General features: G+C 40.8%; 3 protein-coding genes across 6 annotated transcripts; 1 reads left to right on the top strand and 2 right to left on the bottom strand.

Moving 5' to 3' along the window:
- Positions 1 to 52,985: 52,985 nt before the first annotated feature.
- Positions 52,986 to 248,034, top strand: FNDC3B (fibronectin type III domain containing 3B). Of its 3 annotated transcripts, XM_082057206.1 has the most exons (26): positions 52,986 to 53,171; positions 91,487 to 91,625; positions 98,585 to 98,660; positions 148,283 to 148,359; positions 156,310 to 156,553; positions 158,533 to 158,820; positions 177,329 to 177,387; positions 183,744 to 183,901; positions 186,120 to 186,179; positions 188,947 to 189,085; positions 189,424 to 189,477; positions 196,993 to 197,117; positions 199,232 to 199,406; positions 200,068 to 200,154; positions 202,648 to 202,786; positions 203,337 to 203,408; positions 203,896 to 204,014; positions 204,857 to 204,962; positions 206,692 to 206,864; positions 208,969 to 209,082; positions 211,193 to 211,342; positions 215,115 to 215,395; positions 222,667 to 222,879; positions 235,061 to 235,227; positions 238,544 to 238,671; positions 244,561 to 248,034. In XM_082057206.1, exons 2-26 carry the CDS (start codon positions 91,515 to 91,517, stop codon positions 244,870 to 244,872), a joined length of 3,627 nt encoding a protein of 1,208 aa, XP_081913332.1. In that variant the 5' UTR covers positions 52,986 to 53,171; positions 91,487 to 91,514; the 3' UTR covers positions 244,873 to 248,034. The 3 variants fall into 3 exon arrangements, with proteins under 3 accessions (XP_081913332.1, XP_081913333.1, XP_081913334.1); XM_082057207.1 differs by lacking the exon at positions 98,585 to 98,660; XM_082057208.1 differs by lacking the exons at positions 52,986 to 53,171; positions 91,487 to 91,625; positions 98,585 to 98,660 and adding an exon at positions 111,845 to 112,515.
- Positions 248,035 to 258,115: 10,081 nt separating this feature from the next.
- On the bottom strand, positions 258,116 to 262,361 carry GHSR (growth hormone secretagogue receptor; the record flags this gene model as incomplete). Its single annotated transcript, XM_082054915.1, has 2 exons — positions 258,116 to 258,631; positions 261,608 to 262,361. 2 exons carry the CDS (start codon positions 262,359 to 262,361, stop codon positions 258,327 to 258,329), a joined length of 1,059 nt encoding a protein of 352 aa, XP_081911041.1. The 3' UTR covers positions 258,116 to 258,326.
- Positions 262,362 to 268,229: 5,868 nt separating this feature from the next.
- TNFSF10 (TNF superfamily member 10) lies at positions 268,230 to 278,701 on the bottom strand. 2 transcript variants are annotated; one of them, XM_082055659.1, is made up of 5 exons: positions 278,436 to 278,701; positions 274,545 to 274,697; positions 272,958 to 273,000; positions 272,151 to 272,267; positions 268,230 to 271,469 (listed from the first exon to the last, which is right to left on the bottom strand). In XM_082055659.1, the coding sequence occupies exons 1-5, from the start codon at positions 278,559 to 278,561 to the stop codon at positions 271,021 to 271,023; spliced, it is 888 nt and encodes a 295-aa protein (XP_081911785.1). In that variant the 5' UTR covers positions 278,562 to 278,701; the 3' UTR covers positions 268,230 to 271,020. The 2 variants fall into 2 exon arrangements, with proteins under 2 accessions (XP_081911785.1, XP_081911786.1); XM_082055660.1 differs by having other exon boundaries at positions 268,230 to 271,466.
- Positions 278,702 to 288,358: the final 9,657 nt, after the last annotated feature.

Genomic DNA, 288,358 nt, shown 5'->3' with positions numbered 1-288,358 from the left:
GCCGGGCGATGCACTCAGTTTCAAATCGTGGGCCAGAGCCTATTCCCCTTGAATTTCCCTGCTACAAACATAGAATGATTTTGGTTGGAAGAGACCCTCAAGATCATCAAGTCCAACCATTGACCTAACACTGGCACAAAACCATGTCCCTAAGAACCTCATCTATGTGTCTTTTAAACACCTCCAGGAATGGTGACTCTACCACTGCCCTGGGCAGTTCCAATGCCTGACAACCTTTTCCACAAATAAATTTTTCCAATCTAAACCTCCTGTGGTGCAACTTGAGGCCCTTCCTCTTATCCTATCCCTTGCACTTGCCACATGTTCCACCAGCAATAACTCTCCATGGGAATGCGGTCCTGCTCCAGAGGACACATCCACATCCTGCAGACGCTGCCGGCACCGAGGGTGCTGGTTTCATTCCAGCTGCAATGGGCAGGTCAGTGCTGGAAACAACCACCCCAGCTGCTGTCAGCGAGTTTCTGGCTCTATCTGCACCAAGAGCAGTCTGTCCTATTGGGAAGGCAGATGAAGGAGTAATTCAGAAATCACAGGATGGGCTTTCTGCACTGAAAGTAAAGGGCAACACATATGGAAAATAAAATAACATATTCCTGAAGGTGAATGGGCCTTATTTACTACACTGTAGGAATATCTGAATATAAACAGAATAGTGGTTCATCATGCCAGGTAAACAGCTCCCACGTGCCATGGCTATGGTCTCTAAGGAGCTTCTGTTTATTATGAACCACTTCTGCATTGGCTTTAGCTACAAACGCTCACTGTGAATGCAGCAGGGAGAGGCTCACAGTGAAAGTGAAGAGCTTGTATGAAGTTATCAGAGATATTTATTACCTTTGTGATTATAAACTTTTTCTGGAATTTTTGCCCTTTTTTTTCTCATAAGCCCTGGTTAACTGGATTGAGTGTTTGCCTCACCAGTCCCATTTGGAATGGAGTTTTGGTAGGCAGAACAAAAGTGTTATCAAAGGAAATACGTTAGCGATGCTACAGAGGCTTTTTAAAAACAAAACAACCAACTATGTCTGAATTATTTATTTCCTAGCTCCTGTGAACTCTCTTTAAACAGAGAAATGTTTGGAATTACATAAAAACTAAAGCAAGAGGCTCCCTGGAGGATCTTTATAAGTTTTTAATTTGGACTAAATATTGGTGTTTTGACTAAAAAATCAGCAGGTCATGATAATAATTTGCTTTTCCAGAGAAAACCCAAACTTTCTTTCTGAACCAAATTTGGATTGTTAGAAGTTTATAAATGTAAATTCATGAAACATCCCTACAGTTATGCTGGTGTAATCAAGATCATTGTTTAGCTCTTTTATTTAGTTAATTTCTGAAGCTTTTGCATTGCCAAAGGGACTTTGTAGGTGATGCCGTGAGACAAGTTCAACAAGCTTTACAGAGTAAAAGCTCAGGTAGGCACACAGCCCCAAATCCTCAACCTCCCCACAGAGAGTGCGATGCACATCTGGTGCCTCCTCATGCAAACTGGCTGGTTGCACAAATTAAAAGCCAATAAGTTTTTTGGGGGATGAGGCCCTGTAGCTGTGAGAGTAAAGAGGCGCTGGTGGCCCTGGGGCAGCTGGTGAAGCACTGAGGAAAATGAGTCAAAACAGGGGTTGGAGGAAGGGTGAGTCTTCTCTCCCTCACCCCAATGGTTGGAGGGCAAGACTCCTACCCTCAGTTTCCTAGCAGACTTTATAGTATTTCTTGTGATTTGGATGGTAACAGTTTCACCACATAGGTGTGATTTATATCCATATATTCTCACTGCATGCTGGTAAACAGTTTGCAGTTAAGCAGTTTGTTCTTTTCTGTTTCATCCAAAAGGAGATAAAAAGTTCATTCATGGCACTATCATTCCTGATGTCTTCATACCAATGATTTGACCACGGTCAGTACTTTATGGCTTTTCTACCCTTCCATCAAGCTTGGGATGTTTATTTTTCTTCAAACATAGCTGTTTGCAGCATGCTAACAAGAACTGAAGATCTTTTAACACTGCTATTTGTTTACTGAAGACATCAAAGCCTTCTATTTTCCCCAAGCCATCTTTGAGTCAGTACAATCTGCAAACAGCCACGCAAAACCAAGGTGTGCTTTGTGTAGAGCAAAATAAAACCACAGAGCACCAAAGATACAGATATTTTCTTATCTGAGATTCTAAATTTAGCTCTGCATCTCTCATTCCTCAGCTTCTCAAACTATTTGTTCCCGAGAGCCTTGCAATTTCAGCAGATCTTCCCATTGCCTCCAAGCTGGGTGGAAGAATACAACTGCAAACGTGGGCAGTGGCAGATTAGCAGCTAATTTAAAACATATTTTGTGACATCTCTGAGCAGATGCATGTCCTCATTTCACTTTGATGGTCAAGATACTATGCTAACAGAAAGCAGCACTGAATTTTTTGCATCAGGTCCTGTCAGCTTTTGGTTCAGACCCATGCTGTGGGTGCTAGGCAATATGCAGAAGAGGAAATGCCAGATATTGGCGGCAAATTAAATAACAAGATCTGTTGAAAGTAATGTCCTAAGAAATACTTGGGCATCCTTTTTATGGATTTCCTAGATGCACTATTTTAAGGTCAATCAAACTCACACACCTTACAGTGTAAACAGGATTATTCCTTGTATGGAACATAAGGCAGCATAAAGGTCGCTGTTTGAGTATCACCAGTATTTCCAGTCATATTTCAAGTATTGCCTCACCCCAGACATGTATCCCACCACTCAGAGCCCAGTGACAGCCTTCAGAGAGCATTAAGCATTGACAGTACCTCACAGGAAGCATCTCCATGGAGGACAAATTTAAGTATCTCTGAGGAGGAGGACCTGCTGGAGTAGTACCAGTAGATCAGCTCCCTCTGTAGCTATTCAACCGGTCAGCTGTAATATGGACAACAGGGAAGAAGAGGTCAACAAATAAGGAGGACAGGATAAGGACTGACAGGTGTTTTTATTCCACAAGGAAGCAACTCACCCCAGGCTGTGTTGGCTGAAGGTTACAGAGTGGACAAATGCCGAGGCTTTCCGGGAATTGGGGTGGGTGACGTGCAAGATCAGCAAGGGTCAGTGAGGCAGATCTGCATGGACAAAGTGCAGGTAATAAGAAATGCTGACTACATCAGTTGAGGAGGGATGGTGTGCTAAGGGCATTTTCAGCAAAACAGAACTTTTTAATCACCTGGCTGTGGGTGTAGCTCGCCCCATCACAGCAGGGGAGGACATACTGTGTGACCTGATGCTGGTGGCAGCCTTGGAGACCTGACACAAGGAGGAGACCCAAGCAGGAGAGGCTGGGTGGCAGAGGATGTGCTGTTCAGAAGCTCTTAACCCTGAAAACACCAAGAGGTGACGCAAGGAACAAGCAATAGAAGCCTTTCCTCCTTCACTAGCTTTAAATCAGGCAAACAGTGCTGGTACAACAGGGTGCAGCCAAAGGGGCTGCAGGTGTGTGGGACATGGCAGTTTTGGCCACTTCCCTTGATTTCAGGTGCTGCTGAGCTTGGCTCTAGCATCTGGCTCAGCAAGGCAGGGCTCAGCCTCCTAGAGGTGAGGGACAAAAGGAGCAACTGTCCCCCAGTCCCAGGGTCCCTGTGGGTTGGGAGCAGAGACATGTCTCTCTCTGTGACACAGCCAGGCTGCCCCTCTAGTCCCAGCACTCAGGTGTCTCCTGCAGAGAACTTTCGGAGTCTTGTCTCAAGAAACAAACAAAAAAAATAGTAGAGCCTTAAAAAACAACCAAAAAAATAGCTTTAAGCACATCCAACTTGGGGATAGAGCATAAAATTTCTTGCCAGAGAATTTAAAACAAACTGGAAACTGATCATCTACTCATTTAAACGATGTGCCTGGACCTAACCAGCAAGGCTGAATAATCTCTGCACTGCTTTCATCCTTCTTCAACTTTTTCTTTGTTCCACCAGCCACGTGTGCATTAAGTGTAAATTGAAGGGCTCTTAGCTGGAAAAGCAGATTGTGAAAAGGGCTTGGCCCTCATCTTATAATTCAGCTTCAGTATTACAATTATTCTTAATAGTACTCTTAGTTTCCTGTATTATTTATTCTGGCTAGAATTCTCTAGGATCCCTTCAAGGCTTATTTTTTGGTGGATTTAGCCAACATCCACTCATGAATCCAGATGTTTCTGCTTTTATTCAAGGGAATTTCATGGTATGGATAGGCCAAGATTATAACTTCAGGCTCAGCCTCAAGACAAGTATTTTTTAAATTCCCTACATCAAAAATGGAAAGTGCCATGAAAAACCTGGGCCTTATTGCATTTAGCCTGCCAGAATGGAAATCAAACAACGGGACAATATTGCTCAAGGTTCTGGATCTGTGTTGATACAGTCTCCTGTGTTGCACCAGAAATTACAGCCCAGATTGTGCTATTTTCTGCATTCTCAGGCACAAAATCTTGCGTTAGCACATCTTCAGCTCCTCTTTCCATTCACCAGCCTGAATTTAGGAGCAAAGACACATGTGGATCCAAGACTGGGAAAAAAAAAAAAAGTTACTCACTGCAAAACAGAGTCCCTGCTGATATATTCAAATGCCAGCTCCCCATCATTAACACAGATACTCTCCCCAGTCAAAACTGGTTCTGAAATAAGGGCAGTGATGAAATGTACCCTGCCCCAATGGGGACCTGCTGAATAACACAAGTGTCTGCTGGGCCTTTGACAGCACTTCGGGAGAGTAACCAAACCCAAACTCATTTCTTGTCCAGAGTGATGAAAGCAGCATGAAGCAGACATTAAAACTACCTTAAAAAACTTCCTTTTCCACTGGCTAGGATTCCCTTTAGGCACTCCCATTTGTGGGTTTCTTCCCTGCTCCTGGTTTGTCAGAGTTCTGACTGAAGTCTGTGCAGTGGTGGTCATTGCCAGTGCGGTGGCTTGGATGGTGTCCTCTTGTTTGAGGTGGCTTCCAAGATGTCACTCAGAAGCAAACACAAGAGATGTACAAAACATTTTTCCTTGGCCTTTTGGCAACAAACTAGAAGCATCTGTCTGTGACCATGCTGTGCGGAAAAAGGATTCACCCACAAAAGGTGAATTTTAGCTCTTTGCCCAGGACACAACTGTTTGAATGCACAGGGCCCAGCTTCTGCCTCTGCTATGCCAAATTCAGCCCCTTTTAAATCCGCTTCCTGTTCAGTGGACCAGGGAGAAACACAGAGCTGTTATTACAACCTGGTAGTGGAGAAGAGCCCATTCTGCTCCCCAAGATGCTCATGTGCAGCAGCTAGTTGTTGCTTGCTCTAATAGCATTAGTTCTTTACCTGCAGAGTTCCTGCATCAAAGGAAATGGAAATTATTCCTAAAAGCTCTTCTAAGGCTTCCCCCAGCATGGAAGAGCCTCTCAGCTGGCACAAAGGTTGGAGCTGACTCCTCAGCAAACCGCTCCGGGGCAGGGATGTGATGGGACCAGGATGTGATGGGACCAGGATGTGATGGGACCAAGAGGAGAGAGGAGATCTGGGGAGCAGAGGGCTGAGCACCCAGGAGCCTGCTCCAGCTTGAGCAGCAAACCTTTCTCACCCACCCACCCCAAAGCTGAGCTCAACCACCTCAAAATCCTCCTGCTTGGAGCTGCTGAAGGCAGGAGTCAGCGGTAACTCAGTCCAACATGCCATCAGTCAGGGTGACAGTGCAGGAGTCCATATGGTGTCACATGCAGGAAGCAGCAAGGGAGCAGCAGAGTTAATCAGGACAATGCATTTGAAGGGGAAAGCGCTTTTCTGGCTATCATTGTGCTGTGCAGTGCTCACAGAGGGTGCACATTAAATATCCAACCAGCACGGTATTTTTGCCAGTTCCTATCACATTTCCTATTTTATAATGAGGAACTTTGTTAGTATTCAAGTATGCAGTTCAGATTTTAAAGGCCACCCACTGCACTTATATGCTATATGACAAACTGCATAAGTATACCTGTTCCAATTTATTCTTTTAGCATTGTTACTAAAAGATGGTTTCAATGCCTTTGTCTTCCCTGTAAAAAAAAAAAAATTACACATTTTTCTTTTATAAGTCTATGACATTCAAACTCCTCATTTTCCTTACCATCACACCCCTTTTTGGACACAGAATAAAGGAGATTGAATATAAAAAAAAAAAGTTGTTTTTTTTCCAAGTTGGAAATGAAGAAATACAAAAATACTGAGCTCTTTAGTTTTAAACTTAAAAAAAAAAATCTCTCAGCAGGTCAGAAAAGTGATAAAATGCTTTTGTCTCCATTTCAGTAGGAGGCTAGTTTTGCCTTTGGCACACTGAGCATCACACAGCGCCTCAGTGGCATTCGCTGCTGCCATTGCATCTCTGCTCCTTGGCCCATACTGCTCCTGCTCACTTGCTGAGGTCACTGGGACCAGTTGTTAATATCTGGGTTACACAGTCCTGTTGCCCTTCCCCTACACTGACTTCCCAAACCTCTGGAAAGACCCATCATGTTATGATGGGTAGCCCTCAACCTGCAAATATGGGTTTAATGGTGCTCAGGTTTGGCCATATTCTGTGGATTTTGATTTTGTGATGACTTTTGTGAGACTGGTCCAGTTTGGACATTTAAACATGAGCATTGGGCACAGCAGGAAAGGTGGATTGTCACTTGTAATGTCATTAACAGCAGCCAGGAGGGCAACACCTCTGCGCAAGGACAGGCAGATCCTGAACACACTTGCCTCAGGATGAGTAGTGCCCTTGAAGCCATGTGCATCATTCCATTAAATCACTTTATGAACCAGTAATTTGGCCCTTCATACCCATTACATCCAGTGACACTTCAACTTAAGGGACACACCTTTAGTGTACATAGCCTGGGCCTCTGAATTTAAAGGCTGTGCAAAGTTTCATGGAAATTATACAGTTAGCTTTTGACATTACAGAAAGCAGAACCTGCAGATTTGCCTTTGTGCTCTTCCTTATGACTGTGAACGCTGCACTGCCATTAGTGCACACAGCCATTAAAACCTGCACAGACACAGATCTGTTACCTGAACAGCAAAATAGGTGTGAAAAATAACCACCATCTAGCATGTATCATTTCTTCTCCAAGTAGACCCTTAGGCAGCAGCACCTCAAGAGTGCGGGAGGATGAGAGGTGGGGGCAGGAGGAGGAACAGGTATTCGTGTGACCCAGAGGGGAAGTACTGTGCTCCCAAACATCTCCTGTGTGAGGCACAGCATCAATTTCCAGTCCCAGTGGACCTTCAGCCCACACACCTTGGAGGACTCACTGCTAGTTCTGACACTCGCAAATTTTGTTGTGCTGAGAAAAATCTCACCTTCTTGTGCATCCAGTACCCTGGGGTTTTTTTCCTCCCCTTAACCTTTGTTTTGAGCCAGCTTTGAGCCCCCCAAAATAACTGTGTTTCCATGACAACAGCCCAGCATCGCGCTCCTCCAGGGCATCTGAAGAATTAAAACATGGCCAGTGCTTCTTCCTGTTCCAACATCACACCCCATGGTACCACAGCCCCATCCTATCATCTCTCCTTCTTATGCTGAAGTAGACTGCAAGCTACTTTCTGCAGAGCTTTGCCTGCTTGGGCATTACTTGCATTTACAAAATAAGTCACACTGCACAAGTGATGTATGCGCTGGTATCAGACCACAGTACCAGCTTATGGCCAAGAGGATCTGCAGTCTACAGGACTGGACAGCTCTTGGATTTTGTAATCCCCTAAAATTTATTAATAAAAATTCACAATTTTCATGTCCTCCTTGATATTTTACAGAGGGTGTGAAATGGACCTTCGTTATTCACAGTCACTGTTTTGCTTCTAATACACAGCATTTCTCTCTCCCTCCTTCAGCACAGCCCTGCAACTGCTGAATCCTCTGGTCCCAACCCAAAGCATGCAAAGGGCCCCACCGAGACCAAAAGTATCTACAGAGGTGTCCTCTCCTCAAGTGGGTCAGGATATCATCCCTCTCCAGAATCATGCCCCGCTTGCCCAAGCTGCTTCTCCCACAGGCAGCACAGCCGGTACCTTGCCCAGAGACTGGCTCCAGCCAAGCGCCCAATTGATCCACCACTCTTGAGGCTGTTCCAAAACCCCATCCCTTCCCTGCAGCGCTTCTGTCTGCCCTCAGACCAAGATTTATGAGGGTTATCCATGGATGCGGTTATAAGAAAAAATACAGTCCAAAAGCTTTTGTTGCAATGCCACAAGCAGCACTAAAACAGCAAAATGCTGTTTGCATACCTGATGCTCACTGAAGGGACACAAGCAAGACACCCAAACACACACAGCAAGCTCTGAAGTAGGACCTGAGGAAGCAAGATGGATACGTGCCAACCTGACAATGGTGTTTCATTTAACAAGAACAGATTTAAGTGTGGAAATCAAATATGAAACAGTCGTAGCCAGCATTGTCTGCATTCTTGGAGTGGCACTAAACTAGGAGAAAGAAAAGAGCTGAGGCACTGGCCCAGACATGCTCCAGCTGTCTGCTACTACCTCTTCCCTCCTCCACTGAATGCAACTATTCAGCTTGTTTTCATTTCATTATTGGATGTTATTTTTGCAACCTGGGAAAATAATAGAAAAGTGGGGGGGAAGTCCTTAAAATGCTGTTTGGTTTATTTTTAAGAACCAAACAATTTCTTCTCTTTTTTTATCAGAGAAAAAATACAGACTTTAAAGAGTGCATAAGGCCTATAGTATTATTATTAATAATTAAGCATTTGTTTCTCAAATAAGGTCCCCTATCTTACAGGCAGTAGCATTTTTGTTGCTGTGGTTATTCATGTAAGTCGTACTCATTTAGTACTGAGCAACATGCAATTAAATAGCCATATAAAACACCCACAGGGTGAGCAACAGCTGCCTACAGGTAACCTTAAGTTTCATGTACTCACTTGCCAAATGTTTCAGCTCTAGCTGTATAAATCCTCATTTCCATGTGGGAGCAGGGCAGGCCCTTTCCTCCATCAGCAGGGGTAGGTGAAGAGAAGTCCCTCCTTCATTACACACGGCACCAATCAAGCTTTTAATGAGTTGGTTAAAAGCCTGATGCTGCAGATGGTTATTAACAGGAGAACACTGCAGGGTCAGCCATTCCTCAGCCTCCCTTCCCTCCTTTACCTTCCTCTCAAGGGCACAGCTTATTCATTTTTGATGCTAAAAAGAATTCACAACCAGGATTGGATAACTTATTTTCCCTCTCTTCACATCAGTTTTGCTTGACAGGGAAAAGCCAGCATGTACCATTTGTCTCCACCCTATGGAAGAGCCAAACACTTGCCAAATAAAGGGCCAGGACCATATAATTTCCCACTAGTGGAAATTCTCAGTTTGTGCTGGACTTCTCTGGAAAAATCCTCCCTCTGTTTTGATGCTGAAATACTTCAGCACATTCAGCTCAACAGCAAATTTTCAATGGTGCTTCAAGGCTAAAGCAGGATTCAGAGAATTTGTTACCATTTTATTTATTTTCCTCTCAGGGACAAAGGCATATATGCCAAACCAGAAGCGCTCTTCATATCAGCTTTCGCACACTCCTGCAGTAATCCTGACAGGAGAAGGTCAGATATGCTTTAATGTGAGTTGTTGTCTCTCCAAACAGTGTTTTGTAACATCCAAAGCAGCCCTCTGATTCTATATTTGGATAATTTCAGCTCCAACCAAGACTTTGAAGTGCACATAAAAAAAACCCGCTCACTACATGCGGATTTTTGCTTCCCTATGAATGGCATTGCATGGAAAAAAAGTTTTAATCTTATTTTACCTTATTCTAGCCAGTTCAGTGAGAGGAGAGTTCTTCCTACCTCCTCCACCAGCATGGTCCTCCCCCGTTCTGGTCAGACCTGACCATGGCATTCACAGCGACACTAGAGACAACACACAGAGCAATCTACTCCCCAAGGCACTAGGACAACCATGCCGGGCAGTCTGGGGGTCTGAACATGCTTTAAAGCAGGCTGAAAGATAAATAAATTTTGCAATGTTTCTTGAAATTTGGTTCTTTCAATTTTTGGCATTCAAATTAGATCATTTCCTTTTTCATCTCGACTTTTTTACATTTTAGTAGTTTTAATTTTTTTTTGTTGTTTAATGAAAATTCTCATACTAGAATCTAATTTCCATTCATTAAAGACAAAAGATGATAACTTCAAGCCATGAGTTTCTCCAAATCCAGCAACCATAAACATAGGATCAACACCAAGCTTATGAGCAACTCCATTTACCTTAACATGTGTTCTTATCTCTAGGCATGTGCTTAAGTGGTTTGTTGGCAAAAGCTAGAGCGCTTATGCCTTTTCAGATGACCCTATTTAATATTTACCAGTATTAATCTGCTCAATAACTATAAACACCAGGCAAAAAAATGAATTAGCTCTACACAGAGCTTTTCCAAATGTGATTTTTACATTACCCAAGAGGGTCAAACTGTTCCATATTTAAGGGGTGACCCCAAAGCCACAGGAATCAGTGGAAGGATGTTGACCAATTAGACCAGTTTGGTGATGGGATCCCCTGTGAGCAGAAACACCTTTCTGGTTTTGGCACTGTTGACTAACAGGGATAACAAAGGCTCTACCCCGACATTAAGAAAAATGGTTTTATGTATTGACATCCTGTTAACCTCCAGCACATTTAAAGGAAGCTGTTAATTCAACCATTGCGTCAGAAATATGGCAGAATGTGTATTGCTGAGCAATGAAGGAAATGTCCAAACCTAATGTAACAATTAACACCTGCACAGGACAGCACTGACTGCAGGCAGCTCTGTGCAAAGCATACATTTAAAGAACCTGCCCTTGACATGGAGAAAATTTTCAAAACAAAGTGGTAGTAGCTGATATAGACTCTGGATACAGGCTTTGGTATCTGCCTCCACTATGTCCTCCAGCAAACCCCTCTAGATCCTTTGTGACTTTCCAGTTGGATCTGATGCAAAATGGATGGATTAATCCTCTCCCACCGCTTGGAGCTAAGAGGCTGCACACAGGGACTTGTCTCATGTTGTAAAGGGTTCTCAGCAGCCCTCAAGAACCAGAAAAGTTTATTTTGCTATGAAGCCTGAGCAGTGTTATGATTTCACTGCAATTAAATTTGACTATAGGTGGTATCCATTTTACAGAGTATCAAACTTATATCATGTGTATGTGCAAAGGTAAAAGTGGAAGGTAATGATAAAACACTTACCTAAAATGAAACACTTGACCTAAAAATATAGAAAGATATAAAGGCCCTGACTCAACAAAACACTTCAGCACATACCTAGCAGCAGACACACAGATGATGCCACTGAACTCAGCCTGACACAAGTGCTGCAACCAGCATTATGATAATCAAGATTCATTACAAACTGGACAGGATCTGAAATACAAGTGTGCTGTAAAACAGTGTTTTTAATCTGTGAATGCCAGTATATTACTTGAGGCAACGAAGCTATAAGACTTCCATTACCTGCTCAGACACTGGCTCATATTTACACTCCAGAAGACAACGTAATTTACAAAAGCAAAGTAGAAAGATTATTTGGGTTGTTGTATTACTTTTAAGAAGAAAACCTTTATCTTTGTGTGTCCAGCTTGCACTCACACAAGTTGAGTCCCAGCTCACTGATCTGCATTTGATGCCTCTACAGATCTGAGCACTGACCTTCCAGGCATGAGATCATGTACTAGTGTCCTTTACTCCTGCAGCTCGCAGCATTGCTCCAAACATCATTCATGATTGTGGGTCATTCTTGACTTCAACTCATTTTCTCCCAAACAGCCCACCACCTCTATTCATGCAGTCTCCAAACCTGTCTCCTGCACAACCATTACTGTCCTTTCCCTGACTCAACTCCCCACTCTTCAACCTGTTGCTCAGGATCAGCAACATCCTTCAGTCCTTTATCCTGCTGCTTACACTTTTCATCCACTGGCTCCTCACAAGAAATTGAAAGGAAAGTTCCTTGCAGCTTCAACCAATCTAACCTCCTGAAGTCTTTCTGCCCAGAGAGACAATAACTACAGTTCAAGCCAAGATACTATCTCTTCCAGACGAGGGAAGTCTGGCAACCCTGATAGCTAATGATCTACGTAAGCCCGTGTTACCATTTCACTTTCCATAATTCAACTACAGCTTCTAAACTGTGTGGAAATGCTATATGGTATTTATGGAAACATTAATGTTACTTAGATTTTGGAAATAGAAAAGTTATTTTCAGTGGTCTTGATCAACCATGATCTTGAATTATCACATTCACTCAAACTTTAGACATGCTTACAGGTATTTCTACCAAAATAGAAAGGAAGAATTCATGAGGCATTTCAAAAACAAAATCACTCCTGAAGGTGGGTTCCTCCTCTCTTCGGGCTGCAACAGGTGCAGGTGTCCATCTGCACACTGAGCAGACAGCAAAATTAAAGCCTAAGCCTATAATCATTACTCAGGCAAAATTACAGTGGGTGGTGCTCTGCTCAGCTGAACTGAGTGCTTTATGGTAAGTCATCAGCACACTCCTGCCTGATAACCTTTTTAATCTCTTGGGTTTCTAGTCAGCAGTTCTGCTCATGTGGGCAGCAAGCATACAAAAGCTATTTTCGCTGCAAGTGTTATAATTTCTATTTCAGTTCAGCACTCTTCCTTATTGAACTGTCATTGCCCACAGATGAGTTTTCTGAGTAATTAATATTGCAGGGGCTATAATGATGATGCCATGTAAGATTCTGCTGTGGCTGCTCCAAGTGACATTACCAGACCGCCACCCTTTTATGGCTCTTCAAAAATATGAAGCCTCTTGGGCAGGACAAATCAGGATCTAAATAGTGCTACAGCACTGAGATACAGGTTATTTTTCTTGCTTAAAAACATAACTTTAACACTAGATATGTCATTCTAGACAAAATACTTCATTAATCAGGTCAGAAGAAAGTCTTAACAGCAGCACCCCAGCTTTTCACAGGCTGCCCTCGTGTCTCTGGGTCATGTTCACTTTCACGGTGTGTTTTCCATGGACAGCTTGACCACAACTGTCACCCATGCATCTCCACTGCTGGGAGCAAACAGGTAAGCAAAAATGAACTGCTGTCAATTCGTGCTCTGACCAGAGCAAAGGAGATTGAGCAGCCTTAAATATCCCAGTTACTGCATGGCTGTACATGGTAGAGCAGGAATGGTGATAACAGTGTGAAGGTTTGTGAAGGGAAGGACTGCATCCAACTGCTGTGACATGTATTCAATGCAGAACACTGACCTGAGACCACTCGCTCCTCACACAGATGGAGGGGTTTAATTCTGATAATACATCATGTAAATAAGCAGAGCCAAACAATCCTTCTACAGGAACACCACTGCGGAAGCTGTGGTTACCAAATATGCAGTGCTTATGGATTTTACTGAAGGCTTGGAAATGTGGGCTCAACAAACCAGCAGTTAAGGGATGTATTTTTCAAGCATTTGGAGTGCAATTGTGCTTCATTGTGCACAGGGAGGTTACAGAAGTTCACATTCCCCAACCTAATAGCACATCTGGTTCTGCTGGTGTTCACCACCACCATGTCTGCCCAGCTGCAGTGCTCGCTTCTGAGCAAATCCTGACATTTCCATCCCAGTTCAAGCATTTGTTTGCCTCAGAAAACATTGGACACTAATCCTAGCATGCGGGTACTAATAACAGAGAAGAAAACATCATTGTAGCCTTCATCAACCTTTTCCTGCTCAGGACACCTGATTTATTATTGACAAAGTGTTTCCTGCTTTAACAACCAACTTGAATGCAAGTGCCCATCAGAAGTAAGGAGCAGTTAATCTCACCTTGTACCTTCAGGGCAGTTTAGGTTAAAGTCAAACCACATGAAAGGAGACAGTTTTTGCCTGATTTTACAGCTCTACAAAAGTTGCCTTTCTATCATACTGGATGGAAATTTTCGTAACTGGCTCTGATAATTAATGGAAAACTAATCCAGCAACAAAAAAGTGAGTAGGTTCCAAACTGGGTATGGAAGAATGACTACAGAAGAAATTGAAGACAAATTTTGCTGTTAAAGATCAAAGAAAAGTAAAGGCATTAGTTAATAGCCATATTGTCTTAAAACTAGAAGGCCTTCCTTTGAAAGCAACAGCTGATGAATAATAGTGAGTCATTTGATGCTTTTAAAGTTCCTTCAAAAAAAGGTACTTGTAGACCCTCAGAAGGAAAATAATTTCAAAACCCTGGCAATATTATGTATGTCTTCTGAAATATTTTAGTTACAGATACTTCTCTATTGTGTGAATAGCCTTCAAAGAGAAAAAACATGCACCTAGTCCACAGATTAAATAAACAATTCAATTGCAAAGCTGGTAGTATATTTCCTTTTTCCTGCAAGGTTACTAGCTATGAGACTTATCTCAATCCCACTGAAATCTACTTTGACTTCAGCTGAGCTAATGATTGGCCCATTTATAGCAACTCCGACCCAGCAGAAAATTGAGATGCCCACGAAGCTGATACCAGAGTGCCAGCATCTGCCTCCCAGGGTGAATTCCCATCCGCACCAGTGATGTGAAGTTACTGAAGTCTCCACACATGGCAGAAGTCATGTCTTTCATAGAAGGCCCCAAACCCCAGATGTTGAGCTAGGTGACAGAAGCAAGAACACAGGAAAAAGCAGGTAGAATATGGAAAAGTTTGAAGTCCTGGGTCTTCCCAGAACTTTAAGGCCTGGACTGAGGTTTTAGGGTGGCACTGGCTGAAAACAGAGCTCACCCTGGGTGGGTGCTCACAGCTGCTCTTGGGGAGGGTTAAGCAGATCTTGTTCTTCTAACTCCTAATTGCCAGAGGAAGGACTGATGATCCCAAGGTTTGCCACAGTCTAAAGGTGAAGGCAAAGAAACTGAGAAACACAAGTATTGTATCTTTGATTCCTTGAAAGTGGAGGGTGTCAGCAGGAGCTGAATTCTGTTTACAGAGTAGGGAGGAAGGGCTATTTTGGGGCATCAGTACCTCTGTCCTTATTAAAAACTTCCCCTCAGGCTCAGTAGTGACTATCTTCAGCAAAAGAAAGGTGCAAGGTGAGAGGATTCCACCTTGAACTGTAGCACAGCTCTTATCACAAGATGCCCAGTGGCAAGCAGGAGCAAGAACTGTAAGTAAAATTAGCTCTTATATCAGAGGACCACCTCAAGGCCCATTTCAGAGGGCTTAAATAGATCCTTAGAGGATTGCTTCAAAAGGCAAGGAGACACACAGAAGCTTTTCCACAATACCAACATTTTCTCCTTGCTGTTGGTCTCCTCTGTCTGGGTTGGGGTTTTGCCCTGTGGAACTAACCCGATATATCTGTTTTCCTACACACAGCCCAGTGACTAGCTAGGCTGAATAAACCCTCAGTAATGACATTTCTACCTCTAATTTCTATGTACTGACCCCTAAGGGATCCACCTCCCAGCTGACCCAGGGCACAGGAGAATTGATCTCAGGCAGCTCTAGGAAAATTCCTCAGGCTGGAATGTCTGCCTGGTTGAACTCAGAGTTAACATCAGCAGATGTGTACTAGCTACCTTTTACAACTTGAATATGATTACACAGAATGGTTTCTTCACTGCAAAAACAGTTTAATATATTCTGCCACAGTCCATAGCCATCTGGGCTGGTGGCACTCATACAGAAATGCTTCAGTCAAAAAATCCTCAGGAAAAAGAGCCTCAAAACAAGGATGGAAGGTAGCACAGTTTAACTTTGATTACCTCACTGACTGGTAAAATTCCCAAAATAGTTGCATGATGGAATGGGAGAATATCAAATATATCTGAAGCATGCGTAGAGATGGGCAGTTCTTAAGTGACTGGATAAATGGGTACATGCAATAACTTCCCAACAAGTCTGCTGGTTTTAAGACTAAATACTGTCTCTTGGTCTGAATCAGAAGCTGTCCCTCTACTGTCTTAGCCTTTCCCCTCTGTTCCTCACCCCAGCAGTGGCATCTAAGGATGAGGTGTCACAAGGCACCCAAGTCACATTAACAGCTCAGCCACGATGGAAAATGTAGTACCAGCCCCAGCCAAATATTCCTACCAATTTCCTTGCACCCTGCCTGTCTGACCCCTTGGCAGGATGATTCAGCTTGCTAAACCATCCCAACTATTTCATCCTGTGCTTTGGGAGGGCTCCAGCCCACCCTGCCCACACTCCAAGCTGCAGGGCAAAGGTATGTGACACGCGTACAGCAGGTGGACCGGCTCCAAAACAAACACAGCTTGGCTAGCACAAGAAATAAAAAAAGCTAGACAAATAACACATACCTCAATCACATTTTCCTACCTTTGTGGGATTAAAATCCCTCCCTGCATGTCTAGTCCTCTGCTCTGAAGATTGTTCTTCTCTGTGTAGGCAGGAGATCCCTCTTTAAATGGAATACTCATTATGAGAGCATTACTGTCTCTGCCTCCCTCACCTACCTGCTTCTCTTGAAGAGATTACATCCCCTCCACATTTCCCCCCCTTACCAAAAATACTTGGAAGAAAAAACACTTTTTGTTTTAAAAATGGCCCTCCCAACCCTTTTGGCAGTGAGGTTCAATGAGGGGCATCAGGTGGTGCCTGGCACCTCTCTGTAAACCTCAGGCAGCCTCCAACATTTTCTCTCTGGGTACCCCACCTGGGCAAATCACAACACTTTACTGATGCTTTTTGTTACCCCTGCACTAGGTGCAGAAGTTTCTCTTATCTTTACATTTCTAAGGAGGTCAAAGACAGGAAAAACAAAGTCAGATCGCAAATGGAGTTTGAGCTTAACACTGCTGCAGATACCCCTGTTACTGAGCTCTGCCAAGTGAGGCTTCCCAAGTTATCACAGTTCATTGCACAACAAGAAGCTCATACCAGAAAACCTGCCCCAAATTTGGTTTTATTCTATGGACTGTGACATCATCATCCTTTTTCCCAAGTGGAGGTCTATTTTTGCTGGGAATCTTCTAAGTCTCACATATATGGCTGTTATTGTGTGGCTCTCCCTTCCTCTCACAGCTACTAAGCTCAAGCAGCCTTACATTCAGGTAATAAATATTATGGACTGATTGCAGTCAGATATAGCAGAGGGTATTAGATAAATCTTCAGCATCAGACATCTGTACACACTGAGGGCCATTGAGAAAGCCAGGCTTGGAAAAAAAGTGAACAGAAAAGAGGAGCATTTTGGATGTTATTAGACTACACATACCAAGAAGGCACCAAAATACTGATTTCATGAGGCTACCTAAAAAGAGACATTCAGAAATAGCTCCATGTTGAAGGATTCCTACAGATAATTAGATGAATACCTTATAAAAATACCAGCAATAACATACAAATGAAACAACTGTGCTGATACAGTGAGCTCACATCATTAAGTAAGAGTGTTATGAGGGTAATGGTCAAGTGATTCTCTTGTTTAACTTGCTAAACTGCAAGCAGACTTTACAATTTTAAGAAGCCTGAAGGACTTCTAGGGAGATCCAGATGCCAACAGCTCACTGCAAATGTCACCACTAATTCTTTGCTGTGCTCTAGGCCCTAATTGACAGCATTGATCAAAGATCAAAGACAACATTTATCTAAGTCACTGTCATTGTCCAGTCATGGTTTTAGAGGGCAACATTCAGATTTCAGATGATGTCTGCTAAATTCAGAGGGTTTTAGAACTGGATTTGGGGGTGATATAATAGAGCTGGGCACAACTGAAACCTGATTTTTAACTTCAAAGTCTATTCCTACGTTTCCTTTCCATGTCAGTACTATTGAGACTACAGCTAGACCATGAATTTAGAGGAAATTCAGAAAAGATGTTGCTTCATTTCCCAACTCTAGGACATCAAAGATCAGAGCTGACTTTATGCTTTACAGTGTCCAGCCACCAAGCCTTCCCCAGGTGACTGAGCACAATGACACACAGGTGACAGGGCAGCTGGGACAGCACTGGGTACTCTGAGACCACTGGGTCAGCTCCCTGAATCCAAGAGGAGAAGGTCTGAGCCCCTGTGCCCTCCGCATGGGTGCATGAAACCATGCCAGGTTATGCCCCACATCTCAAACCAAGGTGACTGCTCTGTGCTGCATTCTCCCAGCTCAGCTCCTGGACACTCAGTCCAGTACTTCTCCAGAGTATGCTGAAATTTAAGAAATTGGTGAAACTATTAGTGCTGAAAGAAATTCAGGATCTTGGCTGACTAATCTGAGATACATGAATTGCTGTGACAATTAAAAACAGAATCTCAGCACAGAGCAAGCACCAGGAGCTTCTAGCAACGTGTCCAGTTTCTCTCTCTTCATTCCCAGATTGCACAGATAAGGGAGCTGAACAACTGAGGGACACTGCATCCTCCACAGTCTTGGAAATTGTACTGGTGTTCACAAGACCAGAGTTGCATCCCACCTCATAGCAAGCAATAGAACTGCTTAATGTATGCAAAGCTGCAGATATAAACAACTACTTAGAATTTCCATCCTCTGTAGGACTATTGTATCTCACTTTGGTGGGTGTGTGAAAGCCCTCAGCAGCCATGCCACTCTTTTCTGTAGAGCTTCTGAGGTGAAAATTCATAATTGGCTATTATATGAATGTTGCCTGCAAACATATTGAAACCCATTGTGTTGCCACAAGGCCTTCACTACACACACCTCTGATTAAATGGGATCCCTGTTCCCAGCCAGAGCAGAACAGCTCTGGCTCTCACACAGGGTCTGGCTGCCTGGATGGTGAGACACGCAGAGCTCATCTGCACAGCATCACCAGGTCCCACAGAGGCACTTGCTTGCACAGGAGTCTCCGGACACAGTTAAAATGTGAGCTCTGTTTTACTGGGGATTACCATGTTATTACTGGTTCCCTTGATAGCATCAGCTCCAAAGTGTAGATATGGCCAAAGGGAATGCTTAAAGAATCCAGATGCACTCCTCAGCTTTAATGTGTTTTCCTTTCCCCAAAATATTACTATACATTTTTGATGGTGACAGCCATGACTCAGATACCTTAGTAGAGAAAAGGAAGTTCTATTTATTTGATGTGTGCTTGCATTTTTCAGCTCAGAACTTAAAAATATTAATAGAGAACTTGGCCCTCAATATACTTTTTAACGGAAATTATGTGAATATACTACATATTACAGTAGCCTCTTGACATCAGGAAAGAGACTTGTCTTAACGGTTATGCTGCTGAAGAACATTAAATGGAACAATATACATCTTGTCCTGTTAAAGGGCTTTACAGAAGACCATAATAAAGTTTTCGGTGAGATGTGACTCTGGACTGGTTCAGACAATCTCTTCCCCAGTCCATCTCTCCTTTAAGTACCAGAAATAAGCTTCCACATGGACAAGGGGTGGTTTAGGAAAAGTAAACAGACTAGGAGGCATTTATATGAAAAGCACTTAAATAATCTAATCTCTGTAGCTAATTTAAGGACTGCTAGGGAAAGAGAAGGTAGAGATAAAGAAACTTAATGAGGTCAGGCCAAAAAATCAACACATGATCAGCAATCAAATGCTTGCTAACTGCTGCCTGTTCATTATATGTGATGAGTTTGACAGTTTCTCAAGAAGAGAGACCATTACAAAAATAGTAAGAACATTCCACTAAAAAAAAACCCCACTGAGCCAGTATTAAAGCCATAGTAAACAGTGAAAGCCTAGTAAAGCATTGTTAGTCATTGCTAAAGTATTGCTAAGCAACCCTTTAGCCTCCTTAGGACTGGATTAGCTTAATCACAGCAATAACTAACAGCCCCTCATCCCTGCTTGCACGGTTTAGTTTGAAGTGCTGTGTAATTTTCTCTGAAACTCAAGTGAGAGTTGCCACTCCAATTCCCAGCCCCTACAGGACTGCAGATCCCAGAGGTTGCAGAAGCCAGGCTGCAGGACACAGCAACCAATTCATCTTAAAAGACACACAATATTAATTCAACCTCACACTTCAATTCTTTGCTGGTTGATAATCAGCAGCTGATACCCGTTTTAGTACTGATTTAAAGGAGCTTGGCCTTGTTCTTGCCCAAAGCTAGACTAGCTGCAGTCAAGATTTCTGCTAAAACTGTATTTAACTCCAGTAAAAGACTGAAACCAGGGAACTCCTGGGCATAGACCTCATTGGACTGTTGCTTTGAGGTAACAGCTTACTGCTAGGCATTGCTACAGTTTTCCGTCTTTATTTTGTATGCCATTTACATTTGTACCATCTCAGCAGGACCTCCAAAGTGGTCCTTCCCTGTATATTAGTAATAAATCACCCACCAGAGTGAATTCAACCAGGGTGCTAGCCCACTTGGTCTAGTCTCTAAAGCAAGCTCCAAAGAAAGACAAAAGGAATAAGTGACTTGACCATTACCAACCTGATGTGAAACTCAATGTGATGAGAGGTCAATTAGAGAAGAGCACTAATAAACTGATACTTCAAAAAAAGCCAAGGAGCCTAAGAAAAACAAGTTAAGCAAGTCTTGCAGGTCTTCCCTAGTGCTGCCAACCCTGTGGTCCCAGGCGCTGGGGAAGCAGCATACATCAACCCATCCACTTTCCCAGACTACAGCCAACAACATGGGGAGTTCCCAGACACCTTCCCAGCCTTTCTTTGCCTCCATCTGAATTTCATTCTCAGATTAGCATAGCTATACTAACAGCCAAGCTCCTCAACCTACACAATGCTTTGACAAAGGTACAGCCACTTTCATCTCCAGTCTGACAGATGTGGTTTGTCACCAGCTAGACCCACAGTGTGGTTTTAATGAGCTGTGAGGATTTACTCATGTAGTTATCTGCTTCACTTGGCAAGGTGATAATTTCCCGTGAACTAGAATTACTTGTTCACTCCAAAAGTTTAAGTCCATGCCTACAAGAGACATATTTGCTAACAGTAATTTTTATAACAGGAAAAAAAAGAGATGGGGGGAAGTATTGCTTTTTAGTGCAATCAGGGTGACAGCTACAGAAATACATACTCAGATATTGCGCCTTTGTCAGAATTACCATTTCAGAGCAGGAAAGAGGTGCCATAGAAGTCAGAAACCATTATATATTATCTTTGATTTAGGAAGATCCCCAAAAATTCATGCCCTTTCATAGAGCTTGATGTCTGAGGCAGATGGGGCCAGCTCATATACTCTTACTCACATGGATGAAGAAATGCTCCTCCACCAACGTGACAGTCTGGGGGAACTCCTCACTAATTTAAACAATTCATCTCCCAGCTCATGAAGAAAGAGCTTTTTTCTTTACTTCCTGAAAAGACAATGCACATAAGCAACATACAAGATGGTTTAGCTTCATTACAGCAAATGCTCCAGATGCTCCCTGAGGGAAAGGAACCAAGAGCAACCCCAGTGAGGTTTCTGCCCAGCTCCCACAAAGCCCAGATACAGCAAACAGAACCACCAAGGGATGAACAGGTCCAGGGGCCACCCAAGGAACTCAGTCAGGAGCAAATGCAGACAGGACCAGACAAGCCACAACACATACGCAAGGGGCCATCCAGGAGACACCTGCCTACAGCATCAGTCCAAGGAGCATGGGCAACAACAAGGCTGCAGACCAGCACTCCTGCAGCAGAGCTCGAAGAACAGGTAAGAGCCCTGGGCTGAGCTTAAATAGGATCCAGGACCTGTGGTCAGGGTGTGGGTGAGGTCCCAGGTGAAGCTGTTCAGAGCCATTAAGTCCACTTGACACATATACCTGCTGGTATATGGTGCATTAAGCCATACTGATTTATTCCTGTGTAAGACCAAAAGCAGACACCAGTCACATATCAGAACATCTCCCAAAACAATCCCGTGATAAAATCCTTTGGCTTCACTGAACCATGGGTCTCTGGTTGTGAGCAGCCCATTCTCAGGTTAGACCTCACCTTGCCTGATGAAAATGCTGGGCTGACAACAGGCAGTGGCAGTGTAGATAAATTTTATTTTTTTTTCTGAGTTCCCAAATTTCTCAGGTTAATGCCACCCCAGAAAAGGCACATCACGCAGTTTAAAAACTAAGCCGCCTTCAGTTGAATTTACTTTCCCGCACACCAGCTCCCCTGGGGCAGAGCTCTGAGGAACAGAAATGCCTGGCTTTAGACAGTCAGATTTGAATAAGGCCGTGATAAATTTATTTTTCCTAAAATCCAGCATGTATAGAGAGTGTAGCCCACCCTTCCTTTCACGTCTTCCCTATCTGAGGCTGAGCCATCTTCCTTATCTTCAGCAAGCAGTTCTGACATTTTCCAGATATGCACATGAGGTCATGCAGAGACTTTCTGGCTAAGTAGCCCGCTTATCCACAACCCTTGCACATAAAGGAGGTTGGGGACATCTTCCCATGTTTGAACCAAAGGGAGAGTTTTATCTCCACAGGAGCCCCAAAGACACAATACAAATGTTTGCCTTACGCTGTTTCGCTCCTCAACAAGGCACTTACAGCTTTCAAGGGAATAGATTGCAGGGCTGTGCCAAAACTGGCAGCTTCCTGGAGAATTTGCAGGAGATAACTTTAAACAGGTTGAAGGTAAAGAGGACACCCAGTAAACTGCGAGTCACAGTGAAATGGAATAATAAAACAGAAGACTGGGAAAACTGTCTGCTAAAGAAATGGTTTATTTGGCAAAGCCAGATTGGGGCTTTTTGCAAATAACGCTGATTGCTAATTAAACTGCTCCTACTCTTTATGTTTTCTTTTTACAAACTTGCTTCTCTCTGGTATAGAGACATTGAAAAACTCACCATTTCAAGCAAAGCTGATGTGCCAAATTGTGATCTCACTGAAACGGGTGGAAATGCACATAAAACATTCCCTTAGGGGAATGGGAATTGCGGGGTTCGGAAAAGAGACCCAGTCACACAAATGGAGTTTCATTATTTGTTGGTATGTGAGTTCATTATAAGTGAGTTTAATTATATTTCATCAGTGAAGAGAAAATAGCCCTTTCATCCAATGTATCTAGTTGAGTTGAATGCTAAGCACATCTGATGCAGCTTTTGGAAAAAAAAAGCAAAACAAGAACAGTAGCCATGTGAAAAAAACAAACAAAATGACTAAGGCATCTCGGTGCCTCAGCGAGCTCTCTTTTCTCACGGAGCCATTGGATAAAGAAGTGAATGAAGTACAGTAGCTTAACATGCACTGCATGAGTGTGTGCGGTGCCACATTTGCTGATTTACTAACTCGTTTTGTTTGAGGGGCACTTGAAAGGCTTTGACATTTACAGCTCTGTAGGCAAATGTGAAAGGAAAGAATAGCTGCTGTATCTCCAAGCTCCCAGCTGCTGGTAAACGTCTACACCAAGCGCCAGCAACCCACATGAAACCAGAAGGCACCCGAAGCCACAGAGCTTTCCAGGTTTGTCTGTGAACACTATTAGAGCAAATACGTCAACAGTCAGGAGGGTTAAAAATGTAAATCGACCTCTCAGTGAGACGTGAAGTCTCTCAATGGAAAGCTGTAATGCCTTTACCGAGTTTTCTATTCAAACACTGTGCAAGCTGGATTCAGAAAACAGCTCAGAGCCTGCGGTTAGCACCCGTGTATCAGTTACTGAGCATACACTGGGTATCCTAAGATACTTAAGCCAAAGTGGGGTTAGGATGCTTTCCCGGAGTTTAATTGCAAGGACAGTTTTGTTTCTATGTGAGTCACACACTATACAAATGTTTATTCTACTGTATGTCTCCTGCTTCACAAGGGCCTCACAGTTTTCAAGACCATAACCCACACAGATGTACCAGGAGCAGGACAAGTCTCATGAAGTTTCAAATTCTGCACTCAGCCGTGTTATTTCTCATAGATGTAGGTGTTACATTTTGATTTGTCAAACCCAAAAGCTTTTTGCCTTCCTAAATTAATCAGTGGAATCCATTTTTGATAGCATGGACATTTCTAAGTGCTTTAGTTCAGCCTTAGCAGTCTTGGTGTTGGGTTCTTCTGATCACCATCATCATCATCATTTTTCTGCGATGCAACCTCTGTCTGTCATATGCTGACAGGCAGAACTATCAGAGTCTGCAGGTGTCTGTACATCCCGTTATTCTCTGTCTGTCCTTCCCACCTGTTTGGCAGGACTCTGTCTATTCAGTTAGGATTTTTCACCCATGTCAGGAGTAGCACAGGAAAGACTGAGGGGAGCAAGAGAGGAAGGAGGGTGGAGTAGGAGGTGAAATGAGATGGAGAAGAGGAAAAAGCAAAGAAAGCAATGCAGTAGGAAAACAATGAAAAGATAAAAGGAGAATACAATGATAAAGACCAGCAGGGAATGACAGAGAAATGGTAACAACTGTTTTCACAAGAGGGATGGGTCAGTGCTGATTCTGTTAACGTGTAGACTGTGTGTGAAATATTTTTTACAGACAAAAAATGGAAGGTAGTCCTACTGTCTGCCAAGCTAATTTGGAGAATTAATCTGCAAGAAATTTTAAAGATTACTTCAGAGGTCACTAATAACATCCATTCTTCCAGTTGCACTTTGTCCTTTCCATCATCGCAGAGACAAACTCCTAATCAAATGTGCATGTGAATTTCTACTCCTTTTCCTCCAGAAGAGCTCAGCTAAAACCACTCAGCTACAAAACTCCCTCAGCCTTCCCTGGACTAGATGCTATTAAGATCCGTTACTTTCTCCCACATTCACATTCACAATGCCCACAAAATAAGTGTTGGCGGGATGCCACAGGGCATACAGGCATGTATCCACTGTCCTTCCCCTCATCTTGTGAAGAAGTGTCACCACAGGCGATCCCTGATTGCAGGTGATCCCTGGTTTTTCTTTCTCAGCCTCACAATCTGGTCGTCAGTCCCTGCCCTTCCTGTGTGCCATGGGTCTTCAGAAATAAATTCCACTTTGCGAACTTTTGAGAAGGAGGCATTAAGAGGAAATTCATTCCCTTCCTCAAGATTGCCAAAACAAAACCTCCTGTTTCCCATCCTACTGCAAGAGAAGGCAGCAAGGGAAAGTACATGGTGTTTATAGTGCCAGATGCAGCACTGCTGAGTTGTTACAGTGAAAAGTGTTACAGAAAAGTGGGATATTTCATTTATATTTCTATCTAGATAATATTGTTTAAAAAATGAGGACAAATTCCACGGAACTGTTTGCTGAAACACAAAATATGCATTGTTTGGATTATCCTTAGAATATTCACTTTATTTCTCTTCTTAGAGTTTCATATTTCTCACATCTCACTCTCAAAATATCTTTAACTGAGAAACAATGCTGTCAACATACTCTTTTGCAAACTAAAACAATGCAGTGAAAGAAGGGCTGCTTTCCTCATTTACTGTTGCATGTAAATGACTAATGCCATTCTGTGCGAATGCCTTTTGAAGTGCGCAGTTGACCACTGCCACCCACCATGCACAGATCACTTCTGATTCCCTCCATGCGCAAATCAGTTCCTTGGGCTTTATGTTTCTTGAAAATCTATATGACATCTTTAGACTGCAGATAAGGTCAACACCATATTCCTTGCCTCTGATGATGAGTTTCTAGGCTTGATTCATGTTGACTTCTATAAAAAGAGAATATAAAATAGAATTGTAACTGCCCTGCAAGAAAAAATGAATTAAGTCAAACAAATCATTCTTTTCTTCTGTTCTGATGCTGGCAATAAACATCACTGGAGCTGTGAAATGCAAATGAGTAAAAGCTTTCACTCACTGACAGCAGACATCACATCACCAGAGAGATGGCCTTGAGATCCCTGCCAGTCGCAGTCACAAGCCATCCCTATGGCAACTAAAGCAGGGGCTTGCATGCGAGAGTAATGCTGGGAAAAGGCTCATTTAATATGCTCTAGCAGCTGAAAATCAGGGAAAAGTCAGCACTGCAGGAGCAGCCTGGTTTCTGCAGATCACATCAAGGGCTTTGTCCCCCACGAGCAGTAAGGACGGCTAGCAGGTGACAATTCAGCTGAGCTGTGAGAACATACCACTGAACGTCCCAGGGTCTTGGTCCTTGATTACCCTGTCCCAGAATCTGATTATACCACACTGTGACTTTAATCTGACCCCCACATACAAATTTCCTTCTGATAAAATGAAAATACAGAGAAAAGCCTGTAATTTGGGCACTGAGCAGAGGCTGAGGAACTGTCCAAATGGTATGAAAGCCATGTTCGTCCTTTCAGACATAGCCAGGGGACTAAAACTGCTTCCAATGTGCCCTTTTACAGTCTGTTTTCCACCCAGTAGATACAGGCCTTAGCAGAACAATGCAAAACCACTGAAATGCTCCAGAATCTCAGAATTTCTTCCTGAGATGGAAAAAAGAAGAGCACTTAAAATATGTTCTGGGCTTCATGGTAATGCTAAAGGTCAAGAGAATGAGAAGAGTGTTCCCACCATGTGATAACACCACTCTTCAGGGAACAAAGATTTGGTTTTATTCCTCATGCCTTCAACCTCTTACAGCCAGTAATTGTTCTAGAGATTGCTTTTTTCATACCTTCACTTGAATGTTGAACAAGAACCTATAAGGACCCACTGTGTTTTCACTATCTACCTCTGTTTTTTCATCAGCAATGATTACGGGAAAGATAAGCGTCATTAAAATAGGAGTAAGACTGCAAAATTTACCTGTTAAAAGCAAAAACAATGGACAAGAATTAATTAAACTCCAATAGGAAAATCATTATTTGCTTTGATTATTCTAAATGGAAGATTAAATAAAGCAGGAGCTTAAATTTATAATCATGTTTCAATGTCTCATTTAGTAAATATAGAATCAGTTATACAGGAGTAAGACAAGTTTAGTGAGGAGAAAAAGCTCCTAAAGAAGGGGAAAAAAAAAGGGGGGGGTGGAGAAAAAATAAGAAAACATTCCAGCAAGCTGAAGTATTTGTAGCAATTTAAAATAAACCAGCGAGGTGAGAAGTGTGCCGGTCACCAGAGCTGCTCTGGAGCTCAGGAGCTGGCTGGAGGCTTTGCTGGGCTCCTGGGTCAGCCGGGCTTTCTGCAAACAGTGAGAATCCCAGAGAAACTGTGGCTGGCCAAGGAGGAGAGCAGCTGAGAAGAAAGTAGGGGATTAGGTAAGAAGCCCAGACACATTACAAAAGGAAGCGGAGAACTAGTGTAAGTAATCTTCAGTGAATCACCAACCGGAGCAACCACGGAAAAAGAGTTTGTTATCTGATAGTTACAAGTGTTGGGGAGGGACTGGATCACCAGAGGACATCTGCACAGTGTTTTCATCAGCCTAATTGTGCCAACATTAACATTAGCCAACAGGAACTGAGCTCAGTGTATTAAATAAACTTGCCAGTATTAACCTGTTAAAACTCTCTGAGTACTTGACAGAGCCAAGTCCTCCTTCAGCCCACCTGGAGCAGCACATGGCACCACCAACCAGATTAATCCTCTTAATCTGTATATTGGAGTAACTTTGTAATGAGATACAGAGTTTTCCACTGTTCCTAATTCAGCCCTCATCAGTAATGGTTTTCAGTCCCTGCTGCCTCATGGAAAACTTTTCTGAGGTTATTCCAGTTACTGTTGTGACTTCATTTCCTTGTAGACTTGTGATTACCGTTGGGATTGGCAAACTGGTGGTAACGTCAGCAGAGCGTCTGAGGCTGAGCGGGCCCAGAAGTGAAGCAGGGTCTCCAGCGTGAAGGCTCCAGGTCAGGACACCAACAGCAGGACACCACCTTCAGAGACTTTTTTCCAGGGATGGGTCCCTGTAGGCTTCCATTTCTTGTTGGAGAGTCATGTGTCTCTGTGTCTTTTGTCACATGTGTCTAAAGATGCACCCCTTGGCTTGGTCTACCAGCTCTCCTCTTCACATTTCAGTGAGCAGTGAAGGTGTGCTCACAGAGAACAGAGAATGGAGTTAAGTTTTCCTGGACCTGTGATTTTTTTTCATTCTCTAATTGTTGGTCTATAATAAAGATAAAGGAGGTCTTTCTTCTAATGAGAGAACACAGAGTTCTGCTGTAAAGTGAGGTCAAAAAAGAAAATGGGGCTTCTCTGGAGCAGATAAATTATTCTCCCTTGCCACATATAGCTGTTAAAATTCCGTTCAGTGGCTTTGCACAGAGGTGCAGACTGTGTGTAGCCAGACACTGTTCACAGGGGAAGCTTTGGGCCTGAGCACCAGCTTGGACAAACTGAGTTGTCTGAGACATTAAGTAGAGAAGGAAGTCGACGAGGAGGAGAAGCAAATATTGAATCCGACTTCACCGTCCTTCCCAGAGAAACAGCTTTCTCCTCTGTGGCCACGACTGGCACAGTCAACTTCCTCCCCGAGTCTTGGCTTTCTTGGCAAAAGCTGTTTATTTTATTGTGTAATTTTTCTCCCGACGGGTCCAATCCCTGACTTGTTTCAAAAGTATTTGGCAAACTCTTTCTCGTCACCCTTTTGGTCGCCTCTGTGTTCTGAGGCTGTTCGTGGGGAGATGCATTGCTGCTGAGTGACATTTGCAGACATGTTGCTGACAGGAACAGAGACCCACAATGATTTCTTGAGGTGAAACTTCTGTTTGTGTCTGTGTTTATGACTGTGTTGTTTCTTATTTTTCTTTGGCTTTCATGTGGTGTCCCAGCTGTACAAATTACATCACCATCATTCTGATATAAATTCCAGTTATTCACACCCTGGACAGCCCTGCTGCTCACATCTCAGACCTGGGGCTGAGCAGTTTCAAACAGTCTCATCCCAGATTCAGGTACTTGATTCAGGCCCATCATCACTTGAAATCAAGGGTTATCTATACAGATAATTTTGTAGAACAGTAAGAATACATGAAGCAGAAGCAGTTGAGCTGTATTTGCAGGTGACAAGTTTCAGAGTTAATTTAAACTCTTTAAGCGAGCCTTTTAAATAAAATTTTCACTTTCCTTGAGAAATGTTCCTGTAAAGGATATATTTAATTCTTGACTTGACCAAGGCTCTGGTGAAACAAGAGTGGTGCTATGGGAGGCTAAGATCATGTAACGAGGGGTGAAAGCAGACGTTACATTGTGAAGTGTTCAGCAAAATGGGGTGAACAAAAAGAGTACAAATGTTGGATGTTCTATGTGAGCAGTGCCACTGAGCTGACAAGATCTCCTTTAGACCAGCTTCCATAGCAGCTAACCTATAAAAAGACTTTAAATTAGAAGGAGGACTCAGTTCTCAGCAGGAAAATAAGAGGTCTCTTTCTGAACTTGATTCACTGGTTGGGCCTATATTTAAGTGATAAATCAAGATGATAGTTACATGTGTCATATATTATATGTCTTTAATTTATACAAAATCAAATGCAGGGGAAAAAATATAAAAACAAGGAAGTTTTATTTTTTTAATATTTGAAAGACAATTTCACATTTAATGTGATAAAAGACAGTTTCTAATCTTCTGCCACTTTGCCCCAGATCTCTCCCTGTCCAAACCCATTAATCGCCACTAAACCCCTCATCTCAGCCACAAACCTGGGAAGCCCCTGAGACACATTCCAAGACAGAGAGATTAAAACCCCATAGAAATCAGATGATGAATTTTCTAGCTGAGAGATTTGTGCAAATAAGACATGGTGTGTTAGGAAAGCCAGAAAAGGGTCAGTTTGGGCAAGTCAGAACAGAGCTGATCTAGGTTTATGTTGTTTGAGCATGGCACAGCAGGAGTATTTTGAATGTCTATGACACTGTTGAGTCTTAAAGAAAACATTAAGCTGGTGGCTGGAAGTGGTGGAGGAAAAATGGAAAATAAATCGGAGCAGTATATTACCAAAGTGTATAAAACTATCACCAGAAAGAGTATTGACTGAGCAAGTACTAAAGAGTATTGAATACTGATTGACAGGAGTAGGCTTGGACACAATGCAAGATACTGTATGATGTGTGTGGGTAGTCGTCTTAGTTTTGCTGTCACTAACTGCACAGACAACACACTGCAGCACCCGCATCCACTAACCCGCTGTACCTATCTTCAGTTATGCTGCTCCATGCAAAGCTGTCTGGATGTAGCGTGTGTCAACACAAAAATGACCATAATAATAAAAAAATGATTAATATACAATAATATATTAAAATTATTCACTTAGGGTTTTGTGTGGGTTTGTTTGCCTGTGGTTTGGGTTTTTTTAATTCCCCCCCCCATATGCAGACAGCTGACGGCTAAAAACTGCCTTGGATAAAAATCTTTACTTCATTTCGCTGCATTCTTCCAGGAACCATCGCAGACTGGGGAAGAAGCTTCAATAATCAAGACATGCGATATACAAGCTAACCAGAAGCTGTTGAATCAGAGTTGTTCCATTGCCATGTTCGTATATAACTATGGAGTTTTTATTGCCTGTGGAGGTTCAATTTCTTTTTCAGTGGAAACAGAACATCAGCCTGGAACCAAAAGCCTGGAGAAGCAAATGCACTGCAGTAAGGGCACTGACTGTTTCAAATACAAACTACATTTTTGCTTTGGCTGCAGATCGAATTGTGGGTAGAAGTTCAGGTCATTTCTCTTTCTGTCCAGATGAATCTTCCATTTCTAGCCAGCCTTTGGCCTTGTCATTTCCATCTAAGAGCTGCTAAGACAGCAATGTCTTCTGAAGCGTATTTTAGACTCCCTGTCATTTCTGCCTCTGCAGTTCATCACTTGAAGTCCATCACTCCCATTTTTGCCTTTCCCATTCTGAGAGACTTTTCAGAACGGAGATGAAGTGCTGGATTTGATGGGCCAAATCTGTTTTCCTACAGACAGCTTGTCATGGTAGGATACACAGTGTCGTGACTGCCATCCATTTCTGTGGAGGATTAGAGAAACCCAAACATTTATTTGAGTGCTCAGTCCTCAGACCCTTCTATGCACTTTGTTTACCCAACTTAATAATACAACAGAATTCTCAACATCCTGGGCTGCAATTATGGCAATGGCACTTTTAATTAAGAAGAGAGTTCACTACTGCATCAGTAGGAAAAAAAAGGACTTGGTTTTTAATTTCTTATGTGGTATGGGATATTGACCCATGAATTTAGGCCAAAAACTTTCATTTTTTTGCAAGTAGAACTCTTATTATTTAATTTACCCTTTAAGATTCTACAAATGGAAATATCATAAAGATAATATTCAAAACAAAGATGTTACAAAAAAGCATGAAGCAAGTATAGATTTTTTAAATGCTCTTAGAGTCAGAAAATTTCAGAGTAGAAAATTTCCATTTGAATGACTCATGTTATAAAATACAGGACTGTATGTTCCCATGGCTCAACAACCTTAGTAAATATATCATTAATGTTCCACAAAGAGAGAATGGATAGTTTGGTGTTGGTGTTTTTATTTTCACCAGCTTAACACATTAGTGATACAACTGCCATTATTTTTCCATCAATGTTGTTGTCGTCCTTGCCAGAATGTGTTGTGTGATCAGAGATGCAAAGAGAAATGATTCACGTGATTGTTTGTGATTCGCATTAGTACTGGCTTTCTATAGTCTGTCAAAATCCAGGCCATGTTATGGAAGGCTAAAAACCATTAATATAATAAATATTCCATAACAGACAACTCAGACTACTTTCCATTAATCTATGTGCTATAATAATTTCATATTTTCCTGCCTTGTTAATATAACAGAAACATATCAGTGGGAGAAAAAGCAAAAGATTTTCAGTCTCAGAATATTGTTTTTTTCAGGACGAGGTTAACACTATACAGCACAATTTCAGCCAAGGCATTAGTCTTTTATTGGATCACAGAAGCATGAATATATGGAGCTGCACTATGTGCTAATGAGTGACTATGCCTATCTACAAGTGCTATGATTGCAGACTATTGATCTGTTGGTCTAAATATTCATCTTCAGGGATTGGTCCTCATCTACATTAGTGATCTCATCATATCATTGTGCCTCCAATTGAAATAGTTCATGAGGCTGATGCCTCACATTGCCAGTGAGTTGTTCAAGTATATATTCAGACACAGATTTACATGCTCTAGGAAAATAACACATGATAAGACCAGAAATCCTACTCTCCAGCAGTAGTGGCAGGGTTGTGAGTGTTTTAGTAAGTCTTGTTGGCCCTGATTGGCCTCACCTGGAACCTCCACCCACACACATGGCCCAGCAGCTCTATTTAGGCTCAGCCTGGGGGCCCTTAAGCTTTATTTGAGCTGTGTTAGAGCAATGTTAGCGTACAGCTTGGCAATGCCTCTACCTGTTTGTAGAGTTCATTAGTCCAGATCTTATCCTAAAGATTCATCTCCTGACTTCAGTCCTCTCTTGCTGCCACAGACCCACCTGTGTAGGATCCTTGTCCTGACACATGGATTGAATTATTGACCTTGCATCTGTCTCATCACTATAGCATGGCCTGGACTCTTGCTTGAACCTGCTATATCCACTTTGTTCAGGTACTCTGGGAATGGGCTGTGGCTGGAGATGTCCCCCTGTCCTGTTGGCCATGTTATGTCTCTGTGTTCATCCCTGAAGGAGCAGTAGGCTCTTCCTTCTCTTTGATAAGTAATCAAAAGCAGATATTAATGGAAGAGTGTAAGAGCAGTTGAGTGAGCATAGGCTGATGGGGAAGTGATATTTCTTTAATGTATTCCTTTAAACTCTGACTATTTGCAGCTCAGTGAACCAGATTGATTCCTTTATATTTAGTAACTGTTTATGGATTTCACTTATCTGACTTTCTCAGGTTTTCTCTTGAAACCATGTAAACCTTTAGCATTCACTGTGTCCTGTAGCAAGGAGCTCAATGATGTAATACATGAGTGGACAGCAACATCATCTTTGTTTTAAATGTTATATCTGCTAGCTTTGTATGACACCCATAACTTCTTGAAGTGATGTAATGTGGACAATCAGTTTTTGTTTCCCTACTGTGTGTCACTTGACACTGTAGACTTTCACTGTAATTCTTACTCATCTCTTTTGGGGCCAAAGAGTTGTAGTTTATCTGGTTATTCCATATATACACACAGAAACTGATGTAGGCACAAGCACATGCACTCATGCCCCTCCATTTATTAGCACTGAGCTTACTTAGGAGATGAGAAATGCCTGAGAACTTGTGATTCTATGGCTTTAGTGATTTGGTATTTCCAAAATAATATATTTATTTATATAGGTTCAAACTCTTCCAAACTCTGTTATGCAGATTAGACTGAGAAAAGTTCAACAGCATAACTTATTTACAGATATCTTGGCAGTCCCACAGAGCAGCATTTAGGGAAGCACCTGTTTCTTCCCAGTCAATGGGGCTGCTTTGTTATGAGACACATTGTTCCTGTGTAAGGGAAAATAATTTAGAGGAGAAATAGCACTAAGTTTTTAAATATTAACAATTGATCTGTAAAATGAAGAATAAATATTTTTGCTAGTAATTGGTTTCCGGTTCTTGCAAAGTCTTCTAAATGAAGAACATACTGGTTATGTAATTAAAACAAAGGGTATAGACTGTATCTGACAAATCAAGCTTAAGTAGAGTTATTCCATTGTGTTCCTTTGTATATCAAGGTCAGTTTTTGGAGAGGGCAGCACAGCCTGACTCTCAAGTTGTATACTGAATTGGTTGGAAAAGTTATTGTACTGGGAGCTGCTGTGTGCTTTGCTCTTTCTGGAGCTTGTCCTTAAAGGATTAGGGATGGCAGCATAGCCTGGGCAGCCTGAACTGTTTGTCCTGAACATACCTGTTGGGAAGGAGGTGATGGGAGGTGGGTCAGCAAGCACCTGTTTGTTGCTGTTGGGACAAACAACACTTTTCCTGATGGCACAGAACATGGAGAAGCAGTGCAGAGCTCTGTGAGCCTGTGCAGCTTGTGTGTCATAGTAAATAGTCACTAACATTCCTATTCCAATTGAAAAGAAATAAAAAAATAGAGCCTCTCTGACTCAGAAAAGAACTTACTGGCAGCTGTAAACTTGGTTTCATGACTGAGCAGTGTTGCAGCAGCTCAACAGATCTCACAGCTTGAAGCTGCTCAAACACCCTTTTTTTCCCAGTTAACTCATAACTGTGTAAGTTAAAATGTCTCCACTCCCTGTCAGTGATGACCCATGGCTTCTAAAAGGAGTGGGACCTCTCACCCTGCTCCGCTGTTGACTATGTCTGCTGTCACCAAGCTCAGAATTTTGGTCTGTCTTCTCTAATGAGACACTTGAGAGAAATGAGAAGAACACACAGTAACTGCGAGCATGAAATAGCTTTGCGATGTGAAAATAACTGCTGCCTGACCCAGTGAGCGTAGCTGTAGGTATTCTGTGGAAAATCTTGTGGATCTGGGAGAACTATTATATTGCTTACTTCTGTATTAGCTGACCTACATCTGTTAGCCAAACTAAAACTGTGTGTGTTGCCTCACTACAACCGCTGGTAGTACATTGGAGGTAAGAGCCATATTATGGTGCTGAAAGTGAACTCCTGTTTCTTCTTAGTCAATAAGGAAAAAATAATGAGAAAAAAATACTATAAACAAAATAGCATCCATGGCAACATAGCCCTTCACTCTGAACTTCTCAAAATAGGAATAACTAATTTAACCTCTTTCTTCAGTTTTTATATTTTAAAAGCTTACACAGGCAGATATGGGCATGTTCTGGCAATTAATAATCAGCTGAGTCAGAGGTCTTTAAGGGAGCTTATAATGAAGTGTCAGAAAGCATCTTCCCCTTTTACATTTCAGTTTGTATATCCAGAATGCAATCTGCGTTGCTCAGCATGGCAGCTTTGCCTTTTTGGGCTTTATTAAGCAGATCCATGCAATTGTTTCAAAGGAGATGCTTTTCCTGTTGCCGTTGACAGTTAAAAATGAGGTACCTGAGTTTTCACTTGATGGAGTACCTGAGTATGTTAGTCACTGAAGTCTGATCTGGTGACACCTCTCCCCAGGGAGCATGCTGCCAGTCTGTTTATATGGTCCCTACAACTATATCAGCTCAATACATTTGTCCTATTTCAGAGTAACAAATAAGCACAAAGATCAACCAGTTTATGCCGAGAATAGGAAGTGAATGACATACTGATGGGTCATAGCCTGGTTCCCCAAACTACATCCTCCTCCTCCAGCTCTTGGCTGGGCTCCTTGGCTGCAAATCAGACAGAGACACATCAGGTGATGTTTCCTTGTGAAGGCTCCACTTCTGTGGCGTTGTATCAGGAAAATAAGGTTAATGACTCTTCCAAATGAAGGACTTGCTCCAACGGACCTGTATTTAGGATCTATGATGTGAATTCACACTTAGTAATACTGTAAGCATCTACAGACTAGTTTGAAGCACATATGATTTCCAGGGTTAAAGGTCTGCATCCTTGGGTAACTGAGGGTTCTGGGAACACGGAGATTAAATCTGGGCTCAGGACTTCAATTTGGCTCTGCACATCACTGATCTGAATAAGGTGAAAGACAGTATGAGCAAGGTCATCACTTGGCCAAATAAGCTTACACAGTTCCTTACAGCCTTTATCATCCAGGCCTCCTTATCTTGCCTCATCTGCTCCATTCCAGTGATATTTTTAGCATGAATTCACAGTTTTTTCCAGTCTGGCTGCCTGACCCTTTGGTCTCCTAACGATGCAGCTGCAATGGAAGTGGTGCAGGAGCAAAGGCTGCCAGTGAAGTGGGATTTTTTCCAGATCCCAGAATAACCCCCAAATTTGACCAATCCTGTCCCCTTGGAGCTGTTTTATAATCAGTCAAGCTGGGAGGTTTTTTCTGCAAGGTTCTGTTAACCTACAAATGGCTGCAGCTCAGCTTTGAAGTTAACACTTCATTAAGATTAATTGGGGAAGTTCACACCTCTGCTGCTAGCTGCAAGACAGAAGTGGGCTGATTTACATGCTGATGCCTGGCTTTGTAGCCATAAAAGCAAAGGCAGTGACTGGCTCAAAGAACAGTCCAAGAGCTGAAAAATGACCCTGGTTGCACAAGCTCGACCCTTCCTGCTCCTGAACCTAATGAAGTGAATGGATGCTGGTGGCAACAGCCCTGAACTTGCAGTACAATTTCAGGTGCTGATCTTTGGGCATGAAATAACAGGGATGTATGATTAAACCTTATGTTACAAAGAACTAAAGTTTTCCATTTAGCTACTGCTGCCTGGTATGAGCTGGAGATTGTTCACTGCAAGCAGGAGAAGGGAAACAGGGCTGGCTCCTGCTGACACACAGACTGTGTCCACAGGAGACATCTCCAGGAGGATGCGGTGGAAGAGAGGAGAGCTGCCTAATTCTGTCTCTTCCCCTTGTGTCAGGTCACACGATGGGAAGGAAGAACCCCGCAACACATCAGGTCCATCAGGATAGATGATGCCCTTTGATGCCCTTTAGACTTGACTGTGTTAGGCTTGCAGTAGGGCTTGATGGTCTTAAAGGTCTTTTCCAACCTCGATGATTCTATTATTATTCTTGGTGCCTTTGAAACTGTGGTGCTTGCAACAAGCAGAAATCAAAGTTGGAAACAAATTGAGTATGGCTTAAATCTCTCATTATGGAGTTTTATCTGTCAATTGTGCATTTGTGGGGTTTTGTGTGTTTTTTTTTTTGTAGGGTGACAAAAAAGGAAAACACTGTATCAGCATCCTTCTAGAAAAGGAAAACAAACCAAATCAATGCCCTTGTGTCATTCTTGTGAAAGAATATGGGCTTAAATGTCTAGATGCTCTTCTGCCCCACTTGGCCCTGCTGTTGCCAGCTGCCCCTTGCCAGAATCGTGCTGCACAGTTTGGTGTGATGTCTCAGTGCAAATTCCTGATGGCTTTGGTTAATGTGCCAGACCCTGGGATGTACAGTGCAGGCCGGGAAGCTGCCAGCTCTGCCTTCACCAGTGAGGTAGCGCAAGTCCTTCTGGTTTCCTCAGCAATGTCATCTTTCTCCTTGTGATGATTCTCTTGGATCCACAAATTATCGATGGTTATCTGAGGTCATTTCTCAAGAATATCTAGATGACAGAGCTGGGATGATCACAGGTAAAAGAAAGCCTTGAACAAATGGACACTTCACCTATACATTACCTTATAAGCAGCAAGTTGTAAACCTCTGGGATACACATGGTCAGCTGTGACAGCATAAGTGATTGTCCTAAGCAGGACAGACTGCTGTTACCACTGATGTCTTAAAATCAGTTTTTCTGACAGCCCTCCAGTAGAACAGCACAGTGTCAATGATTTTTTTTGTACCAGCACTTCAGAAAAGCTGTGTGATTAAGTCCTTCTCCCTTACCAAAGGATGAAGAAGCAGTATATCAAAGCTGTGGTAGTGTTATGTATGGCATAGTAAATAAGTCAGATTTTGGAGTGTGTCAGAGATCATATTCAGAATGGTTCTGGCCAATAATCAATTTTCATTCTCAAGAGCAGGTGAGTTGCAAAGCCCTGTACAACAATGCATATAAACCACAGCTGAAGTGGTTTAAGTGAACTCTCCACTCTAGCAGTGATTACCTTCCATATTAATGACAGTGTGGTGCTTCCCATAATATCTGCTCAGCATTTTGAAAGGGTTATGATTAGCTGTGATATGACAAAATAAACAATGGTGTGTAGTGTTTGCAGAATGGCTTTCATACTTACTGCTTTCTGCAAGATAATCTTGTGGCCTGAAGCTAGGAGAAACATCCCTTGTAGCACAGTCAGCTTCTTTGATACATCTTTATCTTACTTTTTACTGTGTTTATTGCTGGCAGAAAACAAGAGTAAATGTATAGATAAACTTCAGGGTCTTATCATCTTGGCTAGAGGGGTAATCCTGGCTCCACTCATGTAAACAGCTAAATTCTTTCTGACTCCATTTGGACAAGGGTTTCATCTCTTTGAGTACTTTTTTCCCCTCTGTTTGTAGTCCTTGAAGTAATTAGAGACTGCTGTCTACCACCTGCATTCCACTGGGTGCAGGGATTTCAGCTGAAGGCTCAGCAGTGAGCACAAGGAGAAATATTCTAAACTTTTAGATCTTTAGGCCCTTCTGTGGCAGGGAATATGTGGGGATCCATGAACTAGGGCCTGAAAACCCATCAGGTACCAGAGGGAGCAGCTGGGGGAAAGTGGCAAGTGTGGCTGGAAACTTGTCCTGAGATGTGGCTGCTAAAACAGGCACAGTTCCCTGCATTACCAGTAAAGCATGAAGCCTAATATCTAATGTTAGAGAGACAACAATGAGCATTAAGTCTTGGAGTTTTAGTACCTTAATGTTGTTTCTATGGTACCCGTACCTGGAATCTTCAGAAAAGTAAAATAAAATAATAACAACCAGGGAGTCGCTGCCCTACTTTTACATGTAAGCATTCTGTTAATGTGGCTTCATGTCTACTGAGGGTGTTTCTAGTTCTGTGAAATTACCTTTGTCTATGGCTCATATAGGTGGAAATACGACTTGTACGTTTATAATGTGTGGGTTTTTTTAAATACATATTCTACTTTAGAGGACAAATATTTGTACTGATAAAGGTTAAGATACTGGCTGTCCTAGAACACTAAATCTTCTGTTCAGGTCAGATGTAGCACAGACATTTACAGCACAAAACACCCCAGCACTGACCTTAATTGCCAGTGCTCCCAACCGTGACCCAATTCAATGGAATTTGGGCTAATATAAGTCTGTATAAGTTGTCCATAGGAGTTTGGGCTCTCTTGGTGTAGCAGAAGGTCTTGGTCAACCCAGGGCTCCATGGGAGTTTTAAATTCCTCTTCTTGCTTTACTGGCATCTTCTATCCAGAGTTACACTGTGAACAGCTTTCAGCAGTGAAACCACTCACATAGATGGATATGTCAAAAGGCCCTCTTATAGAAGAAATGTTTTGCTACACAAGAATGGTAAGACTGGCTTGTTAGAAGTTGTGACCTTCATGAGTACTCCCTCTTTTTAAATGAATATGGATGTTAGCAGTAGAAATAATTATTGTCACCAACTTTCAGATTGTGTTTTGGTATAACACCTTTAAATTAGAAGAACTGGAGACCATGTAGTTTTATCTGTATCTCCATTGCTTGAAAATTGAATTACAACTAATTTTAGAAACAAGTTAGCCAAGCGCTTGCTGCGGATAAGGATAAACAAAAAATAATGTCCTATATAAAATATCGTTGGAAATGTGGGTTTAGCTACCCGAGTTTGAATAATTTCAGTCATAGCTACTTGTAGGTGAGCCTGTGGGATTCACTAGCCCAGGCTGAGCTAATCAAATGAGAAGATATTTTCTGGCCTGGACCAGAAGACTTCCTGACTAAAGAAGTGTCCTGTGTTACACAGTCCATCGGAGAGACAGCACTTGCCCAAACATAATTCCCTCGGTAGCATAATAGAAGAATATCTTGCTTTGGGGCTCCATGGTGAAAACGCTCTAATTGGCATGATGGGTTGTCCCAACAGAGTCTTTAAGATAGTTTTCATATTTCCAAATATAAAACCTGAAACAGTGGTGAAGGAGGCTACTATTTCTCTTTTTGGCTCAATCAGCTAACCTGAAAAGGTATGTCTGTGAAGTGAGTCAGGAAAGTAGAGAAATTTCTGGTTGTAGCTCTTGGAAATTGTTGCAGAAGCAAAGCCAGGTTATTTTGATACAGGTTGTGTTATCATCGTAAATGGTCTGGAAAAAACATGTTAAGATGTGGGTCTGATTTATTCTAGGACCTAGAGTTCAACTTCAAATCCAAATCGGGATTAAAAAGGACTAGAGTATTCAGCAGGAGATTTTTGGCTTCAATTGATGGAAACAGTGAGAGATCTAGCTGGCTTTGGTGACAGGCCAGGTTTTTAAATCACCTTGATTTCTGCACACCTCCTCTTACAGATAATTGAAGCCATATTGTGTTACATACATGCAGCATAAATTTATATCAGTAACATGTCTTTATCCTGAAAAAAAATTTTTTTCCTGGTAAGTGAAACAAAGAAGCTCCCTTTTTTGTATCCCTGACATCTTCCAGCTCCTGTCAAACAATCTGGGCCTAATCTGAATTCCAGTGATGAGGAATAAGCTGATATTTTGCTTACCTTAGTGAATGAAAGGTTAATTCTGCACATCTAAGTTTTATACTGCATGCTAGTTTGTTAAAGGCATTTTACCACACAGCTGGTGAGGGATTTTCAAAAATACAAGAGAGGCCTGTATGTTATTTGTTTTAACTTTTCCTTTCAACTCTTTTTTCATTAAGTTCCCAGATGACTGCACACTCTTGAATGCAGCAATCTGTTTAATCTAGTTTTAGCCTTTTCCTGTTTTGCTGTTTACTTTTCGTTCCATGCCAGTAGCTATTGAGGCAATACTGTGAGTCCATTATTTGTTTCAGGAATCTTGGAATACGTGTTGGCTTTGCTCTACTTATGCATGCATGAGAGAGAGAGAGGGAATAAACATATGTGACCAATTAGTTAGCACACTTAAATTAATGAAGAGCAATCTATGGATCTTCTTTTGCTGAGAATTTGGGAATATTGAGAACATTGCCATGTAGCCTTCAAAAACTTCAAAAGCAGCTATAAGGTCACAGTCTAATACTCCCTTCTGTTCATTTATGTCTTTTCTAAAAATATTTCCCAACTTAATCTTCAGTGTATGGAACAGGAGGGCAGAGGGGGAACGGCAGTGTTTACGACCAAAGTGCAAAGATGAGGAAGAAAATTATATCCACAAAAAAGCGAATCTTTTGATCTCCACTTCATTTTCCTCATTACAAACTTAACAGTACCAGCAGTTATGCTTTAACTAAACACTGAGTTTATGGACCCATGTCTCTGTCTCCAGATAAGGGAAGGTCAAGAGGAACTAAGCTAATGCTGTCTTTGCTTTTGCAGATTTTTCCTTGAATTGGGACACCCAAACAAGTCAGTGGAGTCTAAACACCACCAGTGATTTGAGTGTGTTTCTCCCTGTAGTAGGTAAAATACGATCAAAGATGTCTGCTCTGGATAGACACAATCCTGATAGGAAAGGGTCTCAGTAATATCACAGGTGAAGGGGCCTCTAGGATCGATGAAACTTGAAAGAAAAAATCCACAGTAAAAACAAGAACAGCAAAATTAACCCAGCTGGCAGAGTTTGGAAGGAAGGGTAAAATAGGTTTTTGTATGTTTTTTATTTTGTTAGGTGTTTTTGGTTCTTAAATTGTGAAAACCCACAGAAGTCAAAAAAGCTGGAAATGAAAGGAGGAGGGAGGCTGAGGAGGATGTCTCTGTAGGAAAGCTGTCCCTCAAACCACCCTCCAGAGCAGGGACAAAAAACTCCTGTTTCCAGCAAAGTTTCCACCTCTTGTTCCATAAAATAAAAACAAAGAGACTATTTTTTTTGCCCTATCTCTTTACTTTCATAACTAAGCTTACTGGCTCTTCCCCACTGAAGTAGTTTCTTGTCCAGTTGATAAACACATCCATCAGTTGATGACTCTACAAAGTGATCCCACCCTCCTAATCACATTGCCACTGATCTGGCTTCACTGATTTGGTTTGTCTTCTGTAAATCCAAACAGAGGTATCGAGCTGAGCTTGCATGGTGTGTTCTGACAGCCTGCCAGTGCTCAAGGGATGCCTCGAAGGGTCCTTCCAAAACACTAACCCATCAAACTTCATCCCCCGGGTGGGATGACTGAAGTCCTCTGAAAACCCGTGTGTACTAGAAAGGAGTTCAGGTATGCAATGAGAAAGTCAAAGACCAGAGGTCCCAAAGAAAAAATAAAATTTCCTAGTCTGCAACTAGCACTGATATCATATGAGGAAAATAAGTGTCCTCACTTCCTGTGCTTTCTTACAGAGTGCAGAAAAGTAGCCAGATTATACCATCCCTGAAACTACTGGGACATACAAACAAATAACTTGGTACTGGACATAAATGAGAACTTACATTGGGGCAATACCCAGGGGGAAACAGCTCAAACAGGTGTGTGTACTGGAAAAGTAAGGCATGTCCCTTATCACTGTTGGTCATTTATAATTTAAACTCAAAGTACACAACTAATTCTGGACTAGTTCCAAAAATAAAAATAACAGTTCCTGAGAAGTCAGTATGTGGGCTCTGACTGACATTGGCTACAAACTTGCCTGGGTAACCAGCACTGAACTGAATCTGGAGTTCAGGCACAGACGGACTGTTTCAAACCGTCCTGTGTTTAAGCAACACTCTTCACCCTAGGGAAATCTCCCTTCCAAACACTTCCATCATTCCACATGGGCTTTCTTTCAAAGTTGTTGGCTGTTCTCAGCGTTTTTTCTTCATCTTCACTCTTTTGGAAGATTTTTGGGATGTTTAGGGAAGCTGCTGTATTCATTTTCTCAGATGTTTTGAGTTCTGAAAAGCTTTCACCTGCAAAGGATTTAGCCTGATGAGGCATTAATTCCAGCTTTATTTGCACAAGAAAGAGAACTGTATACAAAGTGAAGGATGCTGGGCTTCTTCTCAGACTCTAACGTGAGCAATCCTGAATGGAGATCTGTTAGGGTGTTCTGGATATTTGCATGTCAGCATGCAGAAAAAGCAAGCAAATGCAAATGAATGTTCCTGAAAACAGCAGTGGAAAGCAAATATTTTTTTTTTACATACCCTAAAAAGACCTTGTTATAAGGATCATGATAGCAGGAGCCCAATACCAAGAGAGAGAAGCACTAAACTTCCAGAGTAGGTGATGACAACTGGCCAGCTCACAGCAGTGGAATTGGGACCTTTTCCTCCTTGGTCACAATCATACCCCAGGGCAGTTGGCTGTGGCACCACACCGTCACCATCTGCTGCCATCAACTTACCAGGTGTAGTGTGGTTCACAAATACATAATAAGAGAGCAACCATAGAGTAGCTGCACTACTGACTCTCTTTAAATTGAGAGTTATAATCAGACTAACCAGTCTGGGACAGTCTGGGGGCAAGTGGAGAAAGGACATAGGGAGAATTTGCTGAAAAGCAGGACAAAGATGTTGAGAAGAGTAGAAGGCTACTAGGCAGCAGAGGAACTAGCAGAATTCTCCTCAGACAAGGGGCAAATAATGGACAGAGGCAGCAAAGACACAGAATACAACAGAATACACAGCTTTTGCTGTTTAGAGGGAGCCACTGTGCCTACAGCAAGCTCGACCTCCATAACTAGATTCTTCTTGCTTACACTCCACTGAGATCCCTAGCTCAGTGTTTTAATGTAGCTTCATCTCAGCATCCAGAAGGATTTAAGCTTTAGAAAGCCTCTCTAGGTGGAATTTGGGCTGCAGGAAGCCTTGCTGGACCACAGAGTGTGTGGTTTGCACATACATGTGAATGCATGCATGTGCTCCTCACGGAAGCAAAAAGAAGGAACTCAAGCAGCAGACACATGACTGAGGGTGTGGGTGAGCTTGGCCATATAACCCCAGTATTGCTGGATTATCAGAAAGTTTGGATTTTTATTCTGCAGCAGCTGGGCAACATCCCAATAGGAAATTGTTGCTGCAGGCAACGTTTGTGCTTAGTAGTCAATTATCCATGGGAGCAGGTAGGGGGTTAGCGACCAGGTAGGGTTTCACACCTGTCAATAGGGCAAACGCTATAGCTGCTCAGAAATACTTAGAAAGAGAGAGGAAACAACACAACTTCTTCTGTTCTAAACCACAAGTCCCTGCATTAGAACTGACGGAGAGTTTTCTCCCTTTGGTATGGGATGTGTGCCCGGATGAGATGCGGTTCAAAGTCATTTTGCTGCATCTGCTTAACACATCGCTGTCCTCCCCTTCCATTCGTGCCTGTCTCTGGGCTGCAGCTCACCATATATTCATTATATTTATATACATAATGTATTTTTTTTCTAGGAATGCTGCTTTTCAGCCAGATCAATTTCCTGACCTGATTCCCAGCATTGATACAAAACCCAAGAGGACCGGCACAACCAAGAAGGCAGAGCACAGAGGTACCAACCAGGAGTGAGGGGCAGCAATAGCTGAGGTTTGAATTGCTGCCAAAGACTTTGCATCATGAACCTACAGCTGGAGCTGTATTCTGGGGAACAAAGCTCAGCCTAACCATATTTGTATCCTGAACAATGCAGAAATACCACAGGTTTAGCTGTTTTTTACCTCTGCCTTTGAATTAAAGGGTATGAATTCAGGTTTACGTCTTTCACCCAGAGAAACCTTATTAAGCAGCTTTTTTCCACCAATGTAATTAATCAGGAGACGGCAATAGATCACTTTTATTGCAAACCCCATTCCTCTCCTCTTCCTGGACTGTCAAGGCTCTTCCACGTGCTGTGTGTTCTGGGCAGCTATAGTTTCTTGTTTTTAGCTATAGGTGACAGCAACACAGCTGCTTTGAAGAAATCCCACTATATAATATCAGTTAGTCTCTGAAAACAATTGGGTGTTAATAATCTTGCCTTAAAGTTTGCCTGCCTAAAATTTCTTCTGCTCTTACTTTCTTAGCTTTCACTCTCTTTACCTGTGTCCCAAGTGAAAACAACAACTGATTATTTGATTTATCACCAAAAAAGTACTTGTTTTTCCCTTCTTTAGCATTGTTTTTTGGCTCTTTAAAATGTACCATTTGTATCAGCTCACTTTAAGTGTTTTCTTCATATCCTGATGAACATAGCTAAGTTTTTGTAAGTTTTGGATGCATAAGATACAGACTACAAGCATTTTTGCTTTTAAATTCAGTGAAATACATTTAAAATACTCAGGTGCCATTTTTTTATTACTAAAATGGAGTCAGGAAGTCAATCAATGAACAGAACACAGCAGTTTTCAGGATCAAGTTCAAGCTTGTAAAAAGAGATGGGTTACTAAGACTTGAAAAGAAAAAGTTATCTGAAGTTCAGATCTTTCCCCAACAAGAATAACTGTAGCTCACTCTCTTTCAAAGCACATCATTCTACAAGAAATGTAAAGTAAAATAGGGGCACATCTTAAGCATTTGTTGAAATTAGCATTCTGTTCTCCACTGGATTTTCTTTGTGCCAGAGCTATGCTTTTTTTCAAATAACTTCATCTTGGACCCAAATCCTGCAAGTGCTTACTTGATTACTCTGAATACTTCAGAATAATTTCATAACTGTTTCATATAATGAACAGTCAAGTCTATTTTGAATAAGATAATCTTGGTGTAAAGCTAAATATAATACACACCTCCAACACTCTGAAGGACTGATGAGCTTTTGGATTAATCTCTAGGATTTTAGGGCCAGTAAGAGGACATGATTAACATCAATTGATTATTGCTTCCAAGTAAGTGTATGCTTTCATGAGGAATTTATGTGAATCCCATTATGGAAAAGCTGGAATCCCTATTTTATAGTTACAGAAGAATCTAAACACCAAAGGGCTAAGGGAGTGGTGTGATGACACAATAAATTTATCTTTTGGATAAGGACAGGATTAAAAAGTGCTGCCATGTAAGACCAAGTATTTATGTGGTTTAAACTCTCTCTGCCAGTCCCAGTTTCTTAAACAATTCTGACGGATTAACCTTGAACAGTCAGGCTTTATGCCAGATCAGGCACTGTCCATCACTTCCATCCCAGCTATCCATTGAACCCCAGAGTAGATGCAGGGTAAGCACAAAGGTGTCACATTGACATGAGCTGTACCGTGCACTCAGACCAATTCAACAGACATGCCTGCTCTAGGATAAATATGCTGAGAAGAAATCTGGAAGTCCACAGATTCAGTATTACCGCTCATGTAACCGTGGCTTTACAGTCTTGACTTGAGATGTCGTCTGTGGTAGTGGAGACCATGTCTCTTGGGGTATTTTTGCTCTTTCCCATCCTCATTCAGCACCAAGCAGAGCTGGGAGAAACCAGAGAAGTTATAAACATGATGGACCACGGGCTGTGAGACCCCCAGGATGTTTGTGAATTTGACGCAGTAAAAAAGGCTCAGTACGTATACAAGAGCCTCGTCAATTCTTCCAAAATGTCTATTATATTTAGTTAATCTTTATTGTACATGGTGTAAGATTTATATTATAACAGGAAAGCCTGGCATTTTCATGGCATCTTTCCTCTGTAACAACTTTCTATTGGAGATGACACAGCACATTCATAAATATCCATCAATGAAGATGCACACAATCATTGTGTGGGTAATGAAAGTTATTCCATTTGCTTTCCTGTCACTTCAAGATTTGTTTAAATCACATGAATCTTCAAGGCTTAAAAAAAAAAGGATAAAATTAAAAAACCAAAACAACAACAAAACTCCAAACAAACAAACAAAAATAACAGCAAAACCCACACAGCAGCAGAAACCTGTGAAGGATGCACCTGCCTTCTTATTTTAATGTGCTACAATCATTCCTCCAGCTCTGTATCAGCTCTGCAGTCAGCCTTAAATGAGACAGAAGTTCATCTTTGACCGATCAGCCACGGAATGACTCAGGAGCTGTGTGGAGACCATTCCACATCACTGCACATCGCAGCTCTGGTCTGCCAGGGTGCACACCATAGGGCAGGTGGAGAGAGAGCTCCCAGCCTATAGGGCCTTGGTTGGAGCGGTTGCTCCTCCCTTTGTCAAGAACAATTCCAGGTTTTGCTGATCTTCCGGGCATGGTGCTAGATCTTCACTTTGTTAACAGAAGTGTTAAAAACGGGTAGAATTTAGGTGTGATAGTGTGGGTGACAGAGCATGATGGAGAGGTTAAGCCTGGCTATTTATTGTAGATAAAAGAAGTAACTGAATTACAAAATAAGCATTATTTTTTAAATTATTCTAGCCTGAGGCACAGTTAGCTGAAGAGGTTTTTTTCCAAGGCCATACCAAAACATTTATATTCTAGACTCAATTATTTATCAACATGAAATTGATAGATTATCTTGGGTATTACATTTTAAGTCTGGAAAAATTAGCAACTTGGTAAATAAGTTTTAAAATGCGACTGCTTTTTGAAGTAACACGTTAAGTATTCCCATGCAGTTTTGAGGAAGCTCTAGGAAAGGTCATTGATGGAGAGGAATCTGATGTGGAATTTTATTAATTTTTTTTTTTTTTTTTTTTTTGAGATACATTGAAACTTGCTAATATTCTCTTTTTAAAAGCCTCTCCCACCTGGCATAAAGAATCTTGTTTTATTGCAGATAAGCAGAGCTTTTGAGGAGATCTGTCTCACTTCTTTGAAAATCACCATGTTTCCATGATGTTTTCAAAGAGGACTTGTACATGGGCACAACTGGGCATCTCCATTCAAGAGCAGCGAGCTGTTTGTGCATTTGCTGTATGTCTTATTAAATTATTGGTGTTTTTTTTGTTTTTAATCTTTGAAAAGACAGACTTCTGAGCCACCAGTGTAGCTTCCCAATCACAGACATGGAAACTCCTGAACTTTAACTAGCGGTGTTATCTAAGTAGAATTTTTCTGTTTTTCCTGGGTGCTTTTTTAAATTACTCAGCAGAAAAATCGGTAATAATGACTGTTTAAAAAGCTTATATTTAATGCTTTGCTGTTGCAGAGCAAACCTGCTGAGTCACTGGTGACAGTTTAATTCCAAAGCTGGCAACGTTTCTGATCGATTGTCCTGTATACAGAAATCTCCACATTGCATCTGTATGTAATTAATGGTAGATAAGGCTGTTCTGTTTGAAGGATTTTTCTTCTTTTCATAGGCTTTACGTTGTGCCCTGACAGATTAAAATGAATATGAATTTTTGACAAACCACTGTCTGTAGTATGCAGTATGAAGATTCCCAGTGTGCAGGGAAAACCTTTCATGATACCACTAGAGAAGTCAAAATAAAGAGCAGAAACTACTCAGGAGTCCACTAGAAGCCTTGGAGGGAGCTAGGAATAAAACCCCCCATGTGTAGTGCTTCCATTCGGCAAGAAAAATAAATATTTACTTACTAAAGCTTTTATTTCTAAATTGTCAGGTGTGGCTGCCTTTTACAGGAAAGCGGGTGCATGACTGACAAGGAAAAAGAAAAAATAACTGGCAAAATAAATACTGTGAAGAGGAAGGAGATATGGCAGAGAGGAAAGTGCTGTGATAGAAAAGGGCAATGGATCAGCAGAAGTTTGCTGGTATGTGCAGAAATGACATCTGATTTTTTTTCTTTACAGTGAGAAGAAACTATCAGGCACATTTTAAGTCGTTCCTGCTTGTGTTTTCTCCCCCAGTTCTTCCTTTGTAGCCTTTTTTTTCTTAAAGACAAGAAAGAAGATAAATTGCTAGTTGTGAAGAGTGCTGCAGGGGAAACACTGGGGATATAACCACCTAATTATGAATTTCCTGAATGTGCAACATGACCAGGAGCAACTGGACAGGATTAGTGCTGTATGTTTCATCTCCAGCTGTTTCATGAATACCAATCTACAAAATCTTCCAAGAAGAACATTTTTTTTTTTTTTTCCTGTGGCCCTACTTCTGGCTTTAACAATGCAAGCAATACTGCTTTGTTTTCCTTAGAGCCTGAACTGAAACAAGAGCTTTCAACAAAACAAAAGCAAAGCAAACCTACCAAGTCAAAGAACTGCACAGTCTTAAGAAGATTTAGCTGAAATATTTGTAAAATATCAAAAGGAACATCCTTCTCATTGGCAAAAGAGGAACTAACACTGCAGACATGTGCGATTGTGAGACAATAAATGAGAGTATTTTCTTCTGGTGCAGTGGTCAGAAGTTATTGTTCTGAATAAGCACAACTGGTGTGTAATCTTCATGGCAAGCTTCTCGAGCTGGTTAAGTGCCAGTGCTCTTTGGAAGCTCTTGGCAGATGGGAACTTATTTAAACTTATAAAACCAATGTAGATGAAAAGAATGTAAAAAATGCCCTGTGTAAGTCCTCAGCTTGCGAGCAGAAAAACTCTGAAGACAATGGTGCTTCTCATGGAAGATAGGGCAACAGGAACATTATCTTTCCATCATGCTTTCGTAAAGCTTAAGAAATAACTAATAGAATAATAACCCTGACAAATGAAAACTTTTGGTGTGTCAGAAATCACATCTTGAGAATAATGGAACTGGCATTTAGGGGGCCTCTTCTAGCTGCTGGTAAAGTTCCTGGGTCTTTTCTGTCTTTTGTAGTAGTAGAGTTTGACTGGGACTATTTATTGCTTTGTAAATAGTCTGAGAGATTCAAAGGCCAAATTAAAGACTTTCCTATTAAATGTAATAAAAGGATGTCCAATAGGTAACTGGTTTTATCACAGATTGATGTGCAATCAGAAGTTATCATGTACCCCAATAACAAGGGTGGTGGCTAATTTTTTTTTCAGAATCGTGCAGTGATTAATCCCTTGATCTTATCCCAAGAATAAGATTTTTGGGGCTTAATTTCTGCACATGTTATTGAGCTTGAGAAATACTGACCCGTGTCCTAAAAAGGGAAAAATCTACTCATCAATACCATGAATATGAGCTCCTCACCAAACTCAGTCAGTTCATAAACGCAAAAACATGAATATATGCTCAGTGAATAACTGGCATTCATTTCTTCTAAATAAGAGAGGTACAGATAGAAATCCTGGTTCGTGCTGATGTTTACATGCCCTAGTTTTTCAAAAAGAGTGTCCTGCAGAATTATGGATTCCCCACAGTAAAAGTGACCATTATGAACTATGCACTATGCTTACCGAGATCATCTTGCTTGCACCGGTCTCCACAGGCACTATATTGAAAATCAAACACTGAAAAAAGATTGAAGGAACTCACTATGGTTTAATTTTTACAATCTAATCTGCATTTAGATTTCATTTTTTTCAGATAGAAGAGTGAGAGAAGATTGCTGTGACTAGATAGTGCTGTATGATTTTTGAGTATTGAATTGTTTAAACTGCACCAGCTTTAATGGTTTGTGATACATAAAAAGACAAGGGCCCCAAAAAGGGTTTATCAACAAGAAAGAAGTGATTGTATGGCCTCCTTTATTCTGTGGAAGGAGTAAGTTAGGTGATCACAAGAGGGAGAGAAGAGAGGTGCTACATTGTTTTGTTCTTTATGTTTTTGGAAGATCACCCAGTTGTTTGCCCTGTGCATCTTGGCCTTCCCCTGGCAGCGAGGAATGCTCACCTGCTCTCAGCCTGCGGCAGGGCCGCCTCAGGGGTGTCTTGCCCAGTGCATCCCTTTACCTCCGTCCAAGTTGCTGCTGGCCCTGAGAGTAAGAATTTGAACCTGGAGCTCTCGCTATGGATAAATGCAACCTGTTAGACACTGGGTCCTGAGCCAGCCCAACTCACAGCCACTCAGAGCTGTAATAATGTGCATGGAGGGAAAACTCCGTGTGCTACAGGGTATTGAAAATGACTGAGGGCAGTACACCCCAGGTAAGAAAAACCGAAACTAACAACTTGATCTAAGCATTCTCTGTCTACTGTCAAACAGCACTGATGCAAAGATCTCAGCCTGCCCGCCCTTCAGAATACAGAACATGCAGCTTGTGGGAACAGTAAAAGTTTAACTCAAATCCCATCAGAAACCTGAGGGAAAGCATCCTGTGAGAATACAGGTTTCTGCAGCCTTTATGATGATGTCTGATCTCTGAGGTCTCATCCTGCTTGTAGGGACAGAGTTTGTACAGGGACCCCCAAGAATTTGTCACCAAATGGGATGGGATGGCTGACAGGGATGACGGCAGAATCCAGAATTTAGAATTGGTTTGGATCCAGCCCCACTCAACAGTGCTAAAGTGTTACTGTGTGATGGGTAAACAATCCCTGCTTGAAAGGAGTTTGGGGTTTCTGCCTGTTCCTGGTGCATCTGCAGCTTGGGAATGACTGTCCTGGGGACAGGGGTCCAAGAGAAAGAACAAATAGGAGACAGCGTTGTCCTTTCATCCCACTTCTCTGTGACAGGTGCACGTGGGGAGTTGGAAGAGATACACTCTTGTGTTTCTGATGCCATTTGTTTACTGAATAAAAAAAAAGATCCCACCGCGATAAAAGAAAAACATGCCTGTTATTGAAAAAAAAAAAACCACACCAAAACCCAGACTCATCTAAATGGAAAAGTTACGTTCATGGCTTTGGTCTGTATTTATTTGGGTGACAGTTTAGGTCAGTCATTTTCTCCAGGGTAATTTGTTCATCCCTTCTGTGTCACCACTTAACCTAATCCTTTTCCTTTTTCAGGGGCAAAAGACGTTTCCTCCTGGTCTGATTAATGCTCTTCCTAGATGAGCTGGCTCAGGGAGTAAACCATTAAAGAAACAGTTTTACCTGTTATTTATGTAGGAACTTTCTGAGGAAAAGTGATCCCTGCTTCACTTTCCCCTCCCTCTTCCTCTGTGTGTGAACTGTGTCCAATTCCCACCAAATCAGTTAAAAGCTGCTGTTCACATCTGCTCCTCCCGTTCATCAGCGCAGAGAGGCTGAGCAGAAGGTGCTCCAAGGAGAAAGCGTGCGTTTACTCCAGGCCCAGGTCGGCTTCACTCTGGTTGTTGTAAGCTGGGCCTCCAAATGGGAACCTGCTCAGACCCAGCCTTCCTCTGACCCATCTGATAGAAAAGTAACAAATCAGTCCTGGTTTCATTTCCTTCCTCTCCTCCATTTCTTTCCATTTTGCTTTCTTCAGGTTTGAATTTGGTTTACTCTTCAATTTAAATTTCATCTTTTTTTTTTTTTTGGTCATTTTCCAACTCCTGTCAGTGATTTTTTTTCCTTTCTAAAGAAACACCTCCACTCCCTCTCTCTGTCCCTTTCCTCTGTCTTTTCCTTCACAAAACAGTCTACAGGACCAAGTAAAGGCTTTACCACCCTAGTGAATAATTAATCTCATCTGACTCTGTAACTCAATCCAGGATCATCAAAAAGTCTGCGTGTTTTGGGTCATTAATAAAACAAAACATTCTTCTACTTTTAGATTTTACTCCTTACAAAAGTTTTTGCAATTAACGTTGAACAATACTTAGTGCTGGCTGACCATTTTACATTGAAAAATCTTTCACATGGGAAAATGCTACTTTGTTATTTTCATAGGAATTATCTATTTCAAATAACTTTTTTTTCTTTCCTGTGTTTTTGACACTTAAAAAATAAAAAGCCCAGCCTATTAGGGCATGGTGTTTTTGTTTTGCCGAACTTTTCTGCCAAACCAAGTTTTCTGTAATGTGATTTTCAACAAGAAGTAGAACATCAAGGATTCCTATAGGAAAAAAAATGTCTCTGCTGATATTTTAATGGAAGCTGATGAAAATACACCTGGGCTGCCTAAGACTCCATGGGGTTTTCTAATTTCTGCAAGAAAACCTTACTCTGGTGGATAAAGTAGATCAACCTCTGATAAAATCTGTAGGGTAAAATAACACTGAAGAATATAAGAATGGGGATAACGCAGAGCACAAGATGTGTGGGTGATGAGCTGTTGCAGAGGAAGGTTCGCTACCCAAACGGCCAAGGGCAAATCAAAAGACCCTTCACAGCATGGCTGTGATCTGTGGTGTGGGTGAGGCTGAGCTCTATTTTAAGCTTTTCCTGTAACTAGATTAAAGCTCTAGCCATCATTCCCACTTTTTTTTTTTTTTTTGGATGCAGTCTGAGAGGTGAATGGCCACTGTGGTTCCTCAGGGTTCTCTTTCAGTGCCAAAAGAGATTTAAATAAGTCAGAGCATTTCTTAAGCTCTGAAAAATGTTGTCTAAAACTTCTCCTACTAACTCCCAGCCGATGGAAATGTAGGAATGATCAAACTGATGGGACCAAGGGTTCTTCTAATTTGGTGTCTTGCCTTTGGAGCAGCCTGCAGCAGATGCCCAGGGGGGACATACAGGACAGCATAGGTACCATACACGGATTCTAGCCTTAAACTATCGGACGAGGGACCTCCCCAATAAGAAATGGCATTTTTGTGACAACAGGCTTAGTACACGACAGCAGAGGCCGCTAACTTGGCAGGACGAAGGCTCGGTGGGTGACTTATGTTTCAGGGGTGACATCTGGCAATAAGCGGAGATGCAGGGATTGGCAGGACTGAGGGGTGGACGAAGCGAAACCCGGAGCTCGCCGAGGGGACCGGCGGCCGGGCCGGGCCCCTGCCAGACGGCGGAGCCGGCGCTGGGCACCCGGCGATGCGGCACCGCCTGGCTGGGACACGGCCGGGAGCCACCCCGGACCCCCGTCCGCCCCGCCCGGCTCCCCCGCCCGGTGCTCGGGGCCGGGGCGGAGGCGGCGGCGCGGGGCCGGCCCCGTGCGGGGCGGAGCGGCTGCTCGGCGGGGCGGGGGCAGGAGCAGGAGGGCTGGCGTGCCCCGCCGCCGCCCGTCTCAGCCGGCTTTTCGGCGGGAGCCTCTACTCCAGAGTGCGCGGTAGCGTGGGCCGGCCGCGGGCCCCATGTGGTGCCGACATCACTGACATGGCGGAATCCCCGCCGAACGCTCCTGGCACTCGCTCCAGCTAGCCGGGACTCACCGCCGCGCCCGGCCCGCCGCGCCGCACCAGCCCTCCGCCAGGTAAGGACGCCGCGGCGTGGGTAAAGGGGTCCCGGATGGAGAGCCCCGCGGTTCGGCTCAGCGCGGCGGGCAGCCCCGGGGAGCCGCGTCCTCCGCCCCGAGGCGCCGCTCCCGGTCCCGGCTCTTTTGTTCGGCGGCGGGGCGGGAGCGCGGGGCGGCGGCAGCGGGACGGGGCTGCGGCGGGACGCGGCCGCGCTCGGCGGAAAGTTTCTCTCGCTGCTCCCCCCTCGCCCGCCCTCTCCCCGCCCGGTCCGTGTCGCCGCGCCCCGGGGCCCCGCCGGCTCTTCCCCTCCGTGGGGAGCTCCGCGGCGGGCGGCGCCGGGCGGGCAGGCGGGAGCAGCCCCGCCGCGGCCCTGCGAGGGACTGGCGGCGGGTCGGGCCCTCCAGCACCGCCCGGTAGTCCCGAGGGGCTGCCGGCTCGGCCGCTGTCATCGCCTCCGCCCGGCCGCCCTCGCCGCGTACGGCCCGTGCGGCTCCGGGGGAGACTCTGGGGAGCGGTCGGTGCTGGCGGCCGTGTCTGCGGGGGCCGGTGACACGCGTGGGTGTGTGCGTGGCGGCGGCCGCCCCCGCCCTGCCCCAGCTCCCCCGAAGGAGCCGTGTCCGTGGGGCGGGAGGAGGCAGGTCCGCGCCCTCCGGCCGTGCCCGGAGCGGCCCCGCTGCCGGGCAGGTGGGGAACCCGGGGCTCCTTCTCGGCCCCAGCTCCTACCGAAAACGTCTGGATCCAGGGGGCATGTTGGAGAAAAAGCTGGAGAAAGACGCGAGCGACTTCTCCCGGCCCCGTCCTCCCCACCCGGCTCTTGGCTGAGGCGGCTTTGGGAAGGAAAACCCTGGAAACTTTTTATTTAGCTTGCCAGATACCTTTCTAAAATGGCATACTACAGGAGGAATAAAAACGTCTTTTAAAAGCTTAACTTCTCTTAGGTTAAGACCACATCTGCATCCCTCCCCGCTGCCTTCCCCCCCTTCCCGATTCTCAGAAATGTTCTATTTGAATAAGGTTTTGGCTAAGGTTGTGCGGCTTGGAGTTAAATGTAGTGAACCATTTATCCCATCTATATTTGTATAGTAAAAGGTGGGGGGCAAGCCTGCCTCTCTCCATATTAATGATTTTATATTTCATTTGCATTTCCCTGTGTGAGTACCTTAAAGTGCTGGCCTGACTCCTTGAAGTGGGACTTAGCTCATCACAGGTGGGAAAACTGAGAAACTGAGATATGGAAAAATTGAAGTTTCTTGTTTAGTGTCTTTTTTTGTTATTTTGGATAAGTGTTTGGTGTGGGTTTTTGTTTTGTTTTCATTTGAACTCTGTGCTAGATCTGTGAGAACACAATTAATGTATGCCAGTTCCCTGTGCCCTACCCGCATTTGATGTATCCCCCTCACCACTTACCCTGCAGAACCCAGGACTCAACCAGTACGTTCCTGAAAGGTGCCAAACCAGTTTAACTCGAGCTTAAAAATGTGCTAGGCAATGGGATGCATGCACTTAAGTCTAGAACACTGTTTCTCAACGATTTTTGCAGCTGAGCTCACTTAAAAAAGGTTGAGGCTGCCAGGCCTGGCAGTGCCTGGGTGCTTGTGCTGGTCTGAGGCTCTACCCCATTCTGATGCGAGCTGCTGGTCTGGACGTGGATTACACGATGTGTGCTTGGCTGGAAATCCAGATAACGGCATTGTTTCCATAAACCTCAGGAGTCAGTGATGTGCTGTTTCCTCTGGATGGAGGCATCTTGCTCCTCTCACCTCCTCCACCCACAGTCTCGCCCACCTACCACCCCTGCACCTTTCTCAGCAGTATAAGAACATGCTGCCGGTGCTATCAGTAAGAAAATGATTCTTGGCGGTGTTCCCGGGGTCATTTCGGGTCTCACACAGAGGCCGTCTGTTAGTGCTTTTCTCCTGATCTTCAGCACTTTGTAGTTCCCTCTCATTAGTTTTAAAGCAGTTGTGCTTTGTGGTTGTATCGGGACCTTGCTGTGACAGAAATGTCTGCTGCCCCAGAAGTGTCGCATATTGTTTTTCCCAGTTTATTATCTTTTAGCTAGTTTATGCTCATAATATAGCTCAGGGATGAGTCTGTGTGGAAGTTAATATATTTTACAAAATTTTTGGGTTTTTTTGAACTATTGGGACTCATCTGGTTTGGGTTTGAGGTCAGTGCTGGGACAGCAATGAGAGGGTTTTTTCATACTGTTAGCCTGTAGTTGGCTGAAGGATAAGAAATGAAGAAAGTTAGCATCCAAAATAAGCTGACATTCTACTATAGCCAAGAAACCTGGAGCTGTAACTCCATACTGCAAGCATTTTATCTTTACTCTAGGAAAAGTTTGTAACTTCCAAACTGAAGTGCGTTTATTCTGGCACTGTTTTTTTTCCTACATATGGTATTTGGTGAACTGAGAGAAGATTTCTGCATCGTACCTCTTTCTTAGCAGAGAATAACAATTTTCTTTTTACTTTACAGATTCCTTTAAGTTCTCTGATGAGAGAAGCAGTTAAGGGCAGTTAAACCTCTACAGTTCATAAATCTGTGCAAGAAAATATATACAGATCATGCCGCAAACTTCTGCATGTGCGCGGCTGTATTCATGAACTTTCTAATTAGTGTAGTTGGCTTTTCCCTCAAAAATGTATGTTGTCAGTCTGGTGAGCACCAGTGCAGAAGCAAAGTTTACAGTATGAATAAATGTTTGTAGTGTGAGGGTCTTAATTGCTACAGAATACATATAATTACATAAAAGTCCCAGAACCCGTACACAGCTGACTAAAACAAATTACTCTCCACAGTGCTTTTCTTCTCAGGAGAGTTTGTCACTCCTCTCAAAAGGAAAGACATGAGGGAAGATGGAGTGACCTGTGGGGAGCAGCAGGGCTGGCAGTTCGGGGTGCCCTGGGAGAGCATCCCAATCCCTCCACCAGGGATACTGTGGTAGCGGGTTTGTGCTAAACACTGCAAGTTATTGAAGTCCTATTGGTTTGCAACAGGCTTTAGTGTACAGCAAATAAAATAAATAGCAGAGGAAGCCAGCAGACCTCTGTGTAAATCTTAGCTGTGCAAAATACCAGCGAGGCAAAGCGTTTCTCAGAGGTTGCACAGACGACTTGCGCCAAGGTGATCTCTGTGCTGCTGAGCGGTGGCAGTGAAGCAGTGTGGGATCCTTTAGAAACAGGAATATCAAAAGTCACGTTGTTTACGGCCAAGGTTTAGTGTCTCTCTGTGATCTGTCCCTGGAGGTGGAAGGTATGTGGGAAGGGGGAAGTTCTTCAAACAAGGCCATGGAAATAGGAGATGCTGGGTACACAACGGTAACAGGCCATCTACAGTCAGGAATGTTGGTGTCTCAACAAGCAGGTAACTCCAAATATTTTCTAGTGGGGATATGGTGGTTTGCATTTTTTTACCAATTTATTCTAAGCATCTCTTTGCAAAATTGAAGTTTGAAGCTCCATCTCTATTACAGACCGCCAGAAAAAAAAGCACAAACTAATTAAACATGATTTATTGTGGAATTTGTAACAGTGTTGCAGAGATTAGTTGCCTTTCAAGAAATGCTGCTGCAGATGTTAAACCTGTGCTCTGCTCTGAATGAAAAATGACTATGCTATTGAGCAAATACACAAGAAAAGGGTAGTTCCTGTTAAAGTCTGTTCCTGAACAGGAATATTCCCTGGAAGTCCCAGGTAGTGCGGCTTGGAGCAAATCTTCAGGGTGTTTTTAATTGGGAAAGGCTGGCTTGCCTTGAGCTCAGAGGTTGAAATATACCGCTTCTTCAGCGACATGCTTTCTGCCTTTCATCTAAGGAATCCTTTGTTTACAAGTAAATTGCGGTGTTTGTTAGCAAATAACAGACCAAAAAGCCAACTACAACAGCAACTGTATAAGAAACGTTCCTTATTTGTATTTTTAGTGGTGACAGTTTATACTGGTGGTATACACTGAAAGTTACCATTTGGATACTCTGCTTCTTACACTGCAGCTACGTGTGTTATTTATGTAATGTGAAACAACAAGCAGTTCCAAAGTAATTAAGTGTATACTTCATATTATTTTTTTGAAGAGAACAAAAATTGCAGCTAATACTGATACGTGGCATTTGCTTGTTCTGGCATCTGCGTCTACTTTTCTCTGGAAGCTACTCAGTAGAACGACAAGATGGATTCAGAAGTGGAGTTGCTACTGCTGTTTGTTGTTTTTTGGTTTTGATGGTGTGGGGTTTTTTGTTTGTTTGTTTGGTTTTTTTTTAGATTTAGGACAACTGAATTCCAACACTTGAATCCTGTGGATATTAAGGTGATGGGTTTGTCTGATTTCTCTGTACTGACTTAATGTATAGCTATTCTGTGGCAGCAATGCACATACCTTAAAGCATGCTTTATATGTAAGTCTCTTGTAATTGCCTTATACGTAACTATGGACACTTCTATTATTAGATTCTTGCAAGGACTCTAATAATAGAATGTGTGTATGTATGTATGTATTTAAACATATACTTCATGCTTTCAGGAATGTTTTGTATGGAATGTTTTGAGAAGAGAAAAAAGAAATTGCTCTCGAGAGGCTGTTAATAAAAATTTCACAAAGCAACAATTTTAGATGACCCTTGCCACCCTCAAAGATCCTTGGGATGTTGTGGACAGATTTCCCCACACTTTTAATGTAAACTAGGGTAATATCAAGTGTTTTCTACTTAGTTTGTAGCTAGTTTTTTGGGCCTCTGTGCAGCTGTGCCAATTTTACATGGTTGTTCTCTGTTCCCTGCTCACCCACTAATGAAATGCCAACATTCATAATCTAAATCCCTGTGTTATCTTTTGCCCCAAGTATTTCTGCATGATTTTACCATCAAGTCCAAGTCTGCAGTGAAGTAAGATGGTATGATTCTTTTGGATCTTGGGAGCAGAGACTTGTCCTGATTTGTTTCAGGCTGACCTTACAATTTTGTAAGATTTGTTAGCTGCTAGAATTTATTCTGTTTTATAAGTTGCCTTTATTGTGGAAGTATATATGCCTATTCAATGGCAATTTACATAATGTAAGTGACCTTATGCTTGCTGACACTTGAGCTGGTGTAGGTATGTTATTAGGTATTATGCATTGCTCTTTGCTCGTTATTTATTGATGTGGAATAATGCAGCAGAGAAAAAAAGATTATAGCATTTGTGGTTAATGAGAGCAGTGAATAGGGTTCCTTCTGGTGAGCCTGTTTCTTGCAGACTAACGTAATATCAGCTCACAGGAAGATTTGCGTTCCCCGTCATCTTACTAGCAACAGTACAGCAAACAGAAGCATCACTTTATTAGAATAAATTAACAGCAGAAGAGACATGGTTGGAACTGCAGAGGTTGTGGATTATTCAGGGTGTGTAATGCCAGAACTCAAAGGCCTGAATAGTGGCTTTTGTCTGTAAGTACCGATGGAGGTGGTGAGGTTGAAAAGCAAAAGCACAGCTTGGGCTTGACGTACTTCATGAAGCATGTTGCTGCATCGTGTTAGCATTTTGACTTTCATTTGATGTTTTAGTATCAGGAATGGCTTAGATTGAAGTGGAAAGTGGAAAAAAACTCATGCTTTTGTGACAAGATAAGGCAAATTGGGATATACCACATACCTGATCCTTCTAGGTCTGTTTCAACTGGATGCAAGTTTGAGACCCAGCTGAATACGTGCATGTGAGTGTTCTTCTGTCCTTCTAGTGGAAGGGTGATTACGTGGTTGGTGTTCAGCTTTGAGTTGTGTGTTTGGGTCAACTGAACAGTTAAAATGTTGGTCTTGTTTTCCCCAGTTCTCAAACCACTTTGCTTAACAGGTGTTAATATATCGTTCTTTTCTGAGTTACTCTAAAGCTCAGAGGAAATTATTTTTACAGTCTAATTCCAGTAGAAACCTTTTTATTAATTGTGTTAAAATTTGAAAAAAAGGGGTAGAAAGTAGGCTGTTGTCTTTCACAAAAACATGTTAGCGCTGTTCCTCTAGTATACAATGCTGCCTTTAACTGTGCTGCCTTGGAAGCTATAGCTTTTAAGGTGAGAAACTTGTTCCTATTCAGTTGCACTGACTGAAGGATGACAAAACGTTTTTTGAGGGCTGGTTTCCACTGAGTCATCCCCCAGGCTGGGCAGAGGGGCACTCAGCTGCTGTCAAATCTTCTGCTTTGGCAAGTTAACTGGGAAATTTGTTTTCCAAGCCTGCCTTGGGGAGTGGAGAGCTGCAAGTCTTCATTTTCTAATGCTGGAAAGTGTTAGAAGATGTGGCATCTCAAAAAAAAAAAAAAAAGAAAATGAAAGAAAGCAACTGTTTCTTACTCTGAATTTTTTTTTTACAGAATTTGCTTCTGCTTTAAGGAGTTTTCTCATTCCCAGGACTTCTGCTTTTCTCAGTGTCTGACTTGCCCATCCTTTCTTTAGCAAGCTTATTCATTAGCCATCCATGTTCTCCAATACTAAGATAGGGTTTTCCTTTTAATTATATCTCTGTATGATTCATGTTCCTCTGCTGGTTGCGTGGTTGTTAGAGGTGATCCTCAGCCACGCAGTGAGGTTACTTGTGCTCTTTCAGTGCAGACCAGAGACTCGGGGTGCAGCATTTGGTGTTGCAGAAGCAGCATCCCTCCTGAGCTGCCAGTGCCATCTGACAATCCGTGTGTCTGGAGAGCTGAGCAGCTAGATGCACAATACTGCATTTGGCACGATGTTTTGCTCTTTGGCTTTTCTTGAATGCCTCAGAAGTGGGCGAGGGAGCGGCTGCAGATCTGGGTTTGTGGCATGCTACATTCCCTTCTGTCCTCTTCCCTTTTGCTTCATGCTCTTCATGCAGTGGGTGTGACGTGTGGCCTTTGCATGACTAAAAATGCAGGCATGTGGACGCAAGGCTGTTGTATGGGAGGAATGTGTCCATCCACATGTGTAGTGGGGGTGTGCCCAGCCTTACAGTCAAGGTGGCCGCGTCTGGCTCCAAGATGGATACAAATGACACAGGAATGCTGTGGTATATTGTCCCCAATTACTTCAGAAGAGTCCAAGTGGTCTGATCTGACAGGACCACGGGACATTGCTTTTGGCTTGTAGATTGAGTCATGGTTGATGGTACCTGCAAGCCAGCTGTGCAGGGAGAGAAAAATCCACATGTGTCTTTCAAAAACTGGTTTGAGGAATGGGTCAGAAGTCTTCCGTCTTGTTTGGTAAGGGCGTTCATGGATGAGGAGTGATAGGGAAGGAAATGAGAAATCGGAAATGTGGTGAGGTGACCTCATGTTTTGGATGTCATGTATGAGAGGGAACATTAAGGGACAGAGGTGGCAATGTTGGAAGGAGGTTGCAGCACCGTGAATCGTCTCTGGAGAGCTTAGACTTGGAGACTAACCCAGGAGCAGTCTGAGCTGCAGGGTGGTTGATGGTGTTTGTGGGTGGGAGAAAGGGATGGCAAAAATCATCTTTAAATTAAAAAGAAGTTATAACTTTCTGTCTGTTGTCAGCTTTTACTATGTTTGTATTGATATCTGAGCATGCATATACATTGTCTCCTCTTAAATGGGTGACTTTATGTGGTTTGGAGGAGGAGAGAAAATGGCACCAGTGTCACAAATAACACCCTATATAATCTCTGGAGTTGTAACAACAATTAAGATTCTGGATCAGTACAAAATGACTTGATAGATGAAAGACTGATCCACTGCTGGCTTTGCACATCATGACCTTGCAGGCGTTCAGCTCTACTCTGAAAAGTTCAGACCTATTTTGTACCAGCGGAAAGTGTGTGTTAGATGTTTTGAGGATAAAGGGTTAGTTTTGTAGGAATTCAGTGAATATGTTGGTACATTAATGAGTCTAGCTTGTTTGAGATGAAAGTTTTCCGGCTCCTCCCTAATCAGAGGTTAGTGACTAGGGGTACTATAGATGCTCTCCTGGTCTCGGGTAATGCTGATGAAAGGAACCCTGCTCTCAGAATAAGCAAAAGTGAAACATAATTTTCTGATACTTGTGTGTTTCACTTACACTCACACAGGTACCTGTGGTACCTCATTAAGTAACTTTCTATTTGTATGTTGTCTTCTGGGTTTATTTGTTATAAAACTAAATTACATTGTAGTTCGGCTGGGCTTCAAAACATCAACAACAGAAACCCAACAAACAAACAGAAACTTTAAAGGCCCAAACCAAAAGGACTTCGTATTTCATGTTCTGGTTAACTTCAGATGCTGTTGAGGCAACACTGTGTCATGTTCAGAAGTCAGAAATATCATGTGGATTTTGCCAGAGGCACAGGTAATGTCTCATTGCGTGACTTGCACTGTGCTCTGCGGCACAAAGCTCTTGCTGCCATGCTGGGAAGGTAAAGTGCCATAACAAGGTAGCAGCCTGTGGCTCATTGGGTTTTTTGCTGCTATGTCATGTTGTCCTCTTTTGCTTTATGAAGGTCTAGAGCCACAGTCTTACAGGATTTGGTACAGAATGTGTAGGTTGCATTATTGATAGCTGACCATAACTGATACACAAGAAACCTTATGGCTAAAGAGAGCAAAAGGGTCAAATTTTAAGGTTTTCAACAAAGCAAAACTTCCACAGAACTTGACTTAAAATTGCAGAAAAGTGGTTTGAGTTGTTAATGCAGCTCACGCTTACAGTCAGCCTTAGTGCTTGTTTCTTGTGTATCAGCTGGTGGCAAAATTAACTTCTTTGATTCTGCTCCACACATATTTATTTTTGCAACTCCATATTGCTTATTAACTTCACTGGTGCTTTTAATGACCGCACAAAAGATAAACATCCTCTGGGACTTTGTTAGACACACAGTGTAAATTGGTTGTTGCTGATTTAAAGCCTGTTTGTCAGGTCAGCGTGCATTGCGAGCAGCTGTACGCCCACGGCTGCTGGGATATCTGAAATTGTTACCTAATTTAAGTGTCTCCTTTCTACAAGCTCCTATGTGTGTGGTGTTTCATGTTTACCCTTTCCCCTCTTGGTTAACAGAGCTGGACGTGCTTGTCCAGAGGTTCCAGCTGCTCTGTTCTGTGGGCAGGAAATGGTGATGGGGTGGAAATTGGGCAGGTCTACTCAGTGTGACCAAAAGGGCCTGATCTCTTCCACAGCAGCCACCTCTGGTTTCTGGATAAAACATACAACTCAAGTCATTCAGATGCTTCTGTAACTGCAATCTATTTAAGTTACAAGGCGGCTACACTTTAGTTTTTATGCATCTGAATAGGTTGCTTCAGAAGATATGTGAGAGCCTCTATGTTACTATAGAGGCAATATTTGTGGATATAAAAACTTGAAGTTAGACATCAACTGTTTCACTTCCTTTTGGCACTTCTTGATCATGAAGTCAAACAGGATGATTTTATGCTCTAAAAAATTGCTGTAAAAAATTTCAGTTTTTCATGCCTTCTAGACTGCTACAATGTTGTCCCTGCTATCAGATCTGGGTCCTTTCTCATCTGTCTTAATAAATCCTTATTTCCCTATTCCCTTCTTCCTTAGATTTTTCTAGACTACAACATATTCATTTCAGTGCATCCTGAATTGTTGGGTTAGTGTAAGGGGACAGAGGTGAATGGATGTATGGTTGTGTTATTTTCTACAACATGAGAGCTGAGAGGTAGAAAATACAGATATGTGAAGACAATGGAAGTAATAATGAGGGAATAGTTTTGCAAGTAGAGCGAGTGTATTATTTGTGTCCTTGCCATAATTTAAAATTATGTGGTGTTCTGCAAATGAAATATAAGCAAATATAATAATATGGTCTCTCATATGATTGAGTTTACTTAAATAGTTGATAATACCACCTTCGAACAAATTTGATAGACCCTTATTACAGGCAGTGACGGGGTTTTACTGCAGCTGCGAAACTGTGGGCAGTGCTGGGGAGGGACGAGGTGCTGCTTTCTCTGGCCATGGGTCAGCGACGTGGCAGTCGGAGACCTGTCCTTTCGCTTCGGGAGGGAGATGCAAAGGTTTGGCCTGGTGCCTGGACCAGCCTCAGATGGTGAGAAGAGGTTTTGTACTCCAGTTAGAAAGTATATGGGGATGGCGGATTGGATCTGTCAACTTTCCTACTTTTCTGGCCTCAGGAGAGTTATTTTCCACTCATTATATGTTTATGTACATACGTATTTATTTTTTTTTAGGTGTTGTAGTTATGTCTTAGTGTCCTGGCTCCATAGATCAAGCGAGGTTTAGTGATCTTCTGGTGGTTCCCTGGATGGCCACACGCCTGCAGAGCTGCCCCAGGACTGCTGTCTGGGCAGAGAGCTTGTTGCTGCCCGTCTGCCTGATCTTATTGCATGGCCAGTGCAAGGCAGTTTGATGGAGCTATGTGCAAAATTTAGGCAATTTAAATGAAGAAAATCTTATAAGCTGACTTTCTATAAAAATTTGGAGGAGTGCTTGTCAGGTTCTTTAATGAGTATTTTATTTAGCTATATACTGAATAAAGTATCTCTGGTTTAGCATTTTTATACATCCCTCCTTTTCTCAGAAAAGGTTTTATAGCATTCAGCAACTTGTGCATTTTTGAGAAATGCAGAGGGATTTGGCAGGTGGAGAAACAACTGTATCTGGCTCTTCTCTCATCATATGCAAAATACACAGCTGGGAGAAAGAAGCAGAAAAATACCATTTTTATCTATTGTCTCTAGCATCTTAGACAAAGATTTAGCATGACCGCTGTATGTTTTTTGGCTGACATAATCTCCTCCTGACCTTTGTGCTTGATACTAGCACTGAAGTTTTTTTAAATCGGATACAGAGGCTTTGCTGTGCAACTACTTGCGCTGTTTGACTTAAGTGTGAGTGTGGCCTGCTAGTGGTGATACAGCCATGAAAAAAGGACATACACTGGAGGGTGGATCTTTATTTTGCTTTTAATAGACAGGGGAAGGGAGATTAATACTATTTTGCAACTCTTTCTGGGGCTGCTTTTGGAAAATATGTACATTCTGATCACTGAAGTTGGTGGTAGATTGATCTGAAGTGGTAGAGTTGCAGAGGGGGGTTACAAGCATGAGTGGAAGCGTAGAAAGCCTTTCTCATAAGATGAAATGGAGAAATATTTAACAGGAAAAAAGTCCCAATCCATCAAAGGTGTAAACACTATGAAGGCATACAGGGCTGTTTAAACCAAAAGCCAGTGTCAGCAGATGAACTCATGGATGCAAGCTGTCAATAAATACAAGCTTTTGCAGAATTTGATCCAACAGCTTAGTCCAAATCCAGTCCAGTTATCCAAACAGGAGACATCTTAGGGCAAGCAGAAAGACCTAACTAGTTTTAATGTATAGTGCTTTATGCAAGGCTGTGAAAGAATAAGTGGCTAGGATTTTCATATATGAATAAGGAGTGTACGAGTGGCAGACTGGATTTGAGGAAACAGGAGGACAGAAAAGGACCTTCTGTCCTAGAATATCGTATGAGGAGAATACTAGAGGCATTCGTTGTGACAGCAACATTTATAAACCTGATCCTTATTTCAATTATGTCAATGTATTAAAAAATACTTTTTTCAAGTCTGTTTGTGCTTGAGGTTGTGTGTGTGTAGAGCTGTACAGTATTGGTGCAGAAACTTAGATATGGCTGCGGTCGTGGTGGAATTTCACTCCTATATCCTGCTACTGATATTCATTTATATTGGTGGGAGGTGCTGATGAAACATAACTTCAGGAAAGGAGATAGACAGCTTTCAAAGAGATCTGAACATCAGGTCAAACAATATAAGGTGCTTTCCAGAACCATTTTGTGAAAGTGGTGGATCTCTTATTGGAGTGAAGCCCGGAGGTTTGTATCCAAAACTTCACTAATGATAATCTCTAGGAAGGAGCATCTTAACGTCAGGATAATCACAAACTTCAAAGCAAAATCCAAATAAAAGATAAACTTTGTTTATGCTTTGAGTTAGGGGAAAAAAAAAAAACAACCACCAAGATCAGTGTTTCACAAATGTGAGTTTAAATATTTGAAAATCAAAATGTTTGAATTTATATTTGCTGAGATACAATGGAAGTTATCCTCAAATACAAGGTAGAAGGTTGTTTTTATTGTAATTTTTTTTCTTTAAACAGTGAAGTAATGTGAACATTGAACATCTAGTGAACAGATGTGCAATGCCAGAGTAGAAATATTTTCAGTGATATGGAAAGGAAAATCTAAATTGGGTCACCTGCAACTTAGAAGCGGCTGTAAAAACAACAAATTACTAGTTATGCTTGCACAAGTACTCTGGAAAAGGAAAAATCAGCATGTAGCAAAGGTATTATCTAGCTAATTGCTTGGTAGCTACACTGAAATTGCTTTAATACTGGCCTGTGTTGTTCCCTTTCCCAGCAGAAGTGCTTTTGTCAGGCAGTAGTTAATGTTTCTTGGAGGGAGGAGGATGCAGCGAGTCCTTCAGCAGGCTTTCATCCTCTGTTCTCTTGCAAGGAGAGTCACAGGAGCTTGGTGACAAAGCTGTCTTCTGTGACTGAGCTGAGGTTTTGTTTGGGGTTTTTCTTTTTGTTTCAAATAGTCAGGCTTTACTTAAATATATTATCAGCCCTGTCTTATTTAAGCTTTTGTGATGTGCTTTCATTTCGAAGCTATTTGGGAGGTGGGAAATTGTTTTAATTATCTTAGTGCAAGAAGAACTGAGAGCTTGTTTCCATCCATCAGTGCTGGAGACTTGAGACAAAAGCCAAGCCAACTTCCAGATGGTGGCAGATCCTGGATCCCAGCCACTGTCCAACACAATTCAGTCTATCATGTAACTGCTTACAAAACAGCTGTTTGCCTGCCTTATTAGCACGGACTTTGCCTTCGTTAGCAGTGAGTTGAAGGAGGAAGGTGGAGCAGGGTGGTGGGGCAGGAATGGTTCCTGCAGAGTCCTCGGGCTTTGGCCAGGTCTCCTTGCCAGCAACGTAAGGTTTGGCTTGCAAGTTCTCCAGGGTTATAAAACGCCCAGCTGTTGACTTTTTAGAAGTTGTGTGACTGGGCAGCTGAGAACTTGGATGGGCTGGAGGATGAGCTGTATTGATGGAGGAACAATGGTTTCACAAGCACCCACACGTACTCCCCTCGCCCCCCTTTTGGGGCCATGGGTGTGCGCTATCTGAAATCCTGTCCCTAATTAAAAATCACAATAAGCCAGTGCATTAAAAAGTGGCGTGTGTTTGGTATTTTGTATGTGTTGTGGGTTTTTTTGTTTGTTTTGTTTTGTTTTCATTTTTTTCTTTTTAATTTAAAAAAGAAAAAGTCTCTGGCTGGGGAGTTGATGAAACGACTGGGAATGGCATCTCGCATTGTGACCACTTGCTCAATCATGGTTGAGTTAGTGCAAAGTATGTCGGAGTTGATTTTCATTGTTCTGATGGGATTTCAGCCCAGTATGGCAAGGGAAGAATTAAGGTGGGCAGTAGGAACTAACTCCAATTGAAGGGGTGGAAGTGCTGGTGGGAAGGCAGGAGCTGGCTGGAGGAACCTGGCTGGGAATAGGGAAGGGGAAGATGGGGCAGGAACGCGGGCCCATCCTTGGAGCCCAGGCAGCAGCTATCCGTGCAGTTGTATTTAATGGTGGCCATAGTGGGTAGCTGGGTAGTGTGGTTTAGTTTCAGTGCCACCCATTAAGCATTTCCTAATTTAGGAAGGTCTGTATGAAAAATTTTGCAGTGTAAAGCTGTAGCTGTTAATGTGGACTGCCAAACAGATCCTGTGAACTAATTAGCATTACTGGCCAGGATGGGCTGTCAATTTCAGTAGGAAATCATTAAGTAAACATCAGTGCATAACCAGTGTGATGGTTCCTTTGCTCTTGAGAGATAGCAGAGCACCTAACAGAGGCAATGCACTTCATTATCCCCATTTTACAGCTGAGAAAACAAGACACGGAGGTGAAACAACTAGAGATACTTACTTGTTTGTTTGGGCTTGTACCAGCTCAGACTGGACTAGAAATCTTATTAGTGGTCTGCATGTGTCCGGGGGTTTCCCTCCCCAACACGGGACTTGACAAGCCCCCAGCAGTGCCCGTGTGTGGTTCCAGTACCTCTGAAAGTCTCTCCTGGAGAAGGAATGCTGACAGTTTAACGTGGCAAGAGGGCAATAACTATTTGCCTTCTGTTTAATATATCACATTGTATCTGTAGGAAATCTTTGTAAAAGGCTGACTTGTTATGTGTAAGGGAGGTGGAAACGGTTTTCTTACAAATGCCAGCTAAGTTTTTGCAAGCTAATAAAATTGTCAGGCAGTACAGCATATGCTTAATTTAGCAAGGTTATAGTTCTTTTTTAGAAAGGATAAAGTTATCCTGGCTTGCTTGTAACTTATATTTCTGGTGGGCACCTGAAGTCATATTTCCATAAGATGAGGAAATACTGTTCACTCCCCTTAGCTGATTCCATCTACTCCAGTAGCTAATCTTTGGGTTTTTGTTCTTGATGTTGTGCCCAACTCTGATTTGCCTGGCTCCTGCTTCTGCTCACTGGTTCTTATTTAATGTCCAATCCTTGTTGGCCCTGGGACTGTATGAATAAATCTCGGACAGTGGCAGCAAATCCTGCTGGAGTGCCATGTTTTGAGTGGTGGGTATGTCTGCACCCACAGTATTGCTGGTTCACAAACAGTATTATCAGCTCACAGATTAAACTGTGGTCAGTTAGCTGGCCAGCTCTTAATACATTGACGATATTTCATTTTGATTGTGCAGCGCTAACTCTTTTATCAGTGTTGGGTGGTACCAAGTCAAGCGCTGGCTAAAGAACATACACGTGCTAACACAGCTATCTTGCCAACCAAAGGTGTAATCTTGTCAGGGGGTGTACTTGGGTTCATTTGACAGGACCTGTTTTATATAGAACAACAGTGCTGATTATGTTCATATCTTTGAATTCCTTATCACTGGAATCCTGCATTGACTTCTGATGGTTTTATCTGGAAGCAGTGCCTTACTAATGGCAGGTAATTGCACAGGTGGTCCTGTTCCCTCTCAGCTCCTGGTTCTGGATCAGCATGGTCTCCCCTCCATCCCACCACACTCGTGTGTCCTGTAGATTAGGCATTTCCTTATAGTTCAATTCAAAACTTAATCACAAGATTCTAGGGCTGACTTGGCCACTGAGGTAATTCACCATTTGATACAAGTGCATTTTTTGCCTCTTTCCAAATACTGAGTGGAAAAACTTGTTAAATGCCCTTTTCCTGCATCATTAGCCCTGTTTTCACTTCTGTTTTGCAGTGGGGTTACACCACTATTAGATTTCAGTTCTTCCTAATTTATCTGTAAAATTCAGCTCATTTTCTGTTTTTATGCAGGTCATGATTTGTTTTTTTTTGCCTGACTTGTCTTGACTGCAGTCTTGGTTTCACTCACCAGTTTTCTATAGTTCTAGTTCACTCTCATCACTGTCCTTCTTTCCCTCCTTTCCCCCTTTTTATGCTGCATTACGTTTTTATTATCTTTGTTTTACCATGGAATCTGGATAGGCTTTTTGCCAAAATCTTGCTCTTTCTTGAATGAGGGGATCATAATTTCTCTTTCATAGTTGTCTGCCTTTTTTTAAAAAAAGCTTACAATTGTACATAAATTTTCTTTCAAGTTAGTTTTTCATCTCAATTCTCACCAGTTTTGGGAAATGAGAATTTGTTGTTTTAAACTTAAACTGCATGTACTAACTCCAAATAATCTCCCTCTAATAATGTTTGATTACTGAGGTGATTCAAAAGCTCTCATGGGGTGATCCTGACGAGTTCTGCAAAGATGAAACTTCCAGCTGTTGGGTGTTGAGTGTGCAGGAGTCAGAAAGATAAGAAAACAGAGTTTTTTTCACACATCTTATATAGGTTGTGTGTGTATGGCATAGGGAGGTTTTGTTTGCTCTTTTAAGCTAGGTTTGATTCCCTTTGTGGTGAAAATCAAATAAATCTCGAAATACATTGTAGGCAGTGGAGGAAGGAAATAAGTTTCACAAGTGTTTGCCATACAGAACTTGACCTCAGTTCAGTAGTTAAACATTACGATATTAAAAAAGCAGGTGCTGTGATCCATCTCTGTGTGTATGTTGATAGATAAAATACTACAGGTGTACCTCAAAGTGCAAGTTGGTGGCCTGATTACACAGCTCTGCGTTAGTGCTGCTACTAAAAGGTCAGTCCTGCCTCCAGCTCCCTTTATTCCTATGGCTGCTCTTGTTTGGCTCAGTGAGTTGACACTGGGGTTGGTCTGGGTGCAGATTAACTTTAGATCTGAGTTGTGTGGTTGGGCTGGTGCTGTCCCAGCAGGCAGAGGCTCACCGTGGGGTCTGGCCTGATCTTAGGCTGGCTTCTGTCAGCCTGTCCTGAACCTGTGCTCAAACAACCCAGCTGTGACTTTTAAGCTGAGCCCAAACATCCAACCTGTTGGAGGGGGTCTAGAGGAGCCCACAAAAAAGACCAGAGGGATGCAACACCTCTGCTGTGAGGACAGGCTGAGAGAGTTGGGGTTGTTCAGCCTCAAGAAGGCTCTGGGAAGACTTTCCGTACTTAAAAGGTGCCGATAAGAAGGGTTGGGGCAGACTTCCTAGCAGGTCCTGTTGCAATAGGACAAAGGGTGGTGGTTTTAAACTGGAGGAGGGAAGATTCAGGCTGGACATGAGGAAGAGTTTTTTACAATGAGGGTGGTGAAATACTGAACAGGTCTCCCAGAGAGGTGGTGGATGCCCATCCCTGGAAACATCCCAGGCCAGGCTGGATGGGGCTCTGAGCAACCTGATCTGGGTGAAGATGTCCCTGCTTATGGCAGGGGAGATGGACTAGATGAGCTTTGAAAGGTCCCTTCCAACCCAAACTATTCTATGATCTCCCTGGTTCCACACCACCTCCCCAGCTGTGACAGCACTTTCCCCAATGGGCAGGGATGCTCCCGCTGAGGTAGGTGCGAGGGGAAAATGTCCAGGTCAGATGGAGAAATGGTGCGTTTTACTTTGGCTTTAATCTTTTAGTACTTGTGCTGTTTGAAATCCAAGTGTTGATGATAATTCTCCCTGTCTGCTAGTCTCGTCCCCTAACCACCCCCTCCCACCCTAAAGGAAAAGGGATAAGGGAAGGTAAGTGCAAAAGTGTTACAGGTAAAATCTCCTGGTCTCCTCAGTGCTCTGCCACGTGCCAAGTTTCTCTTAAGGGCTCCTGTAACACACCTTAGCAGGTGAGGTGTCAGTTAAAAAACCAGCTTGACTACCTGGCTTTGATTTAAGTTACCTGTTCTCCTTCAGTGTTCATTTTAACTACCTGTCCCAATACCTTAATTTCTTCCTACTTCAAAGCTGTTTCTGCCTTTTGTTTCTCTTATTCAAAGAAGTGAGCTTTCACATCCTCTGTACAAAAGGGTGTCAGGAAATATCTTCTCTTTTTCTTCTGAAAGGCTTGAGGAGGAGATCTTTTCCTTATATTTACTCATCGCAAAGCACGTTGCAATGCGTAACAGCCACCTAGCCTTCCCGGAACAGCGTGTGCTGCGAGAGCACAAATATCCTGGATCTGCAGAAGGGCTTTCCCACAAGCAAGGGACATCGTGCCTGCTCCCGCGCACAGGGTGTCCCTGGCAGCTCCCCCCGACCCTCATCTCTCCCGCCTTGTTTGAATTTTGCATTAACTCTGTGTGGTAAGAATATCTCCTAATTACTTGCTGCTAAAATTTGGCATTTAATAGCTACTTAGAGGGAGAACTTGTATGGGAAGAGTTTATAGATAAAGGTTGGTCACTGGTTGCTAATTAAAGTCTGTCTTTTGTCAGGGATAATTGGTGCAGCGTTGGTAAGACATGAACAAAAGTTCAGATGGAATACAGCTGAGCTGTAATCTGCTTATGTTAAAGCCTGAAATAGTGTTTGACTTGAAGTGCTTGTCCACAGATCTTTGACTTTTGTCCTTACCGGGGGGAGGGATAGTGAGCTTTGAAGTGCAAGCGCAGCTCCAATGCTGAAATACTGAGGTATGAATGAATAACAGAAGATTGTCTATAACACTATACAGAACTACTAGATTATTAACAGCATCTCCTTTTGTTAATGTCTTGATTGGAAATCTCAGCTTCTCAGATGCATCCAAAAAGAAGCATGCTGAGATACGGAACAATGCTTAATGAAGTCTGTTTGGTTTTTCCACCTAAGAATGTAGCCCTTAGGTCATGTTTCCCATATGTGTGTGTATATATAGAGGTCTGCCCTTAAAGCAATGGGCTTAACTTAATTGAGTTCAGCTGAGTTTATGTAGGTTCACCTATGCTATCGCTACACTTAAACTGTTTTTCTTCACTTTCATTATCGGAGACTTGGTTTCAGCAGTAGGCTTTGTCTTGCTGAAGGGTGGGTGAGTGATTTAAACGTAGGCATGAGGGCGAGCTGGGATGCCGGATGCAGAATGGGAAGGTCTGTGTAATGCAGAAAGAATTTCAAGCATCTTTTTGGTTGATTCTGTTTTTTAGAGTGCTGCTAATGTGGCTTGATGGTTACTTGCATGTTGAGTGCAGCTTAAGGTTTCTTATTCCTAAAAATGGTTCTCTAAAGTCTTCCCAAAAGTCTTTTTGAATTGCCAATAATACTTAAGATGAAACAACCCAAGAAAGCCCCATATTTTTGTCTTTATTATATTAATAAATCCACAGATAATATTCCAACATTGAATCTATTTTACTCCTAATGAAAAAGAGCCCTGATCCCATCTGATCAAATTTACACTTTGCTACTTAAGAACTGAATTTACTGTGCTTGGTATACTGCACTGAAAATGCATTATTTTTGCTCAAAATTGGTTTGATTTTATAAGGAAAAACATAATTCCACAATATTTGCAAACACTGTAACAACCTTCCTCTGCAAAATGTAGTGCTGCTATTTCCAGGACACACAGAAAGATTGTGGATGCAAGTTTTTTGTTACTGAAGTAGTGGTGATGATGATTTACAATTGAAAAGCAAACAAACAAAACTAGCTTGTCAGAAATGGACATCAGAAACATCCATTATATTGGTTGCTAAGGTTCTACGTAACTGAATTCAGAAAAACATCTGAGGGGACTTTATATCCTCTGAAATGCTCCATTATCTTTTTCCTTTCCCTTGCCTTCCTACTGATGCTTATCTTCTGTAGAGATTATTCAGGTTAGAATAAAAACCTGAGTTTGACAAGCATATAGGTAACCTTTTCTATGCACATCAGCATAGCTTCATTGTTCTCAAGGTATTTGTCCCTAAAACTGTTTTTAGGCTCTTAAAATGACATGGTCAGTGTTCTGATAAGCTTCAATGGCTTGCGTTTAGAGTGTACCTTCATGTTTGATAATGTCAACTGATAGCGTTAGAGAAGGTTCAAGGGACAAAGAAATGCAACACACCGGTTTCTTGGTAGGTTTAATGATTTTGGAAGGTTGAGATGCTGCTTTGAGAACAAAAGCTGAGGATATTGGAGAGTGTACAACTTATATGAATGTTGGAGGAAAACTCAAAAGCCTTCATTTTCTTGATGTCATGTATTTGAATTTTGTTGCATAACATTGTCTGTGAGGAAGCCTTAAATCTTGTGAATTTGGTTCAAGTTTATCAGTTAAATTCAGTGGCTGAAAAGATCTCACTGGACTGCACCAGAAAGATTTTAACCCTTGTGTTTGTTTCTTAATTTTTTTTCCTCCGCAGTGGTCTTTAATTGGATTGTTTAGACTAAATTAGGAAGTGGCCTATTTTTTATAGGTCTGTATTGTACACTTGAAGTGATGGTATATAATTAGATGCTTCATTTTGCTTCCATTTGACGTCTTAACTAATTAGTTACTTGGGTTGCTTTATTTCACATTACTCTATTTTCAGCTGATTAAGTACACTTACTTAGCTTCTCTGAGGGTACAAAATTAAGAACATACTAATTGCACAACAATTTTGGCAAGTGCATATTGCCTCAGTGTCACCTAAGGACAAAGACTTCTCTGCTCGCCTCGCTGGCTCCCTTCCCTCTGTGCCCTGTGGGCAGATGTGTCAGAGCAGACGCCGCACTCCAAATTCTCTTCCTTGCTCCTACAGTCTAGTCAGAGCTTGTTGGCAGTGTCTAATGTAGATACTCGCCCATGGACATCTCAGCTTTTAAGTGTTCAGAATCACTACTTCAGTGACTTTGGAGGGTCGGTGGTTCGTCAGCAGGATGATCTTGAAGGAGCAAAGACCCAAAAGTATCATGTGAATTATGTCTGGAAACCAGTGGGCTTCATCTGGGAGCTCTCATGAGGTGAGGGAGCAGTTGGTGAGTAAATCACGATTGTGGGTATTGAACATCAAAGAAATAATGCTGTGGCTATAAAATATTTGAGTGTAATATTTCTAGAAACAAGTTTTCCCCCAGGCATGGAGTGCTCTGGAATAAATGTGACTTCATTATGAAATGCTTGTTCTGATTTGTGAGTAGATCGAGATGTAATTAGTTTGGATTTTGGTTTGAGCATCAGTTATTGATGTGAGACACTGAGTAGGATCTAACTTGTGCCAGCTAACAGGGTAAAGCCAACAAAAATGAGACAAAAACACTATAATTTTACATTTGTTGTTTCAGTGCTGACTGAAGTCTGACTGTGTCCAAGCATCTGGTGTTTGGACAAGATACGTACTTCTTTCTGTAGAGTTGTTTTTCAAAGGGAATACTTACTTATATAAAAACTGGATCTGTGGCCGTAGTCGAGTAAGTATCTTTAGGGGTGCTCTGCCACAAGAGGAGGTGCAGGAGGTTTCTCTTGTGAAAGTGATCATTTATCTCTTTGATCCTCTGTAGCTGTTTAAAATTATATCCGTATATTTATATTTGGACTGTATTAATAACATTAATATACTTACATGTGAGTCTGTGTTAAGGGTGGTGTCAAGGTACCTACTAGGCAACGGTCTTGGGTGTCATGGTGGCCATTGGGTGTTGAGTTCAGCATTGCATTAAATCAGGCAGGGCTGGGAGAGTGCGTTAATGTATACGTGCTATCGGGACACAGGGTCAGTGCCCAGGGACCTTACCTGGTAATGGGCCTTCTGTAGCTATAAGCGTGTCTGATGTTGCAAACATAATTGACTGAAGTGAGAATATAATTTGGCTGAGGCTGTGTTAAAACACTCTGGACAGCATGACCGTTTATGGGGTACTAGAAGTGGTAGCTGGTGTTACTTTGAAGTCTTCTGCAAATGAAGCATTAGTATCCTCCATTGAAACCACAGGGATGGGGCTTTGGTGTTCTTAAAAAGAAAAGGGGTATTTTAATAGAGAATAGCAAAGATCTAAAGTGGAAGTTACTACCAAGGCTGAATTTGGATGTCTGTTGCCAATAAATGGCACTTAAAATCCTTTAGAGGAGTGTATTTTAAAAAGACCCAAGTGTCATGGCTGCAATTTTGTGCTGTCAGAATTTCTGCTTTTTTTTTTCTTGAAATGCTTGTTTCTTCTGTTGAAAAGCTGTCTTCATTCTGGGGATGGCAGCCTTGACTTTAGCTCAACTGCTCCTCTGCATTCCTCCTTGGATGTTGGCTGTCCTCCTCATAGGGAGGGACAGCAAGCTGCTGGAGTGTCAGAGTGCCTTAAAGGGTTGAATCCTAATTTTAACATGAGTGATTGTTAAGATTTGTCTGCTTTTGGTTAAGTAACTGACTGCTAGGAATATGTTAGACAGCAATATTTGAATTGGATATTGTTTCATGGGGCTCGAAGCTGGTCAAGCAGGGAAGAGTTGTGTAGTAAGTTACAAGGTGACTGTACCGCAATATCTACATTGTGTAATTTAGGTGATGTCATGAAAAGCTTAAGATTTCTGTACAGTCACTGTTGCCCCCAAAAGCCAAATTATGGACATGTTCTTTTGGCTCCCACTTGGCTGCACAGGGTAGCCAGCTTGGAGGCGGACTGGGCACCAGAGGCTGCAGGCCCACAGCCCTGTCAGCCGCTTGACGACCTGTCAAACAAACTTGCTTTTACAGCCACGTGTCCCTTACCATAACTTTTGGTCCGTTCCAGTAAACTAATGTGTTGTGTAACGAGGGTGGCCGGCGGAGGTCCCCGATGTGGTCTGGAGCTGTGCTGCTTGTCCCCCCTCCCCTCCTGCCCATGCAGCTGCCTGCCGCAACTGGGATCCGGCTCTGGAATGGGACAGGATGTTTGCTTTTGTGGAGTGCAGTTGTTGAGGAAATTAAACGAAGGGAGCGCTTGAAAGGCCAAGCCACCCACATCAGATTAGGCCATTAAGATGAGGGTTGTGGGCATATTTTAAAGCAGCTTATCAGAGAGCTTGGGGAGGATGTACTCTTGATGGCTGGCATTGCTTGGAGAGCACCCTTGCGTCTCTTAGGACTGCAGCGTGGTGGCTGGGGTTGAGTACAGAGAAAAGGGAAATCTTTAATGAAATCTGAAGGAGCTAGTTCATTCAAAGGTGCGAGGCTGCAGATGCCAGGGGGAATGTGTGGGGGGCCTTCCTGGCCAACCAAAGGCATTAATACCTGCTGAAAACTGGCCTGTGCAATGACAGATAAAGAGGAATGCACAATATTTTAAGTATCATAAAGCTGGACATCCTTTGTTTGGGATATTTCCTGTCCACAATAATTTATTTTTCAACAATATTATTGGCAGAAAATTCACAAAATGGAAGGGAGGAGGGAAACTTGAGCATTGCAGAAGATGAGAAGTTTCTAGTTTTTCCCATCTTAAGTGAGGAAATAGGAAAGCTTTGGAGATCCAAATAGTACTGATATCTTATGTAGCGGTAAGCCCACCAGCATGCCTAGTTGCATATTGAATAGTCACTGATTTGCATTTATTGCTAGCAACAATGTTCAGCAATTAGCCATTAGATTCTTTAAAAAAAGAGACTTTTGCCCATTGTGATTAGAAAGGCATTTACTTCCAAGGGGGGCTGAGCCTTGGGACAGGGGTAGCCAGAGCAAGGCGCTCCTGACTGACTTCCAGGCTCCATTGCATGTTTTGCCTTTGTATTTGTAATGAATTAAAGCCTAAATCATAAAGTAGGATTTAATTGGTGATTTGTGATCTGGTTAATCCGGTACTGAAAGTAAAGTGTACTTAGGGTGGCTGCTGCCTTCTCCCCCAGTGACGGCTGAGAAGGCTCGGAGCTTCCTGCTATGGAATACCTTTGTCAGCCGGTTTGTATATGCTTCCTTCTGTAAACTGCAGATAGAATTCACTTGATCTCATGAATGTGGCTGCATATTCTGGGATAGCTGTTTCTAACAAAGACCAATGGCTATTAATTACAATGAGAATTTGTTGTTTACCATACTTTTTTCTTTTTTGTTTGTGTTTCTAGCAACAAGTATTTTCATAACAGATTCAATTTGCCCATAGACATATCTCAAAGTTAGCAACATATATTTAGCAATATAATAAAACTTACAGAAAGAAGGCAGCGTAATGAAGAGGTGAGACATTAGCAAAGTACCCCTGTTCCTATCCCCCTATTCTAATAAAAAGAGAATTTGGTAGGTGTGTGGAGTTCTTAGGCTTTTGTGTTTGGAAATATGAGCATTATGGTGTGTGTTAAACCTCTTAACCTGTTTTCTCTGCATCCCCAGGACCCAAGAGAAGGCTTGGAACACCTCTGCTGTGAGGACAGGCTGAGAGAGTTGGGGTTGTTCAGTCTGGAGAAGGTTCCAGGGAGACCTTATACTATTGTATGATTCTAAAACAACACTGAACTTACCATGCTGAGATTGCACTTTTTGAGGCTGGAGTAACATGTTATAACAGAAATCCAAGTTGATGAGAACATTTTAGTCATGGTGCAAAAATGATCTGGAATCTTTGGTATGTGGCAGTGGCAGGAGCCGCGCTCCCCGGGACGCTGCTCTCCCAAAGCGAGTGTGTGTGAGGCTTTGGGGTACAGGCACCCTGTGCTCCAGGAGTGGAGGACACACTGTCAGCCTACAGGTTTTTGTAGCAGGTTAAGTCCAGGAAAACAAGAGGGAGAAACTGACTTTTTTTTCTCTTTACGGCTTTGCTTTACAGTCTTTAGTAATTCTTTGAACTTGCTTATTTCTGAACAAGGTTTAGGCATTCTAAGGATAAGATAAATAAAGGTAATTATACCCATTATGCAGATGAACACATAATGTGTGTATATATACATATCTCATGGTTCACATGATGATCTCAAACCACTGTGATTAGATATGAGGAGAGTAAGACCCTGAATGTAGATTACAGGAGATAAAGCTGCCAGGGGAACCTGTGAAAGTAGTTATCGTCTTTATTGTACTGATGAAAAGTGGCCTGACACTATTGTGCTAAACAGAACCCACCTCTTTTTGTTTTGTTTTTGAGGCCACTGGCATACCTTAAACTGCTGAAGTTTGGAACCAGCAGTGAATTTTATGTACCTGTTCTCCATCTGTGTAACTTCTCACCACCCATTAGGTTTTTTGTGTGTGGTTTAAAAAAATATTTTTGTAACCTCTGCCTTCTATTTGGCTATGTGTTATATTAAATGTAACGTAAAGTCTAAAATAGACTTCATCATTTTGTCTGCCTTACCTATTTATATTTGGGATAGGGAGCTCACTTGCTTTAGTTCTACATTACCAGTTTCCCAGTTATAGATCTGACAGCTGGCATATGATGTTAAACTGCACTTAATCATGTTTTTCCCATAGTGATCCTTCCTAGAGAGGGAGGAGTAACTTCTGGGAGTGGGTTTCCAGTCTGTTGGCTGGTCTACAATTTCTGTCACTTTGCCAGCTAAGTAGCTGTGCTGTGAGATTCCACCACGTTTCTGCATTTTTGGTCCGTTTTTTGTTAATCTTCAGGAATTCTTAATCCTCTTACAAAGCATGAATGCTGGAGCATCATCTGGATAAGCAGAATGCAGTCAGTGACTGTACTATCGCTTTCTCTTTGTTGATTATTAGCATAAGTGCTTTCTCCGTATTTAACAGAGAGGAGGCTCACCCACTCATCTTTGTCACAAGAAGGAAACTGGCTTTCCTTCTTACCAAAGTGACTTTCCCTAATTTAATCAATTCAATAAATGTTCAAAAAAAGCTTTCAAAGACAAATCTACTTCAATGTGTTAATAATAAACATATTATAGGCTGCTCAAATTTAGGTAAGAATATCTCATTCATTACTTCTGACCAAGTACTCTCTGAGATTTCTGCACCACTAATGTATATGGATGAGAAGGAGGAAAATCAGAGCATGCTCCATCTCTTCACCTACAAATTAAAACACAGAAGTTACTGTAGCAGGTTGAGCTTATGATTGAAATGATAACAAGTCTTGTTCTCTTCCTGGAACACAGAGGACACTGGGAGTAAAGTGACTTGTAATAGTGCTGAATTTCATAGTGCTAATTTTGGAGTTTTTAGAACTGTAATAGGCAATGATTACTTCTCGGTGTAGAGCTGTAGCACTCACTGTTGTGAGGAGCTGCTTTATGAAGTGTAAGGTGTCTCTGGCACCTATAGGATGGTGAGGAGGTGTCACAATACACCAGCAATCTGTGATTTAGAGTATTCATATCAGGGCTTGATGCAGCAGTGCCTGGGAACACCGGAGGAGATTGGAGAAGAATCTTATGGTTCAAGGTTCATCTGGGGCAATGGAAAAGATTAGTCAGAATTCATTAAGGATGAGGGAATTTACTTAATGAGCACGAGGAGAAGGACAAGATGCTGAACAGCTGTTTGGTATTGGGCATTTCCCCAGCAGCAGCTCCATTGCTTATGTACTCATCAGCAGGTTAAAACAACTCTGAACACCCAGACTGTCTTTCTGTACTATCCTGGAGCTATGATTAGGGGCTAGAGAGAGAAATGTGAGGAGGAGTACGTTCACATGACGGAGTGTGAGCGCTTTCTTCTGCGCAGGTCCATTAGTATTGAGAGTCATCATTAAAATTGTTACATGGATATGTCATCTTCTTCCCCTGCCCTAAGAGGAGTATGCTATGGTGTAGGTAGAGAATAATATCAGTTAGTTTCACTTATTTATTTATTTTTTTTTAAACCAGATATCAGCATGTCAAATGATGGAAAAATATGTACGCTCCCCCTAAAAATTAGAGAAGGCAGGAACCCACTTGAATCTCTGAGACTTTCTTTGCTAGAAGAACAGCTGGGGTTAATGGGTAGGCTTTTGTCACTGATTAACTGTGTTGCATATTGTTAAGGTGGGTGTCTGTATGGGCTCTGCTGTGCGTTGCCAAAATGTGACTGAATGGGGTCAGAATGTAAATATTAAAGAATTGAGGTTGTGCCGTACTTTCGGTGATAGTGCCTGAGTGTTCCAGCTTACTCACACAAACTTTAGTGTGCATCGATAGCGCTCCCCTGGGTGTTAAAGCAGTGGAAAAAGTCTTGTTGGGTCTTGTGTCAGTTACACCGTTCAGGTAAAATAAAGCACAGCTACATTTCACTGGGAAAGCTTCTGTGCTCATGCTGTCAGGCTGTCTACATGAGTCTGCAGACCAATGCCTGGTTTTGCTGATATTCTGAAGTTTCTGCTTCCACTGTCAAAGATAAGATGCTGTGAACCCCCATTTTAATTTTGTAAATGTATTTATGTGTGTATAAAAATACTCTATTTCTGTATTTGATGTAGAATTAATTCTAAAAGGGCATAAACGTAGTGTAACATTCTTTGTGTCATCAGGACTTGTGTGACTTTCTCTTGCAATAAGCAAAGTGAGGGGCACGTCCAGGAAAAGCCGAAGCCTGAAGACTGTCAGGACACATGGTGGTGAAGAAGCAGTTTATATTTATGCAAGATACTGCAGAAAAGAGACTCTTAATGAAATAGCTATTCTTGTAGGCTTGGTCTTTTTCTAGTTTGGGCACATCCAAACTAGGGGGATCTTCCTATATTTCTGCCGCTTGTACCTTTTGTTCTCAACTGATTATTGCAATTCTGTATTATTTGTACCTTCTCCCTAACCCTGCAAAACCACTTACCTTTTTGAAGGCTGCTCCCCTACATCCCATGTGCAAACCAAGTCAAAGTCCACTTCTTGAGATTCTTGTTTGCATCTTTTTAAGATGCAAAGCTAGTTTTTTTCTCTGTCTTTCCCAGATAATTCAATTTTTGAATTCCAGCTAGAATTACAAATGAAATAATTTTGGGATAATTTTTGTTTGTTTGGTTGGGTTATTTTAGTGCTTTTTAATGCTTTCAGCCTAAGCTCACAGTAGCAGCAAGCTACCATCATGTTTTCTCCTGTTTTGGAACTAAAAACAGTAGGGTAGGATATTTTGGATGCTATTTTACAATTAAAATCCCAAAGAACCAGAAGCAATGGGTTGCATTTAGATTCACCCTTTTGGGGTTATTCCCAAAGGAGCCAGATGAGCAGTGTGCTCTGAACTGCAGGGTGTGTGCTGCTTGTTCTAGGTCTTAGGAGAATTCTCATAAATCTAGTTATTTTTCATATGATGAAGAATTTCTGAAGTGTAAGGTTTGTTAATAACCTTTCTGTACCGCTATTGCATCTCATGTTCTGCTAATGCTGAAAGCTGTAGTATCAAAGTCACCAGGTAAAATATTAAGAAATTGGAATTAGCAAAACTTTATAGCTTATTAATGAGAAACTCCTATAACTGGGAGTTCACAGGTTTGGGCTGTTGCCTTCTGCCTGCACCCAGAGCAGGCGCAGGGGAGAGCATCTCCCCATGGCGCTGGGCCAAGTGGCCGCCTTTCAACCAACACTGCTGGGTTTGGGGTAGTTTGTTAAAGTAACGTCAGAATGCAAGTTGTCCAGCACTTCACTGTGTTGCTTATTATCACAGAACAATACCAATTTATTTTTCTTGAGGAGAATTTTCAGCCTTCCTTTGCCCAAATGCGTGGACGGAGAGTAGGAATTAACTTGGTTAGAAGGGTGAGGATTCAGGATTAAATAAGATACAGACAACTTGAGTGCTGGTAACTGGGCTATCTCTATCAACAGAACTTCATTTCTCCTCCAGTCTGCGTTACAAACTGTGCCCCATTTCAGACAGGTTACGAAACCCAACGGTTTGTCCTTTAAAATCATTTCATAGATAAACTTGAGCTTTACAGCTGCATCAGTTGGCATATTCGACATTATGGAGGCTCAGTACTTTCTCTCTAGATAGAGACTCCATGTTTTCCCATCTTAAAGAAAACAAAACTTCCTAGTACTCTGTTGCATCTAAAGATTCAATGGTTTTGGTTCCTTGATGCTGTATTATCAGTAGAGAGAAAAATCCTGTAGTAGTAGAGGCTTCTTTCCTGTAAGGTGCTGGATACAAAAATGACTCAGTTGAAAACTGGACAATTATTTGATGATTTTGTGTGTGCGTGTGTGGTTTCCTTTTTGTTTGAAGGTTTTAGGTTTTGTTTGTTTGTTTAAAATAAATTCCTGGTTTGCTCAAATGAAGAGAAACCTTCTGAGGTAGTATACTATGTTATTTTTCATGAAGCAGTTCAGAAAAGCTCTGTGAAAGTGAAGGGTGGTGAAACAAAACTTTAAATGAACTTTTTCCACTGATGCTGAGAAGTTGTAGAGTGATGGGGTTTGGATGGTGGGTTTGGGGTTGAGTTTTTTGTTAATCATGGAGTTTAGGCACTTAGATCCTGTGAGCGCGATGATAATGGGCTCGGCTTTCCCTCTACATGAGAACCGTCTCCGGCAGCCATCCAGGGTGCTCCCTTGCAGTGGCCGCTCCGTGTGAATGCCTGTTCTTCGGTCCCGGCCGGAATGGGAGATCTCTCCGGAGCCGTTTCCCACAATAACACAATGAGCCACTTTGTCAGCGCAGCGTCAGCCCGGAGTCAGGTTAGCGGTGAATGGCGACAACGACAAAGTTTGCCTTGCACAAAGGTGTGCTGAAACCTTGTTGTGAATGGAATTTGGTATGCGTGCTTTTCAAGGGCTGCAGGTTGATATGATAGATATCTTTTTCTTTTTTTTTCTTTGGAGTTTCATTAGCGGTAAAAAAAAAAAAGAAAGAACCCACCCCACCTCACCCCATTCATTTCAGTAGATTCTCCACTGCACAGGAGCTCTAGAAGAGATAACCAAGGTCTTTGTGATATTATTGCAGAGGGATGATTATTTCTGAGAGCAGAGCAGAAGTGGGGGAGGTATTTATCGCCAAATGTTCTACTTATCAACCTCTAACTGTGATTAATTCTTTGGCTATTAAATAGAAGAAGAAAGCAAACAGATGAAGCGTATGCCTTATCTGACTTGCACCTTTGTGCTTCACCTAGAGATTTTTGTGGGCATGTGCATGGGGTCACAGCCCGATCCTGGGGAGTTCAGGACTGATGTGTCCCGCTAATAAAACTATTAAGAGTGCATAAAGACATACCGTAGTGCAAACGTGTGCAGGATTGGGGCCAAACTGTAGACAGGTGTAGGTCTGCATTGAAGGAGTTTGGTCATCCTCCAAGCAAATAGTTGGAATAACTTGGTATTTGCTTGAAACAGTGTTTAAGCTCATGGAATATCTTCTGTCACGTTGTGAGTTTCACTTACAAATTGCTTTTGTCAGAGGCAATATAGAGTGCAGGGAACCTGAAAAGGATTGTTGGCAGATTGGGGGGTGGCAGATGGAAATTTTGGAACACAGTAGGTGCCGAGGGCAGTTGTTCGAGTATCCTCCAGCTGTCGACTGATCAGCACCCAGAACTCTTACCGAAATGTTTCTGTGAGGGTAGATTATCTCTTATATTTTTGGAATTGCATAAATTAATTTCCCTTTTTTTTAAAAAAAAAGTTTAAAGTAGTTGCTATTTATAATTAGACTTTCTTAAATGTAAAAATATAATGTAAATTAAAAGAAAAAAACGAATTGTGGGGAGGAAAAATTCACCACTGTTGTGCAAGAAGAGGTAACCTCAGCCTATTGCTGCTCAGAAGTGCAGTGAAATGCTGTGAGAATTTTGTGCCTGAGAACTTTTCTATTTTTGCAACTATATAACTTAATCCAATTGAAGAAGGGGGAATAGAGAGGTTTCCTGTGTACTTGTGAGTCCCTTTTATCTGTTGTGATTAATACAGAGGAAGGTGAGGAAAGAAAGAGGTGCAGGCTTGGAAGAAGGAAAGGAATATAAATAGCCAAAATGACTAACTTAATTTTTAGATTGAAGAAAACGTAGACACACAGCCCAAATGGTGAGAAAGAGTTCTATACAAGTTTCCTCTATTTCTAGCGTGCTCTTAGGCCAGCGGTGCAGGCTGTAACCGTGGTTTGTTTGCATGTTTTAGAATTGGTTCTGGAGCAGCAGATGAATTTACAGCTATAATACTGTTTGCAGAAGTGAGATTGCTGTTAAGTCATTGGATTAGCTCATCTGCCTGTGGCTTTGCTTAGCCATATCTAATATAAGCTTAATAAAATTATTAGGCATCTATTTAACCACTGGTGTATTTTATTCACTTAAGTCTAGCGCCATTATGTTTTCACCCAAATATGACAGCCTTCGGGGCACTTGGGAGGAAGATGGGCTGGCTTTTCCTACACAAGTTTTCACAAGAAAGCCAAGGCGGAAAAAAAGAAAAACAGTGATGTGAAGTTTTCCTTTAGTAAAAGACTCTCTTGTGCACCAGCTTGCTTTATGCTGTTATTTCACCAGAGCTATTATATGCTGATTAGTTGTACTTGCCTTGAAATAAGATACTCCTGTGTGATGCTGTTTCACCTGATTTCCCCGTTCTTGACACTTGCTTCTGGTACATCTTTGAAGTTACTTGGTTATTCCACTTTGTCCCAACATTGAGCTCGGGACATTTTTTTCTTTGTAGTTTGCCTGTTACTAAATAATAAATATTTCCTGTGAGGGATATGCAACTGGTTGCATTGCAAAATCATTCTTCCTTAGAATAATGTAATTTCAAATCTTGAAAATGTGAGGTCAAATTATAGGTTTAAATAAATGCAAATTACCGAAAATCACCATATGGTTACCCTTTGGAGAGTTCCCTTAAAAATCTCACAGCAGTGTGAGGAAAAACACTGTTAACTTTACTTGATCCGCTATAGAGTTGAATAGTGCTGATAATGCCATCTTTAGAGATGGAATGTATTATGGACATTGAAATGTGTTGTTACTTAAAATAAAAATAAACTAGAGGAGAATAAACCCGCTGATGAATTACTGTGGTTAAGTTTTCAGAGGATGTTTATGCTTTTCAGCCTAGTGGAGATAGGATCCAGCTACTGGTGGCCTTATTGTCAGTGAACTGGCACAGAGAACAAGCAGCAGGCATTTTATTGCCTCTTTGTAAAACACCAGTGAGCTTTGTAGGTATGCATTCCCTCTAATCTGTTTTCTTTGTCATAACAGTTTTTAAAAATTGCATATATTTCATCGAAACTGCTAGAAGAAGCCCATCTGTTTGGATACTTTCAAATTAATCTACCATGTTTGCAATTAAACAGAGAAAGAATGCTTTCAGGTTTCAATCGCTCTTCAGACGGATGTGATTTAACTAAACTAATGAACACACATCAGACAAGACAAATTCCAGACTGTTTGTGCCTTGACCAACCATCTGTGTGCATACCTCCAGGTACTGCTCATGTCTCAAGGGGCTTTTCTACATGAACAATTATTACCACTCCTTTTTGAATTCAAGTGGCAAGCCATGGCAAGAGTCTCTTGAAAGCACCTATATTTACTGCTCTGCTTTTCAGTGAAAATATGATTGCGTTATGTATGTTTTAATTAATCTGAAATTTCAGTGTGTGGTGTACAAAATACAATAGGAGGGCGGGGTTGTGTGTAAGCGCTTCTGTCTCTTGCGTGCAAACACCAGCATCGACAGTGATGTGGAGAAGCAGCACTTCTCATTTGGAGCCTTCCTAGAGGGTCCTGTACTCCTTCTAAATTCTTAGTGTCTGATATGTGTGCATACAATTAAGTTTATGGATGTGTGTGTGCATATTCTGTTTGTACATATGTGCAGTTTTTTCCTTATTTTTCTCTGGTGGATATGATTCAAAATATCTCTGGAAAAAGCATCCATTTTTTCAGCTACATAATAAGCAACACTGATGTGATTTGACATACCAGACTTTGATATGATTCTTCAGTTAGACTTGTGAACTTCTGGAAAATAGCAAATGGTTCCAAGAATATTTCCTTTTATGGAATAATAATCTGTGCTGCAGGTAATGGCTGCAGCTAAACACAAAAGGATTTTCTTATTTTCATTGCATTTCACTTTATTTTCTTAAGTGAGACTACTTCTAGAAATACTTGAGTCTTCCCTGTATTTCTAAAACTATGTTTGACTTCTCGGTGGTAAGCGGGACTCCCTCTGACATGACCCATTATTCCATACATGCTTTTTAACCATGGCGAGACCATTTTTAGCAACTCCTACTTCCTCTTGTCCCAGTTACAACAGCACAAGTATCTGAGCATCGATATAGTGCAGTGGATTGGGGAACCTATGTGTGTTCCAGCTAACTTTGCAGATGGTGGTAGAGGGTTTGGGCTGGTTGTATTATTAGGATGTGATTTGGAGGATGCAGATCAGATATCACAAATATTTCCTCCTCTAGTTAGAGGACTGCCAATTTCTGAACATCCCTCTTGCAGAACCTAGTGTGCCCCAGGACAAGCCTGGGGAAACGGCTGGTGGGGAGGAGAAACAGTCACATTTTAAGCAACTGCTGGTCATTAGCTCAGTTAGATCATCAAAGACTTTGACTTGTGACATCATATCTGAACTGGCTTTTCCCATCATTTTAAACTACCAAGGAAGTTGCTGATGAGTTTGAATTCCTTCTCTGCTCAGTGCGTCAACCACTGTGCAAGAGAAGATCAGCCATTACATGTAGAATGGTAGAAGAGGGGCTCATATACATACTTACACATTTAAAACTAAGGTAGTAGAAAGGAGCTCATATTAGACTATATAAGCCGATATTTTTTTAAAAAAAAGGTTTTGACCCAAGCCTCTTCTTCTCTCTGCAGCCTCAATGGGATGTGTTTTATGATTTTGAAGAATTAGTGGAGAAAATTTCTGTTTCAAGAAAGCTATATTTTGTTGGGTAATGGGTTCTGTTGTCTTTGAAGCCATGTTTTAGCATGGAGGGCGTTGGTCTCTTCTCCCAAGTGATAGGAAAAGAGGAAATGGCTTTGAGTTGTTCCAGGGAAGGTTCAGACTGGATATTAGGAGACATTTCTTCACAGAAAGGGTTGTCAGGCATTGGAACAGGCTGCCCAGGGAAGTGGTGGAGTCACCATCCCTGGAGGTGTTTAACAGACATGTAGATAAGGTTCTTAGGGACACGGTTCAGTGCCAGATTTAGGTTATGGTTGGATTCTATGATCTTGAGGGTCTCTTCCAGCATAAGCGATTCTATTATTCTACAAGCAATGCGTTACGTAATTTTCTTCACGGGGGACTGGACACCTGTGTACCGTGCATGCCAAGACCATGTTATTTCTGGGGTTTGTTATAAAGGCAGGATAGCTAATGGCTACTGATGGTGACAATTAGATATTTATCCTAAATTTAGGAAAGGAAGATTGAGCACCAGCAGCCTTCTGGCTTTCTCTCATGGTTGCCATTGCTGAGTAGCATTTGAGCCTGATCTCAAGGAAAGCAGGTTGAGAAATGTATGGAGTGGTTCAGTGATGCGGCAGGCGGCCAGGAGGGGCCATGGTCACAGCTGCCTCAGGAGGTGGCTGGGCCACAAAGTCCCTGTCATGCCCAAGGACAAATCTTGTAGAAAATTGGAGGATTTTTTGTTTGCATGTTTATTAATTGTTGCTGCATGCACTGTGTATGTTTGCATGCATGTCTGTTTATGAACTTCATTATGTTGAAATTGTAAGGTGGGGTTTTTTTAGTCTGGAAAGAGAAAAAATTTCCTGTTTTTAAGTTTTATACTGTGTGTGTTTTAAATATTTTCTACAGAAATGCTAGGCTTGAAGGTGGTGTAGCCTCTTTATACAGTATGTACTTTTCTAATCAATCAGAATAACCCTAAGTAAGCACTGCATGAGTGCAAATGTGTGTTTACTCCTGGATTTTTGTTGTATATTAAATCAGGATATGTGGCTCTGCTAGGTATCAGAAATGTCATCTTTGTAGTACAACTTTCGTAGTTCCAGATGATTCTGATAAGAAAGAAGAACATTTTGTTTAGCTTTTAATGGTCTGCTGCAGAGAGCGGTCACAGGACTCTGTGTTCAGACCTCCTCTTGCTTTTGCCAGGTTCTCCGAATTTGTCTGCCATAGCTGGAAAAGGTTCTTCGGCTTTGTAAAAGACAGAAGGTGGGGAAAAAAAAATCACAAAAAGAAAAATGTTCTTGGCTTATCGCCCCATTAATAGCATGGGTAGAACTTTCTAGGAAAAGTAGGTCTTGGGTATCTTGATGTGGTTCGCACTGCTTTTGGAATTTCAGGAGAACTCTGACGTAACCTGTTGGGTCATATAAATTCACCATACATGGACATTGGTTTTTAGATAGTTTGTTCTTCTGCGTGTTTTAGTTTTCTTTCTAGTTCCATGTGCAACTAATTTATGTATTAGTTATTCACATATTGAATTAATTTAATCATTTTGATGAGTAGAAGACTACAGTACTGAATTGAAAATCAGGTTTGTAACAGTAACTTGCAGACATCAAAAGGCTTGGAAATTTGGTTTGGGGAGGGAAACATGAAACTTGAATCATTATTTCTTCTTCCTTGCTCTACAGGAAGATGGGAAACTGTGATTTCCCGTGTTCCTGGAGGTAGCGAGACGGAGATGCAGCTTTTGCTCCACGTTGGCATTGCTGTGATCTGTCCCAGCCAAACCTAGGGAATGTAGACGCACAGGAAATATCTTTTCTAAAATTTAAATATAGTCAGCTTTCTAGACAAAACCCCAAATTTGAGTTAGTACCTGGAAAAAAAAAAAAAAAAAGGCTGTGGGTTAGTATTTGGCAGTTCATATTTTAGCTAAGGAAGACTTCTCATATCCTGAAATGTGGCCTGGCTCTTTGAGTCCTTGTCTGGTGTTTTCTTCCAGCAATGTTCCTGAATTTACAGGAAAAAGAAAACTCTTGTGTTCAAACCTCACCTTCTTTGTATTAATCAAGTTTGCTTACATGAGCGTCCCCTGTGGGGGGAATGCTAGGCTTTAGGAGGGGTGTGAATGCATGGTGAATAAATCTGTTCTAAGTAGGATGGATGGGCAAATCAGCTAAAATAGTGCATTAAGTCCTTTCCAAAGGCTTTGGCTTCAGTGTGAGGTCTGCTAGTCTCACAGTAGCTGCTTTAACTCCATCTCATCTAACTCTGCATGGTGTACGTCTATGTGAAATACTGCTAAAAAAAACAAGAGGCCCGTGGCCAACTGTGCCATGTAGCCAGTACTGTTGCTGGCATTACCGATGGTGGGGTTATACCAGACCTGACAAATAAAGAAAGCCCTTCTTATTTATTTTTCTTTTTTATTCATCTCCCCCCCCCGCTTTAAAGTGAGGCAAGTGTAGACATGGCTGTAGTGACAAACCATTAATAAAGCAAAAGGAATGCAGCTGCAAAACTTTAAATAATGACTGCAGCAAATAAATGTCAACATATTGGTTGTTGTGCCTGGAATGGAATTATTACTAGGAAAATATGTAGCTTCAAGCTACAGTCTGGCTTTTTTGCTTAAGAAAGTAGAATCAGCATGACGCTTAAACTCCGTTAAAGCTGGAGCTTTCAGATTTGGACTAGATTTACATGTCATTTCTTTGGGAAAGGGAGTGTACTGTTTTCCGTGGGTTTAAAAGAGTTCCTGTGAACATTTCATTCTTTTAAAATAATCTTAATTAATTTTTTTATATATGAATATATATACACACAGAAAAACTATAGATACATAATTACATGTATGGCCCGTATAGTTTGAGGTACAGCTGACTGTTGACTAAATGAACCTGTTTCCATTGAAAGCTGCTGATGCCAGTCTTCTCATTGGTGCTCAGTACTGGGCTTTTTCAGTCCTTTTCTTAATCCCAAGCATTTAAGAAATAGTTCAGAAACTCTCATTCTCTTCTTTGTCATAATTTTAAACAAACCAAACCCCAAATCACACTGCCCCACTCCCTCCCCTCCACCCCCAAGCCCCAACCCTTATGCCTGTGGACGTGGATGTTTGTCAAAATTAAAACCTGAGACTCTGAAGTAATGAGAAGCAAAAGGCTCCAAAAAGCTCCAAACATTGCAAAACTTCAGGGAGAAAATGTGTTGAGCAAAGCTTCTGGGCTGTTGGACAGATTTTTGTAGCCCACGTAACGGTTAGGTCAGAGCTTTGAATGTCCGAGCCAGGGAGGCTTTGGTCACCGCTGGATGCATGCTGGATCAGAGAGCAGATCCTGTGGACTACAGGAGGGTTTAGCAAGTGTCCTTATTCCTTACTCCACGGCTATATGCACTGCAGGGCAGGTTATTCAGGGTAGTGGTGACAGCAGGACTAAAACACTGCCAGGCTCTGGAACAAAGGTTGATGCACGCAGGGGATGGGACTTGAAACCCAGCTGTGGATGTACCATCCTCCTGATAACTGTGCCTCAAGCTTTCTGAGAACTTCTGTCCTGTAATTAAGTCTCAAATAAAAGGAGGGTTTTCATTTAGAGATGGATGAAAATAGATTGCATCTGTTTATTTCTCTAGTGGAGTGATGATTAGAAAAGTGGTGTTTTCACACGGATAAGAACATTGGAGAAAGCTGTGAGAGTCGTGCTAAATTTGGTACAGAGATAAATTAAAAGTGCTGGTCTTGAGATGTGTGGCTGAAGGTAACAGGGCTAAGTTTGCATTTCTGAAAAACAAATGCACTTTTAGTCTTCTGGTACTACTTAGATGTGAAGGGGTCAAGAATGAAGAGAGAGATGTGAGTCATTCTATGTGGGCACCCCATCACTTTTAAATCACCCAAGTGGTCCTCTTCAGGAGCTGGAGTAGCAGCTCCTGGTCAGGCTGATATTTCTGATCATTGAGTGGCTCTGCAGGTGACAGGGTTGCCATGAGCTCTGGAAGAGGTCACTGAAAATGAAGGCAACATATTTCAGCATGATTCCTAACTTAGTTGTTTAAACCAGTATTTTTAAATGTGAACTTAGATCCTAGCAGCACCGGGGGGCAGAGCAGGTTTGGGGTGTCAGTTCTGCAGCCTGCAGAGCCGGTGGAACTGCTCCAGCCCTGGCGAGGTTGGCTCAGCCCTCAGTTCCCTCCAGAGCAGGTGAATTAAATTCCCAGTTTATGGCTCTGTGGTCGGGCACTCCATGGTAATACCTGATCCCACAACACTGTCCTTGTGAGCGGGGATTTCCCTGTTGCTCTTTGCCAAAAATTCCCCTATACTCTGGTGGTTTTGTGCCAGCTGATTACTTGGCTGTTACCAGTCACCTGAGTCACAGTGTATTTTTTTCTAACTTGGATTTGTGATGTATATGAAATTATTTGGGAGGACTTCGGGATTCTCTGGCATAAGAAGTACTAAGGAGGCTGCTCAATCAGTGCTGGACCTGCAAGGTTGCTTTGCTTAGGAGTTCTTGTGCAGAACTATAGATAAATTATGTGATTAGGTCATCTATATTATTCACTAAAGAACTGAATTATTGCCCCATGAAACAGTATGATGGTACTCTTAATGCTGAATTAAGACTTGCTTTTACAAAGCAATTTCCCTGTGGTTTTAGTGATGCTTACATATCACAGCAATTAGCTGTCAAGGGGGAGGGTGTGCTGGAAGTGGTGTGTGATTCTTCACAAATTTTCAAGTGAGATTTTCCATCCAGCTCTGTGGTCTCCTGTATAGCACAAGGTGTTTAAAGCATGGGGATGTGCTGTGCCTCCTGCTCCAGTAAAAACCTTTCTCCTTTGGATCATGATTAAGTGGAAATCAGGCACCTGCTCTTTGTGTTACAGGTGGCAGTTCTCACTGTTCACAGGGCCCTAGAAAGAAAATAAAGGTGTTTGGCTTTGAACTGTGGATATTGAGTGAAAGTGATGTGACACTTTAATCATGCAGATTATGTAGTTCCAAGAGCTGTGGTAGCATGAAGGATGCTGATTTTTAGGAACAGAGCAAATCTCATTCTAAGTCTCTTGGAACTTGCCCATTTCAGCTGTGAAATGAGGGCTGGACATTAAGTAATGGGAATGAGTGGAAATCTGGCTAGTTGATTTTGAAGTCTTGCATGGAAACTTGACCTCCCATGCTCTTGATCTGACAGTTAAAACCTCCATTAAATGCCTCGAGTTCCCGTATGCAGCCTGTTACAAAAGCAGGTATCCTGCTTAGGTTGCAAAATGCACACAGATACCAGTGACCTTCTAAAGTACAACTGGGTTTTCCAGGGTCTTTAACTGATGCTTCTCTTGCAGGAAGCCCGTTGAGGAAAATTCTCCATGAATGTACGTCACAATGATGATGACCGACCAAATTCCGCTGGAGCTGCCACCGTTGCTGAACGGAGAAGTAGCCATGATGCCTCACATCGTGAATGGCGATGGATCACAGCAGGTCAGTCAGCTTTGCAGAAAATGGATGGTTTAAATAAACTATTTCTTGGCGACCGTGGGATTTTGAAGATCAGGAAGGTGGTTTTCCGTAGCACTGGGGAGGGCAGAGTATTTTCTGGAAGGCAGAAATCTGCCCTTACACTGGAAACACATGAAAAGCAATGCTTTAAGTACACTGTTAAATTTAATGTGATTATTGCATGTGTGTTCATTGAAGTTAAAATGATGGATTGAAACAATGGATATAAATGCTATGGATTTGAGGGCTTTGCAGAAAGTTAGTCTCATGATAATATCTGTGATGAGATTTTAAGAACTTAAAAATGCTGAGGTTGTAAAAAAGGGAAAGAAGGAAATGGAGAACTGAAGAGGAGTCCTGTGATGACTGCTGTTCTTTACTAATCGAAGTGTACCAATCCCAGCAGTCCCATGTATTACTCTGTGCTTCATTATAACCCTCAGAGAAGCAGAAGTGAATTTTGAGTGGGCTTTTGAAGGATGGCAAGTTTATAGTTGCCTTCATATTTGTCTGAGAGAGATTCTCTAACAAGGTTGATCAGAAGTAGGTAGAATGATTATAAGACCACAAGGATGCCCTCATGTCAGGATACAGCCTGGAGGTGGAAGCTGATAAGTTGATAGGTTCACAAACCTGTCATCTTGGGTTAATCTTTCTCTTTGCAGAACATCTACCCTAGCAATTCTTTTGTGTTATTCAGTTTGGTTCCCTCCTGATTTGAAAAATTTCAGCAAAATATTGTAATCAAGGTAGAAAAAAGCTGCCCTTCATGAATCAATATAAAATGTCATTCTGTTACTTCTCATTCCCTTGATCATTTGTTCCTCCACCTAAGCTGTGTTTTAAGCTATACCATCCTCAAGAGGAAGAATAGTTTCCGCTTTTCTTGGAAGCCTTTAAGTCTGTCTGCTTATCTGGGTTCTCACTACAATGCAGAATTTCATTGTTTTTTTTTTTTTTTTTTTTAAAGTCATTTCTGCACCATGTACTTCAGCTTGAAAAAAACAGAAAAGAAAGCTTTTAATGGCTCTGTTTACCAAGTCCAATGTTCATATACTTAAGCATAGGAACAATCTTATTAATATTGGATAGGATAATTGTTCCTTAAATGTGCCTTTTTTTCCTTGCAGGAAACCATTTATCAGGTTAGACTGTCCAGTGGGTCCTTCTGTATCACAGAAAGAGTAAATGGAGTCTTCTGGGCCCTCCTGTGAGATGTGACTTTAAGTCCAGTCTTTGAATTTTCCCATCAGTGATGACTCGGCAGCCTTGCTTGGCAGATGCCTCCACTGCCTTTGAACTATCTTATCTAATATTTTGGGAAAAAAGAATTGCTGATATACTGGAAGTGCGTTGCTTTTGCTGTGCTTTACAAATATGACTCAGCAGAACAGTTCTGGGCTGGGTTCCTTTTCTGCATAAATGTTTGTTGAATGATGGTTGTAGGCCTCATCACTTTATCTAAGTACTTGCAGCTGGAATACCAGTTTTTGGTGAGGCTTCTTTGGTCTGTCGTCTAGAAAGTTTAGCTGCCTTAATGCTTTGTCATTTTCATCCTATTTCTGAAAGCTTAGAAGCCTTTATGCTTTATCATTTTGATCCTATTTCTGATGTTTTAGTTGATGTCTTAACTTAAATGTACTGTTCTAAAATGCAATGAAACTGGAATAAATGCTTTGTTTGATCTATGCATATACTAGCTGCAAATGGATTATGGTAAGTGCTCTTAATGTTATTTCTGACATAATGTAGAAGCGACTGTTGCGTATTTGTTCAGATATATCTTAGTTACTTGTAAGGCAACAGCAGTCTTTAGATTTGATTCATATAAGAATGACTTCCTTAATAAAGATGGTTTATATTGCTCAGTAAATAGGTGCTAATTTTGTGAAGGCATGTGCTTTTCCAGGGTGTAATTAACATGTCTGTTAGAAGCTGGTGGGAGATGAGGCATGTGGAGTTTTCCAGACTGTGATGTGCCCAGCACACAGATCGGAGCCTCGTGCTCTGGGGTGGGCAGCACTTGCCTCTCATGAGGTGCTCTGAGTGCACTTGCTGTTCCTCACCATAACGTGTCACAGGACACGTGAAGCCTCAGCCATGCCAGCACGGCAGAGCAGTGCTATAGGCTGTACCTGGCAATGCTGAGCTTCAGAGAAAAGGTTGTTCTCAAAAGACCGGTTCTTATATATGTGGAAAAGGGCAGACTGGAGCTGATAAAACACCTTAGCTTTGTCAGCAGCCAGATGGAGAGGGATGCAACAGGGAATTCTGCCAGTAAACAGTCATGTATTGTAAGACAATTGCATAGGAGTATTCATTTGTTTTATCTTCCTGGGGATAAGTGCTGCAGAGCTGTACAGGGCAGAGCTAGGAATGCCTTGGCCTGCTCGACAGTAATCCCACTTCTCTAGACTACCCAAAATGGCCTTTCTAGCACTGGCCTTTTTTTTTTTTTTTAAAGTTTCCCACACTTAATTTCCACTACTGCTGACTATTGAATGCTTTCATGTTCCTTCCAGAGCTGCTGCTTACTCTGTTTTTGCTTCTAATACACTTGTAACTCCTGTAGGGATTCAGGGAGTGATAATTAATCTTTTGGGTCAAGAATTTCAGTGGTTTTCTGTAGGTACTCCACTGCAAGCTCTAGAAAGCTTGGAGTATGAAGTGGAGGGGCAGCTCACTGTGCCATAGCATGTCTGTGCAGAATGCCAGGCAGTTTAGCTTGGGAAGTTTTATTTTGGCTTGATTTGTTCACTGCACCTGCAGTGCTATATCAAGTTTTCTGCTTGCCCGCTCTTTCTAAAGGCGTATTTACCAAACCCTGTTTTTCCACTGTTTGGCTCAAGCCCAGACACTGTATATAGCGCTGTTTGTGCTAGTTCTTGTCTTTTGGGGTCACACACTTTGAATAAGGGAGATGTGAGGAACAAGTTTTGGTACCTGCCTGTAGCACAACAAGCCTGTGTGCTGTGCAAGAGCTTGCAAGTGTTGAGCTGGCTGCGTTTATACTGCACCTGCACAGGGGCTGAGCTGAGGGATTGAGCTTTGTGCCAAAGTTTAGAGTTACTTCTTCATAGTTTCTTGAAATTTTTTCTTTATATGCTTGTAGGAATGCCCTTTTAGGTGAGAGGGGGAGATATGTACATATGTAAGGCTTGTTATATTATAACTGGTACACATCTAAGCTACCTGAGCTGAGAAGCATCCATCCATGAAAAATAAAGGATGATGACATTTCCTTCTGTTTAAATATACTGACTTTTAAAGCTGATTCAGTAGTCTTAGAGAAGGCATTTAGACTAGAATGGGTGGCAGGGGAGTTACTTCAGCAAACTGATGGCCAGGGTTTGCTCTCTAGGAAGTCTCTAATGTGAACTTTTCTGGAGGCATTTTAGCTGAAGGATGTTGGTGGGCCAACGGGGAAGCCGTTCTCACAAATGTGCAGTGAATAGATCTTCATTAATCTTAAAATGTCTTGCTTATCAGAGCAATTTGTTACACAAATTTACTAATTTTTATGTTTTTTTTTTATTTTTTATGATGCCGCACTCCCCAGCTCTATGAAGCATGATATATCTAAACAGGGAAGGGAAAATCCACCACAGTGGAAATGTTTAAGGCAGAGTTTTAGTACAACAAAGCAGTGTGAGGAGCTGTTTGACCTTAGCAAGGAAAAGGTTCTTATAAAGTAGAAGTGTTTTAAAGCAAGCATTGGATTGTATTGCATCACATGGATGCACAGGTGATCTGCAGCAAAGCTGTTAGGAAATGGTCTGCTCTGAAAGTGAATTTTCTTCTGTGTGCTAAAAAACCACTTCTATAGTGTTGGTTTACTTATACAAAATACGTCATAGTACATGCCCTTTGTCCCTAGCAGATCGTGTTTTCTGTATTTGTATGAGACTGTTTACCCACAATGTATATAATTCTGTATTCCTGAACCTGAGCTTTAAGACTGTGTTAGACTTTGTTGGCAGGTTCATTGGGCTCTTCCCCTGCTCTCAGTAGGCACAAGAGTTGGATAGCAGGAACAAGGGGACATGAGTGACATGGGTTTGGCTTGTCGTGAAAACTTGGTCTGGACACAGCAATTGTTACCAAATTGTGTGTGAGAGATTATAAATATTTATAGTAACTGTGCAACTTAGTAACATTAATCAGTCTTAACAAACATGACTTTATAATAACATTCTTAAATGCGAAATAAACCAAAAAAGAAGTGTGTTATGGAGATAGCAAGCTTTCTCTGACAATGCAGCAGGTAAGGCTGGGCTTCAACACCGAGTGGGTTAAACTGCTAAAGCAAACATCCAAGTACTTTTTACGGAAAATAAAAAGCCTTTGGACTGCGCTGCTGTCACAAGCTCCAGCTTTTCAGATGTGAGGAGGCCAGGGGACTGAAACTGATCTGGGCTGTCCTTGGGCCGCAGGCCGTACCCTTGTGGTGCTGCCAGGGCCACCGAACCGCCTGGGTTCCAAGTGACTTTTCAGGCTCTCTCCCCTCTTGCTGCTCACTCATAAACCTGGGGATGATGCATATTGGAAGAGTCACAGTGCAATTAAAGATTGTCTGTGTTTGTTTTCATTAAAATCAAGATGTTATCTTTAGCTTTATTTTTTTTTATTGCTTTGCTCAGATTTTTTAATTAAAAGCTTCAGAAACAAGGCGTTCTCATGAGGATCCCTTGAGTAGAAAGAAACGAAAAATTCTTTAGCCTGGAATGCAGCTTATGGTTTTGCTGTTTAGGAGGACATGGGAAAAAGAAATCCTTGAACTAGTTTGACATAATTAGTGTATATAAACAAAAGAAGTCACAATGTGCCTTGATATTATTGGTTGAGGCCATTGGGACAAATCGGGTCGTTGGCTGGAAAATGCCCAATATCTAATACTGGATGTGTGCTCTCTCTGCTTGCACCGGGGGAGGTTTAGGTTGGGCTCTGTAATTAGGCAAGGATAATGCTGCTTTATTTTGACCATCATAAACAACAGCTGTTATTTGGGATATAATCTTGAGAAAGGGTTTTTAATGTGGAAGCCCAAGGAATTATTTTCAAAGCACAACTGCAGACCTGCAAACGCAGGCACTTGGGCTGGAGACTGGCCTTTGCAATGACTCCTTGAAATGGAATTTGTAAATCGGACCCTTCTGATAACCAACCCTGGGGTCGACATGTGCCTTGTGTAGTGAGAGGAATCCCTCTCTCACGATCAGTCTTACATCTGCCATTTTTAAGTCATTTAGTACATGACACAGTTCTGCCATTCCGATCTATCTGCCATTAAACTCAACTCCTCACTTTGGGGAAAAAAGAGGTATTTTTTTTCATCTACATCAATCTGCTCAGGATATATGTAATATTTTGAGCAGTTGGACCAAGTTCTTCCAAAGGTGTGATGGTGCGCTAGGGCATCTGGTTTATGTTAGTCAAATGTGTTAATAAATAACCTGCCTTAATGCTGCTGGTTTAGCCAGATAATGCAAATGAACTAATGAAATACTTTTATGATTCTTTGCCTCTTTGCACTCGGGTTTCTGCTTTGTTGGTTGGGCTTTTTTTTTAAGCTGAATGACAATGCTTTGCTCTGGGCTTCTTTTGGCCGGGCTTGGTTAATCCATGCCTGTTCATAGCAAAAGATCATTTAAATGCTGTCACTTAAATGTTGATTGCTTGGAGATTAGGGATGGAATGGCTTTGTGCCTCTGATCTTTTCTGAACAATTAATTGTGCTCTGTATGCTGGACCAGATCCACATGTTTGCAGAGAAATTATTGTTGCAGACAAAATAATGGCTTCCGTGTGTAATTTTTCTGATTTCCAGCTTGTGCTTTAAAAATGTAGCTGGAATAATGGTTTCTATAGGATTACTGTAATTCAAAAGGTCATCTAGGCAATAATTATTTGCATTTAGCTTAAGGAATTCAGAAACACAACATTAATTCAAATTCTGTATTTCCAGATTGAGTGATTAAATTCTGCCTACAGGTATCCCAGAATATAAAGACCAGACTTAAATTTAGAGCGAGTTTTCACAAAAAGATATAGATCTAGATTTTCAATTTATACCAAGATTAATCCAGGTTTAGGTTGAATTTCTGACAAAGCAAAGTTAACAGAAGTGTGTTTAAAATATTTGAGTAAGAGTTTAACAAACAGCAACAGCATGGGGTAAATGATCACTGGTGCCCAGTGAAACTCTCCATTAAATAAATAAATATAGATAAGAAGTTTAAAACTATTGTTATAGGCACCTGAAATTTAATAAAGATGATTATAAAGTGCACTGACCTGGGATGTGTTTTGGTGCTTCCTGGTCTTTGTAGCATTCCTGTCATCTCCAGAATTGAGCAATGGGAGACTAGGGTGATATTTTGATTATTTTTTAAAAAATATTATATTTGTTACTAAATAAATAGTTTATTAGTTCTGTGTGCAACTGTTGAACTGTGTGTGTGTCTATGGATTTTCCTTAATGATATCTGAAGGATGAATTTTTAAAAATGCGATGGGTCAGCTCCCCTTATCCTGCAAAAAAACTACTTATTCCTGTGAACGTGAATCCCTGATACGGCTTGGTGCTGTGTGCTGGAGTTTGTGCTGTCTGCTCTCATGTGCCAGCTGTCTGGAGATTTGTTTGTGACTGTCAGCATTTGACCAAGTTAAACACACTGTCAAGAGTTTGGTGGTGGAACTCGAAACCATAATTCTCACCTGCACACAACTGAGTTACATCTTTATTTCAGCTCCGAAAACTTAGGTGATGCTTTAAATCTCTACCGGCTCTTGGACTCTGCTGGCACCCGAAGATGTAGCACACCAGTCTGTTTCCTCCCTGCCCCCATATTTCCTCCGAAGTAAGGATAACACAGTTGTTAGTTTGGGGAAATTTAGTTTTTGAAGATAACAGTGCAATAAATGTGTTTTTCTTTTGGCAGGTCTTTTTGGTTCAAGTTAATCCAGGTGAAACCTTTACAATAAGGGCTGAGGATGGAACCCTGCAGTGCATCCAAGGTAAGAGGATACACAGACGTGCGGATGACCATTGCTTGCATTCTATAAAACTTGTTCTCTCATCTCTATAAAAACATGATATGCAGTTCTGGAAATACAATGAAGCACTTAAGATTGGGAAGCTGCAGACATGGCTGCTGTACATGTTACAGGACCTAAATATCTTGTAATGAGTCATGAATTTCTTCCAAGTACAGGAGTTTTCTCGCTGTTCAGTCATTTACCAATATTTATATAAATGCACATAGTAAATAGAAATGAGAGATCCCAAGTTAAACTGAAAACTAGTAACAAATGAAGTGGCTATCTATGGAAAAACTATTTTGTTTTCATACAGCCCTTGGGAGGGACAAAAAATGAGCAGGGAAATACAGACATTGCAGAGTGCTTAGAAGTCAGATTGGTTTTGAGCGGAATTTTTAATCTATTCTTTAGAAGCAGAGCTGGTTAATTATGCAGTTTTGAATAAAAGCATGTAAGCAGTCATATGGTGTTTTACCTCTTGGTAAAATTATGAAAATATGATAAATAGTGATTGTCTTCTTTATAAGAGAGAACCCACACAAAATCTTTTAACAGGTCTGAAAGGAGAAGCAACAAAAGACCTTTCAGATTGTATAATAATTACTGTGAAGAGAGTTTCTAGCTAGCAGCAAATACAGCTTTGAAGTGAAGCAGATGTTTCCCTAGGTATAGCGCTGTCTACAGTAAATACGGGAAGGTTAAACCAAAATTATAGGCAATAGACTTTTCATAGCTGTACTGTTAATACTGTTTTCAGTGATATTTTTTGAGCTTATCCCATTATCTTATTTTTCTGAGAAGGGAGGTAGGTGGTGTTGCCTCCCCCATCCTTTCCAGATCTTAAATGAAGCAGTGATCTCAGTGAGCTTGTCTTTCAAAAGCCTTTCCTAAAAAAGCGATAGTAATGAGGGGGGAAAGTTGGTTTAACTGTATAGCTAGTGCATTGCCCCTGTATTTTGACTGAATTTCAAATCTACTCAAGAAAGAGTCTCAGAGTGCATCAAATGTTAAAATTGTACTGATCAAAGATGGCTGTGCTTTTAATTAAAATTAGGATTAGAAGGGACTGCTGGATGTTACCTTATCCGACCTGCTGCTGACAGCAGGGATAATGTTAGAGGTGGATCGTATTGTCCAGCACCTGTGATCTCTGAGGATGGAAGTTGCTCCCATAGCAAAGAGTTTGTCCTTTGAAATATTTTAAATTTCCCATCTTGCGTTCTCTTTGCGTCTTTTCTGTGGCCCCTCATTTAAACAGTGAGGGAGTTGGTGGTTGTTGCTTGACATTTCATCCCCATGGAAATGAGGAGTTAGTAGTTGTTTGAAATAGACAGTACAGAAGCTTCCCTGAACACCATCCAGATTTATTCAGTCTTGATGAGCAATAATAGCAGCAATTTAAAGCTGCTTGTTACAATTTACAGCCACCGTGCTGTGTGGTAAAAAATTGGTCCACATGGCAATTAACAGAGTAATAAAGCTGGCTACTCCTTTTTTTTGAAATGAGTGCTTTATTTAGTTAGTACATTAAAATTTTCCATTTCAGATATAATTATGATACCGTTTATTTATAATTTTTTTTCGTACTCAGTGTTGTTCAGACAGGGTATTTAAATTGAATGCAACTAGAAACCTCCTGGTTCTGTATTCCCAGTCATTTGACACATTTGTGCCAATGGGGTTTGTTTGGTAATAATCAGAAGTCTTTCATAAAACTGATTTAGAATTTGTAGCATAGAGTTGTCTCCTGTTTTCTGGTAGAGCTGCATTATTGACCACCAAAGCACATGTGTTTATTTGTATGTACTCTTTAAGTTTGGTCTGAAAATTCTGGTATTGTTTTCATGCTTGAAGCTTCAACTCCTGCATTGTTGTGAAATACTTACATTGCTGAATAAGTACATGCTTCCAACACAGAAGAACACCTGACTGGTTTGTTGTTGTGTTTTTCTTTTGGTAAAGCTGTGTTCACAGTGCAATTTTGGAACTTAATAGCGATCAATCACGGAATAAACTGTAACCAGCCAGCAAATATAACAAGATTAGGATTCATGACAGTTCTTTTTTTTTCTGTGCTCTGAGGTTATTGTAAAAGATGGGTTGATGTGTGCAGTGGTTTTGGGAATTACGCCCCCTCTTACTCCACAAAACTTATGTTGGTGGTTTTTTTTTTTTCTTTTTCCTGTGATAGAGTATTCTGTATGTTTAAAGGTTAATGTATTCCCTATACGTGGGGCAGCACTCAGACAATTATGATGCATTTTCCTTTGCTCCCACGTTGCACTATGATTAGCAAGCTGTGGAATAATTTTAACACAGTGTTAAGGCAGCAGGAAAGTCTCTATTTAGTCAGTGTGTGCACCTGGGAGCTGGTAGCTCCACACTGAACGGATAACACTCACCTTTTCTTTACTGCCCCATATTCAGTGTTATGACATAAGATATACTTGTAAATAGGATTTATTTGAATTCTTATAAATGGAGTGATCCTTCTGAGTACAGGGAGTAAACACTTTTATTAACAACTTGAGATGTCATTACTTGGTTACACTGAATTCTTCAGGATGTGTGAAAGCTTTGGTTTCCTTTGGCATATATCCATTCTGCAGGGACAGTTAACTTTGCTTATGCAGAGGGATATTGTCTTTTTTTAAGTTTTTTTTTTTTTTTAAAAATACTGGTTTTATTTTATCTAATATGTTGTTTTCTGGGAAGTTTAAAATGTTCAGCATGTGGTCCTGGAAGCTGTTGTGAATGTCCTGTTAACCACCACTTTATGTCCAGGACTCAGTTTGGCTCCGTGGCTGCCGCACATCTGGGGATGGGTGAAGATAATCTCTGGTAGAGAAAATATGAAACATGAAAATAGCAGAGAAAAAGAAGACCTAGTGAATCTTCATGTGTCTTCTCAAGGTTGGAAGAAGGACACTTGTTTGAGGAAAACCTCTGTGGAATATCCTCTGTTCTAAACAGCCTGAAGTGTAATTAGCCGCTAATTGAGTAATCACTGTTTAAAAACAGAAAGAACAGATGCACATTTGAAGGTCTCTGATGTTTTGGAATAGTGGAGAAATCCTAAATACAAAAACTTTTTCCAATTGCTCAGGGTGTCACCAGTAAGATAATCAGCGAAAACGTCAAAAATGAAAATACCAGCTTCCTAAAATTCTATAAAACTGGAACAAATGTGTACTTTAACTGAACATGCAATGTGTTGGAGCAAGTGCTGTCTTCATTCCTGTTTTCTGTTTGCATGTAGCCAGAGGTGACTTGTTGAAGCTGGTGATTTAAGAGCCCCGTAGATCATGGTGGGGGCTGGACTAAGCAGCTCACAGAAACAGTGGTGGCTGGGAGAAGTTTAGCTGGTCAGTGGGCATGAAGAGGCTTCTTTGAGAGGGCAGATGTAAAGAGATTGATAAATCTGGTCTTTTGGAGAAATCCAGCCTTTGAGGACAGGTGTGTATGGTACAGTCCACATGTTGGGTTATTTTAGAGAAACATCTGAGTGGTTCCTTGTGCTCTCGCTGGGACTCGTGATAGCGAATGGCTTCCAAAGGCTTTGCCTCCTCCATCCCACATGGTAAGAGAGATGCCATGGTATGTGACTTTTGTAGCCTTCATAACAACAACCAAATAAAGGAATAAAGAAAGAGATTGTTGGGAGTTAGTTGAGATGAAACCTTGTTTTTCAGTAGTTGCTAGAAGGTGAATCAAGCAGGGACCTGATGCTGCCTGTGCGGGCAGGAGGCAGCTCCCCTGCCTGCCTGGGCCGTTAAACCCTTGAGCTCATGATGAACATCAAGGCCGCGCTGTAAAGCGGAAACATAAAGCACATCCTTTATTTGTGTGTGATTGGATGACCAATCTTTGTTCCTTTTAAGCCATGTGCATATTAATGACAAAGAATTAGTGTGCTTCCTCTGAAAATCTCAGTAACCCTGGGGAGCAGAGGGGAAAAACCCAAGCCCTGCTCATCCCATGCTGCTGCTCGCCTGGGCTTGGTTTTGGACTCTAACTGCAAAAATTGTACCTCTATGGGTGGTTAAAGCATGTCTGATTTAGAATCTGAATTCAGTATTTTTGAGAGATGAAATATGTAGATCTGCTGTATCATCAGCACTTCAAAAACTGATCTTTTTATGGAGTTTTGATGGATAGTACTTCATAAATACTTCAATACTTTAAATACTTCATTTCCTTTTTGCTTTTTTCTGCTTAATTTTTCACAAACTCAGGACCTGGCCGTTGCTAGCTCTGCAAGGAAAGGACAAGGGCAAGACATGCGCACCCATTTCTTTGCTCAACTATTTCACTTTATATGAAAGATTGCTTCTAGCTGGTGCTTTGGGGTAACCACACCAAATGAAATACAGAAGGGGGGGTAACGTGGATCTGATCAGCTGCAGAGTGGTACCAAAACAACGCCATGTGTTTGAAAAACCTTTATTCTGCTTTCTGAATTTTAGAACAAATAGATTGTGGGTGAATCTGATGTGTTCAGGAAATTCTCCTTTCCCCAGTGACTGATTGAAGGCTGGTGTTTTTAGCCAGTATCTTAAGATATTTGGTAGGAACTTGTATCGCTTCCTGAGAACTGTGTCATGTACTAAATTACTTAAAAATACAGCAGTTTGTGCATAGTTTGGGGCAGTGTAGCTATACCCAAGTGTCTGTTCAATGCTTTTCCATCCTGAAAGGCAGCAATGCCAAGTTGTCACATGCACTGCGGTATGAAAAACATGGACAACATGGTTATTCTGATGCAGATTGAACTTGCTTGTCATCCATGCGTTGAAAATACTTCCATACAAGAGACCTTGATGCAGACTGAGTAACACTTAATCTGTTAGTTACTGCTAAGTGTACTTTCTGTTGCCACCCATCAAAACGATAGTTAAGCTGGGTCTCATTTTCTGCCATGAGCAAACCAGACTGAGGTTTCTGTTCTGTAGTTTTCTGTATGTATGTGTAGCATGCGAGAAGCCTGTAACAAAGACAGAAGAAAGACCAGGTAGGAGAAGAGCATGTGGTGTGATAAAAATTGGAATTCCTGGTGTATTCTGTCTAAGCCCATGCTGTTGAAAATACCCTCTTGAAATTCAGCTCTAATCTTTGTTCAGTATCACAGCACTACGCTTGGAATAGCGATGCACGAAACTCGTGTGCAAAGCAAACAAATATGCTAATGAAATTACGTTTTAATTCTAACATTGCCCAGGTGAACAAGGCTGCATTAAATGGGATTTTGTTTTGTTTTTTCAAGTACAAGATGTAGATGTGAATGACATGGAGGTGTTGTAGCTGTGCTTAAATGTGAATATTTGTGTTAGTATAGAAGAATCTAAATTGTATTGGGGTGGTTACATTTTGAAATGAAAACAGGATAATAAACATACATGGTTTACGAATAGTGATATTTGTTTCAAGTGACATTTTAAGTGTTTTGCCATTGATGCTGAACATGAAACACTCTTGGGCCCTTGCTTGTTCTTATCTCGTAAAACGAAGAATCCATGAATTAATTTCAGTGCTGCTTTTTCTAGAACTCTGAAAGAGGGTAAATCAAGCGGAAGGCCAAGAAGAATGCTAAAAATCTAGCAGTGGTTTCTCAAATGAAAGATTTCCTGGAATTATTATTCCCTTAATTCTGTGGGTGGGTATGGTTTGGTGTGGTAATGCAAAGGAATGGATATTAAAGGCTAAATAACTGTAGATTTGTACAGGAAGAGTGTGTGTGTGTGTCAGTGAAATAAGGCTGTTCAGTCTCATCTAAACAAACCAAGTCTTTACCTTTTTTTTTTTTTTCTGTAGTTTGAGATTGTAAACGAGGAAGTGAGTCAGGTTCTTGGAGGGAAGGAAAGAGTTGAAAATAGATGGGATGTGGTGTAAGCAAATGAGAGAGAACTGTGGCATGCTACTGGGGCTGGACACAGAGGTGCCAGGATGAGGGTGGTGAAGGGCAGACATGAGGGAACTGGTCAATGGATGTTGGATCAAACATTGGGGATGAAAGAAGCCTCAGGAGATGGAACAGAATGTTACAGGTTCAGGCTGTTGCTATAAAGCTGCAGTTTTACCTGTTGCATTAGCTGCTGCCAGCGTCCCCCCCATCACTCCGCAGGTGCAGAGGCAGGTGGTGGTTCCTCATCTGCACACCTGGCGTGGTTGCAGTCTGATGCGAAATAATAGCAGCACCCTAAATCATGTTACTTTGGAGAGGTTTCCAGAAGGCCAGAAATACACTTTAATCAAAGGGCAGCTCATGGCATGTGAGGGGGCAAGGTCTGTTGGGGCTTGAGGGGAGCTGCTGCCTGTGCACTGGGGAGAGCTGGGGGGGCCAGGCTGGTGCAGGTCTGCTTTCTGTCCGTAGTATCTCCTGAATTATTGGAATCTGGTCCTTGGTTAAGTTTAAAGAAATTAATTTATGATTGTTTTCAAAATATGCTGAAAAACATTGCATTGATCTGGAGCACAAGTCTGGGGAGCAGCTGAGGGAGCTGGGGCTGTTCAGCCTGGAGAAAAGGAGGCTGAGGGGAGACTTATTGCTGTCTACAACTGCCTGAAAGGAGGTTGTGGAGTGGAGGGTGCTGGACTCTTTTTCCCAGATGACAAGCGATAGAATGAGAGGAAATGGCCTCAAGTTGTGCCAGGGGAGGTTTAGATTGGATATTAGGAAAAAATGCTTCATGGAAAGGGTTGTTGGGCATTGGAACAGGCTGCCCAGGGCAGTGGTGGAGTCACCATCACTGGAGGGATTTAAAAGGTGCATAGGTGAGGCTCTTAGGGACATGGTTTAACACTAGAGTTAGGTTAGGTTATGGTTGGACTTGATGAGCCTGAGGGTCTCTTCCAACCAAAAATGATTCTATGATCAGGACATAAAATTCTTTAAAATGAGAAGAAACAATATATTTTATTGTCGGTCCTCTGCCTGATGCTGGCTGGGTGTCTACGTGAGGTCAGCCACACTCCTGGGAGACAGAAAAAGGGCTTGTGGGGACACATCTGCCAGGGTGCATGGGGTGGGATGGGGTGGACATCCTTTGGCCATGTGAGGGAAGGGAGGGGTGAAATGCAGGGTAAGCCCTGGTTTCCTTTCTGCTTGTTTCTGCTCTTTCCAGCTGCATGCTCGTGTGGAGACTGGTGACATGGTGTGGAAAACCTTCTGTAGGAAATGCACTTTGATTGCTTTGGTCATCAGGGTTTGGAGCAATACAGTTCGTGTGTGGTAGTGCTTTAAAATATATTCCTTCTTTAGGTATTAAATAGCTTTTGTTTACATTTTTTTAAATTAAATTTTGGTTCAATTTGTTTCTCTTTTACTGCAAGGGCCTTTTTCATCCTAATATATTTTAAAACTTAATTGTTACTAATCATATACATAATTTTATTTGACTTCTGGTACTTGGTGTTTAGAGTTAATATTTGATGAAAAAGTCAGGCCTCCAGTACCGATTGTCATCCTTGGTATATCGGCACATTTGAATGAGTTTTTTATTTATTAAACTTCTATTAATGGACAAACAAGGAATTATCTGCACAAGCATCCTCCAGAACAAAACTGTGGTGGAGAACTATAATTGGGAAGAATCCCACGTTGCTCTTTGTAATTCCAATCTAACCAGCTCTATTGCTGGTCAGTAACATCCTTTTGAGACTTTGTCACCATCTTGTAGCTTGGGTCACCTCAGTGTGGTGGCAAGCGCAGCTCTGTAGCGCTGCCACGTCCCCGGATTGGGGTTCAGTTGTGTCCATCCTGTTGGGATGTTATTCGTGGTTCCCTCCATAGTTTTTCAAAGGTATAGCTACAAACCACTAGTACTTAAGCATATAATCATAACAGATACTGTTAGCATAGCAGTTTCTGCTTATTTTCTCATTTTTGCCCCGTTATTAAACAGAAAATAGCAGAATTTGCATGGGAGCCTTTTATCCCCTGTGTGATGACTCCACCTGTATTTCAGATAAGGCCTTTTAGTGTTTGGTCACCCTGGAAAACTAAAGTCCTGATTATGCGTCATCTATTCCTTCCATGTGAAGTAAGTTACTTTTCACTTTTCCATGCCTTTGTGAAACTGGTGTTGAAATCTACAAGAAGATAGTGCGAAGGGATGCTAACTCATAGTAGCTTTTTTTTCCTCTTGTTAGTGTCAGAAACACCGATCTCTTTCATCTGGTTGGTTTTGTTTTTAGCACACTACATTAAAGTATAGGAAATCATGTAAGAAGCCAGAAGTAAACAATAGGATACTTTGTTTACTGGATGAATAATCTTAGCTTTTCCATTAGAAATCTGATAATGCTAAGAATAATCGTGGAATTTTTTTTGCATGTGTGTTGATTAAATCTTGAATAAGATGCACCTGAACTGGTAGATTTGGTGTATAGAATGTCTGGTCCTTTAAAAGTCCCCTTTGATTAAAATATTATGAATTGGTAGCTATTATTTAATACAACTCCCTTGATACCAGACAAAAGGAAAAAAAAAAAAGAAACTTGACACATAACTGAATATTGATTTGGCTTAATTTTGCCAAATCCAATAGTGTGAATGTTTAATGCACATGCTGTGGGGGGAAAAAGGGAGAGAAATGCCACCGAAACTGGAAATCTTTCTGAAATGCTGAGGTGTGCAGTCTCTAAGCGTTACGCAGGCCCTTGCTAAGGGTCTGCATCCACACACGCTCTCGAAGGGACGGCCGCAGCCTTTCCCGACCCAGCAGCTCCTCCGTGCCCTGGGAAAGCTGCGTCTGCCCCCCCAGCGGGATGTGACCTGGCAGCACCGCGTCCTGCTGACGTGGCCTCGGCGCAGGAGACGGGCAGGGGATGGATGAATCATCGGCAGGATGAGAAAGAAATTCAGACTCCAACTATTGCAGTTTGCAAGTATATAGGAACAAAGTGTCCCACTTCACAGTGGAATAACATGTAAATAAGCAGAGAAGCAGTTAATGAAGCTTCTAGTTTGGTAAATGGAAGATTTGTTGTTGTTGTTGTTTTGATTTGTTTGGGGTTTTTTTGTTTGTTTTGGGTTGGTTTGTATTTTTTTGTTGTGTTTTGTTTTAGTGCCTAAGAATCTCCTGCCAGGAAACGCATTTATCTCTAGAATTAGGACAGCAGACTTTAAAGACAAATGTTAGAACATACAGTCTGGGCTATAATTTCAAACTTTTTTTGGTTTTGGACTTGTACTTGAGGTTTGTGTCTGTCCTTATTTTACTTGTGTGTGTATAGATATGTCTGAAAGGATCAGTAAGTGCGGTACATTCAAACTAATTTGAGGGAGACTTGGAAAGGCAGTGTCTCATACCAATGTGCTATTAATTTTTAAATTTCTCCCAATGTCTGTGGATCCTCTCCCCAAAACACAGAGTGCCTATGAGTTTAACATCATCTGCAGGAATGCTTGAGGTTGTCACTGTCAGTCCTACTCAAACGCAAATAATTCTCCAAGAGTGGACCCGGTACGTTCTAATCAATGGTGTCAGGATTTTAAAATCCAAGATCCACATTCTTTACCCAGTCTACTTGGACTACAGACATTCGAGAACACCTTAGTCAGTTCTTTTAGTCTTTTTTAAGTGTGTTAGTGCAGCTATAGTTCTAAATTAGTAAAGCAATTATGTTTAGATTTTTTAATCTGAAGCAATTATGTTTGTTGGCCAGAAGAGTCAAGAAATTATTCCATCAGCCTTATTAAATTCCATTACTGTTCCTTGCAGGCAAACGTTTGGTTTCCTACACTTTTTATTCTTTATCCTCTTTGATTTTGATTCATGTTTGGTTTGTATAGTCAGTGAAAGCTCTTCGTGGTGCAATATGATTTGCAGTGTTACAATAAAGGTTAGCATTTACAAAATAAAGCTAGCACAAGCTGTTGCAACCAGAAATAGCTCTTTGTAGAATTTTATCGAATGTATCATCCATTTTTTTCAGTCTCCTGGAGAGGAATAAAATACGAGGAATTAGGGAGTAGGACACCAAGGATAACAAACGTACAGGTATCCTGCCCTTATTATAATGTGAGGTTTGTCTCGGATACCAGATCTGAAAACTCGTGTGTTTGGTGTGACAAGCAGTGGGATGGATGCTACTGTTAAGAGGATGCAAACTGAATTCTGGTAATTGAAGTCCTACCTGTTCCTCTTGTTGAAAAAAACAGAAGTAACTGCTGTGACAACTGACATTAACCTTGATTTAAAGAGAACATATTATCCAAATGAGAGGAGCAATTAACCCTCCAGGTTACTTCTGCCACGGGCTCTTTCTACAAAGTTTGTGAATCTCACTGCCGTCTGTTTGTATCAGTAGATTTAACACATCACTTCAAGGAAGATCCTCAAGCTGAAGCACTATAAATTTGTTGTGTTTAACCAGTTCTTTAGCTCAGACTTTCCAGTGGAGAAGACGTTCTCTTTGTAGGATCTTTTTTTTTTTTCCCAGATTCTGCTGCCTTTTAAGGACTCAAGGTGTGTATTTGGTGAGTTCGTTCTTCAGATGCGAGTGTCTGAGGCTGGGAAACCCTGTGCTGTCCAAAACGATGCTCCTCCTGCCTCTAATGAGATGTTCTCTGTGTTTTAGTAAATCAAGAACCATTTCCTTGCAGGAAAGAAATATTATATTCTCCACCAAGCAGGTTCTGCCCGTTTTATAACTTTTATTAACTTTATGTGCTCCATTGTGACTGCCCAAAATGGGCATAGTGAATGTTTTGATGATATTTATAAAAAGGCTGAGGTGGGCATTTCCTTCCGTGTAGTCAGGCTGTTAACCCAGGAAAACAGACATTAAGCAGCAGACTCTAAATTCAGCCTTCTTCTGAGTTCCCTGTTTGAGGGGTGAAGGGGGGAGCTGGAAAGAGGCTTGGTAGCAATTTCCAAATACTTGTACGCAGAACTTCAGGAACCGCAGATGAAATTCCCTCCCTGAGGGAGGCTGATGATACACTGTGTTCACAGCTGTGGCAGAAAGGGAGATTGTCTATTAATTAATTGTGAAACTGAGGCAGGAGATGAGTATCGGGGAGGTGGATGGAGCACATGGTCACTTAAAATCATTACAGGGCTTTTCTTATTGTTGTGTTTCTTATTTCTAATTTTAAAACAAATCTTAACTTCGGTAAGTAAAAATAATGAATTGACTTTAGATGTCTTGATGGTAAAGAATGTGAACTGGATTGTTTGTTTTGCTGAATTTGAAGTTGTATTTCCACCATTAAAAAAATCTGTAGTGGTTTTTGGAAGCTGTACCTGAATCAGCTGTTGATTCTGCTGTTGTCAAATTCTTTGGGTTGGGTTGGGTAGCTTTCATTTCCTTTCCACTGCCTCTAAGTTTCATCTCTATTATATAGTATGTGTGATCATATCCTTAAGGGTCTCGTTTGTTCCTTCTGCACCAGCATTTTCTTCTAGTCACTGCAATATGGTGGGTTCTGTACCTGTGACATCAATAGATTGTTTTCTGTATCATTAATATATATATATGAAGAATAGATGTTATTAAAAGAAACAAATCACAGAGTCAGGTTTGTAATGAAAGCATCACTGGTTTCAAAACAAAAAGGGAAGAAAAAAGCCCACTCAACCACATTATCCAGTTTGCAATTGCATAACTCTGGACAACCTTGAAGGCTGTAGAGTACCATCTAGTAGTATCAGTAATAGTTATCTAAAAAGTAAATCTGGAATCTGAATTTGTGTTCTGAAGTATTTAAGGCAAATATAGTCAAAACAAATGAACCTATACTGTGGGTTACTCATTTAAACACTGCAAAACTCAGTTTAAATTTTTCCTTTCTTCATGGGTCAGAGAGCATCAAATACCACTTAAAATTCAAGCTACTTCTAGAGATGAGTGGGGTTTTTGTTTGTTTTGTTTTTTTAATGTTCAGCACAAGACCAAATTCTCTGTCATAATATGTACAGTTTCTTTTTTTTATTAATGTACCCTCTGTGTGTTAAAACGTTAAGCTGCAGGGTTCCACAAATGCTTCGTTTATAAGCTGTGTTTGATTATTGCTCACAACTTATTGACTTTCTGATTATATTATTAACAACAGTGTGGGGTGTGGGTTTTCCCCCTCCTCACCCCCACCGCCCCACGCTGGGTTTTTTGAGTGTTTTTTGTAAGCTTATCTCTCTTGCTTCTATTGGGGGTGGGATGGGGGAACATTTGAGGGTCGATGGCTCATCAGCAGCAGTGCCTTCCACTCTGGGTTGCTGTTAATTCTCTGACAGTACCCACTATAGGAGGTTTTATAAAATATTCAGCAACACAGAAACAGGTTAACTCAGTATCCATGGGAAGTATTGCAAGTTATTAATCAGCAAGGTTTATTTTTAATTCTCCTGGCAAGCAAAAGGCTCGCGACTCCACAGGTATGGAAGAAGGAAGCTGACTAACCTGTGCAGAAACCCTGGTGTAAGGCTTTGTCAGCAAAATGTATTCTTGTTATGTTATGGGAAGGCTTCGCTAGTGCCCATGCTGGCCAAGCAAGAGTCTTTTATTTTAGCTAAAAATACTTGTTTTTTTCTGTCCATAGAGCTTTCAAACTAAGTTGCATGAGTAACTGTGTGGCCTGTAACTGTGTCCTGTTTATCCAAATGTCACCTTTTAAGTGATGTACATGTTAAGTGAGGCTATACTGTGTTATTTATAAAAATCAAGCCTAAAATTCCTAGAAACTCTTATGTGTTTGATTATCGCTCCTGCTGCTGCTAAGGGTCGGTCAGTCTCTTCAAGTGCCATCTTGGCTGAGTTGCTGCACATGACCTCGGCGTAACAATATGAAATACTATTTTTATCGCAGCAGACGATATTATCTCATCGCAATGTGTTTTTGAGCACTTCTAGCCAAATTGTGTTTTATGTTGGAGCCGTGCCTGGAGAGGGGACCGAAACACAATGCTTGTCGCTCCCCATTGTGTGAGGCAGAGCCTTCCAGTTTGCTGACGGGGCGATGGCAAGTGGGCTGGGAGCGAGAAACTAACAGGGTCCATCCAGTCCTGTTCCCAGTGCTTGTTGCCTTGAGGTTGATATTAGCTCAAACTTTTTGATTTTTTTTTTCTAAAACAAGTATTTGTGCATGAGTGTCCATGTATGTCTCTGTATATATACGTTTATGTGTAAAGCGTACATACAAATATATAAATATAAACAATTAAGTTTTTTTTTTTATTATTTTTGTTTATATATGGTCATTTAATCACCTCAAGACTGTTCCTCAGCTCTCTGAAGCTGGTCCAAGCATCATTCTGCTCTTGGTGAAAGTTTTCTTGTCTTTGATTACAGCACACAAATGACAAGCAAGTGCCTTGGGTGATCTGCCTGCAGGATTTTTCACTGAGGGTTCATTAAGTTTACTTAACAACTTAGAAGTGATTTGTCTCCCTTGGGGGAGAATTGTGATATTTGGAGTGTTTATCAGTCATCTGCAGAATGGAATGAACATAATTGGTGGCTAATTGTTTGCAAGAACTGTGAAATACAATTATGAAGAGTTAAACTGAAACTGACTGTGTTTATGAAATCTAGCATAAGAAACACTATATTAATCCTGCCTCAATACCAGGAAGCGCAATTAGTATAATTAAGACTATCATATTGTAATTTTCCTGGTGACGAGATGCTTTGGCAGGCGCTTTCCTCTTCCAGCGCGTTCCTATCGTCGGTGCCTTCTGCCGCCACTGCCAAGGGAATTACAAACTCATTTTGTTTACCCCTGTTGTGGGATGCAGGAGATGCAACTGCTGGCGAGTGGAAAAAGTGTTCAAGCTCCTGTGTTTCAGCTACTCGGTTGTGGTGTCATTTCATAGCATGTAATGAAAAGCAGGTAAAATAAATAGCTTCATCTTTTTGTATTTAAGTAAACCTAAGCATGTTTAAAATTATTTTAGGAGTAGAAATCATAAATATCACCATGCTGGTAGGGAAAACTTGAGCAGTTATGGACTGTCACTCTAAAATTAGAGTATGTATTTCTCATGGATTTGTTACGCAATGTGCCCAGGTCTGAAAAAAATTGGTATGTAACATAGTTGTTATTGTTGCAGTTTGTATGTCACTGCAGTGAATGCATTCAATTAAAGGATAATCAGCATAATGCCTACTTTGAGGAGTTCTTAATCGTTTAATTGCTTCTCTGAGTTAAATAAACACTTTATGCTTGTTTTACAAAATTTTCCCTTGGGAGCTTGTCACATGGAAGTGTATGTGCATGTATTTATTTTTTAAACAAGAAGAACAATCAGTTATTTAATTAAGCTTCTCCTGAAGTTCTCTTTTGGGATATTCTGTGTTCTTATGAACTGCTCGAATAACTAATGTGTCAGAATAGACCAGGTAAGAGAGAGAACGAATTCGTCAATTGGAAAATCAATGTGCATGTTAATGTTCCAGATTATTATTCCAAGGTCATCCAGGTGTCCTTTGTGGACAAAAATACCTGTATACATTTTTTCTGTACTTTTTGGAACTCCCATCAGAACTGCCTGGAGCCTGCAGAAAATAGTAGAAGGGATAACTACATAATATTTAAAAGTCTTCATGCCTTTGTAAAGTACCCTCACTCCAGCCTACTTGTAAGGGATATTCACTATTTTCTTTTTTTCTTTATTATCTTCTAGAAGCTGCCTGCTCTGCCAGGGTATTAGAGTTCACTTTGAGTTTCTTTGGAATTTGGTGCTTACAGAAGGACTGAGCAGCACACAGCCTGGCTAGCAGGCTCCTCGGTGAGCCTGTGCCCCGTCTTCAGCAATGACGTTATTCAGAACAGGAATTCAATGTTTTCCTGATAGTTTCCTAGCCAAGGAGGCTTGGCTTGCAAAATGCGTTTGGGGAGGGCGCAATTACTACATGAAGGGATTCTCCCCTTCCTGCATTTAGGGTATTTGATATGTTTCCTTTAAATGGTTTTAACTGCTGAAATAATTTATATGCTAGTTAAGATTTCATTTAAAGAAGCCTATTATAAGTGTCTGTCTTATTTCTTACCTGGTAGTGAAATGTTTGCTGCCATTTCCAGATGTAGCTCCTGCCTCATGCTGCTGTTCGTAAATACTGCCCTAAACACTGAACCTGATGCTATTTTGAAGCCAATTTTAATGATAAATACTCAGTTCAAGAAGGACAGGGAACTGCTGGAGAGAGTCCAGCGCAGAGCCACGAAGATGATGGAGTGGAACATCTCCTGTGTGTCGAAAGGCTGAGGGAGCTGGGGCTCTTTAGCTTGGAGAAGAGGAGACTGAGGGGTGACCTCATTAATGTTTATAAATATGTAAAGGGTGAGTGTCAAGAGGATGGAGCCAGGCTCTTCTCTGTGATAACCAATGATAGGACAAGGGGTAATGGGTACAAACTGGAACACAGAAGGTTCCACTTTAATTTGAGAAGAAACTTCTCAGTGAGGGTGACAGACACTGGAACAGGCTGCCTGGGGGGGTTGTGGAGTCTCCTACTCTGGAGACATTCAAAACCCACCTGGACACGTTCCTGTGTACCCTCATCTGGGTGTTGCTGCTCCAGCTGGGGGATTGGACTGGATGATCTTTTGAGGTCCCTTCCCATCCCTGACATTGTGATTCTGTGAGGAGAGTAATCTCTCCAAGGGAGGCTGCAAATGGCTGTGCATGGGTGGTGATACTGTGCAAATAAGGTGTTAATTATTATGACCAGAAGGGTATACAGAGAAACTTCATACTTTGCTGGGTCTTATTTCAATGGGCAGCTTTTGGTGAGTGTGTAAGTAATGTTGGAATTTCTCATAAAACTCTAAGTTTAAAATGGTCTTTGGAAACTTAGTTGTATCTCAGAACATGGTAAGATATTGAAAGAGCTTGTTGTGGTGAGGCATGTGGAAGTGGTAGACATAATAATTGTGGATGTAAATGCACAATTGTGTTTCAGCAGTTCCAATCAAGCAGAAACATTTGTTCTGCAGAACATATGGAAGCATCCTGAGTGTGTTTTTGTGTAAGCTGTGTGTTTAAAAAAGCAAAAACCCAAAAACCACCAAAAAACCCCTCTGAAGTCTCAGTCCTGCTGACATTAGCTAGATTTTTCTCCTCCACTTGAACAGTGCCTGTGCAAGTGGGGCTGAACTCTTCAGAAAGGCAGGGTGTGTTCAAAGGCTTTGCAGTTTCTTTACTGATGTCTTGTCTTCACTTGAACTATGGCCTTTTATGTGTTCAAATAGCATAAGCTTACATTTTCCTCAGGGTGAGTCTAAGACTAAAATTATTTTGTTGACGAGCATAGCAAGTTAAATGAATTAGACTGAATTTCAGTTTTAAGGCCATCCCAGACACCTGAGCATCAAATTTAGGTGTTTGTATTGCATAATACACATCGAAAGAAAGGAATAGAAGTTAACAAGCCAATATATGGCCTTTACCAACTGCTGCTTGTTCACATAGTTATTTCTATTCTATATATAGCAAAAAAAAGCTTATGCATAAAATGAGTTAAGTGAATTAGGCAGCTATTTTAGGCAGCTATTTGAGCCAGCTGCTCTGCTAGAAATACAACTATAGCTATTTTCTAACCCCAAGCTGTGTAGTTGCAGTGTTCCTTCAGCACTACTGTCTCTCCTCTGCTTGTAGCTTTTTAAAGCCCTTGTTTCATCATTTTAGGAGGTATATTGCAAGGACCATTTTGAGTATCCAGTGTGGAACATTATTTTTCTTATTTTTACTTTAAGATGGATGTGCCAGGCAGGTGTAGCAGTTAATCTTATCTGCCTGGGTTTAGTGAGTCACTAAATGCAGGTTTTGCAAATGTCTGGACAATTTTAAGTGGAACTTTGTATAATTAAAAATGTAATGATAATTGTTAAAACAGTAGTAATACTGTTCTAAGTACAAATGCAGTTAGAGACTGAAAAATTGCTTCTCAAACCAGATAGCCCTTAAAAGCTGACAGTGTGCAGTGTCGCTGATAAGGAGCTTGGGTCTCTTTTTAAGCCGTGTGGGTGTCCCCATTGCTGTCATCAAAGATGTTCATGTTTTCAGCAGTTTGTAGCAGAGGTTCCTCTCCCCACATTTCCCACGTAAGTTAAGTTCTCACTCCAAATAATTGTTTTTTAAAAGCATTTTTGAGTAAATGTGGGGAACTTAGATGCTACAAATCTTAGAAGACCTTCAGCTGTTTGTTGGCCACAGTAACTTGAGTCCGTAGGGGATCATGCTTGAAAATTTTGTCGTCCTTCGCTGAATTTCTGGGCAGAGATACCAGTGAAAATTGTATTTTATTCCTTATTTTCATTTTATTTGGTTTGCTGCCATCCATCAACACTGTTTCAATGTACAAAAGACACTCTCAAACCTTTCTGCTCCTCTCTGATTCTTTCTCATTTTTGTGTTTTAGCAGCAAATTACTAGATCTTCCAGGATCTCTAACCTATGTTCAAACCTTTCTCTTAATGGTCTCTGAAAAGTGGGATGATGATTCATCTCTTGCTGTGATTGTGGATATGGTGCTTTTCATACAGCTTTCAGCTCAATTTAATGGCTACTCTGTTTTCCACAACTCTGAAGCGCTTTTCTGTTTTGGTCTTTTTTATACAAGTGGAAGAGGGCTAGCCTTTACTGATAAAAACAGCAGTTGTTTTGGACTTTGGAAAAGTTATGGTTTGATACAAATGACCTGACCTGATGGACAGCTGCTGCTGATAGACATGACCTCGTGATGTCTTCTCCACCCCTCACGTCATTTCCCACTGTCTCCTTTGCCTGATGCTGGCATTTGCCTGACCTGTTACCCTGGTCAGAAAGGGAAAAAGTGAATAGTTTTTCTGTGATTGAGTCTCAGCTCCCACAGTCTAGAAGCAGATAGGAGGAGGAGAAGGAGGGAAGGAGGAGGAAGCAATGTGAGACTGCCAATTTAGTGGCACCAGCTCACAAACCTATTTACCCAGTCACTAATTAAGCACCGGGGTAGGAAAATAATGTGAGTTAGGAATACAAGCCACATGTTACAAAGGTTTGAATGCAAGAAAGCCACTTGTTGATTTATTTTGTTCGGCTTACATAAGCTTTTAAGGGCCTGCTTGCACTGCTTGTTGGGTGTGTGTGCTGCAGGCTTTGGCCCTCAGCCCCTGGGCACCCCAGGAGAGCAGCCTAGGACCCTCCTGTCTTTCAGATCCTTTTTATTGTTTCTTCTCTGTACACCCCGTCCCTAAAGAAACCAGCCACAGTACTTGACGTCACCTCAGGCTTCTTTCTGCTGTGAACCACACTGAATATTTGCTCAGCTGCCCAGAAAGAAGTAGGAACTTCAGATGCCTGAGGGGGACTTGAGCAGAGAAGGTGCCAGGCAGTTCAGCTGTTGCTTCTGTCCTATGGACAACTACTGGCAAGACTCTGCCTTTTCTTGGAGTTATCTGGGAACCATTTAATTCATTTTCAAGGAAGATTGAACAGACTTGTCACAGACCAGTACAAAGAGGCTGCCTGTGGAGTCCTTGCTCCTCCCTGGCCCCAGCTCAGGAGCTCTTTCACTAAAAGGTGCTGTGTCAGGAGACAATTCCTCCTTGGTTTCAAGAGCGATAAAAATTCTTCTGTTTAAACAATGGTCTTTCTCTCTATTATTTGTTTTGTTCTTGTGTCCAAATACCAGGAGAATAACAGCCTCTTTTGGACTTCAGGGAGCTTGGCACATCTTATTGTAAATTGAGAAGAGGAACACTAGTTTGCCCTGCTCTTGGTCTTCCTGACTTGCTTGCAACTTGATCTGTGTGTTCTGTTGCTTCAGTGCACCCACTCTATGGGAAACGCTTGTGACTTCTGTACCTGCAGCATTTTTCCACATGAAAAGTCAACAGCCTGCCACCTTGACCGGCAGCTGTGACTGATAGTAGCCCAATTGGTTTAGGAGAACTTCTTCCTCAGCATTTCTGATGGCATGTTTTTAATTTCTGAGCTCTTCGCTGTGCTGTGGCTTGAGTTCAACAAGCAGAGATTCTTCTGTTCAACTCAAATAACTAGAATTTTTAGGATTCCTGGGATGCCACAATATTGAGTACTGTGAAGTTTTTGTGTTTTGAGATTTTCTTGGTTTTCTTTATTTTCTGACGTGGACATCTACATCCCTGTGAATGGTAGAGTTGCAGGCAAACACAACTGGCCATGTACCTACTACTTTTCCTAAAGACATGGTTGTTTCTGGACAGCCTCCAAAGCTGCTTAAAATACTCAGTTTTCACAAAAGTGAAATAGTACTTGGCATCATCTTCCTGAATTGGTGCTTTATTGAGATACAAGATAACTTTTCAATTGTTCTCCAAAATGTGTTTTCACTGAAGAATCAGTTGACAATAGATCATCCAATACAGTTTTTGTGTTAAGTTGCATTGCTAATTATCCTGCTTGAGTTTTAAACAAATTTGATCTAGCTCTGCCAAATGCTTTTGAGGTTTTTGAATATATGAGTTCAAGAATTAAGATAATAGAAATCTCCTTCTTGGTTATCAGTGTGGATCTTCAATGACTATAGTTTAATCTTTAAAACTTTTCCTTTAGAGAATTACCTGTTTCTGGAGCTTGGTTTGTCAGGGGCTGCCTTGTAGCTCTTGTTCGAGTAACCTGTAAGAATCCATATCTCTTCTTATCCTGTCAATGCTGTTGTTCTCAGAAGTAAAGTATCGGTAACCAAATCTTTCTTACAGAAGGTGAACTGATGTTTACAGTATAGTGTCGGTGAGTATTCATGCTGTGTTCTTTATTGCTACAGGGGACCTTGATAAAACCTGCTGTCTAAAAAGGGTGAAGGAGCAAAAGGCATATGTCTGTCTTTAGTGTCACTTTAGTGTCACTTTTATTTCTTAAGTCACTGTACGTTTAGACAGGGAATCCACATATTTAGATTGCTAAAATAAGATTTTTTTTTTTCTTGCATGTTCTTTTCAATACACTTTCCAGGTGTTACCTGTGTTGCTGTGGCTTAAAAAGCTATGAAAAATTCTTTGCTAGTGGGTTCATCTTAAGAAAGACATCGGTTTATTGTATGCCAGATGACTTGAATTATCTCTAATTGGCAGGTCATTAGTCTATTAGTCATGATAATGGCTCAGTCTGCTAATGTTCATTCTGCATTTGTGTTCATGAAACCGTTCTTACCTTGAAGTATCCTTTCTGGCATTCACATTAAAATAAAAATACAGCCACCACCCTTGTGTGATGCCCAGCTTCGCAGGCTGTCTGTGGCTGAGGGTGATATGTGGATCTGGAGATGGTAGATCTGCCTTTTTCTTGGTCTTTGAGGCAGAGAACTAAATTGGTGTTTTAGCATAAACACATGTACTATCTGTGCATGTATGAAGTTTCACCGAAGAGCTTCCTGGGCATTTGTAAAGGTGAAAATTCATCCATCAGATGTTTCTATTTATCCTTGAATGAGAGAGCCTGAAAAAATAGATCTGAACAGAACTTTTACATATCTGTGAATTAATTTTCCTTTCCAGTTGGCTGTTCCCCTTTTCCCTTTTAAGTTTCTGGTACTGCCTGAAGACTGGAAATCTTCTCATTGGCCTTTAAATGGCTTGAAACTTCATGGTTTCTTTTCAGTATAAAATACCACCATCAGCTTCGTTTCACTGGTGCACATGATGTTAACTGTTGTACTGGGTCTGCTGGAAGCCGGGGGTTTTGTTACCTGCAGACAAAGGGAGGCTCCTCCCAGGTGTCTGCCAGCAGCAGGACCCGGCTCCCCACCTGGGCTCACACACAAAGGGGCTCTGTCCCTGGCTTTTTCCGTGGCTTTACAAAGTCTGAAAGCTGAGCTCTGTGGGGAAAACAGACACAAATTCCAGGTTCAGATTGCAAGGTGGGTGATTTGAAGGGGAGCAGTGTTGCACCTGCAGCCTGGTTTAAGATGTTATCATATAGTTACCGTCTCGGCAGACTTAGGGCTTAGTATTTTGTGTTTGAAATAACTTCCCAAGAAGGAACATCTTTGGTGTAACATCACTCTCGAATATGACAAGAGGGTAGCATGGAAAACTATAACGGCGAGCATTGAGATGTTACTCTGAGTTGCAGTTGAGGGTCTGTAAGCACCGATAATAATTTATGGTCAAGCAGGGAGGGGGATTATAATAGTTTTCTTTACCTAGGGCTTAAGTTGAAGCACGTGGTGGTGCTAACTTCTCAGCCTCACATGTCTTTATGCTAAAACCTCAGTCAGCACTAGCCTTGCTCTCAGCTTAAGCTGAATAAACGCTTGGCACATCTGCCCGTTTTGCCAGTGGGCAGTTGCCTTAATGCCAGAACACTTTTTAATTTTCAGTGAAAAATACATACATGGCAGGGAGAAGCCATTTCTTTGACATTCCGTGAAGCAGAAACAGCTGCATTCAACGTGTTTATTTTTTTTAAAGCACAGTGGCATCTCCCTTGATAATCAGAATTACAGCTGAGCATGAACAGCAGGGCATAGTTCTGTGGGGAGTCACTTAGTGAAGTGTTGCAACACAGATTATCTGAAGTGAAACAGCTGTATTCATTACTAATAGAGCAATTTGACAAAACACCAACATGGATTTTTCCCACAATAACAGATGTGTGGAGTCCTTTGCCACCCCCCTCCCCAGATTGCCAGCATCTGTGCGTCACGTCATGCTCCTAGGTGCGGCGTTGCCATATAGCCTGCCAGAATGGATGCATTTGTTTTAACCGTATGATGGAATGGTTCTGTTGTGATTAACTGGGATCTATCGGCTGGAAATTTTTAACAATTTGGAAGAAAATGTTTCTGCCTTGTTATTACTTAATGTTTTGTGGATGCAAATGTATCTTAGTTTCCCGAGACACACCAAGCACATCTTATTTTTTTGTTACCTTCTGCTGTTAAACAGACAATCAAGGATTAATAATTCATTGTACCCCTCCCACATTCTCCCTGAGAACAGTATAACTGTTGCTTAACTTGCATAAGGGAAAATATATGTTACAGCAAAATAGTGAGGTTCAGGACAGTGAGAATCCATTTCCTTTCTTTCTCCACCTACATAAGTCAATTTGTTATTCCATGTTTAAGTTCTCAGTAGAAGCACCTGTGATTAGTGTAACTTGTTTACAATTAAACTAGTGTATAATAGAGGCCACCTAAATATATGAAATATAATTAGAAAGAATATTGCCTTGGAGAGGTCATTGGCCTTTGAAGTAAGAGGAAGGGAGGAGGGAGAGTGGCAGGAACTGTGCGGGGAGCTGGGGGAGGCACATGTCTTTGGACACTTCAGAAATAGAGCTTTGAATTATTTCTGTTGTTTGTTAAAAATAACACACAGTCCTCCTTGTTGAAATGCAAGGTATTGAATAGCAGAATGTGATCATAGTTACTTTTTGAGAGGACAGAAGGATACTTCTCTCTGCACATCAAAGCATAGAGACAATTTCATTTCCAGTGTCCCTGCAGTAATGTTTTTCTCAGCCAATCTAACATGCTGAGACTTGCTCAACTTTTCAGATTTTTTTTATTTTGAGATTTTTTTTTTCCAATATTTGGTTTCCACACCTTAGAAGCAAATAACTTTTAAGACCTTGTTTTTGTATTAGGCTACCAATCATTGTCACTAAATGTTCCACTGGAAGTGTATTTGTGAGAAATAAATGAAAAGCACAGAAAGTAAGAAATTGAGAATCTGAAAAATCCTGTGGGCTTTAGGAAACCTAAAATGAAGTAAATGTGAGACAGTTTTGCTTTTGGTTCACTTGTTAGGCTGATGAATGACCAAAGACTTTGTGTTTCATGTTACTTCAGGCAGTTACATGAAAAGAGGTTAAGGTGGACGTGCAGCCACCTTGGTTCCCTCCATAATGATACTGGCATCACAAAGCGTGTGTTGGACAACTTGAGGCATGGATGAGGATGTTCCTGGGCATCTCAGCAGCCAGAGTTCGGTGGGATGGGTCTGGATTAGGGTCTTTGCAAAGACCAGGTTTGTGTGAAGCTGGTTGAGATGCTCAGTCCTTGCTCAGCTCCTCTAAGGAAGCTCCTTTGGTGTGAGCTGGGGCACACTGCCCAAGTGGGCATTTGGAAAGGATGTACTATGTTTTCTAGAGTGGTAAGCATGTAAGCCGTGATACTCCATCAGCTAAACACACACAGTTAAGGAAGAAATCTTTCACAATGAGGGTGGTGAAACAGTGGCCCAGGTTGCCCGGAGAGGTGGTGGATGCCCCATCCCTGGAGACATCCCAGGCCAGGCTGGACGGGGCTCTGAGCAACCTGGTCTGGGTGAAGATGTCCCTGCTCATGGCAGGGGTTGGACCAGATGAGCTTTGAAGGTCCCTTCCAACCCAAACTGTTCTGTGATTCTAAGGTGTAAAGAATGTTTTTGTGTCATGGGCTGGTAATTTTGGGTATCTTCACTGGTAAGGGATCGGGGATAAAAAAATATCTTCTGAGTATCTTTTAAAATCTTGAGAGTGTGAAATGGAGGAAAATGAAAGAGCTTTCTAACGTGGACTTCTTGGTAGGCCAGCTCTTGCCGAAACAAATATATTCTGGTTACAAAGGTGGCAGTTTCGGGCAAACGAGGTCACGTTGCAGCCTACAAGCGATGCCTGGGAAAGTGCTGGTGGGATGCAGGGGAAGGCAGCAGGTAACGGCTTCAGCGACTCCTCCAAGATCAACCGACAATACCCGGAGACCTCTCAGCAGATCAAATGCGCTGCCCGCTTTCATCAAGGCAGCGAGATAGCGATCGCTGTCAGACATGCGGCTGGCACGGGAATGCCGAGAAGCTTCTCAGAAAGGAGCCTGAAAGAAACTGCCTTTCAGCACGGTCATTTTTCCCTCACCTTGAACTTTTTCAGCAGATGTTAATAAAGTCTCAATAATGCAAATATTTGTTAATAGAAAAAAAACCAAACCTGACTTGATACTTGGAAGTAAAATTAGGTGAAGATATTTTTCTGGGTATTCCTGCTTGCAGATTTTATAATTTGACTTTTTAGTGTTCAGGTTGCCAGGATAATTTGCTGTGTTCCTTCAGTAATGTGTCCTTCAAACTTGTTAACTGAACCCAGGCTTCATAAACATGGCTGGGGAAGACAAAAGTGCGTTGTTTCAAAACAGGACAATATCAAACAAACCATTCATTTTAAAGTTAGCAGAAGAAAATAGGGGATGTCTGCAGGTGGTCTTTCATGTTTTGATTGAGAGACCTCTATTTTCAAGAAGCAATATGAGTAAGCTGGACCAGCTGTCATGGTAAATACATACTGCAGGCAATATATCCTGCATTCAATGAGGTGGATTAACTAATTTCTCTTGGAACTCCCTAAGAAGTGTTGTCAACATTTTGAATGTATAGAAGGCTTTAGTGGGGGAGCGTGTGCAACTGCAGAGCAGCATCTCTCTGATGCTCTAGCATTCTGATGTTTGGCTGATGCAAATAAATATATAACTATGGTTGTCTTACTGTCAGTTTGTAATCTGTGAGAGTGCTCGGGACCTTGAAGACTTCCTTTTCCTTTGAAAGCATAGCTGTTTCTTGCATACTCTTTTTCAAAATTCATTAGGGCTTTGTCTACTACCTGTGTGTTGTTTCAGCCTTACTAATAAGATTATTTAGCTTTGACTTTTTAACTGTTCTAAAATAATGATTTTTAGAACAGACTCTAAAAAAAGTTGTTGTTTTTCATATATGCAGATAGGAAACAAAGTACAAATAGGAAACAAAAAATGCAGGTTTTATTTTACTGTTCTGGCAAACTTTAAAAGGAAATGCACATAAAGTCTAATATAAGAATTTAAATAATAACACTTGCTTGACTTGAAGCCTAAGCTAATAGTTTGTTTAATGATAATACCAAAAATTAAGGAAACTGTACTGCAGCATAGTTACTTTTTACTTTTAACTCCATTTATTTTATTACTTGTGTGGTGTTTCCCTGCATTAAGAATGTGGGATTCCTTACATACGTCTCTGAAACCACCTCCTTGTTTCAAAAAGTTCCATGAGGTTGGTTTCTACTATTCCTTCATGTCTTTTTGACACTGTATCCTGGTTGTGATACCAGACATCACTTAACATTTGTGGGTTTATTTACACCTTTGATTTTTCTTTTCCTTCAGAAGCTTGTTATAACCTGTGTGCCAACAAATCCTGTTAGAGACCGACCTAAACCATTAGACCAGTAGAGTAGAAAATGAACTTGTTGGCAGAGCTCCTCAGTTTATCTGCTTCTTGTTTCAAGATTGCTTGTGTTTTGTTACCGAAAGCCAAAAGGAAAGAATGTAGCAACACTTGTAATGCTTTGTGTGATGTGTGTTGGGGTGGATGAGCATCTCACAAGGTCAGTTATATAAGTCCAAGAGATAATATATAAAATCTCTTTTTACTATACTAAACCAGTCACTGTAAGATATTTGCAAGAGATCTTGGGGTGAGAACTCCCTTGTCCTGTAACAGTTGATAGGGCAGGAAATGGCTGTTAAGAGGCAAGAGAAAGGTATCTATTATATGGTTTTACTTATATAGTCTGCATACATGTGCATATATTAGCATATTATATATTATGCTAGTGAAGATTTCAATGTCATGAACCCTAATCACTGTGTTTAAAAAACATTACTTGTTTGTTTAGATTTGTGCCAGGGGGTTTTGATGCCTGTGGGGATTCACCCACCTGGTGAAGAGGGAAGCACAAGTTTTTGTTATCCTTTGTGGAACTAGAAGATTTACAAACATTAATTGTGTATTGAACCCTTCTATATTCAGTCATGTGTTTAGTTGAATGAGAAGTTGCTACATTATTCCTCAAAGAGCTTGCACAAGAATCAGGAGTAATATTCAGTCTTCTGTAGTTAAAAAAAAAAAAAAAAAATAGAAATAGTACTAAAAGTTTAAATGGCTTCTTCTCCACTTCCTTTGTGTATTAATCCTGTTAATTTTTAATCTTCAAATCTGATTTCAACCTCAGGCTGTTCCTTGGGGTTTTGTGACAGCACCGTATAGGATTGTGTTCTTGCTTTCCAGTCTCTTTGGGTGAGCAGTGAGAAGTAAGGATATCTGCTCTTCATCTGGGTGATCACTGGGGAGATTGTTCATAAAAATCTTAGAAACTTATTTATGTCTACGTAGGATGACTCCAAAAATAGAATGCACATCTCATCTGCATGCTAATGTACCAATTTGCATGTCTGCTCAGTGCTGGTGTAGGAAATGTTGCAGACTGCTTGAAATTGGTCTTGCAGTTCACCTTTTGTGAGCCCATGAAGTCAAACGAAAACAATCTTAACTGCACCTGTGTCAATGGTTGTATTATCTTGAATGACATTGCAAAGGTATCTTTGCAGGCTGGTTTACTTCACCTGAAATTCAAGCTGATTATTAGCAACTGCAAGACAAGTCAGGTTAAAGTATAATTTTAGCTGCTGCTGTAACAGTGTGCAACCCAGAAATGCTTCTGAAATCACACACTCCTAATTCTTTTCCGTGTTGTCTTTGTAATTCTGCATGTAGCATCGTTTCTATAGCTTTTCTTCATCTCATCACATTTTTCATTTTTAGCTTGTAATTTTCTCACTTTACACATAGTATGAAATATGTATATAATTATGATACATGTTGAGTGTGTATGTTTGCACAGCGTGTTTTTAGAATGTCATGAAAATATTACACCATGCTACTTAGTACAAAAGGGAGCCTGAACACTTATTGAACTCTTAAGACTTCAAATTTTTCTCTTCCATTAAGCACCATTTTCTGTAAGTAATAATGTGGAAAATACGATACACTATTTCTTAGAGCAGTTTGTGGATGTTTATGGATTATTTAGTAGATTGGCACTCCTCACTTGCAAACATACCTAATGCAAACTGGGACCAGCTTGGCTGTTTCCATCGCTCTCCAGTTAGATCCCTCAGCCCATGGATCGCTTCAGATGGGGATGCAATGCATGTTGTCTGTAGGTCAGTGTAGTCATCTTTGGGTGGCTGAACTGTGCTGGAAAAGGACAAATCTCTACCCTGAATTGAGGAGAGAGTGGATGAAAATCATCACTTTCCTATTCTCCCCAAAATGATCAAAATATTGTAGCTGTATGAGAGCTTCACTTGTGTTCAGAGCAACCCCCCTCCCTTGATTGCTTTATTATAATTTTCTCTGTCTCGCAGACATTTTACAGATAATTTAGAGAGTGGAAGTGTTTTACTTAGTGTTCCCTGGTGTGTGATATTTGGGCACTGATCCCAAGGGGAGAGGGCTGGTTTGTGTGAGGTGGGTCTGAGCTCTGCGTGAGGTGAGCTCTGGGTCCCTGCTGGCACAGATCTGACCTCGAGTGTTTCACTTCCCAAGGATGTGATCAAATAAATTGTAGAAAAAGGTGCTGATACCACCAGCCTCCTGCTTGGGAGCAGTTCTGTAGTGAGTGAGCCAACTTTATTCCAGAAAACAGGTGAAATAGGTGCAGGCTGGTGGATGGTCAGGGATAATTAATGCTCTGCCACAGCAAGAATGTGAATGGCAGAAAAATTGCTGCTGGTTTCTGTTTCCAGAAGGGTCACTGGTCACAATGGAAAACAAGGTATGTGCAGTCTTTCCCCACAATTAAAAGCAAATCTGAGAACTAGTGTACATTCAAGCTTTTATTAATAGAGGAGACCTTTCCACTTAACATTCTCTGTTACTTTGCTGTGAAACACAATCTGTTGATTTCAAAGCCTTTTTGACCCTTCTCATTTCATAACATTTTATCTACAAAAAGGCCACATACCATTATTCTGGCAGGAGGTTTTAGACAACCCTAATTGGGGCTTTAGTTGCTGTTGCCCTGATGCTGAAATGATGGTGCTCAAGCATCCAAGGAATTCTAAACACAGACTGGGGATGGTTCCTAGGAACTGCGTACTCTTGCTGTGATTTTCTGTGACAGCAGAAGTTCCCTGGATATTTACATAACTGGTGCAAACATTTGCATAAAATCTCTGCTGAAATCTGAAATTAGCTAGCTTTTAAAATAAATGCAGAGATACTCATTTATTTACCAAAGAGAAAAGGTGTTTGGTAAATGTTCTGCAGTCAAAGAAGGGCACTGGAATGAGACTGCTGAATATTTAATTTGTTTAATGCACAACTGTCACTGTTAATAGCTTTGACACAACTAAAAGCTTTGCTCGTTCGAAAGGCAACAATTAATAAACAAGATTAATTTTTAAATACCAGAGGAAAAGCCTTTAGTTGTTTTCGAGAATGTGTAGACAATTTTCTCTCCAGCTTGTGTATGTGTAAAAGTACATGGTAGTTCCTTGAAAAAGTGCTTGCCTATTTATTCTCTTTTTTACAAAGTAACAGTGATAAATGGAATTTAGGGGAATAATTAACTTTAGTTTTTGCTGCATGAAAATACAGTTTATATATTCTTTAGTGCCACTCATAGGAACAGTACTGCTTAGGAGGGAAACACTGAAAAATAACCGGTTACATTTTTGTTTCAATGTTTGGAAAAAAGTGTAATCAGTTCTAACTGTTCTGTTTTCTGTGGGTGGCTCCTTAGGCGATTTATGGGTTTTTGTTTGTTTGTGTTGGTTTTAACTAAAAAGCCCTACCTAGTGACCAGTGGTGGGATGGAGGCAACCAGCGCCCCTCCTGTGAAACAGCACCTGCTGGATTTTCAGCCCTTTTGCCCGTTGCAGGCAGCTTTATCGAGACGACTCTGGCGTCTAACAGCTTCCACCGCTCCTGTGATTTGTGGTTTGTCTGTCATCTCATGTCACATTTGGCCAGTTTGCCTGCTGCTGCATGTGCAAGATGATTGAAAAGCATTTTCTTGCATGTCTCAGTAAAAAACAGGAAACTAACAGAAGTGTTTTATAAGAACTCAGATATTTTTCACATGCTTTAAATATCCTTGCTGAGCAAAGTATCATTTAAATGGCTCTTCTTGCTGAAATAGAGATGCACATAGCACTGAATAGTGTTAACCCAGTATAGACAATTTGGGGCAACTTTATACATTTTTATGATGCATCATTAAATTAAATAGTATTACCTTTTAAAACAACATTCTGACAAAGCTTTTGCTTTATGCAAAAAAAACCAAAAAATCTTGTGCTAGCCATAGACACAAAACAGGATAATCTTGTACTCGGTGAGGAACTGCTGATCAAAGACTGATTTCCAAATTTGTTTGAGCTGTGCTGTTCTCCTGACACTTGAGAACAGGGTTAGTTTGTTGGTGTGGCTGGAAGTCTGAATGTCTCGTTTATTTAGTAACCACTGACCTATTTAACATTCATAATGCTGAAATGAAGCATATGCACGTCTCTTCTCCTGGCTTAACCTCTGTGTGCTTGTGGTACCTTATACTGCTGGGACTGTAACGTTTTCTAGTGAGTAGAAGATGCCTCAATCCAGTCAGTACATTTTCTGGGTTTGGAATATGATTTTTTTTGTTGTTTAAGCCTGGAATCACCTAGAGCACCTCTTCTTCTAGAGTTACAGTCCTCACAGTGTTATCATGGAAGTAAATTTTGAGAAAATTTAAGTTGAGGGTAATTAATGCATCATTCCACTGGGACAAACTTGTGTTGGCAACACTCTCAAGCATTAGGGAACTTGGGTACAGAAAAATACCTCTTTATATATACAGGAGTGTGATTGTTACCAGCGATGCTTGGGCAGGACACGATGGGTACTTCGTACTTCACTGCCTGCAGACTGGGGCTGGTTATCATCTGTTGTTTATTAAGAGCTTTTTCATAATTTGGCCTCTATTCGTTGTTGAAAATAAAGACATCTGGTATACTTTCAAATTAGTATGTGGCAAAATACAGCCTGTAAGATTAGTTTTGATAATTTTATAATGCTAATTCCTTCAACATCAATGGAGTCGCGCCTGATTTACCCCAGTGTGGTCAGTCCCCAGATGGTAGAGCATGGTTCCCTAAAGCTCTGAAATTATCTGATTATAATAATTTTAATGCTGATCATGAGTAGCAGTGGTACAAAGTATCCAGCTATACTGTTGGGAGCTTAAAAAGATTTTTCTTAATAGGCTTTCTTAATGCCAGTCTTAAAATTTAATAAAGCAAAAAATAATTTCACCGTTCAAAGATGAATGCAGGCCAAGTAATTTTTATCCATTGGACTTCATTAAATAGTTGTGTGCTGTTTGATTGTATCACCAGTGACCTGCCAGGTTTACGAGCTCTCGTTAATGACATTGAGTATTTAAAAGCAACACTTTCAAGAGAAAAGCTGCTTTACCCTTGGTGTTGCCTACGCTGGAGGAAAACTAATAGGTGGCAGAATTAAGCTTCCAAAAATGAAATGTCTCAAAAATTGTTACAAGATTTTGCTTGTTCTTATGCTTTTCTATCTTTCTTGTATAAATTATTCACACAGTATTAATAAGTGTTGAAACAAATTGTGGCAAAATTAGTTTCCAGGTGTTTTCTACCTGGTGTTCTTCACATTCTTTTCATGCTTGTTGGATTCATAAGAAATGGGCTGCCATGAAGTGGAGTAATTAACAGATCATAACTCACTTAACAGACGTTGAGTAGAAACCCTGTATTAGGTAAACTTCCTTGATTATTACAACACATTTCATACTGTTTGGATGTCTTTGGTTTTTAATTTTTGTATTTCTATGAAGCCCTTAAAGGTAGCACTTCCAAGGCTTATGCTTAACGTTGAAACTAAATGACTTTTGCTGTGGCATTAAATCATAGAATAATTTAGCTTAGGTGGATCTCCAAAGGCCATCCAGCCCAAGCCAGTCACATAGAGCAGGTTGCTCAGGGAATTCTCCAGCTGAGTCTTGAAGACATCCAAGGATGGAGATTCTACAACCTCTTTAGGCAACCTGTTCCAGCATTTATCACCCTCATGGTGTGTTTTAATAAAAAGAAAAGGAAAAAAGGAAAAAAAAATTCTTTATTATATCTGCTTGCAGTTTCCCATGTTCCAGTCTGTGTCTGTGGTCTTCCATCATATTGCTCTGCACCTCTGAAAAGACTCTGACGCTGTATCCTCCATGTTCTCTGTAGTAATGTATTTTCCTTTAGTTACAAAAGCTATTTTGTACATCTGGACGAAGGCACAGTTTGTAGTTAAACCCTGGGCTGTATTTCCTTGAAGACCTTTCTGAAGGTATATATCACAAAATCCCAGCCTGATGTGTTGAAGGTGGGGGTTGGCATATGGGTGTTTTCCTATTCCAGTTGCAGCTGATCAACTTCTGTCCATACATATTAAAAAAAATCCATTCAATAACATTTTGAAGTGCTAAATATTTTTAAGGTTTCTGAAGTCTGAGAATTACATGTGTTTAAGTATCTTGCTGGATCAGACTAATTGTATAGGTTTATGTAAGTAGATCAACAGGTTTACTTAGCACACTAAAAATAATGAGGCTCCCTCAATTTATTCAGTGGGAAACTTGATGCTCGTTTTCAAAAGAAGGGCAATGATTTTGTTTAAAAAAGAAATGTGATTGCATGTTCTTACTTGTGGGTATGTTTTTTATAAGTCTGGGTTGTGCAGTTTGCAGCAGCTTCCTTTAGATCGCTTACCTTCCCATGCCAGAATAAAGGATGTATGTGCTGTCTTGGGTTCTGTATTGGAATTCCCCCAAGTAAATTTCATCTACTAATTTCAAGCAATTTATGGTATCTTTCCTGCTGTGAATGTTGTTTTCTTATTGTTCATTGTTAAACAGCTCCTGCCTTTAAATCCAGAGCTTGTTTCATCTCAATGGCAGATTGTCACCCTTATATGCCTGGACCACACATCATTTGGTGGCAGTATCCTTGTGGACATGGTTTCCTCTCTACCATCTCTCTTCTTTGGGGGACTATTATATATTTTGCTTTTCTGAGCAGTTTTTGAAAGCTGTCGTTTTGGAGATGGGGAAGAAGATAGTTTATCTTAGTGTGACCTTTTTAGCCAGGCATGTAGTTTCTAGACTCAGTTTATTTTTAAAGATGAGGCAGTGTTGAATCCTGTACTGGAAATAAGGCTTCAGTCTAATAACTTGATATCTCCAGGGTGAAAAAATGATCAGTTGGTACTGCTAGATGGCTCTTATTTCATGTGCAAAATTCTTTCTTAAAGTGCACTAGCACCTAAATGCAGAAGACAGATCATTTAGGTGTTGGCATATGTATCTAAATGTCTGGATTTGCCCTAGAGTAAATTCTTAGTGTTCAGGTGTGTCAATCTAGGTTTAATGCCTAGCATAACTTAACGTTTGAAAAAGAAGTGAGTAAAATGGAATGGAAGAAGACAGCAGAAGAGAGGAACTAGGTAACCTTGCCTGTGAGGCAGGCTGTTCTTGTAGAATAATTTATATATATATATTTTATATATATATATATATATATATATATTTTATATATATATATATATATTTTATATATATATATATTTTATATATATATACTTATTTATATATATAAAGAATTCTTGTTTTTTGCTCACCTTTCCCCTATTTCTGTGTAGTAGTTTGATGATAAAGGGCTTTTCCCAGAGTTATTTTCTGTTTGAGTTTAATGTCAGTATGGAGATTAAAGATGTTTGTTTTCCATTGGCTTGGTAAGTCTAAATCTAGCCTTTGAAGTCAGCTCATTTGAGATTCTGTAGATGAAAAATCAACTCTTTATTTGGTAATCTACCCAACACCCTTAGATTTCAAGCTTAAATAAAATGCTGCCTCTGCTACAAATGATGTCAGTGTTGCCTGAGGTTTGTTTAAGCAGAAAGCTGAAGTCAGCTTGAACAAAACTTGGCGAAAGTGGGATGTTTTATTCATGTGCATGGTTTGAATAATATCCCAGAGTTTCCGTGGTATAATTTTGTTACACTGTATATTTAAAGAGACCCTCATCCCCCTCATTTAGAGAGAGCCCTTCGGTTGGGCTTCATTTTTAGGCTCACGGTGAGCGGTGTATTATTGCAATGTAAATATAGACTTTTTCCATACATAGAAGCTGTACTAATGTTTCTGGAGCTCTGCTGATGATCTGTGCAGGGTGGAGGGCTGTACCTGAGAGACATGGTGCTGCCAGTGAGTGGCCTTGGAAATTAGGATGAAATTTAAAAAAAAAAAAATTAAAAATATCCCATCTGTTTCAGGGCTCACATTTACCCTTTTCCTCCCGCTCCTCTTCACTCTGCATGATGCCTTTTGAAGCAGTCGAGAAGGAATTTACTCCTCTTCATTGAACAAGCATGTCAAGGAGTTTATTAGAAGGTGCCCCAAACTGTTTGTACGTGCCTTTGAGTCCTCTCTGCTCCTGCTGGGTTTTTGTTTCCTCTTCCCAGCCTCCCTCCTCCTGCCTTGGGAAACAAACAGTGCCTCCATCCCGTCTTCAGGTTCTCATGGTCCCTTCTCCCAGTGTGTCATAGAATAGACTATTTCAGCTGGAAGGGACCTACAGCAATCATCTAGTCCAGTCGCCTGACCAATGCAGGGCTGGCCACAACTTAAAGCATGTGGTTAAGGGCATTGTCCAAATACCTCTCAAACACTGACAGGCTTGGGGCATCGACCACCTCTCCAGGAAGCCTGTTCCAGTGTTCAGCCACCCTCTCAATGAAGAAACGTTTCCTTATGTCCAGTCTAAACCTCCCCTGGTGCAGCTTTGAATTCCCACATGTCCTACCACAGGATCCCAGGGAGGAGAGCTCAGCAGTGTCCATCACACAGACAGGCTGGATCTCAACCCAGGGAAGGTGGCACTGGGGGAAGCATTAACCATTTGTGAGCTCAAGGGGTTTGTACTTTTGACAGCTCAATTCTCCAAACACTGTGCATGCTGAATGTACTCCAGCTAAAGACTGCAAAAGGTGAGTAGACTTTGCTGGTCATAGTTGCTGGAAACAAACAGTGGGCTACAAGCTGGAATCAGAAGCAGAGGTCTGATTTTGTGCTGAAGGAGGAAACCTAGAGATTAGTAAACTCAGATATTTCAGACAAAGGATAATGTTGATTGTTTAATGCTGGCCTTAGGGACCAGGCATGGTTGTGTCAAGCCTGGTGGCTGTTCATGAACAACACATGTATCACAGTATATCACAGTGGATAACCTCTCCTACTTTTAACCTCGGCACTATCCCCATCTCCAGTCCCAACCACAGACAAGCCACAAAACCAAAAAACCCACCTCCAGCCCAGCTACTAAATGCACTGGGGACAAGCATCAGACTTGGGATAGTAGGTGGGACTAAGGTGAAGTAAGGACTATACCTCTTTGACTTTGTAACATAACCTAGTGTGTTCAAATAGTGATTTTTCTTGTGCAGTTTGTAGTTTGGGGTTTCTTTCTCTGATACTGTATGAGTCTGTTTGAAGGCTGACAAGTGTCTGTAAATATCCCTGTGCTGGATTGCACAGCAGATGTACTCAGGAGAGGCAGAAGCTCTGCCCACGTGTGCAGGGCCAGGGAAGGCTCCCAGCGCGCTGGTGATACTGTGCAGAAGCTGACACTTGCTGTTGCTTTCGCTGAGGGTGATATTTTAGTTCTTAATATCTACTGCTTACTTGCAGGAACACAAATATTAATACTTTCCAGTCTGTTTGTCACTTGGCGATTTTTATTTGTTGCTTTAGGAACATTCAAAAAGCCGTAGCATTAGGAATCCGATAAGTGTCCAAAGACAGATTTGTAATACTGTCCAAAAGTTTAAGCTACTAAAGATACACTTAAATATAATTCCATGGTATTTCCTCTGTGTTTTTCAGCTTTTGAGTATTTTTTTGGATCCAAACCTAGTGCTGAGTGGAGGGAGACAGTTGTTCTTTTTTTTTTTTCTTTTTCTTTTTTTGTGAAGCCTGTTGAATTGTAAGCGCAGCACAAAGAGGTGTTTGTTCTGGAGCCCGAACCTGATGGGTTGCGAGAGCCCTTGACAAGGGCCCGTGGTGCTCTGTGCCGCCGAGGCGCAGGAATGCTGGTGTTTGCGGAGGGGATGGCTGGGCTCACTGTCCAAACAGATCTCTGCTTGCCAACTGGGAACATATTGCAGTCTCTGTGAGGCACTCCATCACGGCCTGAATAGCTCCTCTTGTGCTCAGGCTTTCTAAATGCGAGAGAGAGAGAGAAATATTCCTTTCAGCCCGCTGCAGTGTCAAAAAACCTTTAGTGACTGTATGAGAGCATTGCCTTAATGCAGGGGTTCAGGAAGGGAAGGAAGTTAAAAAGAAGGGATGGGGTTTTTACCATCTGTTGCTGTATTTTTAGATTTAAACTTTTCTTTTACAACAAAATGTTGCTGCATCTACTTCTTGAAAAAAAAGGTAGTAGATTTTTAAACATACAATTCAACTTATTTTGAAAAAAAAAAATCTTTGCTGTCACTAACAAGTTCATCATAACTCTTTCCTGAGAGGCTAAAATAGTGTCTGTAAAATAATTTATTTCGTCTTCTAAGCCTTCAGTTGTAGTTTGTAAACATACTTCTGTATTGGAAAATTACCATAGTAATGCCTGATTGTACAGTGGCATTTTCTTGAACTGCTCCATTACCTGTGCAAGTTCATCCAGTGTGTTAGAGGATTTTACACAAGCTTGGGTCTATGCCTCTGATATTCGGTTGTACAGTGCAGATAACCTTATATTATTTTGGTGAATCAATCTTAAAATTGCAGTAAGTAGTCTAGTAATTAGGGGCTCTTTGTAGCACAAGTAAAACTTCACCCTTGTTCCATTCCCTCCCCCAAGAACCGTTCTCCCATTCCATAACTGTATTTATGTCTAACTTAAGTAAACATGGATTATAATTCCTTTAAGTGAACTGCTCGTCTATTTTTGTTTTCAAAGTGCTTCACAAGTAATTTTGCAGTTCCAAAGTTAGATAGCTTTTTACATGGAAGGAAAAGCTGATCTGAAGAGTGCAAGTTGCTGGAAATAAAAATGTGTTTTAAAACTAAATGAAAAATCCTGAATTTGCCGAGTCTTGCTTGGATCTTTACAGTGTGCACGCTCTCTAAGAAATAACAAGAATGTGTTTGTTCTTAGACTTGTGTGCAGGAGAGGGAGGAAGGAAGGACTTCACTGCTCTCACTGTTTCTATAGTGACAGCTCATTCTCAAGACAGTATTGACATGAACTGTAGTCAATCATTTATATTGAGAAAACTTCAAAGAAAAAATTAACCATGGCTGAGTGTCTATAAGCTCTATTATAAATTGTAGGTGGAAGATAATTCACTCTCTGAGGTTTACATAGTTTACTGTACTATAAGGTGCTGATAAAATATCCTGGTATGGTACACAGTTCTATACAATACCTGTAAACGGTTTTGGTTAATGGATCCAGTGTAGTATATTGGAGTATAAAATATCTGTAAGAGTTTGATGTTAAGAAACCTATCTTAAAGCAGGAAGAGTTGAATCACAGTAGCAATTTTTAACAGATGATCCTTTAGCAAATTTGTCTGGATAATCAGAAAGCCCAATTTTAAAGCAGAGTAAACTCTAGAGAAGTGTTTCGTTACAGCTGCATCCTACCAAAATCTCACGTGGACCTGGCCTTTGTAAGAAAAATGGGCTGGGCATGCATGTTTATGAATTATCTCTATATATCTTGTACCACCAGCTAATACAGAATCAGCCTTGTGGATTCCAGCTGTGGCTTCTGCTTCACAATGCAAGACTGATGGCTATAAAGATGGAAATATGATATATTGTGCAAAGGTGTGAGTGTCTCCCTTTGGCATTTCAGAACATAACATATTTTTCAGATGACTGGCAGCCCAGGGGCAGAGCAGCCCAGGGTAACTTCCTATCGCTTGGCCATGCATTTGCTGTAGGAGATGGAAGAGGATCCTGGAAAGTGTCTTTAGTTTGTCAGGTCTTTTTTAAAGTCCTGGTAACCAGTGGGAGAGGTGGCATGGTGGGTACCATTTGTGACATGAAAGCCAACGTAGTTTTCACATCAGTGTCATCAGAGTTTTCACATGAAATATTTTGATTCTGAAAAACTTGTGGTTTTTTTTTTAATAGGAAAAGCTTTGCTGGGAAACTTTCAGCTCACTTCAAAGTTGTGGCTTAGTAATTTGACATAGTGGTATCCTTTGCTTTGGGTGACTGTTAGAAATGTGAACATTTCGCTGTGCATCCAGTCACTGGAAAAGTTATTTTCCTGTATGTATCATTGTAGAGCATTTTGTATTGTTCAGAACTTTACGTAGTGTGGCTAGAGTATTATCACACAGAATAGATTGAAATCTTCCATGATCACAAATTTATAGGCTAAAATATCACTGGGTTTAGTTTTTCAGAAATATTGATCTTATGCATGGTAGCCTTAGTGTATGTAAATACATTTATATCTGTGCACAGATGTAGAAAAGAGAGAGGCAAAGGAGGTAAATCATTAAAACATATGGTGTGGAACAATATTTCTATGATGCTGACAGAGCAAAGTTTTTAGAAAAGATAATTTCCCTAATGACAATTATATTCGTTTAATGTAGGGCAAAACGCAGAGTGACAAACGACCTTTTTCAGAGAATTCTTTAAGTTGTTTTCTTTCGCTGTGGCTCTAGATTGTTGTATGTCTTGGCAAATCTTGGGTATTGAGGGGGAGTGATTTAGTGGTTAGAGAGCTGAGTATCGCTGCAATTTATTTTCCTGATTCTTTCTCTTGCTGTTGATGTGGCACTATCTGATAGTTTTTCTTCTTTGTTGGGCTCTCTTTTAAAAGCAGGTATTATAGCTTGCAAGATAATGTACGATGGGGTTGAGAGGTTCTTGAATGCCATGACGTGCAAGGTGTAGATTTTTAATACTAATCTTTCTCCTGACAAGTAAGTGAGGTGACTGTAATTACGTTATGCTAGGTTGTGCCACCAGCTCACATCTGGGGTTCAACATGAAATATTTAACATTGCACGTTCAGTTTCTCTGGCTAAAAATAATGGCAGGTGGTGGTATTGCCTACAAATCAAAGGCCAGTTTACCTTTCAAGGCCGGGGTAACCCGCACACAAAATTTGGAGTTGAGGAGTTTGATACGAAGGGTATGCAACAGAAACTTGAGTGGCTGCCTGTTTTTTCAGCAGAGGGAAAGGAGGTGAGAAGCTCACGGTCAGAACTTGAATTCTTCACATTTGGAAAAAAAAATCACTGCATTAGGTCTTCAGGGGTGCTACAAATGAAAGCAAGAAGCTTATTAAAGAAAGACATGCCTGTGACATGAAGTATTCTTTTCTGAATGCATCATGTTTTGGGGGCAGAAACCCATTTCTAGGTCTGAAATAAAAGCAGCAATCTCAGAAGTGAGATAGAGGTTGAGGAAAACTGCACTGAGTTTAACATAATGAAGCTAACCCATTAAATAAAGTAGAAGTGCGTGAGGAGTGTTTCTCTGGGATGTTTTTTTCTGATGTTTCCAAAACAGTTGTACAACATTGTTGCAATCTTAACATCAGAAAGGCTTGTGGTAAACAATGCAGTCTGTAACCAGAAAGGTTGATGAGGTGTAATTTCTGTAGACTTCCAAGCAAAATAAGTGTTGGGTTTTTTTTTTTTTATGTTCTCCAGTGATATTGTAATTTCTCTAGATTATTTGCTTTTTAGCCACACTCTGTGATGCCTGCAAATTTCAGCAGCTTCTTGATGTGCAACTGCTTGAGCAAATCCAGGGGAAAATGGTTGAGTCACGAGCCTGAGACCCATGAGAATAGATCTGAAGGCAGAGCGATGCAGTGTTACAGAAGCAGGGCTTCTTCAAACGGTGGAGATTCTGAGTCACCAGCACAAATTGTTTTCGTTATTTTTATTTTTTTTTAATTGTGTGCTGGGACTCAGTGAGTTGTTTTCCTCACTGTTAAACAAAAACTGTTGGATGTGCAGCAACACTGCCTCCAGGTACTCCTGCCCCTTCATTGCCACTGACAGTGCTGCCCGACTGATGGGATCACTGCCGTGGTTTAGAAATAAAAAAGATGCCATTCAGCGCCTGACCCCATCAGCGGCTTGTTTTGGAGCAGATAAAGGGATGGGGCTCAGGTGGAGAAACACCTCGTGCTGCTGCAGAGACTCTTATCAGAGGCACCATTATCCTGACCATGGGCTGAGCCTCTCCCACCAGGCTGTGGGGACAGTATAGGATGTATAGATCTGGCAGTCAGATGCATTTTTGTTTTTATGCTTTCACTAAGCTGGAGGAGCTTTCTAGGAACAGCTCAAGTGGAAGTGAGGAGAAAGAAAACAAAGAATGTGCCTGTGTATTTTTTTCTTCCTTTGACAGAGAAGCACTTTGGTTGTGGGCGCAACCCATAAGTCGCACAGTCATCTCTGAGTGTAGTTTTGGGTGCATAGAAATACCGTTCACACTTGAGAGATTTTGAACAGAAATGATGGTTTCTACCTTAGAACATGAGCATCTGATAATTTTTTTTAGGTACAGAAGTGCTAGTGAGAGTGATTTTCTTTCTTTCTTTAATTTTTCAATACTTAAAAGTGATCTACATGAAGCAGGGTGGGTAAGACTTGTGTTTTAATAAGTCGGATTAAGTCAAGGCTAGGGTGCTCCCCTTTTCTGTCTGGCACAGGCAGTCCTTGCCCTTGTTAGCACATCCAGTCCTGCAGCCATAGGGACCAAAGTTATAACTCAGAATCTTACCTTTTGAAAATTTTATATATTTTTTAAAAAATGATGCACTATGTGTATTTTCTTGGCTGCCACTTCCCTTCCCTCTCCTTGCTTTTGAAGGAGGAATACTGTAATATTGAGTTTGGACTCTTCACTTGCTGAGATGTTAGATCCCAATAATAGAGTTCAATTACTGAGAAGTTAAAATAATTCAGTAGATAGTTTTTACTACCTAAAGTTGTTAAGAGGAAATCAAGAGCATTCCTTTAATAGTCACAGAGAGGGTAAATCCCTCTCCCTGCACCCCACTCACTTTCCGCACATTCCAGACCCTGCGGTGGAGTTGTCATGGTTGGGCTCTGCAGTGCTGGGGTGATCCCTCTGGGAACCTCGTTAGCCTGGCAATTATTCCATTAGTGTGATTATTCCAACGCAACTGTGCCCATGGAGCCTCGTGAGCAGAGGTTCTCCTGCAAGGCCGGGCTTTTCTTCCTTGCCTGGGAAGGACACGCTGGAGACCTGGAAGCCACTGAAAGGAAAACTTCTTGCTCCTATGTTTGAAAACTTTTAAAATAACCTCTGTGTTATACCAAGCTGTATGTTGTTCCCCTAAAAAATTGCTGTAGGGTGATGCCCAGTTGAAATGCTTACTCCCTGGAGGACAGGGCGGTTTTAATCTCTAAAAACTACATGATGAATGTTTTGTATGGTAAATTAATTTCATAGTTGCTATAGCCAACAAGAAACTCCATTTATTGCATTTGAAAATTTAGAATTCAGTGTTGATGATTTTCCTTCCTTCCCCACCCCCATGTGATAAAAAGTGCTTGTTTGTGGCAGGTGGATATTAATTGCTTTGTTTTTGATGAGCTCATTCAAGTAGAGAGTTTTGGATGATTCACCAAAGTCCAGGATCCAAACATGTCAGGAATGAAACGCGTCAGCCCCTGTCACGATGACTGGTGGCACTGTCTCAGCTCTAGGCAGGTGGTAGATTTCAAAGTTTTTGCTTTAATTTTCACTGGCTGGATGATATTCTTGCTGTGGGTGGACAGGTAAAGAATAGCCATCGCCTAATTACTGTCTCGTTTGGGACAGGTGGCAGAGAACGTGCTGTGTAACTTTATTGTTGGCTTGGTTTTAGGTCTGTTGCTGATTGTACAGTCCTTTTGGTGTTGCCATGGGAATGCAATAATTATATTATAAATAATTGGAGCATTTTCTTTTACTGCTGCAGAAAAGTGATGTTGTATAATTATTGCAATCTTTAATGGAAGTTGTGCTCAAAGACACTTGTTTAGCATTTGTATAAACCTGTTGCACATAACAAAACTTTTTGCAAAAGGGAATGTCACTTCATAAATGTGCCAGAAAGCGAACACATGCACACACACTCCCGCAAAAGCATTGACATAGCTAGAACATGTCAAAGAGCTCTTTCAAAACTGCAGAGGCGAAATAATGTCCATAGTTGAGCTTCCGTGCCTTATGATGTCTTTTGGCTTTTTGTTTGCCTTTCTACAAATAAATAAATTCTATTGATATCAGGCAAATAGCATTGCATAGTATGTAAGTAATGAAGTTAATAACTGGTGCAAAATAGAATAATGCTCATTTTGTGAGATGCGTTTCCCTTAGAACGGAGTCCTGGTTACAAGTCAGTGCAGCGGTTCCGTAGGTCTGGTGGGAAGCTCAGCTGCAGAGCTGTGGGCGCAGCTGGAGGGTGCGAATCCTTCTGTTGCTGTTCAGAGCTATAGCAGTGTCAAAACTTGATAACATGAGATTTTTTGATTCTAAAATGAAGTGTGATGCAGACAGAGATCTCCCATGGTTTGGTTGGGTTGGCAATAGTTACTTGCTGAGTTTCTTTCGTTTCTGAATTCATTTCTACGGTCTCTTTTTCTGTGTTGGAGCCTCATGCAAAGGGCAGGCTGTGGTTTTCTGTGCAGTGTCTCTTCTGTCTCACCTCTCTTGGTAGTACTGTTATCTCTGTTCATCCACTGGCTTTCTGGCTTATTTCTATTCTAAACCAAGTTGTCATGCAACGGGAAAAAAGTTAGTAGATACAAGAAGGAATTTTTTTCCCCCCAAAATAGGGTATTTTTCTATGCAATATTCTGCTGGTCTTTAAGATTCCAAAGATTTATTCAGGCTTTAGTATTGCCTTATGACCTAAACTCTATTCTGGATTTGTGTCCAGTTACGTTCCCTCAAGCTTCCCGTGTGACCCTGCATCAGACATTTCATTTCTTCGTCCCACAGCCACGGTTGTCAAGCCCCACTCCAGCCAGATGTTCTGGGGATGGATTTGTGAGTCCTTGTGCGGTAACGTGGAGCTGGGTCACAGAAAAGCTTTTGTGCTCCTGCTTCAGATGTTAGGGTGTCATCTTGGGCTAATGTTCCTCATGAAATGAGTGTCTCTCCAGTTTCAGGTTATTGTGTTGTGGCTTGTGTGCTAATGGATTAATTTCAGATGTTTTCATCTCAGTTGGTTTTTCTCTTTGTTTCCAGAGTAGTCCTAATTTATTTAACAGTATTTGCCATTCAAGTCAACTGATTTTAGACAGATGTTTGTCTCTAGTGTTTTAGTCTAGACATCTATGATTTACAATCTGAAGCCCATCTGGTGAATTGCCATGGGAGTATGCTTATTTTCAATGCTTGAAGTATTGCAACATACTCTTTGCAAGTGTTTTTGCAGTAGCAGCTGAGGAGCCAACCATCAGAAAAGGTCTATTTTAGCAAAAGAATCCCACTTGTTTGTCCAGATTAGGGCAGCAAAATACTCCCTTTCTGTTGAAAACAACAACAAAAATATTCCAGTCCAAAATGCTGCCTGTAAATTGAAACTCTAGAATAATATGGGCCTATTAAAAAACAAACAAACAAACAAAACAACAAGGAAAACCCACCTGGGAATGTACAAGAATAGCAGGAGACATGGAGAATCCACCGCACCCATCTCCATTCTCTGTGGCTGAACAATTATACTTGTTTAACCTTTCCTAATACTTCAGTATTTGTGGGACCAGGTACTTGTCCCAGGCACGTCCTGTCCCCTCCCAGCCGCACGTCGGGAGGAGAAGCTCTTGGTGCACAAGGCTGTTAATGAAGCCAATTGACTTTGTTTGGACACTCTTCTGCTTACGAAATTAGTGAAGCGAGAGGAACCCAAAAGGCGAGGTGCGCAGGATGGCATGGGAGGTCCTGCAGGTGAAAAGTGGGACAATTCTTTATGCTCTCAGTGTAAATATCGTGAAGTGCAATGCACTTAGTGTTTGAAATGTCAGACGTTTGCTGTTCGAAAAGTTATTAGTTCATAGTTCTAAAAATGAAAATTTAACCTACCTTCCTCTTCAAATTCAGATGCAATGCAGCCTCTGCGTAACAGCTTGTAGCACAGAGATTGCTCTGGACAGGGCATGTTCAGAGCAAATGATGCATCTGAGTTCATTTCCTGTTTTTATGGGTTACTGTATTATTTCTAAATATGCCCCAAATCAGAACGCAACATCTGGGAGGCACACAGTGGAAAAGAGCATACTGCTAAGTTAGAACCTCTTGGTTCTTACATTAAAGTGTAGAGTGCTGTTGTTTAACTACAAATTGAATGTACTTGAGCCTTTTGTGGTGTGTAGCAGGTTAAGTAGCAAACACAGGTAAAATAAACAATTTTCAAGGGTCTTTAGTGTAAGCAGCAAAGGTCCTGTCATGTAAATAAGCCAGAAAAAGTTCCAGGAGCTGTCTGCTTGATGTGTTTGGCACAGATTTCTCAGTATTTTGATTTGATATTTGGTTGAGTGAGTTTGCACATGTTGAAAACATCAGTCAAACCCAGACTGTAGACTGGAGATTATTGTAGGCCCTGTGGCTGTAAGATCCAAGTAGTGAACACGTAAATCAAATACACGTGATTTGTAGTTTAATGTTGATAATTATAACGTACCGAAACACAGACCGGTCTGTTTTTTATAACTTTATTTTTTAAGTGCTTATGACAAATTAACTTGATAATCTGGGGTGGGGCGGAGGGTAACGAGCTGTTATAATTTGTGGCTTCTAATGTAGTCACAGGATTTAGAAAGGATATTGGAAAAGCATAAAGCAGTCATAGAAGTTGCGAAGGAGTTTAAGAAACACGTTTTACCCACATCAAAAGTGCTTCGATTTCTACTTTCAAACCCCCTGTTTTCATGGACAGATTCAGGTAAATGTGTTCAGTGGCTACGCCATACAGGAGACCTCAGGCTGATATGTCATTTGATGTGGGATCCAACATCATTTGAAATCCATGGGTAGATTTCTGTTCAACTTGAGAATGTTTGTTAATGCTTCTGTACTGCTCTTACAAGATGAAGGGAATTACTTCATGCTACTAAACAGTGATCTGAATAGAAAATAAACAATTGAGGTGCCAGGCAATGTCAATGGATGTGTGGTAGACATCCTTTTATTCACATTAAAAATATGACTAATACATACGGATAAGTCATATAAAACTCTATATGCTGCGTGAGCTGGTGCCATGGGGATGACCAAGTGCTGGATGCTTTCATTAACCCTGCACCTTGGTAAGCTCTATTGATAATGTTATTTTTGCACCTTCCATGACCCCACCTATGGCAGGTTGAATATAGCAGAGGTAGGATTTTTCCTGACATCTCAGACCTCAAGGTATTTTGTAAAGCTGCGGGTTTGTGCCCTAAAGCACTTAATATTGTGAAAGCTGCTCCTTCTTTTCTCTTTAATGTGGGGTTGTGGAGTTGCTTTCAACTACAAATTCATACTCATCTAAGGACAAATATTCATATCTAGATCAGCAGCAAATTCAAGATCCTGTGTCCTAGTGACTTAAGTAGACACCTGGGAGTTGACTCTTCTGCTGCCTTCCACTGTGTGTGAGCAGAGCTAAGTTAGCACCTGAATTAGCTCTTCTCTAGGAGAGGCTGCACCTCAAAATCGTGGTGGTATGTATATGTGAGAGCTCTTTACATTCTACTATAAAGGTTTTTATGACATACTCCTGTTAGCTTGGCCCAACGAGCAGTTTTAGACTGTAGCTGAAAGGCTGGGAAAAATGTTCACCACACCTCAGCTGCAAAGGCAGGAAGATGAATGGAAGAATCCAGGATTTTTTGTTTTGTTTTGTTTTTTATTTTCCTTGTCATCACTTTGTTTGGTCTGTAAGCTGCTTTGAGAATAACCAAGTGGAGGGAGAAGACACGTGTGCCTGACGGTGCAAAGGGGTCTGTTTGTGCTTATTTCATTGAGGAAATTGTTCCGGAACAGCTGCTCATCCATGTGAAAATGCAAACTCTTGGGTCCCGGCCAAGGTCAGCAAGTCCTGGGTCATTTGTTTTAGCAAAGCAGGCCAATTTGCCCTTTAATTATCTTCCATTTTCATTCGGTCACACCTCTTGCTTCAGAGATTTGCTTCCTGGGAAGCACCCTGTGTAGTGGAAGATGTGATACCAATTTTGTTGTGAATCAGAGAAAGGCATAATGCTGTTTTATGAACTACTTATAACTGTTAAGCTTTATAAAAAATAACACATTTATGTGGCTGGATTTAATTTTCTAATTACCTAGTGCAGTAGGTTCTTGTTATTAAAATATACAGGATTCTTAAATTTCAAAGCAAAAGTGCCCAAATCACTGTATTTCTTATTCTCTGCTAATGCAGGTATTGCAGTGTGCAATGGTACATTAGTACATGTTTGCTAGAAACAGGGCTGAGAAATTCCTGAACTTCAGAGAGTTTTCAGTAGCTGTTCTCAAAATGGGAACTTTATAACAAAGCCTGGCAGGGTTAGTAATCAGCTACAGTCAGCAGAAATGGGGAGTAACACACATGCCCGTGTGCTGGAGCTGGATGTGAAAAATACTCTACAGTGGTCATATTTTAGTCACATTGCTGTAGCTGGAAGACCTGAAATGCCGGATTTTGACTTCTATAATTTAAGGACAAAAACCTAATTAAACTAAAGCGATCTTTAATGCATTCATAAAAGATCACTCAGGAACAAGAAAAAAGCACACCGATTCCAAAACTCGTTTTATAGAAGAATTTTAAATGTGTAATGGATTGCAACCAAAGCTATAATTAGCCTTGAAAACCTTGGGCCAGAAATTTCTCAAGAAGATTGTGACATGATTCCTGAAGGAACAAAAATGACCAGAAGATGTGACAATCTCTCAGTGACAAGCAGCCTCTTGGCAGGGGCACTGAGAGACAGGGACTTGCTTTAATCTGCCACTTCACACAATAAACCATTATACAAGAGGGAATAGAATAATTGTTGTCATTTTTGTTAGACTAAATATGCAGGTGTGTTTTAAAAGGCAACAGATTTGCAAAACCTTTGTGGTCATTGAAAATGATTAAAATAATTAGCTTCTACGTGTCAGAGGAGTGGTGGAGCAGTGCAAAGAGGGACCATGTGGCTTGGAGGAGGAGGAGAGGCTCTTATTGGGGTGTCAAGCTGTTCGTTAGCTCTGCCACAATATGAGACTGAGTTGCCTCTCTTACTGTCCCTTAATTATTAATATGTGTTATAAATATGAAAACGTTGTGCTTGTGGAGCAGGGGATGAGTGTGGTCTGTCACTTGCCTGGCTGATGGACTTGAGTGCTTCCTGACCCCTCTGCTTCTCCTCTTATTTCAGAGGTGGGGGATTAATTTCCTTGCACCTGCATCTTGGATGGAGCCAGCTCCAGCATTTTGGGGCAGCCCTCCAGAAGCTGCTGGAGATGCTCTGTATTCATGATGTCTGTATTCAGGATGGAATTTGGGCTCTTGCTTTGTCAGTGAGAGGTGGCCAAAGCTCTTCTGGCTCGGTTTCGTCATGAACGTGGGAGACAGACTCTGTTTGTTATCAGGTTTGAAAAGTATTAGAGCGAGCTCATTTCAGTGTACAGCATCTGTGTTAGAACAAACTGCCTTTTTCTCATTTAAATTAAATTTTGTATTGAACCATGAGTTTCAATTAAAACTTGCAAAGTTCTAATTCCATAGAGGACGCATTACGTATATCCATCCTGTGAATAGAACCAACTGAGGATCATCCTTCTCTAAATGTCAACTTTAACTGTTCAAAAATATGTGACATAACCAAAAATACTCAAAAAAAACCCACAAAAAACCCACCAAACCAAAAAAGTTTTAATTTTGTGAGTGTGAACTGGGAAGTCATTTAATTGCAAGAATCGTCTTTAATAATTCCTGGGACTCATCATGCCGGGGAGATGGGGTCTGTATTTTAGTCACTACCACTTGAAGTTGTTTTGATACTGTTGATGAGAGAGATGAAGTAGTGTATGCTAAAGTCATTTGGCTAACCTTGAAATCAAAGCACTGGAAACAAAATCTAGCTGCAAATCACTAGGCTGTCATTCTTTTAAAACCTGTTATCCAAATGGCTTTAACAGTTTGTGGGTCATATGAAAGGTTAAGAATTGTCTTGCATGGTGCACATTTTGATGATAAAACACGATTTCATTTTCTTTATCAAGTGGAAGTGTTACAGTCAACAGTATCAGTGTGGGAGTTTGATTTCTTCCTGCAGGTAGATCACTACTCCACATGAGCAGCTGGCACAAGGTTACGAAGGGCGGATATGAAGCATGCTGAGCAAAGTGTTTCTCATTTGTTGTATAGGGACTATCTGATCTGTATGTAGAAACTCCACAACTGTTTCATTTTTGAATTTATTTCCAAGTCAGAGTACCTATTTTTGAGAAAGACTGGTTAGAGCCAGTATGACTATAACTAGATTGCATTTTGGTGAGGGGATGAAACAGGTTGAACACGAAAGCTTTGTTCTATTAAGCAACATTTATGTGTAATATTTAAATTACTGTTTACTTAAACTGAGGTTTTTTGATTTCATAATGACTTTTTTCCTTGTAGTTTTTCAGGTTTGAGAAATCACTGACAATGAGTCGTATAACAATGTTAAATGCTCATTTTTACCTAATCTCAGGCATGTTCCATCCTGAAGAGCTGAAGAGTGTTTGATAATCCAGTGTGTATTGTATCTCCCAAAAATGTGTGTTTACCGGCACTGACTGTTACATGTAGATGTACTGTCCACCTTACTGTAGAGTGAAACTTGGCAGTGTATATACACTGAAGTAGATTCAGAGAAGAATATAAAACCTTATTCCTCAAAAGAAATTTTCAGAGAGATTTCGATAGGGAAAGCACATTTACTCAATATTTATGAGAAGTTCCTTCTATAACCAGTTGTCACTTCCTATTTTTGATGGGTTTAAATAGAGCCATTTAAATGGCAACTTCTGCCAGTAGTTGCTTACTACTCATGCTGGTATTTTTTTTTCAATTCACACTAAAATGACTGACCGTCTGGGAAGACATATCATGTCGAAAGGACTATAGAATAAGGTGAGGGGAGAGAATACATATGAGCTGAATAAGAAGGAGAAGTAATATTGACTTGTTTATTGGGGCTGTAGTGTAGGTGAAGTTCCCTACATAGTTAAATATAGGGAAGTATGAAGAGCAGAAGAACCACACACATAAAATTACTTAGTTTAAACTTTGGAGTTTCTAAGTGCTTAATACGCTTGATAAATTACCATATTTCAAATCTAGATGTGAGTGGTAAAAACCATATATGCTGACTAGACTATAAATAACTGGATAGAGAAAATGAACCAAGTTCATAGGAGATCTAAATAACTGGGGCAGGTTCCTGTGAGTAACTTGCATTTTAAGGGGCTGAGAATTCCTGCTTATTGTACGATCAGCAGCCTGAATAGTATAAAATGTAGATAAATAGCGAATGACTTCTTGATAATTTAATATGGACTGCTTTTGCTGGTATAAGACAACAGATTGTGGCCCACTTTGCTGTTGGAAATTTTGTTAGATTTGTCTAAACTTCAGGAGAAGTCATTCTAAAGGCCATTAGATCCCATCTTTGCCTGAAGTCCTTCATATGTTTTAGTGTTTAGCTTCCTTGTCTAGAATGTGATACAGCTTGGAGATGTTAGATGGCTTCTACATCAGGTAAACTAATGAAGTTGTCTTTTGCATTATTAGTCAAAGCTGAAATTCAATTTACAATAGCCAGGTGCAGAATTGTCTCTGAGCTCTTTTCAAGAGTTTGACCGTGAATACTTCCTTAATCCATGGCAAATAGTTAGTGTAAAAGGTTAGTGTAAACATGTGAATATGTAATAAGGAAGTAATGAAATTAACTTTTCTTTTTCAAAGTCGTAAATTCTCATTGTAACCATCTATCTGATGTTTGGGGGCTTCATTTTATTGACTGTTCTGTGTGATGTTCCCAGTTTTAATGGCTGAATCAATGAGCAATTGAGCAAGCTATTTCCATTTTATCTAGACGCTTTCTTTCAGCTGTGAGGCTCTGTTTGCAAAAGTCGAATGGTTATGGCACTTGCTTTGTTATACTTGTACTCAGTGCCTGAAAATGGAACTTGCATGTTCAGGGCTGGATTTCGGAGTGGAAACCATAAGCTTCTTGCTTGTATAACCACATTCCAAGGTTAGTCTGAATAGCTGAGATAATGAATTTGGTCTTTTGTGCATTCTTAAATAGATAGATAGTTTTTCACATATGTGACTTTTTTTTTTTGCTACAATTGGACGCTTTCCTTGGGAGCTGCCTAATTCGAGGCTGCACAGTTTCTGCTTTGTTCTCTGCTCCCATGCCTTCGACAAGAATAACTTAACCAGATTTCAATATAGGAATTGTGGGCTGCTAAAGGACATATTGTGTTACTCCTTAATGCTGTATAAGTTGATCAGAGGGTAATATAAAGTCTATGTTTTAGCTGTTTTATGATGAAAATATTTTTTCAACAGAATATATGGTAAAGTCATTGAACAATGATCTTATTCTCAGAATGGTGGCGCAAAGCATTTTCCATATACCAGAAATTAGTGGAGCTGCTCATTTTGTTATTGCAGGCTTCAAAAATAAAGCTGTTTTTAGCCTTTCTGAGCAATTGTGCATTTTTTTTTTAACTGAAAAAAACCCTAATATCTTATTTCTGTCTTTCTATTAGGACCAGCAGAGGTTCCCATGATGTCACCCAATGGATCCATTCCCCCTATTCATGTGCCTCCTGGTTATATCTCACAGGTATGCTTCTTGAAGGACTAAAATGTGTATAAAAGCAACAGCATTGATCCATATAGAGAAGTCTACTTGGTTGAAGTTGAATTTAGGTATCTTAATGAAAATTCTAATACACATCTTCATGCTCCTTCTCTTTACTGACAGTAGACACACATTTTTACAAGTGAGCGTGTGTGTGTACCTTCACACACCAGTATGTTCATCAGGTTTTGGGTTTTTTTAACACTAGCAAAAGTTAAGCACACAGGTTGAGCCTATATGTGCAACTTCTCTCCTTCTATTAGCCGATGACTTAGTGACAGTCAGAAGGGGTAGAAGACTGATGGAAGTGACAGAAAGAGCCACTGTAGCCATAAAATATGCTGTTGATCCTCAAGATCTCCCCAGCAGAAATCCTGCAATGTATTGGGAACCGGGGGTTTTGGTTTGTTTTCAGAAATAAGTGTGATTTAATTATCTGTTCACGGAAAAAATTGAGAAAGCCTTTCACAAAGCTGTTTTGGAACTCTCGAAGAGCCACTGCTATTCTATGTAAATAATCACTTCAGATGACCAACTTGTTTGTGTTCCTTCCATTTTTTGCTAAGCTTAGACTCTTTCTGAAGTAATAAAGGAAAAAAAAAAAAAACAAAGAGAAAAAGAAAAAAAAGATTGATGTAAGGCAGAATAGCTGTGAAAGATACAATAAATCAAATAATTTCACCACTTTCATTGAGACCTGAACTGGACTAAAAGCTTCATTAAAAGTACACAAAGGATTTTAGATATCCTTGATAAATAGCATAAGAACACTTGATACATATATTCTGGCATCTTGTTAAGCAGAAAATAGAGTATGTCTTGGGATCCCTTCCCCTTCTCAGGAAACATGTGAGCTTGTGTAATTCTGAAAAATTGTGGATGGCGTCATACTCAAATCCCACAAAGTACTGCAATTGCTCTGTGGTATTTTAACTTTTGAGCAGCATGAAAACATGTCTCGAGTGCAGGGGACCCTGTTACCAGGCAAGGAGAAAGGGAGGGCAGGACGGCAGCGTGGTCCAGCGTCCTCCTGCTCCCCGGCATCCCGGGGTGGGTGGTTGGGCTTTGCTTTGCAAGAGCATATGCAATGTAATACTCCTCATGGGCTCACCTAATTGAGTAGATTGACCCAGATCATGCAGAGGAATTTTTAAAAGATTTACTCTTCCTTTGAAGTAACTTTAACACCTTTTTGTTATTAAAATGTTTATACCTCTCAGCCCCTGTACTGAGATAAATGGTTGGGTATAAGCAAAACGCTTTCCAAAACAGGGGGATGAAATCTTCCAGATGTATCTCTGTCTGAACGCAGCTCCTCTTCAACACTTTTTGTGGGGCACCATAATAATTCCTCTAAAGCAGCCTTTAAGTAGTTTCTTAACAAAAAACAAACAAACAAACAAATAAAAAAACCACCCAAAACCCTCTTCTGAAAAAGATTTTTCCAAGGAGCTTGAAAATATGTTGTAAAGTTTTAGGGGAAAACTCTGGATTCAGTGCTTTTCGGCAGCGGAATGCGTGTTCTGCTGTGTGGCGACTGAGCCTCTTGCCTTTCAGACTGCTTCACATTAAATAGTAATTGAAAGTGTGCAGTAATCAAATTAGGTCTTATTGTAGTAAATGTCCCTGCCTTATTTGCTCTTGCTTTTGTCTATTGCCTCATAGTTAAAAACTCTAATTTATGATAAACAATGAGAACACAACTTAAATTTAGAATTTAAGGCCGTACAGCAAATTAATGCACTCTGAGATATGAATAAAGATATATTTGTTATTTGATTTGTCCCTAAAGTATACATTGAAGAGTCAGAAAGCAGATACCCCTGCAGAGAAGTAACGGTGCCTATTAAAAAAAGACATGAAATCTTTTTTTCCATTTTGTTATGCCAAGCCTGTTGTAGCTGTGAGTATTAGTCTTAAATATTACAGTAGTTATCTAGTGGTTGCAATCCTAGATTAAAATGATGCTTCATTACCTCTTTGGTATTATGGAAATGATCCGCAAAAAATGGACAGGAGGTTGTGTGCCCTGCAAGATCAGCTCCACTGGTAACAGCGGAAAAATACACTCTCTTTCTGGACTTTAAGGACAATATTAGTAGTTGTGACTGGAAGCCAGGTTTGTTGGTGTTAAGGAGATGTTCCTAATGATGAGGCTTAGCCAGGTTGGGAAAAAGTCAAGGGAAATAATAGAAGTCAAATAGATACCACTAGTTCAGATCTTCTGTGCTATGTTTTTGCTCTCAAAGACTGGTTATTTTGCATTTCCTTTTCAGCAGATGCTGCTGAGATGATGTGCATCTCTGGCAGATGGAAACTCTCAGATCAGAGTTCATGTCTCCACAATTCTTTGTTGGCTAAGGGTTAGTTAAATATAAAAGAGAAAAAAAGTTCCTTGCTGTGTTCTTGGTGGACAATATAGCTACTGAGAAAGTTAGTGTTGGAAGGTGGCAGGGTAGAGAAATTTGTATTAAATGTTTGCAAAGTCAGCAGTTTTGGTTTCAACTGCTGGATGTTGAAGGATGAGAAGGGAGCAGCTCCTACAACTTGGTCAGGAGCTGGGCACAAGCTGTTAATGTCTGTTTTAGTTCTAAGCTGTGGATGGAGCTAGTTTCTTCCACAGGAGTCCTGGGACCATACTCTTCGCTGGGTTGTCCACCTGAGGCTATATGCTCTTGGGGTCTGTGGCCCAATTCCTCTTCTTAGCTCCCAAAGCAGTCCAGCTGCCTGGTGTGTCAGCAAAATCTGTAGATTAAAGGTCATGATTTGGATGCCAAGCTATGAAATTTGAGGACAATCTCATGGGTTGTTGTTTCTGCTTTTCACAGTGTGTGTTTGGGAGGAGGCTTGAAGGAGGATTTGGGGTGTTCTAATGAGGAGAACTAGGGCAATGGAAATAGCAAAAGCTCTATCGTGAACTTGTTTGCCGAGGGTTATTGGCTGAGAGCTGCTCTCTCTGAAACAAATCTGGAGCAATTCCACTGGAGTTTGAGGAATTGCTCATGTGTAGTTGAACATGAAAATTTGGCTTGAAACTCCACTTCTGATTTTATTTACAGAGTTGTTAATATGTGATCTCTGCCACAGGTATTTTAAGGCTAAAGGCCTAGCTTGCTGGTTGGAGCATGAAGTATGCTTCATGCTGATAAGATTCCTTTTGTCAGGAGGTAACATTGTGGTCGTGCAGTTTGAGCTACGCAATTCAAGCCATGCTCCTGCAGTTCAGTATTCCTGCATCAGGCATGTTACATTTGACAGAACTAGAGTGTAACTTCTAGAAAGAGGAAAGTCTTTAAATGGCATTTAAAGCGTTAGAAAATCCATCACATTCTCAGGAATCAGGATTTTGGTCTTGGGTATATCCTGTGCCCTAAGAGAGGTGTTCTCCTCCAAAACCATGTTTCGATAGCATAAGCTTCTATCCATAGACCTTCTGGTTTTGTAAGGCTTACTGCTCAATGGAGATTCTGTGTTGTGTAGACTACGATCGATCGAGTCATCCTTTAACAGGATGATTCTTGCCAATGCTCTGAACAAAAGGAAGGTTGTGCAGATCTTGTATTCATATGGAACAAGCCATAAAGTCATGATCCTTTTAAGTTCACGAGCACTGGTCCTGAAGATCTGTGTAATTCCAGATTTATTATATTCCAACATAATTGCCAGCATTATAGATGTTCTTCTGCCTATTTTCCAGATTCAAGGTACAGATTTAATACTGATGTTTGTATGTGATGGATGACAAAGATAGTGATGCAGACTTGCCAGGGCTGGCATTAACTTGGATTGGCATCCTTAATAAGTTAAGTGAATAAATAAAACATTGACATCCAAGTTCCTTGCAGATGAGCTCATTCTGTACTGTTTTCTGGTACAGATTGATTTATTAATGAAGTTTCATATTAGTTTATGAAATTCCCAAAGTATTGGTCGTGGTCCACCCAGTGGCCATGCTCCAAATGTCCTTGCTGAATCTAGCACGCAAAGTTTAAGTGAAATAAGAAAATTTTCTTGAAAGCAAATGGAAATTAATTCCATATTACCATATTACACCTATTCAGTAAGCATGTGTTACAGGATGAGTGTGATTGTTTTCTTTTAAGTAGAAGTCACAAAATGTAGGTACAGTTAACCCGTGCAAAATTAACTTGCCTGTCTTTTTCCTGGAGTTGTAGTATTAGATTTTGATGGAGAAAAATGAGTAAACATGGAGGAGTGGCGTACTTTGAATATGTGAATTATCTCTAGTTAGACTGTGTTTTCATTGCTACAGTGATATCTTTAATGTTTTACAAATAACCTTTAAAATGGTGTTCTCAAAACGTGGCAACCGATGAGAGACGAAATTTTATTGTATATGAGGATGATGTTCATCCAGATTATCTTGAAAGATCACCTATTTACCTCACTTAGCAATTAAGGTTCCTAAAATACCAGGAGGGGGGGCGGTGGGAGAAACCAAACATGTAAAACTATGCTATAATAATATTGTTTTTGAAGCGGCATGCCATTTACACCAGCAAGCACGAAAAATAACAGCAAAAGACAATTTACCTGGTAACTATTTGAAAAACACAAAATGAAAGTTTAGCTCTAGATGCCGAATGATGAGAAATACTTGTTTTCTGTAAATATAAACTGCTAAAATTAGTAATAGCAATTACTTTTAATTCTTCTTTAAATAGTGACGTTTATCCTCTCTGCTAAGTTACGTGACTTACATTAATGCACCAAAACTGATTTGCTCTTTCATGAATTGAAACTGTCGTCTCACACAATGGCACTACCAGATTCCACCCACTGCAAGTTTTACAAATCAAGAGATATCTACAGAGTTAGCCTGTGCTGTTTTTATAGCTATCTAATGCATATAATACATAACAGACTGGATTACCAATTTTATGATCTGTTAAGGACACAATAGCATATTTAAAGGTACAGCTTCAGAAATTTACATATATATCTCTAATTCGTCGTTCAGGGATGAAATGTCCTGTAGGATAGGGAAATAAAGTTTTGCTGTGTTGTTTTGTTGTTGTTGTGTGGTAGTTTTGTGTGGTTGCGTTGGTTGGTTGGTTTGTTTTTTGGTTTGGTTTGGTTTTTTGTGCAAGGTCTCCTGAGTTTCTGCATTCATTTGGAACACTGGGACGTGAGGCAACAGGAATGCAGTCAGCAGTCGTGGCCTAGGAAGAAAGAACTAAAAGATATTAATGTTGGTCACTTAGCTTTTTGATGAAAGTCATCTGGAAGGCTGACTCATCCCCTGATCTCTGCCTTTTCTCTCACTACTGCTGGTGTTTTATAGTTTCATCTAGTTGGATAATTTCATCAAAAAGGTATTTGAAGGAAGTCTGAGCTTTCCACGTAGCTCTGTAGAAGATAGTTCAGAAAGAGAAATCCTAATAATTTTAAATATGGGTTTACATTGAGTGCTGCTACAGAGTACAAACTTTCTGTTCTTTAATGTATTTGTCTTTTCACTTGGGCACAAAATACACATGTAGCCTGGTCTAGATGCAAAGATAAGAGCATATACCCACCTGGAAAACTCAAGTTATCTTTGAGGCTTGGACTAGTGAAAGCCATGATGAAAAACTGTCACATCAGGGTGTAGAAGCTTGCTGTCTCAAATTAGAGTGTGATCCAAATCTAAGACAGTGAAGTCCAGCATTTCTGTACGTGGTCCTAAATAAGTAGTTCTGTGTATCCTATATGTGCTAAATGGAACAGCTTTTTCCTCTTCTCTGGGTTTTGGAGTGCAGGTTTCAGAACTGGTGCCAGGAGGCAGAGTAGGAACAGTAGCAGGGGTGGGAGGCCTGAAAATGCAGCAGTTAAATTGGTGTGATAGTCTAAATCTCTGAGGTTCAGTCGTCTTTTGAAGACTCTGTAAAGTCTTCGAAATTTAAAGCTAGCAGATGACAAATTGCTAGTTGGGGCTGTAAATTTAGAAGTTAGGATCAAATATGTTAAGCTAAACAACTCCTATTCTGGTTACTCAGCATAGAAAGCAACGCATTTTTTTCATGTCAAACATCAATTACAAGTGAGGCTCTGTAGGAGACCAGCCAGCCCACAGAAATTGGACGTGTATGTGGTTGCAGCCTGTAGCTAACAGGCGTAAATTCTTACAACTTTAGAACACACGTGGCCTGAGGAGGGCATTTGGTCAGCTAATACTCATTATATTTTACCCTGTGACAACCTGCTTGTCCCTCTGCAGCAGAAAAAAAGTGTGCCCATGCCATGCACAGTTGCTTCACTTCAGGGTATACAGAATCATAGAATCATTTTGGTTGGAAGAGACCCTCAGGATCATCGAGTCCAACCATAACCTCACTCTGGCACTAAACCACGTCCCTAAGAACCTCATCTACGCACCTTTTAAACACCTCCAGGGGTGGTGACTCCACCACTTCCCTGGGCAGCCTGTTCCAATGCCTGACAACCCTTTCTGTGAAGAATTTTTTCCTACTCTCCAATCTAAACCTCCCCTGGCACAACTTGAGGCCATTTCCTCTTGTCCTATTGCTTGTTACTTGGGAGAAGAGACAAACACCCCCCATGCTACAACCTTCTTTCAGGTAGTTGTAGACAGTGATAAGGTCTCCCCTCAGCCTCCTTTTCTTCAGGCTAAACAGCCCCAGTTCCCTCAGAGGTTCCTCATCAGACTTGTACTTCAGGCTCCTCACCAGCTTCATTGCCTCTTCTGCACTCTTTCTAGTACCTAGGTGTCTTTCTTAGGATGATCATAAACAAATTTTTCTTTGTGATGTAGGCTAAGACACAGAGATGTGACGGGAGTCACTGGAGCATAGCAGGGTCTCTTCTTCTGATGTTGCTGTGGGGGCAGATAACTCCAGCTAATGTTGGTGGCAATCAACTGAGAGCAGCAGCATCTTATGGCAGGTGCCCTTGATGCACATTCACTTATACAACACATTCATCATGCTTATTATTCTATCTATGTGTCAGTCAGTTTAGAAAAAGTTAGGTTTGTAACAACCTGTTATATGAAACTAAATTCTACTTCCTTTGTGCTTTTCTACCTTTTGCGCGTCAATTTGCAGTATCAAAAGGATAATAATTGTTCTTACACAGTTGTATTTTTATGTTCCAGAAATGTCAGATTTTTTTTTTTTTAATAAGCTTCCAGAAAAGCTTGGCTCTTAAGTCTGGACTGAATTTTGGCTGGTTGACTGTTCTTCAGAAATATAGCTCTGGAAAAATTATAAGCTGAAAACCTTTTTTTCGGCCTAAGCACATTTCCACTTTCCTACATCTGTTTTTACATGCTCTGACTATGGCATTTGGGGCCAAGTTATGCATATTCCAGCATTGATTTCCACAGACGTACAGACCAGCTCTGTAACAGAAAAAAAACCTTTTGCCATATGATATGTCTTGCATAGATACCTGTTGTGAACAGAGCAATTCTTTGAAAATGGTGTGTCCACAGAAGGGGTTCCTGTAGAGGACGTGTCTGTGCACACATGCAGCCTCCCTGCAGGGGCAGTGGCAGCTCATTGCCAAGCATTACTAACTCTGTACTCACTGAAAGTGCTGTCAAAATCAGTGGTAGAAATTTTATGGGCAGAAGGTAAAGTTGGTCCCAATAAGTATTGTTTTGGTGCTTTCTGTTCCTTTCCTAATTGTTTTACTCCCTAAACACAGGTTATTTATCTCTTAACCACATAGTTATCGGGAGCAGCAGTAAGTCTCCTGGTGATTAGTGTGGCTCTACTGAGTCTCCAGGAAAAGCCACATCACCACTATGATTACTTCTGCTGATATTAATTTTAGAAATGTGTTCATGAATAAACCTAAGGACCAACCATTTGCTGATGGGAGAACAAACTGTAAACAGTTCTGTTTTAAAAATATTTTTGGTTCAGATGCTGCATAACATGCTCATTTTCCTGCCTTCTCTTCCAGGTCATAGAAGACAACACCGGTGTCCGGAGGGTGGTGGTTACCCCCCAGTCTCCGGAGTGTTACCCTCCCAGTTATCCTTCGGCCATCTCTCCAACTCATCACTTACCTCCGTACCTGACCCACCATCCCCATTTTATTCACAACTCTCACACAGCTTTTTATCCTCCTGTCACTGGACCTGGGGACATGCCACCACAGTTTTTCCCACAGCATCATCTTCCCCCAACAATATATGGAGAACAAGGTGAGCTGGACAGAAGATACTGGTATTGCAGTATTAGTTGGAGAACCTGTAGAGTGGCTTTGTCTGCATGGATGGAACCTTGTTTGACAACCAGAGCAGGGGGGTGTAGCCATCAAGAGTGCAGCAACACAGGGTAATCCAACATTGCAACATTAGGGTGCAGAAACAAAAACAGTTTTAACTTACTTTGTAAATACAGTGGGGAAAAAGTATCTCATCCCATGCTCCAAACTGAGGACATGAGTCATGCCAGCCACTCGTACTGTGTCAGGATGCAGCGTTGTATAGAAAAACCAGAGAAATAGCGTGTCAGTCCTGGCTTGGGAATGAGGATGGATGGGGAGGGCTGGATCTCAGCACAGCTTGTCACAGTCATTCCCAGTGGGAAAAGCCGGACACCGCTTCCTGTTGGCTGTAACGTGCCTCCTGCCCCCAGCTGTGGTTTTCTAAGAAATAGCAGGCTTTTTCTGTTTGTTGTTCTGGTTGAGACTGTGCAGTAAGTCACTGAAAAGCATTGCCTGATACCAGAGGGTAGCATGGCAACCCTAATCAGGCCATGAGTAAATAATGGAAAGAAAAGGAGTGAAAGGGGCATATTTCTGTCTGAACTATGCACTGCTGTGTCTCTGCCGGCCTGGAGATAAGTCTTTGTGTAATCTGAAAGAGGGCGTTAACCAAAAAAGTAATTGGCAAAGCTACTTGAGATGTTTAATATAGAAGTCAGTTCAAGATTCATGGTTTAACGTTGCCACTGAACTAACTGGACCTGAGACCCTTTCTAAAGAATATGTTTAAGCCATATTACCAGAAGTGAGATTCTGCTGGAGTGGGAAGGAAGAGGCAGAAAGAAAGAAAGGGAGGTATCAATGGATGCTACCCCTTGAAGCTTCTGTTGAGCAACATTGTAGCATGCTGATTTTAGGCAGTTAGTTGCTCTAAGAATATAACTATGATCATGTAGCTAGATGAGGAAAGGTGAAGGCCAAGACACACTGAAATAGGAAAGAAAAAAATCTGGCTAGTTGAAACAACCTGGAAGATTATCATATAGTATGCATAGCAATCTCAACTTACAAATAAGGCTTGCAACAGCTGGGTAGGATGCCTGTTTGCTTCAGATGTTTGTATGATAACTTCTGAACAGATGTTAAAGAAAATATGAAGAATATATTGAGTATCAATTGTTACTGTGCTAACGAAGGCAAAACTATAATTTTGATGTGAATTTGTTCAAGCTTCAGACTCAAAGTGGAGTGCAAAAAGGAAGGCTGACCTATAGAGAAAAGCAGAAAATACTCCGATTCCTGCAAGCTGACCTGTCTTAGGTTAGAGACAGTCATTCTTGGGGAGTGAACAGGGGATTGTGTTTAATGAAGTGTGTCTGAGGTGTACATATATTTCTCAAGCTTTTTCTAGACTGCTTTACTTACCCAAAGCTTCCACTTCTTGCTGCACTTCTCTCCTTAGGCAGGCACAGTTGACGTGATCGTAAAGTCTATTACATTGGGAAATTATACTGCACATAATTGGTGATGGCAGCTTGAAACCAGGGCATCTTGCTTTATTCTGTCCAGTCAGGCCCTGGGGAAGAAACTCCTAAATTGCTGTGAAATTATGAAGGCTTTTTCCTAAATATCAGTCTGCCTGAATTTTTGCTTGAAATCTGTGTTCCTGAAACACAAAGACTGAAAAGGAGGGGAAAATCTTGTTTCCCTAATTGCTGTATTTTATTTGTTCATATGTGCTTATGCAATGAGTTTAAAATCTCTAACAGCAAATGAGCGCACTTAATATGATACAAAAAATTGATCAGTCCTGCAAAAAAGCGTTTTTAAGAAAGAAATCTTTGGTTTGTTGTAAAATCTATCTCCAGGAAAATCTGTCATTGTTTCATTTGGAGATGGTCAGGAATTTGGTTTCCTGAAAACACTCAAGTGATTGTTGTTCTGAGTTAATGTGGCTGAGTTCTTTCATTTCAGAAATCATACCACTATATGGGATGTCCAGCTATATCACCAGGGAAGATCAGTACAGCAAACCACAGCACAAAAAACTCAAAGACAGGCAGATCGATCGCCAAAACCGTCTGAATAGTCCTCCTTCGTCCATCTACAAAAGCCATATAGGCAGCTGCGCCACTGTATACAATGGTTACGCGAAGAGCCACAACGGAGCGAGCAACGGCAGCAGCGGGGGGGCTCCGGCAGTGAAGAAGCCGGAGCGCAGGGCACGAAGCAGCCCAAAGTCAAATGAACAAGACCCGCATGGTAAAGACAGTTTTATTTATTTTTAATTCCTTTTTTATTGCACCTCTCAGGCTTACGACCGCCTGTATATGGATCTAGTAACTATGCCAAAAAACACTACCACCCACACATAAAGACAGTGTTAATACAGTGTGAACTTAAATATAAACGTTGAGCTTGCTGTACTATATTTCTTTTGTAAGATGAACCAGTTGCCTCCCCATCTTTCATGGCTACTCCCTGGTAGATGCACCATCATTCTCTTTTTATCTGTTGGAAACAGAACTGCATTTTATGGGCAAGTTCTTGGTTTTCTTTTGCTTTTCATACAGGGATCTTGACAATTCACCGAAATCCTCATGGACAATTGAGCTATAACCAAAACCTGACTACTAAGTACAACTACTTTGTATCTGCATAAATGCACTAAACTTATTAGAAAATTTAGAGGCAATTGCTGAAAAGAGAAGTTTGTTTATGTGGAAATTCAATGGAAGTAGGATTAGTTGAAACAGAAGAAATTTAAGAAGAAATTGCTCAATCTTAGCCATTGGGATTAGTGGTCAAATCTGGCTACTTTTCAAATAATTTTTTTTCAACATTTTCAGAGGCTTATAATTTAAACTTTACCATAAAACGTTGGGTCGTTCTTCTAATCAAATCTCATTTATCACAAGCCATTCTGCACGTAGCCATTTCTACCGAAGTTTCACTCAGTAACTTAGTATAACCCATTATACCTTTCAGCATTTCTCTGCCTGTCTCTTTGACTGTTACAACTGCAACTGATGGAGCAAATTTTTAGGTAGTAAGCAAGCTTATACCTAACACATCTACGATACTTATGATGTAGCACACTATGAAATCTCTTGAGTGAATTTATGCATACAACATAGTTTTTTTCCATTATCTATATATTGTGTATATTTATTTGATTGTGTACTTTTACTTGTGAGACGTAACTGAAATAAATACCCATCAAAAGTAATTTGACAGATAGCTGAAAGGGGAAAAAATAGTGCTGGCATGGTAAGGAATGAGGATTTGCAGCCGTGCTTTGGGATGTTTAGAATTAGCAAGGAGCTGCATTTAGGAATGCTTTATTCCAACAAAATGAATCACTTCATAGACTTCGTAATTATTTCTTGTCAATCAGCTTAAACACTTAACATTCTTATTTATGTTTATATATATATTTTTTTACTCTAGTCTGTGGTGGAATACATGAGGCACCTGCGTGAAAGACCTGCAATAAAATATAGTCTTAACAGCTAAACTGCAGTATAGTTTCAGTAGATACTGAGTCAGCCTGGATGATCACTTTTGAAATAATCTATATTTAATTTAAACATATTTAGTTGAAGGGTTTCCTGCAACCCTGTGTTTATCTAATTTTTTCTCTTGGAGCAGTCTGCTGTGCTACAGCTGAGGAGCGTGAGTGCTCTTAACATTCAAAAAAAATCAGTGAAGTCATGGCTATGGCACATCTGGTCTGTCAGCCAGGGAGGACCTTAAAACTGGGAACAGCAAATGATGGAGTCTTCCCCCAAACTGTGAAAAAGTCCATAGGAGGAGACCATGCAAATAAGCAACAGTTGTCCCACCCTTCTGATAACTGCAACTCACTGGTGTTTTAAAATTAGATTCTGCATCTACGCCCAGGGGTGGCAGCTCTGAAGTCGCTGTCAGGCTGCTCTACAGCAAAGGTCATGGCCAAAGCAGGAATAGGAGATATTTTTTAATATTAAAAGAAAAAAAAATACTGTGGACTCATAGTGAGCTTTTTCACATCAAAGTCTATTGTTACAGTCCTGCATGTATGCCCATAAGCCAATTTCTGCAAAAAGGTTGCCATGAAGGTTTTGTAATGGCTTCCACCAAGAAATGCCCTACAATAAGTTTCCACTTGATATTTATAAGCTTCTAATCATATCTGCTGCTTTATATTTACCTTCTCTGTTTATTCTTTCATTATTTGGGGATTTATGGATTGGTACCTGACTGACATGGCCATAGGGTTGAGAGTTAAAAGCAATCTGGGAACAGTTGATAATTTTGATTCATGCTGCTAAAATGACAGAGCATTTAGAATAGCCAAGAAAAAGAATGTATCGGAAGTGGTAAGTAGCAAAGCTGTTTAAACTTAGACTTTTTCTGGACGTGTATTGATTCAAGCCTGCTAACAGTTAAAAATTTGATGGCTCTGTGTTGCTGCTTCCAAAGTTGCAGAGTAGTCTGGAAAGTCTATAATGTGTGTGTATATATATATATAAAAAATATGTAGAGAATAAAAGTCTTTATTTAGAAAACCACTTAGCCAAAAAACTCTTAAGGGGCAAGTAGGAATGTATGAATTTAGAGTGATGGGGCTGGAGGAGCCCCGTACACAGCTGGAGCAGACACTTGCACACCCAAAATCCCAGTTGCTGCAGAAAATGCTGTGCATCTCCATGGTGGCATTTGTGACGGCGAGGTGGACAACAGGCATTTCTGTTCTTGCATTTGCTATCTCTGTGTTTAAGTAAATGCTTGTCCCGCTACTTATTTCTCAGTAGTAATTTCTTTGAGGGGTGTGTTGCTCCTTGCTGAGCGACTCCAAGCGACCTCTGCTGCAGCTGCACTGAGGTTATTACAGATTATAGCGTACAATACAAGGAAAACTCTACTTTTTTCCAAGAAAATGTATGACATAAATCACGAGACCTGAGATAGTTAAAAATGTACTTTTCCATCAAATAATCACTCATTGCATGTATTATGCCCATGGCACTGAACTAAGGGAAGGCAAGGAAAACTCTGCCATGTGTCAATAATTTACTGTTTCTTTCCAATGTTAAAAGCACCGGGTGTTTTCCAAAAAGCTGATTCAGCACTTCTAGAAGAAATGGGGTAGGAGCATCATCAGTAGTACTAAAATCAGGTAATGACTCTGGAATACTTTTGGTTCAGTCACCTCTACAATTGTGGATTCAGCATGTGCTCCCCTATGCCACTCCGTGCTCCGTACAGCGTGATGGTACATTAAAAATACATCGGTGTTTCTACTATGTGCCCTTGTCCCAGGCTGGCCTTCTTGCATGGCGTCAGGAGCTCTTTTTAGTAGGGAGATTAAAGATGGGGGATATAAATACAATTCCTCTGGCCTTTTCTATTGCCAACATTGTGTCTTTATGATGGGAGGTGCACTTGTAAATAAAGATTTCTTGTTTAGGCTGGAAATACGCCATTTGGGGGGGGCTTAGAAACTTACGTGATATCTTATGAGGCTAATAATTGTCTGAAGAGTTAGCAGCTATTCTGAGCACTTGTGGTAGGATGGACACTGTCTTGGTCAAGAAGACAACTTGGAGGTATGTAGTAGAAATTCTGATTTAAAATATAAACTGTAGCTTTTCTGCAGGGCTGTTTTAAAACCTGAATGGGAGAGGAGGGATCAAGGTTGGCTTGTGGGTATTTTCTTTTTTTTTTTTTTTTAATGGAGACGCCTTGCCATGTAAAAAGAGCTGTAAGCGGAAATCCTGTCCCATTCATGCTGTCCTTTATGGATTTCAGTCTGAGTCACTTCCTTCTCATGCACTCAGTGGTTCCCTTCATGGTCATGTAATGATCTGGTAGTTTGAGAAGTTTCGTGTGTGGCTGCAAGTACTACGGGAACTCAAGCAGTTTTGAGCATTCTTAGAATGCTTTTGCCTATTTGCTGATAAAACATCTCTCTTTTTCCCCTTCAAATCGGATAGTTTTGTGTTGTTGTTTTTTTTTCCTCTTTTCAAGTTCTTCAAACTTCGATGAGGATTAAGATAGCCAAAACTAAATGTCAAATGGGTAAAAGTAGAAAGCAGGAGACGGATTGTTTTGTGCATCCTGTCCAGGAGCTGGGTGGGTGCTGGGAGCTGGGTGCCAGAATAAACAACCCAGCCTGGGCAGAGAGGCAGCTCCGGGGAACTCACGTGCACCTTTCTGTAAGCGTTCCATAAAGAATATGTTTTGTGGTGATTTTGAGAAGCTGACTTTCTTTTCAGCTGCCCAGAACAGTGCTCAAGTGCTGACTTGGTGTCCACTCTGTTACTCTGAGCAGTTGGTCTCTTGCGCATGGATGGAGAAGGGAGAAAAAAAAAATATTTGAATTATTTAATAGTTCAAAGAGTTGCTGCAGGCTATAGATAGATCATAAACTTTTGTACTACCATTGTCATTTGCGTACAGCCAGCTTAAAAACGCAAAGATGTTGCTTTTCTATCACTGAGGTTTTGTAAATCTGATTTTGTGCGTTGCTGCAGCTTTCAGGTATTCCCAAAGGTGAAAACCATTGCCTCAGATGCTCATACTCCTGCCTACATCCTGACGGACATGTCTCAGCAGATTTGGCTCACTCTGTGTGCTTGTTTCTTTGAGGTGAATGTGTCAGGAACATGTGGAAAATGGGCTTAGCAAGAGAACGTTCTAACGTGGTTTTAATTTGAAAACATCTTTAAAAGCACTGAACTCAGCAAATCAGAAGTTCTGAAATGAAATAAAGCTGACTGGTGTGACCAGCCTGGGCTGGTACCAGCAAGGATCCCTGAGCCATGTGGGGATGCAGAGGGGGTGACAACATATGGAATGAGCAGAGCTGATGCTTGCTTGATACAACCCTATCCTGCTCTCCTCTACTTTTTAATATTTAAATATGTTTAGGAAAAGTGGATTTTTTTTTCTATTTTTGTGTTTTGTGGGTTTTTTTTGGTTGTGGGTTTTTTTTGTTGGTTGGTTTGGTTGGTTTTGGGTTTTTTTTTTTTTGTGTGTTTTGTTTTCTTTTTTAATCAAGCTTTTTTTAAATCCAGAACCTGTGAATTAAAGGGAAATTGAGGGAGCTGTGAGTCAATGCAGACAGGAACCAGGCGAAGTTCCTCTACTTACTCATTCTAGATCCTGTCAATTCTTTCCTATTTTGGTCCTGAATCTGTTTTTCAAGCTAATTGGGCTGTGTATGTATCTGTACCTATATATTCTATAGATTCAAAAGTTAAAAGAGTAGTTTGTCACTTTTGGTCTGTATAAGCACAGGGGCTGAGCGACAGTATGGCAGTATATGTGACTTTTGTGTTCTTTTAGACAGGTACATACTAATAAAGACCCTTTTTATAATAATGTAGAAATGTTCTCCAGACAAAATCTGTCTTACGTGATTATTCTGCTGACGTACAAAATACCCCCACGTAAGTGCACCATCCCTGGTTTCCCTAAATGTATTTGCTTCTATAATATGAGGAGACTTAACAGAATTGTGTTCTGAAGACAACCTGTCAAAACCAACACAGTGATTTTATTGGTAACAAGGCAAAAAACCACTCTGAAGACTAAAATACATCTGTCAGGATAAGCAAATTTTAGTATCATACCAAGTAATGGAATGTGAAACAATATTTACTGAAAACAGAGATGTGTTCAATCTTGTCAGTATAGATCGGCATCACTTAGGAAATCAGAATGGCATTAGTGTTCCTACTGCATTTTCTTAATGGTTTCAGCAAATAATACTACTTGGCTGAGTTGTTTAGACTTGCATCAAATTAGAAATATATACTTTGTGTTGTGTGCATGCTGTTTATCTTAGATTTAATAAGTGAAAGGAAATAGGATGCATTAATTAGGGTACTAGTCTGAACTTGAGAAACCACAGTTAATTTGTGACACGAGGGAATTTCCAGTGTGATATTCTCCTGCCTCTACTTTATCTCTCCCATCATGACTGAGTTTGTGGTTTTGTTTGTTTCTATTGGGAAAGATGCCTACTTCTTAAACATCATTTATGTTTTGTATATTCCCTAAAATAATGGGCTGTGAAATTGTTGGTCCAGGCAGAAAACAAAATGGTTATGAATTTCAGATATTTCTGGTGTTAAGTTGCTGAGAAAATACCTTTGTGTGCCAGAGTCAATTCCATTAGCTGGGCCACACAGAATATTTACTAAACATTTTTTTACTTAATAGTCAAATAAGTAGCCACTTAAGTAAGCTCTGTATAGACTGATGAGTATATTAGAAACATATTGACATTATGCAGAGTTCAAGTAAAGTGCATTGCCAAGTTCATGTCAATCTGTGTGCATGCAAGAATTTATCCAAGCCATGCCTTATTTATAATGAATTTATTCAGCAAAAATAATTGCCAAGATGGATATCCAGCATCACCGAGAAAGTCACTGTGTTGAGGGAGAGAAATAAATCTCTCTTTTCTCCACCGTCTTGAAACTTGCATCATGGGGCTTTGATGGAGAAAGGTAAAAGCTAAATACCACAAGTATACCAGTGATTCTGGAAAGCAAGTACCTCCTCCGTCCCTGAGCCCTTGCTTTGCTGAGCTCCAAACCCAGCAGCATTTTGCTTTAAGTAGTTCCTTCTGGTGCATCTTGACCAACTCTTTTCGCAGAGTTGTTTTTTTTCTTTCTTTCTTTTGTACTGCATGCAAAAATAATTTCCAGGAGTTTACAAGCCTATGAAAGTCCATCAGCATGTGAAATGTTGGGAGCATGGAGTTATTTTCCTGCTGCATCCTCGGTACAGAACCAAAGTTTACGAGAAGCCTGAGGGCCGTGCCGGTCCTACCTGCTTTCACACCACATTGCCGCATTCCGGCAGAAGGATGTTTTGTGCTTGGTTAGCACAGGGTCCTGCCAACTGGGGGTCTGGGGCAGGGAAAGAGGAGATATTCACACTCTATTTTTATCCACTTATCTTGAAAGACCAAAGAACTGGCTTCATAACCCAGGCACCAGAAGTTGTTGATAAGAGATTCTCCTCACTGACTAAATGGGAGCATCATCTCTTAATTTAGTTGCACAATATTCTCCCATCTTCAATCTCAGCTGCTTTTAGAAGTGAACAAAAAAATGTGTCAAACTTGGTTTCATTCAGACTTTTTGTAGCTGGAATGCAAACATACCATCAGGGTAGCTGTGGATCCGTGTGATCCAGCATGGTTATGAGGAGTTGGTCTCCTGGGCATCCATGGCTCTGAGGCACAAATGGGGCAGAATGGGTGACTATGATTCTGGTGACATTTACAGTCTCAACACAGAAGCTCAGACAAAATAAACCTCAGCTGAAGCTCCCTAATCTTCATAAGTGTGCTAGCCTGCTAGAAACGCAGCTGCAAGTCTGCTTAGGGAAGTGCAGGGTGTATCTAGTGAAAACTGGGGAAATCTGTGTCCAAGGTTCTCCTTCGACATTATTGGTGACTTAGAAGTCCTTGGTGGCTGGAGTTTTTCCCCAAGGCTGTTTTTCACAGTCCTGATCAACCCGTGTAGACTCTCCTATTCTTTTCATCTGCTTTCATCCCTGCCTTGTCTCGTGTTGCCAGCAGGATCTCCTTGGTGGGGGGAGCTGGATAAGATATCTGCTCCGTGATTTATCGGGAAGTCGGTGCCGAATGACGTAAGGCACAACCTCTTCCCCCGGAGGATCTTCGTATTATCTCAAGAATCCGCAGCTTCTGCTGCAACTGACAGTCAAATCCAAAAGACTGAAATCTGAGACTTTTTTCTAAGAGTTTATGTAATTTATAGATATCCAACCAGCAGGAAAAAAAATAGTATCAAGTACATTTTCATCCTGCTCAGCGGTTAAATCCCTGTGCTTGGGAGAAGAGCTCCACAAAGGTCTTAGAGCTTCGTTGCAAGATAAACAGTGTATTCTCACCAGTTAGGAGGAGATAACGAGGACCACCGACAGAGGAAGGGAACCGTGTTTCCCTTATTTGGAAGTATCTGGGACATTGAGCCAGAAGGGAGAGGGTATTTATAGAGAAAAGGTAGCACATTTCCTCCCTCTGGGCTATAAAAAATAAAACACCTTTAAATCTAATGATTTAATGAACAATCCTTATTTGTATACCCAGATGTTCTGAATAATGTCTGTCTGTATATTCATCTGCATTTGCAAAGGCAGTGAAATTAAATTTCATGTCCTGACGAAGTTAATGGGATCTATTTACCCAACTCTCTTAGGGTGTGCTACAAACCCCATCAGTTAGTTTTCCTTTTCTGAAGAAGGGTGGAATTTGATTTCAAAAGTTTTTGTGACCCATCATTTATTTTATGGGGGAAACTCTATTTTTAGAAGTGTAGGTGATGCTTTGAGTATTGCAATTAACAGAAGGGATAGACAGGTCTAAAATTAAGGAACTACTTCAGTTTTCTCTGAGGTTTGTTATAAAAATATATTGTCCTGAAGCTTGAGATCGCTGTTTTGTTTGTTTGTTTTTTTCTGTAAGGAGCTGTGCTTAGAAGCAGCTGGTTTGATTTACCGTGATTCATGTGACTTTTGCCTGAATTTCATCTCAGCAATGAAATCCAGATCAAGTTGAAATTCCTGTAGCTTTGTTGATGCCTTCCTAACAAGCTGTAATCAGGTGGTTATTTCTGTGAAATATTTTAAATATTTGGAAAGATTCTTAGTGGCAAATCTGGTTGTGCAAATATCCAGGATTGTATATTGCCCTTGTCCCATACAGGACTGCTAAATGCACAGACAGTTTTTCCAGCTCACTAGTAGTTAATTGGTACAGACCGTATAGATCAGGTTTTTTTAGACACTCTTGAGTTCACTCTTCACATCACAGGCCTGGGAGGCACCAATGACATCCCGTCAGCTTTTTCTTATGTTTGTGTTGGAGGAATTTAGTGCTTGATCTTTATTAAATGCTCTGTTTAATATAATTCTAGCTTGTACTGTTGTAGTTCATCATTCAGACCTGACTGCAAAACAGTTTAGGCTGGGATTGGTCGAGTAAATTGAATGTCATCTGTCATGAGGAAGATAATTTCATTCTGCTGTCAATCTATAGGTGTTTGGGTCGATTTAACGAGGGGAGTGGAAGATCTTTTTGTCTTCCCCATGTCTAAGCTGTAGTGCCTGGGCTGAGTGGAAAGGAAAAAATGTTCTTCCTTTTCCTGGATTACTGCAATCTCCCCCACCACTCATTGCAATCTGATTATCTCATAGTTTTCATCTGGAAAAATAGGTCAATAATTTACCTTGGTAACAGAAAAGCTAGGCTGGAGTTCATTCAAAAAATATTCTGACTCTGTGTCTATTCACTAGGTTGTTAGTGAAAAATCCCAGTGAAGAATCTTTGTATTCCAAGCATTATAATTTGGAGTGACTTTTCTCTTAAAAACGGACTTTTCCTGTAGAGTCTAGCCTCTTTTACAAACATGCAGATCCTATAGGTAGTGCCTAGAAATAAAATTTCTGCTTTAATGTAAATGTTAAGACAAAATCAGGAACAGTGAAAAGTTGACACATTTTCTGTGCTCGCCCTTTTTTAGAGGAAGTTTTCCCTGCTTACCACCTTGTAAAGGATGAACAGCTCCCTCTGACTCTTCTTCTTGAGAGTGAAATAGTTATTGCTAAAACGTAGCATCCCAGAGCACTTTTCATTACCCTTGGTCAAATCTAAAGAAGACATTTCTTCTTTTATTTAAGTGAGGCTGAGGGCAAATCAGGTATTTTCTTAAAGTTGCCTATACTGTAATGGGCAGCCTTATGCCTTTGCATTGGGAAGTGCTCTGCTGCCTGCATATTGTTGTAGCAAACTCCGTGGCTTTACAAGGTTCCTTGCCAAGGAGGTTGTTAATTTTGGCCGAGGAGCACCCTTTAATTCCGACCATGTTTGGAGCTCCTGTTGCAGTCTGTTTCGGCTGTGCTGTCTGATTGTTTTCCTGTGCAAATATGCAGTTTTGCAGGTTATTTTGCTAGTTTTATGTTTGATCAGGAAAAATGCTATTATTGTGTTTAATGGGCAGATTATCAAAGGCTTTTACTGGCAGTTTTTTTGTATGGTCATATTTTTGAAGGTCAAGAAAATGTAAGTTTTATTGTGTGTTCAATACTGGTGCCATTGTCTCCCGGTGCATTGGAGATAGTATTTCAGACCAAAATAAATATTTCCTGATTGGTATGGGGCAGTAGTCACAGGATTTAAAACCCGAGACTGGTGACACTGGAGACTTGACAAAGTTTGTGTTTGGTGGGGAATGTGCTTTCCACCTCTGCCGCTGGAGGACCTGCTGAGGTAACGCTTGTTCAAAACAACGCAACACAAATCATTTCACTTACATTATAACAGTTTTCTCAGTGGTCCTTAGGCACCTTCCTGCTCCTTAAGCAAGGCACAGGAGGGACAATGATTAAAAGAATTCCTTAGTTGGAAAGGTTTGATGGTGTGTTTTTAACTGTTTACTTTGGTCTCATAGCATCACATTGGTGAACTGGAGTGGGTTTACAGAGTAGTGGTATCTAATGCTCATCTAGAAGGGACAAGACTAGAGAAGGAAAACTTATTTTCGAAGCCTGTCTGGCATTGGATGACGCTTTCTGGTGCAAATTCAGTGTGGAACCCATAGAGCAGTGCTGTGTGTCCCTCCTGGGCCAAAAGCTGAACATCTTCTATCTCTGGGATGAGAGGGGTTGCACTTCACAGCAGGCTTGAGGGACTCAAAGTTTTTAGCCACAATATTTAAATATTTTTAATATGTCACACATCTGAGCATGAAGAGGCATTACCATGTAGCGTATCTCCACCCGTCTCTCACATGTGGATGCTCACCTGCGTGCTCCAACAGGAGTTTTGCCAACTTAGAAGAGCACTTTGAAATCATGCTCATGAAAATCAACAGAATTTTAAATATTTATTCTGGATTAGCTACTCCTGTATATATTAGCTGTGCCTTTTTTAGAAGTGGACTTGACACAAAGACGGAGCGGTGGCCTCTGCCTGTGGCAGCCTGCTAGTCGGTCAGCCCTCGTTTATCTGCGAAGCTTTTGCTGTCTCCTCGTTCCCACGTAGCGTTCTGCATGCTGTTTAGTAGCAAAAGGGAAGCACCTGAAAATTAAAAAAAAAAAAAAAGACACAGAAAATAAGCTAAAGCAAGTCAAAAGTATGAACGAGAGCACTCCAAGAACAGGTCCGGTGTGTAAGCAGTTTGTTGTTCCAGCAGACTCATCTTGGCCTTTCTCTGTTTCTGTGGGTTATGTCATTGTTTAATTTGGTGTTCCTTCAAAACCAGCCAGCTGCAGCCATATGCAGCGCGTTGCCTCTGTTATCTTTTTTGTGAGATATACAAAGCGCTTTCTTAAGATGTAAAATATATGTGATAGAGATGGGGGGTTGCTGTATTTTACTAAGAAAGCCCTTTTCTGCCTTCTAATGGACCAACTGCTTGTTCACAGTAGGAATTCGCTCAGATCTTTAGCCAATGAAGTAGAGGTTGTTATTGCTGTCTTCCAGCAGTAGCAGCAAAGGAGCAGAGAAAAACAAACCCGATATGTCACTTAAACTCCATTTGTCCCTTGCATCCAGCATTTTCTTTCCCTGTAGGTTACTACTGATCTTATTTTCCTTGCTCCATCCCAACAAAAAATATACATCAAAATAATAGTAGGGGACAAGGAGGATTGAATGTAGTTACATATATGTTTTTAAAACATGTTTTAGCAGAAGGGACTTTTATTACATACATCTGAGTACTTCTGCAACTGCTTGATGTGAAAACATTGAGTGCTTATCTGTGTGAAAGAAGGATGGCTTGAAGCACAGAGACAAACCATATGATGTGAATTTGCACTCCAGGTATTTTGGAGTATCCTACCCCATTGGCAGTAGAATACTGAGGGGAGGCAAGGTAAAACTAGCAGGTTAATAGGTATTGACTATGGCCAGGAAATCTCTGCAACACATGATTGAATTTGTGCCTAAATTACAGTGGTGTTGAGGCAAACACTTCAGTTATCCTTTGCTTTATGTCCTGGTGAGTCAGGATGGCCTGAAATTTTTTTCTTATTTGAGATCTGAAAGTGTAAGTTTCTGGTGGTTATGCAGGTTTTTTGTTTTCTTTGCCTTCAGTTACTCAGGGAGTAGCTTGAGTTTTTTGTGTTGGGTTTTTTTTTTCCCTCCTACCTACATATGATTTGGTTTTTAAGGTCAGATACTGCAAGGTAAGCTCATAGACATCACATAAGGCATTTTAGCAGAAAGACTAATATAGCAACAGTGGGAAGGTGGAAGACGTGAGATGCTCTTGCACAGCAGTTTTTAGAGAATGAAAACATGTTTCAATGATTGGATTTTTTTCTTGGGGTTGGATAACGTCAGTTTCTCTACCTTGGACATGGGAGGTGCAGTCACGTTTTATCACTAGTGTTTTCATTAGCTTTCAAGTAATTATCAGAAATTCGAAATATGTAATATTTAGAAATCTCATCCTGGTATTTATAGGTTTAATTAATAATCTTCCTTGGTATATTATGTTTCAGCATGGTGTGATTGACTGTTTTGAATAGAAGTATTTCTTTCACAAGTTTTTTATTTTAAAAGGGCTCCCTATTCTGCCTGTTGTGCAAGTGGTGCCGAGAAGAGTTGTATGAAGTTCCATGTGTTCAGTGTGACACTGGATTTGTTCTCAGTATTACAGGAGTCGGCCAGTACATGGCCCATCCATGACCCTGCCCTGGGCTGCCTCCCTGACACACTGGAAAAATGCATCAAACTGGATTAGACAGCAATCTGTCCTAGGTCTAATTTTATTCAATATTTTCATTAAGGACTTGAAGAATGGAATAAGGATTGATGCTTATTTAATTATAGTCCATATCAGGCTCTGACAGGGTTGAGAGTGCTTGATGGGTCAAGGGGGAGAGAAGGGGACAAAACAGGAGGAAAGCTCAAATGGCCTTGACAGAAAAAGTTTGATCAAGACAAGAGTAAAAGTACTGCATTTCAGCCATTCCTTCTCAATCCTACTTTTTTTTTTTTAATTATTATTATATGGTAGTTCTGCACAGTAGTTCTGGGAGGTATAGTAGACTACAAAAGCTGAGATTCAAGTTATTCTATAGACAAAGAGATGAAGTAACCTCATAATGAGCTCTGTGAAGGGATATGTCACTCCTCAGTTGGTGCTGCTAGGGCCAGGGCTGCTACTGCATCTTCAGAAGAATGGAGACCAAATTCAGAAACATTCCAGAAGGCAGCAGTAAGTGGGATCTGTGATCTGATAAATACAGGTAAGGAAGAAATGAGCTTACTTTGTTTAAGGAGAAAAAGTAAATGTGAAAGATTGCAATGATGACAGTGGTGATGGACTGGCCTGGTGTGCAGAAGTAATAAGCTGAAGGTGCAGCAGGGGTAGCTGAGAAAAGGGGCTTCCCAGTGATGAGGAGAGTTAGGTACTGTGGTAGATGACCTAGCCGAGGAAATTTTGAGATTGCCACCATCACGGGGCAAGAGGTTATTAATTTTTTATTTATTTTTTTAAAAAATGGGCTAGGCAGATGTCTCTGAGGAATGGTTCAGGTGATCGTGTTGCAGTGTAGGAGGATGGACTTGATGACCGTTTCATGTCCCCTCCCATCCTGGGTTCTGTGACTCAGCTGCTGTGTGGCATCTGCAGTTTTAGTTCTGTTCTTGTACAAGGAGTTTTTTAATGTATGTATCTACAGTTCTCTGAAATGAAAAAGTCTCTGTGTGTTCTTTGTGTACGGAACTTTGACGCTGGCAGGCAGTTCACAAAGGAGCTGGGCTGTGCTTTGAAGAGTTCATTTTCTTGCAGCTTGTAGGTTGTGCCGTACGTGACTGATAAAAGATCTTTCCTAGCATTAAAGCTGGTCACAGCCCCAGTAAATCTGGAACAAATTCTGAGAAAGCATGTCATGTTATGACTGGCATATCTGTGAGCATGGAGCTCTGCTTGAGAATTAGACTAAAAGTTTGCGAAGTGCTGGTGCTGATGTCATTCCCTTGGAATGGAAAGGCGGTTGAAACAGTAAATACTTTCTGTGGCCAGAAGCTAAGTCTTGAGCTGGACTTTTTCCTCTCTGCGAAGGAAAGAATGCAGAACAAACCTAAAATGTGTATTTGCAATGGGAAAATCTTAATTAGTTTAGAGCTTTTAGCTATTTCAAACCATTTACATACACAGCTGCTGTTCATACAAACATGAAAACTACTCATGGAAACTTCAAACTTACCTTGAAATGACAAGTATTTTTTCCTGTTTTTTAAAGCTGTGCTTGGTGTTCAAAAGTGTGATTGGAAAGGTCTGAAAATTATATTTGTACTCTACGTGCAGAAAGGAGCATAGACACAGGCTAACAGAAGCATGTAATAAAAGGCTTTAGTTCAGCAAGGCTTAATATTGAAACCTTTTTAGCACCAAACAGCTGCTGGGAAAGTGTTTAATTTTTAGGGGCATTTACTCTTGGTTGTATCTATAGAGTTTTGGTAATGACACAAAACTCTGAAAAAAAAGAGATGACCAAAATACAGACAGAGATGTGGTCCGGGTCTTAACAGCTGGCTTGTCTGCTGCAAAAGGTTGGTCTGAGACATTGGATCTAAATAACCTACAGCCTGGGAATGAGAACCTAATGCTGTAGCTTTGGGCCAGCTATAATGCCTCTTAGACACTTAGATCTACAGGATAACAGGATTTTTATACTGTCCCTCTGAGGACCCCACTGAGCATTCACAAGGAAATCATCCCCACCCCCAGCTTCCTCCTAGGAGGCAGAGTTTTGCCCTGGCAGATGTGGGGAACAGATGTTGAGAGGAAAAGTTATAACAGGACAATGACCTGAAGTGTTAGTTGGGTTTTTCCTTGGTGTGATGGAACTTCTGTTCCCAATGGCAGAGGAGGAAAGCAGCACGTGTCTGCTCCTTTCTCTGCAAGCCCCAGCGTTAATGTTGGGGGTGACATAAAGGCATTTATGTTCTTGTGTCAGATACTCGGTGCTCAATTAGCTGAGGAAGAGACAGGAAGGGACAAAGATTTAAAAGCAAATCAGCTATCTGTTGTTCAAGGACAATTAGTGCTTAGGCAGTGAATCGCACTCAGCCACCCACCGCCTTTCCCGAGCAACTGTAGGTGATTTTTCTGAATTTTAGTCTCCTGTTTTACATCGAGGCTTCTCCTGTTCTTCCCCACCTTTCCACCACTGCATCTGTGATGTCTGGGAGACACTCATCATCCTCATCCCTAAATGTTCCAGTGAGCTAATCTAGTAGAAAATTTCTCAGTGGCTGATGAGTAACTATAATAGTAAGCTAGGGCAAAAAGTCTTTTTACCAATTCTGTATTATCAGCATAACACATAAAAGATACTTGTGTTTCTTTTCCTCTCTATAATTTTCTATTTCAGAAAGATTTCTACTCTTTGTTGGCTTGGGAGAAAGATGGTGAGCTTGTTGCTTAATGTGTTATGAGAGAGGTTGGGAGATAAAAACCAACTTCCTACTGAGGGAGTGATTCACAACAGGTCTCGTTCTCTTTTACTTCGTCTAGCTCAGGGGACTGCGAATAATTATGTTTATTACTGAAAAGAGATCAACCATACATAGAAGCCTGAGAACTTTTATGGCTTTTGAAATGGGAATTTAAGCATTTGAAATATTATAAGATGGTGAAAATTCTGGAAGCTACTTTCTTTCTCTGGAAAAGGTTGGCTTCAGTCTTATTAACAGGTTTTTCCCGGGGCAGTTTTGTGTTGCCTCTTTTTTTTTTTTTTTTTTTTTTTCCATATATTTCAGACAGGTAGGACTCAATGACCTCTGCTGAGGTCCCCTTCCAACCTGACCTGTTCTCTGATGATATTTATTGCTTTCTGTCTTTCATTTAACATTCGCTCTGTTTTCACAGGGCATTACCTATTATTCACAGTGGTTTTTTTTGTTTTTAATTCAGTGCAGGGTTCTAAGGCACACACTGCCCTTTCCACACGGTACACTGGTTCCAAAGCTTGTGATGAAAGGACACTTCTTGCTGTAGACATTTCTTTCTTTGCTGTTGTTCTTATAAAACAATCCGTGGCATTGGGAAATCAGCAGCACGGGGTCCCTCGGGGGTACCTCAGCTCTGCACACGGGAAGGGGTTGGTGCGTGTGTGCAGGTGATCGCCGGCCCCTGCCCAGTCCCATGTGTGAACATTTGGGAGGTTCAGCATAGGAGGTACCTCACAGGGTTGGTCAGCACGTGTGCAACATCCAATACAGCCTTTTCTTTAGAAAATGTGATGCAACTTCCATCCATATATGTGTTATTCATCAACTTTAAATTCAGTTCTTAATTTTTCTGCACTCACTTTGTCACCTTTGATATCTGTGTGTCCCATTGTCTCTCTCCCTCTTCCCTAAATCTTTGAAGAAGACTTTTCTTCCACCTCCAGCTTATCTGTATAAACTCTTGGTCACATAAATGTCCACATTGTCAAAATAAATATCCACATGTCCTTAATAACTCAAAGCTACAGAGCGTCTGGTTCTCAGAGCCTTCTCCTTGTTAACAAGCTACATATATGAGGAGCTAATATAAAAAAATATCAGTATTAGGACTCTTCATTGAGAAGTCTATTGCACTTTTTTCCCCCCAGTTATTTATTTGCTGGGTATACCCATCTCCCCGAGGTCTTAAAGTCAGTTCCTGCACTTGGAGCAATTTGAACCTTCAGCCCTGACCTGCAAGGGTCAGAGGAATTAGTTACTGTGCAAAGCGATCGTTTTTCATGGGAGAGGGAACTGAGATTTCTTTGGGTTCCTCAGGGCTTATTTTCCTGTTCTTCTTAGTGTGACACGGATAGCATCCTTGCTAGAAAGCAGAGAGAGGAAAGAAAATTCAGTCCACATGTTTGGAATTTAAGGTTGAGAATGATTCACGGTTAGCTTCTGGGGGTTGTAATTAGGGGTGACATAATAACCATAAACTTTGAATAAAATAGTAGCGACATTTTTGTTACATTCTGTAGCTGTAGAAGCTGCTTCTGATTAGCATCCCTGTGAGATAAGCCTGCAGGACCTCCTCGGTTTCCAGATCTGGATACAGGCTTTTGTGGTAGAGTCCTACTTCTGTACTGATGCTGAAGGGAACCCCGAATTCTGAGACAACCCAGACTTTGACATTTCATTTGGGTCAGCATCTCAACCTTTTCCTTGGCTGTTTTACTCCATATGTGTAGTTTTCAAGTCAGTATTATCTTACACTGGCTGAATCCTGACAGTTTATGTACTTTATAATACACTCTAAGGGTTATCTACTATGGAAAAAAAGCAATCATGCTATCCTCCTCTTCTCCTGAATTATTACAACTCCTTTTCCAAATGGCTGAGGCTAAAAGGAATCCAAGAATACATGGAGCAGTTCTGTCATTCTCACTCCACACCAAGGTGCATTCTTGTAGGGAGAGATGGGCATTTACACTGGAATTCTGCCATCAGCATTCAGCCAATTCTATTTTTTTGGCAGCTGAGCACATGGAATTTTTTAAAAAATGTGCTTTTTTAAAACAGGTCACAGACAAAAATAAAGACACATTCTTGGGCTACGAGAAGTAGGTCAGGCTTTGGGGGAATAATTTTTGAAAGCTGTTGATCTGATCTGACCAGTTTCTCTTTATTAGTATTTTTTTGCTACCTGTGCCAAATTTGTATGCTTTTTATAAAGATGTCCTGCACATTTTGCTTCAGGTGTGGTGTATTCTTTTGCTTTGGTTAGCAAACTTTTTACATTGGCATTTAAGAAAAAAGAAAAAAAAAAAAGAAAAAACAGAAGAAAAAACATGTTCCTAGTTTTCCATTAGAGAGTACTGTAGTGGAAAGTGAGGCCTCTCTGTGCTGCAGTCCAAAAGGAATAAAGCTGCTTTGTGTCACCTCATTACTCTTAAGCTGATGTTTCACCTCAGGACTCTTTGGAGGGGAGGATGGAGAAAGGCAGATTCAGCTGTTCAGATGATCACCTCTGCAGCACCTTCTGTGCTCAATTAATCCATCTAATGTAGGGGAAGTATTTCACACCTTGCCCTGTGGTAATGCTGTGTGTAGCCCCTGCACGAGCTGCTGTACTAGGCGCAAGACTCAGGGAAGGAGGATGGATGATGCTTGTCAGGCATCCTAATTAACCTGGCATGACTTTGCTACCTGTGCAGTTAAAAGGTGGTTGTGAAAAGAGCTTTGAGCATTACCTGGGAACAGCATTTAGGGACAGGCAGCTGTCGGGTGGGTGCTGGGGCTCGGGCAGGCACCCTGTGCAGCGCGGCTGGCGCAAGGATGCTCGTCCTCTCCGGAGCCTGGTGCTGTGGCAGGTAGCCCGGCTCTACAGCCCATGGGGCAAGGATGTGTTTGGTTGACAAACCAGGATTAGGTTCAGCAGTAATTGAGCTGTAGAAACACCTGGACCTCTTCCACAGCCGAGGTTTGGAAATAGGGTGGTTTTGTTCTGTGAAAGCAAATTCCAATTAATAACATTGTGGATAATACCTCTACAAATAATCCCACCTTTCTAAACATCTGCAGTTACTGCAAGTTTCAGTCCCTCCTTTTCATAATTTTTAAAATATTAATCCATGTAGCTCCATACTTTAAATTCACAAGAGCGAAACAACTGATGCTCGTGTACAAGTAATGTCTCTGTCCTATTTACAATTTCTTGAAGGATTTTTGACATAGCTGACATTTTTGTTTAAGTTTGGTAATTTATTCCTATTTCTGCATTCTGTTTTACAGAGTTTGATTCGGAAACAAAAAGAGTTCAAGATGTTCTTTCTGGAATGGAGAAACCACAGGTATGTCATCCCAAATTACAACACACACACAAATAGCAAATGTGATAAGTCGATTGTGTCAAAACGTACTAGTGATTTCACAGGGGAATCACGTCTGAATTTTTTCCTTAATGGAATGTGTTGCCACTGTATTTATCAAACTCATTTTGCCAGGATATAAATTTGAAGCATCTTTTATGCTTGTGAGTACTTCTGGGATCTGCCCACTACAGCAATCACCCCAGTCTCCTATTTCCAGAGGACAACTCCAGGTATTCGCACTGCAGTGAGGTACCCAGTGCACTGGGGTGATTCACATTGCTCCTTCCCCATTCTCTCCTGGGTTTAATTTTATTTGTCATGAGCAATTTATGTCTGTAATCATTATTAAATTAAGGTAATCCTATTACTCAATGGCAATTTCTATATTCTAAGTTTGTCTGAGCCATAAAAGCATGTGAATTGTAATGGAAATTGGATCACCAGGCTGGGTGTGACCACAGTCAGGTGAGGTTATTCATAAATCTGGTGGTAAGCGCTTTGAATATGATGGTTTTCTAGTTTGGTGTGTCAAATGAAAATCAGAAGGCTATCATGGATCTAAATGAACGGTCCAAACGAGCTCTTGAAGAAGCAGTCCTGAGGCAGGTGGAGATGGCTCTGCTTTGGGAGCTTTACCTCCTTGGCTCTGTTGGGGCTCAGGCCTTTCTCTGTCCAGCTGGAAGTAAGCAAATTTAAAAAAATAATTTTTAAAGAAGTTGGAAAGCTCGTCCTAAAGACTGGGTTCAATAGTAGCTGATAGAGGCCAATATAAAGAAGTTCTGCAGTGGGAACATGAAGGAGGGGCTGTTCCTTCGATGCAGAAGTGATGGAGCTCAGGGAGAAGCAGCTACAAGCACAGACTGAGTTTTATTTTTAGGATCTGTCCTCTTAGATGTTTCTGTTCTGAATAAATACAAAAGGCTGTCTTAAACTGGTCCATCGGTAAGTACTGGATCCTACTCCCATGGCATCCACAAGAGCAGGTTCAAAGCTGCCCAGAATCTAAACCAGACCTGCGGAGGTGATAAACACCAGGGGGCTGCAGCCCGAGTTTCTGTTCACAAGAAGGAAAGTTGCTTTATTTCTCTGTAGAGACAAGTGATGATAATAAGCTGAAGAAGAGTGAAATGTTTCTGGGAGGTCAGAAGGGAAGAAAGTACAATTATCACAAAATTAGGCTAGTTTATTGTACAGAGTGAGTCAATATTTTTCTTTGAAGGGCTATATGAATGTTGCTTATCTGGTAATATATCACTGCTACATACCTTTTACGAAGATCTGGAGAGCTGACATGAAATATGTGTTATTTCGTACTTACATTTACAGAGGTAAGGAGAGGAGCTATTTGAGCAGTTCGCAGGCTTCTGAGCTCTCTACAATTAGATTTATGGTAACCAGATCACTTAAAGCAGAGGGGAGCAAAAAACTACCAGTAGACTACCAATTTTCCTTGAATTATTTAAAAAATAGGAATCTTTAAAAAAAATAAGATCTAAACCATGAGAAATGCTAGTTCAGTGACATTTAGTGAGAAGATACTGGGGATCAGTATCATTTTGTCTGTAACTTTGACGCTTGTAACTAAACTCACAGGAAACTCCCAAACTATTAATTGCTATGAATGATTATGTGTGTGCGTAGTCACTCTTATATCTGATAGATATACATCATATTATGCATAAATAGTCAGCTGGGCCATGTTTCTTGGTGAGCCTTACACATATGTGAGTGAAAACTAAAACAGCGTATAGAAAAAGGGTTGTGTAGAAGAAGTGATGCAATTAAAATGAAAGAGCACGGAGCAGTAAGTCAGTGGCAAGCTGAGGGACTCGATGTCTGCAGCAGGTGGCTTTGATGTGTCCAAGGGAATATCTCCCTCTGAACCTCCCATCTGAAGCCACCCGAAGGGATTAACCCTTTGAGCAGCTCCTGCAGGACACTCAGACACTGTATTGCTCGGAGACATCTTTGAGGCTTGTCCAGGTAATTCTGCATGACAGTGTCTCTCACATTTCCAAATACAAAATATACATGCTTTTAAAATGATGAATTTATAAAAAGTCTGTTTTCAATAATAGGTGTTGTTACCCGTTTGAGAGACATGGAACCAAACTGTAAATTTAATCATAGTTTTATCCCTTTGACAGCAAACATTTTAAAAGACGCCTTTTACTTCCTCCCACCCCCATGTTTTTATTTAAACTGAAATGTATTTTTAATTTGCGTTATCGCAGACAAAGCAAGCATTCTCTGAAGCAAATGCCTTGGTGAGGGAAGGGAAACTTGATTCTGGGTTTCCGAAGTGGCGGGGAGCGGCATCGCTGCTGCTGAGCGGCTCGGGGGGACATCACCCCCTGTGGGGAAACGCTGCAGGACCGAGCAGTTGAGGCTCAGATAGGAGTTTGACTTTCCACAAGGCAGCCTGCTCCTGCTGACTTGCTCTGCAGCGAAACTCATATTTAATCATTGGGATTTTTGCCTAAAATTGCAGGATTAGAGCCGTAGTTTAAAAGCGAAATCTCGACCTGGTAATAACCGTGAATTCATTTGACCCCCAGGTCTTTCAAACGTTGCCCTCGGGGGAGTAAATGAATGTTGCTTGCAGTGTAGTTCTCACACATACAATAAACCCCCGAACCACACGATGCCTGTGAATGCTAACCCGGAATTTGAAAGATAATGAAAGTTGTACAGAAACATTGTTCATTACCTGAAAGACGGGAAGGACCGATATTCATCAGTCTTGTAACCTTATTAAAGTAGTGCAGGAGTTGGGATTCTTTCCCAGGGGCTTTTATAAAATAATTATTTACACCACTGAGTTTTGATAGCAGAGAAAGCGGGCGTTTACTGTGTAAACTGAGAAGTTTTCAGAAACTAATTAACTGTTCTTTTCACCAGACGTACAAAACTCCTTGTGGGAGAATCTTTTGTTAGGTCTCAGCTAACAGGCTGAGCCAGTCCTGTCCAAAGCGAGCACCGCAGTTTTGGGGACAAGTGAGACAGGCTGAAGTAACTAGAAAGCAGCACAAAGATTTGCTTGCCCAGCCTGTGAAAAGGTGCTCTGGCCGCTTATATTTTGGTTGGATGAAATTAGGGCACCATTAATGAACAATAAACTGTTTTTTCTTTACTTATAGCTAAGGATTTATGTCTGGAAGTTCAGTGGTGACATTAAACCCACTGTCCCGATATTCCTTATGGCGTGGAAAGGGCTGGTCCAGATCTGTTCAGCTGCTCGTTATCTTTTGAAAGGTGCTCCCTCTCCCCGGTGTAAGCAAGAAAAGTTGGAGTTAAAGCTACTGAGCTGGTTTGCGAGTACCTGCTAGTTATTCTCGGCCTATCATAACCCCATTTATTTAACTTATCCTTTTTCACAGCAAAGCTAGTGCTTCCTGTGCCAGGTAGGAGTTCCTTGGTAAGGCAGTGGCTTTGGCTGTTAAATCAGATATTGAAAAGATATGCCTTTGGCTGATAAACGTGATACAATATTGAACCTATTAGTGGGCGAGCAGCAGATAGGTTTATCTCCAGCCGTACAAATAAATCCGTTCCCAGTCCTTGTGCTGACGTGCACAGCGCTGTTCCGCTGTCTATACCCAGGGAGCGCATAGATTTGCCTTTTCCGACTTTATCGTACAGGCACTGATCCCTCATTTGCTTTACTACACTTGCTGTGTGTACTTGCTGTGTGTGGCTAAGAAGTGTATTTAATGATTTCTGGTGTTGATTTTTAAACCTCCCCCAGCAGTTACTGCGGACCCAACAGCCAGCAGCCACCCTCAGGGCTGCACCAGTAAGAAGTTAATGGTGTAACTGGAGCAGCTTAGCGACTGGGTTTGGACTTATATCCTCTGTGTGGAAATGTCTGCACACTTCAGAATAATAATCTAACAGTTTCTAGCAGTTAGTCCAGAATGTACTTTCTCTTATTTTAAGGAAATTATGAAAGAGCTAACTTTTCACAGATTGTTAAGTTCATGAAAGCCCGGAGTTTTTGCCGTATGCAGGATATATACGTGTGTCCTTGTGAGTAGTCATAGAGAAAAACATTTCAATAGAACATTGGCAGGATATCATGCCTCCTGCTCCAAGTCTGTCTGAATTTATGAAAAACAATTATGCAAGCCTATTTCCATAATAAAAGCAAGTGTGTGTTGATGGGCTGAGCTGGCATAGGAGTAGTGTATGTTAAAAAAAAGTCCGTTTGGATCTTACTATCCAGTTCCCTGATCAAAATATTATTCAAATGAAAGATTTATAGCTCTAAATATATTTTTTCGCAATTTCATTCACATACTTGTATACATATATATTTAAAAAAATTAACTTATCTGTTGTATTTGAATCATTCAGGATTCTTATAAGCTATCTAATCCACTATCAGTATTCACTGGTACACATTTTTGAAACAAACATTGATATCATAGCATTAGAAAAATGTGACTGGAGCGAGAAATTGCATGAAAATTCATACAAGAATTTGCATATTCTATGGGTTTTTTTTAAAAGAAAAGAAGTTTAATGCTGCTTAAAACTTCTTGCCTTACAACTTGTTTTTCATGTTAGGTTGAACAGAGGTTTTATTTTTGGCAAGGCTTAAGTATGCTGCTATAAATCAAAATCTTTAACTTTTGCGAGTGTGGTGTTTTAGTTGAGATGAGGCATTTCGTGGTTTCACCTGCTTGTCAGTCTGTTAAGAACAGATTTATGACTTGATCAGAAAGAAGCTACTTGATATATGGGTATCACACACAACAGTTGCAATGCTCTTCAGCTGGAGGCAGTGTGTTTTCACCTGAGAAGTTAAATATTCTCCATTATCTAAAGATATCCAGAAGCCAGATTTGTAAACAAGCAGCGCTGAAAGCTGATTGCTAGTATTTTATTACCAAATCATTTATGGGTAAGGTGTTTCAATTGTCGCAATAAAAGTGTAGGAAATGTGTAACTAAGCACCTGCATCATTCATCTTACACCTTCTAAAATAGCAACATTTTGCTTTGTGTGTTGGAAAAATGTGTTAAAATAATAGAACCAGTGAAACTTGATGTGTAGGAGAAATGAATTTAAAAAGTGGGAAACCTTGTACTTTGATTCCTCCTCATGAAGGCTAGCTAAAACATATTCTTTACATTTTCACTACAATTAAGAAACAGTTGTGTTCATTATGAAAAGTGGAGAGTTTGTTGCAGAGAGCTTGAGACTATGGAGGCTTTGGGGCTTCCCTGGGCTTTTCAGAAGGTGTGCATAAAAATGTTGTGCTGTCTTTCCAAGACAGCCAATGAAACCATTGGGTTTTGTTTTGTTTTTGTTGTGTATGTTTTTGTGGGGTTTTTGTTTTTGTTGTTGTTTGGGGTTTTTTTGGTTGGCTTGGTGGTTTTCTGGTGGTGGTGGTTTTTTGTTTGTTTGTTTTTGAGGTAGTGGTGTGGGGTTCGTGTTCTTGTTCCTCGCTGGCTAACAGCAGGCCGTCTTCTCTGGGAAGCTGCCGGTGGGTACGTGAATGACGCCTCCGGTGAGGAAGGCGATGCTGGTTCTGTAAGCTCAGTCAGTCTGGAGTTGCGTGGACCCGATACAGCTGCTCTGGTGGGCGTGATAAAAGTTGTTTTGGTGCCGGGGTTTGAGGTATTTCTTTTGTGTTCTATTAAAAGACAATCCTCACCCATGTGCCATTGAAGCGTTGCTACAGAGCTGTGCCCAGGGGTGACTGTAGACCATACATGCAGTCTTTCTGCACAGAGTGAGCGATTTGTGATGTAATTTTTAATTGACAGTTTGGACTTCTACTGTGAGTCTCCTTATACTTTTGAGTCAGCGTAACCGTGCAGATTGAATTCATTGTTGGGTTTGGGTTTTTTTGTTTATTTGCAGTTGAATTATTGCTTTTTCAAATTACAAGAAGGAACAGGACGACTGAAAAAGCCATCATAGTTTTATTGAATAATCTTTCTAACAAAAGCTTTATAAAAGTAATTGTGTACAAAACAATCTAGAGGATAAAGTATTTGTTCCACTTCCCTTCTGGTAAAGGTCACGGCAGCAGGTACCTCCAGAATGGTGCGAGGCAGCTTTTGCTGGATGCCCAGACAATGACAAGTCAGCTCACTGCAGGGTGACGTCTCTCTGGATTCCTCATCTGCTAGAGATTAGTTTATGCCAGGAATCTATATTTTTGCTTGTGTTGTTCTTGACCATTTCTAACTCTTTACTTTTTCACTTTTAGCTCTGAAATTTCCTTTTTACAATAAATGGATTGTGAAGACGCAAGGAAAAAGCAAATACTTAAAGGATAGTGTTTTTCTTGGAATTCAGAGTAACTGATGTTTCTTTTATAGGTTACAAATATTCAAGCAAGAACAGTTTTACTTTCCTGGTCACCTCCCACTGGCCTTCTAAATGCAGATAGACACAACAACGGTTTGCCTTACACCTGTACCTACGAGGTTGCCTTATCAGATAAAGGAAGGGATGGAAAATACAAGATAGTTTACAGGTAACAGCATCGTTTTTACACTTGCCTTGCTCTCAAATTGTGTTTTTTGTTAGGAATAAATTCTCTGAGCTTTTCAGGGTGTGTGTTGGCGCGTCCATCAGTTGCAGAAAAAAGGCACGTTTGAACACCCTGTAATTGCTCCCTTGCTGTCCCATCAGCCCCCCTTGCTGGGAGAACTTCAGGGAGCTGGTTGAGTCCATGTCACGAGGTCCCTAATTGCCATCCCCTCCCACCTCCCTGGCACATGGCAGATCTTGCATATGATGCTATTTCTCCCATTACCAATGAAAAGGTTACTTTTTTGTCTTACGCTAAGTGTCAAAAGCCTTTTTGTGTATACCAGGCAGGACAGCTGCCTTCCTAATGGGCTAAATTTGTGTGGACTTGCAGAATTAAGAACAGTAAAGCTTGCTTTTTTGATCCACGAGCAAAAGTTGAGGGCTATTCTGCTTCGTAGTGTCTTAAATGAGCAGAGGAGGGAACACACTGATCAGTAGGCTGTACAGGCTCCTCAGAAAAACCCAAATACTTGGCTCTCAGCAGTGTTCAGTAAAGATTCTGAGGGATTGCTCGCTCTCTCCTTCCAGTGATCCTCTGAGCTCATTCTGTGATCAAGTACATATGGTGTTTGCCTTTCTTTTTCCCCGTTCATGACGTCTAGGATAGAAGAATTTGAGATGTGACCTTGGCTGTTGTGAAGTAGTTAATCTTTCCCAAATCTCATTAAATAGAGTCCAGGTGGTACAACATTTATGAAATTACCGCTTGAGACCAAACTGTCTCCTTTCTTAAAATGTCCTGTGAATTAGAGTATTCGTCCTGGTATGTGGAAGGCAGATCTCATGAACTGTCCTGGGTAATATAAAGAGAGCACGTTAACCACGGAGATGCTGCCTGATTTTGATTTTTTTTCTGGTATTTACACTAGCTTATTTGTGAGCCAGTGTGAGCATCTCTATAGGTTAATGTGTGCCGCTGAGCTCTTAAAATGGAAAGGAGCCTTTCTAGAACTTCTTGTGCTTGCTGATGTGACGGCTGCACATTTTCTCCGTGTTATGAAATGTTGTGCATCTGTTTTAAAGCTGCTAGTAGTAATCTGTCTCCTGCTGCTGGCCAGAGCACAGCCATTAGCTTAATGTGGTACGCTCCGTCACGAGCAGCGGTAATCGTTATTACTATAGGCAAAAGAAAGTCTGCAATATGTTTAATATATTGTCTTTGCAAGGAGGTGCAGTCATTTCAGAGGGGAAAAAAAATCCACAGCATTGGACTGTATAACAAAAATAAGGGGTTTTGGTGGATTTCTGACAATCCAGCAGTCTTGTGCTTTCTGGTTGATTTTGTCCTCTTGATTTTGAGATATCTCCCTGTTTTTGTCTAGCTATCTATGAAATATTTCTTTATGCTAAACTGAGAAAATTCTTGTTTCCGATATTTTAATAAAATCGTGAACAAGCCAAGCACTGACGTGAGTAGGGTATTACTTATTAAGCACTGACCTGTACCTTAATCTTCACAGAACTGGCAACACATGACTGAGCCCGGTGTTCATTTACCAGCAAACAAACTAGAGGAAAAAGGATGGCCCTAACTATGCTGGCTACATTTGAAATTAATAGATTATATGCTAGCTTTTTCCTAAAATGTCTGAAAGTCTGTGCTTTTACTTTTATTGATACTGAAAGAGATCTGGGTCCAGCTCTTAGGGCATTTATTAAACGTCTCCTTGCTTTGGTCCACACAGTGTGAGTGTGGAAGAGATAGCAAATACATGTAATGGTTGTGCAAGAAGCTATACATTTTCCTCTGCAGTTCAATTTTGAAATAGTGAATGCGCAGAATGTATAAAAGCAATGTATCAATTCTGCTCCTTCCAGCTCTGGGAGGGTTGAAAAACACATTTAACTTAATGCAAATATCAACAAAATGTAAGGACAGCATTGAAATAAACCTGTATAGCCAGTTCACTGTATAAATTGGGATAACTACTTTTCTCTCATGTATGCACAGTCTCATGAAGTTTTCAAGAAAGATGAAGCGTGTTGACAGGTTGTTGGTGTAGTGTTTACTACTGCTTTCCTGTGCTGAGATTTTTTTTCTTCTTTCACATCATAATATGAGGGAGTCACTAGTCACTGGAAAATCACTGGCTGTGCTAAATGTGATATTGCTTTTTCAAAACTTACTGATTTGTTGGTTTGGGGCTTTTTTCTTGCAGTGGAGAAGAATTAGAATATAACCTGAAAGACCTTAGGCCAGCAACAGATTATCATGTCAGGTGAGTTAATGTGACATATATAAACTCTTCAGTTATGAGAATAAATGTGAAAGTTTTTATACTAGCTGTACAGTGTAGCTCAAGAATTTCATGGTCACCTCTGTTGGTGTTTTTTCGGTGGCTTCTAAATATTTTCTGATATATTTTATCTCGGACTTCAAGTTACAAGAGTGCTTTTTGAACAATACATTTTCTCTCATGTTGTCATTCCTACAGTAAGAGGAGAAAGACATCTACATATCTGTAGATGTCTTTATGTATCTGTATTTCTTTATGTATCTGTATTTCTTTATGTATAATAAGCCTGGAAGTGCTTGTGTGTAAAAGTGGGATACCTCAAGCTTCTTAAAAATTTGTCTCAAGCAACTGGTGTTTCTTCAGTTATTGTGACACAGGTGTGCAGGCACTGAAAGTACTCCAGCACAGTTTCTTCATAAATACTCCTTGCTTCGTGAAGTAAATCTGTTGATTACAGATCTATCAGGCCATAGTAATTTCAGCATTTATTAAAAAAAAAATTAAAATTCACAGTGGCCTGTCTTGATACATTGGGAGCGTGTTCCTCTTTGATTCTAAAATAGGTGTTTTACACGTTTATTAACAGATTCTTGGTTTTGCTCCCGGATGTTTTTTGTCTGTGGTGTTATCTGCTCGCGTTGCATTTTTTTTTAAAGACTTTGCTTAGGAACCAAGGCTTAAAATTCACATCCTGTTCACTTAGGCTCAATATCCTTTAAAAAAAAAATCCTTTTGCTCATGTCTATTGTTTCCTTCTGTTTTTCCAGACAAAGGCTAGGATTGGCTTGCTTTTTCATATCAAGGCTGCTACTGTTTGTAAAACTTGAAAGAACAAACACTTTGCATCTTAGCTATAAGAATGACCCAGCACCAAAATGTGCCTGCCTTGCTTTGGCACTGTAACTTCTTTATTTTTAAGGATACTTTCTAGCAGAGCCCTAAAATGAACTTTTCAAGCACAAGACCAGAAGGAACTTCTTGTAAATAAGTGGAAGACCCAGGCTCCCAGCCCCAGCAGACGGCCGATCGTAGCGAGCAGGAGGAGGATGTAAAACATTGCCCAGTTCCTGCTCTAAGCATCTGAGCATGACTTTCCACACCAGCTCAAACAGCAGCACGGTCGCCATGTGCAACGTGGCATTGGGATCTTGTGCCGTTTTTAGGGATGTTGGGGGTATTTGCTCCATGGCATGGCTGACCTCTTTCTCCCTGCCTGCAGCTCGGTCCACCTTCCTGCAGGTTTGCCAAATTATCGATTGTTTGTGCACAGTTAGCAATAGCTTTTGTTTAAAAATAAGTGACGGCCGAGTATAAAAATCAGACTTCAAAAGCAGCAGCATGTATTTGTAGTGGAGGGAACTGACACTGAAAAGGCTGGCTGTTTGTTTTCAGTGGCAATTTTTCGCCACTGAAACTGTTATGGATAATGACTGTGAAGAAATAAATCTGTTAAGTGAAGAGATTTATGAGACCAACAGTTACTCGACAGATCACCTTGGGTCTCCTTAACCTTGGCAGCATCTCTCAGGGCTTCGTCTTCCCACAGACAAGCTGTTCGTGCTTGATCTGCCCCACTGGGCACCCAGGACAACCTGTTTCGCTCTGAATCTACCTCCCGCGTTTCTTCAAGTTGTATTATTTTGGTACCTTCAGAGACGACTGGCTCAGTGTTTCAGTGACTTGCAGAAGATGCTCATTAAGCTCATTTTCACGTGTTTGTATTCCCTGGTGGTGTGTTTGATGCTTAGCTACGCTGATGTCCAGCACACCTACACACTACTTGCCAGATGCAGACCCAATTAATTGTATTTGTGTGCACTCCAGACTGCTAACAGGTGATGCACTGTAGCAGCTCTTGTGAACCTCCCCTGAAAGGTCTGATTCTATGTAGGTGGCCAGTATACAGAAATTACTCTTATCTACTGAAAACAAATTTAGAAATTGCCCTTTCTTAAACTCTTCATTCAAATACACAATAGCTACAGCCAGCTCAGAGGTCACCGTCTGGTCATGGTTTGAACATTTCTTTTGAGTAGAAGACTTCCAATCTGCACTTTTCTTTCGCTGCATGGAAAATGTGAATGGAAAAAATAACACCATTAATTTTTCAGAGAAAAACACCTCCTGAGGAAGTGCTTAAATATATTGTATTTGCTTTCCCACATTATTTGGTATTGTATATCCCCCTCTGTGCTGATATAGAGGATTTGCCTGAAATCAGATTTTCTTAGAAAATTTTTAGTCTATCAGAGCAATGTTCCTGAGCTGCATTAGTTCTAATTCATGGAGGTCCACTAAGTTTTGACACCTGAGCTCTGTAGAAGCTTGTACCCATGGAAGGAGACCAGCAGTTACCACCACTCAACATGGTACATGCGAATCAGATGTATTATAAACCACCCATTGAAGTTTATACCTTTTCCTCGTGAATTCATACTTTCTATTGTATTGTGAAGAGGATTTTAGCACGGCGTGTGGAAGTCTGGCAAAAGGCAAGGAAATAGTGGCGGAAAGAAAAAATTATGATAACTCGGTGATTTAGGGGAATATTTGCTCAAAACACCACGATGTTCCTCTTCTGCTGTGAATTTTTTCTTTTTTTTTTTTTGCAAACTTGTATCAAGTGAAGCAATGACAGCCCCTGGTCTGTGAAAAATCTGTCATTTGGTAGCCGATGTGAGGCTGAGGCAGTGCTGTCTCATCTTGTGACTGTCAGCAAATTTATAAACCATTTGAATATTGTTTCCAGGGTATGTGCGATGTACAACTCAGTAAAGGGATCCTGCTCAGAGCCAGTAAGCTTCACCACTCACAGCGCAGCACCAGAGTGTCCCTTCCCACCCAAACCCTCGCACAGGACCAAAAGCTCCTTAACCTTACAATGGAAGGTGGGTAATGTTTGGATCGGGCAAGAAAGCAGTGAAAAATAGAGTTTACTGACAGTGAGAATAACCTTTGAAAATAATTGAAAGCTCAGACAGTTGTTTTTTCAGTAAGGGACTTGAATATGCTGTACTCTGACAAATTCCTCCCCATGCACTGATTTGAGTTTTAAAATGTATGTGTTTCATTATGTCCAGCTTCTTTTTGGTATTTGTTAAGAGGATGCCAAGCTGTGTGCAAACCCTAAGCTTTGGTTTATCTTCAAACTCTGAAGTCATTTGCCTGCGGGGAAGTGGTTTTATGTCATTCCCAAAAATCACCTTTTGTTTATTTTTGTTCATAGGCACCCATTGATAACGGTTCAAAAATCACCAGCTACCTTCTAGAGTGGGATGAGGTAAGTAGTAACTAATTGAAATAAATACATAAACAAATGGCACTCAGACTTTACAAGGATTTGCTGAGTAAAGAGAAAATAATTACATACAGGGGAGAGAAGAAGTAGGCAAATTAAATCCTGATGGCCTTAGGTAAAGAGTTGGAAAGGTGAAAGGGACAGAGGGGGGGGGAACTTTTCATTCGGTGTATTTTATGCAGAGGCAATGTTCTGTTTCTGTACTTTTGAAATATAACTTTTTATTGCTCATTTAGCGTACCTAATTTCTTGATTAACATTCTTTATTATTTAATTACTTGCATCTGAGTTTGTGATCTCTTTCTTCTGGATGCTGTCTGAGTGCAGAATAAAACACTGTTCCTGCCTCAAGGGAGAAAAGGCGTCATCTTGCAGCCCCTCTTGCAGAGAATGTGTTCAGGGTGTCCTTGACATAGTGGCAATTAGTCTCCTTCCAGACACAAAAGGAAATAAGTTCTCTGTCCCAAAGATCTTACATGGTTAATGAGCAGTGTGCTGGTGGGGAGAGTGCCAAAAGCAAGATCTGCTGGGGGGTAGGTTCTGGTTCCTCCCTCCAGTCCTTTCTGCCTCCTTTCCATTGTGCAAGCCACATTTCCATGGAAAGCATGAGTCAGTTAATATCATCTTTGAAGGAAAAAAATATGTATTGGGTGACAGAAAAGGCTTGGGCAACATGTAAAGAAAAAAAGGTGATGAGTCAGGAAATGAAGAGTGCGAAGGGTGTTTAGTTGTACAGTCTGAAATACATCTCTTGATATCCTAAAGGGAATATTCTGTTATGAATTGTTTTCCTTCATTTCACTAGTAACGTGTTCCCAGATCATCCTGCTACATGTTGGATATTTGGAACCACTCGCTATGCAAACACTGTGCAGTATCGCAGCAAGGGGGTCTATATGATGAGAAACCCACTGAAGTGAACTAAAATTAAACAGTAATTTCAGAATTGCTTACTGTCCTTCTCAGCATCATGGAAGGGGAAAGGTCATTAGTGAAGAAGAAAAAAATCAGAGTGTGAGGTCTGAAAAAGGAGGTTAAAAAGACATTTCTCCAAAAGGATGGGCCAGGATGATCCCATTCCAGTTGTGATTTCTTGCAAGGCTTCTAGTAACTTGGGAGCCATGGCAATGTAACAGCACTGAGCAGTGAAGCAGTGGAAACATGCATGATTCCAGCCTGCAAAGGGAAGGGAAGCAACAGAAAGTTTTGTCAGAAGAAAAACGAACAACAGACTATTAACACAGTGCAAATTCTTTTGGTGTTAATTTTGTCCACATGGAGCCTAGCTGTGATTTTGGATATATGTAAGAGAATTCTGCTCTTGTCCTTTAAAGCCGTTAATACTGAGTATATCCCTACAGTCCCAGCTTCAGAAAGAATTGTTAGGATGTCTGTTTTTCACAAGGCAAAAGTTGTTTGGTGTAGGCTAGCTCATATACCAATGGGGAAAAATGAAGGCATCTGATTCCCATGGCCTGTCTGTTTTAATTACCTGGTTTTCTCAGTTGCAGTCCTGAAATCTGTGATCCCAGTGGATAGCTAGCCAGCAAAGATGAAAGAATAATGGCCCTGCAGAAATTACTTTGGTACATCTTCAATGGTTTGACATGACTCCTGACTGAAAATGTAGTTGTCTGGTATTGCGAGAGTTAATGCCACAGGTGTAGCTTGTCTGAAAAACACACTCCTCTGATATGAGACAGAAATGCAGTTTCGAGTTGCTGAATTAAAACTTGCTGTTGAGGCTTATTAAAGACAAAGTCTGAAGATACAGGCTGGCTGTGCCTGCATCTGCAGGAGCCTCATCTACCTGCGACAGCGAGCTTGGCAAGCTGTTCCACGCGATTTTTCATGGGCCGTTGCAAGCTGTGGCTCTGACATAGTGTGCTGTTAGCTACCGGAGTTATGGCACCCACGTACAAAAGAGAATTCACTTGCAATGCCCTGTTCCCTCGCACTTGGTTGTGTAAACGCCACGTAAGCAAAAGCACCAACTTTGTTACAATGCCACGCTGTGTCCTGGCGAAATCAAGAAATAAATATATCAGGGAAGAAGAGAACACTTGCCAGGCGGCAGCAAACGCTCTGCCAGATCTCAGCTAGAGCAACAGTCATTAGCTACAGGGCACAGAATAAAATATAAACAAAGGCAAATCAGTGATCAGAAGGAAATTAAATTGTGGCTGCAAAGATGAGGGGGCTTTGCACAAGTAGAGAGCAAGAAATCTATCTGATGGTAGTTAGAAAAACGCCCTAATGTGGCAGTTTGCCTTGAGAAGTTGAGCCCCCTCCTAGGAAAGGACAGCGTGCAAGTGAGCCATGGGAAGCCCTTGCAGCACAGAAGTGATGAGCAGATCGCGGAAAATCATTGCGCGAAGGCTGCAGCCCCAGACCGCAGAGACAAAGCTGGCATCAGGCGCACAAGCCGTGTGGAGCGGTGGAGGTGGTGGGGCCAGCAGGTCCCACTGTGTCCCAGGCACCCTGGCGTGGTCCCCAGCTCCAGCCATGCCATCCATTCCCACCAAGGCAGGGGCTCCACATGGTGCGTGATGAGTTGTCTCTCAGGGGAGACTCAGATCTTGGAGCATGTCAGATGCTCAACAGTATCTCAACTCGTTCCTTGGGTTTTTAGAAGGCATAGTTTATAGCATCTACAATGCAGCCAGGAATTTAGATGGCATCACTAGTATATGCAAAAATAAATAGTTGCTGTAAAACAACAGCATAAGCGGCATGTTTGTCAGCCCTAGGATTAGGTGAGGTTGTAGTTTGTAGCAAGGGGGCAGCATCTCATCTCTTTGTGGCGGCAGCTGGGGAGTCCCACAGAGCTGAGGTGCTGGGGGGCTTCCTGGGACCTCATTAGACGAGCTTTAGATGAAGCACAAATGAGTGGCCTTTGTTTCTTCACTGGAATTAGGTGTGTTGTGTTCTGACCTACTTTGATGAAGATAAGGTTATACTGATTAAGATGTGCCAGTCCTACCCAACTTCTTGTTCTTCACTTTAGTTCTGAGTTTGGGGATTTTACCTGACCTGCAGACTCTGGAAAACAGAATAGTTGACAGATAAAACTATTCCTGTTATTTCACATTTTTCCCTGTCATTTGGATTAAATTGTTCGTAACATGACTGGCATTACACATTATTTAGAAAACACAAATACTTTCTTTCTCAGTACTGAAGTAGGTCTTTGAATTACAGTCGTAGTGTCTTCCTAATAAACTGTTTTAGCCTAAAATGCATAAGAAGCATGGAGAATGATCTTCATTATTTAACAGCAGAGCAAGAAATCAGTTCAGTGAATTATCACTCAGATGAATTGGATGTACACTAGCAACGTTTCCATTGACTTGAAAGGAGTTAGGATCAGCCTTCCATATGTTTTGGAATGCGTTAGGATCTGGACATGCCTGCACCTCAGGTGCTGTGATTGGCAACAGTAGTCTGAAAACAAAATCAGTTAGAAGTAGTAATTAAGGAAAACTCTACCTTCTGACCCTTTTTCTATGAGCTTTACAAACCCAAACCCTTTGAACTTACAAACCTGAACAAGGCAGTTGATGACTTTGTGCCATCAATCATTATTCAGCGTAAGTAAAAGGCTAATCAGAAAAAAATAGTCTTAAAATTATACCAAACAGAAAACATCTCTGTAAAGGAGGTGATGCTTTCTCCCGATGGCAGCATTCATCAAAATCAATTAACTGTAACTGCATTAAAAAATGCCGCTGGCATTGCTGTAAGAATCAGACCTTTGTTACTAACTAGATGTGAATTTATCACTCTGTGATTAAGTGGTAGTAAATAAATGTTTCTCTTGTGCATATGGATAGTGAGAGTGTCCTGTTCATTCTCTATGGGAAAGTGGAGGCCAGAGACGAGGACATCCCTCTCATGTGGTGTATCTTGCTGCTTTGTATATAACTCAAAAACACCTTTAATTCTGATCCAGTAAGCATCTCATTCCAAGTTGCTAAAGAGAGAAACTCATACAATACCACGCTATTTGATGATGGAGAGTTAAAAATTAAGTTAATATATAGATAAATTGAGACAATTTTGTTCTGCCACAAAGCTTTAGGCTTCTTGAGGGTAGCAGAGGTGTGCTCGTTTATACTCACTGACAATCTGTGTCCTGCATCTCAGTGACACTCCACCAGAATTCAAATAAAAGCTTGTTCTTGGACTTGTGCATGTTCACCTTTCTGCCCTCTAGATCTGTTCAATGCCTGCATCACTTCTAGGAGACACGCAAGAGGAGAGTCTTGGATAAAATTGGTTTTTGTGCATATTTTAAGGGTGTTTCGTAGATCGCATTCTGTCTTCTACAGGTTTGTATATGTATAAAATTCAGTCATTTGTATAGGAGCCTGCACAGTAAGCGCTTTGCAGAGATATTAGGGTGTGTTACAGTAATTGTTGACAGTTTGCGCCACAGCTTTGTGTCAGATTGAATATCAGTCTGTTGCTTTTTATTGCCCATGTGAATGGAACACAGAAGCTGATGCCTGCAGCCGATTGCTCCCTTCCCTCCTGCTTGCAGATCTGGTGCTGGCAGCTTTTGCTGTGAGCTCTTGTGAAGGACCGTGCTGTGGTTCTGCATCCACTGGACCTGCAGTGGCCCCTTCCTTCTCTTGTGTTTATTTACTAGGTCTGCTGTAGGGAACGCACTCAACAAAACCTGTTTAAAATCTCATGACCCCTGTCTCAATAAATGCCATCTCCAAGACGAACACTCTGTTTTGAGTGAGTGTGTAGCCTAAAATTTAGCTGAAATAGCAAGCAAAACTCTTAAAAATTGTCTTAAAATGCTGTGTTATAGTATTTTGCAAGTTCTACTGGATTTGTTGAGCTGAATTGTTCCTGTTTCCTCAGGCAAGTCCTGATCATCACAGGTCCTCGTGAAGAATGGGGAAAGCAGGGCTAGTGAAGAAATCAGACAGTGTCTGCTCTCCCTCCAAAATCCATGGATTAGAAATATTTGTGGAAATGATACACTGTACTTTAAGCAACTTATGAAACATTATTTACAGGATTAAAACTTGGATACTGAGTGTACAAAGAATAGGAGAAGGATTCTGGGAAAGCTGTAAGAGTCTTGGGTGGCAGCCAGTACCAGCCTGCCAGTTGTTCCTGTCTATAATTATGCCAGCATTAGTGCTTTTATAAATCTTGGGAGGGAAAGAGCGGAGAGACTATTTCCAGGCTATTAATGCCAGGATAATTAGAAATATCGGCCAGCCTCTCCAATTAGTGCCAATAGAATCCAAAATACCAGCCAGTCTGAGTAATTTGAATACCACTTGGTCTCTGAGTGAGTCTGGGGAATGTACCATACCAGTTCTAGAAGATAAATATATACAATATCAGAATTTGTACTGTTAGGAAGTTGAAGATAATGTAAATGTTTGGCAATCTCTGCAAAGTTTAACTCACCACTTTGACAAATTGGAGTTTCCTTGGTCCATTGCTCTCAGTTCAGGCATTGTGCTGCAGGTGAGATTTTCTGTGCCTCTTCTTTTTAGCAACCCATTTCTGTTTGTCTGTTTGTTAATCACATGCTTAGAATTTGGTCACTTTGTTCTCTTGGAGAAAAAAACAGGGAAAATATTTTAAAAGTACTTTCTTAAGCAGCAAACAAAAAGAGATCAAATGTTTTCAAGTGGCTTGAAAGTGGGGAAGTCATTAAGGAGCTAGAGAAAAATAATTTAATGCATCTAAAGCTATAAAAGAGAGTTTGAATAGGGAGGTTTACAACAAACATTTTATGGAGTTCTTCCTTCTGTGTTGCGATCTGAGTGAAAAGTTGTAGAAATTGATAGGGACTGGAGAACAAGTGAGCAGAAAATATGTGCCCTACTCAGGCATTTTTGAAATGTTTGGTGATGAAGTGAAGTGTTGACCAGAGAAAGAACGGTGCATGGGAGGACAGGCAGAGCTCAAGGGGGCGGCAGCAGGTGAGGCTGTTGGCTGCACTGAGGGACACCTGTAGAAATAATTTTCCTGATAGTCTGCTTATGTGTAGAAACAGCCTGTCCCCTGTCAAGCCGGTGTCCATCAGATGGAGTAAGTAGTCTTGTCTATGGGCAGATGTAAATTTTACCGAGATAAAATAAAAATTAAAAATTGTAGAGACAGGGGCCAAAAATAATAAATGGCATAGCAGAGCTCTGGCACCAGAAGAGGATAAGGAGATGGGTATAACTTTATCTCCTGCACCAGTTTGAGCCCAGGGGGGTGCTCTGCTTGGCTTCTCTTCTGGTGTGCTTTGGGGTACTCTCTAATGTTACTGTCCGTTAATTTTGCATTCACGTTTTGAAATTAAACCTCCTTTAAACTGCTTCAAATCGGGTGAATATTATTTGTGTAGAATTGAGCAGCCCAGGCCCTTTCTCCTGAAAGATTTCAAAAGTGACCACTTCCCAGATGTAGCATAGGGTGAGACCAGTTGTTCTTTGTCATCTTGGGGTCTCTGTCCTGCAAAAAGCTCAGCTTTGTTTTTACCCTAGGGCAGGGGTGTCAAACTCATTTTCACCAGGGGCCATGTCAGCCTCACGGTTGCCTTCAAAGGACTGTATAAATGTAACTACTCCTACCAAATCAGATTGGATTGAAAAGGGTTTGGTTTTATTTTAAATGTAGTGGGGAGGGAGGGAAATTCTGAATGTCCCTGTCCTTGGCTGTGCTGGTTTATACTTAATGTACCCGAGGACTTGGGAGCCAGGGAGGTGTCTCAATACTCTCTCTTGCTGCTGCCCTGTTTTGGTTTTGTCAGGGCTCGTCATTGCTCCAGGTCACGTTGATGTGTGAACCTCCTGTAAAACTTACCTCTGCCATCCAAGTTTCTTAACAAAGCTGCAAACATCCCAACAAGTCCTCTTTGCTCGCCACATGCTGCTTGCTCTGAGCAGACAGGGACAGAACCCGGAATGTCAAATATTTCTCCGTATAACTGGATCGATGTTGCCCTCGGCGGCAACGGGGCTGAGCAGAGGGTTGTCCCAGACTTGTCCCTCTGAGCACAGCAATGGGGTTGACATGGGCAGTGAGGGCCCTCTGGTGGGATACGGAATATTTCTCAGGACCAGGGAGGGCTCACATGGGATTCGAGGTGCAGAGGGCAGCACCTGCAAGAAATGTTGGTTGCAGCTTTCCTGTGCGCCTGTGACCAGATCAATTCGGAGATGAATTTCAGCCTTAGTTTGCATGCTTTTTTGTTAATAAGTAGTAGGAGAAACTGCATTTCAAGCAGAATGACAGAAGCTGTAGATATCTCTTGGAGATAATCTAGAAAAAGGAGGAATCTGACAGCAGGCCGACTGTTGATCTGTATTATTTTAGGTAGCAGAGCAATGCTATCAGTGTCCTACACAGGCTTCTTTGCACAGCGCTTGTATGAAAGCATCTAATTCTAATATAATTTAACAGCACTTTTTAAAATAAGAACTGCATTATTTTGTTTCATAGCTATCCGATTACAGATTGCTCTCTTTCTAGGGAAAGAGGAACAGTGGTTTCAGAGAATGTTACTTTGGAAGCCAGAAGCATTGCAAGTTGACTAAGCTTTGTCCGGCTTTGGGTTACACCTTCCGATTAGCAGCTCAGAATGACGTTGGTACTAGGTAAGTTATGCCAAGGTACGCAATTTCTTGAGAAAACATGGTAGTTGAAAAGTTTAACTACCAATAACAGTGTAAAGAGGGATTTCTGTGGGGTTGTTTGTTTTTTCTCTTTATGGTTTTGAGTTAAATATCTGACATTTACTCTATTGTTACTGCTTTAAAGTCACACCTTCCCTGGTGGTTCACCTCCTGGGGAACCGCCAGGTACCTTCAGCATGATGAGATTAGCCGAAGATGATGAGCTCCTTTTGAGGTGTTAAATGATGTTTTGTGGTCTGTTCCTAATACAAAAAGAATACGTCTGTTATGTGAAATTACCACTAGGGACCTCTGTGAACCAAGAAAAACAAGCAAGAGGAAGTTGAGCTACAGATTTTGAAAGGAATCTTGATATATTTATTTTTCTGGTTTAAAGCAAAGCCCTTCTGTCTATTTTCAGCAGGACAGTCCCTTCCTTCTTCAGCAGGACTGGCAGGGCTGGCAGGGTGGGAAATAGGGGTGAGAGAGCCAGGACTGAGAGAGGACAAACACACTCAAGGGCTCGGCTAGATGGGTTTCAAGTTTTACTTTTTTTACACGTGAACAGATGCACTCAAATGAAGATGATGAGAAATCAGACTTACTGCAATCCTCAGGGAGCTCCCAGGGAGCACTGGGCTAATATTTCTGCAGCCGAGGACCGGACTGTGCCCAAAGAGACGTCGTGCTGCAAGGGCTTGGTGCTGCCCTGCTCACGGAAGGAAAATAGGCCAGGAAAAGTTAGCTGTGAAGAAGCTAAACATCCAGTGCTCTTGTATACTCCTGTATTGTCCTTCTTAGCTAAACAGGATCTAATCATTATTACAAGAAGGACAGAAAAAGAAACACTAGTGGTATATGACAATATGTTTTGCTGAGGGAGATTCCTGTATTGCTCTCTCTTCCAAAACACAGATTTCTTAATAATACACAGCTTTTAAAATTTACTTTATTCATGTTCCTGTATTTTCCTTCTGAGATGTGCCGGGACTGTTCACATACACAACTTCTTGAAAGATTCCTTTGGTCCCTTGAACTGGGGAGGGGGAGAGAGAGACTTGAGCTGGAGCTGCTGAGTGTAAATGGAAGGGGACTGCCAGTTTTCTGCAAAGTTCCCAGTTTTGGAATCTCTTCTTTTTACCATATTCCAGATTTTTAAAATATCTTAGGGTATGCTTCAACCCTCCCCCCTTTTTATTTTGCTCTTCTCTCTTTTTCTCTCTTTTTTCTTAGGCTATTGAGGAGGGAGTGGACTAAGAACTGTATTTATGGTCAGCTGCTTTGTGTTAATCTATAAGATAAGCACCAGAAGTACATAGCTTGTTTTATAGGCAGCACTCAAAATTATGACATGATAATGTCATCTAATACTTCATGTCATAAAATGGTTTTGCTTGATTGTAATGCTTGTGGACTATTTAGGATTATTTTTGTCTTGTTTGGGCATTAGTTATAGGTGGATTTTTTTTTTTTAAACTGTAAGAATATTTCATCCAGTATGTTATTTTTGAGACAGAAGATTCAGAAAAAGGAGATGTGGCTTTTTGTGTGTATTAAATTCGTGCAATGACTTCAAGGAGCGAAATATATTTGAACTTTGGAAAAGGAGATTTGAAAATTGCAAGAACGTTACCTGTAGTTGAGAGCTCTGATGAGCTGAAAAATCACCCAAATCTTGTTTAAAACACTGCACATGGAAACATCATCTCAAGTTCAACATGCAGAAGCTGAAAACTTGGGGCTTTATTTCTTATGTTTTAGTTCCCCTTTGTTAAGTGAGATTTTACTGTATTTCACAATTAACACTAAGTATTTTTGAGTCAATCTAATACTATTTTTTCCAATATTATTGTGATGAGATCTGTAAAAATGACTGTGAGTACACGTATCATTCTGAATTTTTTTCTATTCTTAGTTCTGGCATTTCCTAACTGATGCGCATCTTTTCCACCTGGGCAATTTTAACGTTATGTGAAATATTTCTCTCTATACACTGAGGTTTGGTTTGGGGTGGGGGTTTGTTGGTTGGTTGATAATTTTATTTTTTTATATTTTTTTTTTAATATTCCTCTGTCTCCTTCTCTGTTCCTGTGCAGTGGGTACAGCCAAGAGGTGGTATGCTACACTGCAGGTAATGTTCCTCAGACTCCTGCTGCTCCAAGGCTTGTTCGAGCTGGTGTTACATGGATTGCATTGCAGTGGAATAAGGTAGAAGGATGTACACCAGAGGAAGTGATTTCCTACACCCTGGAAATTCAGGAAGAAGATAATGTAAGCACAGTGTTACTATAACGTATACCGCATGACTTAGATTGAGTTTTCATTTATTAATTCAAGATCACTGAGAAGATTGTGGATTGCTACTTCAGAGGGTCTTTTAGGAATGCTGGCGGGATGAAGCTGTGTGATTTGTTCTGCTCCACAGGAGAATTATGGATCCTTAGCTAAAAATTCATACCATCATCCATGATTCCTTTACAAAGCTTCTCAAGAGTCTGTAAGGTGCAGGGCAGCTTGTCCTTAACTAGTTCAGTCTGCCATGTCCTCACCTCTGTGTTGTGTGCTTGCGTTCTGTCATTAGTAGCTTCTGTTTCTGTAACATGTTAAACTGTTGTGATTGGTTTTGTGCTTATATTACAGCAAAATTGTATTATTCAGGTCAGTTGCACCATCCTTCTATAAGGAAAACTTTTGTGGCCTTGCAGCTTAAAAGTAGTAGTAGTAGCAGTAGTAATAATAATAATAATGCCCTTATTATATATATATTTATATATATATATATAGTATATTATATATATAGTATATAAATATATATATTTATATACTATAAAACCCATTTGCTATAACATGTTCTCGCTACAGACCATATTACAGAGAGCATTTTCTCAGACTCCTCAGTTATGGGAATTTGTTTGGGTTTCCTTTTTTCTAGGATAGCGTGTTTCACCCAAAGTACACTGGAGAGGAGCAAGCCTGTACTGTGAAGAATCTCCAAAGAAGCACACAGTATAAATTCAGGGTAAAATCTTTCTTCTCTTGTCATTGCATAGTATTTTTTGTGTTAGGTTTTTTCCAGGCACTGTAGGGGCTTTTTAGTACTACCTGCAAAACTGAGCTATCAAATACAAATGTATCTTGGACCTAATATATTAAACCAAAGTTGTCTTTTTACTTTTACTACAGCAGATGCTCATTGCTCAGCCTTTTTGAAACAGGCACGGTTCTTGGTACCATATACTATCAGGCATGATCTTGTAAAAGTGTGGCTCAGGGTCTGAGGTGGTTGTAGTTGGCTGTATTGCTCCCCAAAAAACTGATGTGTGGTCACAAAACCAATCTCATTCTACAGAATGGAGAACATGCTGTAAGGAGCCCAGCAAGCCCAGCTTCCTTCCGTGGATCAGGGGCCTTCGGTTTGTGTCGCTTCAAAACCACTTGGCCTCTGTAGGTCTTCAGTATATTCAGGAGCAACAAAACAAAACTTTACCCAAAGACTCATTTAAATCCTCAGAAACAACCTTGCGTATATTCCTTTGTGGGACAGAAGACCTTGTGAAGTTGCATGAAGAACAACCCAAAAATTTGGAAAGTTGTGGTGTTGCTTAGAGATGCCTTTTATTTTAGCATTGTAAAAGCTGCTGTAGCTGTGGTTGGTGCTTCTCTGCAGCCCTGCTTTCAAATTATACATGAGTTTTACACAACTGCGTTGGTACGAGAGCAAACTTGTAGACTTATGTCACTGGCCACAGACAAATCTCTGATCTGACACAGTACTGACACATTTCCTTGTTGCACATGGATCAGCATTAATTAGCTATGGAACTTTGGTTTTGTTTGTTTTGGTTTATAGTTTTGAGGATCCTTCCCCAAATACAGACACCCTGGGATCACAGCACTGTTTTAAAACTCACAATGGGGTCTATCTGGCAAGTTCCAGGCTTGTCTTTTAACCTTGGCACAATACGGTTCTCTGGGGAGCACTCTTAATAGTAAAGGATTAAGGGGGAAATTTAGTTCATGACAATGTATGCTTATGGAGGAGACACCCAGCTGACATTTTTATGAAAGAAAGGCTGGTTAAAGTGACAATGGTAGTGTAATACACTGTTGTAAAGGCATTTGTTCGGTACCAAGTGAGGGTTTGGCACAGAAGGGCAAATGATACCAAACATGACATGACAAGGTGCTGAAATTTCATTCTCTGAAATGTTTGACGTGCCAGTGCAGAAGGGAATCACCAATAGCTGCTTTGAGTGAGGTTCCACAAAAAGCAGTGCTGCTGTATATACTATTTCATAGTTTTATCAATGACCTGGAAGCGAAGTTTTATTTTTATTCCTAGTAAGATGGTGCGGGACTCTTCGGAGCCATGGCTTTCCCAATATAAAAGTGTTGAAGATTCTGCTTGAACAATCAATTTAATATGAATTTTCAGTTCTTGCCAGCTAGTACGATCTTTAGCTGTATAAATAAGGGAATTTATAAATGTCGTATTACATTTGTAGATCACACTGATCCCTTAGAGCTGTTACTGGGATATTTGTCTCACTCTGGTGTTCATGGCAAGATGTCTTAAATTGGAGAATAGTCGGAGAAGAACCAAGAGATGAGACACAGGAGTTGATCCTGGCTTTAGTGTCTTGTTTAAAGCAAGCATATGAGCTAGAGAACCTCAATTGCATTTTTGGCCTTAAAAATTACAAATTGTTTTCCTCAGACGCCTGTGTTAGAAATTCTGAGAATAACAGAGCTTCCCAAGTGGAAAAGTTCCTGCTAACTTATACTTACAATTAGCAATTATAATACATATTTTATTACTCACTTCTTTGGCAGCAGATCTCTGTCCCAGAGACCAGCATGAGCTAATACAGCTCTCAGCAGCCACAAAACATTGGACCATTTGGGGTTTCTTGTGCGATCCTGATCTGCACAGTCTCCTGGCCAGGTGCTCATGTCTTCTCTTGGCTTAGCAACCTTCTCCCTGAAGTCAGCAGAAGGTGTTCTTGAGTGGAGATGAAGGATTTGGCTGAGAAAGTTTACTTTGTGTGCAGTATGCTGGTTTCTGTGGCTGTAGATTACTTGTTTCTTGTTTGCGTGTCATGCTACTTAAGCTTTTAATTGTGTGAATATTGATACTCTGACGTAATTTGTTTTAAATAGCAATTTGAAATAACTCTGAAACAAAAATAGCATAGTTATTGTTTTTATTTTCATCTTTTTCAAGTAAATAACTGCAAGTTGCCATGTGACTGTTTTAAAGGGAAAAACAGAAGTGCTCTTATGTTAAACATATCATGAGTTATTGCTAGTGGAGGGAGTGGGAAAATCAATGTGGTTTGTTAAGAAACAATGTGACAATCTAATATCTGTTATTAGAAACCCACTTACTTTGTTGGGAAGTGACATGTTTTCCAGATTAATTATATTTGTGCAATTACTAAAAGAAGTCTCTTGCAGAACTATCAGAAAAGCAGTTACAGTAAACAGTGGTTAACTTGTGGTTTTGTTTCAGCTGTTTGCTTCTAATGTGGAAGGAAGGAGTTCTCCCAGTGAAGTGCTGGTCTGTACAACCAGCCCTGACAGGCCAGGACCTCCAACCAGACCTGTCATTAAGGGACCAATAACATCTCATGGCTTTAGTGTGAAGTGGGGTAAGCCAGCTCAGTTTGTCGTAATAGAGCTTTTTTGGGTTATAATAAATTAAAATAAAATTATGTAAATATGTATTGGAACTTAGATTTTTTTTTTTTCATGCTACTTCTCGGTCCAAAGTTGAACGTGTTTGGAGAGTTTGACAACTTAATTTTTTTAATTTTTTGAAAGATGTATAGAAATTCTTATGTTTTCAGAATCAAAAATGCTTTTATTGGCTAACTGGCACTCAAGTGCATCTTCAGGCTTTTCACCTCCTATTTCGTGTCCCATTGCAACATCATCCAGATGCTTCCTTTATCAATGGGACATGCCTCCATTCTGCATCTCCTTCAGTGCTTTTTCCGTACATACTGTTTGTAGCATCATTATCCAGAGGCACATTATTCTGACTCACGCTGAAAACTAACTTCTACTAGAAGTTCCTTGGTGCAGTTAGTGTGGGGGAGTTTGTGAAGGTGAAGGAACAGAATCAGAAATAGGTTCTGTAATCTTTTTGTTTTATTTCACCGAATCTTGATTTACTAACAACTTGCCTTATTTTTTTAGATCCTCCCCAGGATAATGGTGGTTCAGAAATCCTAAAGTATCTCCTAGAGATTTCTCAAGGAAGTCCAGAAGGTAAACTTGAAACAAATTGTCTCCGTTATGACTACTACAAATAAGAACTGACACTTTGGCCTGTTACTGTTACTATCATTAAAGCACTAATACTATACGTCTGATTGAAACAGAGTTCGTACTTGCAGTCTTAACACATGCAAGGTTCCTAGGAGAGTTTTGTTGGATTTTGGGGAGGTTCTGTTGTGTTTTCTTCAAGTATGCTCTTTTTCTCTAATACTGGTGAAAGTCTAGGTTATATGGCTGAACCTACTGTTTCATTATATGTTTTTAATATATTTTAGAAATATTTATATTTGTAAGTATATATGTGTCTACATGTATGTATGTCTTTAAGCAGGAATAATACTAATAGTAATGTTAACACTAATGACATTCCTGAAATGTATCATTTGTGGAAGACAACATTAAGAATTTTCTTTCCTCCTAGACACTTGTAACTTGTTGAATTATACTTCTCTAAACTTGGATGTATCTCATTTTTTAGCAAATCAATGGGAAGTGGCATATAGTGGTTCAGCTACAGAATATACCTGTACTCACTTGAAACCAGGCACTTTGTATAAACTCCGGGCATGCTGTATCAGCACTGGTGGACACAGTCAGGCAAGTATTATTTAACAGTAAGAACTATTGGGTTTATATTTTTCAGAGATTTATCTGCTATTTTTGGTAAAAAGATTTCTGCTTTAAGTTGAAGGTGAATATTTTTCCTGTAGCACAGTAAAACTACACTGATTGCAGTTAATCTTGTGTTGCAAGTTGCTCAATTTTAGAAAACTTCTATGTGTACTTGATGGGGTTTTTTTCAGGCAAACTGCAACTTAATGAGATTCAATTTCCTCAAAACTGATCTGTAGTTATTTATACTTACGCTAAAAAAGACCATCATGTTTATCTGATCTGGCCACTTGCTTGAGAAAGGCCACAGACTCTCATGTACGTGAGCCTGTACTGATCAAAGCTGGTGAGTGAAGATGCAGTCGGGGTAGTTTGTTGTAACAGTTAATTACATTTTATGTGGCTGAATTCTTCTTTAAATTCTTGGATTCCATTTTCTAGTCACTTATTCCTGTCATTCCCTTCTTCAATTTAAAATCATTTCAGCACCTACACTTTTACTCCCCTTCCTTTGATTTTGGGTTTTTTTTTTTTTATAATTGTGTAGATTAGGACTTGATATTATTTTAGAAACAAGGAAAACTAAAATAAAGAGCCCCACATCAGAATTTTCTGTGCTACAGTTTTGAGGATGCTAATAAAAGAACTCTATTAATTGCATTTGTAAGTAACATGCTTGAGAGCATTTCCTATCCTTTACAATTTCTATAAATTCCTAGTAAATGTCTACTGTAGAAAACAATGTATTGTGCTACTTTCTAATCATTCCTCACTTTATAGGAGGTATTTGTACTGGATGGCTAAATTCAGCTCCTTTTCTTTTCCAGTGCTCTGAAAGTTTACCGGTCCGTACGCTCAGTGTTGCACCAGGTCCCTGCCGGCCACCAAGGGTTTTGGGGAAGCCAAAGCACAAAGAAGTACAGCTGCAGTGGGGTAAGGCCTTGGAGCATCTCACTGCTTAATACTTTGGATCTCAATTGCTATAAAGTATCAGCTATATTAGAATATCTGTCCTTTCATTACAAAAACACTGTGTGATTCAAGATCTTTTTGTCCTTTGCGATATTGGCTTAGCAGAAGAATTTTGCTACTCCTAATGTAGGACTTCTCTCAGAAATCCAAGTTAGAACATATTGAGGATTTTGGGTGGCATTCAAACACTGATCTGCAGTATAATGCACACAATCCGTTGGACATCTTTAACTTTGCAAAGGATTTGGACATTACTCTGAACTCTCAAAAATGCACTTTTTAGAATACAAAGTACATGCAGTATGCAACAGATTTTTTCTTTACTATGATAATCTTGTAGCATCCAAGATTCTTTGTGGCATGGTTCATTAAGCTAAATTCTAGAGCAATACCATTTCTAACTGGCAAATATATCTCACAACCAGTATAAAAATTTCCCCCGTTCATCCAAGATACCATGTTGTTTTGTGTAACACTCCAGCCCTTGTGGTGGAGCACTGCTTTTCAGAACCCAGGCAGGTTGATTCTGTGGTGCTGGCTTGTAATATAACATGCAAATATTATCAAATCCATTGTTTTCCTAGGGAAAAAGGTGCCACAACAAAACAGATACAGACACAGAAAACAAATTCAGTTTCCCAAAAAGCCATTATTCCAAGGGAAGCACAGGGTTTAGATCATTGTACAGGGATTTGGAATCTCATGGATGTTAACAGTGTGACTAATTAAGTTTGACGATGGCAGTTGTTCATATTTCTGTTGGGTTTTAATAAGGCTTTGCCAGAAATCTCATGTATAAGTGATGGTTTTGGAGTGTCCATGACCCACCTCAGGCCATGGCCAGCAGCCAGGATTGGGTCAGACACCCACCATGTGCCTCCTAATTTGCCTGTGTCCCAGACAGGGTTTATTCAGCACTAGAACCACTCTTTGTGCAGCTTTCTATACTTCTTCTCCTGCCTCATTGACCAGTTCTTTTGCACATAACACCACCTTTGATATTGTGGGAAAGGAGCAGAATACCTTTTTTTCATCCTCGGAAGAGAATGGTAGCTGCCGTCTTCTGCTTAAAAAGTAGCTGGGCACCTCCTGGCATCAAACACAGCTTCCCAGGGGAAAAGATCATCACCTTGGAGGGAACTGCTGCTCTTCCACATGATGATCTGACCTGGTGAATGTTTAGACTTAAGGCTAATTTTATTCATTTGCATTAAAAATGTCAGTCCTGTACATAGTCTGATGGGGACAGACTTTTTAGAAGGGCTTGTTACAACAGAATGAGGGGTAATGGTTTTCAACTAAAGGAGGGGAGATTTAGGCCAGACACGAGGAAGAAATTTTTTACCACGAGGGTGTTGAAACAGTGGCCCAGGTTGCCCAGAGAGGTGGTGGATGCCTCATCCCTGGAGACATCCCAGGCCAGGCTGGATGGGGCTCTGAGCAACCTGGTCTGGGTGAAGATGTCCCTGCTCATGGCAGGAGGGTTGGACCAGATGAGCTTTGAAGGTCCCTTCCAACACAGACTGTTCTGTGATTCTATAGCTGAGATAATGCATGTAAGGCATCTGTCAAAGAGGAAGATCATTGCTGATAGTTTGTGTGTCTGTGTATGTGTGTGTGCAAAGTAAAAAATTAATCTTCCTGGTATGTGTCCTTACGTTACTAATTAATTATATTGTTTCTTGCTTAGATATCCCTCCATCAGAAAGTGGCTGTCCCATCTCAGAGTACAGCGTAGAAATGACAGAACCTGAAGAAGTTGTATCTGAAGTGTATCACGGTCCTGATCTGGAGTGCACCGTCAGCAACCTCCTTCCCGGAGCGACGTACGGGTTCAGAGTGAGAGCTCGGAACGACGGTGGGGTACGTGCCGGAGCCGGCTGTGGCTTTTTCTCACTGGAGATGGTTCTGTGTCTGGGGTGGGCGACGGTGGACAGTGCTAGTGCTGGTGATCAGAAAGGTGAAAGGAATATGGGCAAAAGAAAATAAAGCATGAAATGCTTCAAAATGACTTTTGAGGAAGAGCTGCAGTTTTGAATCTGGCTTTTAAAAGGAGATTTAAGGTACTAATACAATTTGACTGGCCAAAATCACTTGGACCGAAATGTGCAAAATCCCTGCTAGAGTCACATCTGCTCACAAGGAGGAACCTTTTTATTTGACTTCCACTGCATTCCTTCTTTTTTTTTTTTTTTTTTTTTTTTTTTTTTTTTTTTTTTTTTAAAGTCTTTACCACATAAACACACTGAAATTTCACTCAGTTATTTATGTATTTTGAGGAAAACTTGCATTTTTGGTGGTTTTTTTTTTTAAATATAGTCTTTATAGATATGATTATTATTCTGTTATCTGATATCCTTGGAAGAGGTACCTTTACAAATACATCAGAAATTCTACCTGATGTCCACAGAGAGCTATTGAAAGATCCTGTTGATTCAGTGAGGTTTGGGTTGGTTCCGCTTGCCTTTATAAGAGCATCTTTCCAATGTTTTTTCCTGAAGTCACTACCAGCAACAGTACATGTGTATTGATGTGTTTGTTCCCAGGAACTCTTGATGACAAAATATAACATAAAGGCTTAAAGTTATTCACTTACAGGGAGAAGTTTTGTTAAAACGTAACTTAGGTATTAGAAAAATGTAGAGGATTGTTAAACTGTTTTGTCTTTAAAATACCCACTATTGTCTTTTTGTGAAAAATGAATTAAATGCACATGGAGAGATTTGATTTGCTTGCTGGAATGCAAATGATTGCCTACCTGGTAGCTTTGAATTTATGATACCTTGACTTTTTTTTTGGCATAACAGTGTTCTGCAAAGCATTTCTAGTCCCGCCCTTTGTTAAATGAGATGGTCAGTTTTCATTTACTTGGGGTTTTCTGCCAGCTGCAAAATGGGAGGGTGTGCTTTACCAGATGCAAACACCTTTCTTCCTCTCATTAGATAAAGAAAACAGCAGAAGTTAATAAATTCAAGTGTGCATCCTTTTTAATACAAAGTGAGTGATCAGTGTTAGCCTTTCTTGATGATACAAACACTGATACGTGTCTGAGAGGTTTTCTGGAGTGCATAATTTCAGTGTTGTTCAGCCTTTTTAGTGGCTCATTTTCTTTCATATTTGCTAGTATTGCATTCCAAAATAAGTAAATATCAGTGTTTTTCCTCTAATGGCTTCCAGCGAGGTTCCTTTGTTCTGGAGAACTATTTCAAATTAGTTTGGGGAGGTACCGAACAAACTTCATTATCCCACTCAAGTGGCCTCAGAAAGGCTATTTCCACTGCTGTCTCCCTCCTGTCCTTGCACTGCTGGCTGGAGCCAGTTTTCCAGACACTTAAAATTTGTCTTTTCTTTTGCTCAAGTGCATTAAGTTATCCTCCTGCCAAGGGCCCAGGAGCCGTCTGAGCAGCTGGCTTGGCTGCCCGTGGAGCTGAGCTGGGCACGGTGTGTGTGCAGGCTGGGGCTCCACCATGTGCTACCCTTTAATAATTAACATGCAGACATTTTATATAAAATAAGCTGAGTTGGATTCCAGTATGTGCTTTAACTCTTGCTGTGCTCCTCCTCATATCCATAAGAAGCCAGTTATGCCGGGCTACGGCACAGACATGCGAACACCTTATTTCAAGGTAAGGCAGGGACACAAATTGTTCCTCAATTACTTTGTTGCTGAGTGCACATTCTTGTTGTTCTTGGGTAAATTGGAGGTGACTTATGCTTTCATGGGCACTCACTGCCACACAGGAGGGTGTACATGCTGTCTGCTCATGCCTGAGCTTGTATCACATTTTAATTTTGCGGTAATTTATGTGGTCTCATATTTGGTGCTGTGCATTGGAATCCCAGTGTATCTTCGAGAAAGTTCATTGCATTGAAAAGCTTTCTGCGTGCTGTTCTTGAAAAGCCTCTGAGGAATGCGAGGTGGGTGTACACTTGTATATTAACGTACAGAAACCTTGTTCCCCTCTAGTACGGACCATATTCGGAAGCTACAGAAGTCACCACAGCAGCGGGGCCGCCCGGCCAGTGCAGAGAACCTTCCCTCTCCTTCCTGTCCGACACACGTGTACTGGTGAGCTGGGAGGTAAGTCAGGTGCTTGTTTAATTTTTTAATAACATCTTGCTAATCCAAACTGATATGGTCACCGTAAAACTTTTAAGTTCACTTGAGAGCTATTCACTGGTCTGGAACTTTTTTTCCTGCAAGAAAACCATATGCAGGAACTCTTCTATTGTAGAAAATCATCTTCTCTACTTTCCTCTTTAAAGAATTGCATAAAGTTGATCATGACTCATCTGGACCAGGACTCAGACCTCCTACGCTGGTGTCGGATGACAGAGCACTGGTCGGGCAGAAGTGCTCTCGGCCGGCTTTTAGCATGTCAGCGTGCCCCGGGGTGGAATTCTGAAGGCAAATATTTGAATTTGGCCGAAACTGGAGTCCCCGGCATGAATTTAACTCTGCACAAATGCTTACGATGTACTTTTTTTTCCTCAAAAATTGTTTGTTTCTTCCTCAAATATTTACTTTTATTTTAGTTTATGTGCGTTACCTCCCCATTCTCCAGGATCTTAGACACTGGAGTCTTGAAATAAGTCTTAGCTGAAATGCTGAGAGGTTGATTGCTGTCATTAAAAGAAAAAAAAGTTATGTGATTAAGACAGAAGGGGAAGCATGTTGTCATAAGCAACGTTTTGATATGGAGCAGTGAGGCTGTAGTTCAGCCACAGACTGTTTGAAAACCCAGCAGCCGTTGCTGCATCTGTTGGGTCCTTCCATGAAATGATGCCTCAGGTTAAAAAGAAGTTATTAATATTCACACGATGCTCAAATAAATTGATTGTGCTAACAAGTTACTAGATATAAATGTAATCAGAGTTCAGTTTTATAATGAAACAGGTGCATTTGGTGCAGTTTGGGGGTATTTGTATTTTTGCAACATTTTGTGATGCTAAGCTAGATGTCACACTAGACTTTTAAATTTTACCTTTTAAATGAGCGTATGGACAGGCATTTGCTCTCCCCAACCGTAAGTGAATGCAGTGTTTCTGTTAGACTCTCTATTTATATGCAGGATATATTTGTTTATTCTAGCTAAAAATGATGTTGTGGAAGGAGTAATGTGGTTTGCAGTGGTTAGGAGTCTTATCTTTTTTTTGGCTGATATTGATACTGTATGAATATGAAGGAAAAGCAGTGGAGAACTGTGGAGTGTTTTTGTCTGTCTACAGAGCAGTGTAGTGCCTTTTTTACATGTAATTTTACAACACTGGCGTAGCAGTTCTGAATGTTCCTACTAAAAGAGCTGGAAACCCAGGCACAAAGAAGCCCGTGTGCAGGGTGGTGGTTGTGACGTGCAGCGATGCTCTGCATCCTTTTGCTGGAAATCACACCGTGTGTGTCAGAATCACAGTCTTTGTGGTGTCCTGGACCACACTTCTGCACACAGAGCAGCGATTCCCTGAGCTGCTTCAGTCCACGCAGAGCAACTCCAGGCAGTTCTGGTAAAAACACAAAATATTTTGGTTTCAGAACTGTCCTGTTACACCTGCACTAGCCCATCTCCAGAAACTTCAGGTATTTATTCTGTGTTCCCCTAGACTTAAGGATGATAAAGGGATTGCTGAGGACATATGGATCCCGTAGGTGGCTTTTTGTGGACGTTAATGTACCCGGGTCCACACTCCCATGTCCCATACTGGGACCGTTAGCTTGATGGGTGACTTTCACTGGAAACCTCAGAGCAGCTCCTCGCTTGCTGAGGTTGTTCTTTCCAAGTGACATGAGTAACTACTCCAGGCTTGAAGGCAAACTCTTCCAGAGCTGCGTTTTGTTCACTTGGCCAGACTGCACTAGATTGTTGCTTTTTTTGTGTTCTCCATGGCTGTGCTTCTGCCAAGCCAGTGGAGAGACAATTTATTGCCGAGCGTCCTGATGAAAAGCAAAGTAGCCACATACGCTTTCTCATTTCTCTGAATTTCTATCAGGTAATTTTTGTGCATAATTGGCCTGTTTCGTTAACCTATTAGGGAACACTAATTCAATGTATTTCCATTTGCAGCAGTAATGGTGTATTAATGTAAAAATAATAATGCTGAGTTTTTTCCCCATGGACTGTATTTCTTACAGAGGGAAGCACAGAGATCTGAAGTGCTCATTTCTGAATTGAACCACATAAATATTTGTGTTGCAGAGTCCTGAATGTTCTGGTGCTGACATCTCTGAATACAGATTAGAGTGGGGAGAAGATGAGGAATCTCTACAGCTTGCATATAATGGCCCAGATACCTGTTTTGAAATAAGTGAACTGTCAGCGGCAGCGCAGTACTGCTGTAGGCTACAGGTATGGAAGTTATGAGGTTTTGCGTGCATTGCAGTCTGAGATCTAAACAGTTTCCTTCCACTGTGTTTTTATTTTTAACGTTAGCCACTATGACGTTATGTGCTCTGTCAGATGGAATGTACATTTATTTTAAATAATGCAGACTGTTGCTATCTAGCAGAACAGTTTAGATTCTGCACAATTCAAAGTGGCAAACAAGGGAGCTGGTATAACTTTAGCTCTCAAATTGTTCTCATGTTTCATATGGTTTATTTTCAGCGAGGAATGCGTTTAACAGCCACCTTGCCCTCTCATATTAAAAGAAAACTATAATGTTTTAGACAATTCCCCCCCAAAAATATTTTTTCTTGGTAATGAGATGTGAACAACATCTACCTCCCAACTGGATGTTTAGGATTCCCTTAGCTTAAGTAATAAACTCCAATATTTGTTTCATTTATCAAATAAAGCAAACCAGCTGAGTAGATTCTTATGTATATAGGAGATGGCAGCTGCTAGAAAGCGAGTCCACTTCTTTACCATGTTGTCTCTCAGATTCGTAAAACTGGATCTTATATAGCATCTCTATGTAATCTCTTTTTCTTTGCTCTCTTTCTCTCCTATTATTTTCAGTAAAAATGAACCATTAGAATATATTTATTATATATATAAAAATACAAATAACACTGCTTTTTCTCCTTTATGTCCACTAAAAAATAAATGCAAAATAAAGTGGGAGTGAAGTAAAAATATTTTTGCCCAAGATACTCTTTCACAAGATTTATTTGTATGTGAAGACAGAATACCACCAGTAAATCCAACCAAAAGTAGATGTACCCACCCAGCCGGCAATGTGTGGACCACCCAGGGTATTTCTTTGATCAAGGACAACACGCTTCTGTGGAGTGTTTCCTTCTTTTTTTTAAACAGGACTTTTAAAAATTATTATTATTTTATATTTTTTTAATAATGAAGTAGCTTTCGAGCAGCTGGCCAGCAGCCAAGGAGCCAAGGCCCCACTCCTCTAAGTACACTCCAATGTACATTCTGACTTGGTCAGAGCTGGCTGTATATGTTACAGTGACACTGTTGAGGGAAGGGAATTCAAAGAGCATGTGTGAGGGGCTTGGAAGTGGGAGCCAGAAAATGCCTCTTGCTTGTGCAAAGGGAAAATATTCAGCATCCGCTGGGCAGGGAGGAGACTGTGAGACCACTTCTGCAGGGACCTGAAGGAGATTTTTCATGTTAAAAATGGAAACAGCCAGCTGTATGGCATCTTTCATTGCCAGTGGGCCTTCATTTTAAATTAGCTGCCACAAACACCTTACACAAATCTAAACAGTTTTTAACACAACCAATGTAATTTATTCCATAGGCAGAAGTAAAATGAAATGCACAACAGCACTAAGACATTTCATTGAAGTCCATGCATTACTTTCTAGAGGGCTTCATCCTATAGATCTGATCTGTGTATTCTACGGAGAAGAATTTGTTATAAGATACACTGGAATATTTAAGCAATTGCAAAAAAAACCCCAAACCTATGTATAGCAGAAAAAGAAGGAAATGCAAACAGTTTCAGAAATGTGAGGTTATTTTTTTTTAAACAGGGAGAATAATAGCTGTTTGTCTTACCTGTTAGCAGCTTTAACAGAAAAATCTTTACTTTTTAAAAATAAAGATTTCCCCAAACCACATTTACTCTGCCTTCTAATAAACACGCAGTATTGCTATCTCAATCTGCACTAACCTAATAAAAAGAGAGGATTGAGGAATAAGGCATATATAACTGCAGGGCAGACAATTTGTCTTTACTGTTGCTCAACTTTTTTCCTGTAATGAATATTCCTGAAAATAATTGTGGCTTGTGCAAAGGAAAAGATTGTGTCACTGGGGAGGAGGAGGGTGAGAGAGAAGTATCTAGGAAGCAAAGAAGAATGAAATTCCCATCAGTTATGATGATGAGATTGTCCAATAAAGCAGTTAAAAGCACCACTAAAAATAAATTGCTTGGAGCAAGATACAGATTGCCAAACAGTGGTTTGGAGGCAAGACGAATAATATCATTGGCAGACCACAAAACAATGCGCACTTTTATCAGCTCTAGGAGTGCTTCACTAAATAGAAGATGTCCCTGGAGCAGGATTTGTTTTTGAAGGGCTTTTTAAAGGCTTGACAAATCTAACTTTATTTAATCTCTTTCTCCAATTGAACAAAATGCCTCCTGGAAAAATAGAACATGGCTTTGATTTTGTATTATGCATAGCAGAAATAAGTTATTCACTACAGTTAGGCATAGGTAAGAAAGCAAACAATTGTTTGACATGTCCTTTCCTTGCCATCATAGTCCTTCTGTCGACATTGTAAACCCAGGGTTTCTAATTAATTCTAAACTGGTGGGAAACTCTGGGCTCACTTTTCCAAACACAAAGAAAATGTGGATGGTGGATGGTGCTGGGCAATGTCAAAAGCTGCTTTTGAAGGCCTGGACCTCCTGTAGTTCAACCTGTACCTGATCTGCTGTCATGAGCTCTCTGTGTAGCCAGTGGGCTGGCAGCATGCTGGGCTGGATCAGGAGAATCAAGGGAAGGTGGTATTATATTTATTGCCCTTTATGTGCCATTCCTGAGAACCTGGAATACTCTGTCCAGTTTTGCTGCAAGCAGAGGCTGAAATAGAGATGTTCAGATGAGATATAAAGAAAAAAGTGATCACTGTGTTGGGTGATTAAGGATTTTAACAATGGTCGAGAGGGGCTGTGTGATCCCCATACATGGAGTTTTTCAAGACCCAACTAGAAAAAAGCCTGAGCAACCTGGTCTGTATTCAGCTTTGACCCTGTTTGGAGTAGCAGGTTGGACTAAATGTGTCCCAAGGTCCCTTCCAGCCTGCGTGGTTCTGTGATTGTGTGCACAGGAGCTTATAATAATCCCGGGGAGGTGATGTCGGTCATCTCCTGCATCATTCCAATGCAACATATATGGCTTTTACCACTGACTGAACATCAGCTTACCAGGTCTGTACAATTGCACAATGTTGAGCTTGCAAAGACAGCAGCCTCTGGAATTAATGACCAGAAATGGGCCAGATTTTGAAATTTGGTTTCTTCTGAGATCCTGGATCTATGCATCAAGACAAGAAGCTTGATAATGGCTTGTTCTCCTCTCTTGTGGAAAATACTGAGCTGTGTGTTTTGGTGGTGGGAAATCTGAGCCATAGACCTATTTCCAGGCTGAGTTCCTATATTCTTATATCAGAAACCTTTTAGCATGAAATTAGCTATTCATTCTCTGCATTAGGAACCAATGTAGCTCTCCACAAGCCAAATGCCCCTTATGTCTAGGGGTGCTCTGCTTGCATAAAGCATTTGTTTTTGTACTCTCAGTGTACTGAGGTTTTTATACAGGTTGGCTGAAGGATTTCAGGTAGCCAGTTTGCTGAACAACGTGATGTCTCACTGTCACTGACAGCATGATTACTGTGACATTTTCCCTTGCTAAATAATATTTACTGCCAATAAAAGGTTACCGTTAAGTTGGATTTAATAGCTATTAGGGAAAGAGAAATATTCTCCAGTTTGTCTGAGAGATACTCCTGAGTCACAAAGGAAGATATTAATTGCTCTATTATAGGTAGAGGGTATGAACCACATTTTAGATAATAAGCCAATGGTGCATATTCTCTGAAGGATCCATGCAACAGCTCCAGGCTCGAGAAACTCGAGAAACAAGTGAAAGAGAACATATATCCTGTAAACTTTTTTTAATTGTTATTAATTTTTTTTTACACACAGGCTATTAACCAGGCAGGAGCTGGACCCTACAGTGACCTGGTAACCTGCAGAATCCCTGCATCCGTGCCTGAAGCCGTCTCTGTCCTCTCCGTGCTGGAGGACGAGCAGGTGGATGCCCAGCAGCTCTCCCACTCTGTGTGCCTTGTCCTGAACTGGGAAGAGCCATGCAATAACGGAGCTGAGATTACATCCTACAACATCGACCTGGGTGACATCAACATTCCAGTAGGAAATGTTACAAGTTACGTTATCAGCGATTTGCTTCCAGAAACCTCATACCGGTGAGTACAATTTGCTTGGTGTAGCACAGAGCACTCAGGGTGAGATCACACAGATGAATTTTACATGGGAGATGTTTATGGCATGTGAGGTTTGTGTTTTGTTTTGTTGGGTTTTGTTTCATTTTTTGAGTTTTTTTGTTTAAAAAAAAAAAAAAAAGCTAGGGAGCATAGAAATCTGCTGTCATTCCCTTACAGAATGAATTGCGGTACTTCACATTCAAATACTGCTCTTGCCCCCCACCCTTTTTTCCCATTCCTCCTCTTCTTCCATTATCTCTGATCTCTTCTGGTTTTATAAGTTTCTCTGCCAAGATAAGGTTACGCTGATAAATTAATAAATTCAAAAAATGGGAAATAACTAAAGTTAGAATGTGACATCTCATGGTTTTTCAGGTACTTATCGGTACTATTCCAGGGTTGTTTATTATTACTATATTGATCCCTGTGAGGGGACAGCAATTTGCACACAATGAACTTTTATTTGTATACCTACAACTAATTTTATTTCTAGCATATGGAGATAAAGTAAGAGATAATCAGAGAGTAAAAACAATTTCTTTATCTTTGTTCAGATTCTGAATTTCTAAGTGACCTGGACTAGGTGATCTCCAGAGGTCCCTTCCAACCCCAAGCATTCTGTGATTCTGTGACCTTGCCAAAATTGTATTGTTATTTTAATGTTCAGGCTCATATCTTCTTCCTTAATTGCTATTTTTTTAAAAATATAGTTCCATGCAGGCAATGAACAGCAATACAGATGAATATGTGACAAAATAAATGTTGAGTACTGTTCTAATAAAAACTGAAATCTGATTACACGATTATAAAATCAGACATGGTATAGACCTACATGTTTCTTTTCTTTTTTCCTTTGTTTTTAGGGTCACAGTCCTATAGATCTTGTAGAGTTTAAATGAAAAGTTTATTTCTCAAATTTTATCATGTATCCAAAAAGGAGAACTTCTTGTAGCAAGTGTACAAATACGTGTACGAGAAGTTATTTAAAGCAAGGAACATACATTACTTACAGTGGTTCCTGATCTTTGCCTAGAATATCTAGGTTCTAAAAGTATGTAGTGTAAAAATAAAAATGTGCATTTATTTAAAAAAACAAACAAACAATCCCCTCTGGCAGTCTGAAAATAAGGGAGGCAAAATAGGAATTTGGTGATTCAGACGCCCTCAGTTCCAGATCACTCATACAAATCCAGGAAATGTGACTCCGTTATTGTTGTCTCTATTAGCTTGTAACACTGTGATCCTTTTTGGCAAAGGCAGTAATGAAGTACAAGCTTTTTTTTGTCTTCTACTGTTTATTGAAGCTCCTAGTTTTGGGGTCGACTGAAGCTAGCATTGCTGTCTAAGGAGACATAACAATCTTCTTCCCTCCTAGTGTTGTCCCCTCCTTTGTGCCAGCAGAGTGCTATCATGCCATTCCAGACTGGGAAAACTGGTCTTCTTGAAAACTAATTGTGTTTTTTACCTTGTAAATGGGTAGAGAGAAAAGAAAAGGAGGGAGAGGATAGGGCCACCTCTTCTAGCACCATGTTGGCCTAAGCTTGTTTATGGTGTTTTCTGAAAACACTGCACATGAGTGAAGCTGCACAACTCTTTGAGCCAGTTCAGATTGTTCTTGTCATTCTTCTGACCTCCCTCCATCTCTGTGTTCTCCCCTGTTTCTCGCTCACTGCTTTGCATCAGCTCTGTGATCTTACCCTAAGCCAGACCAGGGAACCCAACTGATTGAAGGCTAACCAAAAACGCAATTAAACTAATGAGAAGCTGAAGAGTTTGTCCGTTGACTGGCTACCCAGCTGGGGAACAGTATCATCTTCAGGTAGTCTCGTACTTCCTGGTTTCTCCTCACATGTTCAGTGAAGACTCAAAAGAGATAAAGCAAAATGTGAGCTATGAGCAACACAGTCATCTCAGTTCTTCACTGAAGTCTTCCTTCTTCAGTCTCTTTATTTAGCTGGTTCTTGGTTGTCTACACCTTCCTTTAGGAAAATGTCCTTGCCTTCAAAGCCTGGAAATGGAGATAGGGAATGAAGGGAATCATGCTGCAGTCTTGTCCATGCAACTCTTACTCCTGCTGCCATAGAAAGTGTTGTTACACTGAGGTCATACTGGATTTTTTGTTCTCTTATTTCTTTATTTTGTAAAAAACACCATATTAAATCGTATAATTTTAGTCAGGGAGTCTGCTTGTCTCTGATCTAAACGAAAAGGCTAAAGCACAAGCATTATCTGTAACCATTATAAATATTGTTGTAAGACTAAGTTCCTACCAAAAAAAAAAATATTGTGAAGAGCACAAACCAGCGGATGACTAATCTGATATAATAATACATGAAAGCTCTTTTCTTTAATAAAACAACAGAAAGAAACCCCCAAATCTTGCATCTCATACCTGTCAGGGAAGACAAGTGGCTGCAGTTGAGTTGCAAAAGCACCTCATCTATAATTTGAAGTATTTTTCTGCTAATAAAAATAGATGTGTCAAAGTGGTTTTGCTATCGATTGTTAACTCTTTTGTTGATATTTCTTCTTCAAGCCTATCTTGACACCTGTCTTTCATCAGGGAACATCTGTGTCCTGATAACTGTATCTGTGGGAAAGACATTTGTCAAGCTGTATGCTAAAAGGCGGTGGGTTTTTTGCCCTCCCTGTTTTAATCAGAAGAGTGTTTTCGGGATATCACTGATCTCAACTAAGTGTGTTCACCAATGGCTTTTCTTTTCGTGTCGTCTTTGTTTAACTCATCTAGCTGTTCTGTCTCTCAACTGTTTATTCCATGCTGTGTTTAAAAGCAGTGAATGTGTTTTCTTCCAGGCCTTGTTTTTCCTAGACTAAACAAGGCAAACACTGCTGGGGTTGAGATTCGGAACTCTCTTACCAAAGTTTCAGCAGAATTTGAAGTAAATCAGTAAAGACCTTATATGTTTTAGTTGCATTGGAATGTCGCTGTCAATGTTTTTGTTTGTGGGAAGCCAAAATTGAAAGCAAATCTTGGTTATTACAAATCCATGAAGTCCAAAATTGGAATGGGACATTGTTTTGAATAGCAGTGTGATTCTAACAGCATGTATGTGTGTGTCCACACCGTTGGACTTGTTAGCTTAAGTCTGGCATTGCTCTGCTGCTTCCAGCTTCTGTGTGGGAATGGCTGTACCGGAGCAACTCAAGTACACACCGAGCAAGCTCTGGGCTCTTTGCAGAGGTGGGCTCGAAGCCGACAAGTTTGATGGTTTCTGTGCTTTAGTAGCCAATTCAGCCAGCATGCCACAGGGAGGATTCACATCCCAGAACACGTGTTATTCAAGGCAGGAGGAACTGGGGCGTGCCTCTGCCGTGCACAGGGCTGATTTCCAGAGGACTTCTCCAGTGTCAGACACAGACCAGCGCTGCTGTTGCAAAAAGCAGATGCCTCCCAAAAGCACCATGTAAACATCGCTGCTGGTGAGCAGCTGCAGAAATATGTCTGAGTTCTGCAGTATTTCCACTTTATTGACAGTCATGAAGCTCTGGAAGATCTGACTATAGGGTAATAATACTTAGACTGGTTTTCTGTGAATTAATGTAGCTAGAAGTGATTCAATAAATATTCCACAATAAATAAGTATGCAACAGTAATAGAAATACCAGTTTTCTGACACAATCTTTTCCCAAGCTTTGCTCAACACTTTCCATAGTTACGATAATTGTGCTGGACTGTTGGAATATTTCACCACGAAACAACTTCCGATTTTTAAGAATGCTTACTCTCTTCTGAAGTTGCATAGTTTATGGAAATACATAGTAGCCTTATTAAGTTTTAGTAGCAACACTTAATTTTGATTTGTTGTAGGAATAAAAACTCTAGACATTTTCAGTTTCTAAACTGTATCAAAGGAAAGATCTTCCAACATGAGGAGAGAAGAATACACGTGGATGATCAGGCTTAAGTGGGTTATGAAACAAAATTTATGCTTCACAGTGTAAAGCGAAGTCTTGCTCCAGCCCCAGAGGAGTGCAGTCTGAGCGGGGATCTGCAGGCTGTGCGTGGTTGCTGCCTGGTACGTTCAGGCTGATGATGATGGTGGAACATGGGGCTTCTCCCTTTTCAAGTCTGTGGCATTTTCACTCCCACAGGTTTCCACAGACATGTGTATTGCAACTGGTGCCATTCCACTTATGGGAACTGGCGAGTCAAACTCTTCTCATGTCAGACTCCAAGATTAATTAAAAAATGATTTTTCAGTTTGTTGGAATACTATACAAAGGATTTTGTGACCAAACTGAAAATAGCATCCTGTTTAGTGTGTTTATTTTCCTGGGTCAAGAATCTTCTAAGATAGAATGGTCTGTTAAAGATCTTTTAATGATTTCTAAATTTGCCTAGTCTGGTTTATTTTTTTTCTAAATGTTTAAAAGATACAGTGGGAAAATGTGAGAATGAATAAAAATATTATTGGTCCAGAGTCTGCAGAATTAGGTACTATCCCTAAATGTAGTCTTTACATTTAAAACCAAAAACACCAAAACCAAAAAGACAACAACAAACTTTCAAATTGTCACATTTTAAAACCACTTTTCCAAGATGGTGTTTGGGGCATTTTAACCGAGAAACCATTAGTGAAAAAGTTGAAAGGAATTCAGGGGGTGGTTTTATTGCAAATATTTCTTCATGTCTATATACCACTTTTACACAGAAGTAAAGATGTTAATTAGAAACTGATTTTTCCCAGTATCAGTTCTGTAAACAGTAATTGGTTTACACTTAATTGTGGAAGTTATCACTACAGATGTGCCACCCAGTCTTACTGTGCTCTGAAGTCAGAGGTGGTGGGGGGTGCATGCGTATCTATGCGTGTCAGAAGGTGGGAGCAAGAACACCGTGCAGCAGATGAAAGCAACAACAGATGAGAGAAGAGGCACATGTTTACCTTGTGCAAATACCTGTCAAAGGGAAGACAGGTAAATGCAGATATATGTTCATGCACATACCTAAAAATCAGCTTATCCTTAGGAAATGCAATGTGCTATTCGAAAGAGATTGGTTTCAGTCACTGCTTGTTTTCAAGCGTGGTAGCTGCCATTTGGAAGTGAGTTGAAGATAGAGTGTGTGAGGACAGGAGAGGCTTTGTTGTTACTGTGACTTTGGATAATACAAAATAAAACAAACAAAAAAAGGCTATGTGCTCGAGAGCATGTTGCTATAATCAAGCTACAAAAACAGTAGCATTTTGTAGTGTAGCTGTTACGGTTTATGTGCATATGCTAATTTAGTGGAAATTCAGGCAAGTTTTTTTGTACTGGAAGACCATTAAATATTAATATAATTACTTTTCAATCTGAAGCAAACAATAGCATAACATGAAATTAAATCAGTGCCTATATTGATTTCACTTACAATACTGGAAAAGCCTATGGTTCTTTTTGTATCAAATGCTGTTATGCAGCAGTTGTAGAAGCAGCTCCCGCTAGAACTTTTTCCTATCGTTTTGGAGGAAGAGGGTGAAATCACCCTTGTATAAATGTTGCAGGCTGGTCAGGATGCATTTCCTGAAACTGAAAGGAAGATTGAAAGGAAAATGCAGCTCCACACCACACAATACTTTACCCTTGTTAATGATTAGGTCAATAAGCAAAGGTTTAACCACACTTTTACATGACGGTGTGAACACAGTGCGTTCCTACAGTGTATGATTACTTTAGCTGCCTAATAAGTAGATAAGGCTCTATTATTTTTCAATATGTTTGTTAATCACTTAATTATTTCTGTTCTTGAAATTGCAGAAAATATGTTTTGAGGTGGTTTTTTTTTAAATAATGTTCTCTGGAGGGTTTTTTTGCTATTGTTTTAACTCTGCCTAATCTTTTTCTAATGATAGAGCTGAAAACATGCTGTTCAAAGCAGTCATTTTTCATATGTTGTTTGTATGAACTTACATCACTTTATATACATCAATCAAAGTAAGCAGCTTTGCCAACCAAAGAGAGTTCTGTTTCTCTTCTAATTTCTCCAAGCAGGCAGCCACAGAGGTACAGCAGGTTCTGTTCTTCTCCCTTCTCCCCCATCACCTTCCCCAGGGAGTTGTGGCTTCATGGCTGATAGTTTTGAGGAGCAGCAACACTTCTTGTAGAGAGTCTTTTCCCATGAGAAAATAGTAGACTGCTGTACACGGGATTTTCAAAGTCAGTGGCATCTGTGAGCCATCTAAATTAGGCTCATCTATCTAAAAACACTGATTAGGTTACCCATTCCTGCTTTCTCTTATTTTCATTTTGATTTAACAAACTTTTGAAACCTTTCAGGCTTGTCTGTGCCAATATTTCTGTTTACATAGAATCTCATATTTAAAGTCCTCAAAGCTCTTTTGAAATGCATATTTCACATTTTTGTTATGATGTTGTTGTTCATGTTACCATAGTAAGAGACTATTAGTCTTCACTCATTCCTATAAACAGATTCTCACTGTGCAAATTATTAAAATAAGGTACAGACAGATACAGGAGGGTGACAAAACAGAAGCCAAGAGTCATTATCTTAAGAAAGAAACAGAATTTAGAAGACTGGATCAGTCTTAAGAATCTTTCCAAATTAAATCTAGGGAGATGAGCTGCTTTTCTCTTCTTCTGAATGTGATTGAAATGTCTCAAGAACTTTTTTGCATCTTGTGAAAATGACAGGAGTCCAACTTCTAATAGGTAGGTCACTGATGGTTAATATTTCCACAGTTTGTGGAAGGCCTGTGGAAGGTTTATGGGTTTAACATTCTCAGTTAGCTCTTCCCAGTAGAATTTCGTGCTTTAATAGTGTGCTTTTTGAGATGTTGCACACAGGAAAATAATACTGTTCTCTGGGTATTTGCCAAAATGGAGGTAGGTTTTGTGGCATCTACACCAATGCTTTCACTTAATGATTTCACCTTAAAGTAGTTTGTGACCTTTGATAGAAAACCACAACACACTTCTGCATTTTATTTACTCATAATTACACACATTATGTTTTCCAGGTGTCAGTTGTGTCTGAGCTGTTGTCCCTTGTTCATGCAGTTAAAGGGACTGCTGCCAGGTTCTGACATTGCTCAGCCAAACCTTCTCACTTTTGCAGTTCTTACAAGATAAACAGGATTATAATACTTGTTAAATTTGCAGAATTTTTCATTTGCCAGGTTGCTAGTCGCAGTCAGGTCCAGGAGGCTGTTTTGTTTCTTGAGACTTACCTATACCAAGAACCTTGTGAAAGTGTTTTATTTAACATTTACCTTTTTGTTCTTTGTTTTTAGGATCAGGATCCAGGCTGTCAATGAAATTGGAGCTGGACCATTTAGCCACTTTATTAAAGCAAAAACCAGGCCATTACCACCCTTGCCTCCTCGGTTAGAGTGTGCTGCAGCAGGTCCTCAGAGCCTGAAGCTGAAATGGGGAGACAGCAGTTCCAAGCTTCACGCTACCGATGACATGGTCTATATCTTGCAGATAGAAGACAGAAATAAAAGGTAAGAGAGATGAATATTTTCCTCGGGTTAATGAAAATTAATTCTGGTTCATCATAACACAGTTGTGAATCACAGTGAGAAAAATGTTGTTTTGCTGATGTGTATATAAGTGTATGTGAAATGCTGTTCTAGTAGGTTTTCTGTGCCTATAGTCTAACCGAACAAATTATGTAACAGAGCTGTTACGATTATTGTACAACAACAAAAATCAGTGCTATTACTGTTGAAATTTTAGCAAAAGCCTGCCCCCTCTGCCAATAAAAGTTAATACTGAGTTTTATGGTCATAGTGCTTTACCCTTTGGTAAATACAGAACAAAGATATTTCACCCAACGTGTTGTGTGTATTAATAAAACAAACAGTTACAAAATCAGAGGTCTAGGAGAGGCAAAACTGAACGGAACAGGTGATTTTGGGCAACATGATGGTTGGGATTTTACAGCTGCAAGAGTTTGGAGCATTAGAAAATACAAGCTTGGTAGCTACACAATAATTACAAAATAGGAATGCAGAAGAGCTCATCCACCATGTTTCACTTCCCTAAAATTTTCTTCAAAGCCATGAGAGCTTTTGACGTTTGAAAAACACAAAAATGAACATTAAACAGTCAGTTCTCAGTAAGAAGTATTTTCCCAGGCAAACTTTTTCTAGGAACGTTAGATAATGCATCTCAGAAGTTGCAATGAGACACATTCAGTAGAAAAAAGGGAAGGAAAGAAAGACAATATGTGAGTATTGCCTAACAGTCTGAGCTCTTCAATGTATAAATATCATAGATGGCTCATAATTTAGTAAGAAACACTCTTAACTAGTTTAATTAGGTAAAATAACTGATGTATCGAGTAGATAATCCTTAGAGACCTTCAGAATGGCTCGTAATTCGGTGTAAATTAGCACAATTCCTTCAATGTAAATAGAGCTGTGCAGAGCTGAAGATCTGGCCCAAAAGCTCTAATTGTAAGTAATAAAACCACCATGAATAATGCCTAAATACCTTCCAGTGTCTCAACTGTACTGATGCAGAGAGGGTACATGCTCCCCTATATTAATACTGAGAGGTGTCCAATGAATATAAATGCCCATTTGAAAGTTGGACTGATAAAAACAGTTTCTTTAGGGTGCCATGGTGCTTGGCAGGAGCCCATCACCTGCAGCAGCGTGTGATCAAGTCAGCTCTAAAGAAATATCCAACAGGCTTCTTTTGTTTGCTTTCATGTAGCACTGCAGGTAGGATGGCGAAGAACTATAAATGGTTTTAAATCTGGTTTTATGTTGGAGGAAATAATGTTTCCTTGTAAAAATAAAATACATTAGGTTACCTGGTAGCAGAGAAGGGAAGCTTTTTCCCCTTTGCTTTTGGCACAAGGCTTTAGTATCTTCTTTTGCTTTTGCACAAACTTTTCCCACTGCAAATGCTATCTTTAGAGCTGTTAATTGGGAGAAATTTCAAGTTTTTACTCTGCTAGGTTGTCTTAGCTGTAAATTTGGCTTATAGTCCACGTGAACTCCCAAAGATGTGGAGAAGCTACTCATCTACATTGCACGGCTTGTCTCCTGCCTGAATGGAGTCCTTGCATGCAATGGCTTCCTTTGGTGGTTGGGTTTGTAGTAACTAGTTCAGATAATCCCTGAAATGAGCCATAGCCCTGAGCCCTCCGGCCGATGAAGCACATACCAGCGTGAGCACAGGAGCAGAATGGATGCACGGTTTGAGAACAGTTGGAGCTGGCAGGTCTTGGCAATAAGATCTGTTTATTTGTTCCCTCTCCGACAGTCCCTTTTTGCTCCCCATTGTGTGTGTTGATCACAATGAGAGACATTCCTGAAAGGATACGGCAGCAAAGTTTTGTACATTCAGGAGAGCTGTCATCCCTAATGAACAGACAATGGCAGCCTACACATGAATTAGTACAAACAGCAGTTAGTTGCAGAGGTAGGAGGTCTTATCTTAGGTCATTCCCATAAAATAAACCCCATCGTGACTGAGGGGTTACTCAGTCATGTGTATGCTTGTGAAAAATATTGGGATACAGTTCTTGGAGCATCACTGGCCTCTTTAATTGTGCTGTGCTGTAGCAGACTGATGTACATAAACTGTGGACACCTAATGGAAAAAATGCCAGTCTCTGCTGAAAAATGACACTGAATAAATTATTTAGAAGGATAGTGTGGAATCTTTTATGTTTTGAAAGACTTGTGGGAAGGTTCCATGGTATCCTCTCTGTTTAGAAATAGAACCAGAGCAGGGGAAGAGGCTGTGGTGTAAACATGGATAACTCAGAATTAACCTCTGTCATACCCTTAGTCTTTCGAAAGGTGTTGTTACTGTCTTCTGTGAGTCACCTGAAATTACTTTCATCTGTGTTATATTGATATCCCTCAACTCGGTATTACAGTTTTCGCTTCTTCAGGCAATCTGGGCATGCAGTTTGTTTATTTTAATGTTGCTCACTGGTGAGTTTTATGAGAGGGGTTAGCTTTAAAATGCTGATGAAGCATTTTCACAAACAAAGATGAGTGTTTTCTTTTAAAAAAAGGAAATTGTCAGTGAGTCAAATTCAAACCCTGTTAGCTTTAATGGCCTTTTTGTAAGGATACAGCTCCAGTTTTATGCAGTGTTAGTCAGCTTGTGCTCTTGAATATGTCTTGGTCATTAAGGATTGTTTTTAAATTTTCCATGCTGTAATGAGGTGTAACAGGCCAGTTGTTGGAGACTAAATGTTTCATTGATTGCAAGACCTGTGAACCTGAATACTTGGAAATCTCATGTCACTGATTAATGTAGGGACCTGAAGAGGTATGCACGGCAGCAGTGAAATTGCTTTAGCTCTCATTTGCTCTTCCGTGTGTGACATTTGGGAAGATGAAATTAGCATCTCTTGTTCTTTCAATTATGTGTAGCATTAACTGGAAATGAAGAAAAAATCTGTTTCTAGAAAGCACAATACATGGGAATGTTAGTTGAGAGTAGTTAACCTTTATGTAAAGGGGACTATAAAATGTATTTCTTTTTTAAATAAGCTAACCGTTGTGACTTAATTTTCTAACTCTGGTAACATCAAGCAAATCATGTTAATCAAGTTGCGCTCTTTTCCAGAATACTACGGATTTTTTCTCTCCAAGTGAAACAAATGAACTTAATTACAGTAATGCTTCTGATTTTTTTTTTTTTTCTGTACTGGTAATTAGTCTTTATTTGTTCCTACAACTAATTAATACCTCTTAGTGTCTTACAATGCTTACAAAATCCAGCCTGAAAGAGAGAATTAGCAAGTACATTATTAGTGGGTCATTTGTCAGTTGCTCGTAGTTCTTTTACATGTTGCAGTAAACATATGTTGCATCTGAGGTTAACTCTGTGATTTTTGTGTGTATATAGAATCAAAATATTTATAATTGTATTTTAAGGGATAATCATTGGTAAGGTTGGCTAAGAAGCAAATTAGACATATTCTTTAAGAATATCTACGAAGCATCATCGACAGTTCTTAAGAGCCTTTTTGTAAGTGAATTGTAAGAGATGGTATTTACTGGCATTCTAAACTGTAATTGCTTTTGTTATGGTTATTTACTGAAAAAATGAGTTATGACCTGTTATCACTTGATAAACAGTGGTATTTCCCTTTCATAGCATATGAAAGATCATTTATGTGGGTACTACACTGTTTTAAAATATTTTGCTAAAGTGTATGTGCTTGCCATTTAAGGAAATACTATTCTTCAATATAAGTGAAAAACTGATCACAAAATAGAACTTGCCTAATGACTATAAATATTAATTGGCGCAGTCATTGTGAAAACATCATCTTTCTTCTTAGGCTATGAATGTCCCAAAGGTCACAGACATTGGTGTAGTCCTGGAAACTTCTAGCGACTCCAAGGAAGCAATAACATTTGTCAACAGATAGCACAGTCCTTTAAATTAATTTCTTCTACTTGGAGAATTTTACCTGAACTTGAACATGTATTTCAGTAGGCATCACCCCTCACATCCCTCCTTCCAGTGGTGCCTGTTGTGCTGGTGCAGGCAGCAGAGGACATCTGAGCTGGGAGCTTGGCAGGGACTCGGTTGCCTTTCAGGGCTCAGGTTGTCCTTCCTCGCTCCTCTTTGGTAAGTGGTGAGTGGAAGCTTTGGAGCCTGAATATGAGCAGGGGAGACAAGTCAGATTTTCCATTTTTTCAAGGGAGATGTATCACCCCATCAGCTTCCATGCCTGCTAACCCAGATGTTAGTGGTGCTCCCGGTAGTACTGTCATTGCAGTTGCGCGGTGGGCTATGTCACTGCCTGTAACAAAGAGCGTAAAGTATATTATAAAAATCTGCACCAATATTTTCCAAGATGAGAGGAACCAAAAGCACTTGCCAGGAGGTGGTTTCCAAGGAAAATTAAAATGTGCTTTGAACAATAAAGCCAGTGCAGAGATGTAGATGGGCTCATTTTTTCTGCAGAAAGGCTCCATGTAGGAAGTTCCTGGCTCTTCCAGTGATTCTGTCACCCTTCTGTCTTCTTCATCCGGTGGTACTGGCAACCTTGTCTGCCTAGGCATGCTCAAGTTGTATGTAGGAGAATAAACTGTCTTCCTGTTTTTCCAGAACAAGGAGACCGTCTGTCACAGTGTCCAGTGCCATTTCCATGCCTGTAGAAATGCAATGTTGTATCCGATGGTTTGATCTGAGTCTTTGCAGAAAGGTAATGCCAAGTACGGTCTCTGTGTGTTAGGACGTGGTCAGATGTATGAACCTTGTCACATATGTTTGCTGTGCGTTAACGTGAAGGAAGGTAGAGGAGAAACACAGAGCAGTAAGTTGCTGCCTTTGCCTGATGACTAGCATAATCATTATCTGGTTACTGCAAGTTTCAAGCAGTCTAATTAAAAAATTGTTTGCACTCATGATTTGATCAAGACAATTTACACCCATTTTAGCAGCAATTACTGGTATGTATCAGGCCTACTGGCTTGTGAAATTCTATTAAAATATAAAATGAGATACATTACCGTATCCTTGCAAAACCTGCAGGAAAAATCATTTTCATGTTGGGTAAAACAATGATGAAAGGAAATTAAGAATTAGCGGCAAGACATATGGCATGCTACAGTTTATTCTGCAAGTCAGGCTAAATAGAACGTTAATGTTCAGAAAAGTCTTTCAGACACTTCCCTCCATACTGTTGCATTGTGTAGATGAGTATTGCTATTAATAGTAATGATACTTCTATTTAGAGTATTCTGAATGGATACTTGGGGCTTTGCAGTATGAAAAAGAGGAAGGACTGTTCCAAGTGTAAACAGCTTAACTTGTTGATGTATTCCATCTTTGTTCCTAGAAACAGGAGTAAAACAACATTTTTAGTAGAGATGAGTTAACTGTGTGCGTCATCTTTTACGACAAAGTGAGGTGTGAGAAAACCATGTTAAATGTTTGAGATTAGATGTTTCAGATATTAGGAATCTAGTGAGATGCAGAGTTAGATGGTTTTCCATAAGTGTGTTCGAAGAATCCCTGGTTTGGTGGGAAAATTAGTAGTTAACAACATAGAAACACAGTGGACCAATTTGTTCTTGTATTTTGATTAGTGTGCATCTGCAGGCACTTCAGACGTCACAGGTGTAACTGAATATTCCAGACAGTAGATCATAAATAAGAGCAGCATCCAGACCAAAGATTGTCACCATAACAGAAACTATTTTGTGCACATCTCTAGCAACTTCACAAGAAAAATAATGCCTTATCAGGATAATGACTATTTAATATCTAAAGTGGTAATTGGGTTTCAGCTTGAAGCAACAGTAACATTTTGACCATTTTTTCCAAAAGCTCAACTGTAGATTCCAACTTCATTTTGCCGAAGTTGGTAAACTAGAGACTACACTTGGCTTCCTTAGCAAGCTGTGCCGAAACAGATTACTGAGACTGCCAAACCAGTAAATAGCTCTGAACACAATGTGCTGAACGAGTTTCAGTTTAAGGTTCATAGACACTGTTAGTTACTGCCGTAGTAGGAAAGTGGATTGTAATGCTGCACAGGGAAGATAAAAAGCATGTGGCTGCAAGAGCATTAGTTTGCTACCACTGAACAGTGTTTTGCTCTCTTTTGTTGTAGTTTTTTTAAGCCTGCTGTTATTTATATCTAGGGATTATTATTAACATATTTCTGTTGCAAGCCATGGTATTGGTAGCAGCCTAGTAATCTAGTTCTTCTTGACTGTATAGTTTCAACAGGCCACTGGATGCTCTCCCTAATTTCTCCTAGATCTTTCATTCAGATGCTGTTAATTCACATTAGGCTGTGCTCAGCATTGTTCTTCCTGTCTGTTCGTTGGCCTCTCATCTGGCTGCACACAGGAACCATGTCAGGCACTTTGCTGATCTTTCTTCCATTCCTCTTGAATGTGCCCAGAAGCTCTTTCCAAAAAATATAATTCTTGCTATGTAGGAGCTTCTGTAGGTTAAGGTATCTTCATTTTCAATAATTCCAGGCATCTGACAAGTGAATATCTGTGGTAAATATGGATTATGTGATCAAACTCAACAGCAGATGAAAGATGATCTAGTAGAAGCAAGCTAAAAATTGGTTTTCTGCTGCAAGTACTCTTTGTTTAGCCTGCAAATGTGCTAGGTAATTAAGTGAAGAAAACAAAACTCTTCTCATCTGACTATTATCACTTCTCTCCCTGTCTTTTTCCACGCTCCACTTAGTTTTGCTTTTCTAAGTATGAGGAAGGAAAAATTGCCTCCTTCGGTGGGTCCTGTTATTATTATGCCTATAAACAAAAACTATATTGACAGTGCATTGTGGAGGTTAATTTTTGACCATACTATGAACAAGCATACATTATAAGCTTTCCAAAAGATATCTCCTAGAAAACAGATCTTCAGATCAGAGGGACCAAGACATGTTTCAGCCAGACCTCAAGTTAGGACTGGAGGGTGGGGTTGGGGGAGGTTGTGGGAGCACGAAACTCTTTTGCGAACCCCTGCCCAGGTGTTTGCCTTCCCTCAGCACCTGCCTGCCAAAGGAGATAACAAAAAGTGGTTTGGAGAGGTGCCCCAAAGCTGCCATTCAGCCAGCAGCCCTGAAAAGTTTGGGTCAGCCTGCTACTGGGGTATGAGAATGGGGGATGCTGCCAATGGGCAGCTTGTCTCTTTAAGCCGAAGATTTTAAATATAGCAGAGATTAAAAACTTGTGCAGTGACTTTACTCCTGTATTTCTGCCAGTTTACCTGAATAAAAGACCACTCTATACTCAAGGTGTGGATCAGAGTGAGATCTCAAGATGTTCATGGCTGGGGAAGGGTAAGTGAGCACGTTGTGGGAGGTATTAATTAGTTCTTCGTACTTTCTACTTAGCTCCTGGCTTCAGGACTCCTCTGCCAAAGTCTTTTCTCATCGTTCCTCTTTTAGTGAGTTAATTGTATTCTACTTCTGGCGTCTAGGGTCAGTGGTATTTTTCTTGAATCAGCAGGAGCAAGCTTCAACAGGAAGCCAAGAGGTGTTAAACCTCCCGATCTGCTCTGGCTGGGAGCAGGAGTGATTGGGATGCAGGCAGATTCCAACACGCAGAACATGACGATGGGAGCACTGGCCTTGCTGGCATTGCTGGAGATAGGGACGTACTGGAGCACTGTGGTCTTCAGGGATCGGAGCTGAGTTTGTAAAATGAAGTGCAGATGCAGTAACTGCTGAGAAGCTGGGCCCAGCAGAGGGGCTGGGCAGCTTTCTCTCTCTTCAAGTGCTTCAAAAAAAGGATGTTCTCCGTCTTGAGGGATGGATTAGATGCTTTTGTCATGAAGCTTTGCTTTGCTGGTTGGCATGTTGGAATGTAGGGATTTGCTGGTGGGGAAAGAAAATCACAATAATCAGTGAGTGTTTGATAATGTTCCTTAAAATAGAGGCATGGTGTAAAAAAGTAGATGGGCGATATAATTGTGCAGATAAGAGATGTCACAGTAATAGTATTAAAAGAGCTGTTGGTTTGTGAAATTCATGTACTTTGGTTTCTGATTCTGCAGTTGCCTGTGTATGCTGAAATGAAGCCTCAGGTCGTCAGGTCAGACCAGTGCTGTGTTAATGATTTCTCTCCAGCCAAAAAAGTGGCAGTTCACCACATCTTTTTGGGAGGCAGTAACAGAATCTTTTACATGGCTATTTTAGCCTTTGTACTTGGCTCAGGATTGCTCTCTTACTTAGTGCTGTATGGTAGATTTTCTTTCAAACTGAATTGTTGTAAGGACAAACAGGTCACTAAAAATGTAAACAAAACCCAGGAGTATGAAAGGGAACCTGCTGATTAAAATGTGCTGAGAACTAATGAGCACAGGTAGAGCGAGTACATTCATATTCCTGCGCTTGACTGGAAGTGACTGGAGTGGAGGAAACAAGATAGCTGCAACATAAGACATTTCCAAGAAGATCTTCGCTGACAAAGAAAAAAGTATTGATGAAAAACGAACAGCAGTGGTCTCTCCCAAACAATCATTCTAGGACATTGTGTTCTCTCTTCTCCACTGTGTGTAAGTAAATGAATAATCCGTGACCGACATGAGAATGTCTGGGAAGGGGATAATTGGGGTTGCTCGAGTGAGCTGAGGGGGGAAGTCACCTCTGGGGAGTCTGTCCTTCCCTGGAGAAAGTTGCTTTATTTTCCTTTTCTGCTGTTACTTTACTGGACAGGAGAGGCAACACCGCAACATGTTACATTTGAATAATACAGATTTACTTGTGGATGGTGCAAACTTTTTAGAAAAACATAATGCAACTGTATCGAGAATGCCATTAACCCACAGAGGTCTTCTTTTTCAAAGACAGGGTACCAGTTTAAGGTATACAGTCTTCTAAATTCAACTGAGCAAACCTCTTGGAATTGAAAAATTTTTGGTGCTTATTATCATGTTTCAGAGATTCACAGGAGTGGTCTGAGCAGGTAGAGGCTGGAGAATGAGCATGTTGTGTTTTTTCTCACATTCATTTTATGAAGGATGTAAAGCTCTGTTAGGTAAGTGAAGTGGGATGCAGGAAAATGTCGCCCCTCCCAGTGTACTTCAGCTGTCACTGTGAAAAGCCAGAAAGATTTTTTCATGCTGTACTTTGTTAATGACCATCCCACAGCATCTGAGAAGGAAAACTCATTCTTTGTGTTCAGATGGAGAATGGAGTAGAGGCTGGAAGAAGGTGAAAGGGAGATAGAAAACATGGGAGCTTTTCTATATGCAGGTTAAGTCAAGTTTTAAAGGCATTAAGAGATTAAGTCCTTGCAAACAAGCTCAAAGCTGACTGGTTCTTAAGAAAATGCATGGAACACAGCCTGGATAAAGCACAGTGAACAATGTCAGGCTTGTAAAGAAGGCAAAGATAAATAGAGCTCATGTTTGTGCTTTTAAAAAATCAGCTTACAATGATATGTACAAATTGTCTTTCTTTAGAAAGTTTTTAATATATGCAGACATCACAGTAGCAACGTGCAATCGCACTGACTGGTTCAGATTTAAGTTCATTGTGGTTCTTCAGCAGAAGACCTGCGAGACTGAAAATAAATCTAGGGTAAGTCTCCAAGTCTATAGCCATCTACAGCAAATAACTACACTATTTTTAAAAACAACAGAAATAATCCTGGTGGAGTATAAAGTACCTACTTTATACATAATGAAAATAATACATTATCAAAAAATCACTAGTATGTTGGAATGGAAATGTTTCATCTTCACTATGTTTTTTACATCATGATCTGCATCTTCAAACACAATTACAAAGCAGTACTGTCATAGTAAAGCCTAACAGCAATTGAATTTGATTGACTTAGTAATTAGCCTTTCTTCTTCCAAAATTGGAAGCCTTCTTTCTTCAAAGATGATTGAATCTCAGAATTTTAAGCGTGATTCCATTGCAGTCTTGTGTATTGAACATGTATGCAAGCTTTTCTGTGATAGTTTTTGCTTTCATTAGCTTTCATTACAGATGTTTTGTGAGAAAGAGATAGCAAAGTAAAAAATGGTGGAGGTAGAAACCGGATGGGAGTATTAATTCAATTCCGAAATGACAGAAGGAGCTCAAGTGTTTTCCCAGATCACTTTTTCTGTGTTATGTAACATTAATCATACTCAAAAGGTGAAAGTGTAATTTCAGAACTAAGGCATTGGTATTCACCATATAAATATGTCTAGCAAGTGTACTGTAAGCCCAGACTGGGGTATGGGTGTGCTTGTGTGGTAGCTGCTAAGGTGTATTTATCCTTCCTTGCTTACCTTGCTTCACTGAGGATTACAAAGAGGGCATTAGTCTAAAATACTGCATTGCATTTTTTTGCTATCTGTTCCCCTTGGATCAGGATCAGAGACAAGTCTCGGCACTGCTGTGAGCACTGCAGTGGTGTCTGAGCCAGCTGCCTGATTGCGCTACAAGAACTGGAAAGGGAGAGATGAAGTAATCTTGTCTTTTCAGTCTTATTGCTGTCCTAAATACGTGTGCTTTGTTCATCGTGCAGTGAATCCCAAGAAATTTTATTCCATGAGAATGGGTCTGTGGTAGACTTTTGAAATGTGCCGTAGCTGCTTACGTGAGCCTCAAAAATATGGAGCGGCAGTCAGTCTTTAGAACTGTGTAAGCATTAGGGTGAAAAGAAAAATCTTCTTTGGAAATTGTTTCTAAAATCTCCTCTTAAACTTGTGGGCATAGATCTTTGATTTCCAATCCAGGTGAGGGGCTCACTAAAACTCTGTGGGTGTAGGAAGTCACATTAGTCCTCAGAGTACATTTCCAGCAATTTAAATTACCGGAACATTTCTTTTTATTACAGATGATTCTTGATCTCTCTGTTTGTACTTCTGTGGATTTCAATCATAATGTAATATGAATTGATTTCTGTCCCTGAGAGCTAATGACAGACCTGGTTTCTTTGAAATGCTCAAATTGGTTATACTGTGTGTCTCATGCAAAGCCAAAGGACTTATTATCCAGGATAAAGCAAGCACCTAGATTCACAGGTCAAAAACAAGACTCTTTGTTGGCTTCCTGGTAATTTCAAATTGGCTGAAATGGTTAAGATATTTGAAGAAGTGTACTAGATCATAAAACTAAACACAAACCTGTGTGTTCCTACACTGTGAATTTTATGTTCTCCAGATTCAGGACTATTGCAAGACCTTGTTTCCCTAGTGGGGACGAAGCAGGTTGATGCCAGATGCTGGGTGCTTCACTACCATTCTGCTCAGCACGCAGGGCTCAGGGTCTGTTAGAAATTGTTTGATAACATATGACTATTACTGAAAAGCATTTGTCTGAGTCAAACAATTGAAAACAGAAGTTAGAGTATCTCTAGAAACCTGTACCTTTTTCTTTTCCTCCCCTCCCCTTTTTTCCCTTTTTTTTTATTTTCTAGATTAATTGACATTGATTTTGTTCTTCAATACGTTGTTTGACAAGTTGGTGTGTGCCGATATTTGGTATTGCCAATGGAATTATTTCAGAAGTTGCTTCTTCAGTGCCATGTCTCGTTCTCAGCCTGCACACAAGCAGAGCTGCCAGCACAGGCGTCCCGCAGAGCTCCTGGGCTGGCGTCCTTTTCCATCCTCCTTGTCCCCCTCACGTATCCTCTCTGAATTTGTTTCCATCTCTGCTGTTTGGCTGTCTTCAGTCTGTCAACTCTTCAAAACTGGGAAGTGTGTAATAAATTACACATGTATTGTGCAGTCCATGTGTTCTGATTTAAATAGACTTACTCTGGCTTAAGATGACACAATGAGTGTAAGATGTGTTCTTTGGGTCTCAATGTGTGAATACAGTCCAAATCAAGCAATAAAATATTCAAAGTATTAATCTGCTTTTAAATATACTTTTAAACCAGCCCTGCACACAGTGTATTGTAGCGGAGTGCAGGTTGAGCCAGTTTTTATTGCCAGGTAGTAGGAAATGCATTTACAGATGTTTTTCCTGATAATTCACATAACCATTTTGCAAGGCAAGTAGTAGCTGCCAAAGGGACAATGAACTACTGCTTTCCCTAACCTGTTAACCATTGTTAGTGTGTTAATAATGTATCATTTTTATACTTGCCTTTAACAGCTCTACAAAGCACATTGTGCCAGTTTTCCCAATACGAATACTTTGTGCTGATACGTGTTAATAGCCAGAAACGTCAGTGCCACTCCAGTCTAATTACATGTTCTTATTTTTATTCTTTCCAGGTTTATTCCCATTTATAGGGGACCAAGTCACACGTACAAGATACAGAGGCTGACAGAATCCACTTGTTACTCATTCAGAATACAGGCGGTCAATGATGCAGGGGAGGGACCTTTCTCAGAAGTCTGTACTTTCTGCACAACTAAGTCAGTCCCGCCTGCTATCAAAGGTATGTCATGCTTTTTTTTTACATATGCATAAGAAACATGTAATTATTTAAGTAATTGGTAAGTATGCAGTGAGTTTGTAAGAATTAACCTAAGTATGAAATCACAGGAAAAATCAGTTTCTGCTGCTTGTACATTTTTGTGAATTGTGAAGTTAGTTACATTATGGTGGGAAGCTATATTATAGTCCAAAAAACATGCGAACAATATAAATATGATACCAGCCACTGTTGTTGTACATAAACTGTTAAAATGCTACTGCTAACAATAATGGTTACCAAGGGATTGCTCTGGATACTGCAGCACTCTATTAAGGGGTGTAACAGCTTTAGTATACATGTGTACATACCAACTTAAGCATTAGTAAAGTTGCAGGTGTTGTGTAGGTGATGTTCAGCATAGCACTTCAGAGTTTATTTTTCCTTTAATATATAAAATTAGTAATACATAAAGCATTAGATTCTTTATCTCACTTAGCATGTGTTCCCCTAGAAGAACAAAAGGCCTAATTAAATTAAGTTTTATAATGAAAAGTCTTTAAATTTTTGGCCAAAGTAATTTTGCTCCTTCCTTCCAAGGAGAAGTGTTATAAAGGCAGCAGATTCACTGAATCGGCTGCGGGATAAACTGAGCCGAAATCAGATGCACTGTTTTCTCCTGTGTGCCGAAAACTCCTTTGCCAAGCAGCACCATTTACTGTGAGGAACAGCAGCTGCTAAGTTGTCAGAGGTTTCATTTGTTTGGCTGTATTTAAATTCTAGCTTTGGTGATTTCATACCATTCATGATCAAAGATTTAGAGAGGGGAAAACACTGCTGGGGTGTAATTTCCCTGGTCCCCGTGTTGGCTGCTCTGAATCCCCCCCAGCAAGAACAAGTCTCAAGCACAGAGAGAACATCAGGAGATTGGCTTCATTACCCTAAAATACGTGAGAATCCTGCCTTTGTTTTTATCTGGATATCCCCTGGGTTTTGGCATTTGCTTCAGTGCTGTTTCTGGAAGGAGATATCTGTATGTACTTAGTGTCAAGTTCAAGGGTAAAAATACCCATCAGTGAATTATCCTGATTCCTAAGATACGCCACCCAGGAAAGTGAAGGGAGCTCACGCTGGGGGGACCAGGCTAGTGTAGGTGAGGGCAGCAGGGACAATGTGCTTCACAGCTTCAGCATCTCCATGTTGTCCGAGTGCTGGGACACAGGTGCCTGTCACTTGTGGATGCCGAGTCCATGTTGCTGTTGCTTGTCTCAGCTGCTCTAAGTGGATAAAACTAGCAAAGGGATGCCGGCATGCATTGTAGTCACTTTTTCGTTTTGTTGGCTAGAAATCCATTTTATTAAATTGGGATGTCACCTAAGTTTTTGTTTTGAACTCCCTGCCTGCCAGTTTAGTTCCTGTTAAATATGACTCATGCTCTGGACTGAATGTCAAGCAGTTAAGATATGGTGGAAATACCGGGTTGTGCGTGGGCTGGGACCACAGGTACATGACAAAATACCGGCTTTTACAGATAAAAGGGCACAACAAAAACGGCACTAGTTAGCAGAGCTGCGGGGAGGTAATGCTATAGGGAAAAGAGATCTGTTGAGGCAAAATGGTGGTGTTGATTCCCTTCCACGTTCAGAGCAATACAGAGGGACGTAGGTGATAAACTTAGTACACTTCTTTGTGTATCAGAAGCACCTGCTTATTCTCCTATAAAGTATCCCAGTTACACACTTAGTGATGCCAACCCTAAAACAGCATTATAGTTAATGGCAGTGTTTTCTAAGTGTCAGACAAAAATTTTCATGTGTCAGGGTGAGGGATGGAAGGAGGAGGGAAAATAATTGAGAATGTTGTTGTCAGCTGAGATTAAGGCATCTATTATCAGTCTCTCAACACAGGCTGATGTGCAGAGGGAACCAAATGGATATTGATTACATTTTGGTCCATGTATGATTCCTGTATTCCTCTTGGGTGGCAACGAATTAGTCTAAATTCATGTAATGTATGCAGCAGCAGCATCTGTTTCTTTGATAGACTCTCCTGTTGTTTGTTTTCGTAGGGTTGGGAATCTGTATTGCCTTTAACAAGCTCATGTCCTTGCACGTGAACATGTTAAATGCTTGGTAAAGTGTTTAGCACTGTTTTTTTTCTCCCTGATATATATATATATGTGTGTGTGTGTGTGTATGTATATATATATGTGTGTGTGTGTATATATTTTTATTATTATTCTTTTATTTTTTCTCCTCATATGCTTGCTCGCTCTGCCTGATCAAGAGGCTGGTGGACCCTGGTGCTGTTGAAGTTGTTTTGATGCCTTCCTGTGACAGATGCTTAGTTGTACATATAAACATGCTGCTTGTCTCACCTGTGAGCTTGCTGTCGGGCATAGTTTGGTGACTTTTGGCTTTCAGCTGGTGAGAGATCCTCTCCCAAGGACAGCAGCATTGTAACAGCTGGCAAATTGAATTTCTATAGAGTTTTAGTGGAATCACTAGTCTAAGCCTGCCTAGAAACAGCAGGTCTGACCACCTTAGTGTCAGGCTCAGAATTAGATACCAGTCCAAGTCTTTAAAATTATACTTGTACTTTTGCTTCTCAGGTTGGACTTCATCTCTAATACAGAAGATTATTTAGCTTCCTTTCTCACATTTCTCCTCCTGTTTTCCCAAATAAAGTGTATGATATTATTTCTCTTTTTCAATGACGCATAGCATGGGAGGAAAATGCAGGTGTCTCCACTGGTACAGGTGTTTGCTCAGAACTTCAGGCAATTACTGCTTTTATTTGTGCCAGCGTAATTCGTGCATTGGCTTCTGCTTTGAAAAGATCAGTACACAATGTTGCAATTGAATTTTAAAAGTTTGGAGTTTTTTACCATATCCACTCCCTCTTTCTAGTGGCTCGCACAGCAGATAGATGAGAGATGCTCCATCAGCTCGCTCTCTTGAGGAAGTGATCTGGGTTCCACATTAAATTTCTTCAGAGCTTCTTAATCAGCTCTAAATTTCACCCCAGTTTCTATGAGCAGCAGTTGTTATTGTTTAATACCGCAAAAATCCCGAACTGCTTAATCACACAAGACTGTCCTGAAATAAATGTGACTTTTGAGTGCCTTAAAAATCCAGCACAGTTTTACTTCTTTCATCCAGTGGTGATAGCGATTTGATTTTTAGCCACATAAGTAGAGTCCAGATTATGCGCTACTAACCCTGTGATGTCCTGAAGTTCTCTTTTAAAAATGTTCTCATATATATTACAATGTGCATAAAATGAATAAGATTTCAATGCAGTCTTTAATTAAAGGTTAACCCATCTAATTTTATTGTAGCCCCTCGAGTGACACAGTTGGGAGGAAACGCCTGTGAAATTACCTGGGAAATGGTCCCACCCATCAAGGGAGATCCTGTTAGTTACATTCTGCAGGTACTGGTTGGGAGAGAATCTGAATACAAGCAGGTAGGAAAACAGTTTCATTTTAATAATGCTAAATTGATGATATAATGGAAATGTTTTTGAACACTGTGCTGCTGCTTTCTTACTGTATTGAATTGCAGCCTATGGTAGTGTGTCATGAACTATGGTAAACACTGAGTCAAAAACAAGGGCTGTAATAGGTTGCGTTTTTCCCCAGGGGGTATCTAGAGCATCCTCATCTTAATGGAGTGATGTGCATTCTGTCCATAGCTAATCACTATTTCGAACTGAAGTAACCTTTGAAAAGTTACAGTTCTGCCCACCCACACTTTCTTCCCAACTGGCTGGTGCTAACCATTGTCTCAAGATGAGACGATGAAGTAGGCAGATTATCTTCTTTGTTCACTAAGCCAATTCCAAGTCAAGGATTTCAGTCAAGTACCCAACTTTTAATTGGTTTGCTCAGTTGTCCTATCCCTGTCTAAGGTTTGGATGCACAGGTGTGTAACTACTACATATCAACTGTCCTACAAAAAACTGTGTCTGTTCTTGTGCCATGGAAACAAATGAATTAAATATGGCTGATTCTTTTTTCCTTGTCTGTCATGATTGGAGGTCACATGGGGACTTTTCCCCAGAGCACCTGAAACAGAACAACTCATTCACAGTTAGATCTTTTATTTCATCTGTCACACCTCTGATGGCGTGATTTACAGTGCACTTCATTTGTGCCCTGTCCTCTCCCTGTCATTTCTTTCATTGTCATTCCAACTAAGTCCAGATTAGGGCATGAGAAATGTTGAACCTTAAACTGAATTCTTAAAAAAGTGAGTAAGGTAGTACTTTGCAACTGTCTTTGCTCTTCTTCAGTCTGTTTTTGAGCATCACTGCAAATAAATGAATTATCAAAAATAACATAAATAAATGCAAGACAATTCATGTGGATGCTAAAGATTCAGAAACCTAACTATTGTTTTTGTCAGGAAACATTTTTGATGCTAGTATAGGTAATAAAACCTCTGTGTACTGTGTTGGCCTCATAACGTCTAGTGGTAAGTGGATAAGTGGACCCATTTTGCTGTTGCTTGATTTACAAAGTAGCCTTGATGTGTGATATCCATGCACAGCTTTCTTAGGCTTAGCTTCAGTGCTTCAGATGTTCTGGATGTCCCTGGGGAGAACTGGGCAGGCTTCATGTTCCTTTAAGGTAGGTGATGGCTTAATCCTTGCAGTCAAGAAATTGTGGTATGAAAAAGCCCAGCAATAAAGGGAATAAAAAGTACCTTCAGGGCCTTAAGTTGAAAGTCTTCATTTCTCATGAAGCATGACCCTGCTGAGGGGTGTTTTGCTTGAGTTTTTCACAAGTGACTCACCAGAAGCAGCTCCTGGCAGGGATGCTCAAAGCTGACACTGTGACTTCTGTAGTTGGGCTGGCTGATAACCGGCTGTGGGAAATGGAGAGAGTTCTGCTGTTTCACAGCCTCAGAAATCAGTTTCACTAATGAAAGTGATTTCTCTTTGTGAGGGTGAGGGTGTCTTCTCAGCCCTGGGCACATCATGGACTTCCTGCTCATGAGCTGAGCTGCAGTAGATGTGTGCATGCTCTTAGCTCCTATTATATAAATAGGAGATAAAATATATAAACATCTTTCAGTGAGTTTTCTGGCCAATGCGTTTCACTTCACCTTTGCTGTGGCATGCCTGTGATCACTTGCTACTCTTTAGCTGAAAAGTAATTTTAGTGATATGTTTATTACGTTTTAACTCCAGCTCCTAAATTTACTTTTAAATCTGTTTTGTTCCCTGCAAGTGACATATATATCCAGCATATGTATCTCAGGGGCCATATTATATTAGAAAAGTTTTGCAAATTGTTTTAAAGGGTTGCGCAAATGAAAAATATTGTAGATTTTCAGGCTATTAAATACACCCATGAGAAAGAACAGTGTCATAAGTGACTAGAGTTTCTACAGCAGTCGCTACTGTATTTTGCATGAACCAGGGATAGTATAGGTGGATAAGGAGCAGCAAAATAGCTGCATGAAGTAATTTTTTATGTCACACTGGCATGGAAATAAATGCAACAAATAGCTATTTCAAGCTATTTATGGGCTATGCAGGACCTCATATCACGTGTAGGGTCGCACATCTCAGATGCTTTCACCTTCACTCACCCTCCAGGACAGCTCTCTCTGTTCTGTCTCATTTTTTACACCAGCCCAAGTGCAGATGAGAAGAGTTTCATAGAATAAAACTCCAGTTTTAAAATTATGTTACAATTGAGACTTTTCAACTAATGAACATAGAAAGCCGCTTCTCTGTTACAAATCTGTAATGCTCTCAATAGATCACATTACTTGGAGCAGTTTAAAGGCAACTATTTAAAGCAAGGCCTTGAACAGTTTTAACTAGTTTTGAGTCTGGTTAAAATAATAACCATTTTCTTACAGAGAAATCTGTCAGATGAATTAGAAGAAATTAAACCTTTCAAGTGGGCATGTGTTCTAAATAGATTGTAACCGGTCTCTGATTCTTGATCTTCTTATCGCCATGCAAAATAGGCTTTTATTAATTATTAAATACTCTGGTCATTGCAATGGAGTGCAACAGCCAGGTAAGGTCATCTTAAACTTTCCAGTGTGTTGCTAATAGGGCAATTGTGGCTGTCATTTTTATTATTTGGAGCAGATAGAGGGGATTTGGAATTACTTAATGACACTGGTGAAATTGAGAAATACTTGCCTACAGGAATTCTCTGAGCTGTCTGGCTTGATCAATAGCATCAAATGCCGTAAGAGGCTTCAGCAGCAGTTTATTACTTGTGATGATATTTTCATGGAGGGAGCCAGGCAAAAAACTCATCATGTTTTTATTATATTCTCAGGCACCTAAGCAGAAAAGCTGTATTTAGGAACCGAAAGTGATAAATTGGATAGCCACTTTACTTTGACTTGTTGGCCACCAAAGCATAATGTGATACAAATAAAAAAGTATGCTGCTTTATACAGTCATATTTGGTTTAATTTTTTTTTTGCAAATTTAAAGACCTTATACATAATTGTCAGATGAATTTTTTTACTCTGCATACATGAAGTCCATTCACAGAGTGTAACTGTGTTCCCAGGCAAGGGTGTATCTCTGTGCTGAGGACGTCCCACATTGGCTTAGCCTGGTCCCGCAGATGCTATTGGAGGCAAAATGGAGCTGGAACCAGTCGTGTTGCTGGGTGCTCCCTGCAGGCAGCTGGGACAATACAGAAGCTACTGCCAAAAGTGAACAATAAATAAGCACGAGAATTTTTTTGCCTGTTGCTGAGAAAGGACATAGGTCCATTCATGCTAAATACTCATTCAAGTATTGAAAGTAGGACAGTTTCCACCACCTTCCTGGTTCTAGTGCAGGAAATGTTTTGTCTTTATCATTATAAAGTGGATTTTAATTCTTGTATTCAGTGTAATTTGACTATTTTTCAAACTTTCTTTGAAGATGCCCTCCTCTCTCACTTCTCAGAAAAAGGCCAGACAGTCCTATTGACAGCTGGCTTGAGTGAACTTGGTCATCTCTACTTATTAGACTGTAATGAAGATACTAGTCCTTGATTTAGCCAAACTTAGGTTCCAGTTACACTGGTATTCACCACTCTGACAGAACAAAACAAGTAAAAAAACCCAATTAACTAGACAGGTTTTTTCAATGCAAAGACAGGTTGTATATATCTCATACCTAGTGTCTGTTAAATGTAATTTATAAAACTTAGATTGTAAAATTTTCCTTAAATGTCATTATTTGGATTTTACTGGATTTTCATTTTGGCTTAGAAGTGGTCATAGTGGTTGCAAAGGTTCAGTTATGCCAAAGGCATATAGAGCTCCTCTGATTATGCATTTTGAAATGAAATTAGTAACTACAACTGCACCAGAAAACATACCTTGCTTACACCTGTTTCGAAAGGATAGATGCTTTGAGTTATGCTGTCTCAGAATCTAAAGAAATGGGAGTTAGGTAAGTCTTCAAAGTAGAAGAATTATGACTCTGGTCCTGTGGAAGAACACATCCTTTTTTAACTATTTGCTGAACCTACATTTAAATGCCAAATGCCTGCATCTTTTCTTTGCATGGTCATTTATATTTGGGAGTAAACTGAAGTATTAACCACCTAGAAGATGTAGCATTGGTGGTGGAGTAAGTGGAGGACAGTTGCCCTCAACAGTTGGGTGTTAGAAATGGAATTGCCATTGGAAAGTAGAGTAGCAGAGCCGTTCTTGGGATGAGGAGCTCTGCAAACAGATATTTGAACCTTTGTGTTATTTCTATGGACCGCTACACACTTGCAGTTTTGTTTTCCATGAAGTTACTATATTATTGTAACTTAGTGACTCACTTCTCATTGGCATTGGGAAGACAAACAAAGACGACAAGAAAGGCAACAGTGCATGTCTGTGGTTAATCACAGAGATGTATGGTACGAATTTATTGTATTCGGTCACCTGAGCTCAAGTGAACTTCGCATGACTGTTGAGCACACTTGAAGGAGGGTAACAATTTTATTTAAATGTTGCTGCTTGATTTATGCCTCTGGGCCAAGAAATGGGAGCCAGTTAGAGGAATTCTAATCAGTCTGGAAACTCAGTCACCATCATTCAAACTATATTTGGAAAACCTGTCAAAGTTTAAAAGGAGGGGAGAGAATGAGTGAAAGGAAATACCTGAAATCCAACAACCAGGTTCCTAATGGAGGGATGAGTTTCAGGGGCGAGCATGGGCAGGAAAGCTGGACTTTTAAGTGGTATTTATCTGAGCATGTCTATTATTTTTCCTTCTCTATTTCTTACTCTGGAGCAGCACTCAGGAACTCCTCTGGCTCAGGTTTAATTTAGCTCTTGTTACCCTTTCCCTGAGTGGATTTACCTCTTGGACGGCAGCGATGCTCTCAGCCTTCTGGTCCCACAGCAGGAGAAGGAAACCAGCTACATGAGCAAAGGAAGAAGTACCTGAAATTCAGGATTTTTTTTTTTTTTTTCCAGCAGATACAGGCACTTTGTGACACATTTTTCATTTCATAAAATACCAGTTTCAACAACCCTCTCTCATATAAATTGTTGAGTGGTTATTTTTTTTCAGAGTTCGTAAATGTTTCCAGTGGTCTTTTTCCATTTAAGCTGCAAAACTGTCTCTGAGATCTTCAATTCTCTCTTTTTCCTTCTCGTATTGTGACTCATTCTCTGAGTCATGCAGTACCTATAATACATTTGATTAACATAAATATGTGATGGGTTTGGATTACTAAAGAACCAAATACAATGCAACTGAGAGGAGCTTTTTTATACCTTAATAATATTTTATTGTTTCCACAATCTGAAAGTGTAATTTGTGGCAAAATTGCTGACTCTTGAGAGAAATGTGAGGAAAGCACATTAAAATAATGTATGTAACCAATTTTACGATTATACAGTGAATGTCTTCCAATAACCTTAGTTTGCAGATTTTTTTCCTTTGGGGGCCAAACACAGTGCTTATGTCTTAGACATGTTTTAGGCATACAGTCCCATTTTTAAGAGTGCGGAAACATGTTTGTAGTATTTATCACACCCACAAAAGATGAGTATGTCTTATGGCTGATACATTGGCTGAAGTCTTGTCTGTCCTTGTGTGCATTGACTCTGTTGAACACTCTGTCTTGAGACCTGTCACAGTGGGGCATCTCTTAGTCTTCCACATGCCTCTGTTTCTCCAAAACTTGCATTGACCTAATGAGTTCCATCCCTTGAGATCTGCAGAAATGTTTCCTTATGAGACTCAGACTTGACCTAACTTTCTGGCTCAAATCCTTGCAAAATCTAACATATTATGTTTTTAAATTGTTTGATGCTATGGAAGGAGGAGGATGTCTTGCTCTTTGTGTTTGACCATGCTTGCTGGTTTGTTTTGAAGGTGTACAAGGGAGAAGAGACCACGTTCCACATCTCAGGCCTTCAAGTCAACACAGACTATCGGTTTCGCGTCTGCGTCTGCCGCCGGTGCTTGGATACCTCACAGGAACTTAGTGGACCTTTCAGCCCCTCCGTTGCCTTTATGCTTCAGCGAAATGAGATCATGCTCGCAGGAGAAACAGGAAGCCTAGATGATCCGAAGATGAAGAGCATGATTCCTACTGATGAACAGTTTGCAGCCCTCCTTGTTCTTGGCTTTGCAAGTTTGTCAATTATATTTGCCTGTATATTACAATACTTCTTTATGAAGTAGAGAATTGAATGGAAGTTTGAGATACAAATTTAACTAATGCTACGCATTATAATCCACACATATATTCAGATATTTTTTTTAAATCCTTTTGTTCTACCATGCATTTTATATACTTCTCTTGTTTTTACGGTTCTAGCTTGAAGAAAGATAAATCAGTGTGTTGATGCACCTTTTTGAAATTCAAAACTAGGAAGTGGTCAAACTGGAGAAACAAGCAAACCAGATACCAAAAGCAAGATTATTTTTTTTCCTTCACATTTTCAAAATTGTCACCAATTTGCCTTTTCAATGTTGATTTGGGTTTTTTTTCACTGAAGTTTTTACAGTTTCTTATTTTATCTTACTATTTAGGAAATTTTAATCATGAGTCACTTTGTCTCTTCTTTTTCCTCCTAAACATTAGTCACAAGTGTGTATAGTGGTAAGACTAGAACACAGTGTTAGTCAACAGTACCAGATTTTCCTTGAACAGTATTAGCAGTGTTGCCTATGAATTGTTCACTACATTTGCCCCAGTTTTTTCAAGATAAAATGTACGTTGTTATTTTAACTGTTTAGTGCATTTAAATCGGAACAATATCCTGCAGTCAAAAAACCTTAATTATGTTATTTTTACAGTTACAACACTATAAACTGCTTGTATAAGAAATCAAGTAACCAAACTGCATATAAATTATGAAGCATTATAGATTTTTTTACCATTTTGATTACTAGCAGTAATTTTAAGTAAGAGGGCATTGTGCAATAGTTAGTTATTCCCATGTTCAGCTATTTAAAAGCTGCTTTAACTTGTCTGTTTGTCACTGTATATAACTATTCCTAATCTAATACTAGATATTCTATTATGTTCAGCCTGATTTATATGATTAGAGCTGGTGACAGCTTACTGCCTCTACTGAATTAGGTGAATTACACTCGATGTAAGCAAACTTTAGTAAGTTGATCCTTTTTTGTTATTTTTGGGGGGGTATTCATTTCATGGAATTCTCTTGGAGGTATCAGAGATGAGATCTGTTTATTCTAAATACCTTAAATGGGTGTCTGTGCTATTCTTACCACAGGGCTAATTGAAATTACTTGGTACCTGGCAAAATTCAGATGAGAGTCCTGCAGAGGAATAGTCCTTGCTCTGATGGGAGTTCCCCCCTCCTCCTGCCCCTTCCCCCAAACACAATTTAATCCATCAAGATACTAGATTTTTAAGTCTTGAGTCATTGGATTATTTATCTTAAGTCACCATTGTGCGAGTACCTCAGGGACATAAGTGAGCTGGAGGTGCAAATAGATTCCAAAAGGGTGCAACAGACACAGTGTATTTCCCTGCTTCTCATTTTTGTATATTTTTGCTACTTGGTTTTGGTTTTGCTTTTGTCCTAGCTATTTTGTGCTCTGTCTCCATCGTCTAAGATTCAGTGTCTTGTACTAGCATTATAGTCCCTTAACCAAAGTAATGGGGAAAAAACAACATTATTTTTGTTTTAGGTTTATTTATACTATATACTGCATACAGTACTTTAATTACCAATTACAGTGCAATCTTTTATTTATTGTTAAAAAATAAAAAATAAAAAGTGTACTTATGTACTAATCCCTCTCCCTACCCTACCCATAGCATGTTATATTTTGTCTGTTTTATACTGTTGTACTCTAGGTCAACTTTTTACCTGGCAGCATTCCTAGTATTATTAATCTTCTTACATTTTCTTGTGTTTTTGAAGATGGGAGCATCTAGTACATTAAATGCCAAAAAACATTATCAGTGATTCAAACGTTTACATGTATCCAAAAACATAATCATCTCTGGAAAGAAAGTGCTAAGATCAATGAATTATTCTGTGTGCCTCTCTAGATGTAGCAAATATTAGAAATGTTCTGTATTTTGTTATTGACTATAATTAGTTTAATTTAGCCTTGCAAACTAATGGCATTGAGCTAAATATATTTTTTTGGTTTTGCCAAAGTCATGGCTTGTCAAATTTATTTACATCTTATTTAAATTTATTTGTGATATGAAACTTTGTGACCTTGCATCTGTATTTTGTGAGCAAAGCATATACAGCTGTTTTCAATTGAGGGGAAAAGAGTGTATTTTTTGAAACAATGAAAAGACTGCTAGTTTGGAAACCCAGAAATTTGAATAGATTCCCTTGTTATTATTTTTGGAATATTGTTTCAGCAGTGCTGCTATGAAATCCAAGCTTGACACCTTTTTTTAAAAAAATAATAATTTTTTAAAAAATAAAGACCCCACACCTTGCTTTAGATTATTTGATCAGTTTTGAAAGTTTGAAATATAAATTATACCAAAAGCAGCAAGCAGAAGTGTAGAGAAAAGCAATGGCTTACAATTGAAGCATTTCTGTCCTTGCTAATTTTTTTGGTGTCCCTTCTAATCACGGTAATGAGAACACCCCGCCCAGCCCTGAGGTTATCCCAGCAAGTGTTCTCTATGAGTTGGGACAGGCCCTAAACAAGGTAATTTCCCATTCCTTTAGTTTGTATATTCTGCCATAGTGATGTGATTGTCATTCATACATTAACAAAGAAAATAAAGCATCACAGGTGTTAAACCGTTCCTGGTTTGATTTCCATCATCACAGAGCCGCCATTTGCTGATGCCTTGTCTTTCCCATACATCTTTATATCCTTTGATATAAATGTAATAGCCGGCATTGAATTTCTGCTCTCAAAGAAATTATGAACAACGACATAAAAAAGGTAGAATGAAACACTAAATATTTAAAACCCGTAAGGAAGGAGAGAGATGTTTTTATATTGTTCTGCCTTTTCCTTTATGAACTTGAAATGTTTTCTAATCCTGTTTGTTGGCTACAGTAGCTCAGTATTCAGCGTCATGATCGAAAAGTGCCCTAACTGAATGTGTATGAACCTTATCCTTGCACAGTTCTTTAAATTGAAAAAAAAAAAAGTTTTTACCTCACTGTGGGAACATACATTCCAAGCTTTTCAACTTAAAAAAGAATCATAAGTTTTCTTGTATTGTAAATTTTAGACTATTTCATATGCATTGTATTAAAACTGCCATATCAATTTTAATGTATAGATTTTGCAAATACTACGCTATGTATGTAAGACTTAACTGTATCTGTAGTGTATATGTAATATATTTATGCCCAATAAATGTTTTAATTCTTTCTGATATTACCAGGAGTTTTCTTAATTGTGTTCACGTGGCCCCTTTTGGGCAGGTCGGGTGTTGCTGCAGCCTGAAGCAGGAGTGAGACCCCAGATTTTAACTCTGCTTGTTTCTGATGTGTAATTGGAATGGTTTGGGGTTATTCATGAAGCATTTGTTGGTGCACTTCAGCAATTTATAGTGTTATCTTTTCTAAGACTGAGCTTAGGCTTAAGCATCAGACAGCACCAGCTGTGGCACTGAGCTCTGACTGATACCCTGCACTTGGCTTCCCTTGGCAGGGCTGGCTTACAGTCAGCACAAGTTTATAGAAATAATCCTAAAGTCAGGTTTCTGTGGTATTCTAATCAGTTCTTTTAAATAGCCTGAGTGAACATTTAAGGATGGTAAAAATATACCTAGATTTGTTATCTTTTTGTAATTAAACACTTGAAATATCAGAACTTTTCACTTATTTCTTAATTATGTGCAATAAATTCAGTTACTAATCCGAAAGAATTAATTACTATGTATACAGGTTTCTTGGCAAACGTTTTTATGTTTGTTCTTTAAACAGCTTTTTTTCAAATCACTACATAAATACATCATTATATTTATTTAATTACCCCAATTTGCAACATGAGTGGGTTTTTCCTATGGAAATGTAATAAATTTTTTCACTTGGTTGGTCAGCTTTTTTAAAAATTTATTTGAAGAGTGCTTGCCAAAACAATCTTTTGTCTATAGACTACTAATCGCTGCTTTGGTATCTGAACAGATCTTTTCAATATTCCCTGGTTTACGGTGTTACCATGCGTGTCCGCAGAGATGATGGAGGATGGTTAAAGCTCGTGGGAGTGAAGGAGAATTTAGGTATTTGTTGTTTGAGCTCTTGTAATGTTGTATCCCACAGGTTTGGTGCAGAGATGCTGGGTCTCCTTCCCATACCCAGGCAGACATGGGGTAAGTAGCGCTAAGTTTCTGATCGATTTTGTTTTAGAAGGAAAAAGAGAGTGAGTTGTAATGAGGCTTGGGCAATAGTTTGTTTATTAATAACATCCTTTCCCTACTGATACCTGTTGGTAGAAAAGTATCTGCTTAGAAAAGTTTTGAAATAGCACATGGACTCGTGTTTTTAGGTAGTTCTGCAGCCTTACAAACAACCTTGAGGCTGGTACAGGAGCTGGACGTGGACATCCTACAATTTGAGCAATCTCCAGGTCTGCCCGCAGCCAGGCGTGGTCACTGGGTTGGAGGCTGCTGTTTCTATAGCAGCAGCAATTCTCTTTTCTCAGTAATCAAAGATCCTGTGCAAAAACAAAATGGGTGAAATTTGTTTTGCTTTTCACTTCTGGCACTGTTCCAAGTTTGGAGCATGTTTGGTTTGGTGGGGGAGAGTTGAGCCCCGTTTAAAGGGGGTCTCTATACTAGAAACCAGTGTATCAAAGCAAGATGTGACATCTGAGCCACCCGCTCCCCAGGACAAACAAGAAACTAAGCAGGATCTGGAGGTAACGTCAATCTGCTATTCTGTTGTTCATCTCCCGTGGAGCTTTTCCTGCCAGATTCGTCCAAGCCTTCGAATTTTACAACATGTTCAAACTCAACCAACTATAAATAGCACTTTTGTGAAGGGAGGTAGGTCTGAACTCCAGCCTCTGTATCAGGGGACCAAGGCTCTACTGCCTCTCCCTCCTGTCTTGAAACACAGCAGAGGTATTTGAAAATATTCCTGAAAATGAAATTCTTTGGGAGCTCCAGCTAAGAAGCCTCAAGGGTGTGCTGTATAAAACAGCATCGCCCAAACTGCTCATCCATGGTGGGCCAGGACACCAGTTGGGTGATTGGAAGCAGGTCCAACCTGTGTCCATCTCTAATGAGTGATGCAAATCATGGTTCTCTTCAACAGCCCTGGTGTATTTTTTTGTCCTTTTCCTGAAGTTTAAGGTTGCAGGTGGCATAAGGGAATTCAGGCTGAGTCCTGCTGCTCGCAGCCCACCCAGATCCCCACCCGAGGGAAACACCAGCCACTGGGAAGCTGATGGAGCTGAACTGCTCAGCTCCTGCCAGACCCAGACAAAAATCTGTCTCCTGCTCACCTGTGTGCTTGTTCAGGATTAAACAAGTGGTACAAAAAGAGACCCGTTCATGTTTTTAAGGAAAACTCCAGCTGCAACCTAATCTTTACCCGTTTGTGCCAAACCTGAACGGATCCTTCAAGATCTTAGCAATGTTTGAGTGATTTATGGACTCAAGATGAGGTGATTCCCCCCAACATTAATGACACCTACACAAACCTGATGTTTTGTTAGACCTGCTTGCAACAAAGGGTATTAGAGAAAAGTTATAAAGAAATTATTGTGGAAATGTGATATATACATCATATTGCCTCTGCAAATCTTTTTCTAGAATTATAGAATTATTGCAGAATTCATTATGTATTGTGATTTATTTAAGTGGTTTAGAATTACATTCTTTGTCCTTAATATTCACCTGCCTTGGAGTGATGATGTAAATGTCATCCCTTATTCTTTTCAGAAATGAGAACCCACAAGTAAGTGGAGAGGAGGATCTGGACATTTTGTTTCAATTTTTTTATGGCTGAGCAGAAAAAGCCAGCTGAGATCCTTTGAAAGGGCTATTTCATTGATATTACCTTTAATCAGTTCTAAACAATTGCACCTGTTTCTGCTCTTGACAATTGCTCTCTCACAATGTGCAGATTCTTGGCTGGGCAAAATAAAATTAAAAAAAAAAACAACCACAAAAGAACCACTACAGGAGTTTTTGCAAAATGCAATCCACACAGTGGATTAGCCTGCTATCTGCTGTTATTTAGGTGAATGTGATGTTAGTTTGAGTAGTTGTATTTATTGTACTAATTGGTGGCATAGATGGTATTGCATGCAATCAAAATTATTTTTAGGTCTGCTAGCACAATTAATAAATAACTGCTTGTGTCAGTGTTCTCAGTGGATGGCATTTCTGGGTAATTTTATTAGCTCATCTCTCTCACTTTGTGTCATATGAAAGCTATTATTCTCTACAAATAAAATGGAGCAAACAGTAGGGATACAGAAGTCTTGTGAGGATTAACAGATGAATACAGTTGAGAAATTCACCCTAATCCAGTGCAAATATTGTATTTATTAATTTATAACTCAAAGGCCCTTCTTACAAAATGCTTGGAACTGTTTGCGGTGTCCTGGGTTCGGAGGGGTCTGCAGCAGGGCACACGTCACTGTCCCAGGGAACACGCTGGGCGGGACGCTGCCCACCCATCGCTGCAGTGTGTCGGGGTTTGGCGTGCTGAGAAAAAGTGGTCTCTGCAATCAGCAGGGTCAGGATGCTGCTGTACAGTCTGTGCACTGTGTTAGGTGTAGCTCTAAAATTGTGATTGCTCTGGATCACAGTGCTTAAGGTGCTGCTGCTCCTGTCTTTGCCTTGTCTCCGGTGTTGGTGTTGGGTGTTTTCTTCTGCACATCATAGCTCTGTCTCATGTCCTTGTTAAAAGTGTGATGTGATTGACTTCGGTGTTTTGAAATCAAAAGCATCATAGCTGTACAAACCTCTGATTATTCTCTAAATAAGCCCTGCCTGGGCAGCAGTGGTCCAAGCCCCTTCCTCTGGCTTATGTCAGCCCATCTTGCAGGAAGGGACATTTAATTCAGGTCCCACCACAGCCTCTGGCAGTGGCATTCTGGCTACATGGCAGACTCCAAATTACACAAAAATGTGAGAAACGAGGCACAAGACACAGCAAAGACTGAAGAGAAAGCAGGTAAGTACAAACCTCTTGTGGTTTTTGACACCGCAGCAGGAGGTGACTGTCAGAGTCTGGGGCAGCTGAGGGCAGCGGCTCTGCGAGTGGCATCAGTTAGCAGTGCAGGTTAGCTTTTGGTGAGAAAGCAACCACTGTTGTGATCTGAAATTATTTTGTTTCCTCGTGTATATTGGCATTAGACAGGAGATGCTAAGGGAGCGCAAAAGGCAGCTGCTGGTCAAGGGATGGTCCCCACACCAGCGCATCTCCACTAGAGCTGTGGCACCAGCCAAGGCACAAAGGAGCCGTTGCCCTGGCCACCCTCTTCACAAACTGACAATAGTTCAGTGGGTTCAAAACTACACATTTGATCAAAACTAGCTCAGAAGATTGTACCTTTTGCAGCCCCTTGTTGGTGCCCATGGTACAGCACAGCAAATTTTACAAAAAATCGATCGCATTGTCACCGCTGGCTAAAAATACCAAGGTGCTATCAACTGGGTAGAATGCACACCCATGTGTGATCATGAATATTGGCTTAACTTTTGGTGAGAATTTGTAGTATGAGTTTTTGCTGTCTTTTGTCCTATAAGCGTGTTAAAGCTATTTGAATCTCTGCACCTTGGGACTTGTGCTGTGGGCTTGCTGTGCAAAGGGCTCGTGGTGTTAGATTCCCTGCCTGCCTGTGCTGATGAAGGGTGATTTGCAGCACTGGGTCGTTTGTGGAAGGAGGCTGTGCAGAGATGAACAATGTGAATAGAGGCTTGGAAATCACCATGCCTTTTCTTTCTCATGGACAGCACTGCAATCATGCGAAAATCAATCAGAACATGAGAAAGAATAAAAGGGAGTAACGCTCTTCCCTTTTGATCCAGAAGCATTCAAAATGAGGCCAAATCCTGGTAGACCATCTCCTATGCCCTCAGAGCAGCCTCTGAAGTTGAGCACGGGGTACTTTATTTCTGAGAGCAATTTTATCTTACAGACTCGCACACGTCACCAAACTTTCATTTTGCTCCCAGTGAGGGAAACGAAGGAAGCGTGGAGAGCAATAAATTGCCTTCATTGCAAAATGTTTTATCTCCAAGTACAGCCAGAGGAGAAGCCTGGAGGCTTTCAAAAGGATGTATTTGTGCACAGAACAAGAAAGCAGCAGATTGGCAATGGGCTGCGTTCACTTTAGATGCTGATTTAGGAACTGGTTCCCTCCTAGCAAGGGGCAGTCCTGGGGCAGCACTCTCCCCGTTGATGTTTGTTTAGAGCTGACCCCATATGTGAAGGACACGGGTACCTGTCCATGAATGCCCACCAAGCGTATCAATTACATTTAAAAATACTAATGTACTATACTGTGTGCTGAAATGACAATTGTACTAAGAAGCAACAGCAAGCAGACGTGACTGCAGAAATCTGTAAACTTTTGTTAATACAAGATGGATTAAATTTGTATTTTTCTTCATCCGCTTTCACAGTATTTGCATAATCACAATTTAGAGGTAAAAAACAAATAATGATCTAATATTGGTGCTTTTGTTTTTTCTTGGGTTTTTTCTTTGGTTTAGTTTGTTTTGTTCTTTTATTTTTACCCTAAACAGCAGAAACCAGGCTTCTGGAAACTGGAACTGTGATTTCATGATCTGAGCTGGAAAAGCTGGACCACACTATTTAACAAACTGCTTGGGGTAAAAGTTTGGCTGAGGACATGAAGCAAAACCCCTGGAGGTTTGACCTGTTTCTCACCAGAAATCATATTTCAGGGTGAAAAGCCATTGGCAAGCACATCTGTGCAAGGAAATTATTTTGTTCCTGTGAAGTTCCTGGTCTTTGTGCAGAGCTGGGAAGGAGTCTGCTGCAGTACATGAGGTGGGATGTATGGGGGGAGGAGATGACTGGGGTGGGAGGGGGCTGTACCACTGCCCTATGTGGATGATGGACCTATATAAATGAACAGAGACACTTCACGTTAATGCCCTGTGAGCTTCCAGCTCCTCCGGCACTGCTGATACTACAGCTGGGCAGTGTGTAACTCCAGCAAATAGTGTGAAATGGTGTAAATCAGACCAGATGTTCCCGAGACATGCCACCTCCTGCAACTGCATCTGCTGGACATACACCCACCTGGATTATCCAGAGGATTTTCTGGGAAGCTCCAGCATTTGCCCAGCCCCAGGGATGGGTGTAGGAGTTCACATGCAGATGTGAATCGTGCCGCACGTGTAGGTGCTGCCTCAGCTGTTGGTACGTTTGCTGGTTGTTATCAAGGGTAGGGACACAGAAGCAGGGCTCTGGCTGCATCACCTGTGTTTCCTTGCTTGGGGTCCTGTTGGCTGAGCTCTCCAGAGGCTGTGGTGTCAGCCAGAGGTTACTTATTTCCCATATAGCACTTATGTTGGGCTACTGTGCTGAACAGTCCAGCAACACAGCTTAGAAACAGAAGTGGTGCTCAGAGCTGCCTGCTCCAGCCTACAGCCTGAGGGATAACGCCTGGAGGGAGGTGATTGGATCCGCACCCCATCACTCTCAGACAGTGAGATCTGAGCAAGGGGGTAAAATGCCAAGTGTTATAATTCCCTTTTTATAAAATTGGGCTAATATTTTTCATTGAAAGCTGTGAAGGTAAAAGCTACTCACCATGCTTTCAGCTGGGGGTGAGGAGGGTGGTTCAGGGTATGTGCAGGTAACAACACAAGCATCATTGGGATACGAAAAGTTAAGTGTATTTTTTTGTGCCAAATTTATTTCTCAAGCCAGAATTTACCTCCTCAAGCCACCCTCCCTCCCTCTTCCCCATACCTTGCCCTTGCCCACTGGCAATGAGGAGGGAGCACCCCAGACACTGCATATCCATGATGGAGAGGAGGTTCTCCTGGGTGTTTAGGTATCTAACCACTGCTGCTTATGCAAATGTCATTGGACACAAACTTGCATAAATGCTGAATATCTGTCAACTGAAAATTTGACATGTAAGTGCCATTTTTCCAGTATATTTTATTTTTGGCAAGAAATACAATAGGACATGATTTTCTGCCTGTGTATGCCTCCATCAAAGGTACTTTTCTAAAAAGAATGAAGCTTTCTGGTAAAGTACTTTTGACCTATTTCATCACCACTTTAACATTTTGCCAAGAAATAAAATGCAGCCAAATTGCTCCTATTTATTTGTGAAGCTGTGATACAAAATGTAGAGTCAGAAAAGCGTTTAAAGCTTGAGCTGTTTAATGAACGAACCTCCAGTTATTTCCTATACAGGCTTCTCACACATGGTCCAGTGAGAACACAGTAAAATTTTGACTGATAAAACCCCTATTTTTTTTATTTTTTCAGGCAGAACCAGCAAAGTCTGTTCCTACAGGGAAGAGTTTCCGGAAATGCAGCCCGTGGCTCAAAAGCCTGCAAGAAATCTTCCTGCAGAGCTCTCCTGTCTGCCCCACTCAATGAATAGCCCAGCTCCTGCAAAGGTTCTTGTCTTCCCTGGATGTAAAACATCTCAAAAGCCATGTCCAGACCCAAACTGGGGTTGGAGGGACACCTCTGTTCTTTCAGAACTAATAAATCTTGATTGCACTTTTATCAATTAAGTTATTTCTTACAACTTGGGCACTCACCCTGAAGGCAAGCAATGCCAGATTCATCCATCACTGTTGGTGGGGAGATACATATGATTTTTTTGGAGGCATATGGCAATTTTTGATTTTATGATACCAAAGGGGATGTTACCCAGGTTATATTTTTTCTTGTTTTCCAGTTCATTATGCACTGGTAACTGTCTGAAGAAGCAAACCCTGTTCACCACCCGGAGCCAACACATGCCAGTAAGTGTGACTCCAATGGCTTTAGCATTTCTGTGTAGAAAAGTTTTAGTTTTGGGGAAGCAAAACTAATGGGTGGTGTAGTGCCAACTGCAGGAGTGGCAGCTGTGAAGTAAGTGCCTGAATGTTCCCAGCTGGATCTGAAATATTTTCCTGCGAGAGTCATATGAAGGTGGCTACTCTTTAATAAAAATGTGGGTAGTTTGCTAGATTGGGCCAAATGTTCAATGACTTGCAGAAATAAGTCAATTTCCTAAGTGAGAAGGAAGGAATCCTGTCCTTCCTCCTAATAAGCAACCAGTCCCCTTCTTTCTGACTTTTGTGACCCCATATTAAACATTTTAACGTTCTATTCGATATACAAAGTTGCAAAGTGTTGGTATAGTTAAAATTTACAGTCTCTTCTGATGAAATGTTAGGTTGAATTAAATTATTCGTACGTTTATCGTTTCTATGCAGAAATTAAACGCTTCTACATAGGGCTTTAATGTTATTCTGTTTTAAAAACAAACAAACAAATCACACACCCAAACAACAACAACAACAAAAAACTCTAACTGAATTAGATATGCCGTTTTGAAAAGAAAAAAATGTAAAATTCAACAATGCAGCTTCTTCTCTAGGTCAACACCTCTGTGGGACCATTCTGGCCATGCAGAATTGCTTCCTAGAACGGAGACTTGTGTTTTACTGTCAGGGAAGGCAACAAGCCCGCGAAGGCTCACACATCGTGGGTGCCATTACCTGCTGCTCCAGACTGATGCCATCACACGTGTTCCTCCACCACCACTGTCCTGGTAGGGCTATAAAGGGTCTCATCACTTTATTTCTTTTTCTGTTCACATTTAATACCACAGACACAGCTGAGATTTCAAACAACATGTGTGATTTACACTGACATGTCAGTAGTGAGTTCACATCTTCACAATCTTTTCAAGATTCCCAAATTTCTTGTTTCCCTGAGTTGCGTGACATCTGCCATCAGATCTGTCCATCAGTGAGTGAGAGAACAAAATGGATAACAAGGTGGGAGATGATACTAGAGAGCTGCTGTTTGTTTATCCCTTAATTTATAGGTTGACATACATCAAACCTGTGCTCACTGTGAGTGTTGGGGTGGGTGGGGGGCGAGACAGGCTCAGGTGCCACTCCAAGGAGCAGCGATCAGCCCCCCGTCCCAGCCAAAGCCCTGGACGATGTAAAACCCACAGTATTTACAGAAGAGGCCAAAATCTCTTTTTGAGTTATACCTGAGCAGTACCAGGTGGTGGTACCTGGTGTACCAGGCGGAAAATGGCCCATCAGCAATCACGGGGTTTTGAAGGCAGCAGGACTTTTGTGAACAGATAATTCATTATGGAGAGTCAGTTGTGGACCAGCTGGTAATAAATACTAGAACAAAATAAATAGAAAGCTGCTGTTGCACATTCATGCTCCAAAGCTCTATTAGCTGGACCATAAAATCTACGTGCTGGTGTGACAGTAGATGCAATATAAGACAAACTTATTAGCATAAAGGATGGAAAGTTTTCTGGTTTGCCTTTTAGTGGCATACTGGAGTTATAAAAATCAATTGGATTTAAGATTTTTATGGATCAAGTATGAGAATGTGTCCGCCTGTGTCTTTTAATGGAGACTTTTTCTATTACTTTGTCAGGTAATGGTTAAAAGTGTTCTCAATTTAATACCGCAGCGAACTAGTACAACTGTACAGCGGGCTTTATGGGGGGATGTGATGCTGGTAACTGGCTGACATGCTTTAAACAGAAACAAGTGGGGGTTTACAGGCAGGAGATCTGTCCTCAACACACTTTGGGGGGTACAGTAGTGAACAGCATAGGAACAGGTAACCACAGACTCATTACAAATATTGAAACAATTAAAAGCTACCAAGTTCAAACGCATTGAGTTGTTCACTGTCAAGCTGAACAAGTACAAATGATTTAGCCAGTAAAAAAAAAAATATTACTTTGGTGGGAGACCGCATTCCATATTTTTATAGCATCACTGCAGTCCTGAAGTCAGCACTGTCCTTGTCCCACTGATATATATATTTTTTAAAATATTTCAATGCAGCTGTGTTCTAAGCCACTTCTGTGAAGGTGTTTTGTTTGTTTCCTTTCTACTCAGACATGACATGAAGATCATTTATTTTTAGCATTTTTTTAAATTATCCCTTTTATTTCTCCCTTTTTTTTTTTTAAGAAATCATTTTTCTCATTGAGAGAAAAACGTTAGTTTATTTAAAAATCAGAATTATGAAAAGTGTATCAAATTCCATGTTTACTATTCCAAAAGGTAATTCAATTTTTTCTCTCTAGGATCTGGTTATGTGTTAGCAAAATTCTTAGCAAAACTAAAGTCAACTCTGGAGAAATTCAGCTTGAATTAGCTGCTACTGAAGTCACACAAACTCTTAAGTGAACTGGGCTACTTTGCCTGTTAGGAATGGTAAAGCCTAGCTCTCCTGCTAAAGTCAGTGCAAAAAAACACATGGTCAAAAGCAGCAGAAAAATAATACTTGAGTGTTGCCAAATTCTGTGACCGTGTCTCTCCTTTTATAGTCTCAAAGTTTAGTTATTTTATTTTAAATCTTTAACAGCCTGTGTTACATCTTCCAGCAAATCCAGATGATGAAAAAAATACAGCTTTAACATTTCTATTTGTGTTTTTCACTCTTTTTCTCTTCCCTTATGGCTCTCTGGGAGATACTGGTAAGTGATGCTCTGGTGCTGGAAATCACGTGTCATGTGAAAACGCTCGGTTCTGCCCAGGCACGTGAACTTTCTTGCTTTGTGCTGGAGAGTCTTTTCTTTGGAAGGGGTTTGAGTCCAAAGAGCCGGCAAGCAGCGACTCGGTACTTCTTGGACATGATGTTGTAGAGGATGGGGTTGATGGCTGCGCTAAGGTAGAAGAGGACAAAGGACACCAAGTTGCAGTACTGGCTGATCACTGCGATCTCCAGGGATCCGACTTCAAAGGATTTGGAAAATAAATATCGTCCTACGTGAAAAGGCAACCAGCAGAGTATGAAAGCAAATACCACCACAACTAAAATAAAAACAGCAGAAGAAATTGTGTTAAGTATGAGTATTAAAATACAGGTGATTATAATTCTATTTCTTTAACAAATCAATCATGAAGAGTGAAAAATGCATCCTGTAAGTTTTCAGTTTTGTGTCTCTCAATACATTCCCTGGGAGTATAAACTAGCAATACTTAAAACACATTGATCATATCTAAACAGGCTGCCTGTAGGCTGCACCACTAATCTGAAGTACTTCTGAACTATAAAACATATGTTTTTGTAAATACAGAATTAAATGATCAGAATGCTGACAAAAAATAACAATGATTTGCAGTGTTTAACAAGAGCAAATGATATATAATGTGATAGACTTAACACTGTGGTTCATAATGAAGAATTGCTGGAAAGCAAAATTGTTGAAGGCAAAGGCCCAAAAATATAACAAACCAGTGGAACTTGGACCTGCAGAGCACATACGTCAAGGTAAGAACAGACAGCAGTGCATCCCTTCAGACTGCCCAATTTTTTGAATGTGAGTTATTCCAAGAAGAGTAAAACTAAATATATAACTGCATAATTATATTTATATGTTTGTAACATTGCACTATCACTGTGGTTGCATTTATATAGAAATAGGACATATGCAGAATAATAGGAATGTGTGTGTTTCTTTGAACACTGTCTCCTTTGAATTTCCATTCTAGAGAAAGGGAAACTTTTTCTGTTTATTTCCTGTGTGCTATTGACCTTTATTATTTTTCATATTGCTTTGAGTGTATCTATTAATATAGCAGAAAGAGAAAAACAAGAAAACTTTTTTGACATTCTAATTTTTACCAGTCAACTTGTTCTCTTGTATTAGCAATCCTAGTTGCTCATGTCAAGTCACAGCAGATATAAAATTAAAAGAGGTAAGGGAGGTGACTACAGGCACCTTTCCCCAAAAATCTTTCTGAATGAGCATCCCGAAGTTTGAATAGATACTTATGTAGGACTTGTGGTGGACTCTAAAGCACAGAGCTGAGATTCAGATCATCTGTTTTCCAGCTCTGCGTCTTCTTGAGCCAACCACTTCCACATTTTCCTCAGTATCTTCACCTACAAAATTCAGATACTGTTTCCTTAGCTCACAGCTATGCTCTAGAGTTTAATCCATGTAAAGAATATTATCGTAATTATCACTATAAACAGAATTTTAGGCATAGTCAATATTTTCACATGTGGGCATGCATACAGCTAGTCAGGCTTTCAGCAGTTTGATGTTCAGGCATGCAGAATCACATGGATCTCAATAGGAACAGAAGATGATAGCTCCTTTGTAAGTCAGGCTATACATTTCGGTGTTTAATTATGGACCTAGAAGCATAACCTTTCTCTACAATTTAAAAGAAGCGTTGATGCTAATCCCATTTACTTGATGTTCCATGACTTACTAAAGTCTTACAATGTGCCTTCTAAATTTTAAGCAGAACATTAAAACTAATGAGAGCAGACTGCACTGAGCATCTGCTGGTACAGAGCCCTTACTAACTGCTTTTCTTTCCATCCTTCCATCAGACATCAGACTGTTATCATTTAGAGAATATTGGCTCTCTGTCAAAAGACACTCTTGCCACTGTCTTGCTGTTCTCAGACCTTATAAAAGAAAAAGAAAACCACACGGGTGTCTCAAATACTGTAGTGCTTGTGGCACTACTTCAGGGCAGAAATAAACAGTTACTATTTCAAAATTCTTTGTAGTTAAGTGCACAAAAATATAAATACTGTAGTAATATATGCTAACAATTTATTTATTGTAAGTAGACATTCATAATCCTGAAACACTAGAAGTTTAAATGATGAATTACTTCCAAGGTCACGCTTACCAGTCTGAAGTAATTCTATCTATCATAAAATGTAGCTGAAAGGGCACAAAGAATGCTGTGGGTCTTATTAATCTTCCTGCTATTGCATAGTAATAAAGCAGGACATGAAGAAAAAATCAGTTAGGCTCCCATTTAATAATTAAGGAACTTAGGACACGCTGCCACCTCTTCATCTAGTTCATTAGCCCGTCACTTGAACCTGGCTGAAACGAGCGCATCGGAGCTGCTGCCCACAAAACCTTCTCCATGCAGAGCATCTCATCCCCACCGAAATCCACAGGATGACTTGCACTGCGGAGGACTTTTTGCTTGAAGAAAACTCTGCAGCAGCAGGAGGATTCTGCAGTTTTCAGACACTAAACTGCAGAAAAACTTTCTGGTTTTGTGCATCAAACTCCCACCACATGCACTGACTTAGCATGTTAAAATTTGTGCTTCTGTGTGCCAATAAGATCTGTTGTTTAAACCATTCAGCAATGTAAATATACAAAGTTAGGAATGACAATGTCCGTCGCCTAGATCCTGTTTTCTTAAAGTCAGTGAGAATTTACAGGATCACAGACCTCAAAGGAGACGCAGTGCTCCCTGTTCAGCACATGCTGGTGTTTTGCTCATATAAAAATGCAGATTAATTTTCATAAGCTTTAAGAGCCACCCTAGTAAATAACTCAAATTTGATAAAACCTCGATAGTCTTTTTATGTAAAATTGAAAACTACGTGTACATCACATCCTGCAGCTCAACTCTATGGTTTGAGAAGGGTTTAGTTTTGTTTAAAAGTCAAATAAACTATCCTCCTGTAAATAACATCGGTATCCACAACCAAAGAGCAAAAATGTTCAAAAATCTCCAGGGCACTAGCTAATGGTAACTGTAGCATTTGTCCTTGTCAGTGATTGTTATTAACATTTGTTTCACTGTTTGAGAGTCTCCAGCTCAGATCAGTTAGAAACAAGTCTAACAAAGGGGGAGAGTTATTCTATTAATACCTTGAGGTGCAGCCCTTGTATGAAACATATTCAATAAACGCTTTCCTTTAGATGGAACTATAGGGAACTACTAGAACTCTCTCAGTCTTTCTCACACACACAAACATACACATCCTTTGGAAAAACAGAGCAAAAAGAGTCGTACCTAACATTTTCACAGTTTGCTTGTTGTTCTTATCCCTGATGACAGCATTTGGACCGATGTTCTTTCTCTTTCTCCTCCAGAGCTTCCTCCCAATGAGGCTGTACAGCACGGTCAGGCAAAACACGGGCAGGAAAAAGAAGATGCTGGAAGTCCAGACCATGATGGTGAGTAGCCCCGAGCGGATGGCATACTCCGTGGCTCGGCACTCGTTGGTGCTCATGGGGTTAGTGCCATTCTCATGCTCGACTCCCACCAGGACAAAGATGGGTCCAGCACTAATGAAGGAAACGGCCCAGAGGAAGAGGATGACCAGCTTGACCTTCCCCTTGGTGATGATCACTTTAGCTCGGAGGGGGAAGCAGATTGCAACATACCGCTCCACACTGAGGGCGGTGATATTGAGGATGGTGGAGTAGGTGCAGCTCTCGCTGATGAACTGGAAGAGCTTGCAGAGGAGGTCTCCAAAGTTCCAGGGCCGGTACTGCCAGAGGCGGAAGAGGTCCAGGGGCATGCAGAGGAAGATAAGCAGGTCGGAAAAGGCCATGCTGGACAGGTAGAAGTTGGTGGTGGTCCTCATGTCCCGGAACCGCGACACGACCAGCATGGTCATGAGGTTGCCGATGATCCCGATGACGAAGAGGAGGACGCAGGCGACAGTGATGCCGGTGAGCACGGGCGCGGGGAAAAGGTGCAGCGGGGGCTCGGCGCCCGTCCGGTTCTCCGCGCCGCGGCCGCCCGCGCTCCCCTCTCGCATCCTGCCGCCGCGGGCTGCGCATCACCGCCCGGCGCGCCCGCGGAGCCGCCCCCGCGCAGCCCGGCCAGTGCCTCCGCTGTGCTGCTCGGGCAGGTGCGGAGGGCGGGGAGGGACGAGCCGGCCCCGCTCCGCCTCTCTCCGGGCGCTGCTGCTCCCCCCGGCCCCGGAGAGGGCTGGCACTCGCCGGCGCGTCACAGGAGACGTGGGCGCGCTGGCTCCGCGGGTGCGGAGCGGTCCCGCGCCCTCCCGCGCTGCCCTGAGGCTCTGCTGCGGATCCGGAGCCGCAGGGATGAAGAACTAGCTCAGCCCCGCAGAGCAAACCCCCGGCAGCTGCCAAATCCGCATCAGCATCAGCTTTTAAACTTTCTTCACAAGTCCACCGGCACAGGAGGCTTCGCCCCCGGCGTTCCTGACCCGCAGGCAGTGGCGGGCAGGCGCTCCCTGCCTGTCCCCAGCCCAGGTTTGGCTGCCCGCACTGCTCCTGCCTGCGCGGGTGTGCTGGGCAGGTGCGGTTCCCACTTGTCGCTGTTGCAAAGGGCGGTTGTGCTGTTTGAACAGCGGTGACTTCCTTTTCTTGGTAGTTTCAGTGCGTTTTCTCTGTGCAGAACAAATCGGTGATGTGCAGGGATGCGCAGCCCCACGGGGTACATGGGAACGTAACGATGGGTGCAGAAACACAGGGAGAGCTGCAATCACTGTTTCCTCATTTTGTACCTTTGCTCTGCCCTTGAATCTTGGCAGGAGCCAGGTAAGGCTCCAGTTGAGTGAAGATGCAGTAATCACCCTCTTCTGTATGATTTACCTACAATTAAATTTTGATTGAGCACGTTTCTGCTGTCCTAGGCTCTGCCCTTCACAGACACATATATCTGTGTGTTTCCCCAGCTGCAGACTCCTACATAGTACTACAGGATTATATTGTACCTGAGAAGAAATAAGATGGAAGCAGCACAAGGTGAGATGAGGGACAGTAAAGAGACCCCCAGCACACCAGGAAAGGAGGGGTATCTCTCTTTCTTTCCAACTTGTCCCTGCAGAGTGGGACCATATTTCACTCTTGTTTTTCTATCTAGAGGGGCCGCATCCCTTCCCTTGCGCACCATCTCTCAGGTAGCAACCAGTGCTCTGAATCCACATTAGCGTCTAGCTTAATTCATCTGAGGTACAGTTTTATGCTGTTTTTTCAGAGTGCATTCGCATACGTGTGTATACCATCTGCTAGTGCTGCTATTTCATAGCTGCAGAGCTTAAATGATAGAGCACAAGCGGGGTGTGACACGACACCGTGTGACTCTGCCTGTGTCTCTGAATGCGCCTCTCTTCTATAATTTACTTTCTGTAATAATGCAAGCATAAGCCTTAGTGCTTTGTCTGTATCCTAATTTGGATGATATATTTTTGCAGTTTCTTTGGAATCCCTATTTATCATTCCTGCTCTTGAACTGTGAGACAGTTTTGTAGCAAGTTACTCAACAGTTGCTAAATTTTATGGGGGATGGCTACACATTAATTGCAGTTGAAAAGAAGAAAGAGCCTAACGTGCTTCCCACTTTGTTTATCTAACTGCCTACATAATTGTTTTTTATGTTTCTGAAGAAAAATGATGAGCTGTATGCCAACAATGTACAGTTATTTCATATTAGAATTTTGTGTCCAATCTAATTTAAATGACATTGCATTATATTATGGAGGAGCTGGTGACTGCTTCTGTATTTAGGCTGCCAAATGCTTTGTATTATTATAAAGAATTATTTGACTCTTTCCGCCCGGCCCAGCGATGAATTCTCAGACCAGTGGCATTAGCTCCAGGATGTTGATATTTGACAGAAAAATGGCCTGAAGCTATAAATGTGACTTTTCTGTGTAGAGAGCATCCTTCATTCTCATGAAATTCTTCCAGGTTTTGCTGAGCTGTATCTTGTCATAAATGACCATTTCCCTTTCCCTAGGGAGAGAAAAGCTTTTTTTTTTTCCAGAAAAAAGGGTATTCCTTATTAAAACAATACTTGAACTCAAGTGTGTGTGCAGCAAAACCAAGTAGCCAAAAGTGAGGTAGCACCAGATTTATATACTCTGGACAGCTTGAGCTTGTAATGCAACAAATTAACACTGAATTAATTGAGAGTCTGATATCATGAGCCACTTGGATCAGAAATGGCAGTTGTGCTTTGAATCCAGGAATACTGCTCCTCTTCTTGTTTGAAGGGCATCATGAGTCAAGGGCTTCTCTGGCTGCCTTTTCTTCATCAGGTCAGGGCCAGAAAATAAGTCAGCTGAGAGAGGGGAAAAGCAGCTCCATTTTTCTGGTTCTTTCTAATTTCTTTGGCAATTGCAAGCCAGGTTTTGATGGAATATAAAGAATTGACATCCCACAAACTTGCATGATAATTAATTCCTGCCTCTGCTTTGCATATGCTGCCTTAACTGCAGAAAAGGTTGAAGTCATTGATGTTATTGGAATGAGAGAAATGGAGAAAAAGAGGCAGAAGTTAAGTCCTTTTTATTCACAGTTTTATCCACTAACTGGGGGTATGAACAAAACAGATATTTTTAAAATATTTTTTTAAAATCCCACATTATAATGGACATTTCCCTTTCATGGAGCTCCTAAAATATTCATGCTTCTCTTCAGTAGCTTTAAAGCTGTGTTGAGCACTGGAGATAAGGTAGAAGAGAGTTTCTGTTTATGGAGTTTTGAAATCTCTCTCTCCTATGTTCCATTCTTTCCATGCTCATCCAAGAAAGTTTTAATTCTTGTTTATATCATTGTTTGTTGTCATGGAAATATCTGAAGGCTTTGAAATAGAATGGTTATGGTTTTACTGTGGAGAGATGAAGAAAGTGGAAAACAGGCTTTGGAGGAGAGATCTCCCCTTGAAAAATGATGCATCTCCAACAATTTGCAGAAAAGCAAATTCAGTTTCTTGATTATATCCAGGGGCAGAAGATGTTTTGCCTTTTCTTATAAATGTATTTTAAGAACAGAAGGTAGCATCTGGTGTGTGCTTTCAAAGGTTACGGTTTAGCAACTATCATCAGTAAGCAGCGCTGATGAAATAGTGGTAATTCAACTTAATAACATCAAACCCAGAATGTGCTCAAATGACTTACAGTTGCTTATATGGCAGTAAATGTCTGCAAGCAGACTCCAAAACAGTGCTAGTTTATTAATTAGCAAAGCTGTGCTCAGTTTGTTGTGCTGCTGGGTCACACTCTGGGCATTAATGTCCCTTTGTTAGACTTGTTCGCCAATGTGGTTCATCAGTCACAGGTATGTTTACTCTGGGTTATAAGTACCTAGTGTTAATTAGATAATTTGTAGCATAAGAGTAACAGGAGAAGTATCTTGCATTTTATGTATATATATCATTGGACATTCTCTCTAAAGATCTGTGGGTTTTGACTCAAAGCTCTCCTGGCTTTGGACGGAGATGCTCACCTGACTTACTTATGTTTATGAATATTCATGATGCTTTGAGCTCTGTTAGTGCCAGAACATGCAGGGTGGGATTGCATAGTTAATTATCCCGAATCAGACTTTCTTGTTGATACTTCTGTCTCATGTTAAATGGAGTGTGATAACTTGGCTCAATTCACTAGCAAATATCTGCAGTTAATCCACTTTGTCTTTGCCCAGTAGTTGTATGGGCTAAATACCCATGACTTGATAGAAACTGAGAATAATATGAGCCAAAGAATTCACACTCAGACAAATTTTAAAGTGTCTTGAGGACGAATTTGTGCCTTGGATTCTGTTGCGTTTAAACTGCCAATTTCTGAAAGGCAGTTTGAGCAACTTTGGATTCTCTAATTTGTGTCAGTGCTGTGAGTGGTACATATGTGATGTGTTCAGTGCAAAAGTATTATGTGTATCAAAGACAAGGAGTGTGATTTATATTAACTCTGGTAGAACAGCCCATAGAGATGGGGAGCTGCTTAAACTTAAAGGTTCCTGCCATAAGCTGCAGTGTCTCACTGACCATGAGCAGTTTGACAGCATCTCTGTCATGACTCAGCGTCCCAACTCGATGTGACCTCCAAAACTTTCAGAAGAAATTAATGAAAATATCTATATAGGTTTGGATTATCTGCAGAAGTGCCGTGGTCAGGCAGTTAACTGTGGTACCCTGCTAATCAGAGGAAAAGGAATTATTTTTTTAACATGACATAGTCTGCAATTTCAGTCCATTAATGCAAATGAAAACAGAAAAGTAATGGAGAACTGAATGTTGGATAATTCTGATGAAAATTGCTATAAACTTCCCTCTAACTCTATGTGGAAAAAAAACCCAACCTGTGAAAATTGGATCAGACCCAACAATATCCTAATCTACCTCCCATTTCTTCTACTGAATAGCACAATGTGCTTTGGAGGGATGAATGAGATCTTGTCTCTGTGCTTGTTTATGTTTTATTGATCATCACATTCAGTCTTTTCTTAGACCCTAATATTTACATGTAATCTGAAAACTAAAATTATGAGTCTCAAAATATCAGTAACTGAATCAGGCTTTTTAACTGTTTGCATGGAATACAGCAAATGCATCCCTCATCCTGCCTGGGTGGTGAATACTGCTGCAATACAAACAATAATAATTACATTTATTAATACTAAAGCAGAGAGAGGCAAAAAATAGAAGTCTGTTTCCATGAAGTAATGAAAGGTACAATAAAAGCCAGTTAGCTGGCCTGTCCTTTCCCATGGAAACACCAGAAAAAGAGAGAGCCCTCTGCTGAAATAAAAGCAGTCTCTCTGGAAGGAGTAATTTATTTTTGAAATCTGTGGGCATCCTTGCAATTTGGGGCTGTGGTCAGGGGGCTGCTCCTCCCTGGTCATGGTGTACTCGTTCCAGTGGGGCTCGGTGTGCATGGGGAGAGCTGCACACAGAGATCTACTCGTCTGATTACTGAGGCCTGAGGAATGCCCGTCTATTCCAAATAAAGGCTAACACAAACACGAGGAGAAATGTATTTAGACTATGAGTCCATTAGAGAGGCAAGCATCCTTTTGTTAATCACGTAGATGTGCAGTGTGTGGAACAGCGACGTGGGCATCCACCAGAGCCCAGTACATTGAGACTATTGGGAACTGGTAAGAGAAGGCGATGTCAAAAGGAACACAAAGAGGGAAACAGCCCATGGCGGTGGCTGAGGTGGGGGCAATTTTCCTGGGGGTTTGTCCCCCAGGACCTGCCCCCCTGTGGCACCAGCTACAGCCCCTCTCTTCAGGTGCAGGATGGAACCTGCCCCTCTCCTGTCTCAGCGCTGGGGTCAGCTTAGATGGTGCCTTCCTACCCTGTTGAGTTTCCAAAGTCTGCTTGAGTTTCTTCTTTTTTTTGGTGGGACAATTTTGGAAGTGGAGTGGATAGACCAAACTATCCCCTGTGTGCTCTTGAGGCAGCGACTGCATTTGTTTTCAGCATTAGGGGATCTCCAGTTTACTGCTGCTTTACAACATCTGTGTAAATGGTCTTCTAATGTAGTTTGGTAATGGATAAGAATTAGGTATTTCCATACTAAATAGATTTCCCAATGCTTAAGTAATTGCCAAAGCCCTGGAATATGAGAAGGACCTCAAAGGAAGTGCTCAGGGTTTTGGTCATGAGAGCATTTTCAGTGTTTTTCTTCAGTGTACTGCTTCCAGATGCTGTTCACCATCTAGGGTCTGGAAGTGCATTCTATGGCATTGTACGATATGGCATTGCTCACTGGTTTGAATGATGTCCTTTGTGTTGCAACCATTTGTGGCATTTAATGGATTATAACTGATACCAACCCATGTCAGAGAAATGATTTCCAACTGGGTTGTCATCATAGAAGCCATAGTATGACACAAATAATCACTGCAAGACAAAATAAATATTTACTAAAAATTTTTTATATAAAATGTAGAAAAATTACAATACTCACATGTTACCACAGCCTCCATCCACAAAAATTTGCTACATTCGCCATTCAACATAAAGTGAGATGAAAAGCATGATTCAGGGTGCAAATGTACAAACAGAAGTTGCTATATCTTTCCATTCATCTTCAAACGTGTCCTGTCAGATATTGCTAGATAGTCTCTCCTCAAGATAATATCTGGCAAGCATGCCTTTGGATTATTCAGATAGATGATTATTTGGTGTGATCCCTGCTGAGATATGCTCTGCATGCAGAGACCAAAAATATGTACATTTAGAGAAAAAAGGAAGATAATGCCAGGGAGCATTCCTCAAGCGACAGCTGGCATGGTGTTATATATTGAGAGTTGAGGAGAGAACATAGAGGAAAAAATATCTGTTTGTAACAGACAGTTTGTCTTAGCATCAGCAGCAAGTTTGTGGAGTCCCCCACGGTTTCCTTCCAGTCCTTTCTAGCAGCCATGACTCCTACGTGACACAAATTGGTCCTTAGTCCTAAGGAAGGATTTCTGACTCTAAACTGCCACCAGTAAATCTGAAACACTTTTTCACAGTTCGGATAAAATTTCTTTCAAATAAGCTCCTGAAATCACATTTCTATACACAAAAGATTAAACTTTCAGTATTGCTAAAAACCACCTCAAACCTGATAACATGGGTCAATCCTCTGCTGAGATCCAGAAGCCTAGTCTACTTCCGAGAACTTACAAAGCCAATTTCTCCAGTGCAGCAGACATCCAGATACCTAGGGAATGGCTTTGTTCTCTCCAGACTTTTCTAGCAGGCAGAAAATTTCTGAATTAAATACTGAAATCAGAAAGAAAACTGTAGAAATATTTTCTGTTCTCTGTTGAAACAGATTATCTGAGAATGAGGCAAACCCAAGTGTTCCAGTAAATGATGACAAATTTCACATACTTGATTATCACTGAAAACAGCATATGTGATGTTAGAACAGCAGACAAAAGTTAAAACTCATCATTTTAGGCTTACAGCAGCATGTTTCTTTGCCCCAACCTGTCCAAAGGAGGCTACTCCTGATTTTTTTTTTCTTGCTGCTCAAACACAGGTATTTAAGTGAAGCAAAGAATCTCCTTTTCTGAATGACGAAACAGATGCAGGGGCTCGTGTCGATTCATTTCCTCTTGTTGGCAGAGTAGTAAGATGAATGATGTGTGTTTACTCATTAGGCCCATATTCAAGGTCTGTTAATTACGAGAACGTGGAGGTGAACGTGAGGGTACCCATGGCAATCTTAGTGTATTAAAAAACAGACAAGCAGATTATCTCCTGGCATAATTCTTTTGATGTAAAGTCACATTTACATAACAATTGTCTTCCTTCCCTTCCAATTAATTTTTTTTCCACTTTCACCATCTTTTCTATACTGTTTACTCTGAAGTTGGTCAAAATGCATTCATGGTGCAAACTGGTACCACTCCACTGGCAATGCTGCAGATATGCTGATTAATGCTACCTGATGTATGCTGTGGATCCAACCCACACAGCTTACAGTTGCAAATCTCTTTTTTTTTTTCTTTTACTATAAAATAGTTCTACTCATAGAGTTAAAATATACAGTGGCCATGGTTTAAAAAAAAAAAAGTTATTAAAATTTGCCACCCATTCCTAAAAATAAAAATAGCATTACCCAAATTGCAGTTCTTGTTTAAGCATGGATAGTTGTAAGTTTTCCTTAATATATTAGTCATCAGGGTGTATTATTCTGTACCAAATACAGGCCAGTACAAATAAACATGGAAGAACCATGTCATACTTAATTTGTGGATATGTCTAATAGAATTCAGTATTTACAGAGAAACACCTTTTTTCTGGATCAAGTACTTGCTGTCAACAAGTGTAATGGCAACTACATCACTGAAGCTATTGGAAGCCTGGTGAGATCTTTGCAGCACAGCAATTAGGTAAATAGGCACTGTCGTAATGTGCTGATCAAAATACTGATTGATTTCAAAACCTCTTCTGTGCCATTTCAGCAGCTGTTTTGACGTACAATAGCCTGATTAAGACAGGCTAATGTGTTTACTCAAGCCGTGATCCTGAAAAATGCTTAAGCACATATTTAATTTCAAGCATGTAAATACTCTGATTTGGTCAGAATGCTTAAAATTAATTAGGTGCTTAAGTGCTTTGTTAGATGAGATGAAGATGTGCAGTTTGAGTTTCTGATGGCCTTTCACTCTTGCACAACTCAGATTCAAACAAAAACTTCCAGAGTAATTCCACGGGCATCAGGGAACCAGGACTTGCAAAGGCTCCTTAGAGGAGCTGAGATATCCAAGACTGGGTCTCAGGGGAGACCACAAATAGAATTTGATCTCCAGTCCCAGCCTCAAGCAACCGGACCTGCAGTATCCTCCATCCCACCTGCCATGGCTGAGCTGGTGTGGAACATCTCTGCAGCGGTGGTGGCGAGGTCTAAGCTGCCTGGGGTTCTCAGCCAAAGGGATCATCTGTGGCAGGTGACATCCTTGCATGTCCCCAGCCTAGCTGGGCAGCGAGCTGCGGTGCTCATGTCTGCACAAAGTATCACCATCGGCAGCGGCTGCCACTCCTTCCCAGCTGCTGGGAGAGTATTTGGTACGGTCAGACCTCGCGCTGAGTGAGCTGAGAAAGGGGAGCCTGGTATTGTTGGTATCACTACTGTGTTTGTTTGTTATCCCCTGTTTTATAGAATTTTATGTTGGTCCTGACCGGGAAAATTGGCTTCTTTGGAGCATGGTTTTAATCTTTTAAGCAATCATAAAGGCTCCAAAAAAACTTGCTTCTTTGTCCATGTCAACTATGTCACCATTACTGACGGAGACGAAAATCCTGTCCTCTCTTTTCAGCTGAAACACGCCACCTTGGTAGATGGAGTAAAGTCCATATTCTGCCTTTTTAGACCAGCAGCTTGTTCTTGCACTTTTCATGAGCAAAATGGGCTCTGGGTAATTAGTCAGTTTGTAAACATATTGGACAAGCTGTTTGGGGTTCCTGATTTGTGCCAACAAATCTGAATCCTCGTTCTCGTTTTCACGGAAACGAAAATAAGTTTGTGAGTAGATGTAATAAAAGCCTGTTTGGGGTATCACTAACTCGCCATTTCTCAGTTCCACATTGTAAAGGAAAGAGTGGCCTTTCCTTGACGATTCCCAGTTGTTTATTTTTTGGCCATTTCCTCTCCTGGGTGAGGAATCTACTGGAGAAAAGAAGAGAGAAAGTGTTAAATTAAAAGCTAGCTAGTAAAGCCAGGTGTACTGCTAGTCAGGGAGCCTGTTTTTTAACAACAAAGTAAAGAAACCTGCTCTTCCCAGTGGCTATTAGGTCCATTCTCAAAACACCAAACACATATGAACAGCTGTTCATATGAACTGTTTTTAATTTTTGTGCTCCCAAATAAGAGAAAAATCATCATGTTGTTCCTTAGTAACAGATTTAAAATATCTATTTGTGTCTGATAGCCTCCAGAGCCATAGAAACCCTACCAAGCATTTCACTAATATGGCCTGAATGTCAAGTCTCTCCTGTCTCTGTCTCACATTTCTAATGGGTCTATCACCATAGCAGCTGGGACTCACAACTAACAGAAGGAAACTGAAGGAAAGAAAAGAGGAAAATTTAACATTAAGAAGGCTATTAATTTTTTTTCCCCTAATGAAGGTTCCAGAAGAAAAGTTAGGGAGGTACCCACAGGTACAGGCTTCTCCCTGTTCTGCGAGAACTGGCTGAAAAAAACATTGTCTGGGGCAAGATGACTTTTTCATTATTTGTTTCTCACTACTAACTCAATGCATGTATTAAAAAGTGTATGTAAACACCAGGCTAGCAAACAGAGAGTAATTTCTGCGATCTTTAACTGTTTTTAAAGGCTTTTCCTTACTGCGTGGGGACAGGGAATTCTTCCTGTTGCTGTTGCCCGTCAGATGTGCCGCAATCCTGTTGATGGGACCGCGCGGCTGCTGCCCATCGGTCTGCGACAGCGTCAGCGTTCTGTCAGCTGAGGGGAGATGAGAAAAGGAACCTCACGTTAGGAGGGAGAATGTTAGCAAGCAACTTCTGTCCCATTCCACCTGATTTTAAGGCATAGATATGTCATTTGTTGTAACTGACTAACTCAGACTGAATGCTATATATTGGCTACTAAGGCTCAAATTTCTCTTGTTCTCCTTGACATGTCTTTATATGCCTCTTTTTCTCATCCCTCCCGCCCCAAAATTACCAATGGACACTTTAAAATAACTCATAGCACCAAATTTTTGCATTTGTGCTCAGTATCTTTTATGGTTAAGTATTCATAATCTTCACTCTGAATTTCCACTTGGAGGTTGTAATGCTTTTGCTCTATGTATTTAGAGCTGTATGAGCATCAGCAGAGCTATTCGTGAAGTGATCTACACCTACAGCAGTTCAGTGCTGCTTGTTCCCAGCAGAGCAGATTGTTTAAATGTCCCTGTAACACTGTGGGACTGAGGTCCAAAAGCTGAGTCCTCTGCATCCACCCTAGTTACCTTGTTCTACCCACTTGACCACATTTCTGGCTCCTGAAAATGTGCCTTGTAGTAATAAGTAATCATTTTTCAATGATTTGCCGCCAGTACAAGATCTTAGTCAGTGTCTTCTGCACTTCTAAAAAATTCCTTGAGTCACTATACATCAGGTGCCACAGATAATAAAATTATTATAATACCGTTGACTGCAGATATGTTTTCCTCGTAGCTTCTTGACATCATCTGCCAACAAACACAGAGAAAATGAATTAGTTTGTCAGCAGAAACTAATAGGTGCAGGAAAAAGACGCTTTTCTCAAACTCACGATCAAAGAGTATTCTGGATTTGATCAACAAGCAAACAAAAAGAAATCCTATTCATTTGTTATAAAAAAATATTTCTGCACTAAGATCTTTCATGTAATGAAATACATAGGAAAACATTTTCAAGAGAGCTCAGCCATCTGGACTTTTAGTGTGTTGGAAAATCTGACCCTCATGCTTTTCTCAAATAAGAAGAGATATAGTGTACAAGCATCAGCTTCAATTTGTAAATACTTGGCAGCGTGCACTTCTGTGAGATCTTAGCTCTGAGAAATTAAATTTCAATTTTTATACCTCTATTTGTCTAAGCTCTTAAGCCAGCATATTTTACTTTGTGCATTTACCTTCCTTGCGACTGCTGATTCCTGAAATAAACTGGTTTGGTTACCGACCACGGTGCAGCTGCAGCGAGCTGATAGTTTGAGATGATTTACCTGGGTGACAAACACGGGCCCTGTATTGACACTTACTGATGGGTTCTGACCTGCCCCATTTCTATTTATCTATCTGTCCATCCATCCATCTATCCTTTATCATTCTTAACATTATCATCATTATTAACATTATTATCATTATCATTAATTATTATTTCTGGCACCCAGGCTATCTTTTTTTAACCAACCAGGGAACTAGTAGGTATATTAGATGTGTAAATGTCCACTAAATAAAAACATGTTTTCTTTATGCAGAAGTTTGGGGACTTTACTGGCAGAACTTCCACCAAAGGAACCAAGATCTCAGAATACAAATAGAGCACCTGTTTTGGGCTGCAAGATTTACCAGGTAAGTTTCAATCGGAAGTGGTTTTTTATGGATGAGCTTTTTTATGTGCTGGAGATGAGATTTTAAAAATAATTGCAGAAGATTTTAGCCTTTCTGATTTTGCAGCCAGGCTTATTTTCTTCTGTGTAGCCAAAATTATTTGTATTGTAAGTCATGCAGTAGATGGTGTTCTCTGAATGCTGAGCTGGGAAGGTGCTGTGCCTGATGCTGTGTGCTCGCTCATTCTTTCCTCCCCTAATATTAATCCATTACACAGCTCATGGCCAGAGCATTCCTCAGGCACCTTTTTGCCTCTCCCCATGTTACATTTCATCTCATCTTTTCATGCCACTTTCCGTGTATTTCCAAAGAGGGAGTGACACCTCTGTCAGCACTATAATCTCTATGATCAGGTAGAAAACAAGCTCAAGTCAAGCACTCCCACCCTGAGATAAGCCAATCTGTCACTGAAATTAGCTTAGTAAAAACTGATTGTGTTTGCCTTATTATTTCCTGAGTCTAGTGAAACCACCATCACAGGGTTTTTTTGCTTCAGTGCAAGCACTCTGCAGCTGAAGCTGTGGCTTGGCTATTGCTTTGCAATAAAACAACCTGAGAGCTTCCCTTTATTCTGCTATTAGGATTCTTCAAATTGTAATGTCACCAAGCAGCACTGTTTCAGCATGTTGGTTCCCAAATACCTTTTTAATTAACTTTCCCAGGTGCCACTTTACTTGCCAGCAGGGGTCAGCCGCTCTGTCTTCGCTTTCAATTAGATCCAAGTTTTGGATGAAATTTCCCATTTCCTCCCCAGTGAGACAAGCGATGCTGCTCTTGGAGTACGTGTCCCGGAGCTGCAGCAGAAGGGAAAGCCAGGAATTTACACCTGTGATGTGCTTGCAGATGTTCAGCTGTGGTATGTCACTAAATTTAGTGCACTTAGGAACATGCTCACTTCTCCTTAAAACATTTGCCAGTATAGTACAAGTTATGACTATAGAGACAGCATGTGTAATTCATACTGATTTTATGTATTTATTTAATTAAGATGGCATACCCAATATGCAAAAAATGTATTTACATTATGTCCACGGACATAAACTTGATATCCAGCACTCAACTAAAGAAGCTTTGTGAAAATTCAATACCCAAATCACTAATGATGTGAATTCTTTAGTCTCCCTAGTTCTGTGTGTTAAAATATTTCTTTTGCACAAGGGATTTTTCTTCACAAATTATTGAGGCTGAAATCAAATACCAGACCTAAAAATATTTTATGTTCTGTCTTTTCAGCCAATGCTACTTATAATCCAGGCTTTTGCTGTTATATATCCAAACCATACCCTCCGCATATGCAGCTTGGTGTCTCTCCATAACTCTGTTTGACTTACTAGTCCAGAACAAAGTCCAGATACCAGAGATGACATCTGAGTCCAAACAAAATTATAATGCTGAACGCTTGTGGCATGGTCCTATATCTATATGTCTGTATAGATGTCTATACCGTCTAGTCACAGAGAAAGCACATTTTCTTTTGATAAAGGGAGTTTGAAGAGAGTGGCAGAACTGCTGGCTCCCAGGGAACTTGGCTGGGAGAGTCTATACCGTAGCAGAAAGCTCTTCCCAAGGGCAAGGCGACACGCACAACTCCAGCTGGCGCTGTTGGTTAATACAAGAGCACATAACCTGTGCTGTTGGTTAATACAAGAGCACATAACCTGCTCTGCCTCCAGTCCATGACAGCAGAGATCAGCCCTTGTTTGCTTGGTTTGCTCGGAACTCAGTTGCTGCTGTATCAGCTCTCATGTAAAAACTAGCAAGGCTTGTTGTGCCAGCAAAGGACTGCAGGAACTTGGAAGAAAGAGCAATCAGCACTAAACATGCAAAGCATTCAGCTGGACTTCTTATAACATTTAAATGTCACTTTTCTTATGTTAAAGAAGGTTGGTTTGGTTTGCTAAACAGATACATTTATTCTACAAGTACCAGTTTCAGCTGTCCTTGAGACCTGGGGTATTAAAAGCAACAAATTGAGTCACCTCCTCCTTCAAACTCCTTGCTTTTCCTGCCTGTTAGAAAACAAAGGCTTTTAGGAAGAGATTTCATGCTTCAGATTAGGAGAATTCACCCATATTACCCCGCAAGTCCCACCTTTAGTTCGCAGCAGCAGACTCTATGGAGTTTTATCTACTACTTTAAATGATTCTGTACTTTTTGTGGGCATCAAAGTGAAACAGGGCCACCACTATGAGTGTTTATGAAGGTTTCTGCGTCTTTGCTGAGGAGTACAGTGATATTCTTAAATCAGGTTTCTTGTTTCAAGAACTCACTTAAAGTGATTAAAATTATGTGCTTATTAAGATAAGAACACAGTTAAAACTAAGGGCTCTGACAGATTTAACTATACGAGCTTCTATAACAAAGTAGTTCGATGAGTTTTAAAAATAAATATGTGAGCAGATGAGATACTATTTTTTTCCCTTACCAGATCTGCTACAGCTCACCTCTGAGCTTTGCCCTCCAATCTGGAAGCAAACAGAAATCAGAAGTATTTTGAAATCCTGAGGGAATGCAACGTTGTCTCAGTACCATATGGTACTGAAGAATTGGTATTTCTGCTTTATGGGCAAAGAAAGCAAGGCATCTGTGTGTTGTAAGACTTACACAAATGAGGCTTATCTGTAGCACTGAAATCTTTGAGGACCCAAATCCAACAGGAACCCTATCTTGTAAACCTTCTCTCCTATTCTAGGAGTAGTACATGGGCTATGTTTTTGCCACAGAAGGAAGCCTGAGGATATTTTCCTTGCAGCCCTGTATCCTGAAGCATAATGAACTTTATTGTGCTTGTGTCTCAGCACTTCCTCCCATGGCAAAACTGTTAAACAAATGGTCATATTTGTAACCCTACTCATATTACTACAGCTGTAGAGAGACAAACTGCATATTGTGAAAAACAAAGGGAAGAAAGATGGGCAGATGAAAACCCAGTTTATCTTCTGAGATTTATTCCAAATGCACCATGTGGATGTGGGGTGGCAGACTGTTTCTAGATAAGCTTTTTCCTTGTTTATTGTGTACCAGATGGCACATGCAAGAATCTGTGTTAAGGTATCCCCTCCATGGCCAGCAACCTTACTTTGTAGCCCAGCAGAATTTCAGTGTGGGCAGATTTATAGCTTTTCACACCATATACAGGCTACTTACACTTGAAAAACAGTGAGTTGTATTTTGGGCAAGTATCACTAGCTGTGGTTGTGTCCTAGGTGTACATATTTGAATAGAAAGAAGGGAAAGATAAGTGTGGTTACTAATTACTTACATTGGCAAGCTTGTTAGCAAAGGACTCTGAACTGTATGTACGAAGAGACGATAATGCATTTATATATTTTTCTTCACTGTCGATATTATGTAACCCGAGTTCATAAAATCAACACATCTCTCTGACTCCATCATTATACCAAATATGGGACAACCACAGCTATAAACTTAGCAGGAAAATCTGTTTGATAAATTTCCAAAGTATGAGCATTGGCTTATATTGTAGAATACTGTATACCCTTTAACATTCGCTTCAGAATCTTTGACATCTTAGACGACTCCACCTATCTAATTTGATATGGAATAAATGCACAGGTAACATAATATTTTATAATTATGTAATATTTTCTGAAGTTGTACAACCATACTATACCTACCTGCAGTTAGCTTTACCTTTGTGCCAGGGAGAGCAACACACTAGTACAACTTACAGCAGGATTGTAAATTTCATGCAAGACACTCGGGTAAACCCTCATTACTAACTAGGGCATCAAAGAAAAGCAGGACCACACACATAAAGGCTCACGGGACTATCAACGAACTGCGATTTTCTTGGAATGCAAATCATCTTTTGCAGGAGGAGGAAGGAGTTAAGCAGCAGGCTTGAAGGGTGGCTGCAAGGAGCCCAAAGCATCTAGACTACACAATGGATATTTTACAATCATTCTGAGGAATTCAGTGGTGTTTGCTGTCTGGGTGAAGTTCCTTTGGGATTAGTCACTGTCTTAAAACTAGGTATTTTCCTAGAGGAAACATTTAAAAGGCACCTCAGTTTTGTCTGCCTTTTTCCCCTGTTGTCTACACGAATATCCAGTTGACAGAGGCTGAAGGTGTAGTCAGGGCCCCGGGCGCTACTAACGTGCTGCTGGGCCACCGCAATGTGATGAGACAGCAAGTTCGGCGCTCTAATGAAAAACACATTTGCTACTTCGCTGCAAAAAAAAAACCCTATAACTTAAAAAAAGGGGGGGGAAGGGGGGCAAAAACTTTTAAATTGTTCTTGCCTTAAGAGATTCCGTTGCGTGCACACGCACGGCCCAAGGCGAGCCCAGACAAAGGAGCAGGCACACAGAGAGTGAAGCTCTTTGTCTGGAGAGGGCTCCGCTCTCCTGCTGCACAAACACTGTTCAACTCCCTGCAGGTCCGCCCGTATCGCCGACAGTCGCTCTCTGCACAGAGCAAGGGTTCCATCCCTCCATCCTTTCCTTGGCCAAAATAAAGGGAGAGAAAAGGAGAGAGCGGCGTCCCCCCGGCTGCCCGCCCCCACCAACCTGCTTGAGCTCGTTGGTGAAGTAGAGGAAGGTGACGGCCACGCAGACGGACTGCAGGAGTACAGCGGCGACCAGCACGGCCCCGCAGGTCTGCCCGGGGCTGGGACCGGCCGCGGGCAGCATCATGGCCGGGCAGGGCTGGTCCCCACGCAGCGCTGCGCTGTTCCCTCCGGCGGCGGAGCGGGCCGGGCCGGGCCGGGCCGGGCTGGGGTTCACCCGCCGCTGTCCCGCGGCGAAGTGCGGCCCCCGGCAGCCCGCCCGGCGCACACCCCGCTCCGCTCCCCGCCTCCCCGCCGGCCCCGGCCCCGCGCTGGCGGGCGGGACGCTGCGTCCCCCCGCCCCGTCTGTCCCGTCCGGTCCCGCCGAGCCGGGCGGGGGTGGTGCGGGTGCTGCTTTCCAGCTCCCGCCTGCACCCCCGAAGTGGTGGGGGGGTCATTTCCCAGTCGTCAGGTTTCACAGCATTTCTGAGAGACGTGGTGGCAATCGGACTTTTTAAAAGACATTGTGTGCCTGTGGTTAAGCGCGCGTTTCCTGCCTCCAGGCTGGGTTGTCTTTTTCTGTAGCTCCCGTAGAGTTGGTGCATGGCAGAAAGGTGCCGTGAGCTCCAGTCCAGTGCTGCCATTGCAACCCCTCAGGTACCACTGCTTCTTCCCCCATGCTTAATGTCACAGAACATCAACATCAGGTCTGTGGTAACAGACATGTTAGCAGGATCTGTTACGGCTGGGCAAAGGGTGGCGGTTTTAAACTAAACAAGGTGAGATTCATTCTAGAAATGAGGAAGAAACTTTTTACAATTATGGTTGTGAAACACTGGCCCAGGTTGCCCAGAGTGGTGGTAGATGCCCTGTCCCTGGAGACATCCCAGACCAGGCTGGACTGGGCTCTGAGCAACATGATCTGGTTGAAGATGTCACTGCTCACTGCAGGGGGTTGGACCAGATGAGCTTTGAAGGTCCCTTCCAACACAAACTATTCTATGATTCTACATTTCGTTCTTTCTTTATCTGAAGTCATTTTGGGGGTTGTTTGGTTAGCTTTCAAACCTTTAAGACTCCTTGCGAACTGTTCTCCAAGCTTGTTGAGCCTGGATAGAAGTTTTCCAAAAGCGTGTGTATGATTTAGGATGCGTCCATTGACTTTCACTGCGGTTTTGATACCGTTATCTCACACAGACCGCGGATTATAAGCAACTCCATCGTTATTTGCAGATGCTTTAAAAATCAGCAGAGGTAGCATCGGTAAGGTCTGCCGACAGTGCAGTCATAGAAAATTTGGATTTCAAATCCAAGTGCAGAGACTTGAGTTAGTTCACTTCCACACTGTTGCTGTAGGGCTGTATGAAATTTGGGCCCCTGCCCACCATCCATAACCTGAGCGCCAGTATGCACGTGAGAGATCTCAGTGCAATTACAGGGCAAAATTAAAACAGAGGTCTCTTCGTCTCTCCTGACTATTGAGATCTTTAGCATAAGTAACTGCATTGTATTCAACCATTTACAGGAAAATTGTTTTTTCTTCCATCATAATGTAGCAAAATGATCCTTGAATCTCTGTTTAACGTGGCAGCAGGCAGTTTATTTGTCTGGCTCTCTGTAGCATTCAATCTGTTTGCCAAAGCAGTCCAGATCTGTGTAATTCCAACACATACTTCAGATGGGGAAGATTAACATTTTCTTGAAAATGAGCTAATGATCTCCTCCTATGACTTCTGAGCAAAATAAATGTGACATTTTGGGCGTCTTCTGCTTTACAGCATCCAGACCCCTTTCTGAGCAAAGACTCCTGTTCACTTATACTTAATGCAAAGTAGCTCTCTGCATCAGCTTCAGAACAGGAGTTTCTTATAGTTTTTAGCACATGCATGAAAAAACCTTACCAAAAAAATAATCTGTCTCCTACTTTGTTTATCAGGGTTCATGAATTCCTAAGAAAGAAACTCCATCTGAGGGAGCTATGTGAAGAGTCAATTAAAAGGTGGTAAACTAATTTGGAGGAAGATTCCTGCCTGCTGAAGAGAGTTTGTACAGATTTTCATTCCAAATGTTCAGGGAGATTCTATCTCATTTCAAGGAAACAAAGCTTCTTCCAGTGTTTCCTTTAAAAAAGAATAGAAACAAAAGCGAAAGGAAGCCCAGGGCACTACAAAGCACTCTTCTTGTTGTTGATGTTTAGGAGCTGGTATTTATTCAGTGTTTGTTCAGCCTTTTCACGGGTTTCTCCCCAGCCTATGACTTGTAACAAAAATATTTTTGTGGGTAAATATACCGATTCATGTTTTTTTTCAAGAGTCATGTACTCAGCTTGTAGATGTCTACCAGGCATGGTCCATGTCCCCATGACCTATCATTTCAAGTCCTCCATGGATAGTCCTTGTGTCTCCAATTTAATGTTTGTTTAGTTAGTGTCAGTGTTATAAAGCAAAATTAAGTTTGTTCTGAAAAGAACAATGGGGAAAACACCGAAAAAACCCACTCAAATCTGTCTCTTCCTAAAATGATCAGGTGACCTTTCTGAAGTATTCAGATCTTAAAATCTCATTCTACAATCATAAAATGTTTATGGGTTTCCACACTGACATAGGATATAACAAGAGTGAAGCTCCAACCATTTTCACCATCAAATACACTTGAAAATCTTTGCTACTTCCAGTGCTTGCTTTTCTACAGTCAATCTTTGTCTCTAATAAGTGTAAAATTATACTGAAAATAATTTGTTTCAAAAGTTCTGAAAGTGTAAAATAAGTGTTTTGATGAAAATTTTACTGCAGCACAACTGTGGGATCATGACACTAGTGGGAAGGAAAGTCATTAGCATCCATTTAAACAAAACCAAGTTGTGTGCGTTTGTGTAGCACTAGACCAAAGCAGCTCCCCAGCAAAACCTCCGATTCTTCCTGGCTTCTTCATCCTATTAAAGCTTACTCGGTAAACCATTTAATTAGAGATAAACCTTAACCTGTCCTGTGGACTCATGACCTGTGTTACTTGGCATGTTAAAGAAAACACCTGGCAGTGGACCTACTATGCTTCTCCCCCAGCAGTGTGACTAGCAGGAATTTGTAATGGCTCTGAAAATAGGTAAAAATGAAGGGAAAGCCTTCGCTTTCATTCTTCATTGATTGCAGTGACCAGGGCAATGAAGATGTTTTCAGAGGAGGATAGAGGTTCAGAGTGTTTATACTTCTCCCAGGGATGCGGATGTTGTTGCCACTGCTGTCACCTCCTGCCAGCCCCAGCACAGCTGGGCTGGGCTCGTTTTCCAAGTCAGAGAAAGCAGAATTGACTTTCTGGTACATAGCAAGTCTCAACATTGATTTCTCTGCTGAGTAGCAAAGGAGGTTGTGTTTTTCATCACAGGTATCAAAGCATATAATTGTAGTGCAGTATTTGCGGAGAGGGAGTTTAGCCATTCTGGAGGGGAGCAGCCTGATGGTTGTGCTTTCTGGCTTCAGCTTTCCACCTCCTAAGAGCATGGCTCAGATTGAGCTTTTTGTCACTGAGGATGCTGTGGCCACTTAAGTCTTCCTTCATAAGCTAGCTCCTAACTATGACACCAGAAGACACCTGAATGCTTCTGTTGGTTTGGGCTTTGCCACTTCAGCTGTTGGTTCATACCGTGAAGCTGCTGAATATTTGGCTGTAAGAGCACAGGAGGAAATTTCCAAAGGGAAGGGACAATCTGTGTCCACCTTCGCAGCCACCAAATGCCTGCATGGGGCACTGCTACACTCTGCTTCAGGGGCACAGGCCATGAACAGCCTCATCCTGCAGAGCCTTCCGATCAAGCAGGCACAAAAATTGGGGTTTGTAGCAGCCAGCACAGAGTTAACCCCGCTCAGTGATCCTCCTTTTTGCACATGTGCCGGACAGATCACATCTTGGCTCTTGTGGTTTGTTCATTCCTTCGTGGTCCGTGTGCCAAATTCAGACCTCATGTTTTACTGTCAGTTGCAAGCCACTGCAAATTCATGAGTTAATCGTGATTTATACTGTCATGGGATCAGAATGAGGATGTGTTTATCAGTGCAATGCCCTTTTGCCCTATGGTGTTACAGGAACAAGAGCAGTGGTCTAGCTGGTCCAAAATGCACCTATGAATTAACTTATGCAGACCTGACATGTCTCTTTCAATGCCCTAAGCAGTGGATTTGATAAATAGAGCAGGGAATATATGTGCATACGCATGCCACACTTGTTTTCAACAATGCTGTAGTATTAGTGCTCTAGATCTAATTTGGATCTCTCATTTTCAGTTACCAAAATACTCTAACCTTTTGCCAGTTAATGTACTGTACATATTTTAAGCTTTTTCATTATGTCATTTATAAAGGGGTACTTCCGAAAGTGTCGTGTCCTTTATGAGCAGTCTTCATCTTCAAGAGAATTAGTGTTTCTTTAGCTTTTGTATAAAAGTTTGTACTTATCCAGTTCTTGAGTGCAACAGGAGAAGTGGCAGCAGTATTCTCCACATTTGTACCCTTCACAAGAACATTAACCATGGATTTGGGGGTTGTTTGCAGCATTTTTGGAAACTCAACTCTTCTGCTTAGAATTATTTTTGCTGAAGAAAGGTTTCAAAAAACTTCATTTTGGAATAATTTAAAGGACTTCATCATTAGAATAATGTATATATCCATTGTAAGGGCTATATGGCTATACTTTTCTATGTCTCCCTAGTGATCACTAAGGTAGAAGCAACTCATTTCAGCTGCAGCTCCCAAGGCTGGCTCTGGCCATGCAGCTATTACCCTATTGCATGACCAGGCTTGTGTGAAGCACCAGGTGATGCGAAGTCCCCCTTGCGAAGAGCATAAAGGGGACGTTTACAGCCACTTGTAGGTCTTTTTCTACGTTATATTAACCAAGTGATAATGTTGAAACAGGTTCACTGCAGTCCCAGCTCCAGAGGGAGTTAGGAGGACATCCGTAACACACGTAGCTGCCTCTGCAATGTTTCAGAAAGAGGAAGAATTGTCTCTGGCACATACCAAAGCCTTGCTAAGCAATTAGCTTAAGCCTTGAAGCATGACATTTGATTATCTTTACGATAGGTGAGTGCCTTTAACCTCCACTGAAAGTAGAAAACAAATATTTCTCTTTATGGTGCCAGATATGTATGCAAAGAAATAATTTTTTTGGAAGCTTCTTTGTGGTAGAGCATCTGTCACATACGTGTCTGTCTTTGCCTGGGTTACACTTTCCTCCTGGGAAAGATTAAAAGCAATACACAGAGTTGTAACTAGAGAACCGAATGAGATTTCTCCTTTCTCTCTGAGGTACCTGCCATTTGCCTTTGCTGTGCTGTCAGCATTGTGGCCAGGGCTCCTGCTTGGACATTGTTCTCCCAACTGCCAATAAAATGCTGTGGGTGCAGGGAAAATGGGCAGAAACAACTGGGGATGACTTTTCCTTACAGGGAAACCCTTCTCTGGTCCTATAACTAGTGAAAAAGGGCACAGTGGATTGGACTGTATATTTGTATTGTATTAATTGGATGGACTGTTTTCTCTCTTGTGATTGAAAAAATATGGAATGAAGTTAAATTCTCAGCTCAGTCCAGCAGAATCTGTTTTCCAGCAGTTTTGGTTTGGCTTGGTTTACAACATATTTAATCCATATTGAGTACTTGTGGATTTGTTTTTGTCGTGAAGATATACTAATGAAAGTGGGAATAGGATGATTTGTACCCACTACACATATGCATCTATGGCAAGAGCATCCTGTCATGTAAGGTGACACCCACTGCTGTGTGTACACTTTCTGGGTTTATTCACTCTGTGTCCTCCTGTTGGAGGTTTTGGGAGTGCTCAGCGGCTGTGTTCTTCTGGGGAGTGTTTTTGGATGAAGCGGACATCACATATACTGGTGTCTGTTTGCATTAGCACTGACACAGACGCTGGAAAGTCTTGTTGACTGCTGTGATCCGTAGCACCTGGATCTGGCTCCTGGATGACTGCTGAAGTGCTGTGTACTCTAAGTTAGATATTTATTATTGTAAGACACAAAGGGTTTTCAACCGTTTCTTTCAGGCCTATTGAAAGTCTCCATGCCAGTAGCTAGAAAGACTCACCTGTTCGGTCTGTCATGCTATGCAACTAGTATAAAAATTGGCAATGAATATTAAGATAATATGGCCATGAATATCCAGCTATTTAGCCCTGAGTGAGGGACTCGGAAGACTTTCTGGGAGTGGGGTGTAGCGACTCCCACACAGGAAACACTTTCAAATCCTGCACTGTGGTGGTACCTGCACTATCTCAAATTTGGTTCATTTCTGATTAAGAGCTGGGAATTCAGGGGGGCTACAAGAGCTCAGGGACTACCCAGGTTATTCAGGACAAGGCTGCCCAGAGTGTTAGAAGAAAACTTCAGAAGCTGGTGAGCAGGAAACACATGGCTATGAAGTTAGTGCAAGGCTGACAGAACTTGAATTACTTGTGAAGATTCCTGGGTTATGAATTAGTTGAAGCAAAGCTAAAAGGAAACATTGGCCTCAGTGAACATGCCAATGATATCACAGTAGTGATAAAAAATACATATGATTTTATGTTATAGAAGGTATTGCATAAATGTCATGCAAACATTATAATGGAGTTTTGTGTTTCCGGGTCTTTGGTGGCCAGTTTCTATTTTCAGTGACACTGAACAGCAGCGTCATTTTCCTTCTGTCCTGAAAACAGGGTCATGATATAGTGTGGAGCAGAAGTTCCCCATACCTACTGGCCAACAGAGTATGAAAACAGCTCTGTGTCCAGGTTGCCACAGGGGCGGAGCCTGAATTGGTCAAGATGCCAAATTTTGCCAGGTGCAAGTTGTTTTCTTGGCCTTGTATGGCACTGAAACTCAGTAAACAGAAAGGGTTTGAGGAGGAATAGAAAGCGAAGCTGTCTCCTGGGTCAGTATGCATTTTAGTTTCATCATTCCTACTCTAAAGTTGTGTAATATTTAGCTGAAAGAACATTTATAACTATAACAATATTTAACTAAAAGTAAACTGCAGTGTACTTCACTGAGCTGCAGTATATTTACTCTTGGGGCTAAGTTTTTCGCTTTTTCTCACTCAAATTTTAAGTTAAGCTGACACCAATTTGGAAAGCAAGAACTTGAGTGTCTGGGAATAAAAACGATATAACAAACACTCCCCTAGCCTCTTCAAAGCAGGATTTCCTGATTTACTTGGGAAGGAAGCTGGAAAAGATTACTGACAATAAATAGCTTAAATCTTAAAGTCAATAACATAGCATTTCTTTAAAAAAATCAGTGCTTTAGAGCTGTGACAATGACAGTGATTGCTGCATGCAACCCAGTACCTCGTTCTGGGCAGCCCACAGCACTTGTTTTTTCCCATTAATTTTTAGCTAGCGCTGAGATGTGAGTTAATACATGAGTAGTCCACCCAGCAAACCCTGGAGACTTTTTCGTATCTCAGCAAGCAAAACATCCCTGACTTGTGTATTCAGCTCTGTTCAGTCATTACTCTTATTTGTCTGAACACCACAACAATATCACCAGATTAACTACTACTCTGGTCACACAGAGTTGTTAAGTAATTTATTAGCTGGAAAGTTTATTCAGGTAATACAAATAAAATCCATCTGAGAACAAAATGTAAGATGTCAACACTTAAAAGGAAAGTACCTTCACAGAGATGCTCTCAGTCCTATCAAAGTCCCATCCATCATCTTTATCCCTGATGTCGCCTCAGACCAGAGCACACAATATTCAGGAATACGTACGGTTTCAGGTGGTGCTTCCATGTGGATTTTTAGGGTTGTTTGGTCTTTCTATAGCTGGAAAATAGGAGCTCCTTGGGTGCTGCCCTCACCTTAGTGTGACCATGATTTCTGAATGGGGTAAAAGAGAATACCAGGTCATTCAACAGGAGGGAGAGGCTGTGAGAGGTAACACATGGGGTGTGCACAGGGGTCCTGTGGTGGTTATGGGCTGAAGGCTTTGAAAATTTCCACTGTCCCCATGTCTGCAGAGGAGCCAGGCAAGCCTTGTAGCCTCAGACATCCCTGCTCTTGCTTGTTTTACCAGTGTCCTTCCTGTGCTGGAGCTGACCTGGACAACTGTCAGTGGGGCCACCATGCAAAGACAGGTCACAGAAGAAGGTAAAATCCACTTTTTAAAAAGTCTGTGTTGATTCTGGGTGTTCTGGGAGCTGTTTAGAGCAGGGATACCAACATGTAGCAGGGACACAGCTGTAAAGATGCCAAACTGCACAAGGGCAGCAAAGGATGGGAAGGAAACACTTAAAACAGTTTTCCTGCCAAAGAAAATGTCCATACGATGACATCATCTTGATATAATTGACCTTTTTTAAAGCCCAGATCCTATAGTTTATAGGGGTTGTTAGATGTCATAAGGAAAAGAAAAAAAATAATTTTTCAGATTTTACAGTGGAGGAGGAAAGATTGACAATAGAGCAAAGGCATGTCCTGGAGGTTCAAATATACACCCAGATATTAAAGGAATCCAGACTTGCCTGTGAAATGTTTCACAATAGTAAAACCATTTCAAAACTTTTTATTGATGGATGTTGAAAACTTGCACTGGCAGAATCATCACATGAGATTGCCATGGAGAAGACTGTGGAGGGTGTTTTTGTACTTATTAAAGATACATGGACAGACACAGATAGATGTGGAGAAACACAGCTTAAAGTCTATGTTGCATGTTAATACTATGTGACTGGGCAAAGCATTGCACTTTTTTAGTCTCCTCTTCTGAATAATTTTGGTTTGTGAGTATATACTGGTTAAGCTGGTTAAGGGTTTGTGAGGTCTGGGATAAGAAAAAATTGGAAATGTCACAACAGAATGTTTCCGTGAAAAAATTAAATACAAAAGTATTTTCTTTATAACTAGGAAGAATGATCACCAAAAGGCACTTCAAAAATAACTGATGACTGGAATCAACAAGTAAAACAGTCCTTCAGCACAGTTAAATTGTAAAGCTACCTCCATGGCTGACTTAATTAAAACAATTACCTAGGGGCTTGCCTTGGCTTAAAACAGTATGTTCCTTTCTATGACTTTTGAAGGCAGCTGAACTTGGTTTCCTCAGCTTCCATAAGGCTACAGCCCAGTAAAATATTTGGCACAATTAGATCCTTAATCACCTAGAGAAGAAATATCACTACATAACAGCACACCCCTCCGCAGAGAGCCATTCCCCACACAGAAGGTAGCAGTGAAACATAGTAGTTTCATGCAAAAGAGAGTGACTCAAGGGCTTAGTTTTAAAAGGTGGACCTTAATGTTGCAGATGCAATTTTGTGAAAGAAAAACACCATCAGACGACATTATGGCATCACAGAAAAAACTGCTCGCTCTCAACCAGCTGCGGTTGGAGTCAGTGGTAGGGTGGGATGTAGTAATCGGATATGATACCCACATAGACATACAAAGCACAAATGGTGAATGATGTTTATGAGAGATGCAGTGAGGTGCTAGGTCTGTTCGCTCCTTCTCAAAGAAAAAAGCTCCACTTCTTGCTTGTTCCTTCTTAGGTTGAATCTGGCTCATCTCCAGGCTCTGGTTTATTTTGAGTAAATACTTTTGAGAAAAAACAACAACAACAACAACAACAAAACAACAGACTCAGTGAATGGCTTTCTAGTCCCTCCTGTTAAGTTTTTGTAGAGTATTGTTCAGGCTGCTGAAACTCACCTGTCAGATTAGTGGGAAAGATCTGCCTAATGCGTACCGGTTCTGAAATACTCATTTTAGAAAAGAACTACTATTTATGAGAAATACAATACTAACTTCTTCCTGTGAGATTTTTCTTTGGCGGTTTTGCTTTCGTTTTCTTTGTCACTAGCGGTTTCATGTTTATTAGTGCTTCTCCCAGAAGGAAGACGTAAATGCAAGCCTTGGCTGAACCCACTTTCCGTTTCTGCAACCAGCTACGTTTTGA

The sequence above is a fragment of the Streptopelia decaocto genome (genome assembly GCF_964273445.1).
Source record: "Streptopelia decaocto genome assembly, chromosome: 6".
NCBI lineage: Eukaryota > Metazoa > Chordata > Aves > Columbiformes > Columbidae > Streptopelia > Streptopelia decaocto.
Note: the sequence above shows the minus strand (reverse complement) of the source record. Positions and strands in the feature narration are given on the sequence as shown.

Coding starts and splice junctions, on each gene's coding strand:
- FNDC3B (XM_082057206.1), top strand. CDS start 91,515: ATGTACGTCACAATGATGATGACCGACCAAATTCCGCTGGAGCTGCCA. Junction 98,661..148,282: donor AACCCTGCAGTGCATCCAAG/GTAAGAGGATAC, acceptor TCTTTCTATTAG/GACCAGCAGAGGTTCCCATG. Junction 148,360..156,309: donor CTCCTGGTTATATCTCACAG/GTATGCTTCTTG, acceptor CTTCTCTTCCAG/GTCATAGAAGACAACACCGG.
- TNFSF10 (XM_082055659.1), bottom strand. CDS start 278,561: ATGATGCTGCCCGCGGCCGGTCCCAGCCCCGGGCAGACCTGCGGGGCC. Junction 272,268..272,957: donor AAACATATCTGCAGTCAACG/GTATTATAATAA, acceptor ATCTCCCCTCAG/CTGACAGAACGCTGACGCTG. Junction 271,470..272,150: donor GAATTCCCTGTCCCCACGCA/GTAAGGAAAAGC, acceptor TCTTTTCTCCAG/TAGATTCCTCACCCAGGAGA.